Source organism: Harpia harpyja, chromosome 1 (genome assembly GCF_026419915.1).
Source record: "Harpia harpyja isolate bHarHar1 chromosome 1, bHarHar1 primary haplotype, whole genome shotgun sequence".
NCBI lineage: Eukaryota > Metazoa > Chordata > Aves > Accipitriformes > Accipitridae > Harpia > Harpia harpyja.
Window position 1 is genome coordinate 81,970,329 of NC_068940.1, and position 288,358 is coordinate 82,258,686.

Here is a 288,358-nt window from a genome sequence, read left to right on the forward strand (position 1 = left end):
CTAAGCCTCTCTGTTCTCTGCTTTGTGCTCTAGCTAGAGTTAAGGTCCTTACTCTTTTTCTGGTCTCATGCACCTGTTCTTTACCAGCCATAAAACAAATCTCCAGTAAAGGTCTCATCTTCAGGTTCTGTTAACTTTAAAGCCCACTTGCACTGCAGAAGCTAGCTGTGGACAGACACCTGAAATCACATAACTGAAGAAAACTCTGGCAGCAGATCTTTATTAGAGACATGCTGTCAGGAAACAGAAGGAGATGGCAGGGTAGCTCAGAGTCAAAGCAAGGAACTGGTCTTTCTTCCACTAGCTTTTTTGTTTACCAGGCTCCTTAGGTGCCTTGGCAGGATTGTGGGGTATGAAGAAAACAGACTGTTGATTCCTTTGTGTGTATGTGGGCATAAATCCTGCCCCTTGCAATGATAACACCAACAGAAGTTTTGTAGCATTCTGGAAAAAATTCAGGATGAACCTTGTACCGGAAACATGAATGATTGCATGGCCCTCATATGAGCTTTCTCCTTTCAGGCAGTGGCTGGGCCCTGGCTATTAATCTGTACTGATGCAGAAGCAAGTTTCATCAGGTATCTACACAATTCTAACCCTTGAGTACATTTTAAAGCTGCTGAAATTATAAATGTCAGTCTTCCATCAAGCACAGAGAGCTCCACTTCATTTGTGTATAACTGCCTACGGTCTCCCCAAGGCACAACAGAAATCTGTAAGACAAGGGTTTTTTTTACTGTGTTCAGTGAAAATTTACACAAATCAGTGCCATATTCTGTACTGTCCCCTACTGTAGGGGCCATGATATTTTACAAGTGCTTATCCAAATGTTTCTATGAAGAAGCTCTTCTTGAGTTAATTATATGCAGGCTTTACTGTCACTATGCTTTTATAACTTCAGTGTCACCTAGGGTGGGACACCTGTAAAAGTAGTGCCTGAGCTGTATTTTTATCAGTTTTAATTCATATTTTTCTAATGTATTTCCAAGGTTGATGAGGTTTTTCTCTACAAGCAACAGCCATGGGCCTGTTTGGCTCTGCCCCGCTGAGGGCCCTGTCCTCAGGGCACAGGGGTCTCCCAGCTGGGCCCACACAGCTTGCAGGGCCCGTGCTGCCCTGGAGACATTTTGGCCCTGTCTCAGATTTGTTACGAAGTTGTTCCTTGGAGTCCAAAGTGAGCTTGTTGTAAGGAATTTTTTGGCAACGTACTGTCAGGGCCCTGAGCACATCCCCCTCTGGGGCTGGCTGCAGGGCAGGGCCTGCTCAGCGCTGATGCAGCCCAGGGTGACCCTGTTCTTCTGTGAGCTGGGGAGACACTCCTAGATGTGTGGTGGGGAGGCTTCAGCCAGGGCCAACCCCTGGCCCACGGGCGCTGCTCTCAGCTGAGGCCCCACTGGCGGCATCCCTGAGCTCCAGCCCCGCCATGTCGCAGTCAGGCCTGGGTCCGCCATGGGCCCCGCTGAGCCAGACCCAGGCACACCTGTGGGCTGATGTCCCAGCCTGGCCTCGGCCCATCCCCAGGGAGGTTCCCGATGGCCAGGGCTGTGGCAGTCCTGGCTGCCTTCCTACTTCCCTGCTCCTCCGCTGGGGCAGTGGGACAGGGTCTGGCTGTGAGGGCCTGCCCTGCCCTGCCCTCCCATGGAGGCCCCATGGAGCCATCAGCCCTCGGAACCATCAGCCCATGCAGAACCCTGACATGTACACTCAAAGGAACAAATATAAATGCATGCAGAGAGAAAAACTGTTGGTGTGTGAGACCTCGTAGCCTTAGAAAAATAAGCTGTAAGCATGCCCCCCCAGGGATCCATGGTCTTTTCCTCCAGTGTTCCATAGAAAAGATGGGGATTTCTCTGTTAGGTTCATAAATTCTGCTTATCTACAGCAAATCTGGGCAATTTTAGCAGCTTCTCTCCACTTTAGCTGCATTTTCTAAGCCCTTAATCACAAGCTGGGATAAAAATGCTAGGAGTCAGGAAACCTGTGTGCTGTTCCAGGGCTTGCTACTTCAGCACCTCATTTCTGCCATAGAAAAATGGGATACTTCTACAAACCTCATTTGTAAAGCATATTAGACTGTGCAAAAGCAAAGAGCTATATAAGAGTTTAGTAATAGAATTATAACCCCATGCTGCTCTGTTCTTATAAATCTCAGGGGATAGAGGATGCTCAGTCCCTTGTGCTTAGTTCTGCCTCTTTCAATCCTAGTAAATGCTGGATCCAGCTTATGGGCTAATGAAAGCCACATGCATCTCAAATGTACAGTTCCAGAGCGCATTTCTGCCTAGCCAAGCCCAACGTATTTCTCTTCTCTCCTCCTCAGGTATTTCCAGACTCCTGGAGTCTTTGAAGTTACTGAGAAATTTCCTTTACGCTCTGTAAAATACAGAGGAATGAGAAAACTACCCTTCTACCTTTTACATAAAAAAGAAGGAAACAAAGTTGTCGTTACAAATTTTATTTATAAACTAAATGATGATATGCTAACATTGCCTACAGTCCTAGGTAATCTCTTTCTTCTCTCCTAAGACCCACAGGACTATAGCAGGACCCCTGCTATAAACTAAGACAAATGTGCTTAGAAAGAGAAAGCATGATTCTATGATTCTATGTTCTCTTTCATTAGGCTGAAAATGGGAAAAAAATAATGACTTAGGATGAATTAAGATAAATTCCTAAGTGTATTTCTCCAGGTCAATCATGGAGAAAATTAAGAAGAAAAACATACCCAAAGCAATAGAAGGGACTATGTAGCCAAATATACTTCAATATGGTGGCTCTTGTATCCAAGGGATGAATGCTGATAGCAGACTATCTCCTATGATCACTAAATGTTCAGGAACAAACTAACTTACAGGCTTTGTTGACAGAAACTTTTCCTTCTGAGCTGTTTGTGTGGGAAGAAGTAAAATGAAATTTTTATACTCAGTTTCCTTTTTTCAGTTTGAGGCTCAGCTTGTGAACAGGTGAAAGTCAAGCACAGCTAAGGCAATAAGGACTCTTGTATCCCTTTTCCCCATGATATCTATGATTAATAAGCTTCAAAGTGTACAAAACTCTCCCTAGAGAAAAGTTTTACATAGAAGTAGGTTTTAAATTTTCCTGATAAGAAGTTAGGGAAAGTTCATATAATGACTTTTGGTGTCATTTTTTTAAAAAAAGATAAAATGTTAATATGTAAATTGGCAAGGAAAGGAAATAGTCTATTTCAGAAGTTGCATATTTCCAATTCTAATATGTTTACTAGGAAAGCATTAGAATATGGAAGTATTCAGTCAGTAAAACAGCCCTTTTTGTATTTATAACTTTAGTTTTCTAAGATTCTCACTAATCTAGCAGAAAATAAATTGGTGAAGAAAATTGAATTGGATGAATGGACTGAAACTCATCTACTTTGCAGATTATGTGCCTTAGAAGCATATACAGAGTGCTTTAACATGTGCCTGACAAATTGTAGAGGGGTAATTAGTGTTCCATGTTTTCAGTAGTTCTTTTGTCGTTAATTAGCTCAAATGTGTTCCAAAATTAAGGCTTCCTAATTTTAATCAAAGATAAACTGATTGAGTCTTTTCTTTGTCAGTGTGCCGACAGAATGCCTGAAACAACTCTAAGAGTTCCTGTTCACCTTAGAGGTCTGTTAACTCTGGAAACTAGTGGTATGCCCTAGGAACATTAGCCTTGGGATCATTTTTTGTTTTTAAAGATAGACGTGGAGAGTGATCTCATAAGGATGAAAACAGTCATGTAAGATCCCTAAAAGTGTATCAAAAGTAGTGAAGAGAGGACTTATGCCACTTCCCAGTGACAGAAATCTCCAGTGTGCCAAATCCTGAAATGTCTCCTTTTTCTGTTAGGACGCTAAAATCCTGAGTGTGAACAGTTAGTTTTCAACATGTTTAAATCTCTCTCAATGATACTTCTGATAGGAAATCTATTTGCTTTTAATAGGAGCAATATCTGTGGTGTGTGGAAAATCTAGGAGTATAACATGCAGTGACAATTGAAATTTAGCTGTATTTGTTTAATTGATTTTTAATGCTACATGCTTCTCAAAAAAATAACCAGTTACCTTCTAAGAAATTATTTAATGGTGCTGGATATTAATTTTGGTACCACCATCAAAATGCAAGAAAAATCAGGAGACTTTCCTTAGAGTGAAGTTTAGCTTGTATTGAATACACATTGTATCAGCTTGCTTTCTTTCTGCTGTGCTCTAACACTGACTGAGTCAAATACCAAAACAAATGAAAATATCAGAGACAATACTGGTCTTTGTGAAGAATATAGGAACATTATCTATCATGGAAGGAAGTAAAAAAACCTCTCCAAATACCAGTGCTGCAGAATGGAATTTGAGTGAAGATGGAGGAGAAACGTTCGAATCATCTTATTATTATAGACACCTAGTGATTCTGTCCTCACCCCCACAGATATCCAAAAAGCTGTTATTTTGAAGATAGCATCTGTATTTCCATAACATACTGACCTCTGACAATCTGGCTTATCACAAGCTCAAGGCAAAAGTCCGCTGTCTTCTAAACCAGTTCAGGAGATTTGACATGAATTAACAAATAACAGTACTTTCTTCATGTGCTGTAACCCTTCAGTGTAAAGTTGTGTAAAATTCTCCATCGGCTGTAATTTATGTGGCCTCAGGTGTGATCATTCTTTCTGTGGAACAGCAATATAAATAGACTGGTTCTGAGTATTTTTTCATGAGATGTTTAAATAACAGGAAGCAGAAATAGATATTGAAGAGTGATCAATTTGTGAAGGCATTTCTGTATGTAGAAAATGAGTCGAAAATTAGACTTTCCTGCCCCAACTGCTACTGTTTATAGAAATGAATAGGCTGCACCTGTATCCCATGCAGAAGTCATGTCAATATTATTTTTAACAAGGAGGCTAAGCAGAATGTCAACATTCAGCTTAATTAATGTCAGTTAATTACAGTTACATAGCTCTTCATTTTGTAGTATTTGAGCACTCAGGTGACCCCATCAAAACAGCTCATTCAATGACAGCTTAGTACTTCCTTCAGTTTGGAGCCTGAGTAGAGGTTCTGAGAAGACGTAGAGAAAGGGAAAACAATTACGGTTACAATACAGGGGTGTGACATTCAACATCTGCTGAACATGATGGCTCTATTTGGTCACCTGAATATAGCCGTCTACTTCTTACTTTGAGACACGCCAAGGAATCTGAGACATGAGCACAGGGCTGGCAGATACGACAGAGGACTTAGAGGATGCCTTTCGGGGGCAATAGCTGATGGTCACGTTGGAGCATTTCAAACATGTCTAGACCCCTCCCTTTGTATAAACAAGTGATTCCTACCTTGTCTCTCTCCTTCCTGTTATCTCAAATTCTGCCTGCTGATGCCCAAGGAACACAGGAGTCTGTGCTTGAACCTGGAACTGAACTGAACGCAGAACTGCCTCTCCATAAGTTTTCTGGCATTTGAAAAAAATGAAAAAATAAAAAAATAAAAAAACTGAAGAGCATAAATTTTGAAAAAAATCAATTTGAAAGTTTAAAAACTCAACATTTATTTTCAAAATTGTTCTTGTGTGTACTCTGCATTCTTTACTTTTCTTCTGATTTTTGGTTTATTATTTTTAATCTGGTTTCCTAAGGAAGTGAGGCTTGTACAATCATATGGACTTCCCATCTGTCTGACTCCCCAGCTGTCAAATAAGTAAAATTTCTATGCCATCTGAAAAGTTTCACTGGAATCAGTGGCTTTGTAAAGAAGAATTAATTGGTGCCCTCTCTGAGGGACCAGGAAGAGGAACGCACTGTTATCCTTTCTGCCAGGCACTAACCCACAGTCAGTTACTACACACAAACAGTACAAAGCTACTTCCAGACACCCTGCAGACTGAACTGACTCTTGGTCAGCCAGCAGGCTAGAAAAGGCAGCTAAATGACACAGAAGGAGCCAAAGCATCAGAAGGTGCTACAGACCAAAGAACTGAGGGAATTGGGGACAAAGCAGAGGTACAGAAGAGACAGGTATGGGAAACGCTGGGACTGGAACAAAGGGCCATCGTGTGGGAAGAACCACAGTTATTCCAACAAAGTGGAGGGGACATAAGGTCTTTATCAGTTTTGTTGTTCATAATATAACTATTCTTACAACCTGTCAGTAGTAACAGTATAACCTAACGTGAAATCTCTATGCTATTCTGTTCTATTTATGGGGTGCTATTATTCACAATCTAAAAGACTAAAACGTTGTGAACTAATGTTACACACGTCAAGACAAATGACACTAACCACTAGATACCCACTTGAGTAGATCAAGGGTAATGTGTTTTGGCACAAATATACTTATGGACACTCAGCTCATGAATTAGTGCTATAAGAGACCTGTGGATATTTGCACATGTGGAGGCATTCACAAGAAGAGCTCAGTGGGTTGACTCCACCTGATCAGGAAGAATATTCTTCTGAACTCAAGGCTGACACAATTGACCTAATGAGTTTTAAACTAGGACAAGAGGAATATGAAAGACAGTTGATCTCTTCTTAGAACATTTTTACAGTACAGAAAAAATCTCCAGTGAAAGGAGATAAAGGAAAAATAGACAAAGAAACTCTACAAGATGAAAGGATGAGAAAGAAACTAATAATAGAAGAAACAGTCAGATAAACTATACTTACAGATATGGGACTGTACCACAATCTGGCCAGGAAGCTGAATGAGATCAGTAAGAATCAGCTGAGAAATTCATACATAAATTTGAAGAACATAGATAAGAGCTGGAGGTTGAAGAACATGAAAATGGATATTGTAAGGGATAAAAGAGACATGGAAGAATAATAATAATAATAATGAAAGGAATAGTTATTACAGAGAGCAAACTTCAGAAAATAAAGGTAAAGGTGGATTAGCATTGCATATTACTGCTATGATAGACAATATTTAGAAAAAGGTATTACATAGATAAAACAATTTTTTTGTGTGTGCAAAAATCAATTTAGGGAAGGGTTGTTAAGAAAGGATCCCCTAGGGACATATGAGGTGTCTGGTTCTGATTATAGATAGATCTAGCTGTAATGCTAATAGAAAGATAACTGCCACTGCAAAGTATTTCATTAAAGGAAGCTCTAAACTTTCAGACACAAATTGGAGAAAAAAGTACTACTAACAACACTAAGTTCCAGATATATCCTGAACATTATAGACCACAGATTTCATTTTCAGTTACTGAGTCAATGTTCAGTGGTGTTATTTTAAGCTATGTTTTATTAAGTGAGGATGATTATAAACAGTCATAGAAATATATGGATACAGGGAAAGTTGCCAAATATCAAGCTATACTAGATTTGTGAATGGAATTAAAACAAGCAGCAAGAGGTTCTTTAGCAATCTAGATTTAAAAGGAGTGAAAGAGGAATTCTATCCATGTAGGATGGTATAGGATAAACAGTAGTCTATGAACCCCGAATAAGTGAATGCTTTACCTCAGTTTCAGTGGGCAGAAGGGCAAAGGATGGGATGAAGGCTAGGAGTAAGAAAGGGAACAAGCACTCACAGGGTGGAAGAACAAGTTCTGGAATCCACTGTGCCTATGCCAGTGTGACTGGATAAACTCCAGCCTAGAATTTGGAAGACTACAGTAAAAACATAGATTTGGCAGCAAAGATTTTAAAGAAATCTACCAAGTCAGAGCTGTAGCACATATCTGGTGAAGAACAAATGCAGTAGCTGTTTTTAAGAAGAGGATAAAGTGATTTGGGCACCTTTATCTAGTTCCAATATCATACATTGCTTTAAAACACAGTTTGGAAGCAAGGTTAATTGAAGACATGGAGTTAAAGTGAAAAAGCATTTAAATCCAAGATAATGATGTCAGTGATATGGTAACTTACATTATAGATACATATTGGCATCTTATTCGTCTGAGGGAAGTTTTTGCTAAGGTGTTCAGATGGAACACCTTCTTGGGTAAACTGGAGAAGATAGGTGTTAGTACAAGAAATGGGAGATGGGAAGGAACTGGCTTACTAGGGGCTTTTAGATGGCAAACTGATTGCATCAGAATGACATTTTTCCCATGGAAAATTCTCTCCATTAGGGATTTTCAACCAGCTCTGCACTTAATGGCAAATTTGCTGCCAACTTAATGGGAGTAGAATTGAGTACTCCAGGCATAATTTTATCCAGGATGATGAATTGAAAAAGTAAAAACTCAGAGAGCAGTGGCAGCAATAAACAACAACAAGCCATTTCCTCACTGTATTTTTCATACGTTACTTTTAAGTATACACATGCTTGGTACTTCTTTGTTCAGCTCAACCTGACCAATTGCAGCAGAATACTATAACCTCATTAGCAAATTAACCTCCACTATAAAAATGATTGTATTGCAGATACAGGAGGTTGGGACTATCTGCTGCAAATGGTCGTGTCCTGGCTCTGCCTGCATGCCCAGATGCTTAAGAATCAGCCAGACCCAGATCTCAAAGCTAGCTGGACATATTTGCACATGATTGGAGACATCTACTAAATTGTGTCTTTCAGATGGACTTGATCACACAGACACAGCTTGACATGTATATGGCAACATGTGTTCCAGATCGAGACTTGCTCATGCTCCGTGGCTGTCCACGCCTGAGCACATGAATAGGCCCAACAATGGTGACTGATCACAGGGATATTTCTTTGGCTTCTGGAGCAGTCGTGCTGAAAGTTGCAGGTGAAGAAGGCCAGCTTTAAACCTGCTGTGGGTATTCAGCACTTCTCCTTCCAATTAATAAAGGAGCAAGAAAATTGTTGTAAGTATGTGGGAGCTTAGTGCTTTAACTTAGCTGTTGTCTTTGTTTATCGTTACAGATAAACTTCACTTTTCTGAAGCTGATGAATGATGTGTAGGAGAAGTTTCAGCTTCCTAAACAAGCTCCCACCACCATTTTGGCTGTTTGTAGTTGGTAAGTTTGTGACTCATTACCAGAGCCACATGATTTTGTTTTTTCTCAGGCTGAAAAATTTTTTGTCCTCCTCCAACCTCCCAAGAACTTTCAAGATAGAGGCATATACACACATGAATATTCATGACCCCTTTGGGAAACATTTATGCAAATAGATATCCACTGCTATGAATGCTTTTGAAAACGAGAACAAAGAGTTCTAAGTGTGAAAGAAAATTTGCATTTTGGTTTCAATAAATAGGTGCGGATTTTTTTTCTGAGTATTCAATCAATTTGACAAACTATGACTGAGTAGAACCCTATTGCCTAAATACTGTGTAGGGAGAGATTTGCATATTCTGGTTCATGGTGTGCTGGTAGACCACAGTGAAGGTAAATGGTGAATTATGAAATCATCATTGCATTGTAGTGACTTCAGTCAAAAGGGCTGAAAAGGGTTCATAGAGTTTAGTGAGGAAATTTGGAGGGTTAACAGCCATCCACTGATGCAAAATGGTTAGAATCCCCTGGCATGATAGAAACTGGTAAAAGGGGTAACTTGGAGTGTTTAAAAAGAAAAACCCCTCTAGTATCATCTTTGTGATTCCTGAAACTCAAAGAGACTAACTGCAGTTAGGCAATGCAGATTTCCTACCTGTCCCTCACAGGTCAACTCTGCTTTTTGTAAAGCAGCTTTTATGAAAAGTCATTAGACTTTCTCCTTTGAAGCTCTCCATATCCAAGCTTCAGCACAAAGCCCTGTGACAGTGACACACACAACCCTGGTGTGTGTTGCCCCTTATCCTCCTGCTGGGCACTTGCCAGGGAAATCTGTCTTCAGCTTCTCTACCATCTCCCAACAGGTAGTTGAGGACATCAATAAGATCCTCTTGTAGCCTTCTCCTTTTAAGGCTGAAGGAAACTAGTTCTCTCAGCCTCTTCTCATATGTCATATGCTCCAGCTAATAAACTTGGTGGCCCTCCCTTGGACTTGCTAAAGTATGTCCATGTCTCTCTTGTATTGGGGAGCCCAAAACTGGACACAACACTCCAGATGTGGTCTCATCTGTGCTGAACAGATGGGAAAATCAACCCCTTCAACTTGCTTGTTACAGCCTTGCCTGTAACTGTTACTGCCTAGCAGTATGCAGTTATTCTTCAGTGTCTCCACTAATCTATGCTTTAAATCATCATTGGTATCACTGAGTACAAAAGGTAAACTTTCAAAATTACCAGGTATGTCACAAAGCAGAGATATGCCTGCTAAATATATCTGAGGTAACTCATTAACACAAAACCCATGAAGTATTTGCACAGCAAAGGACCTATAATGTCTTATTTACAGAGAAAAATCCATGGACTTGAAAGAAACATTATTTCATCTAATCAAATCTTTTCATAACTGTTTCCTGAATGAAATTATTCCCCTCTCCCAACAAAAAAAATCAAACCCCAAACCAGGAAACTTTTTATTTAAATGCATTTCCATGAAAAAAATCATTTTTAGGAAAAATTAGGAAAAAAATCTTTCTATCTCCTTCATGGTTTTTTCTTTTTATGTTTTTTTCATCCTTTTTCACACTTTGGACCACTGAAAGAAGAAGAAGAAGAATGGTATATAAAAACTCCAAAAAGATCAAAATACATTCATTCACTTTCTAACTGAGAAAGAACTGGAAAAGCATTTAAATTTAAGGAAATTTTAACAACTGCTTTACGGTTCACATAATCAATTTTGTTTGCCACTGTACCATGAGAACACTGATTAAAATTTTACTTTTCCTTTTTATTCTGTTTTAATTAAAGCTCATCTGCTATTTGCATACTTCTTCATTAGTTCTTCCAGCATAAGCATCTGCAGGCATACTTGGTCTTCAGAAGCATAACCTCAAAGGTACCTCTGGAAATAGCATTGCTAACTAGTTGGTGGTTTTGCTTTACAGTGGTAAAAAAAGACCAAGTCAAATCTTTGGGAAGCAGCGGGCGTATATACTATCCTGGGCTTCCTTCTTCTGATCCTAGGCAGCTATAGAATACAGGAAAGATTTATGCCAGTTGACCATGCTTTTATTATCCAAAAAAAAAAAAGGCAATAGTTAAATTGTGGCCTTCCATTGGTAAAATGTCTTCCATCCACACACCTTAATGAATTCAATTATTAAAAATAGTTTAAAAAGCACTTATATTAAATATTCATGCCTAATAATTAATGCTTAACTTTTGACTCTTCTGCTGTAAATACCACTCTAGAGCCTAAACTCTCCTGGAAATCTCATTAATCTGGCGGAGGGGGATAAAATCACTGTGAAGATGTCAGATCTTCTAAAATGTGACAGAACTTAAGCAATACTTGACACATAGTACCTAATAAAAAGCAGACATACAAACTACTGTGGGAGGGGGTTAACACCATACTAGTGTGAGAATTACCTCTTTTGTTTATGGTGATGAAGGGGACCATATTAGTTTCCTCTGATTCACTTTTCACATTAAAATGTCTGATTCAATCTTATAAATTGATTTCATATGCTTTGTGAAGCTGACAGTTATCTCTATATTATAGCTAGGAGATTTTTATCTCATGGTTGTGTCATCCTTCAGTTTACTCCTTTGCATTTGAGCAATTTAATCTATTTTGTTAGAAAACTATGATAATGACTATACACCTCTGCATTGGATATAAATGAAAAAAACCCTTAGTGAATTGTTCAGGAGTTTTGGTTTTTGGAGTACAGAAGCATGAATTCATTGAGGTTAGGGAAGCTGCAGTTTCCTATTAACATCTCATACGGCAAAAGTAGGATTCAGTATGATTCAGTCAGTATATTGTGACTTCACACCCTCCATTTAAATTAATGTTGAATCAAATCTTTGTTTTAAGTAGAAACTAAGCCACACGTATGCAGCAGGGATGCCAAGATGTTCTATTTTGGAAGACATATGTCTTTGCATGTGAATTTTCAAACAGAGTGGATGAGGCAAGAGCTCTTACCTTGACACAAGATGCCAGGATGTGAAGACACACGTCTATGCTGCAGAACAGGCCACAAGTATATGATCTAATTTTGAATGTGTTCATGGCAGAACCAGAAAGCTCTTTCAGGAAAAAACAACTCAGACATGATTCCATAAAAACAAGGCTGAACTGCTTTAGATGCTGAAGCCAGTATCTCTAGCTTCATTAAGCCATAAGAATATGACAGACTGGATAGCACTAATTCAGCAAATGCTGGTACTCTCCATTGCAGACCTCAGAAGTTTGGCCAGAAGAGCTTCTACCTTGGAATATGTGGTCTTCAAAAAAGAATACTATTAGATATACTCTGAATAAGTCTGCATTTAATAATATTGATTTTATAATGTGGTTGATCTTGATCTACATCAGTGAAAGACAGAAGATAATTTATGATGGTGCATTACAAATCAAAACACTATATTCATATTTTTATATTGGAATAGGAACAGAATTTCTTCTTTGGTAAGAACTGTACATGTGTTTGAGGCACTTGACCAAATGGACATTCTCATTAATATGACTTCTGAACTTGCTCTCATTTACAGTTCTTCCATGGCAGCTGACAATTTCTTCATCTTCTTCATTTGAAATGCTGCTGTAATGAATGTGGATGACACCTGTCAGTAAAAGCTGCCTATGTTTGAAATAAACCTGTCTAGAGATCAATTGCCTCACCTCATAGAGGGCTTGTGCAAATTATTTCCTTTGGATTTATTTTAGAAGGATTAGGTCCTTCCCACTGACTCCTGACACCAGCAGTGTTGGAAGGTCCATAAGCCCTAAATCAAAATGCTGTCTGAGTGGAACTTCAAAAAAAATGATTTGAGGCACCAGCACCTTCTGCAACTACAGGAAATGGCTTGTACACCTTTTGTGGAAACGGTGCTCAGCTTACCTCCAGGGCTTCTATAGACCTAAGAAGTTGCAATCTTTAGTGCTGTGCTTGGCCCTCGCTTGGAAAACACTGCTGCTTTTATCCTGGGATAGAAATAACAAAGACTTGTCTGAATAAAAGATTATAATTGAGACCTGTCAGGTTGTCTAGTACCTGTCTAGCTGTCTATACCTGTGGAAAGCTTCTTACAGATAATTTCTGTGGGTTATTTTTGCTATGTGAAAAGCATTTAGAGATCTTTCAGAACTGTAGTCCTATCCAAAATATCTTTTTCCCTATTCAGAACATAAGGCCAGCACCTCTTTTTTGCCCAAATAGCTATATCTTGAATTTTGCAGTCCCACAGTCTTCTTTTTGGCTTTGGCATAAAACAACTCTGTCTTATGTGAAAGCTTTCAAACTGTTGCTGCAAAAATCAAACTGATTGCTTGAATTACATGGCTACCTCTTTGACTTCCTGCATTGGTCTCCTGTTTTTCATTCCTCTCTTGGAGACTTAGTCCCATCTGGCCTGTCATCTCTTAGAATCTGAGTAAATAATCTCCTCCCTAAACCACTTCCACCTTCATTTTGCCAGATTCTGAACTTAATTGCCTTGTATTCAAGTTTTACCACAAAAAACTTTGAGCTTTTTTCTGTGTTGTCTTTTATGTACAGGAGGGATCTTCCACAAAATTTTGTGAACCCTCTTCATTTTTTTACCTTTAAATCTCCCCTTCAACTCCTAACGAAATGCCTGGGGAAAGAAAAAAAAAGGAAGTAGAGATTTTGGCCCCAATTCATCCTGGCGACCTTTGGATAATTATTATTTAAATTAGGATACTAGTCACACTGGGTTGTCTTTACCTGTCAGCGAAGAGAAATAGTGATCACCATAGAAAGGTATTTGCTTTAATAGTGCCATAGGCAATAATAACATGAGCCTAGGGCAATAAATGTGGGTATCTCACTTCAGTTCCTTGATAATTCCAGACCTTGGTAGGCAGCTGGCACATGGTGGCTACTCCATATTCATTACCATGACCATTCCACTCCAGCTTGTCCTAATTCCATCTGTCTGAATCACATTTGGTGATTGTCCTTACTAAAACTGGGTCTTCTTTGGGCTTATCTTTGGGACTCTTCTGCAGAAGGGGCTGGGAGCTGCTCTTGAAGTAGTCCAAGTGCCAGAGATCTTCAGCAGAGTTTTGGCTCAGGATGTACACCTTAAATGGCTTTTAGTTTCTTGTTTTCAAATTTAATGCTTTTAAACATGTTGAAATGCTCATGAAGTTTAAGTCCTTCCCATGTTATATGAAAACATTATAAAAAGCTAATAAATACACGTTTTGTTGTCTTGTATAACTCAGAAATGACTGACCCTATGAAAGACAACATGTGATTGAAGGAATTATTTTTCATCATTTCATGTGGAAATATCAAATTTTTGCTCAATTGTGGAACGAAAAAGGATATGAAGATGGATCCAAGTCTCCACTATGCTTTCAAGTTTCTATTAGTTCCAGATCTTTTATGCCCTGGATGTTTGTATGAGATCTTTGTCTGGAATTTATACTGACTAGACAGAAGAACAAGACTAAATTAGTATTCCTTTTTGTTTGATGCATTATATGGAAATGTAGTTAAATCTTTCTTATTCTGCTGAGATACAGAAGAAAAGAATGTGATTCTCAGACAAATACATTAAATATGTGTTTCTGTGAGAATTTTATCATGCCTGGAATTTGGGAAGGAGCTCATAGGAATGGGAGAAATGCCATGGAAACACCTGGGGTTACAACAACGTAAATGTGTAACTACACCACCATTCTACTGGAAGAAGCCTTTCTGATCAGTTTATTAAATCCTCATGCTCTACATTTATCTACTGTCCTTATTTTTCAATTTGTTACTAACAGATTAATTCAAGGCACAATTATAATCTATAGAAAAGTTAGGGCTGGGTTTTGGCTGTAGATCTCACTGGCTGGGTTTCTTATTATTACTCCTCTGTGTTAACTTTTCTCCCTTTTTCAGTCTTTTTGGATGAAATTTTCTTGATGACTAAATATCACAATAACTTGAAGAGCAAACCTTTTTTTATGGCCAGGTGAATCAGGATTTCTCATCAATTTCATAGTAAAATATCACAGTAGATAAGGGTTTCCCCTATTAGCCAGACATTAAAGTATTTAGCCAGACTCTGAAGCTGCAGTGGCATAAGAATAATACCTGCTGTCAGTAAGTTTTTGAGATGTGCTGCACACACTGCATTGGAAATGCCTATGCTTGTGCATACTTTTATGTTCCTGATGACATGCTTGGCAACCCAACAAATGGAAGGGTTGTGGTGTTGGTCAGTTCTTTCACTAGACGGCAATAAGCACCAGGGGCCTTTAGTCAGTATTTGTTGTGCTTTCCACAGTACAGAAGTCACCTGATTTCTGACATATCCACTTGCTGCAGTTTTACAACCACTTGTGCTGTTTTGGGCATTATTCAGGTCTCTAGTCCAATGATTCCTATCTCCCTAAAATTGTCTGAGCTCAGTCAGCCAAAATGAAAGTCCAAAACTCAGAAAACTACCTATTAGTTTTAAATCTACTTGTTTTTTCTAGATGGCCAACAAGTTACATGTGGAGAGGGATAACACAGACATCAATTCCTCTTATAGCTAAGACTGGCAGTGTTTTAATTTTTGGCAATAAGTTTTAAAGCTAGGCGAGTTACACAAACAGCTTCAAATTCTACCTGTGTCTTTTTCCTATTGTTTTTCCTTTGTGATCTGGTATCTGAGTGAGATCTCTTTCAGTGAGGCTTTTGCCTGTTTCTTCTGTGTGTTGTTTATGAGGTTGTTGCTGGTGAGATGCATTACTCCAGGGGTTTGCTCCATTTTGATGACCACAGCCTCCTGTTCTGAATGTGAGAACAAGACAAAGAGTGTCCGAACATGCAGAAAAATCATGACATCCCTGTAAGCATAGCAGCCACTATACATCACAAGGTGGATGGCAGCTTCTTCTGGTCCACGATAGGAAAGCTAGGAAACTGTCTTATCTTCTGTAATTTAAACTATGTAATGCAAGTGGCTTTCATGATAGAGCTAAAGTTCTGCAAGGACAGCCATGACCATGTGTTGATGTGGTAAGGTACCATTTTATGTATGTGTGCTCTAAGCACATGGCTATGTGGAGAATAAACTTTAAACATGCAAATCAACAACCTGTTCACTGATCTGAAATTAGAAAGGAAGTAGGATATGAAACAGACTTATGAAGTTGGACTAAAAAAGCCTGACAACTCACAGTCCAAAAATAATTGATTTATCAGACTGCATTCTTTCCTCTATGCTGAGGGAAAATCTCCAGGAAATATACTTCTTGAGAGATCTTCCCTGTTTCTGTGTCAGAAAAGCAACAGAAATAACCTTTCTGGTGGCTTCCTCCCAGTCTCAGACTGTGCAGACAAAATTATTTAATGTCTACACTCATTGTCACCTTTGTAGTTGGAGAAAATCTACTGTTGTTTTTTCACTCTTTTTGAACTTTGCAAAGAGTGCAGTGTCCAGAGCCATTTACTATATGTGAAAATGTGCACATTTTTTTTTTAGCTAATCCATTTCCTGTATTTCTGAACATATAATTGTCCTGGTTTCAGCTGGGATAGAGTTAACTGTCTTTCTAGTAGCTGGTACAGTGCTATGTTTTGAGTTCAGCATGCGAAGAATGTTGATAACACTGATGTTTTCAGTTGTTGCTCAGTAGTGTTTAGACTAAAGTCAAGGATTTTTCAGCTTCTCATGCCCAGCCAGCGGGAAAGCTGGAGGGGCACAAGAAGCTGGCACAGGACAGAGCCAGGGCAGCTGACCCAAAGTGGCCAACGGTGTATTCCATACCATGTGACATCCCATCTAGTATAGGAACGGGGAAGTGGGGACAGGGAATCGCCGCTCAGGGGACTGGCTGGGTGTCGGTCGGCGGGTGGTGAGCAATTGCACTGCGCATCATTTGTACATTCCAATCCTTTCATTATTACTGTTGTCATTTTATTAGTGTTATCATTATCATTATTAGTTTCTTCTTTTCTGTTCTATTAAACCGTTCTTATCTCAACCCACGGGTTTTGCTTCTTTTCCCAATTTTCTCCCCCATCCTACCGGGTGGGGGGGGAGTGAGTGAGCGGCTGCGTGGTGTTTAGTTGCTGGCTGGGGTTAAACCACGACAATAATGAGCCTTTTATACCTTCTGGGTGAAGATGAAAATATTCATAGAATCATATGAATCACAGAATCATAGAATGGTTTGGGTTGGAAGAGACATTAAAGATCATCTAGTTCCAACCCCCCTGCCATGGGTAGGGACACCTTCCACTAGACCAGGTTGCTCAAAGCCCCATCCAACCTGGCCTTGAACACTTCCAGGGATGGGGCATCCACAACCTCTCTGGGCAACCTGTTCCTGTGCCTCAGCACCCTCACAGTAAAGAACTTCTTCCATACATCTAATCTAAATATACCCTCTTCCAGTTTAAAATCATTACCCCTTGTCCTATCACTACATGTCCTTGTAAAATGTCCTTCTCTGGCTTTCTTGTAGACCCCTTTTAGGTACTGAAAGGCTGCTGTAAAGTCTCCCTGGAGCCTTCTCTTCTCCATGCTGAACAACCCCAACTATCTCAGCCTGTCTTCATAGGAGAGGTGTTCCATCCCTCTGATCATCTCTGCGGCCCTCCTCTAGATTTGCTCCAACAGGTCCATGTCCTTCTTATGTTAGGGACCCTAGAGCTGAACGTAGTACTCCCGGTGGGGTCTCACCAGAGCAGAGTAGAGGGGGAGAATCACCTCCCTTGTCCTGCTGGCCATGCTTCTTTTGATGCAGCCCAGGATATGGTATTGCAGAATATTGCAGAAACATTCGAGCCTTGATATGGCATCCTGTCTTTACCCAAAGGAAACACAAATGGTAAGATTCCAAGAAAGATATTTTTAATTATTTTTGCTTTATGGAGCCTGATTAATAAGTATTTAACAGTGGTGATCTTATTGCTATTATTTTAGACCTCTTGCTTTTTCATTAGAAGTGTTTCTTTGCAATTTGTTTCAGTACATTTATTTCATGGTGCTGGTAATGACGTTAATCAATCAGACCCCAGAAGGGAGTGGGAGAATAGCTGGTCCTACATCAAATGGTTACGGACAAGAATACAGCTTCCGTCTACTGAGAAACCCGTCCCATTTCCAGGACAAAGGTACTTCGTCTTACCCTTCTATTCTTCTCTTTTGAGCCCACTGTAATTATGGTGAACATTTCCATAGCTTCCAGAACATGGAAAAGGCAATTACAAATAACTGAAGTTTGAGCTCAACAAGCTTTGAATGACCAAAGTTCATGAAGAAAACTGGCATAAATCTCAAAGGATTCAGCACTCACTTTGAATGTTTCCAAAATTAGATCCATTAATTAAAGTAATTTAACTTGAATTAGGAAGTTGTGCTGCGGCAATACAATTTCCAAAATGAACACAATTTAGTGGGATTACTTGGTTTAATTAGATGCCACTCTATGGCATGGTATTTATAGTAATGATGTTGGATGGCTTGGTTGAAACAATAGTTTGTTTATATGAAAGATGAGACTTTTATTCCTTTTAAAATGATCTTTTTCCAGAAAAGTTCCTAAAAGAAATTGCCCTTGCCCCTTTTAATGTATGAAATGCAGCCACACTAGTCTTCTCTCTCCTTGAGCTTAGGTCCTCTAATGCACCAAAAAAGGTTGTAATAACTTTTTATTGCATCTTACTGATACAGCATCTAATTTTTAAAATGGTAATTACAGATGAATGAAAAATCATGAATGATTTTAAACAGTGATTAGCAGCATTTATATGCCAGTGAAAAAACACAGTATGCCAAAGAAAATGAAGCTTATCTGGCCTTTCCACTTGTCTTACAAATCATCTACAAAATAATAACCACTGACAATTTAATGAAACAGTGTCAATCTTCATGATGACTGGCTGCTGTTCAAAGAAAAATGAGGAATGAGGGTATAAAAAGGTTTTATAGGAATTATCTATTCAAAAGCAAGCACAGAAGGAGGGGAAGGTGAGACAAAACAATGGAAAACACACCAGCTTTTAATTAATCAACAAAACTATTATTTAGCTTAGCGGACCAAAGGAATTTGGCTACATCAAAATGAAAATTAATATAATAGGTAGGAATCTACCATACAAAATGGGAACTGGTTAATATAAATTATGACGGGTTTCCTTAACAGGATCACTGAATCCCAGAGGTCATAAAAAACTACTGTGGTTTAAAAGTTTCTGTGAAATCAAATTAAATATTTCTTTCCCATCACTTTCCATCCAGTGAACATTGAAGCTTTGGGAGCTATCATATCCTCTAAGTCTTAAGGTTTACTAATACTAAGGGCTTTTTAAAGCTTCAGCGTTTATAAATCAAGGTGATATTTTGGCTAGAATAAACATTAGAAAGACTGTTCACTTTTCAACAATGCATCAACAGGTCATCAATTACAATGGGGAGGCAACTTCTGGCATTTGATATAGATTTTAGGAGAGGGCTACTTATATGGACAACACAATAATTATCTGATTGCAGAAATGTTGTCCCTTCTACCATGTTGATTTCTGTATCTTTATCTTTCTATTCCCAGCTACTTATTACTTTCATTCAATTTCATTCTAACTCATCATCAGTACATTTAACCAAATGTCTGAGACTATTGAGAACCATTTCCAGCACAGTCACCATTATTTTAATGGAGACCTGGAAAAGAGCACTCACTGTTGAAAAGGGAATGCGCTAAACTTAATCACTCCCTCAGAGTGTTACTGTTTCAAATAGCTCTGTGACAGAACTGTAGCAAGTGTTGAAATTTTGAAATTGCACTATAGTTATATATTGCATATTACTGCAGTAAAGACTAGAGTTCCCTAGAAATTCTAGCCAGCAGAGCATGTATGAAAATGTCGATTTAGATATCACCTACCAAAATGATGCAGTGCCCTTCTTGATAGTGTCCTTATAGTGATGTGTTTGTGTTGGCTTGTAAGTTTATGTGTAGGAACCATATTTAATGATTCTAAATTATTTTCATTAAAAACTTGCTCCATTTAGGACTAAATATTCTACTGGTTAATCCTGAAAATTCCAGCTGAGTTCTGATTCTTTCACAGATAACCCAGGTCTGCCTGGGTAGGATTCATCTCCACCTAACCTCAAGTATCTATATCTGAACTATCTACCTTGGAATCCCTTTAAAGCCAACACAGACCAAACTGGTCTCATTGGACTCCAGTGTAGTGCTCCTCATCCTAAAGCGCATATCCAACTTAGGTCAGATGAGTCAAATCCTCATCTCTTTTCTAGTTCAGCCAGAAGCACCCACTTGGTGAGCCCCTAAAGAAGGTCAAATTAATTCAGGTTCTGAAACCTTTGATTCTACTTATACATGGTTGAGCATGTGTAATCCTAATGCTCCCAGTAGGTACTGTGCCTATGGAAATGCTTGGCACTTGGGAAACACTTCTGTTGATATATAAGAAGTAACAAATTCTGCTTATTCACCATCATAAGAAGTGACTAAGAAGGAAGTAACTTTGAACTTACTAATGATCAAATCTGTTGAGTAACAAATTTTGACATTTACATAATCACTTTCCATGAGACCTTGAACTGAAGGAACAGCAATAGAAACAATCACTGGAAAGAGGACTGTGAATAATTTTTTTTTTTAGTTCTTTTTCATCTTTTTTTTTTTCTTTGCAGCACTTATCAGGCTGATAAAGTGAATAAGAATTGCCATTCCAACAATCATAGCAAAGAGAAATTAGCATCAGATGAGATGTTTGACTTAGATTCTCAAACATTCTGTCAAAACTGAACTATATAAAATATTGGAAGGCTACCTAAACACAGGCTATGACCTCATTCTTCACAGAGAACGAGCATTTTATTGTTGCTTCCTTCATCTGGAGGTATACCAAATGCTGTACACATGTGTGTCCAATAATTCAAGCATCAGCCTCTTTTAACACTGGCCAGCACTTAGCCGGTCTGTGTAGGAGGCTGAGCAGGTTACTTGGGCAGAATTTTCCTGATTTCAGAGGACCAGCATAGATCCATGTATCTGGTTCTAACATTTGCTGATTTTCATTAGCATTTTATTTCTCAGTGCAGTACTTTACATATATCTTTATTTCATCTAGCTGCTTTTGAGCCATGTCTCATCATGTGAATTTTGAGCCTGTCCTCCAAGCCCTTCTCAGGGCTTAGTTTCAGCTAAAACCTTTATAAATCATATTCTAAATTCCATTATCCAGATTGCTGATGAAAATATCAACCAGTTGTTACTCCAGTTTGTACCTTGTGGAGCCTCACAAGACAGTCTTCCATTTTGACATCAAACTCTGCTACAAACTGCTCTTTGTGCATCTGTTTTATGACTGTTCAATTCAGACCTCTTTACTGCATCACCAGCACCTCTTCTTAGGTCCAAATGTATAATGTCTGTTACTGCCACCTTTCCTGCTAAGCTATTTACCCTGTAAAGAAAGAAACTGGTTTGACAGTGTTTGTTTTTGACAAGCACATTTAAGCTCTTGATTTACCACCTTATTATCCTCTAAGTGCTCATAACTCGATTGGTTAACAACTCCATTTAATCAGATGACTAGCTGGCAGAGAATATTTTGCTCTCAAAAGGTTTTCAGGGTGGCATCTAATTATGCCAACAAAATCCTACCATAAGTACATCACTGTCTGCATGGATTGAAGCACAGGCGTCCCACAGGTCATGCTGGAACTAGACCAACTACTACTGAATAAGCTGCTCTGGAAGTGGCCCCAATACAGAGCTATATAATAACACGGCAATTCTGACCTCAGGGCAGCTGCTGACAGCTCTGATGGATGCCCTGCTGCATCATGCAGGTATACCTGTTTTCTGGAAACTTGTTCAGGGATCTCCAACTTGATTGTTGCATACTGGAGAATCTGCTCCCCTGAGTCCAGCAAGAGCACTGGTCCACAGCCCTGACCATGCAAGGAGGCCACATCAAGCAGCACACACAAATCAGAAAATTAAAACTACAATAGAATAGTGTAGTGACAGGAGCTGGCCAATGCAAGAGCAGTTACAGCAGCTGCTTCTTAGACATGGTCTATGTGAGCAGAAACAGTTTCAAACCGCAGAACACCACAGAAGGATGCACTCACAGTTCAGCACAGATTCCAGCACATCATACTCTATGTAGGAAGACCAGTTTGGTGACAAAAATATTCTCTTGTGGTCAAGAAATCTGTAGAACCCAGAGGAAAAAAGACAAATAACCCAAAATATTTTCAAGTCATTCAGTTTCCTTAGGTGATGGTAGTACTGATAGTTGATGATGTACCACACCAAACACAAGCATCTGAAAATTACCCTGGTTATCTGCTATGGCCTGAAAGTAGTTACTTAGTCATCATGACACATTTACCAGCAAGGTTAACAAGGGAAATTCCCAGGGCTGACAGATTTTTAATGGAAAGCATCCGTTTCTGAATACAGTTAATTTCAGCATCCCAGAGGAATGTTACAAAACATCTGCCTTTTTTCCCTGCGGACAGAGTATTTTTACTAGTATTTTATTACAAGCCTTCCTTTCCATATGCTAAAATATGATCTATGTCTTAAAGAGGATTTTCTGTTTTCCTTGCTGCCAAAGAACTTATAAAGCTTTGCAGGTATGCAACAGGAAGGTAAAGTACTAATAGCTTGTGTATTATGCACATAGTAGATACCTAAGGTTTCCTTTCGCACATATGTTTTGCTGGTATTTCTGAATGGTACCTGAATAAAAAGGACATGGTTTCATACGTTTTAGAGGAGAAACACATTTTAAAGATATTTGTAGAACCCATAAAGTATTGATTGTTGTGTATTGCAGACCTTCATGCTATGCATCTTGAGAATGGATCTCATGTGAACCTCTCTGTGTCATTAGGTGGCACTATAGAGCAATTCTGACAGTTTTAAGATTTGCTACAGCTCAAAAGGGACATTTTTGATTATCTAATCTGACTTCCTACATACTGTAGGCTACAGAAATCCAACAAGGAGTTCATGCCTCACTCCAAAACTGTGCTTCAACAAAAGCATATTTTTAGATATAGGTTTTGACCTCAAGGAAAATTAAAACAAATATATAATACTACAACTCCCTAATTTCCCTTTCTGGTAACATAAAACAGTTTGTGTCCCAGAGCTTAATCTCTCTGTTAAATAATTTGGACCCTTTAGACAAAATTATGATAAAATACCTGTTTAAATTCAGACTAAGCAAAAGGATGTATGTTCCTAGCACTGCACTAAACCAGACCAGCACTGAATTCAGCATGGCAGTGAATTCTCATTAAGTGTCTCCTTATGGCAGCACCAGTCTCAGAAGGAAGCACTTGCCTTTTATGAATACTGGTACTGTGATGTCCCTGCACTTCAATTCCATATAAACCACTTTTACTTTTGACTGACTTTATCATCTCCATCCTGTCCTTTCTGCTAACAGCCTATTTTCTATTGGCTGTATAAAAGGTGGCGGCATGTCAATTTTTTAATTTAATTCCTCCACGTGTGACTGTACACAATTTCCACTGTTCGCAGTGGCATCAGGCAGTGACTTCATGCTTTCCACCGAGAGCTCTGAAGCTTCATACTAAAAAGCAGATGAAGTTGTGTATATGCTTTTATCAATCACTGTTTAGCAACAGGGCCTGGACTGCATTACAAGACGGAAAGGTGTGTGCTAAACCCTCTTCAATTTTCTGATAAATTAAGACCTTTCTGTCTTTACTGCCACTCTCCAAGAAACACTTCTTGTGGAAGCAGGTTAGGAGTGCTTATGGATACAGGTATAGTAGGAGATCTGAAGAGTTTGTTCCTCGGGTAGCAGGTGACAAAGCAGTGGGAGACCACAGGCTCCAAAGCTGAACTACCTCCAGCCCCAGCCTCAGGTTAGTGCCTGAGCCAACCTTGGTGTCCAGACCTCAGAAACGCTTCAGAAAATGGCTTTTGGGTGGAACCATGACCAAAATGCATTTGCTGGTGTGAGCACAAGAAAGACTTGACTTTATCAGTTCCTCCTGTACACAAGAAAGAGAGATTTGGTGTATCTATATATAAACAAGATCTATGAGTGAAATCTGACTCCATCATAAATCAGTTCTTCCTATATCGAGATAAGCTGTAAAAACAGTCAAAATAAGTAGTCAATATTTTACAATATAGATGTTTTTTAAAAAAGTTTAAAAGCTGTTTCAAAGTGGAAAAATCAAGGTATTCCATTCTGGAATGGTAAAATCCAGAACATTTCAAGAGTATTTTTTCTTTTTTCAACAAGAAATTAATTTTGGTGTCTCCCACCCAGCCTTATTTTTTTTCCTGAATATTTTAGGGCTTTCAGGCTGGGTTAATCAGCTTTTATGACCTTCTCGTATACAAAGTGACGAATTGTCTTTGATTCTCTGTCCAGAAGAGATGAGAGGGGTTCCTGCCCCTGGAGATTAGCAAGTAAAATCAAAAGACCTCAAGTTAGACGTTTCATTTCTTCCTGTGCAATTTCCAGAGCCACAGTCTATTTTTGTATGAAGTCCCTGTGGGTATCTATGAGCCAAGCAAACACACATTCAGAGCTTGCTTATTGTCAGTAATGAAGTAAAGGTCAATCTTTATATAAAGCCAGTGCTTGTGACTGTCAGGAAGAAAAAAGGCTTGTATTGTTTAGCATCAAAAGTAAGGGATGGCAAATAAGCATGTATGCTACAAACAAACACTCTTTCTTTCACTTGAATTAAAAATGCAGAACTTTTGAGAGCCAAATCAGACTCTCTGTTTTGTCTCTATGGTATCTAGTTTCTGGTAAAGACCCCCAACCAAGACTCTCATACCTTCCAGACAGTTCCACTCACAGAAAGAAAATGGAGCTGGTGGACTGGAGGAAGTAGCTGTCAGCATTTCTCAAGGAATTAAGGCTGACAGCATAGCAGGAGAAAAATCAAGACTGGCAAAAAAAAGAGCTCATCCAGAGCACCCTTGTGATACAGAATCCTATAGTGACCCAGCACATTTACTGTTTTCATTAATGACCCTGGACCCGTTAGAAATGAGGGAATAAAATTGGCTAATGACACAAGGTGGAAGATACTGGGAATATAGATGAACATCAGAGTATCCTGCTGCAAGAACTAGACGACCCAGAGGGCAAAAATAATAGAAATGAAATTAAATGTAACAATGCTACATGCAATGCCATGAATTTAAGAGTAAAAATTTTTGCTGTAAGTGGGAGAAGCTCATTAGTTGGAAACAGCAAACAGAAAAAGATCAAGATATGTGAGTTTACCACAAGATAATCAACAGTCATAAATGTGATGTAGTACCAAAAAAGCAAACATGATATTAGGATGTATCAAGACAGGACTTTCTAGTAAAGCCAGAGAAGTGATGGCATATACAATTTCAAAAGCAGAAGGCTGGATGGGAAAAAAGGCAGAGAAAATGTGAATATTGAAAATTATAAGCTCACAATAATGAAATCAGGTCTGCAAGGAATATTGAGTCAAAACCCACTGAGGGAAATGGGAGTCATTCCACTGAACTCAGTGGAAGATGGGTGGATCTCCAGACTTGTGGATGTGGCCTCAAAAAAAGGCTCCTATTGTTTGTTTTAGCACCTATAATTCGTCAAGCAATAGAAAAGTGTAGAACAAAAGATCACTAATACTTCCCTAGCATATTGACTGACCTTTATGCCTACTTCTGCTATTTATATTGGCAGTGAAGTATGCAGAACAAAAGTAGACAGGAAAACTTCTGATTTGTAGGAAAACCCTTTTAAAAATTGTGATTCTGTTGAAGTCACCTCTTATCTTAGCTCTTCAACTTAAAATTTACCTGGCAATTTTCCATTTGTAAATGGGGAAGTTGTTTGTTTGGTTTTTATTTTACTACAAATTGCTGTATTGGTCAGGTAAACAGTTGCTAGGATGAAATAGAAAATCATTGGCAGTCCTACTTTCCTGGGACAGAACAGAGCACAGTACATTCTTTTCAAACAAAGAGTAATGGAGTAATCTATGAAAGTGTAAAGAAATTCATAATCGTTATTCCATATTGCCATGCTCTACTTGCCCTTTACAAAGATATCAAGCAGAAAGTAAAAACTCAGAAAGCCAGAAAGCTCATTATTCTACTCATGCTAATTAATAGCTACTAGTACCACTACAACTTTTCATTAATTTCTAGGTGACTAAGGTCATCATGACTTTTACCTAAAATACTTGTGTTTCAGTGTAAGTTTCAGCCAGTGATGTTAAGTAGCAACCATGGTTTCATGAAGAGAAATATCAGAGTGAACATCCCTGTAAGTTTCCTTTCCCTTTTTGCTATTTTAATATGAATCCCATCATTTTTAAGCTGTTGGTATTTGCATTTGAAAAATGAGTTAGGTGATACATATCTTTTCTTATTTCCAACTTCTTCCACAGCAGATCAGGCACTTCATTGTAGTGAGCAATCTGAGCACTGCAGTTGTGAACTGAGCCCTCTTAACTGCTACTGCACTTTATGACTTTGGCTATATAGACAGTAAGGGAAAAAAAGTGCCTCCAGAGTCTGGAGGCTGTAAGAGGTGAGTGTCGAAGGCAGACTGGAAAGCAGGTAAGCAGATCAATGGCTGACTGAAAAGCAGAGCAAAGGCTGAATGAATTACTTTGAGAAACATCTAGGGCCATAGGGAGTGATCTGATAGGCTATAAGGATGGATGAGGAGGAAAGGAAGAACAAAAGGAAATTATATCTCTTTATATCTAGCTTTAAGAAATGTCTTATTCCCCTCTTAAAGTTATCTAGCCTTATGTAGAATTACTGTAGATTTAACAGGGGTGGATAAAGAAAAGTCTCCCACCTAGTCACATGAGAGAGAATGTTATACACAGAGCAATCAGCTTTAGGCCTATGTGATGTACAATCTGAGAAACCCTGTTGCACTCTCAGCAAGCCAGGCTGTTCTTATTCCTACAGGGTGTTAACATTTAGCCTTGAAATATGTCTGAGTGGCTTATAGTTTAATTGCTCTAATTTGCACATTTAATTCTGAAAGAATTATTCATTGCAAATCTCTCTCTCTCTAGAGGGCTGTCAGTCCTGTCCTTCCATTTAATGAATATACAATATTAATATAGCTGCAACTTTCTCTGCTCTCATGAGATTTCAATAGATTATGTAAGTATTTTCATGTGAATTTCCTTTTATAAGCAGTTCTAAACCACTGTTTAGATCTAGGTGAATAATACACAATAAGTCATTTATTGTGGAATTTAATCTTCTATACAAATGGGTAGTAGGCTGTAATTTCCTCAAGCATTCACTTTCAAAAATAGTCATGCAGTAGTTGATATGAATGTATATATTCTGGGCCTCTATCAGATAGCCAAAATGCTGGTTTGTGTCTAAGCTACAAGCCATTCAAGCTTCTGTTTTGCTTTGGATGTATGTCAAATTTCTGGTATGAATGTTTACAGGTTTGAAGCTCACTTTCCTTGTATGTGCTCCAGCCAGACCTTGTCAGTTGAATCCCTAAGTAATATTGCAGACAGGAGGTTATATTGGTAAGCATGTTCAGAGAGAGTGCATAAAAGTAGTCAGAGCACAACAGAAAGAGCAGTCCCTAATCCACCCACCAGCATTCTCACAGCTCCTCCTTTTACCGCTGTTGCTTTGATTAATGGCCAAACCATACACTGTGCAAAAGTTTAGAGGCTTAAGGCTTTCATTTTTTTCTTTCTTGAATTCTTCTCTAATTTACAACACTGGAAGTCCAAAAGAATTTCAAAACTTTCAGCACAGTTTTTTGATACCCACATCTGTGTAATACATAGAAGCCAGAGATTCCTGTCTCTATGTAATAAAAGTTATGAGCTCGCATATAATTAAGGGAAACCCAAAAGGGACCTTGCTTAAAAATAACTTATTCTTCAAAATGTCAATACACATTGTCACTAAAACTGAATATTTAGAAAGGATTTTTTTTTTTAAAAACGGCGTTCACTTTATAATGAATATATTAGTCAAGTTTTTTCTACACATTGATTTGTCTGTCCTAATAAGACATTATTATTAGGATTCATGTGCTAAGACCACCATGTCTCAGAAATTTACAGTATACTGATTTTGCATGAGTCAGCCTATGAAGGAGCTGAAGAGCCTCATTCAGATGCTGAATATCTGACTCCAGGACTGGATCCTGCCTGTGTTTTAGCAGTCTTTTAAACATTATTTGTCACTTTGAAACAGGCTCTTTTCTTCTTGTATCTATAGATCTAGGCAGCTAGTGAAAAACTCAATATGTATGAAAAAGAAGGACTTAGAATAAGCTAGATTTAAAACTATGCACATTGTATTGTCGTGATGTTCAGTGTGTCCCTAGCTCCTTTGTTAATAGAAATATTTTTTAGTAACTAGTTGAATATGCACAATCTGGCAATTTTGTTACCTAAATGAAAAAACAGAGCTGAAGTCTCTTTTCAGTTGTTCTTCAGATGAAACACGTAAAAATTAACCAGCATTGTTGCAATTCTGTGGAAGGTTTCCATTCTTGCTCCAAGATCCCAGGTGGAAATGTAGGAAACTCAGCCCAGCTGCTCTGTATCTGTCTAATTCCCTGTATCTTGTCATGTCATTGTTTAAGGGCCTGGACGTTTCCTGCCTGGCTTAGGGTGGTTTTTAGAAGGCAGCTGCATATAACAACAGCCCTCTCCTGGGGCTACATTTAAGCTGCCGCAGAGATGCCTTTTTATTATACTATTAAAATAGTGCTTTGCCTACTTTGATGGCAAGAAATTCTGCAAGCTATCTCCTTTGCAATGTACTTGTTCAAATTTTTGTGCTGCTGTTCTGAAACTTAACGTCATTCACATTAGGCATCTTAGAGAACTTTTTTTTTCTTTTTCTTTGTTTTAAATGATATTTTTCTTGGACTCTGATGTCAAAATATATCAGTATAGCTAAAAATCAGTACTTTAAATGTAGCGGGAAGGCAGAGGTGTTTTCAGGTTAAGTGACTGCTGCAATTTCTTATACTGAGTCCTCAGTCATCTTGTATCAACACAGATACCACAAAAATGCTTTATAGATTGGGTCTTCTGTATTCTTCCAAAAACATTATTTTGCTGCAGCAGACCAAATAATATCTGCCAGAGGATATGGTGTGATTCATGTTGGCTGAACTGAAACTGAGGAAGAGGATTTTTAGTGATAAATGAGAATGAAATAGAGGCAGCATATAAACACATTCGCAGGTGATATTGTAAGGACCAAATGAGATAGACTGGATTAGCAGAGATAGTAAAGGACAATAGACTTCTCAAAATGTGAAAGGAGGCATAAATTATTGTTCTCTAACAAATCTGTTCTAAGGCATCCAACTACAGTACCAGAGAAATGCTTCAGCAGTAGGCTGGGCTGGCTCTCTGGGTTTGGTCCCAGCTCCCATGCTCCCTTCCAGCTCACCTTGTGGGGTTCCTGGGCTTCAGGACTCTGCCAAGGGCACTTCTCACCTTTTTAGCCTCCTCCATGCTGCAAACTAGAGGCTGGTGCATGGCCTTGCTGTGGAGATACCTTGGCTCATGTTTGCTGTCCCTTCTGCCTCTTCCTTTTCACTCCTAATATTGAGAAGCCACCTGTGAGACTGTAAGTGTTTAGCTAGCACCAAAATTTTCCCAGACCACTCCATTTTCTGCCCAGATACTGCCCGCCCATCCTGAGCTAGCAGTGGTTTTCTCAGTGTGCAGTGGCATGTCCATGCAGTGCCAGAGCAGTGCCTGGGGAGTTGTATGCAAAGCCACGGTCTAAACTGAAGCCAGTTAAGGAAGGTGATAGAAGTAGGGATAAAGCCAGGAGAGCACATGAAATATCTTGGGACAAAAGTATCTCCAGTAAGGCAAAACTACACAGCAAAGCTGAAGGAAGCGACCTCTACTATCACTGTAGCAGGGCAGGGGGTGGGGATGAGGCAGATGAGCGTAAAAGAGAGGATTTCTGGTTCCGATTATGCAGCTGCAGGCAGACAGCTAATGCCACTTCATGTCCTCATCTCCTTGCAAGTGCCATGCAAAGTTTGGACCGTGAGTGGCGGAAGACTAATGTGAATGAGTTGCATTTTTAAACTTGAACTGATGACTAAGGAAAAGAAGAAAGAGTCAGTCAGGATTATAGCTTAGCAAACAGGCATGCATGTCTTGGAAAATGCTGTGCTTTGCAGCTGTTGCACTGAAGGGCAGTGAGGAAGGGTGTAAATATTTGCATTTTGGCATTTTTCCCAGAAGCTTCTCCAAAAAATCCTGTAGCTGAATGAAAGGAAAGACTTCCACCAGGATGGTGATATTCAGCATCTTGACAGCACATTCTTGGCACTAAGGTGCAGGTAGCACTTTGAGCCGTGGGAAAGCTCGGTTTCCCTGAAGCCTCGTTTCTGAGGATCTTGTAACCGTTCCCCTGCTCCTGGCTGCTGGGGCTTCAACAACCAACATGCTGGCGAGGTTCCTGGAAGGATCTATCTCCCCACCCAGCTCACAACCAAGCATTACAGCCAAACTGTTCCCTGCAGGTCTGTGTTTTGATTGGTTTAAGGTGCACTGAACCCCAAAGCCTTTATTTATTTATTTATTTATTTTAAACAAGCTAAAGAAGAGATCTCTCCTGTGCTGGGTGGCTGTGACAAGGGGGCTAATACTAGCAACTTTACCCCAGGCCACTGGTCAGAAATTAAACTGAACTACACCAAATGTCACCTGGTGACCTGGTTATGATGGAAGGTGTGGAATGGAAAGTTCAATTTTCCTTCACACAAACTATAGTATGCTTTTCTTTTCTCTGAGCAGTTCTTTTGCTGGACTTAGATCCTAAAGGGCTGTGACTCAACAAGGGAGCTGCGGCTCAACAAGGGGGCTGCGAGAAGAGGAAAAATTCAAGAAGAAATTAAAGTTTGAAGTTCACTCACCTTAGCTTTAGCTTTAGAAGCTAAGGGTACTAGAAAAAAAACCGGGAGAAACAGAATAGGGAGAAAGCTATGGAATACAAAGGAATTGTAATTCCACAAATGAAAAACTAAATTAAAAGTCTCCATTTCTACTCCAGATTGAATTCATATGGTGACAAAACTTGTTCTTAATAATAAAAATGTTCTGATATGACAAGAAGGGAAATTCTCCACTGCTGAATAAAGCATCCTGTTTATCAGTTGTCATCACAGCCTCCTGAACAAAACACTAAGAAACATTATGTTTGAGACCTGATGTTTAAAAGCTACATTATTGTGCTATTGGTATCAATGAAGAAAAAGAATTGTATGTTTATTATTTTAGTTGCTTTCTCCTCCCCAGTCATTCTGTCCACAATTGCAATGCACCCCTCCAAAATTCAGGTCCCTCTGAAGCAACTGGGGCTTGTCTTCCTCCGTTCTTGTTCAGCTGCTGTTGACGGATATGAGGGCCATTCACAAACTGCTGGCAAAGCATATATGAATGAAGAATATGAAACTTTTGCCAGATGCTGCATTTCCAGATCAGTTGACTATTCCAGTATTTCACTAAGACCAACTAGCCTGCACAGCATCATTCATAGAAAAGGAAGTCTGAGCACATTCGCTGAGGCTCAGCTCTGCAATGTGCTGGGGGCTTTAAAAGTGAAGTTCTAAAAGGCAAAACCACTAAGCACCAAGGTGCAAGATCTGGACAGAGAAGGCAAGGACCAAGCTGTAGGCACAGCATGCACTAGGAGTCTGCCTCCAGAGCCTGTGCTGCAAGGAGGCAGCTGAGTAGTGACGGAGGCAGCAGAGTAGTGACGGAGGCAGCAGCAGCTTTGCCATCTCTTGGGTTGGCTCCTATACCAGGGGTGGCAGGAGCCATGTGGGGAAGGAGCTGGGTACCCCTGGGACAGTAGTCCTTGTGGGTTCAGGATGGCATATTGAATGCATCACATGCCCTTGGCCCCAGGTCTGCATTTGGCAAAGTCTGTAGCAGGCAGTGCAGCACCACCACTGATTCATTCACCAGATTTATACTACAGACATGACATCTGCCACGTTGGGCACTTTTAACTGTTGGAGGTCATGTCAGAGTTTTTAAAACAGTTCCCCTAAAGAGTTTTCCAGTTGTTTATACAGTGCCTGCTAAAAAGAACTGTGGGTACAACATCTTTCATACATTGCTGATATTTGTTGAATGTTCATTTTCTGTTTGCAGTAAAGGTATGCCTACCTGTTGTGCTGAACTGCAAGGCATCCCCTAAATGAGCTGTCAGCTTGAGTTTTACAAGCATTGAAGTCAACTTAGCTACGTATGTTATCCAAATACTGAGCGCAGCACCATACACCTTGTAGTACTTAAGGCGTCTCACTTAAAAGCAGATGAGGCACCTCTATACTGTTATGCCACATAGACAATATGTTAGTGCTAATGAAGCTTTGGAAAGTCTTAAATAATTTTATCTATGAAATACAGGCACTTCTTATATTTGTCTCTCTTTTGGGGTGACAAGGCCCACAGCTAATGCTGCGTCATTAAATATAAAGATAGGAAGGTAGTTATTTTGTCATTCATAATAATAATTATGTTACTCACTGCTGCTCCATAGAAGCCAGGCTGGCTGTGCACTCACTGAGCTGTGATGATAGCTGGTTGCATGTGGTAGGCCAGAACAATGAAAGCTGTAAGGCAGAAATACTAACTGATAATTGATAATGTAAATGGGAGCTGCACTCAGCTCTTTCAAAAGTAAAATTATTAGAGCTGTGAGAATTTTGGCAGAAGATGACAATTCTTTGTAACCAAACTTTTTGTTATAAAAATAGATTTAGTTCACTGACATTTCATAGAATCATAGAATAGTTTGGGTTGGAAGGGACCTTTAAAGGTCTTCTAGTCCAACCCCCCTGCCATGGGCAGAGACACCTTCCACTAGACCAGGTTGCTCAAAGCCCCATCCAACCTGGCCTTGAACACTTCCAGGGATGGGGCATCCACAACCTCTCTGGGCAACCTGTTCCTGTGCCTCAGCACCCTCACAGCAAAGAACTTCTTCCATACATCTAATCTAAATCTACCTTCTTTCAGTTTATAATCATTACCCCTCGTCCTATCACTACATGCCCTTGTAAAATGTCCTTCTCCGGCTTTCTTGTAGGCCCCCTTTAAGTACTGAAAGGCTGCTCTAAGGTCTCCCTGGAGCCTTCTCTTCTCCAGGCTCAACAACTCCAACTCTCTCAGCTTGTCTTCATAGGAGAGGTGTTCCATCCCTCTGATCATTTCTGTGGCCCTCCTCCAGATCTGCTCCAACAGGTCCATGTCTTTCCTGTACTGAGGACTCCAGAGCTGGATGCAGTACTCCAGGTGGGGTCTCAGCAGAGTGGAGTAGAGGGGCAGAATCACCTCCCTCGACCTGCTGGCCATGCTTCTTTTGATGCAGCTCAGAATATGGTTGGCCTTCTGGGCTGCAAATGCACATTGCTGGCTCCTGTCCAGCTTTAATTTACCTTTTAATATAGCTTTTAATAATAATAGGTCTTAATTTACCTTACAAAGGTTTCTCAGTTCTAGGATAAGGTTTGTGGCATAAGCCAGATACATACACCTAAAAATAGGCAGAATGTTGAGGTTCCTCTGCCCATGACACACACTCAGGTCCAAAGGAGCAATTTGAAATGGGGCCTCTTCCAAACGAGTGCACCAACCACTGCTGACTTGAATAGGCTTGCTCCAATTCTTGCAATTTCTGAAAGATCCAACTTCAAATTCAATGGGAAGAGAGTTCGGTTTTCTGTGTTTTAAATCTTGATGTTTTTCATTAAAAGGAATTTCTTATCCAGACAATGTATAAGAAAATGACAGTAAATATTTTTAAAGATTCTCTGAGGCTTTCCTGGTTCAGAAGTGTGAATGATTGTGTAATATCATCAGAAAGTCCTTTCAGGATCCCAAATTCATTTCAGGAGATTAGATCAGGTTCCTAGGTCTTAACTTTTGTATGAGACTATATTTATTTTCAACAAAAGCATTCCCAGGAACTGTTTCTTCACACAGCTTTTTTTTCCTGTGCTTTCATTCCTTCTGGTATCTGACCTTGAGCAGTCTATCTCCAAAAAAACCCCAAACTAAAACCCTCAGATTGATTGTTAAGCTCTGGTAATCAGAGATGGCAGATGACAAATTTAATTCTGTTGCAGTATTACTAGCATGGTTTTCTGTGTGAGAGATTGTAAATAGTGAAGCACACAAGCAAAATGAGGTGAAGTATTTTATTGTTCAGCACAGCTAAGAGCTATCTTTGCCCCATTGAAATTAATAGAATTGTTGCTACAGACTAAAGACGTGAAGAGTCTGTCCTGATCTAAATAAAAGGAAGTAAAATCATCTTTCCTAAGAGCGCTTGAGACTCTCACAGAACTTTTTCCGTCCATGCTCATGAACATATGGACCCTCTCTTAATACACTGACATGCTGTGATTTTTTTCTTTTTAGACTAAAAGAGATTAAGAGATGCATAAACATTTACATTAAGGGAAAAAAAGCAAAACCAGGTGGTAGCAGAATAACAGGAGTCAGAAGACAGCTAGCTTTACAGACATATCAATGTGTCAAAAGAGCCTGGTCATCGCGATGACAATGACCTTTCTTGGCAAAAGTGTTTCTTTTACATTCCACTGCATCTTGTCTCTTGTCCTTCTTTTGCAATTATGCGTCAAAGAAGATGCAGCATTTTTATTACTGTTTGTTGATGTTATTTATACCTGAAGTCTTTGTCATTCCCAGGCCTTATACAGAAGGATGGGTGTTCCCTTTCTGTCCTTGCAGTACAGCCACAGGCTTAATCAGCAGCAGAGCTCCCAATCCAAAATCATCTCTCACTGCTGGAGAGCCAGCCAGTCCCACTGATGTCTGCAAGACTGGCCCCTTTGCTGTGCTGACAACAGGCCCATAACTGTACAGCCTGCTGTCTCCAACAGAGAGGGCAAGGCATATGTGCAAATGGTACTTATTTTCACCTCAGATCTGAACAGACGTCATCTCCAAGAGCAACCTGTGATGCCGAAAGAAAAATAAGTTTTTCTTTCAAGTTGTTGTGCAAAATGAATTTTAAGGGAGCACTAAATCCTAGCTCCTGGAGAGATACATAGCTATATTGATTAATGTATAGCTAGCTCTCTGTCCAAAACCCGGCATTTATCTAGTCATTCAGCAAAGAACTGCTCCTATCACAGGAGGCTATCACTCTTGGTACTTTCTGGATCGTATCAACACTTCTATAATCACATTTTCACTCAACGTTATGGAAGAAATGAACTATTTATTCTCAAAAAAGAGTAATATGTTTAGGCATGTCCAGTGAAAATTGAAGTAACATAATCTGTGTGATATTATGGTCCTCTTATTAAGCAGGTTTTAGTACTTTGCATAGACTTCAAACATTTGGTAAACCAGTCTTGCAAATAATGGGCCACTGTACTAAAGGTCTTCTATTACAAATATTTAAATAAATAGGAAGAGTGAAAAAGATATTTGTAAATGTTTGCCATCTTCAAGTGAAAATAAAATATATTTATTATTATTGCATCTATGAAAAGACAGCCCTTCCTAGAAGCAGGACAAAATCCTTATAGTGAGAGAGCACTGTGTAATTTTTTTAACTTAAATACATATTTTGAATTATTATCCTTGCCTATTCTCTTTGGGCTTAATTTTCGCCCTTTTCCCATCATTCCCCCATTTTTGTAATTTCTTAGTTATTTGGATATTTCCGGTTTTGAGTGAATAAGGAAGTGCAGATTGCTAAGATAAACTGGTACTTGCTTGGAATCATAGATGCAAAACAAATGACTTTTTTCAGTTAATACAACTTCAATATTTCTAGAACACTTGAGGTTTTAGTGTCCTTCTCAAAGTTTACTTAATCCATGGAGATAGTCGGGATGTCTTCAGACAATATCTGCAATGGATATAAAAGTTTAATGATGTTCATAAAACTGCATAAAGAACAAGGAAGAAAAATCTGATAACTACACAACAATTCATTTTTTGGAAAGGGTTTCAGCTGGTCCTAGAATTACCCTGTCATACTTTTTCTTCTTGTTTTTTTCAAGGAAAAAAAAAGTTGATTTATCAAAGAATAAATTCTTTCCATGGAAAGATAGATATCAGTTTTGACTATTTAACTATTCAGAACATTCATCTTTGCATAACTAATGCAAGAGATTATAAGAAACTGAGTGGGGAGAGAATCTACCTCTCCCTCACACCCTAGTTTTAGGAGGAGGGAGAAAAGCTTTTCTAGGTACACTGTTTTAGCTTAGTGGTACAGTGAAATGCTGTTCATTTAAAGGAAAAAATGAAAACAATATCATAGCAGGAACAAGAGATTCTATAATGTATGGTTAACAATTGTGACATCTGAGCAAAATAAAATCCATAGAAAATAAATAGCTTGACGAAACACTTAAAAACTTCAAATATTAACAAATTTGTCATAATTGATTTTGGTTAGAAATCTCTTGTATTTAAGAGTGACCAATGAACCATATTGTCCTTGCACCATGATTAATACTGTTTGGCGTTATCTCACTAGGATAAATGATGGGCTTCTTTCATGTCTCTCAATACAGTTACAGGTTAATCATTCTCTCACCTACTGAAACATTTTTGGGCCTGTTTTCTTCTGCCAGTCTGAGCACCTCAGGGGAAGCTGAGGAGAAATGGATCACTGAGAAGAGAAGCAGAATTCTCAGTAACAGGAATTCCCTATGGAGAACTCAGGGCAGAGACTGCAGCCCTGCTACTTGCCTCACAGACAGCTTGATAGACATAAAAATGATAAAACTCATTTGAAGGATGGCTGTAGTCAGCCACCCACAGATAAAAGAGAGTACAAAACCCAGCCAAAACCAAGCCCAAAACTGTGTATGTAGGTAGGTCCTTGATGTGGCATCTTAACACATTATGTGTCTTTGTATGAAAAATAGACTTGCGTCTTGCATTTTAACTAAGAACCAAGGAAAGTATCATTTTTTTTCTCAAGGTATTAAGAGTTGGATCTAATTAATTATTAGCTATGGATGTTTTATACGCTCATTTTTGGTCTTTTTCCTATTGATGGATAGATCCAGATTTTTCCCAACCTGTAACAAGTCTCTGATTGGTATATGCAGGCAATTTAAACCACTGTGTGGCTCTTGAACCTCACCCACCTGTTATTTCTATAAGCATGGCATAGTTTTTCCTCTGACAGAACTATAACCTTAAATAAGCTGGAGGATAGCTATTGCCTAAATGGGAATATAAAGAATTTTCTACAGTCTGTTTATGACTTACCAGATGAAAATCCAAAGTTCATCAAGTTTCTAGAATAGGTTTTCTTTTTTAAAATCTGAATGTTCATGCACATTTATGCATAAATCATTTGTTCTTATGAATACTACAGAAGCAGACTGAGCTTAGGGCAAGACTATAATCAAATTTTTCTCTGTTCTGTCTAATCTTCTCTAGAGAACAATAAAAAAAATCAGTCAGCTCAAGGAGAAACAGAAAGTAACATTTCTCCATGCTAAGGAATCCACATGTTCTACACAGATGATATAAAGGGCTTTTCTAAAGCTAAAAGAAGTCTTTACAAGGTAATCTGAGAATGCTATAAGGTACTTTATGTAGGCTTTTTACCTGCTTTTTGGGAACCGTTGTACAATTAGCCTTTTTTTTAATTCATCGCTGAGTTTTTCACCCATGCCTAAAATTTATTTAGTGACAAAAGACAAAAAATGCTAGACAATGAATCATCACACAGAGGCAAAGATTAGTGATGACAACCTGTGCAAATAGCACTGTGAATCTTCTGTAATGAGAGTTTGCTGAATGATAACATCATAGAAAGTAGAAACTGGTTGATTTATTCCTTACATTAAGGTAACACCTATGAGCTGTAAAATCATGGCCCCACAATGTTCAGCAAGTAGTAAAGACTACCATCTCTGTCCTAGAGTGCTTTGGATCAGTGAGATCTTATAAGGGCTATGATGCTATCAATAAATCTGGCTTGTGTGACCCCAGGTGTGTTACTGGAAAGGACACCTGCTAAGGAGACCTTTCTCTCCTTCCCAGGCTAGTACCACCATGGGCAATACTCTCTCACAGTCAGAACAGCACTGCATCTGCTCATGGACTCATCCGCAGAGAAGGAAGCAGTATAACATGCACCCAATAAGCAGCTATCTGCCATACGTTGTTTACCTTAGGCTGGACAAAGACTTGTCAGATGCAGTGAAAAGAGGATGCCTAGTTGTACCTCGGGCTTGATCCAGTGCACTGATCACGTGCCATGTGGGTGCTCTGTGCCACTGCACCGTGGGCCAGGGAAGCTTGTGAGCAGGGAAAGGGAAGGGATCTAGTCCCACTGCCCATTCCCTTTCTCCAGCCCCACAGACTGCCCTGGTCAGAAGCACAGCAGAGCCGTCCCCGGTTTTTGTGCCCAGCAGCCAGGGTGCACAGAGAGGCACCTTCCCATGCTGAAAGGGTTCAGTAATAGGTATCAGGTATCAATAATGTCCTAGGTATTACCTATATTTATATTACCTACAAAATATGTAAATTACCTATAATAGGTATTATAGGTATGAATACTACCCTAAAGAATGTGCATGTGACATGCATCCTCACTCCATCAGTAATTTGCCATTAAAAAGTCAACATAATGGAATGCATAAAATATATTAATGTCCTCATGTATGTAATATCCCTTCTGGATTCTGCCACTGCAGGGAACTGTAGAGTTGTGGACTAAGATGAATATTTACAATTGAGCTCTGAAAAGACAGCAAAAGCCCATTAGCTTTGACCCTATGACACCCCACAGGAAAAAAAAAACAACAAAACAACAGAGCACTGTGTTAGTGAAGAATGGCTCTCAAATTAAAAGGTAAAGATTGATTCTCAAAATCTCACCTAAGAGGCTGTTTTAGCTTGCTCTGAACAGAGGCCTCTCAGTGGAGACAAACAGGGAGGGTATTGGGAAATATAAATTAACTGGCCTGAAGCAGGCGCTAGGGACCAGCTGCTATTTATTATTTGAGGAGCAATCTGACATTCAGGATTCTTGTAGTAAGAAGTAAAGTTACTGACTTGCAAGACTTAACTACTGTGCCTGAAGCTATCCATGGAGAAGTGAGGCAATGAGAAGCAGACAGCTAGAGAGCTGCAGTCACAGCCAGAGCACAAAGGGGCATTCAGCTTAAAATCAGATGTCAGAAAAAATAAAGCAAGGAGTACAACTTCAGAATGGAAAGACTTCCTAGAAAAGCTGAAAGAGAAAATCCAGTCTGGCATTAAAAGTGTTACTGCAAAATTGCTAAAGTTGAGCTGTCTGCAAGAGACACTTCACACATTCAAGTGATGCAGTCAGTGTGAAATGTAATGTGTTATGTCACCATTTCTCACTTCTTGGGCTCCATCCTAAAGCTAGCAGCCTGATGGAGAAATTGCATCATTTTCAATGTAAGGTTTAATTATTAAAGAAAGTGAAAGAAATTTCCTAGAGGGACATTGATTCCCCCTCCTAACAAAAAATGAACAGGTGGAGCAGCAGTCAGGAAAACACACATCTGCTACAGCTGGGAAAATCCCCATTTAGAGTTCTTATATAGTATCAGTTCTAGAATATGAGGCTATTTTCAAGTCACTCAAGACACAAATCCAAGTCTCATGCAATCAAAAGGATACTAGAGATAAGCTATTTAAAAATTCCTAGCAGAAGACAAAAGCAACAAGAAGGAAAATGCAAGGGAAAAGGCTACCCAACACATTTGCAAGTAGAGAATTGTGAAGACTAGCAATGAATGGGGGTTTATTTGAGAAAAGCTTCCTACTCAAGGTGGAATACATGAGACCTTTTTTTTTTCTCTGGAGAAATAGAAGAATAATAAGCAGAAGACCAATGTCAAGGCTAACAGAGATTGAAATAAATGGAAGAGAAAAACATCAGTTCTTCCTAAGGCAACCCCAGTTACCAGAAGTGTCCATGAGGGGGAGAATTAGATGGAGAATATACTTGTCTTGGACTGCTATATAATCAGCCCAAGCACTGACAGTGACAAATGTATACAAAAAAATGTGCTATGGGAATTTACAGAGAGAAGTCAAACTACATTCAGTGAATATGACACAATAGGAACCAAAAGGCATTTGACACTGCAGTCAAACCAACCTGTTTCCAGACTACCAAGGCCCTTCATGACTTCCAACCCTTTCATTAAACTGAAATTTTATCATCTATGACTTTTGCCTTTGAAGTAGAGTTTACAGAACTAAAGGTGTGGTTCTCTTCAGCAATCAGAGAGTGAATTGTTGGTAATCTGAGGACACATAGCACCCCCTTCCTTATTTATTTTGTCCTTTAATTCAAATCTTTGCATTAAGTCTGCCTGCAGTTTTCCTGAACAGAAGGTTTTCTGCCCAGCAAGCACTGACAAATACAATAGAAATTCTGAAAATATGTCCTGCTTTTGATTGAATCATATCTTAAACTCATTGTTATCAATAACCCAGAAACGGTATTCTTTAAAGATGAGAAGTGAGTTAGGCTACTAATCTGATAAAGTATGGCAGGTACCTCTCTTAGCTTACTCCTAAATGGATGCTTAAAATGTCTCTTGAAACCATTTTTTAAAGAGCTGTCATCTGCACATCCTTTAAGTTCCTTGACATAAGGTAACCAGAGTGGCATTTTCTTTCCATCCTTCCTTAATCCTTACAGGGGTTTTCTCTTTCAAGTAAAAAAATTTAGCCCTTGATAAACAAAAATATTCCTTCTTTTGCATTCCATATAGGTTCTTATGCACTCATATCAATATGTCTTGACATCCTGCAGTACTTAAATCAGCCTATATCAGGTGTTTGCCTTTTCATTCTCTTCTCAGAGGGACAAGCATTCATTTTTCTTTTTTCTTCTCAACTAACTATTCATGTTTTCATTTTGATAGAGAAGGGAATGAAAAGTCCGTAATGGTCCCAAGTTGCCTGGGAACATCATTCAATCTTAAATGGGATCAATTCTGTCAGACGTTTTTACAGCAGATGTACTAGTATAATAAGGAGTTAATACTGATTAGTCCTATGACTGATGTTACACAGAAGGTTGCAGTGTTCTGCTGTGATCTTACAATAAAACAAAGCTTTAAAGTGACATACCAAGATTGCCAGACAAAATAAAGACCATCAAGCACCCTATCATGGTCTATTCCAAGCTGTCTTCTTTGTCTCATCAAATGCCCAACACTTTTATATTTAAAACAAGCAAAACCTGTCCTTCTAATGAAAAGTAGATGAGTAGAAGTTCTTATCAGATCCAAGTGATGACAAAGGAGCCACAACAATACACCAAGAACAGCTATGTAATAAATTAAGGCTTTAATTGGCAGCAAAGTAAAATAAAACTGAATTAAGTAATAATCAACACGTGTCAAAGCTGCCTAAAATGTCTCAGGGAAGGTGGAAGAGAGCATTTCAGAGCTTAAACATTTCAGTCAAGGGCACAGAAGTACACTTATAGTATGCATTTAACTGTTGTCAGAGCCTTCATCCTTGGTCCAATGAACCTTGTGACATCTTGTTGACGTGCTCAGACTACGACCTGGGCATATGTCTCAGAAAGCTGGCAGAGTGCTATTTGTGTGTAGCTCATCAGTCTCACAGCAAACACCAGGGAGATCCAGACTGTCTTTCTCCCTCATCACCCCTCTCACAGCAGGGTAGGCTCTTTGCTGATATCCTGTCCTCAAGACATCAGGTTTTTCAGGCACAGTCTTACAGGACTATGGAAGGCACCAGCCTGATACAGGAGAGTCAGCTATTTCAATGACTCATTAATTAGACCTTTAACCTGGACATGAGGACAGGCCTAACTACTTGGTGGCACAAATGATGCTGTGATTCGTTGGACTAGATGCATCTGAGCCAACAGCCAACAGACATCGGGAAGCAGAGTACAGAGTGCAACCTCCTCACTAGGGTGGAAGGCTCCACTTATCTCACAGTAGGTGCCAAAAGAGTTCAGCTGAAACATGGCCCAGTTGTGCCTAATTGTCTTGACTATAAACTGAGTTTAGCACAACTAGCTTAGATGGCGAGTGCTATATCTGAAGTTAAGCAAGACGAAAGCCACTGCTAGTTTCAGAGCTCAGGGAGCTTGGCAGTTGATTCTATGCTTAAGACAATAGTGTTTGATTCAAGCCCATGTGCCTACTTCTCTACAGCCGTGCGCAGTTACATTATTTACTGAGAGGAGATCCTCAGCTCTACCTGAGTTTTCATAAACCTGTGAAATAACTTCCTGGGAGGTATCCAAACTACTCTGGTTACCTTTCATAATAAAAAACAACCAAAGACAAGACAGGGTGGAAATTCTGATCTCAGTGTCTCAAGAAGCGGAAAAAACCCTTGAATGGTTCTAACAGCTATTAGAAACATTAAAAACAAAATAGAAAAGGAGGTACTTTCAGTTGTAAGAACAAACCAATGACTTTGCAGTTCTGCACATTGCACAAATAAAAGAATCAAAGACCCTACATCCTAATAAAGAGATGTCTTCCAAAATTCTAAACTGAATAAACTGTTATTCAAAAAAATTCCCACCAGAATGCTTGTCAGTGAATAAACTGCAATTTACCTTGTTACATTGCATAAGAGTCTCTTTGCGTAAGCTTCCACTTAAGATGACTGAGAATGTCAATCTGGCAATTTAGTACTCCTTCCTCCTATATATCTTGCTCTTTAATAGCCAGTCATATTTTTTTAAGTTCATTTTACCTTTAACTCATCAGTCTAATGCTAATATATTCCTCTAGCAATGCTGCAGTCATTACTGCAAAGTATATTTTAATACGAAACCCTGTTCACTAAATGCATGATGATATACTTCACCACCTTTTAAATGATTTGTACTACTAAGCATGCTTTGCCCGCATGATTTCTTTTATTCACCATGCTTTGCTTCCACTGCACCTTCTTGAGCACTTTCCAGAGCTTTGTGGAAACCTGAAACAAATGTGTATTCCATATCCCTACTGGTGGAGGACTTCTAACATTTTGTGCTGTGTAATGCTCAAAGCAGAAGGTTCTGCTAGTGTTTCCTTTTCCATGTCTGTTTTTTTGAGAATTGGACTATGGCTTTCTCTTACAGTATGAACAGTATGAAGAGGTTAGGAATTCCTTTGTTCGTTCCAAACTCACTCCATAGGCCACTTTTCATCCTGATCCAATTAATCTATCTGCTTAAAATTCAGCATATATTTAAGCATGACTACTACACTGGGATGACTTTGACTATTGCCTCTATACTTCTGTATCATACTTCCCACACTTGTAAAGTCTTTTCATTTGTTTTGCAAATCTTTTCTCAGATACAACACAGTAAATGTTTTCTTACAATGGCATAAAAGTCTTTAAAGAAAAGACATTGAAAAAGAGGATTCAGTCACAAACATTTTGGTTCAGAAGTTATAAAGGAATTAAAGAAAATATGTTGCCTGTTTTAAAGATTGTTCAGGCAACTTCTCTTTCCAAAAGTAGCATTTTTTAAAAAAATAATGATTTCCAAGTACTGACTTTAGCTCAGCCATATAGCATACAATATATTCATGAGTCTACCTTATCATTTCAGCAGTAGGTTATGCTTCCATAGCTAGTTTTAAAAGCAGCAGTTCTCAAAGTCATAATTCTTCCTTATTCTGTACTTATTTTGAATTGATGTCTATAAATAAGACTTGCTGTTCTGGTTCTTTATAATTATTGGAGCTGCTGGCAGACACCTGAAAACAGTCAACTATAACTTTGGCTTGCTGTAGGTCTTAAATAAAAGTATGATGATTAGTATTTTTAAACTGACACATTAGTGAGATGCTGATGTTGAAAAATATGAATATAGAGGATAATTAGAGTATGTCCAAGCACAGTGGCTTTCAAATGCATAATTGTTCCTTGCTTCTAGTAGAAATTAGTGGGTTTGTGGGTCATGATTAGTACTAATGATATTAGTTACAGCAGAGTGGCACAACATACTCTGAGAGTTGATGTAAGGTCATGAGTGACCCTACTGAAGCTGAAGAAAGCAAGGATTACGTGATGTCTCTTTGAAGAAGGAACACAGTGTGATTCCATACACACAGACTCTGAAGTTCTAAAAAAAATTGCATTTTTATTCACCTATTAGCAAATTAAAAGCCCCCATTCCTACAATAAATCCCAGTAGAAAAAAGTGGTTTGCTAGTCCAAAGGCAATTCAGTCCAAGAATCATTACTGACTAATCTTATCCATTTATTAAAAGAAACTTTCTAAGCCGTTACGGAAGGGAGGTAGCCTTTTAAAAATGAGAGTGTCGGGGACTGTATTCTTATCATAACAGAAAGCAATGATAACAGCTGCTGGCCTTTATTGCTGGCTATATCCTATGTTTCCCAGGAGATTTTGGAAAAGCTAAAGACATTGGTAATTCCTCCACTCCTCTGTGTATGAGGAGAGAAGGAGGGTAGGCTGGAATAAAGATGTCTGAAGTTCCAGAAGAAAAAACAAAAAAGTTGTTTTTAATCAGAAAGACTGTTGCAATCTGTCATCACAGAAGGAGAATTGCAAAAGATTTATTTCAGCCTTTCAAAATGACAGTGATCTCTCTTTCCCATAGACTCTGCCTTCAGGTTTCCTTCCATGCAGCCAAGAACACTTGCAGCCTTGGCAGTCTTGTTCAAGTCCTCTTGGGCTACCATTTAAGACTTTCTGCTTTGGAGAAAGGCTACGTCTTGAGTGCTCAAGTTTGGCTCTACACCATGTGGCAGCCTTCTCCCTCAAGGCTCCTTGGGTTCCTGGGATGAAATAAAATGAAACGTTGTAACGCTGCAAGTATACATAATCCAATAGAAAATAATTTCATTGGAACATTTTCAATGAGCTTTAATTACAAAAAAATCCCTAGCGCACATCTCAGCAAAACCATAGATAGAGCTAATTTGATGAAACCCTTTGGCATTTCTGTGTGAAATGTGCTATTACAGGTTTATACTAATGGAAGCGTGGGTAAAGGGTCCTGGTACCGCTACAGAAACATCCAGAGGAACATGTAATTCTTCTGGATGAGAGAGGTTTTAACCAGACTCTTAGTCCCTTGTTGGCTTTTACTACTGAACCAAACCCACCTGCAAAAATAGAAGACAGTGACACGTGAGACATATTAGGAAGCCAGGTTCTCTCCAAAGCAGAGGGAATTCAGCCCTCCTCTGAGCATCTGGCCCAGCAAGGACAGAGGATCTATATTATCCCTTCACCTCCAGTCACATCCCCACTTAGTCTTCACACCTCTCATGCTCATAGATGCTCCATGTTTTTAAGGAAATGCTAATTTGTACACTCTTGGTAATTGCTTTGTTCCTGAGGAGCTTCATTCACAGTGATGCCCTTCTCCTGCAACATGCTGAGCAGTGAAACCTGAAGACGTACTTTGCCATTCAGGACTCCTTTGTTGTAGGCAGTGTGTGTGGAGGCAGTAAAAATAGGCAAATAGGAGCTGTTGCTGCTCTAAAAAAGCAGATATGGAAAGAGAGATAGGTGCAAATTTCTGCAGTATCAGATTCTGTCAGTTTTTGCTCCTCGTACTGTTTTCCCTTGTCTTCAGCTCAAACCAGTTGCTCTCTGCCCTTTTCACCCTACCTGTAGGCAATCAGCAATACTTCTTTTGCTGGAAGAGGCATCTCTGGGCTTCTGTGAGAAGTATCCTATGAAACAGCAGGATAGCCCCCAGAGCATGAAAACTATCTTTTCTTGTATGGGAAATGGAGCCACAGCAATGGTGGTAAACATAGGAACTTACTGGCAATGGCAGAATTCCACTTGTGCTGGAGAATGGAAAGAAAACTGATAAACTGGACACATCTAGTAAGCAGTGTTAGGAAACTAACAATTACAGCACATAAATGTGGAAATGAGACTTAACTGAACACCCACATGCTCTGCGGAGGTGCTCAGTACCATGCATGTCTCCTGCAGATGTTTCAAATAAAACTAAAGTCTTCAGTTAAAATAATCGTTTGAATGTAGAAAGATCAGACAGGAAGAAACGGTGGAAAGGAAAGTAAAACAGCAAAACGAGGTATCAGACCAGGTTATTAGCTATACAGAGAGAAAGAATCATTTCTTCATATTAAATTGGGTTGGTTTTCTGCTGCCAGGTTAGGGGCTCATGCAGTATTATGGAGAGATGGGGAACTAAACAGTAGATGCAATGCATGTTTTAAGCCTGGCTCTTCCAGACCTACCTGAAAACACAGGGGCTGAGAATAGCCCTCTGTATTGATTTTGAGTCTTTGGCTGCAGGCTTATTTAACCTCTGGGGAAACTAAGAGATTGCATTAAATATAATTAAATGAAGCATAGCAGAGAGAGTACTGCAGCAAGGTCCTGATCCAGAGCTAATGCTAAACTAATAAAATTAAATCAATTAAGGTTGGAAACAATAGTCATAATCTGGTTATTGCATTTGAAACCTGAAAGGGAAGACTGCATCATGGGGAAGGGACTATAGCACCAGTACTGAATGCAATAAGATTCAAGGCAAACCCACCATCTAGCCACATTACATCCAAACCTACCACCTGAGAGGCCATGGTACCTGCTAAATCATTATATCTTGGATGACTCCATACAGAACACCCATATTTTCAACACTATCAAAAGGTTTGACAAGATAGCCATGATCCAAGGGGCAGTGTTTGCAGGCAGCCTGAACACGTGGAGAAAGCCATAGCCATTTTACTAATAGGAGAAAGAAGAAAAAGAGCAGGGTGATCTTCTCCTTCCACCATGTGTTAGCATGGGCTACCTCCTCTCTGGACTTGATGGCATCTCAGCCTACAGCCTTGAGAATAACAAAGCTGGGATTTCCCCACCCTCAGTGCTTTTTTTGGTGAGATTCTTTATTTAGCCACTTTTAGCTGGAACAGGCATACACTGCTGATCAGCTGCACATTGAACAGAGTTAGTCCATGTTATTGACCTTGACTTTACTTTGCAGCTGATTTACATGTGTTTTGTTTCAGTGTTGAAGGGGTGCTAGTGTTTGTGAGGGGAGCAGTTAACTCACTGTGAGGCCTGTCCAGTGGCATCTGGTTTCATCCTGTTCTTTGTACAGCTGATTAGACTGGGATAGGGGCTTAATTCACTGCTGATTGAGTTTCCGCAAGTATAGCCCAGAAAATACTCTTAAAACATGCATTTATAAGCTATGTAAAGGACAAGGTGATTGATGTTGTATGACCAGATTCAAAGCTGATGGAATCGGGTCTAGCTATTTTTTAGTTTTTGAGTCATAATCTCCTGGGTCAGCAGTTACAGTGAGAAGTTGCTTTCTCTCACTCAGACTGACAGTCCAGGCAACTCTTTCTACACTCAAGTGCCTGAGAGGAGGTCAGAGAAAGCCAGGTTGATGTCAAGATGGTGACTCTCTTGCTGGGAAAACAGTAGCAAAACTTATATTCCTAGCTGGGTCCCAGCTGGTGAAAAAGTAAGTGGAGAGCTGGTAATTGCTGTGTACAACACTGCATCACATCTAACAAGGTGTCACCACAGCATGTTGGCATTTAATAACAATTAGGTAATAGGTTGCAGTTGTAGCAGCTAGTATTCCAATTTTCGTTACAGAAAGATTTTTGCAATGTCATTTGCCTAGTTTAACAAAGCTCTGAGATTAAACACATGACTCGAGCATGAAAGCATCATCTGCCAGCTACTGGAAAAGTCAAAACTTTACTATATAAGGACTAGACTAACACAATTTGTGGTGCTATTATCAGCAAGGAAAAATCAGATGCTACCTTCAGTTTTCACTAGGAAGTAGATTGTTCTCCTCAGTTAAACTTTAAGTAAAAGCTGATGTCACTAGTCACACTTTGCAAAGGCCTAAGTGGGAGGTTTTGCTGGCAGTCAAGGTTATCAGTAGTAGAATCCTAGTTCAAATGAAACTGAGTACTCAAACAAAACTGAGTACTGGAGGAAAAAGAAGATTAAAAAATCAGAAAACCAGCACAGTTATTTACTGTACATTTTATCACATAGTGCAAGTTTCAATGTTGAGGAAAACAAATAAATAAATTCCAGTGTAGGCAAATTCCTAAATTCAACTGTGTTCAAATTATATCAGTAGTAGATGTATCCCTGGCCAAAATATTAGAAGATAGATTTCAGTCTGCCTCCTCCCATTCTCCATTGAATTCCTTCTTTAATAAAATGACACGAGGAATGTAGCGAGGTAGAAGGAAGTTATATTGGCGTGGGGAAGTTGTTACTGGTTTGTTTGGGATGGTTCAACTCAGTGAACACCCAAGGAGATTAAGTAAGAGTCTAATATTCAACTTATATGTTACTATTGTTACAACAAACTTATTTTAACGCAGTATTTGTAAATATTTCTTAAACTATCAAACTGAATTTTTTTTGAAAGGTGCTGATGTGACATGTCAAATTGTTTTTTGCTTTCTGTTGAAACAGTGGCAACAGTGGCTTGTTTCAAGGCTTTCTCCACCCACATAAATGCCCTTTCTTTCCGCTATGTCGTAAGCACTATCAATTTTTTCTTGTGCTGCTTAGAGATAAGGAGTCAAGAAAATGAAGGCAAGCATAGGAACAATTCATGTTACTAGGATGCAAAAAATGAAGTGCCAGTCTCTGGCATTTAAGTAGTATTAATGTGGTGCATTAAAGCTAAGTGTTTGAGACAGAGGGGGGTTCTAGTCTCCCATTAATTACTTTGTCTCAAGTGCTCATACATTTGCAAGCAGAAAATTCTGAGAGCAGCCCCCAGGTTTCTGGTATGCCTAGATCACACTGGATGCAAAATGGGCTGCTGAGAAGCCAGCAACAGCCTCCTGGCTTGCTCTTCCACCTCCGTACATTTCAGCATGTGGCAGTGATGCTCACATTCCAGCTGTGCACTGATTCTAGGCCTGCTATAATGATTTAGGATTTGATCTTGAATTGTTATAAGCAAATATTTTCCACTGGATGGTGGCTTTCATCTGGCAGCAATGACACATTAACATAAAGGTTAAAAATGATCCTTGGAATTTTTTGTGCTGTTAACTTCGAGGCTGAATAAACTTCATTGGCAAATGCAAACATTACTTAGGAAACATGTTTAAAATAAGCCACAGTAACAAATCAAGTGCAGCGTCTAAAATATGGACAAGTTCAACTCAGATATTTTTCTCCATTGAATCCATGTTATTTCATCTTCCCAGTTTGTCATTTTTATATCTCGGCATCAAAGAAAGGCCAACATGTTTTTTTATTCCCTAGAGTTGCACAGAATCTGGCTAAGTAAAGCAGAAGCTATACAGTTCAAAATGACAAACTCATGCTTCCTAAGACAAATAGTATGAGACCTCTGCGGGAACATAAGCATTCATTTCTCTGAGATTTATTGTAAGCTGTCAGAAATAGTATCTCAAAGCAAAGAAAACTTTCACTTACTCCAAGTCTTTATGCAAATAACTGCTACCAAGATCTAGTAGTAGTTTTCATATCATTGTGAATGGACAAAAATTGCATTTCAGAGATTCTAGCATTTTAGAATCATTAGGTGAATTAGGCAAAAGAAGAATCTGTCCTGTGAAAGGCAGGTAGGTATCTGGAAGTTATTCTGCTTCAGAGCAAACAGGAGCTCCTTTCAGAGTATTCTTCCTCTCCCCCATGCAAAGTGACATCAAATATTCCTCAGCCTCAGGCCCCCAAAACAATCATTCCATGTACCTCCTAAATAGCCCAGAAATTGGGTCACTTACCTAGGACTGATTCAAGTCACCAAGGACCTTCAGATACAGAATTAAACCTGGATCTCCTACATGCCTACAAATGCCAAGCTGTTGCTTGTTACAGGAAGTATTTTTTTCAATCAATCAAGCCTGTTGCAGGCTAGGTAGCATCTTATATAAAGGGAAAAAACCTGTAATGCAATGATGCACTCATTTTGAAACATGAGGTTAAGAGATGCCTAATTAAAATATAGCTGGCAATTACATTTGTAGGCATTACATAATTAATCATTCAATGTAGCGGTTCTTTCGGATAAATACTCCTAAATATATTCCTGAGAACATAAAGGTGTAACTGCTCCAGTTAAACATGTACAACAAGCATACCACCACGAGGTTTCTCTGGCTAGCTAAAACGATAGACGTTGTAAAGTATTCTTTATTCTGAGGCTGTTCACTCTGCTGGCTGTACTATGAAGCACCTGGGAAGATAAAACATTGCAACAGAACCAGGTGCATGGGCCTGGGTTACCCTTCTCTGCAGACGTCTGCTGGAAGGAAGCAGTTCTTGCAGAGGGAGCAGCTGTCCCCTACTTGGAGAAGCACATCCTGAAATGCTCTAACAGACCAGAGAAGCCAGCCTCCAACATTTCTCCTTACTAATTAGTTTCCTTCCACATTCAGTTTTCTTAGAAAAATTTAGTAGGGGGAAGAGGCCAGAGCAATTTCATACAGCTAAGGTCCTATTTTATACTTCATTGCGCTGCAACGCAGCTTGATGTACTGGCACCAAGCCACAGTCAACATTCAAATTAAAGAGGATTTCTCTGCAGGACAGAAGAATCCCTTTTATGCAGACTCATTTCCTTCAGTTCAAATTTACTGAAACATAGTGATTCAAGACAGATGTGGAAACATTAATACTCCAGTATAATAATTTCTGGATAAAAGATCTTGCATACATGCTTTATAATGCTGTCTTCCTAGAAGTTATGCTGAACTACAGAAAATGTTGTGAGAACATGACCAGAAGGCACACTGGGTTGAGAGCCTTCTTAGACAGTTTAAAAGCACAGGATTTAACAAAGACTTCCAAAAACAACACATCAAGAAGGCTGCCGATATCACTAAGACAAGAGAGAGAGGCAGGGGAGAGCAGGGGAGAGAGAGTGAGCTCTATCCAGGTAAAAACCAAGATAGACTACTGAAGAGTCTCAGGACCTATCTGGCTTGTTTGTGTGTAAAGTTAGACCCTTCATTAACTTGTAATAGTTCAAGGTGAGATGCAGTTCTTAAACTAAAGCAGACTTTCCCCTAAGGATGGAAGAGTCCATTATACATTACAGTACAACTACGTAAGAACTCAGTTAATACTACTCTTTGAAAGAAGGTTATGGATTTAGCCCAATATGAAAGAAGAGGTTTAAAAGTGTGGAAACTAGAACCTACTGCTCAGCATCAGCTCTTCCTTTACTGAACAGCAGAGTCACCACCATACCTGCCCAGTCCTCACTTTTCTCCTGCTCTGTGTTATTACATATTTGAAGGCTTGTTACTTGACTTTATTTCATTTGAAATGATAAGTGTTGAGAAACATTAAAATTAACATTCTTAAAGTTTTTTCTTCAAATGAGAAAACTGCAGTACAGATCAACTTTTGATCTGTTTCATGACTAACAGCCTGCATTTTATTGTGTGCAAGGGATACACTGCATGGACTAGTATTTCCAGAGCAACTAGGCAGTCCATGTGTGATGTAATGCTAGAGCAAGAGCTCTTCAAGCAAAGTATACATTGAAGTTCTCATTGCCCAGAAACAGTAGGTAGGCTGGAGAAGGGTATTTAATAAAGTACTAGTACAATGTAGATGCAGACCTAGGAGGGTAATGCTGTTCTGAGTGGAGACAGTACAGAGTGCCCTGACTCCTCAGTGGAGGACCTGCACCTCCGATTCTTCCTTCTCTGTTTTCTCTAATTCCTAATAAAACTGGAAATTAGCCTTTTTAAAAGACGGCTACAGAAAGTATTAAAAATGGGAGCTTCACTGTCTAATTCATAAAATTCTGTTGAAAATTTAGTCTTTCAAGAATAGGCAAATTGAATCAAATGGGCAAAAGCTGCAGAGGGCACCGAGCACCCAATGACATGAGCTGAATTAACCTTCTCCCATGAGCTGAGGGAAGACAGAGAAAAAGGCCCTAGGCAGAGGTTACACAAATATGTTCCTACACAAAAAGCACTTACACATGCAATATACGTGATTTGGTAGATAAGAACAAGACATTACCATATATAATTATCACTTGCATGCTTAAGTGCCTGTTTGTTTAGGCAGTCATCACATGCATGGAAATCATTTGCTTACATGCAACTGAAATCCTGTAATCTCTGCTCTTATTTATGGAGCATTTCAGTTATTTATTTGCTTAAATTTCTGTGAGGAATCTTTAAATAAACATTAATTATTTTGTAAGAAGTGGAAGATTAAAATACCACTTTTCTTTTGAATGGATGATTTCCCTTAAGACACTGAATTTTCTTTTTTGGCTTATAATTTCTAAGATGCCTCAGTTCGTACGTGTCAGAAAGCGTCAAACAAGATCATAAAAATCCACTATCCTGACACCTGTAGCACAAAACTGAAGAGCTGAATGAGCAAGACTTCATGATTAACTTATCAGTCAAGAAACAACTTCTCCAAGATGTGACAGAAACAGAGTGTACGGGATCTTGGACTAGAGCTGTCTATTTAATGTGTTCTGTTGAGTTTACAAATACAGTAGTGCTCCAGTACAAACAGCTTGAGTTAGTCTTTAAAGTTGGCATCGCACCTACTTCGTTGTTTCACAGTGCAGCTAGAAAGTAAGCAGCTGTTCAAATTCAAGACAGAGTTGAACCAGTAAAGCAAGGTGGGACTTAGATGTGCTTTTTAGCTGCTAGTGGAGTGACACCGGATATCCTTTTAGTTCCCAATGAGGACAAAGCTCCCTCCCACTCACCCACAAGAGTACCCACTGCATTTGTATAAGGTCCACAGTTCATGCTGCTTTTGGTTGCGTGATGATGGGAATTGGTGTGTATTTATGTCTATAGCAGCTACAGAAAAAGACTGCTTTTTTTTAAACAGCCTCTGCTAGCCTCACTTACCTTGCTAACATCCATATAAAGCAATTGTAGAATTAGAAAGAAATACTGTAATGACTTTTGTGGGAGGTGAACACATACAGTTAAAGAATTTGGTGAGGAAACTGAGCACTGCTTTTGTACACACAGGTCTGCAGTATAAACACTCTTTATGTGGTATTTCTCTTGCTGCATGACTCCACTGATCTTCCCTGTTGCCCATCCCCTTTTCATCTTTTCATTGATTTACTAGACTTGGAGTTTTTTAAACTTTTTTGAAGAATCAAGTTTTTTGACTACCAAGACCTTCTCTTCAAGTCCCATACTTTGCAACTACAGCAGAACACATTTACATCTAGTTAATGTTTACTGAAAAAAGTCATTTCACTATAAAATGGTGTTTGGTGACTCAGAATAAGCCATTAATGAATCTGTACACTTTTGATAGGCCTGGCTTACCAAGATGCTGAGCACCCAGCTCCTTTAGTTATGCTTTTGGCGCTTTGCATCTAAAGGAAAAAAAAAAAATCAGCCCGGGTGTTTGTACTCTAAACAGACACTAACAAACAGCTTTGTCAGCCAGCAAAGAATCTCAAGGGTGCTTTAACCTGATGTTATTGGATTTTCCTCAATTGGCAGTAAAGTTGAAGACTTTCTGGCATCTGAAATAGAAACTTGGGCAATTGTTTTGAAAGCTCATTAAAACAGACAGCCACAAAGAACTGTTTCCCAGAGACATTCAAATTGCTTATCTGGTACAGTATGGACAAAACTATTAACCTCAGTAACTTTTTTACACTGCTGGCCACAGTGTGATCATGAACTCTGCAAATAATCAGTTTGATTGCCTTTCAAAAATATATTTTCATATTTGAACTACTTCATTGCTTGAACTTCTCCCTTCTTTATCTCACAGCTGCTAGAATCAGCCCAAGAGTGATGTCTGGGAAAGTGCAGTTCAGATGAAACAGCTGCTGAGAGCACAATCAACCCAATGCTTTTGGTCAAGGTTTACATGTATTACAGAATAGTAAGCCCAATCAAAAATGTTTCCTTCATGTAGATTTCGAGCAAGGCACCTTTAGAAAGCTAGAAAACCCAGATGATGACTCACAGCAATCCATGCTTCAGAACAGAAGGGGTAAGGGTAGGAAAAACCAGATTACCTCACGACCCATGCTGATAGCCAAGCAAGAAGTTATTTGCCGAAGTAGAGGGTTATCTCCATTAGTGGTAATAAAGAGTAGAAAAGTACAAACTGATGAAGCTCTGCTCTCACATGAGCCTGTGGGAAGTCTTGAATTTGGATTTGTAGTTTGTTTTTTGATCTGTCCAACTTACATTCAGAAAAAAACACTATCATCTTCTGTGCCTGAAAAGCATGCCTTCTGGCAGCAAACTAGTGCTGTTACTTCCCCATTGTTTTGAGCTGGTACTGTGTCCTGGTTTCGGCTGGGATAGAGTTAATTTTCTTTCTAGTAGCTGGTATAATGTTGTGTTTTGGATTTAGTATGAGAATAATGCTGATAACACACCGATGTTTTCAGTTGTTGCTAAGTAGTGTTTAGACGAAGAAGTCAAGGATTTTTTCAGCTTCTCATGCCCAACCAGCAAGAAGGCTGGAAGGGCACAAGAAGTTGGGAGGGGACACAGCCAGGGCAGCTGACCCAAACTGACCAAAGGAATATTCCATACCATATGACATCATGTCCAATATATAAACTGCGGGGAGTTAGCCGGGGGGGGTAGATCACTGCTCAAAGACTGGCTGAGCATTGGTCAGCAGGTGGTGAGTAATTGCATTGTGCATCACTTGTCTTGCCTGGGTTATATTTCACTCTCTTTTTGTTATCTTCCTTTTCATTAAAATTATTATTATTATTTTATTTTTTATTTCAATTATTAAACTGTTCTTATCTCAACCCACAAGTTTTACTTGTTTTCGATTCTCTTCCCCATGCCACCAGGGAGGAGAGGGGAGGAGTCAGTGAGTGGCGGTGTGGTGCTTAGTTGCTGGCTGGGGTTAAACCATGACATATTGCATCTGAAAGAAGCCCTCCTGCCTGTTGCTGAGCAATCATTTCTGGCCCAATACAAGTTTTCAGTGTGAGACACTTTTAAGCAGGCTAGTTAAAAGACAATAGCTAAAATCAAAAGGAAGGCGGTTTTAACTTGGCTCCATTTGCCTGACAGGTTCATTGCACAGCCAACATGAAGGTACGTGTTATCACTAAGAAAGCAATAACAGGCTGACAGCTGGCATGACTACTTTGGAACAGTGGGGAGGGGAAAGCAGTGATGATTGCTTAACAGTCATAAAGCTATGCTGTGAAGGTAATTTCATTTAAGTAAAGGTAACCTGAACAAATGTAGAAAAGCAGATGGATCTTTAAGAGACACTGATGAGCTCTAGAGACCGTACACCAAATCCAAACAAGATTAGACTGGAAATAATGCATGACAAGCACTCCGAAAAATACACTGAAATGACTTACAGACATGAGGATACTCCATTACTTACAGACATTAAGTACGAACATGTTTACTTTCTAGAAGATGGGCCCTAGTTCCAAAAAAATAAGTCATAGTCTTAACACGTGCATATTCCCAAAGCATGTTCAACAAACTACACCAGTCCAGGTCACCAAAACAGTCCCTGGCAGGGTGGCTAAGTTAGAGCTTTGCTTGTAAAGAGATATCAGATCTCACCCTGAAAGGGCCATGCCTACGCAGTTCATGCTGCAATTGCATGTAGCTTCCAAAGCTTCACAGCAAAAAAGCCGCCTTACCCTTGAAGATAAAGACGTTCCTCTTCAGTTTGATTCTAGTGCAAGGAAAACATTTCTTTATACTGAGCAGTTTGTATCTGCATTAATATAGCATTGAAATTGATATCTAAATATGTTATTTATCTGATACTGGTGGGACTGAATTGAAAATTGCAGATTGTCATGGTTTAACCCCAGCCAGCAACTAAGCACCATGCAGCCGTTCATTCACTTCCCCCACACACAATGGGATGGGGGAGAGAATCAGGAAAAAAAAGTAAAACTCCTAGGTTGAGATAAGAACAGTTTAATAGAACAGAAAGGAAAAAAAATAATAATGATAATAATAACAATAAAAGAATTGGAAAATACGAAACTAGTGATGCACAATGCAATTGCTCACCACTCGCCGACCGAATGCCCAGTTAGTTCCCAGGCAGCGATCCCCTCAGGCCAATTCCCCCCAGTTTATATATGGGGCATGACGTCACATGGCATGGAATATTCCTTCGGTCAGTTTGGGTCAGCTGCCCTGGCTGTGTCCCCTCCCAACTTCTTGTGCCCTTCCAGCCTTCTTGCTGGCTGGGCATGAGAAGCTGAAAAAATCCTTGACTTAGTCTAAACTCTACTTGGCAACAACTGAAAACATCAGTGTGTTATCAACATTCTTCTCATACTGAACCCAAAACGGCACTATACCAGCTACTAGAAAGAAAATTAACTCCATCCCAGCCGAAACCAGGACATAGATATATCTGTCTTTATTGTAAAAGTCTTCATGGTGAGACTTCCATTTTTGACAGAACACCAAATATTATGAAAATTAGTACCTTGCGCAGTAGGAAGTCTTAAATTATAATTTTCAGTTGAGGCTTGCTGAGAAGAAATTACAACAGAAGAAAGAGCAAAATCTTTTGCATTTACAATTGAGATAAATACTACTAAAGACTGACCATGGAGATGCAGAAAATTACTTCCTTGATATGAGCACAGTAGGCTAGTACATACTATTCTTCAGTCAGATAAAAACATTCCAGTTACCAGCTCTGTGAGTCTATCAACAGGCCATACTGTCCAATACTGGTACACAAACCAGCTTTGTACCTACAAAAAAATTATAGTGAGGATGCTAAAACACAGTTAATTTTCAGCAGAGTACGTAAGTCTATGATCTAAATGCATGCTGATTTCAAGTAGTGTGTGTGAGAGACTGAACGAGTCAGCGTCTCAAACATTGTGGTGGGGCAAGTTCTGCTTAAAGACAAACCCTGCACAGCAAGGAACCAAGGTGAAAAGCCCATCAGCTCAGACATCAGCAACAGGAGGGGGAGGGCGTGCTGGAGGGTGGGCAGCTCCCTGTTCTGATAAGCTGTTCCGATACAAAGATCAAACAGTGGCCACGGTCTGCAGGGAAGGAGAAGTTACTCCCCAAACGACCCCCAAGCCCAAAGGCTCACAAACTGCTCATTAACCTGATGAGTTCGGGTGCCCGCCCAAAGGAGGGGCAAGGATGATAAAAGGACACCAACTGAAGCCCCAGGTGCGCAAGCCCACTGGGACTGGATCCCTTGGCTGACTGAACCAATGCTGGACCCAGGACTGGTGAAATCTTTCTCTCTTCCTTTCTCTCTTCCTTTCTCTCTTCCTTTCTCTCTTCCTTTCTCTCTTCCTTTCTCTCTTCCTTTCTCTCTTCCTTTCTCTCTTCCTTTCTCTCTTCCTTTCTCTCTTCCTTTCTCTCTTCCTTTCTCTCTTCCTTTCTCTCTTCCTTTCTCTCTTCCTTTCTCTCTTCCTTTCTCTCTTCCTTTCTCTCTTCCTTTCTCTCTTCCTTTCTCTCTTCCTTTCTCTCTTCCTTTCTCTCTTCCTTTCTCTCTCTGTCTTCTTCTCTCTCCTTTTCCACAATCCCTGCACCTCATCTGTTTCAAGATATAAACCGTTGACCAAGTCTGAGACTAAGAGTGGATCCAGCAGCCCCTAGACCCTTCTCTGAAGAGGAGTCTGGAAAGCAAGGGGGTCTGCTCTGAACCTCGTGACTCAACGGGAGGGATCTCCTTATTCCCTGAATTGATGTATATGGTTACACGGTTTACGGAAGTAGTTTTATGCCAATTCCTGTTGTGAGAAACCCTGCCACCTACTACCACGCCTCCCCAGTTCAGTTTGCTTCTGTCATGAATAAAATCTTTAACTGATCGCTTGGTGTCATTTCACCTTAATTTAGCCCGAGGAAATTTCAAATTAAACATGACTCCCTGGTCTGTCCAGTCTGGGTCATGACAGTGTGATTTGAATGCTAGCATCTGTATACCTCCTCTTGATTTAAAAATAACATATCTGTGTTTTGTTATTATCTCTATAGCCAAAAAAGACAAAGGTCCTTCACATGTGGAACATACTCTGACATACTTAGAGATCTTAATAATAATAATTAAAAAATCTCTATTTATTTCTAATTTTAAGTATTTTTATGGTGGAAAATGTATCCATCAAAGCTGATGCACTTTGCAGAAAGTATTTGATTCCCAATTCATTTTTTTCCTGCCTCTCAATTCTGGAAAGCCTTATGCATCTCTGTCCCCAAAATGAGAAAAGGGATAAAAAATGTCCCTCTTAATGATGAACTCTATTCTGCTTCCTTAAATGTCACCATGGGAATGCTTACCCTATGCTGGTCTGTATTCAAGGGCAGTTTAAGAACCATTTTCTGCCCAGAGCAGTGGTTCTGCTCCCCTAACCCATCCCTTCCTCTATTCAGGCTCCCAGTCAAAACAAGCTTCTACCACACCCGCTGGACTTCCCCTAGCCTTAAGTTACCTTTGATTTTGTTCCTTCTGCCTTGCCAAACTATCCAATGCATTATAATTGCTCTCTGCTTTAACAAGAGTCAGAGCCTATGCATCTTCTATCTCACGGCTGGCTGGTGGGGTAAGCACAGAGCAGGTGTTGAAGGAGAAGATGATAGAGGTCAATGAAAAACCTGCAGTCTACCAGAGACACAGAATCAAAGTAAGACCACATTTATTGCTCTGTCTTGACTAATGACAGAGGAAATCACTTTCCCCTTGAGTTCTCTCCAGAATAATTCATCAGCTTGTTGCTTTGCTAATAGGTTTATAGATATTACATACAGCTGAGTCAGCCATGGTCCCACTGCTGATCTTAAGAATTACTCATGCTTTTTGAGATCAGCAACAGAAGCTTCTCTTATGTATCACTAACTTTTCCTTAACACATTAAGCAAATAACAGTCACCTAATTAGGCCCCAAACCACAGTGGATTCACAGCTATTGTTGATCAGAGCAAATGAAATCATATCTCTTCAAGAGTTAACTCCTTGCTTGCTGAAGGCACGTCTGACTGCAGGCATGCCTCTGCATGCTTGAAATTTCATGGGGTGTATATTTCTAAGCCAAATTTTATTTTTTATTAATATCTACTCAAGGATATTAAACAAAGATTCTCAGCTAAGCGGTAAAAAGAAGAGATGAAGACTTTGGGAAAAGCCAGGTAACAGAATACCCTGAGTTAAGCCTCATTAGCAAGCTTTCACTTGAACTGCTCACCCTATATTCAGTATTCACCTTTACTGTTTTTACTGAAATCTTAAGATATGAAGGCACACACAATTAACGTAATTCAGTTTAATTAAAGACAGCAGACATGATACTCAAGCAATCCAGAAAAAAACTGTTTTGAAGGTCATCTTTCTTCCCTACTCACAGACAATTCAGTTTATTTGATAAAAGATGGGACTTAGTATTTCTGGATTTGATTCTATTTTTACCTGTGACATTTCAAATGGGCCTGAACAAGTAATTTGACCATTATGTGCCTTAGCTTACTGCATCCATAGAACACATACCAGATACTGCCAATAATATTCCACCAACACATTACTTGGACATACCGTAGACATTAGTCAAGTTACGAAGCCATAAACCAACCCATCAGTTCAGGCTACAACAGAATTTGTGAGCACTAAAAACGTGGGTCCAGATTTTGTATGATTTTTGTTTACAATGGACTCTAGAGCCAAACCTGACAACGGCTAGTATTCAGCTGAATCTAGTCTAGACTGCAAGTTATGAAATTTGGCAGTAACTCATTTGTCCTACACTGTTTTTTGCTAGTCCAGAGGGAAGCAGTACTCCTGGCGGGTGGCGGGGTGGGAGAAGGAAGGAAAAAAAAAGAGGGAGGGGGAAGAGGGAAAAAAAAAAAAAGCTGTGTTTGGCTTTCCCCTCAACCCTGAAAATCCCCACCTACAACCAGCTGTATCCATCCTAGACACTAGGAAACGGTCTGGAGACTAACCACTTAACTTTGCACATACTCCTGTTGCAAAAGAAATGCAATCATAGCACAGTCACCAGATAATCACAATGTAGCTACCTATGATACATCGCTATTCAGAGCTGTTGAGGAAGGCAAACATAGCAAACTTGGTACTTCCAGTATTACACAAAATTACTTCTTGTCAGTGCTTCTTTAAGCCTTGCACCTTTCCCCTGCAGAGCTACTGTTCTAAACAAATGAGGAACCATGTGGCTCTTTACATCTATTTAATTTACTTGCTGCTAGCTCATAGTGACTTGCTAATAGCCCCCACTTTGGAAGTGACTAGCACATTGATTAGAAAGTAAATAAGCTCAGTAATCATAAACATGGACCATAATACCCAAAGGAAAAGCACAGGCTATTTTATAGATTCATAAAACATACACACACACACACACACACAAATCCCAAACTCCCAACAGCTAGAATATACTTTAATGGTTTCTCATTTGAATTACATGAAAAAACCCTTTTTTTCTTTTAAAGATAAAAATCAGCTCCTATTCCCACCTGGTATTTCTGCAACACTTTAGATCTACAGGAGGATGTTTCTATAATAGCATCACCCATTTAGAGTCAGTCATCTAACAGAAAACAAAGGCACTATCTCTGAAAGGTCTTCCAATACCTTTTCTTCTCTGTTTTGAAACTCTGTTCTGAAAATGAAGACTACCCATATGGTAGCCTAAAGAGCAGATATTTTTAACATACAGATACCGTAAATAGCCATGAAGAATGATTTTTAGTAGCTATTTTCCCTATTTTTTCTTCACAAATATCATACCTTCAGAACTTCTCTTACCCAGAGACACAAACATTTATTTACCAGAGAAAAACACCTTCTGAGTCAGACTTGACTTAAAATTTATTGTCTGCCAACAAATTTTTGGAGGGTGTTCAAGATCATAATATAGAAAACTGTCAAATTTGAAATAAGTTATTTGGTTAGAAGGAAGTGGAAAGAACTTGAAAATGTGCAGATTCAGCCAAATTAATGAAACATTACTCTCCTTCAGTGTCTGACAGAAATATGTATTTAATTTTGTGGTGTATAATATTTCTGACTTTGTAAGAAGTTATATTGTCCTTGATTCTAATTAGCAACTTTTTTTTTCATTAAAACTTTGGGCTATCATTATGTATATACTTCATAGTATCTATTTTTTTAAAAAATGAGCTCTCAAGTCCTTAGACATTCAAGCCAGAAAGCCCAATTTTTTATCACAGTGACTTATTGGCATATACCCCAAACTGGAATGACCTCTATATATGAGGGGACTTATACATCTAGGGGACTTCTTCAGTGCGGCTAAGATTTCACCCTTCTAGCAACTCAGTTATTCATCAGTGAAATCTGCTGTCTCTATAATGATTGCTCCAGATTTTTTATTCAGCTTATTGAAAGTCACAATACCAAAAATGATGCTTATAGTCCACAAGCAAAAACTTTGTATATATTAGCAAGAATTGCTTAGAACAAAGTGAGAGGAAGGAATCTTTTCGCAAGCTCATATATTAGCTAAATATTTTCAAGTTACTGAAGAAGCAATGATATTTTAATAAAGAAATCAGAGTTACCAGTAAACATCTCCAGAAATCACTCCAAGGCAAAAAACACACAAAGGAGGAAAAAAAAATCAGTAATTAAATTAGATTTGCTATAAAAGGTATGAGTGGCAAAATGAGATTAAGTATTCCATACAGCAGTCAACAGAACTAGCCAGGTCAGGGTACTGGCTACTAGTCACCAGCATAAATAGGAAAACAAGTATGAAACATTAAAAAAAAGCCCATTGTGGAATGACAGTAACAAGAGACTACGAAATAATTGAGCTCACTCTGCAGCTTCACTGAAGGAAGGAAGACCCAAATTCATTATTCAGTGTCCATTCTGTCTTTCAGAAGTCAGGATTTTGCAGGCCTTAGTATGTATCAGTCATCAAAACACACACTCATGTACAGCTCCTGCATACAAATCTCACAGCCCATAACCAGACAAGCTTTTTTTATCCATTTTTTTCATGGCTGTCGACCAATGGAGAATAAATGATGGTGAGGCACAAGAAGTTCAGTTGCGTTTGAGTTAACCTCCTGAAGCTTGAAAAAGTATCAGAAAACTTATTGATGCTGGGCAGAGCAGTGCTGATTTGTCCAAAGTGGATTTGGAAAGAAGGGTCCAGAACTGCAAAGCCAGGCCAGTGAAATTTATACCAAATATAATTTATATTATCCCAGCCACATTTTTCTCTGCTTTTATTTGACAAGAGCTCTCACTTGTTGGGTCTTATTTAAAAAAAAAAAAAAAAAAAGCCACTTATTTATAAGAAGCAGCACTGCTTCTGGATTGGTCTACAGCCTTTGTGCACAGCCCAGGCAGGGCTGTGTATCTGTGTGCACCAAAAATCTTACGTATCTGATCTCTAAATTGAAAGATGCTGAGCTGGTCAGCCTTGTCCAGGCAGAAATGCTTCTGGGTATGTGTGGGAGGACTTAAGAGTCTGGAAGACTGAGGGGCTTATGAGTTTAGGTGTGTGCATTATGAGATAGCAGCTATGGAGAGGTTCTTGGGATTGCAGCTTGGGATTTCAGGGCTAAATGTTGCCTAATTCCCTCTTTCAGAGATAGATATACTTTTTTTTAAATGCCCATAATTAAACTTTAGGTTTTTTATTTTCCACCCACAAAGCAGAGATAGCAGTGTTTCTTGCATCACTCAGACACTGTGAATGAAAACGTTAAGGACTGCAAGATGATCCAGACACAGCTGCAGCCTGGCCTATGCAAGTACTGAAGAAGAACCAATTCACCCCATAGCAGCTCCAGCCTTCCAAGCATCTGAAGACTTGGACACTCACTTAATGTGTGATAATATATAAGCATTCCTGTGCAGAGTAAACTTGAGGATCACTCTGAACAGACATTTAACACTTTACAAAATATTTGAAAAAGGCCTCAAAAGTGGTGAACCCTAGAGAAATAAGATATAATTTACATTTTCTGTTGAGAAAAGCAGTGGGCTTTCTGACAAAATAATTCCTAACCACTTATCTAGATATTCAAATACATATGAAATACGTATTTTCTCCTAGATTGTCTCAGGACAGATTAATTGCCCTTGCATGTGGAAGACTGACACTAAGAAGCATAATGCAATGGTTCTGTAAACTACAGGAGACAGACTTGCAGCCTGGGCCTGAGGCAGAAACAAGTAATAAACCAGCTATGATTCCTGAATCTACTGGACAGGCACTAAATGGACATTTAAAAGCCAGACAATGGAAATGAACACAGAAAACCAACATTTAGCTGACTCTAATTACACATCTATTCATATCTCTGATATGTACAATAGTAAGATACTAAATATTAACAGAGAAAATAATACCTTTGCTTTTTTGATCAAGTAGCAGTAAAAAAATCTTTATTCAGCATAGATGGAGAGATTAACTTTTTCTTTCCTCTGTCTAGGCTACTTCTTTCATCTAGGTTTCTAATTACTTCTGTCTGTAGTTTTTTAGCACTCTGTAGTACTTTTGTAGTTCCACATCCTTTCAACTTTCCAGTTTGGATTTGTCTCCATAGGCAAATAGATCTTCTTTGAGGTCTTCATTTTCTTAAACACAATTATATTGCCTTGTTCTTATGGAATACTGCCCTCAAAGAGATTTTTCATAGTTTTTGTTAATTCTCTCTTAATAATTTATAAAACTACAACAGAATATTAGTAATAGAATCTAATTACTACTTATGCAACTACCAGATCGATTTTTTTTCCCTATCTTTAAATGTAATTGCAAAACTAAATTATATCCATTAGTTTGTTGTGAGTGACCTGACCGTAGCCTCAGAAATACTTTCCAATTGCTGGACATAAAGCCATGCATATGCTGGCTTGCATACTGCTGAATGTATAGGGCACAGGTATGCGAACATAAGCAGCCCTATTATTCTGTGCACAGAAATTGGTCCCAGAGCCTCCTTCACAGTAACTGTGACGTTGTTGTTGCTCTCCCATTGCTGATGCTGGGTCCAGTATTGCTATCTATCTTCTACTTTCTGTAAGTCAGACTGCAGCAGTTAGCTATCAATTTCTAATTGTGTGTGATAGTACAAGGGAACACAGCATTATACTTGTGCAAATTCAAAGACCTGCATACTCATAGCCCTTACTGAATGTGATTAAACGGTCAGTGCCAACACAACCACTGAATACTCCACCTTGTCCCTTGATCTTTGGTCTGGGGTAGTGCATCAGTTCTGCCAGTTTATTTAATAGGAAGCACATGAAAAAATGTGATTGTTAATTTTCAGCATGTTTTTCACTCCTAACACTTCCACTGACCACATGGATCTTTGTAGTTAGCAAATGGCAATTAAACAATTGTTTCTGCGAAGTGTAAAAAGACACATCCCTGCTAGGATACTATACACACAGTATAAAAGGTCCAAATGTGTCAACTGAAAGAAAAAGGGCTCTAATTTTGTGCTGTATAACAAATAAACAGCCTAACAAACAGTCTTATTTTCCCTATTAATGTGCCATTATTCAATGATAAACCCAACTGACATAGTTTAATAAAAGCATAAAATAGAATTAACTATATATGATAGAATTGTATAAAGCGTTATTTATTCATTCACTTCAAAAAAATACTCTGCCCTAAAATCAGTGTTATTTCCTGATGCTATAAGAAATTGCTGCTAAATAAGTTTTTCATTTGCAGATTTGTCTGGTGTAATAGACGTGTGCAAGCTTTTTATTTGTCACCGTATTGACTAATATATATTCAGTACTAAGCAAGCTGCTTGGTATCTCAGATGAAGCTTTTTGTAAAAGACAGGGAAAGCATCCAGCAGAAACCAGGCGATAAGTGGAGTGTTTGAAATGAAGCAGTGAATGCTGTCAGCAAGCTGTTGTGTTTGATAAAGAGGCTGTACTGAAAATATAATTTGAAAACTCATAAAAACCTATAACTGTTCATGAAACTCCTCAGCAGATTTCTCTCAGTGACACAACTGAAACACAGTGGGAGGCAAATATTGAACTTAAGACATAACTGGACCATTCCGGTGTGTTCAGGAAAACATGAATCTCAACCCAGACTCTCAGGTAACCCCTCTGTACAGCGAGCGGTGTGATCATTGCGTATTTCACAGCTCTGAAGTAGTCAAAATTGTCTTGGGGGCTTTCTCAAAAATGCTAAGCCTGCTGCAGAATATTTTTAAGCAACAATGAAAGACACAAGGTAATCGATTCACAGTCTCCATCCTTGGAGGTATTCAAAAGCTGTCTGGACATTGTCCTGGGCAGCCTGCTGGTGGTGACTCAGCTTGAGCAGGGGGTTGGACCGGCTGACCTCAAGATCTCCCTTCCAACCTCAACCCTTCTGTGATTCTGTGAATAATTTTTATAAGGAACTTAAAAGTTCAAGCTGAACTGATGCACTTTTATCACCTCTACAAAACAGTCTATTTTTTCAGATTCATACAGGCAAGCACAAAGGGAATTAAACGGTCATCACACTGAAGCTATAGTAGCTATGTCATTAAGGCCCTAACTTCTATTTAAACTGTCAAGTAAAGCCACCTAATTCTGACTATCAAGTCTCAACTAACTTAATCCATGCTGCTAAGTAAGTTGTGCTATTGAATGTCCTTTCCACTAAGAGCTGTACCTTGTCTAGTTTACATGGGTATAGCTTCAGTTTCCAATCTGCTGTTTGCCACATCTGCTAAAGGCCTACCAATCTCTAAAATCTTTTGCCAGAAAGTAAATGTAGACCACAGTCTGAAACACAGTAGGCACATCCCTTACTACAGTGGAATGATTTCACCGTAGTTGAAATCATTAGTTATTTCTGGTCTCCAGCAATGTAGAACAGGATAGCCATTGCTGTAAAGCATGAAACACAAATAAAAATGTTACGTTTTCTGTTGTCTCGATTCTGCTCAGAATCACGACTTGTGTGCCAATTGGACTTTTAAAAATTATGTCATTAACTTTGAGTCTCGGACCACTCAGAAAGGCTCTCTGATTTTGTGGTATCAGTAGAAAATAAAATACGATGATCTCACCTTCAGAAATGTAACAGATGGTTTCGTATGTTAAAACAAAAATCAGAAATATTTCAGTATAATGTAGAGACTGAAATTTTTCCAGACTCCTAGAACTAAAAGTCAATAGTTCAGAGATGGCCTGATTTCCAGGGGAAGAAAAAATTGTTCCAGAAATGAAGAGTAGGTTTGAGCAGAAACTGAGATATTTGACAAAGCTAGATGCCAAAGGATTAAAAACAAAAAAAAAAAAATTAAAAAGGGCTGTTCATTTCTCCTCTGTTTCCTAAATGCCATCTTTCCTCATAGCTGTACACCATACACTGTGTTAGCACTTTGCCTCTACAAGTCACCCCCTCCCATTACTCCACTCTGAACAGCACACTCATCCTAAGCAGCACAGCCTCTTGCGTGGGCGATTTGTGTATGGTATGTGGTGATTTTGTAGGCATCATCAGAAACAGTACCTTTAATTATGACCAACCCTGGATATGGTAAACAGCTATCTCAGAAGCCTCTAGTGATTATTATAGTTGTGTTATGCTCTGTCAGACCCAGATGTATAAATATTATCCACTGCCTTATTGTCAGTCTTCTAGTTTAGCTGCTTTGCTCGTCCCTCCTGCTGTTTTATGCTTGGGGGTTTTTTTAACTGAGAGACAAGGCAACAAGATGAAGATTAAAGAAAATAAAATCCCCATGCTTATCACAGTACATGTATACCTATTACAGACTATAAATAGCAACTTCACACTGCTGTTAGAAGTCAAGGTTCAAATCACAGTGTGGAGCACATCACACTGTATATCACCCCTACAAGCCTTAATCTACAAGCCTTGTAGACTAACTGTGAAGTTGATCTCTTCTGTGAAGCTGTCAGTCTTTATTTTTACTTTATCAGTAAGTGGTCTGTGTTTTTAGTTGCACAGATTACCTTTGAAGCCCCTTCACCTGGAGACTTTTTAATCAATTTGTCATACAGATTTTTGATACTTAGGGAAATTTTAATGTTACAAATAACTTGTGGTACTTGGTGCAATATCTCAGTTTATCTGAGAGCTTTCAAGGTTGAAGATAAAGAATGCATCAACATGACATATTTGTAACAGTGAACTGGCAATTTCATTAAAATGGAAAGAATAAAGTTAGAAGAGAAACATATTTGTACAAAAAATAACAGCTTATTAAGCGGCACTGGCCTTACATTTTTGGGGGGAAGCCACTGTGATTGCCAACTTCTAAAATCACCATGGTTTGCTATTTTCATTTAGCTTGACAGAAACTATAATTCATTTAACAAAAGGTTATCAGCATTTTTGAATCAATAAATTTAAAAGAATCAGTAAAACCCTCAAGAAAGCATCTAGGACAGGGTCCCTATTTTATACAGAAGAAAAATATGACTGTTAGAATTGAGGAAGGTGTATTTTTTAATCTATACTATTACATATGTACAAGCTAAAACCTAACACCTGAATCTCTTTCACAGCAGACAGCTTTCTGGTCCTCTTTCAGATCCTCTTTCAGCTATTCATTCTGATTTCAGGACTGAAATTCTGCCTTCTTTAGGGTCAATACTGATACTTCCTTTAATACCTCTTGGGTCAGAAATTCCACCTGAGTTGTATGAACACAGGCAAAATAAAGACTGTCCAAGGAGCAGCAATTGCAGCTTTTACTGACTTGAACCTACTAAAGTCATCGAGTAATAGTGTCTTACATGACAGTACGTAAGACATTAACAATCAATGGCTAAAGCAAATTCAGAGCAGGAACTCATGATGAGTCTTTAATATAATGGATGAAACACCAAATATTAGCAAATATTCAGGACTTGTGAAGGAAGGAAAAAGATTTATATTTCTTTTTGTCAGGCTGCCAGCTCTCAAATAACTCAAAGTGAATGGTTTCAAGGATTCTTATATTTCTTTCCAAGCCTTTTCAAGAGCCAACTACCAGTAAGGAGTGTGAAACATTACCCTTAATTTTAAATCTATTTCCATTTGTAGCAGGGTTTTTCCAGGAGGTCAGCATATATTTAAAATTATGCTTCTTTTTACGTGAGAGGAAACACTCTGAGAATGAAAAAATACTTTTACAAGGGAAAGGGGTGAGTGGGAGAGATGTCCTCCACCTACCCTAGCACTTCTGAAAACGTTAGCTAGGTGTCCTTTCCGCCCTCTGGTGGAACTCAGTTGATTCTCCAAGTGATGCTTTTTCTTTCAGGTGGAGTCCAATGATGCTTCCCAACACCACTGAGTTAATTCCATAATTTCTTATACTTCTCATCTTGCACACTGTGGTTCAGGTTAATTTGCATAAAGCATTTCCATTTTGGGGATGCATTTATAAAGCCATTTACATAGCTGACAACTGCATTTCAGTGAAAGATTCATAGTGTGGCTTCTGGTCTCCTGCTAATTGAGGTTAGAAAGGCATTACTGATGTAAAAATAATAATGATGTCCTGCAACTCAGTACAAACCTACTAATAATTCAGCTCTGGAAAGAAAACAATCTTTTCATATTCTCTTCTTAAATGTAATTTAAAATCCTCAGGAGTATTCCATTAAATAAAATCTTAACCGTCAGTGTGTTATGGTCTCCCAGTAAGAGTTTCAATTGTTTTGCTGATCATTCACAGTATATGTAAACAATTTAATTTGACTTTAAGTTTATATTGTCCAGAGTTTTAGGAAAAATAAGGTCTTAAAAGATTGAAGATGAACAGTTGGACTATTTTAAAAATCTTGGCTAGAATTTATTGCTATCAAAGTTCACACGGGGTATTCCTGAAAACCAGTTTTATACAATACAGTTCACTGAAGAACCTCAAAGTTAAGCTGTAACAACTCATCTAATTAACCTCTTAGCTAATAGGTGGTAAAAGTGAACCACAAAGGATCATACTCTCATGTGCAGGTGCCTAAGTTATTCACATCCCTTATGCCACGTGTGACCGTCCAGCCAGGATTCAACGTCTTTTGAGAATTCTGTCAGGTAGGGACGGTTCACTATCTCAGCTCCCTTAGGACGCCTCCTACACAGTACAACCTCCTTGCTTTTGTGATTGTACTGACCATACACAAGGCTTCAAGTTCGTTCTGCCTCCCCACATATTTTCTTCCAGCCTAAGGAGGTCTCTCTCCCTTTTTTCCCTTCACTTCCCCAGTAGAGGAGTCTTGCCCAGCTATTGGGAGGATATCTGTTTCCCAGTCAGACTGCCTCCAGTCCCCCGAACCCATTTGAACCCAAGCATTAGCTAACTGCTATCGAATCTGAGAAGGGTTATGGCCTTAAAGAGCTTCAATTCCCACAAGTATCCTGAAAATACCTGACTAGTAAAAAAAAACCCCGCAATAACATGCTGGCAGAGGGAAAGCTCTTACGCAAGTTCTTAAGTTTTTTAGGCAACAGAGAAAAACCAGAGGAGAAAGATTTAATTACCTTCATTGCTCACGGTAAAGCTTGGAGCTGACTACACCCCAGGCAGCTTGCAAGGTCCCTCCCTCACCCCTTTCTTCCCTCTCTGCTCCTGGTTTCTCTCAGGATCAGCACCGAGGCTGCTGTCTGATTTGGCCAACGAGAGGGCAGTGGGTGCGCTCACCTGGGGCACCGGGCTTTATCCCGGGCACCTGAGGAGCAGCAAGCATGAATCGCCCAGGCTGATGCTGGAGAAGTCCAGCCTGAGACAGCAGTGAAAGGTGCATCTCCTCTGCCTTCAGTTCTCCACCCATTGGCAGCCGGGTGCTTCAGTTCTTGCACCCGCTGGCATGTTGGGGTGCAGGGATCCTCCTGAATGTTACCAGCTACTTCTTTCCCTGCTGGAAGTACAGCCACTCAGGGCCATAAGGGAGAGATGAATTTCCCCTTTCTGACAATCACTGTGTTTGGGGGACACAGGAAAGGTCAGGAGAAAGCTTTGACAAAATCAATTGGTAGAACACAATGCAGCACATCTACCTATTTTTAACCCAAACTATCTTTGTCCAAATTTTAAAAAGTTCTTATTATAAATCGGTTAAAGGGTGACAGGTATCAAATATTTCTTGATAATTCTTAAGATGGACTTTTGCTCCATAAATTATGTGATTCCTAGAATAGATTCTCATTACCAGCAGTGTAAGTGCATACACAGAACTTGCATTTAGTCCATAATAAATCATGACCTTGAACAGCCAGCCTCACATGAAAGCTCTTCATGTATAGTTGTTTGGTGATATGGGTGAACATGATTTTGCAAACTTGTCTGCACATTCCGTATTTTTTTCATAAAACTCGAAAATCCAGTGCAGCGCCATCAAAACATACAGCTTCTTTTACCAAGATGTACATTATTTCTAACAAAAAGCTTTTCCACTTTATTCTAAAAACTTACATATATTAATATATTTTATATATTATATTAATCTATTTTTATTAAGTTTGTACTTCTATTTTACCTTCAAATGGCTGCTTCTTTGCTAAAATGGGGCAGAAAATGTAATACTCACAATAACGTAATAGATACTACAGGAGTTACAAGGGTTATAAGGTATCTGGGACAGGTATCATGCCTTTGTATATAACTTACAAGATATACATACTTATCATCTGACTCTATTGTAATACAGAAAATGATCATTCCTCTCCCACTGTCTCTGAGGGAGGAATCATGTCTTCTTATACAGTTTACACGATGGATCGGGTCATCTGATGCTACTGTAATGCAAAGAGCGGACATTCTTCTTCCACTGACTTTGAAGAATACTCTTCCTTCCTAAGCCACATTTCAAGCCGTTAGAGCATATTAGTAAAAATGATTAAATAAGCCTCTTAACATCCTTGGCAAGAAATTAATGTTTTAGTGACAGGGAAACAGAGGAACAGACATGTTAAAGATTTGGCTTCATCCCAGAATTTATTCTGAAAGTTTAGAATCCAATTATCCTCATTCTCCATCCTATGTATCACTTTCTAGCCACACTTTCTGAGCTGGCATGTGCACTGTGTGCTTCAGGAGAAATGGGGAAATACTGCCCTTTCTCCAGGCAGTAGCTTGTGAGCCTACACTGAATCTCAGCTCTCATGTGCCACCATGTTAGGAGGCACAAATCTAGAATTAGAGCTAGACCTGCTCTCCTGGCAGATCACCAAGATTTTTCTCTGGGACCTGGCCCAGGATCTTTTGTGTTTCCTACGATTCATAAAGAGCATGAGTCAGAGCCGAGAGTGGTAGATCCAGTGTCACGTGCACAAGCATGTTGAACTTGCACACACACAGCACATGCTGGATATGTTAGACTTACATCAGATCAACTGCACACCAGCAGTGGCTCCAGTGCCTCTCCAGTCTGAGCTTTGGCACAGGACGAGCTGATCTGCATGTACCAAGCAAATGCAACACACGAGAGCCAGGTGCCTCAGACCCACCTTGTTTGCTGTCTGGTTTTGTTGTCCTTTCCAGACTTCTTTCTATCAATTTCTTAAGAACTGTAATCTCTGGAAATAGCCTAAAGCAATATGCAGTCAGTCACATTGCAGTTGGTCATGATTTGTCCAGATACAGAGAGCTGCATTTCCTAAGGCAGAATCATGTGGCCAGAATCATCCCTACCTTTACTGTGGTCAGTGCTGATCCATGAAGGAGGAATGTGGTCTAAAGTCTAAAGTATATACTGCTGACTCTACTGTTGGTCTACACTGTTCAGCAGGAAGCCATCAGAAGAGCTCATGAAACTAGATCCATGGCCATGTATCCTGTCAGAAAATTGGGATGCTGACTGGGGCACTAGGAGAATACTTCATTTAGTAATTACTAAAGCATAGCCTTTAAATATATATGGAATACATAACTTAAAAGACAGTCTTACTGAATAACAGTTTTTATTTTTAATATATGAGGTTATCCTAGTAATCTCATTTAAAGAAAAATTATCTTTATAAATAAGGATTCATGAATATGAAATTCAGATATGCTGTTTACATTTTCTTTTACGTCAGTAGGGTATATGGACACTCAGCATTGCTGTAGTAAACTAACATTTGCATTTTAGCTTTATGAGTTTCCAGCTGAAGTATAATTAATTAGAATGATCATGTAGCATATGGATTCAACTCAGGACCATCACTCTGAGTACAGTTTGCTTGTGTATAGTGTGCTCTCCATCCTTCCTGAACCCTTCTGGGGAAAGTTAGTCTCTAGAAACCATCAACCTGACCCTTTCCCCTCATTCAGGATCTCAGGAAAGAGATTTGGATAAGAGGGTTCAGCTAAATAATTGGATTTCCTGGGTAAAAGGATTAAAAGAGACCAACCCATCTTTACTCGGCTATGTAGAACTAAAGATAGCAATTATTCAAGATGGTGGTCATCTGAGCAGCAGGGATATAAAATGGTGTTTTCTAGGATGGATAAGCTGAATAAGGCCTCCTTAGCAAAGCATAAAAGGGAAGGAAAATGTGTTGGATAAGATAGCTGCTTAATTTGTCACAACTCAAACAGGGGGGTATAGAGTTCCAGCAGGCCAAGGCAGGCACTCAGAGATAAGACATAAGAGCAGTCTGGCAGCCTTTGAGCTGTAAACCAGGATCCAATCCACAACAAAACACTAGCTGTTGGACCTTGAACCAAGGAGTAACCCACCACTGGACACAGGCTGGTGGACCTCAAGACATCCACAACAGGATGCTGGTTTGGTGGACTTGAACTGGGGTTAAACGGGGTAGAAACCTTTTTATCCTGCAGGCAGTTCTCCAGACCTTCTGCCTAACATGATCCCTAAAGGGACAGAGGATTCTGGTTATTGTCCAATTATGGGTTTACAAATATGGCTTGTATGCCACAGTAGATGTTTGTATGTGGTGGCATAAATGTGTAGACTGTCATTTAATTCTAACTCATATATCGCGTCCTTTTTGACCGTACAAGTGACAATGCCTTTTCATGTTATTTTCAAGCAAAGATTACTTCTGTTGGTGAATGGGTTGTGGGAGAGGAAATCTTTCTTCATGGTATACCATAAAACATAACGCAAGTTTGCTTTTATCTACATTTACAGAAAACCATGAAAAGAACCTATGACTTAATTCTGAAATATAATGATCCTTTCTACACTATAATTAATGATCCTTTCCACACTATAATTACTTCAGCCATAAAAATTGATGAAATTTTATTACTGACTTCATTAAAAGCTAGATAAGGTGCTCAGATTTTCAGTACATTAAAAGAGCTTTTTCTTAGAAGTGCATTGATGCATCTTTATGGAGAACAATGTTACACTTTCCTCCCAGTTGCTACACTGCATCTGGCAAATAGTATGAATACAGAAGTTAAATATATATTCTTGTGGCATAATGTAGTGCTCTGCAGAAACACACAAGTAAACTGAATGAGCCACCACAGTACAGGGAGCCATGTCATCCCATTAGCACCATGCTCCATCCAGTACAGATAATTAGCCCTGCTGCTGCAGTCCATGCAACAGCTGAAGAAAATGATCTTCATAAAGGTGCTTTGAATGGGTAATTTATTTGTAATGGTCTTTCTGGAAAACAAGGGACTTGCAAGAGCTTTTGCAGATTTATGTTCAGGCATTAGCTTCTCTAATTAGTCATCAAACAAATTGTTTTGTGCATAATTTGTTGATCTATGAGAAAACTAAAGAGAATTAAAGAAGTACATGATGTTTTTATTTTTTTTTTTTTTAAGTAACTCTCCAGTGGCCAAGTACAAAGCTAGCACAAAGCTAGCTCCAGCATCCAGGAATCTTGATTCACATTCTCAGTTTTGCTTTGCTGGACGAGGAAACAAGGATGATGTCTGCCCCATTTGTCTTGGGAAATGTGCTGCAGTAAAATGCTCTGCCTAGATACAGGTCTGCAAAATAGCTCTCCCCTCGCTGAAATTCATTGTGCTTAAATGCTCTGCTTTTATTGAATTCTCTATTGTGACTGGTGAAAGCCTTTCCCACATGTCTGAAAGGCCAAAATAAACAACGCAAATCATCAAATTACTGTTTAATTGCATCTTACAAAGCATTGCAACTGTATGCTCCATTCATCCCGTACATTTGTTTTACTGAAATGAAAAATTACTTTGATTTCCGCTTTTTATTTTAAATGTATTAGTCCTCCTCTTTAGACTTTACAGTTATTAATGCTCAGGCTGCTGCAATGGCTCTGAATTCTTATCACTCATTCAGCTGATATTATTACCCAGTCAAAGCTGACAACAGAAATGGTACCTTAATATTAGAGAAAGAAATCATGACTGGAATTATTCATAGACTACACAGCATACACTACTTGGAAGACAAAGAATCAGCAGAGCTGTTTTTTTAATAAAAATTTATAGCCTGATCCAAAGTCAATACAAAAATTCTCCATGACTTCAGTAAATTTTGATTCTAGCCCTACGTAATGAAATTTAGGAGGGAGACCAGCAGTTGTGTCTATAGCCTTCCTTCTCTATTTCAATGTAATTTAACAGCACTGACAAGAAATCTATAAAAATACGGCAGAGATTTCTGGGTGTGTTCCCTGCAGAATCAAACAAGAGATGGAGCAGCTTATGCTACTAAAAAGTAACTAAAGGAAAGAATAAGCAGAATCACAGTATTTAGCAACAACAATCAAATAAGTAATAATTATATTATCCATGAACTTATATAAAGCTCAGTACTTCCCAAACATAGCTTATATCAAAGTGAGGAGGAAGATGCCTTCACTGTTAATAAGTGCTGTAAAGGTGAAAAAGACTGTACTTTCTTACTAGATACTTTCTGCTGATGCAACCATACATGTTGCTTCTCCTTCCCTCACTGGTCCTTTGCTGCTGACTCATGTCTGACCAACCAAGCAAGCTTCCTGAGGCCTCCCTCAGGATTACATTTACTGTGACTGGAAAAACTGAGATGATACTGAAATCAGGAACAAGTAAATAACATGGAATGCATTACAGCCACAACTTCACGTAAATACATACTGTAAATTTTGTTCTAAGCATATTTGCTGAGTTGTAAAATCTTATTATGAGTTTACATGATTTTTCAACCTGTAATCATACACACATGCAAAGCTATGAGATAGGAAGTCTTTAGAGGTACAAAATGTTAATGATCCTTTGAATCTCTGTATGGAAAAGCCTCGGATGACCAGGCATGGATGAGGACAATTGCCTATGTTCAAGGAAACTCCCCTGATTCCCAGTAACACAGTTTTATCAAAGATAACAGGAGTTCCCAGAACCTTGTCCAAGTATCTTCTTGTTATCTCTAAAAACAATAAAAGGCTATTTTGGCAGATAAGATGACTCCAAACCTTACTATCCCAGAAAGAAGTTGCCATCTATGATGGAAATGCATTAAGACCAGAAACAGCCATGGTTCTCTTTGACAGTATTTAATAAAGTTTTGAATCATTCTGATGGGTGAAACTGATAGGTTTGTCGGTACTTGCAGTGATTCACGTATGTTCTCATCATTAAAGAACTTGAATAACGACTGCACATACTATTCCACTTGTGACTAGGATGATTAATTCTTTGCTTGACAGTGTAGGTGGCAATGAGCAGCAGCTGTGATCAGCCCCCTTCAGCCATTTAAAGTCTTACGGAAGGTGTGGTTTGACATGGCAACTTCTGTTTTTCATGAGGATGCTATTTGGAGAATACAACCAGGAAGAAGGCGGCTGGTGACATCCTAAGTCCAGTGTCAGTTTTGTCAGCTTTCAAAATATGGGAGGAAACACCTGAGTGATCTAACTGAGTACGCTGGCATAGAAGCGTTTTGAGGGCTCTCATTTGCTAAATAGCCTTAGAATAAACCAGGATATTCAGTGACAAGGATACTGACGAAAGATGCTGACATTACTCCTATTTGAAGATACTGAATCCTAATTAAAAATATTCTGTGACCTAGCTCTGCTTCTATTTGGTTAATGTATTAGTTTTACTTAGAACTGTCTTGTCAGCTGTTACTTAATTGCGCAATGGATCAAGATTTAACTAGCAAATATTTAATGATTGAAGCTTACTGCTTAAAAAAACAGTGATTGAAATATTTGATACTAACATAATATCATGCAATATCAGCTTTTCAACTCTCTAATGATGCCTGTGACTTGTTAGGCTGTTTTCACAGCCTGTAATTGTTGAAAGTAGCAAGTTAGTCATGACAACTGTGAAAACCTGTTTATCAAACGTGTAAGAACATTGACATTCTGGTTACTTATTTAAAAATTCAGTGATAATCATGTCATTATTATTATCATGTTAATAAGATTCCTGGGCTTTCAGTTGTGCATTGGAAGTTTGATTATACAGGATCTTTTCGGACAGCTTCCCTGTTTTTTTTTCCTTTCTATTGCTTTTGTGATGGAGTAATCTACTAATCAAATATATGGGCTGTTTGCTATGTAAATGTATTAATCTAGTTTAACAGGAGACAGTAAAGAGAACCAGAAAATGGTAGCAGTGGTAGAACAGTTGGTAGGACATGTGAAACACCCCTTTTATAAAAGATATGGGGGTTTTGTTGTTTTTGTTTTTTTTTTTTTTATAAGAAGGAGTAATTGTTCATTAATATTTTGGGGAAAAGAGACTGACATACGCATTGCCTAAGCAGGGTGTCTGACAATGACACACCTGTGTAGGCTACTATTAAAAGATTATAAAAACACGGTCGAGACAGATAAGCTTGCAGACTGCATACATCCTTATTTTTTTAATGTGCTTTTTCTTCCTATATGTTATCACTGATGAACAAAATGTTGATGAGTCAGTCATCTTAAAACCACTTGCTGACTACTCCTTCAGGCTTCCTGGCAGGAAGAACTGCAGATGCTAAGGAACAGCTGCAGCCACACCTGCTAACCATGCACAGCTGGTTTACAAAGCTGGGGAGCCTAAGGCATGGCCTCTGTGTGGGAGAGCTGTCAGGGAATGGGCCGGAAAGCCAAGAGGAGTACAATTAACCACGTCAACAGAAAAATGGTGTTTATTTCACAGACTCATTCTGTGAAACTATTTAATATGAATAAAACCAATCAATGGAAATACAACATAAACATAGTGAATATTAATGATACCCAGTCGACCTCTATGTCCAGCCTCTGTTGTCACATGGAATCACGATTTCATTATTGTAATGTCAGGAGAACTATAAAATTAACTTTTCTACCAGGCACTTTCAGTCTATGAAAAAAACATAAATTCAATACGATGTAAATGGATTTGAAACATTAATCAAGTCAGTATAATTTCCATGCTTTGCTGTAAGAAACTGTGAAGAATTAAATGTCCTATTTATAAATTGCATATAGACTCAATATGTTATTTCAAAACATCATAAGCAGATTACAGATATAAACACTATGAGTTGTGAACACCTTGCCTGTGGCTAATTGGGATTTTATTTTACAGAAAATTTAAGTAAAAATGAACAATGAGCCCCTTAACAGTGAATTATAACTACAATCCTAGTGGGGAGATGTACTTTTTTTACCTTGTTATGTATAAAGCTGTACTTAATGAAAAATGGAAGAAGAGTCATGGCGGGGGGGGGAGTGTGACATAGAATATGCAAATATAGTAAACAATAATCTTTTCATATAGCAATGTGTCCTGGTTTCAGCTGGGATAGAGTTAACTGTCTTCCTAGTAGCTGGTACAGTGCTATGTTTTGAGTTCAGAGCGAAGAATGTTGATAACACTGATGTTTTCAGTTGTTGCTCAGTAGTGTTTAGACTAATGTCAAGGATTTTTCAGCTTCTCATGCCCAGCCAGTGAGAAAGCTGGAGGGGCACAAGAAGTTGGCACAGGACACAGCCAGGGCACCTGACCCAAACTGGCCAACGGTGTATTCCATACCATGTGACGTCCCATCCAGTACAGAAACGGGGAAGTGGGGGGCAGGGATTCGCCGCTCGGGGGACTGGCTGGGTGTCGGTCGGCGGGTGGTGAGCAATTGCACTGCGTATCATTTGTACATTCCAATCCTTTCATTATTGCTGTTGTCATTTTATTAGTGTTATCATTATCATTATTAGTTTCTTCTTTTCTGTTCTATTAAACCGTTCTTATCTCAACCCACGGGTTTTGCTTCTTCTCCCGATTTTCTCCCCCATCCCACTGGGTGGGGGGGAGTGAGTGAGCGGCTGCGTGGTGTTTAGTTGCTGGCTGGGGTTAAACCACGACAGTCCTTTTTGGCGCCCAACGTGGGGCATGAAGGGTTGAGATAACGACAAACCTGACCAGAGCTTGTTAAAACAAATTTGTTATAAGCATTCATTATATCGGTCTAATAGTTGCTGGTCATTATGTTGATTTATGTGTTCTTAGAGTTGTTGCTCTGGTTTTTAAAGTTCTGTTATGTATCACCTCGCTTGCTGTATGTAGTCCCTCTTCTGCTGCTTATCATCCGTGGGAGGTGGATTAAGGTTTTCGCTTTGATGTATTGTATAACACTGGTTTATGGTATGATAAAGTCGTCGGCTGTGGGATTAATCCGGTACTTGCACCCAGCATTGTCACCTTTATACTGTGGAAGCCATCTGTGGGAAACTATTAATAATTATACCATTTACCTTTCCTCCTTGGAAAACCAGTCTATGGGTGGGATACCTTTCTTCCCCTCTCCTTTCTCCTTCAGTCCAGTTACAATGGTGTTTGAGAATTTTGAAAAATTTGAATACTCTTGGGATGTTGGGACCAGCACGGTCCTAGCCCTACTGCTAGGAATTAGCATGCTTCTGAATGTGGTTCAGCTCTCATTTAAGGTTAAACAACTATTTAAGAAAATCACCCAGAGATCTGCCCCAAGGCTGGATAATTATGAGTGGCAGGGTGTGTGGGGTAGTATGGGCAAGTACCTAGAAAAGTGGGCACCTCCAGTGTTTTGGAAATTCACCCCTGAACAAGTGCAGAATCCAGAAGAACTAGTAAAATATTTGGAAAAGGTATGCTGTCACCCCGGCAGCTCCAGAGAGATACAAATTACTGCAACGTGCTGGGGCCTGGCCCATGCCTATCGAGCCCTGTTCGACACCACTCAGTACCCTCAAGGGGAAGAGAAGGTCTCTGGACCTAACAACAAAACGATGAGCACTGTGGCTATCCAAACCTCAGCGACAGGCACTGCAGCCCCTCCAGCCTCGGCAATGAGCACGGCAGCTACCCAAACCTCGGCAACGGGCACTGAGGTCTCTCCAGCCCCAGCAACGAGCACAGCAGCTACCCAAACCTTGGCAACAGACACTGCGGTTATCCAAGACCCGGCGAGCGGTACTGCAACTGAACCAGTGGACCAACCTGCACCAGTATCAGTTGCCCCCGTACAGAAAAAGAAATATACAAAAAAATCAGTTCGCTTAGCAAAGGATGAAGGCGAACCAGGGTCATCACGGGAACAGGAGGAAGAGGCAGAACCAGAGGTAATAACCCGGTCCCTATCCTTGAGTGAGCTGCGGGATATGCGAAAAGATTTTGGCCGCCGTATAGGTGAGCATATTATCACCTGGCTCCTCCGATGCTGGGACAATGGGGCTAATAGCTTGGAATTAGAAGGTAGGGAAGCCAAGCAGCTGGGATCGCTTGCCAGGGAAGGTGGCATTGACAAGGCAATTGGAAAAGGGACACAAGCCATCAGCCTCTGGAGGCGACTCCTGTCAAGTGTGAAGGAAAGGTACCCCTTTAAGGAAGATGTTATATGTCAATCAAGCAAGTGGACAACCATGGAAAAAGGTATCCAATATCTGAGGGAATTAGCTGTGCTAGAGACAATTCATCATGATCCGGACAACCCACAATTACCCAAAGATCCAGACGAAGTCCAATGCACACGACCCATGTGGCGGAAGTTTGTACGGAGCGCACCATCGTCCTATGCCAACTCACTGGCAATAATGACCTGGAAAGACGAAGAGGCACCGACAGTGGATGAAGTGGCTCGCCAACTCCGTCAATACGAAGAGAATCTCTCCTCCTCCCTACAAGCCTGCATTTCGGCTGTGGAGAAGCTGTCCGAGGATTTCCAGCAATTCAAAGAGGAGATGTCCTGTTGCCCACCTGTAAGGACCAATGTCTCAGCTATTAGGAGTGAGCGCTCCTCTGCCCAAGAGAAAGAATATAGAAGGTACACACCGCGAGGTGCCCTGTGGTTTTACTTATGTGATCATGGAGAGGACATGAGGAAATGGGATGGAAAACCTACCTCGGTCCTAAATGCACGGGTACGTGAGCTGCGAGGAAAAAACACCACAAAAGGGGATTCTACCAGGAAAAATGCCGCTCCGGTTTCCAAACAGAGTAGAAGGGCTGATCTTATTTCTGATCCTCTTGAAGGGACTTCTGAGCCAATTTTACGAGAAGTGAATACTGGATACTCTGACCAGAATTAGAGGGGCCCTGCCTCCAGCCAGGTGGAGGAAAGGGATAACCGGGTCTATTGGACTGTGTGGATTCGATGGCCTGGCACGTTAGACCCACAGGAGTATAAGGCTCTAGTAGACACCGGCGCACAGTGTACTTTAATGCCATCAAGTTATGAAGGGGCAGAACCCATTTCTATTTCTGGTGTGACAGGGGGATCCCAAGAGTTAACTGTATTGGAAGCTGAAGTAAGCCTAACTGGGAATGAATGGCAGAAACACCCCATTGTGACTGGTCCAGAGGCTCCGTGCATCCTTGGCATAGACTATCTCAGGAGAGGGTATTTTAAGGACCCAAAGGGGTATCGATGGGCTTTTGGTATAGCTGCCTTGGAGACGGAGGGCACGGAACAGCTGTCTACCCTGCCTGGTCTCTCTCAAGACCCTTCGATTGTGGGGTTGCTGAGGGTTGAAGAACAACAAGTACCAATTGCTACCACGACGGTGCACCGGCGGCAATATCGCACCAACCGAGACTCTCTGATTCCCATCCACAAGTTGATTCGCCAACTGGAGAGCCAAGGAGTGATCAGCAAAACTCGCTCACCTTTTAATAGTCCCATATGGCCCGTGCGAAAGTCTAATGGGGAGTGGAGACTAACAGTTGACTATCGCGGCCTGAATGAAGTTACGCCACCGCTGAGTGCTGCCGTTCCAGATATGCTAGAACTTCAATACGAACTAGAGTCAAAGGCAGCCAAGTGGTATGCTACAATTGACATTGCTAATGCGTTTTTCTCAATCCCTCTGGCAGCAGAGTGTCGTCCACAATTTGCCTTTACTTGGAGGGGTGTCCAGTACACTTGGAATCGACTGCCCCAGGGGTGGAAACACAGCCCCACCATTTGCCATGGACTAATCCAGACTGCACTGGAAAAAGGTGAAGCTCCGGAACACCTGCAATACATTGATGACATCATCGTATGGGGCAACACGGCAGAAGAAGTCTTTGAGAAAGGGAAGAAAATAATCCAAATCCTTCTGAAAGCCGGTTTTGCCATAAAAGAAAGTAAGGTCAAGGGACCTGCACGGGAGATCCAGTTTTTAGGAATAAAATGGCAAGATGGGCGTCGTCAGATCCCAATGGATGTGATTAACAAAATAGCAGCTATGTCTCCACCAACTAATAAAAAGGAAACACAGGCCTTCTTAGGTGTCGTGGGGTTTTGGAGAATGCATATTCCAAATTACAGTCTGATTGTAAGCCCTCTCTATCAAGTGACCCGAAAGAAGAATGATTTTCAATGGGGCCCTGAGCAACAACAAGCCTTTGAACAAATTAAACGGGAGATTGTTCACGCAGTAGCCCTTGGACCAGTCCGGACAGGACAAGATGTTAAAAATGTGCTCTATACTGCAGCTGGGGAGAATGGCCCTACCTGGAGCCTCTGGCAGAAAGCACCTGGGGAGACCCGAGGCCGACCCCTGGGGTTTTGGAGTCGGGGATACAGAGGATCCGAGGCTCGCTATACTCCAACTGAAAAGGAGATATTGGCAGCATATGAAGGAGTTCAAGCTGCCTCAGAAGTTGTTGGTACTGAAACACAGCTCCTCTTAGCACCCCGACTGCCAGTGCTGGGCTGGATGTTCAAAGGGAGGGTCTCCTCTACACATCACGCGACTGATGCCACGTGGAGTAAGTGGATTGCACTGATCACACAACGGGCTCGCATAGGAAACCCCAGTCGCCCAGGAATTTTGGAAGTGATCACGGACTGGCCAGAAGGCAAAGATTTTGGAATGTCGCCAGAGGAGGAGGTGGCACGTGCTGAAGAGGCCCCGCTGTATAATAAACTGCCAGAAAATGAGAGGCAATATGCCCTGTTCACTGACGGATCCTGTCGCATCGTGGGAAAGCATCGGAGGTGGAAAGCTGCCGTATGGAGTCCTACACGACAAGTTGCAGAAACTGCTGAAGGAGAAGGTGAATCGAGTCAGTTTGCAGAGGTGAAAGCCATCCAGCTAGCATTAGATATTGCTGAAAGAGAAAAGTGGCCAGTGCTCTATCTCTATACTGACTCATGGATGGTGGCAAATGCCCTGTGGGGCTGGCTACAGCAATGGAAGCAGAGCAACTGGCAGCGCAGAGGTAAACCCATCTGGGCTGCCGCACTGTGGCAAGATATTGCATCCCGGCTAGAGAATCTGGTTGTAAAAGTACGTCACGTAGATGCTCACATACCCAAGAGTCGGGCCACTGAAGAACATCAAAACAACCAACAGGTGGATCAGGCTGCCAAGATTGAAGTGGCTCAGGTGGACCTGGACTGGCAACATAAGGGTGAGCTATTTATGGCTCACTGGGCCCATGATGCTTCAGGCCATCAGGGAAGAGATGCAACATATAGATGGGCTCGTGACCGAGGGGTGGACTTGACCATGGACGCTATTGCACAGGTTATCCATGAATGTGAAACATGTGCTGCAATTAAGCAAGCCAAGCGGTTAAAGCCCCTGTGGTATGGAGGGCGATGGCTGAAATATAAATATGGAGAAGCCTGGCAGATTGACTATATCACACTCCCACAAACTCGCCAAGGCAAGCGCTATGTGCTCACGATGGTGGAAGCAACCACTGGATGGCTGGAAACATATTCTGTGCCCCATGCCACCGCCCGGAACACTATCCTGGGCCTAGAAAAGCAAGTCTTGTGGCGACATGGCACCCCAGAACGAATTGAGTCAGACAACGGGACTCATTTCCGAAACAACCTCATAGACACCTAGGCCAAAGAGCATGGCATTGAGTGGGTGTATCATATCCCCTATCATGCACCAGCCTCTGGGAAAATTGAGCGATACAATGGACTGTTAAAGACTACATTGAGAGCAATGGGGGGTGGAACTTTCAAACATTGGGATACACATTTAGCAAAAGCCACCTGGTTAGTCAACACCAGAGGATCTGCCAATCGGGGTGGCCCTGCCCAGTCGGAATTTTTACATACTGTAGAAGGGGATAAAGTCCCTGTAGTGCACATAAAAAATATGTTAGGGAAGACAGTCTGGGTTACTCCTGCCTCAGGCAAAGGTAAACCCATTCGTGGGATTGCTTTTGCTCAAGGGCCTGGGTGCACTTGGTGGGTGATGCGAAAAGATGGGGAAGTCCAATGTGTGCCTCAAGGGGATTTAATTTTAGGTGAGAACAGCCAGAATTAAACTGTATATTAGTTGCTATATAACCCTGCTACTGTATATTATCCTTACTATAATTATGTGCTATATCCATAGTACTATAGTAAGAATCACTTAGATCAAGCAAGAAAAGAACTGTGATAAAACTGAGCAAAGCGCAGTAGTGATGGAACCAGAACTGACTCCAGCATGCAACAATCCAACGGTGCACACCATCCTCCTGCTGCGCCAAATGTCACCTGCTTGTCACACTGCACTGAAGCCCAATTCTGCTCTACCGACTGAGAGGACTTTGCACCATCCCTCCTGCCCAGAAAGACTGGTATGACAGATGGAGCCCAGAGTCGGAAACTAAATGAACTCAATGAACATTTTATGAACATGACCCATGAACTAAAGGAATGATATCTCTGTGTGTGTATGCATATATATATATATCATTGCTCATATGTCTTAAAGAGATGGAAAAGTGATGATTGATCAGGATGTAACTAAAGGTATGGGAACTGTGCATGACGTCAATGGTATAGAATAAGGGGTGGATACTGTCCTGGTTTCAGCTGGGATAGAGTTAACTGTCTTCCTAGTAGCTGGTACAGTGCTATGTTTTGAGTTCAGAGCGAAGAATGTTGATAACACTGATGTTTTCAGTTGTTGCTCAGTAGTGTTTAGACTAATGTCAAGGATTTTTCAGCTTCTCATGCCCAGCCAGTGAGAAAGCTGGAGGGGCACAAGAAGTTGGCACAGGACACAGCCAGGGCACCTGACCCAAACTGGCCAACGGTGTATTCCATACCATGTGACGTCCCATCCAGTACAGAAACGGGGAAGTGGGGGGCAGGGATTCGCCGCTCGGGGGACTGGCTGGGTGTCGGTCGGCGGGTGGTGAGCAATTGCACTGCGTATCATTTGTACATTCCAATCCTTTCATTATTGCTGTTGTCATTTTATTAGTGTTATCATTATCATTATTAGTTTCTTCTTTTCTGTTCTATTAAACCGTTCTTATCTCAACCCACGGGTTTTGCTTCTTCTCCCGATTTTCTCCCCCATCCCACTGGGTGGGGGGGAGTGAGTGAGCGGCTGCGTGGTGTTTAGTTGCTGGCTGGGGTTAAACCACGACAGTGTAGTTAACAGTGAATTATAACTACAATCCTAGTGGGGAGATGTACTTTTTTTACCTTGTTATGTATAAAGCTGTACTTAATGAAAAATGGAAGAAGAGTCATGGCGGGGGGGGGAGTGTGACATAGAATATGCAAATATAGTAAACAATAATCTTTTCATATAGCAATGCCACCAAATGTAATCATTTTCTTGGATAGTGCATGAAGAAAAAAATGTAAATAAAATGACACATATCACTGACAGACTGCGCCCAACTGTTACTAAGACATTTTTCTACTGCCTCCTGGAGCCTCAATTTTACTCTCTGGTTATTCAGTTACTGCACAGACTGTCACCCTAACCCTCCTTCAAAAATTGTGTGTTTGATGAGGATATTGCTCCTAAGAGAGCCCTAGTTCAAATCTGAAGCACTCATGAAGAAGGTTTTCTCACAATCTGTTAATTTTCTCTAAATTTTACAGCATCTGAATTTTGCTGTTTTAAGCATGTAATCCATTAAGAGACTTCTTTGTCCTGGCAAGGCAAGAAATGGGCCTATCTGTGAACTTCAGATGGTTTTAGCATGAACAGCATCTTTAATCTGGTGATAGTACTTTTCCCTTCTTTGAAACAACTGATGTATTTCCCTGAAATTATGTAAATCAAGTCTCAAGTCACCAGTGATGGCAGCTTGCAAACTCCTGTAAGAATTGCTGTGTTCCAGACAAAATGCCACAGAGATTAGCTTCACACTGCGCAGTATGGGTGACAGTTATGCAGTTCATTTCTTCTCCTTGGCCTTCTCTTCTGTTTTGTACATGCAACTAATGCCTTAGTCGAAATTTTGGATAAGCTGCTTTAATTATCAAATATTAAATAAACTAAAGGGCCAGTTTCTAAATTATACTCAATTTACTCTTTATAATGCTGTTTGAGATGTAGGCATCCAGATGTGACTGAGAAGTAAATAAATGAACAACAGCTTCTCAATGTCTGTCCTAAAGTTGGGCTGGTAGAAGACTAACATCTCAATTGAACTTTGACAAGTAGAGAGAAAAAAAATGCTGCAATTATTTGTGTTTTTATCCACTGCAAAAAGATACATGTGGTGTCTTACAGCAATTAGACAGGATGTCAGCAGGAGGGCACAGGCCTTCTCATTGACAAGAGCTGTTTTATTCTTCCTTCTACAACTTCACCCACCTAGATGAAGACTCCTGTCATACTGCAAGCTCATTGAAGTAGGAGCTTTGTTCTGCATTTATATAGCTTGTACGATACAAGTGGGTCTTGGTCCAATACTGGGTGTCTTAGTTCCTACCAGAACCCAAATACCAAAGCAATTAATGCTGTGGCACCATGTTGTAATTGGAAAAGCCAGTGCAGCTTCTTTAGTCCAGTGGATGCCACACCTGAAATAGCAAACTCTGAATGGACTCCATGATGTTGTTTGCTTTACGCTGGAGTACTGATAAATCATTCTGGTATCATCCTGGGAAATAAATTCAATCCACTGGTATACAGCGTGAGTCACATCCTTAATAAAAGCAGGTGAAACCCATTTCTGGTGAAGCATTGCAAGGGATTAAAGAATAAAGGAGAAATTATCTTTGCAAATGAAATTTAAATCATTCAGAGAACTGAAGATTCAATAATAATGAAATCTGCAGGTTTCCAATTCGAGTTGCTGTATGCTGCAGTAGCATTCCTGCTACTTCTAAACAGGCAGTGGGAAAAAAAAAAAAAGGTGGTAAAGCTCCATTCAGCACTGAATTTTAATTTTTTGACTGTCTGTTACAAGACAACCGCTGAGAATCTTTCTTTTTCAAACCATAAAATGATAACGTACTGATGGCGTCCTGAAATGAAAGCCGAGATTCTTTTTGCCTTTCAGGATCAATTCTTAAAAGTTTAATGCAAGCTGAAACAGGTAGTGTATTGAGTAAATTCGCGACTGGTTACATTTAATAGAACTTGCTCCTCTGAAGCCGCGGGGCGGTGGCTGTGGGGGGAGCAAGCTGCTCTGCCGGCCCTCGCTCCAGCCGGCGGCCAGGCTCCCCCGCCGTGCTACCCTGACGCCTTCGTCTGCCTCCCGAAAACGCCGTCCCACAGTCCCGCTCCCCTGAAGCGTACGCTTCTAGTACACCACGCCATTTTCGGGGCCAGCCGGGCACAGGGGCAGTGCCTGGGCCGAACGGCCTGTCACGCTGTCCCCTGACGAACGCCACGCTGGTTCGACGCCTCAGACTGCTGCGGGGACACCGTGCTCCAGCCCGGAGGACTGGTGCCCCCCGGGGCTGCAGGAGCTCGAGGCTCTGAGCTGGACGGCATCTGTCAGGGACACGTCCCCAGCCCGCCCACCGCCGCCGGGGCGGGGCCGGGCCGGGCCGGGCCGGGCCGGGCCTCGCCTCTCCTCAGCGGCGCCGCCGCCCCTCCCCGCCCCGCCTTTGGCGTGGAACTACAGCACCCGTCAGCCCCCGCGCGGGCCTCCCCGCCCCGCCGGAGCTCGCCGTACCCAGCGGGCTGCGCGGCGCGGAGCGCTGTCGTGGCGCTCGCCGGGTGAATGAGCCGGGCGGCTGGGCCGGAGCGGGAGCCAGAGCCGGGCCGCGGCCGCCCCGCCGAGCCCCGCTTCCCTCGGGCGCTGTGGGCGCGGGAGCCGCTCCCATCCTCCGCCTCCTCCCTCGGCAGCTCCGGGCACAGCCATGAGGCGCGCGGGGCTGGGTAAGCGCGGCGGGCGGTCCTCGGCGGCGGGGCCTGCAGCCGCCCAGCGGGCCGGGCCGCGGCGCCCACCCCGCCCCGCCCGGCCTGGCGTGGCTTCGGCGGTGGGCAGCGGCTGCGCGGCCCCCCCTCGGCTGGTGCTGGAGGGTTAAACGGAGAGGGAGAGGCGGTGAAAAGCTCGGCGGAGCGGGCCGGGGCAGGCCGTGCCCGGGCCTGTGGGAGCCGCTGCCGAGAGCCGACGGGGCAAGGCCCGACCCGTCCCCGGGTGGGGGCTTCGGGGGTGGGGGGGGGGGTCCCTCTGCGTGGGAGGGGCTGTGCCGGTGGTGTAGGGTTGCAGCAGAGCCCGGGAGGTTCGCGTGGGAAGAGCCGTTGCCCGCGCCTCTGTCTCCCTTTCCTTTCTAGCTCAGCTGGATTTACAGAGGAGCGCTGGTATTTGTCGTTAACTGCGTTCATGAATAGTTCTCACGGAGTGTTGGTTTGAGGCATGTCCTTTCCAAATTCGGAGTTGTTTTTTAATTTTGGTACTTCTGTGTGTTTTCCTGCTATGTTTGGGGGGGAACCCCAACTATTGTCAATTTATTACAAATATAATCTGGTGCAAATGCAGAAATCTCTGCAGAGTTTCTGTTGAGTATTTTGAGAAGCTTAGGCCTCATTTTTCAACCAGCTGTCACACTGATGACTATAAAGAAACTTTGAACTCCCATGTCATGTTCTAGAACCAGGTAGGTGCTGTGACCTCACTGTAAAGCTTAGGTAATGTTTATGCCTCAGAAGTTTATGACTGAGTTCTGGTACTTCTTCCTAGAAAGTGAGTATTTAGGAGGTGATAAATGCCATATGGCTAAACCAGGTGTGTCTGTAACACCACCCTAGATTTACTTCTACACTTCTGATGTGTGTTGTGTAATAGTATTTTCACAAGATAAAACAAGTCTTGGATACACTTCTTACTAGATCAAGAGAGGTGTTGGGATGCTTATCACAAAAAGGTAGGCATTTGATAATGCTTAGGTCTTCTATCCTGTTCTTTGACAGACTAACAGCTTGCTCTTGGCTATGAACTGAGAGGGGTTAGACTGAAGGCCATCCAGCTCAGTGTGCTGCTTCTGAAAAAGTGAAGCGATGGATGTTTATGGAAGGAGCGCAGGGGAAAGAGCATGCCTTCTTTTAGCATGTCTCTGACAAACAGTGCCTTAAGGCACATCCTGAAACTACTTAAAAAAATCTGCTGGCAGGTAAAGCAGAAGACTTAAATGTCTGTTTTCAGCTGCAGTAAAATTCGCTGCTTTGCCTTGACATTTCAACTGTCAGTCCGGAGTTACTTTTTATTTAGTAGGCTGGAAATAGAAGCTGGGCACCAACACTTCTGCAGTTGCCACCAGCTACCTGGTACTTCTTTTTTAGCCTGCGATTATGTTATGGTCATGTCCGTATTACATGTCAATGAGCTGTGTTGCAAGACAGCCCACAGAACTGCCATGCTGAAGTTTCTGTCCTTCCTGTAAACAGTTGTAGCCAGGCTTCTTCACTGTGCTTTCTATTCCATATACATAAGCAGCTGTGCCTGTTTAAAAGCTTTGGGGCAGTTCTTCATATCTGCTATGTCACAGTCTACGTAAGAATCATAGTTATGGTATTTTGGCCTGAAGCTATGTGGTATATTAACTTATAAACTTATTCAAAATGGTGCATTGCTTGGTAGGAAGTACTATAATTAGATGCATTTGTAAAATAAGACACAGTGAGAACAACCCTGACTCTCTAAATGATGTCATTTTAGTCAACTTTCTGTATTTGGCATTGGTACTTTTGATGTAGGTGGGGGAAAAAAACCTTCTTGACTCTCAGTGGGATGAAATGGAAACACACATTTCACCCAGTCTTGTTGAGAATTTGTCATTAGCTTAACTTATAGAATAACATTAAAACAATTTACAAGTACAAACTAAAAAAAAGTGTCATTACTTAGGTTTAAAGAACAGCTTTATGGTTTAATATAAAATGATACCTGTTGTCAAAGTAGCATTGTAATTCTCTCTTTTAAAATCTTAATATTATGTATGCCAAGCACACAATGAAACTGTTTGAGACAGAGCTTTATCTGTGAATGTAGTTGGTGTCTCTCTTCTCTCCCTTTTTCCTCAAAAAGATAAAAGGCACCCAAACACAAAAATCTTTAAAGTGCGTTGAAGAGGAGTTAACCAAAGGCATTCAGGCAATTTTAGTGTGGCATTCTGACTAGCCATATAAATATTGATTAAAGTTATAACTGGTTTGTTAGTTGAATTAATCTAGTAGGATCTTTATCACAAAGCTTATAATAGTTCTTTTCTGTTTGCCTTTCTCAGTCTTGGCCTCTCTTCTTTGGTTTCAAATCTTAGGTTTGAGGTCTAAGACTGATTTTTGTCTAGACTGGACAGCTTTAATTCTCTTGTGCCCATGCTGCTGTCCAGCTGCTGTCTGTAGGAGATCTTTATTAGAGGCTGGAGGAAGTGAATGTGTGGAGCTGAGGAGCTTTCATTCCCTTCTGCCCTACGTACTCTGCTGGGTCAGTTGTCTGGGTAACAGTCCTGAAGCTCCATTGCCCAAAAAGCAAAGGCGGGAGTGAGAATAGAACTGCAGAATGGTGGCAGAAATGGCAGTGTTCTGGTCAGAGGCCTGGCTTCTGGTCTGAGGTCTCGTTTGTAGAGAAACATGTGTAAGGATCAGAGTATGCTCTCTCCTTTAAGTGCATGTGATCTCTCCTTTAAATGTGTGATGAAGTGGTATTTGTATTTGTTAGAGAATGATCTCAACTTTCCTATTATTGGTGAGGTTTACCACTCTGTGTAGTGGCCTCAATGCTTCCTCCACATCTCCATGTAATGCCTAGGTTGATTTCCATAGAAGTCATCTGAAAACACTATCTGGGGAAAAATTTGATAGTATTACATTACAGCCATTCCTCAATTTTCCTTCTTTGATTTGCATATTGAAAGATAACTTACATGTTTGCCAAAGGTTGAATCTGTGTCTCAGGAACATGCAGTGCCTCTTCCCGATTGCCAAGGGTGACATTAAGGAAATGCACTTTTAAACTGAAAGAGTGCTTTTCAACATGTGAAGAGCACTTGCTCCAGTGGTGTGTTCTGTCTGTAACTACTGACTATTGTGTTTATAGGCGATGGAGCACCTGCTGGTAACTATGGCTATACCAATAGTGGATACAGTGTTTACGAAGAAGAAAATGAGAGGTTAACAGAAAGTCTGCGTACAAAAGTCAGTGCCATTAAATCAGTAAGTATTTAATTATAGCGGTATCGTCACGTTTATTGAATTAAATTATATGGACCAGTGAAGCAGTAGACTTAGTTTTAAAGATAAATTTAATACTGTGGTGGGTTGATCCTAGCTGGATGCCAGGTGCCCACCAAAGCCCTGCTATCACTCCCCCTCCTCAACTGGACAGGAGAGAGAAAATATAACGAAATCTCGTGGATGGAGATAAGGACAGGGAGAGATCACTCACCAATTAGCATCATGGGCAAAACAGACTCAACTTGGGGAAATTAGCGTAATTTATTACCAGTCAAATCAGAGTAGGATAATGAGAAATAAAAACTAAATCTTAAAACACCTTCTGCCCACACCTCCCTTCTTCCTGGGCACAACTTCACTCCCGATTTTCTCTACGTCCTCCCCTGCAGCAGCACAGGGGGACGGGGAATGGAGGTTGCAGTCAGTTCATCACACGTTGTTTCTGCTGCTCCTTTGTCCTCAGGGGGAGGACTCCTCACTCTTCCCCTGCTCCAGCGTGGGGTCCCTCCCACGGGAGACAGTCCTCCACGAACTTCTCCAACGTGAGTCCTTCCCACAGGCTGCAGTTCTTCACGAACTGCTCCAGCATGGGTCCCTTCCACGGGGTGCAGTCCTTCAGGAAAAGACTGCTCCAGCATGGGTCCCCCACGGGGTCACAAGTCCTGCCAGCAAACCTGCTCCAGCGTGGGCTCCTCTCTCCACGGGCCCACAGTTCCTGCCAGGAGCCTGCTCCAGCGTGGGCTTCCCACGGGGTCACAGCCTCCTTCGGGCATCCACCTGCTCCGGCGTGGGGTACTCCACGGGCTGCAGGTGGATATCTGCTCCACCATGGACCTTTATGGGCTGCAGGGGAATCTCTGCTCCGGCTCCTGAAGCACCTCCTCCCCCTCCTTCTTCACTGATCTTGGTGTCTGCAGGGTTGTTTCTCTCGCATATTCTCACTTCTCTCTCCGGATGCAGTTGCGCAGGTTTTTCTCCCCTTCTTAAATCTGTTATCCCAGAGGCGCTACCACCATCACTGATGGGCTCGGCCTTGGCCAGCAGTGGGTCTGTCTTGGAGCCGGCTGGCACTGGCGCTATCAGACACAGGAGAAGCTTCCAGCAGCTTCTCATAGAAGCCACCCCTGTAGCCCCCCCTGCTACCAAAACCTTGCCACACAAACCCAATACAAATACAAGGAAGAGTTATTGTCAGCCAAAATGCACAATCATTCATTTGTATAACTGATTTGTCCTTTTAATTAGATTTTTAAGCTAGAGGTGTCCTTTTTTGCTTATCTTGGACAGCTGTGGCATTACGGCTTACTGTCCTACAGAATGAATTATTGTCCCTGCAGAAACTAGAAACTTTGAGTTTAGGTCAGTAAACTGTCTCATTTAAGAAAATGGACTATGTCTTTTTGGTGTTATCATTGTGGCTCATCAGTTTCTGCTGTATCTCCAGATAAATCTGTAATGTGAAAACAGCTCTTAGAAATAGTGTGCTAATATCGTCTGAAAGAGACGTTTGTTTTAATGATTCTGATTCCTTCCAGAGATTGAGGACTTATATCAAGCAAGTCTAACTGAAAGACAGCTCTATGATTAAAATTGTGTGGGTGTATTTTTCTTAACAACTTAAGATTTTGTAAAATACATTCTTAGCAATAGGTGCTGTTTCTATATATGTAGTACAAGCCAATGAATTCTTAGGGCCAAACTCATCTGAAGTCCTATTGCTAATGCTACTGCTTAGGAGTTATTTGTTTAGCCTCAAATAGTATCTAAAACCTTAGGTTTAGAATAATAATTTAGAATAAGTTAAGGGGTAGAAAAAGCTTTGACCTTTGTTATAGAATTTCATTTCTGGTCTCCTTCTCTGGTATGTTACACTTCAAAATCAGTGTGTCAACAGTGCAGTTGATAGTGCCCCATGGAGTAGAATGTGTGCTCTTTCAAGCCTTTGCATCTTTTAGTGCAATGTAATAATCTTGGAGTATGGAATAGTCTTCAGATAATCTTCCTAGAAGCCTCATGTAAAATCATATCCACTCTTGACTTGATTATAGATTGCAGTGAAATGCAGCAGTAAGAAATAATGAGATTTAGTTTGTGTCACAAAAAACACATGAGTTTTGGCTAATCCGAAGCATGGGGGCCTGGAGCACGTTTCCCTCCCTTGTAGGAGTTCAGCTGGTTGTTCAAGGTCAGTGTGCTGATAAGAACTGTTACTAAGGAAGAGCTGCTAAGAAGCCTCTGTGGGTTCTCCCCTGTTTCACTTTGGAGCTGCTTTTAAGCCAAGGCTCTCCTAAGGGTTACTGACAGAATACTGTGCATGTTATTTTGTTTTTTTGAAAATACCAGGTACTGGTTTCACATTTTAGCTGGGGAAATGCTAGTCATGTCATGCGTATTAGACTGGTTTCTCTAATCTATGTATATAATCTATGTGTAGCTGATGACTTTTTGGTTTTTTTAATAGCTTTCCATTGAGATTGGAACAGAAGTTAAAAACCAAAATAAAATGTTATCAGAAATGGTAAGTATTTAGTCACTAACTTTCTTCAAATATGGGGCAGGATTAAGAAGTTAGTAATGTAAAGCATTCCTTCTTTTAGTATGAACATTTGTATTAAAATGTTGACAACTTATTGTTGACTGTGTGACTATTTCAGCAGCAATATTTCTGTTCAAAAAGATAGATGTGCAAATGCATTACTTCCAAGGCACAAGCAAGGTCTTTATACTTCAGATACGACTATTTGTTTTCAATTAGCAAATGTATAGTATTATTAAAAAGGCAGTTTTATATTTAATTGTATTTAAAAATAGAAGAGTGAAGCAAAAGATAGCGAAGTCAGAAATGCCTTTTTTGCTTATATTTTGCTTTGGCTTGGGGGGAAAAAAGTATCTCTGGGTAGATGGGTGAAAGTTTTTCCTGGCTAATTTTCAGAAAATGCATCTGAAATAATCTTAGTGTTGGAAAATTTGAAAAAACAGGAAAAACTACACTTAGCAAGCTTTAGGGGTTCTTTTCTCAGAGTAACATGTTTTTTGTTGTTTTGTGTGTTGGTTTTTTTTTTTAAATGTAGGATAACGATTTTGACTCTACGGGTGGACTTCTAGGTGCAACTATGGGCAGACTGAGAACACTCTCCAGAGGAAGCCAGACAAAGCTGTTATGCTACATGATGCTCTTTGCATTGTTTGTTTTTTTTGTAATATACTGGATTATTAAACTGAGGTGATGCATGTTACCTTTGGTTTAAATTGTGTAATTTCAACTATAAAGCAGTCTTAATGAAGACATTGATCTAAAGTGGCATATTCTATTGATAAAACAGTGAAATTGTTGTAAATTGCATTAACTATTAATGCAATGTTATATATAGTTTTCTTAATGTATCAGAATTTTTCCCATCATCCCCTGTTTTGGGGGGATTATTTGTAAATATGCAGAAACTGCTAGCATAGTAGGTTGCTTTTTTAGGGGAAAATAGTTTTTTGAATTAATAAAAAAAAAATACAGAAAATAATGGTTGTTTGGATATGAAGTAATTACAGAATTACAAGGCTTTCTCTTTCATTCTGCTTTTTGTTCTGGGCCATGCTCTAAATTAGAGCTCCAGTTTCAGGCATACAGTAATTTCTAGGTTGCAAAAGCATGAAGAATACTTGGATCTTCCTATACTGGTTTTATCTGTGGATTTCTAAAAGACTGGCCTGAAGCTAACAAATGTAATAGTGGTACCCCCAAAAATTATTTTTGTGGATAGGTCTTACAGTGCATGTGTTTAAGTAGCTTAAACTGTGTATTTTGGGGAGAAGTTACTTAAAACTGGATTGTTTTTTTTTTTTAAATCGTTATTTAAATGTGACAAATCATGCTTACACATCTGCTCTTTTAAGCAAATGCCTTTGGTCATTGGGATCAACCAATATGGACACAGTACAAATGTTTTCTTTATATTTAAAGTATCTAAAACTTAATGATTCCATTGAATCACTAAACTTTTACTATTAATAAGTTTACTTCTCAATCTGTGATGATCCCTAAATTTACACTGCATGATGTCTGAAACATGAGGTCAGATATTTTGAATTTTATATTAAAGTATATTATGATTCACCTCTTGGAGGTGCTGTCATATTAAGGTGTTTTATTTTGAAGACTTGGCTTTGGCTCACCAGATAGTTTCTAATAGTTGAAGCTATTACATTGCTGAGTTTAACATTCAAAAAATTAAGTTTCCTAGATATTGGAGTTGTATCTACAGTTTTTGAAAAACTTTTCTAGAAATACTGTGTAATGTGTTACAATTAATAACTAATTATGAACTGACAAATAAAGTGTCCTGTAGTATTCTAGCTAGTGCTGTTTGTATACATTCTTTTCTACTGTAGAATACCAGTGTATTTTTTGGAAATGGTGCTGCATTTAAGGGGCTATACTTGTGTGGGGAGCACTATTAAAATAAGAAATGGAGGGGTATGCTACATTTCTTTCATGTTAGATTTCATATATAATGGAAATATGATGTGTAAATCACCTAATACGGAACACACAGAATGTGTAAAAGTAATTAAAGCTCAAATATTTCTAGCCTGTTTAACCTTTGCTTGTTAAAAGGTCTACAATACTTCTACAAATAACATCTAAGTACTAACACCAGGATGATGCATTGTCTTTAGATGAGAATTGCTAGGCTTGTTAAACCAGTACAGCATTCCCAAAGCTGGTCAAGAGGATATAGCTTGCCATCCAAAACTGATGCACTTCTGTAATTTTAATGAGACAGTGGAGTGCAAGGTACCTAACAAGTGAGATGATAATTACTGATATCCGTTTGACAACCATGCTCCCCTGACAGTTAGATCATCTTTGAGAAGTACATTTCTGGCTCTTAAACATGGTATCTGTCCTGGTTGCAGCTGGGATAGAGTTAATTGTCTTCCTAGTAGCTGGTACAGTGCTATGTTTTGAGTTCGGTATGAGAAGAATGTTGGTAACACACTGATGTTTTCAGTTGTTGCTAAGTAAGTAGTGTTTAGTCTAAAGTCAAGGATTTTTCAGCTTCTGATGCCCAGCCAGAGAGAAAGCTGGAGGGGCACAAGAAGTTGGGAGGGGACACAGCCAGGGCAGCTGACCCAAAGTGGCCAATGGGGTATTCCATACCATGGGATGTCATGTCCAGTACATAAACTGGAGGGAGTGGGGGTGGGGGGAATCATTGCTCAGGGATTAACTGGGTGTTGATCAGCAGGTGGTAAGCAATTGCACTGTGCATTTGTATATTCCAATTTTTTTATTACTGCTGTCATTTTATTAGTATTATCATTATTAGTTTCTTCTTTTCTGTTCTATTAAACTGCTCTTATCTCAAAAAATCTTTTCCTGATTTTCTCCCCCATCCCACTGGGGGGGGGGGGGCGGGGAGGGGAGTGAGTGGCTGCGTGGTGCTTAGTTGCTGGCTGGGGTTAAACCATGACAGTATCTGAACAATTTCTAGAGGTTTTTTTTTTTTGCAATTTAATCTGTCATACCAATAAATGGAAAAGTTTTTAACTACCTACCTAATATAAAGTAGAAAAATGGGTAGATGCAGCTAGTTACATGGCCGTTAGAGTTCCTGTCTTTGTTCTGAAGAATATGCTAGGGTGCCTTAAGTAATTCCTTACAGAGCACATATTGGTAAAAATTTTTTACCAGTCCTTCAGATCATGTATAAAACCAACAGGATTTTCATTTTAAATGTCAAACCAGATTAAAAAGTAGTTAATGCAGAATAAGAACGAGGTTGTCTTCCTTTTTCCCCCATTCCCCCCATTCTTCAGTGGTGTGGAGGAGTGAGGGGAAATGAATTGGGGGGGGAAGCACAAGTCTTATGAGGAGCGGCTGAGGGATCTGGGGTTGTTCAGTCTAGAAAAGAGGAGGCTGGGGGAGACCTTATTGCTCTCTACAACTACCTGAAAGGGGGTTGTAGTGAGGTGGGTGTTGGTCTCTTCTGTCAGGTGGCTGGAGATAGGACAAGAGGAAATGGCCTCAAGTTGAGGCAAGGGAGATTTAGGTTAGATATTAGGAAAAATTTTTTTACTGAGAGGGTTGTCAAACATTGGAATGGGCTGCCCAGGGAAGTGGTTGATTCACCATCCCTGGAGGTATTCAAAAAGCGAGTGGACAGGGTACTCCAGGGCATGGTTAATGGTTGGACTCGATGATCTTGAAGGTCTTTTCCAACCAAAATGATTCTATGATAAGATCTTAAGCCTCTGTCTTCCTTTCTGTGTTTCTTCATTTAAGGAGGTTTGTAAAATTTTTTTTGCTGTTGTCTAAATAGGGCAGGAAATGGGGATAAATCTTAAGCACAAGGAATATATGAAGCCTCCAAACAACTGTCTACATCTGTATGTTTCTTAGAAAACACACAAGGGCTTTTTTAATTAAAAGTGCTGAAACAGAGCTCCATTAGACTCTTTTAACATGAATGTGTCTGAAATGTAACTGGAAGTTACATAGTCAAAACTGTGACATTTCTGTATGGTTTTATGTTATTTTACAGGATGCAGCACATTTCCCTTTCTTCAATTCCAGTAAAAGGTTGATGTTCAGTTTAAAATCTGAACTGGAATCCTGCAAGTTTGCTTAGAATGGTTAAGGTGACTTTATGTAAAGGTGAAACTGCTTTGAGAATACTTCACTCAGGGAAGGGGAATGGCAATTGGTGGGAACCATGCATTGCAGCCTTAGAATTTTCTTCAGCACCTGTGCTTGCTTTACTGGTCATTTTCTGTTAGAAAAGTATTACTCTGACAGGACTTAAAATTCACAATTAGCAAGGTTTCAGGATGCTATTGTATGACCTTGTAGAATAAAATACACTACATAGTGGATATGATAGAAAAATAGTAGTAGCATTAATTGTACTTTTACAAAGTTGCGGTTAATAGCAACTATGTAAGAATACTGCAATTGTTATTGTTTTTGCAATCTTTTGTACGTAACTTTTACACAATATTTATATATTGTTTTTCTCAGTTTACTGTAACTTAGACTCTATCTAGCAACCATGCAGATCACTTCCAAGTGGAAGGAAATATCATCTTTTAACTATCAAACTTAACCTTGCAGTATCATGGAGATTCCTTAGAAAATGTTTATTGACATTCCATTTGATTACAAGGACAATTCCACAGAAGCTTTTTTTTTTGCAATAATACAGGCCATCTCTTCTGGCTTAAATAGCTGTTTTAGGAAGAGTTAATTACACACAATTTTCATATTAATGTGTTTATTTTTAATATTTTTCTTTAATTACACACAAACCTTGACACCTTACGGCTGAAGTTCAGGCCTCCAAAAGCTTGAGATACAATTAAACAGTTGTTTGGAGAATTCTACAAATAACAATCAACCCCCACTCCCATCACCAAACATCCATGACAGTGTAGAACAAGTCAATGTGAACTTGGCAAAGATGACAGAGCTCATTTTGATGAGTACTTGCTAAAAGCGAAAGATAGGGAAGGTACTTGTAATTGAGAGCAAAATCACTGGTCCAGTGTTTTATTATGGCAGGGAATAATTTGTGCCTTAATTATTGATCTCGAAAGCAAAGCTACACTGAAATAAGATTAAGCTACTAGTGAAATCATAGCTGTATCCATATGGAAGTTCTGTTTCTTAGCTGGCAGCTTAGATGCTCTAAAATGTAGATACACCTTGATTAAAGAAGACATTTTTGCTGGGTGCTTAGTGTGGATCACTAGACTCCCCAAAGCAGTAACTCACTGAAAAAATAATGGAAAAAAAATCTTGCAGGAGGCCACATGCTTTCAGACTGCTTTGTATCAATAGAAATTTGACATTGGAGAACACATAGAATGACAATGGTTAAAGAACTTGACAAGCATTTCAATGGCAAAATTACTGTTACGTTTTCTACTTATTTTACCCTTGAAACGTACTGGCTGTTACTTTCAGTGTGCAGTACAAGCCATGCTCTTGCTTTCTTAATTTTCAAGGAAGAGTGGAAATGCGTCATTTGCTTGGAAGTGTTTCCATGTATTTGCATATGAGGGAAAGCATGGTTTCATCTGTGCCACCTCCTATTGACATTAATCTCAAGTCTCTGTAGAAATACAAAGAGTAGATTTAGACATTTGCATGCCATACTGATGGAATAAGTACAGAACTGAACATACCCATTTATTCTATGCATTTATTATGGAGCTGCTTTCATTATATTGAAACCCCTTGTTTACAGAAGTACATCCTGTGGACAAATCTGTTGTCAGCACCATAAATACCCTTTTGTGTACAGGGATGTTGGTAATTCAAAATCGAAAGGCTTAAGATACAATTTGGCACGTCCAATTTTCAGATTCTTTAAAAAATAACCTTAACTTGGTGTAGCGCTGTATTTTCATCTTGAAATAAGTTAAAACCTCTCCTAGCATACAACTGCCCCTGCTTAAGGCCAGCTAGAGCTCCTGCAGCTGAACTCCATACAGACTTCTGTTTAGGTCTTACCACTTCGGACTGGCATAGAAAGCATCACAGGCCCTTCCCAAGGTTTTCTGCTGGACTGCCTGCTCAAATTACCTACACGTCACATACTAATGCCAGTTGTCTGCAGAACACCTCATCTGCTGCCTCCTCCTGGTGAGATGGTCTGCAATACTTCCCGCAACATCCCTGCTGTTCCTTTGCCAAAGCTGTAGGTGCCTAAGCCTGCAGTTGAATTTTAGGAGGAGAGGGAGCTTTCGGAGGGCCAGCAGCAAAAAGTGTTGCAGCATTTAACTTCCCCTAACTGCGTGGTAAAAAGAATATTAGTCAATCAGTACATGAAGTACTGGAGAATTGTATGGAGAAAGTACAATTTTCATTCAAGTTTTTTAACCAACAAGCATCCTGGTCTCCCTAATGGCTATGTGAGATCTGGCATAATCTGTATTAGTATTATATAGTATTATAGTATAGTATTATATAGTAGTATAGTATTACCTAGTATACAAAGCTTCTCTGCTTTAAATGAATGGTTGCTCTAAGCATATTTACTTTTGATTTGATATTTCCAATCACACTCATTTAAAAACTGCCATTAATATCACTGAGTCATCCCTAACAGTATTGCCTAAGTTCCTTGTGCTGGCCACATTGCAAACTACTGCAACCTTAAGCAGTTTTCTTCAGAAATTTATTTTCTCCTTTGGGGAGAAGAAAAAAAACCCCAAACCACTGAGACAGTTCTGCTAAACTACCTCTACTTAATTCAATAACCTGAAGATTCCCTATCTTCCTATGGGCCTTGTTGAAGGCAGCAGAGCTGGAACAATGGTAGATTACTTGTTCTTCGTGCTATGGTGCTATCTGCTTTTTCGAGCTGCAGAAAGCCCCTGCCAGTGCTTAGCATCTTGCATCTTCACAGCACTGTAGCAACAGTAAGTAATTAATCCTCAGAACTCCTCTGTGATGCTGATAAAAATCCTCCATTTGCAGCAGGAATCCTGGACACATGTGGCTTGTTTATATGAAGTTATAAATAGGCAGTGGTTTGGTGGTGTGTGACAGACATGTCAGGCTATCACATATAAATACATGTTTTAAAAAACCAAAACACCTTTCACGTATGTTTTGTGTGTAAGTGTGTGTGTGTGTTTTTACAAAATTGCTGGTGGTTGTAATTTTGTCTCTATGGGTGAGATAAGGAATATTTCCTACAGAATGTAGAGGCAGATGACTAATGCCAGTCTCTCCCCTGGGGAGACAGGACAGAAGGTTTCACCTAGTTTAAGAGGATCGAGATAACAAAGGACTCAAATGGTTTTAATCTAGCAGTCCCCTTCTGGGAAAGACACTTTCTTTCAGCCTAAGAAAACAAAACCACAGGACTAACTATGCTGCCAGGAACTCTGGGAGGAAGCTGGGGAAGATGACATAGTAAAGTAAGCTTGTGTATCAGCTATTTATTGTAAGTTTATGGTCTGATAGTTTATATTATATCAATAATGCATTATTAATACAGCATATAAATATTTTAATATATATAAATATTAGAACGTTACTGCTTTAGGTAGGCTACCCCTGGAATGCCTTTGATCTGCCACAGCAACACTCTGCTTTCTGATTTCTTCATCGCCTTGTCGCTGCCCCTGGGACAGAGCAGCACGTCCTGCACTACCTGCAGCCCTGCTGAGGTGAGCACCAACCTGTGATGGCTTCGCCCTGACCAAGGACAGTGAGGAACCAGCCTGCAATGCACCATACAGTTATGTAAAGGTGTCATTTTGAGGGACCAAACCTCTAGCTGCTTGTTGAATGCTGTTTTCCTTAGAGAGTGGGAGTTTGCCTGATGAAAGAGATAAATCCTGACCATTGTGTTCTGCCCCTCCTAAAACACTCCCTGCAAAGAGTTTCCTCTCATTCAGGAAATCCCATGCATCTGAAACATCCACTGTAGATTATAAGACTTATTCTACTCAACCAAATCAAGAGATGTAAATGTTAAAAAGCAATCCACTTTTTGATGGATTCAAAAAAACATAAATAATTTCAAAGCTGTTTTAAAAAACTGCGCTTACGAGGGAGGGTGAGGAGCCCTTCGCACCCATCCAACTCAATCCAAGTTATCAATAATTTCCTATTAGGCAGCAAAAGGAACAAAAAGGACCCTCCATGTTGTCAAATCAAGTTTCCCATCTCCATCATATAACCTCCTTCAGAAATGTATCGAGCACTGCTTCAAGGAGAAAAAACAAGGTCCCTTTAATCTTAGACTATCCTAATTTGAAGGCTGTCACATAACAAAGTTGTTCTAATGATTAGGAACCCTCTTATTTACAGCCTGAATGTGTTCCTGAGTAGTATAATCCAGTATAGTCCTTCAGTTTAATATTCTTCTTTTGGCTGGTGTTGACTCCTCTGCATCCAGAGCACCATTCAGCCCTTGATTTTGCACAAGCAAAGCCATGTCCATCACCCTGCCTGTAAACCTTTTGGTCCCAGTTATCCTGAAAATCAGGGCTGAGTCCTTGCTCCAGTCCGAGCTCTCCCTTGCATGTGATTTCACTAGCCACAAAGTAGGGACAGGTACCTACCTCACAGCGCGAGGAAAGCTTTTGACCTTGTAACATGCTATACAGGTGCTAAGGCTGGAGCTAATGGCATGCTACATCTGTCTGTAGCCTCAAGCTGATACAATGTGATGGTCTTTGCAGTTGTGCATCCCACCACCATTTACTACCTGCAGCCGAGAAGCTGTGCCTGCTCAGGGAGCCACTCTATGCTACATTTTCCTCTTGAAAGCCATATGGCGTTGGGATCTAGAAAGCCCTTTCTTTTCACAAACACCCTGAGAGGAGCCAGCTGCACTATCTATCTTCAATACAGATGTCTTCACATAACTTTAAAGTCCTGAGAAAATAAACAAAGTCATTTTCTTTCCCTTTTCCAGCAGTGGTCAGTGCTGGTCAGACGTGGGGAAGAAAGCAAGTTTTGGTGACTCTGGTTTTCCTTAGCAGCCTGGCTTCATGGCAGCGGTCCCTCAGAGATGCTGCTCCCTGCTTCCCTGGTTAGGAGGCTATTGGTAAATCCTTCCCACGGTTTATGTGGCTTGGAGTATCACTGCTTCCCAGAAAGCCATTTATACACTGCTTCCTTTCAGCACAAATTGCACTTGATTACAAAACATTTACCCCTTTTTCTCACAATTACTATTTTAAAGTTGTATTACGGGCAAGATTTTTCTCCACAAAATACATTGATGTACCGTCAAGTTTAATATTTTGTGACTTCTTCCATCTTCAGACTCAGCTAGAGTGCTTATAGGCTGTCCAAATTAAGCAGCATCTAAAGGAGCCTCTGATCTAGAGGGAGAAGTTTGAGCTGATACCACCCAGTGCGGCAGGCCTCTGGCCAGGCTGGCACAGCCCAGGCACCAGCAGCCGTGCCTGCCCGTTCGCATGGCGCTGCCCGTTTCCCCTAAGGGGCATTTTGAAGGGACAGCTGAGCAGGAGTGGGCATCACCCTGCCCTGCTCTGGAGCATAGCTCCACTTTAAAGTCATCACTGTACAGTTACCTACTTTGATTTGCCATATTAGAGCTAGACATCATGTGCTTTATCTCCTAAATTCCCTTTTGAGGTACTCATAAAAGTCAACCAAGGACAGGCATCTGTCTCAAAACCTCTGCAGAAAAAGGTTGAAACTGCGGATTTGCTTTCACAGATGACTGAGGAATTGTTATTAAGTCTTGTCCCAACAGTTAGCTACTGACTTCAAAGCAAATTGTTTTTGTCAGCAGAAATTGATAGGTTTCGCTTCGTACAACCATAAATTGTGATTATGACAAAGACTGATAAAAAAACCCCCAATTGTCTAGACTCATTCTAGTTTAGACATGCTTTGTGAAGAATGAAAGAATACAAAAAATGAAATAAAGAATGAACCCAAATAAAATATTTCAATTGACTTTTTAAACATGTGAGGAATACAAAAATAATTTAGAAGGAAATGCATTACTTATTAAAAAAAAATCCACTTAAAACTATATAGAAGTTTGATTTTTAACTATCCTGAATTACAAATAAAACTTCATATTGCAGTATCTAGGTGACAGTTGAGGGGAAAAAAAAGAAATGTTTTTCTTATGCAGCTATGTGCATTTACAATGCTATTTACACTTTTATCTATTTCACATGAGCAGTCAATCAATATTTTTCGTACTGCTTTCTTGAGTCTTTCACAATGCAGCAAGTAAAGAAATGGTAGCATTCGCCGCATCACACCCCACAAGAGTAAAACTTGTAAGAACTGGCAGCAGTTAGGCACAGTGTTTAGTACTTAGAAACAATCTTAATTTAAAAAAAACCCCAAACTTTTTTAAGAAGGCCAGACAAATTCTTCCTATAACAACTGAAGTGTACATAATTACTATTAAAATATATAGACCACCACCTGAATTTTTTTAAAACTCACGAAGTCTAAAAAATTGCAATATACTGCCACAAAAAGTTTTCCTCCCTGTGATCTCTCACAACCTGGGGTTTTCATGTAGATTTGTTCAATAATTGGTTTCTCCTAAGTCATGATGTCTTTGAAGCATTTCATACAAGGGAGAGAAAAATAAACAAACACAACTCCAGTCTGGCGCTCTCCTGCTCCAGAATCCTACGAGTTAGGTAGAGTCTGGAAAGTTCACTCTTATTATTTTTTATATTGACATGTATTTTTCTATTAAACCCTTTGATATTTGGGCTCAAAACTTTTTTTCAAACCCTTTCTCCTTCTCAGAATCCCTACAACTGAAAATGAGACATTTGCATATATAAAACCAGCCCAGTGTAGGCACCTACATGGTGAAACAGCTATCTTTACGCCTTCTAGAGAATACTGCACTTTAGAAAAGTCAGTTGTTCTACAAAGTTTAGAAGACTAATGATTAAAATGACAGATGTGAATAAAGTAATTTGGCAGACAGTTTTGTGCCGGGTCTGTTTATTATCTCCCCTACTACACTAATAACTAAAATTCAAAGACTTTATGCACTAACCATGCATTATGCTGTGTGCTCTTTGAGGCGTAACAGCCCAACAGGTGTCGAAGACTAACATTTCCTTGGAAACGTGGTAAGGATTATGCTATAAAAATCTTTGTACATTATAACTAGATGTCATGCTGTGCAGTTATGCTGCTTGCTACTTGACAAATACCACAGTGACATGAATGGATACTCAGACTGCTGTACAAAAAAGAACGGCTTCAGGAAAGTTGCTGCTTTGCTTATCATTACAGATTAACAGATTCTGACTTGAACCTGTAACTGTTTATTTAGGTAATACTATTCTTCTCTCTTTCTGGAGCTTATGGTTACTCAATGGAAATTTCACTGATTCACAGAAAAATTTTAGAGTATAAATATCACACCACCTTTAGCCTCATTTATACCAGTGTTTGTTTTAGAGGCAGAAAGATATATTCCTTTAGCCAGCTGACACAGTTAATACCAATAGGAAATACTCTGGATTTCTTCTCAGGAAAAATGTGACTGTGCTGGTGTACTTAGAAACCACTCTGGAATTCACATAGAAAAGCCCTGCCCACAGTTAGCAATAATATACTGGGCTAGGAAATCTAAAGACAAATTAAAGCTATATAAAAGCACATGCACATTAATCTGTACACATTACTACACTGACAGTAAGCGCTTCAAGACAAGGATTCATTTTATTCAGAGTGCCTACTGCAGTAGCTTTTAGCATCTGCATCACCACGGACCATTAGCTGCTAATAAAGAGGCTGTGAAAAAAATAACTAATAAAAACCATTATATTGACAGCTGGCTTAAAGCCACCACCATATAGCTGTCTGTACCTTCACCAGAAAATTTCAGGAATCCACAAATCAAAAAAGACTGAGGATCTTTCTGACCTACCACAATGGCATTCTTTTTAAGAGCAGTTTATGAACAATAGAAAAAGTAATTCAATCTACTAAAAAGAAACAAGCTTTTTACAGATTTTTTTTCAAGTGTTTTGCTCTCACTTTACACAAAAACATTTACCAAAACTTTCAACTAACTGAACCACTAGCTGATTTTGCTAACCTTTGATTAGTTATCATATATATAAGGGCTGAACTGAAATCTGTTACTGCAAGAAAATGCTAGTTCCATTTTGGTCCTTCTACAGAATATAAGACACTGAGGCCAGAATTTTCCTAACAGCTGCCAAGAAAACTGTTCGCTTAGAGAGAATTTTGCTCTAAGTAGATATATGGTAAAATTTGAAGGGACTTCAATTCATTTGCAAAAAGGCCTCTGTACCATTTTAATGATCTAACAACTTGCTGGAAGTAGCTACATCTCTCATATGCATATCTCACACGGTACCTGGTGTGACTAATCAGGTGGAGACTGCTATCAAAAAAGACTACTGCAGGAGCCTAATGGTGAACTCCAGTTTCACACATATATTTGGGGAAAAAGATAAAGCTGATTTTCATTGGTTTTGGAAGAAGTCTTCTGTTTTGTTTTAGTTCTGTTCTTGTAATCAAGACTATAAGCAAACAAAGAGCAAAGCGAAAAATAATCACTTGTTGGTAGGCTTCCCCTTTTTTCCCTTGTCCTATTGTCTGGCAGGTACCAGAGGACCATCAGGGAAAACATGGAGTTTACTTATTTCACCTGACATTCAAGCTAAGCTGTGGGTAGTTCAAACTACACAGTTGCAATGCAAAGCCAAGATTTGGCAAAGGAATAGTCAGTGTACGTCCTTACACTCACACGTCACCCCAAAGTCAATGGGACTGTGGATGCCCTTGCATCCACAATGTACATCAGTGACATGCCATTCAGTGGAACGATACCATTCATGCCAGCTAGAAGCCAGTGCCCTTTTCAAGTGGGTGAAATGTCTTTTAGCAGGACATTTAAGAGGCTGAATTTCAGTAAAGCCATTTCCTATTTTCACCACTCGCTTACCTGTAAAACCTGCTCACCAGAACCTCGCTGGTGAATCCCATTCCTCCCCAAAACTGGAGACAGCTATCAGTCACTTCACGGGCCAGACGACCTGCCTTTAACTTAGCCATGGAAGCAAATTTTGTCACATCATTGCCTTCCACATAGAGAGCTAAAAAAAAAAAAAGAAATAAAAAAGCAGACTTATAAGCACACAATCCTGCCTCTCTGGCAATCACCTCCCCATGTTCCTTTAGCCTGACAACGTTCTTTGCATAAAGAGAAGCACATCTGGGAAGGCAGATGTGGGAGCTCACCCACAGTGCGGTACAGCAGCGAGCGAAGGAGCTCCAGTTCGGTTGCCAGCTCGGCCAGGCGGAAATGCACAGCTTGGTTGTGCAGGACGGACTGGTCAAACACTTTCCGCTGGCGAGTGTAGTCAATAGTTTCTTGTATTATAGTTTCCAGCGGTGTCAGGACTTGAAGAAGCAAAGCACAGAACAACACATCATTTTAGCCAGATCTGTTGTTTTTCTTCTTGTTGAAAAAGATGGTTTTTTCACATTGTACAGACAATACATTTGGTTTTCTAAAGTAAATTATTCCATACGCTCAGTTTGGGTGCAGTTTCAATTCTGAAAAGTGCCTGGTATTTCCTTGTACCTTGAAGACCTCTTTATCCCTATTTCACCTGAGCCCCAACTACCAAAACTCAGAGGAGAGTGAAGAGGGGTGGAGAGGAGGGAAAGAAAGTCATAGAACGCAGTATGTAATGACGAGTATGTAAACTCGGGGCCCTAGAAAAAGCTTGTGGCAACTCCTGCTTTCCATGCTACCCGTTTCCTGAAGGTCTGTTACAATCCCAAAAGAAAATCTGAACGCAGACAGTACGCTCATTGCGAAATGCTGTAGAAATTCAAATTCAAGGAAGCTTTCAAGGAGAAGGCAGAAATGTATTCAGAGATCAAGGAACACCAACAGATTGCTTACTACATCTGCATTCTGTGATCAGATCCCAGCATAGAAAGGAAGAGAAAAACATAAAGATTCACAGCCACTTTTAGTAAATGCTAAACAGTGTTTCTAATGGAAACAATCAAAATAGGATACTGCTGGAAGACGGGTGAGAAAGATGGCAGACACTGCTTTAAAGCAAGAGAAATAGTTCGCTGCTACTTTTTAAGCAAACTTAGAGATACCCTGTTTTAAACAAGAAGAAAAGGGAAAAGTTTCGTTGCCAAGGCAAACCAGCCTTGAAGTGAAGGGCTAGGCTATCAGTCTCTTGCAGCTCAGCTAGGATAATAGCAGGTGCTGAATTTGTGGAGAATTTCGTTTGGCAAATGTGGGCCCATGCCACTATGGCAAGCAGTAGGGAGAGGGAGAGAGTTCACAAATCTATCTGTATGAGAAGGGTCACATTTTCCCTTTTCAAAATATGCATAACCACATCCATTCACATTTAGAATCTAAACGACAAAACTCTGAATCTGAAATGCAAAATACAACCAAGCCCTGGACTACTACAAAATCCCTTTTCCCACCTGCCAGTTACTTGCATGACAGTTCCTTACAGGAGCCTTGTATGCTGCCATATTCCTTTTTGCATCACTTTCAAGATCACCTCTGTTTAAACGTCATCCCTATACTGCTCTCATATGCAGACTCTGCATCCAACCAATTGCCCCCTGCCATGATCATTCACCAGTTCTTCTGCAGAGCGCTCTTTTTCACATGCTGTCCCCACATTCCATAATGTGATCAACTTTTCTCATTCCTTAAATATATTCCTCTCCTTTCTCAAACACTAGCCTCAATGCCTATTCTTCAAAAGAGCATATACAATAACGTCCTCATTTCTTCTGTGTTAATACACTATGCTGCCACCCTAATGCTGGTTTTCTGGACAGGAAAATAAATTGCTGTATTCAGGGACACCTCTTGCATAGAGGAACATGTCTATTCTTCCAAAGGACCGTGTAACACAACACTGTAGCATGTATAACACTAACAGCTTTTTCACTTGTGTGTCTGCGGTCTCCAGCTTGAAAGATGCTAAAGAAACAGCAAGAAGTTCCTAGGGACCTCTGGTCCCTTGCCCCCTGACTGATACCTGGGAAGCATACAGCCAAGTCTGAGCTGCTGGGAGAGAAACTAAACAGTACATGACAGTTCTAGAAGAGCAGAAGGGAGGTGGGAGGGATAAGGAGAAGGGTTAGTCTTGTGTTGGTCTGTCAGAGCAAGGTGCTCCAGCATGACTCGTGTGGTACCCAGCATCCAACACCAGGGAAAGAAGAGATGGGAAACAGCAAAGAGGAGGCAGGAGCAGGACTGCGTGGGAAGGAAGACAACAGCACCTATTTAGGTCTTGCTTGCAAAAGGGCTGAAGATCATGAAGGGGTTTTGGCCCACCTCTGCTCAGGCTGTCACCACACAGCAGGGCTGGGAGTGGGGGACCTGAGAAAACTGCTCTCACAGTGTGTCCCTCTCTGCTTCACTGCCTCCTTCCTGCCCCAGCTGATCCACCCTCCTGTTTCCTTAGCTGCCATCACCGCCCTTCAGCTTATTCCTGGAACTGCCATTAGCACGCAGAAATAAACAGAGGAAATCTTCTAAGGACAGTCTTGGGCTGCATCAAAAGAAGTGTGGCCACCACGTCAAAGGAGGTGATTCTGCCCCTCTACTGCGCGCTGGTGAGACCCCACCTGGAGTACTGCATCCAGCTCTGGAGCCCACAGTACAAAAAAGACATGGACCTGCTTGAGCAGGTCCAGAGGAGGGCCACAAAAATGATCAGAGGGCTGGAGCACCTCTCCTATGAAGAAAGGCTGAGAGATTGGGGTTGTTCAGCCTGGAGAAGGGAAGGCTCCGGGAGGACCTTGTTGCAGCCTTTCAATATTTAAAGGGGGCTTATAAGAAAGACGGAGAGAGACTTTTTACCAGACCCTGTAGTGACAGGACAAGGGGCACTGGTTTTAAACTGAAAGAGGGTAGGTTTAGATTGAACATAAGGAAGAATGTTTTGGGGTTGGAACTAGATGATCTTTAAGGTCCCTTCCAACCCAAACTGTTCTATGATTCTAAGAAATTCTTTATGATGAGATGAGTGTGCTGAGGCACTGGAGCAGGTTGCCCAGAGGTGGTGGATGCCCCATCATTGGAAGTGTTCAAGATCAGACAAGACAGGGCTTTCAGCAACCTGATCTAGTGAAATATGTCCCTGCCCATGGCAGGGGGATGGGACACGATGATCTTTAAAGGTCCCTTCCAACCGAAACCATTCTGTGATGCATAGCTAACACGGCAAAGCTTAGCTGTGCAACAAACAGCAATGAAACGCAGGACATCATGAATACCATGCCTGCCAACAGCCTTATACAACATAACAGCACACAATACTTGGTCAGTCATACAAGTACAGAGAAATGCCTTTCTTAACAGTGAAACTCATTTTCTCTCTGAACTTTTTTTTTTTTTCCTCTCTGTATATTTGTTTCCTCTTTTGTCATTCAATGTTCTCCACATCCTCAGACAAACTTGGCCCCACGGGTTTCAACTGACAGCACGTGCAGGAAATGTCACTCTAGGGCAGCCTAAGGAACGCACGGTCTACCACACAGCTGAGTATTGTGAAAGCACTTGAAGTTGCCAGATGCAGAATAATCTTTTTCTCATACTTCCATCCAACTTACATTTTTCCACTTGAAACTTCTGCTCACTGTAAACACACTTTGCCTTGCTATGTCTCCTCTCAGAACAAAAGGAAATTAATATATTTTTCCTAGGCTGTGGCTGATCACTCTCTAGTGAGATGTACAGTGAGCTCCAAGCCAAGCAATCTGTATCTTAAGGACACACATTGCCCATGCAAAGGATCTGTCATCCTGCTTACTGGCCATGACTCAATGGTGCTCATAAAACTGAGACTACAGGAGCAGATAGAAGTCATTAGAAAAGTGCCATTCTGCTCTCTCACAGACACTGAACTCCCTTTTTACCTCCAAGTTAAGCAATTCACAAAAGAACCGTTTGCTTTCTTGCCATAGCAACATTCTTTTCCTGTGATCAGTGCAACAGGTCCACAAGTGGACGGTGTTTACCAAGTGTCACAACATGGGAGAGATACGTGGCAGCTCTTCTATTTCAATGAAGCAAGAAACACAGTGACTTTTACCGATGCCTTTGGTAACGTGTCACTTGGCACAAAAGACCACACCTGTGACCAAATTTTGCAATTCCAGGAAATTAGTTTTCCATTTATATTTTAAATCTGTTTGACTGAAAATTTGTTTTAAAAGAAAAAAAAAAAAAAAGGTAAAGAAGGAAGAAAACTCCCCCCACATTCTGAAATCTGGCCACAAAAGAAGATAATTAATAAACAGAGAGAAGGCTGAAGCACACGGTACTTGATACTAAAAATACATAAAAACTAAAACTAAAACAAAACCCCCCAAACACAACAAAACAAAACAACACCCAAAAAGAAAAAAGAGAAAAGAATGGCATTCAACTGCCTCTTCCAAGTTTTAGGAAGCAGTGAAGGCAAGGATACCAGGACTGGTCCCTAAAGCGTTTAAAAGCAGACTGATGATTTTCAATGTCACATAAATAGTCATGAACTGGGAAGGAACAGAAATGTCCTTCTGAGGGCCAGAAGTAAGGACTAGGGTTACACGTGCAGACCTAAGCACAAAACTACTGAAAGCACGTCCATAGTTTTGCACATCTGAGCCTTCAGCAAAACACTTGTGGTTGAACATAGGTAAAACCATTTGCAGGACTGGAAGTTAACAGCTAGATGTCGTGGTGTAACAATCCGCATCCACCAAGCACCTGGCTCCCTTCTGAGCATCGGTTACTCTTTTTCTTGTTTACCACTACTGGTTACCTCTGAAGTTTGCAACTTGGCCCAAACCATGGGTCTCGCCCCTGCTCCCAGTGCTTTTGTGCATTTTACATCAGATAGTGGACAAAAGCAAAACCAGGGGGCTTAGCAAGGTATAACACACTGGCCACCGTGCTGCAGGAGGCAGCTCCCTCTCCCTTGGTGAGCTCAAGGCTCTTCCTCCCTGATGGCCCCTGCCTGGCCATGGCGGGGGGAGCGAAGTTGCCCTTCCCAGACCGCTCATCTAGGGTGAGGGTTCGCCTGCTCCTGCTGTGTTGGTTCTGGGCAAAAAGAAGAATTGAAACCTGGTGTCCGACTTCCTGGCAGAGCACGGTGACTGCCAGGCGGTTGTGCAAGGCTGGACAGTACCAAGCTGCCAGTGGTTTTAACAGGAGTGATCTAACCTGCCAGGCTTTGTGTTTTGATGCTGTCAGTGCGCGTCACTTTTGCCTGGGGCATGACTAATGTCGTGGGCTACTCTGCTGCCTGAGGAGTATCACTGCAACCCAGAGTTTCTGATTGTTTTGTTTAACTTAGACTTCAAACTGAGCATAAATATGTACAATGCATATCCTTGCAGTCTGCATACGTCCCGATTAAAACAGGACCAGCAGTAGGACCATGTCTTCTCTTTGTCCGAGTCTGCAGTGGCATCCCTTGCAAGTCTAACCTCCTGCTCTTTGCTAAAACTACTCTTACTTTTACTGTTTATCTCAGGCTGAACTAAGAATTTTAGCCCAAACCAAAGATTTTTGTCAAGCATTTGAACTCTAAAATATTTAGTCTGGGATCAACCCACAACAGGGAGTAATTTTTTTATTTGGTCACTTAATCAGAAAATTCCTTCTTAGAGTTCCCGATTCCCCAGCCACATACAGACAGCAACAGACGGGGTATGCACAGGAGCACGAATATGATGAGATTATTTATACAACCCTGAAACTTAAAGAGGACCAATCTTCTCACAGTGAACCACTTTATATTTAAGTTGAAGAAGCAAACACTGTGGGGTGGGGGGGAAGGTTAGGACGCTGAAAATGGACAATCCAGACTTGGATGTGGTTACCTGGAATATCCAGAATCCATGTAACTCAAATATATGGATTCAAGTACAGCCTGAGTTCAGAGTAACAGGAACTCTGTGACAGCATAACTTCAGGGAAAGGAATTTGGTGCTGTACCACTTATGTCCAAAATTTATGGAGGTAAAACAGAACTGCAAAACAAAGCTCTTGCATCCTGTAAGGGCCACTTCTTTACACAGCCACTAAGTTAATTTTCTAAAATCCAGGATAAACATTATAGCTTATTGTGCTACAGGAAAAATCACTGTCCTTCTATTTTGTGCCAGTATTTTGATAGCCTTTGTGCTATATTTGTAGCAGACATAACATGATACCATATTTTCTTATCAGCAGAAAAGCACCAAGAAAAAGAAACAAGGCAAACCCAGCCTCTGTGATGCCTCATAAAATATTTTCTATTTCAAGTTTTCCTACAGAAAGGGAAGGTTGTCTGCATCCAGGCTATGACAGATTTCAGAAACAGATTGTAAGAGGTTTTGGAATTTACAATAAAAGGAAAGTGCTGTTAGTCATGCAAAGGGTGACCCGTGTCCCTGCCTGGCCCCAGAATCACAAATTATGACTTACCAGTGGCTACTCCCCACAGCCGCTCTTCTTGGAATTGCAACATCTGATACGTAAAACCCTTTCCTTCCTCACCGATGAGGTTTTTGCTGGGGACCCTTACGTCCTCAAAAAAGATCTGAGCTGTGTCCGATGACCTCATGCCCAGTTTGTCTATCTTTTTAGCAACATGAATGCCTGAAGAAAAAGGGGTATTAGAAAGGTCACAAAAAATAGGAGCATTATGTACAAGTACAGCATTTTAAGAAAGCGAAGTTTACAGATGTGAAGGTATGTGCCAAGACTACAGTGAAACCTACCTTTACGAAAAAAACCTCAACAGTATTCTGGAATTTAAGAGCAAAATGGCCCACATTGTATTTTTAAGAGTTTTTCCATTTTATTTAACCAGCAAATCAGAAACTGTAAATGTCCCACTTTTCATTATGTCCCCAAATAATAATTGTTTACTAGTAGTAATAATCTTACTTCATGCACATCTTGAAACAATGCGATATTTATTTGCTTATGTTTCATTTTTAGTGCACTGTTATAAAATGCTGGAATTCAATTTAGCAGTATTTGCTGAGTACCTGCACTGCTGTGAAACAATAGAGAAATAATGACAAAAACAGAGCTATGTTTTAAGGTGCAACTAGAGAATTTCTCCTCCTGGAAATCCTCTTCCTTCCCTCTCTTCCACATTTATCCTCTCCTTTCTAGCCTATCCTGATTTTTTCTGGTACCTGTAGGAGACAAAGTTTATAATCACACCACACCGCTTTTTCCTAATAGTAAAAAATTAGACTCAAATTCATAACTGCTACAAACATCCAACAATTCCATATCAACTCCAAATTTTGTTAAAACTATGTATTTTATGATGGCCTACACAATACTGTTTAGTTCATCTAAGTAGTCATAGAAGGGATCATAATGATCTCAATTCATTCCTCTGAGTTTTCATGTGGACATGCTTGTGAAGAGGTTTGACTTCCCCACAGACCTCTCTTACACAGCACTGACTCTGACCCCACATGCAATGGTCTGTTAGAGATGAACCCAGTTCCTTCAGGTTCAGCCACATAAGATTTCAGCAACCTAGTCACATCAGGTAGGACTCCTTCCTGTTTTTTGTTTTTTCCTAGCTACACGTTCTTTCTTGCTATTGTTCAGATGCAAGCGTGGCCTACCACTGTGCCATGAGAATTTAATAGACATCCACTGATTTTTTGTGGTAATTCCCTTATCTTCAGTTTTTACCTCCTTGTTGCTCTCGGGCTAATGCGAACATTTGGGATGGAAGTCAAGAATGTTTCAGAAGTAAACTGAGGCCAACAACCAGGTATGAGGATTTGTGCAAAACATACTGATTACATCTGCCAAGTCAATATACATTGAAAAACAGTCCTCCAAATCAGCATATATGCCTTTGCAGAAAACCAAACATTTTACTACCCACATACACAGTACTCTAACCAGTTTTGCGATGAGGAGGTATTCTGGTAATATTTTCCTCTTTATTATATTTTTTTTTTTCCAATCCTCTACTATTCTCTAACACGGCTTAGTAGGACTTGGTCACCGCACAAATTGTTGTGGTCCCTCTCTGTACTTGTTTGTACCTTGCTCCCCTTCATGGCTTTTGGTGAACATCTCTTTCTGAACTAATATAGACGCCTCAACTTCTACCAACAGGAGGCCTTCAGCCATGTGAAAATTACTTTCCTTTTGCAGACAGAAGAAGTTGGCAGTCATTCCCTTCAAATTCACTCCCTCTGGCTGCATTGAATAAGGTTATGGAAAGTTTCATCTCTCCACAGAGATGAAATACTGACACTATTTCCAAATGCCAAGACTGCTCTCAGAATAAGGTCCACATAGACTTCCACACCTTGTACTCAAGACTTTTCTCCACCAGCCAATCTCTAAACAGATTATGTGTTAGAAATACTTGCTTTGATATGTGTTCAATGCAGGAAGAAAATCAGGACAGCTGTATAAAATTTTTTTGACTCTTGGATAGAAAATTATCCAGCAATTTGCACCCAGTCATGCCAAAAAAGCATTTGTCATTTGTTTCTGTATTAAAATCAGAGCTAAACAAACACACACACTGAACCGTTTACAGGCCCAAATGATTTCTGGAACATCTTTTCCTGTTGGAATATTGCTGCTTGGTTTCTTTGAGAGTCTCAGAGATCATGTCTTCGGACTACTTCCAGCTGGTTTTATGCAATCACTGCTCCTCACCCATATGAAGATGCACTTACTGCTCATTAGTGGGTGGTTTACTAAGGACTCTGCTGGAAAAAGTACAACTGCCGCCAGTTCTTTTTATTGCTAAATCAATCCTGTTGCGTATTTCCCCAGATCCACACACAACAACTATTGAAGACAGCTCTTAGAGGTTTGGTTAGAGGAGCTACATGTGTTACCCATACTTCTTCCAGATTAGGTTGTGTGTTTAAGTTTCCTGAATCCAGCAGCATCCCCGCTTTGTTGTGCCTTACCAGTTTCACTTGCTCTTAGATTAATTCATGTTTCTCACTCAGAAGGAGGCAAAACTGCATCAGCCTCACGTAGTGCCTTCTCTGCTGCTAGCACATACTTTACATTTCCTCTTTTTTGAAGACAATGATACATAATCATCCCTTTGGCTACAATATGGGCATTAAAATCTTCCTTTACTTAGTTTAATTATCTTCATTCTCTTCATAAGGGGTACTGTATACTAAAAAATACCAGCAGCAGTAGAAATCATCTGCCCAGGTAACTCCTGGAGTTTGTCTGTATTAAATAAACCACAAGCCATCCAATAACACACAAATCTCAATCTAGCAAGGCCAAGTCCCTGACTTACTAAAAATCACTCTAACAGAGCCATTTGTGCTATTTGCACCAGTTTCACTGAGATAGATTGCTGTACCTCTTCCTGGGCAGTTCTTCCCAAATATCTTTGATTTTTCATTTTCCCCCACTCCTCCAGCTTTCTGACAATGTCTTTTATTTCCTATATTCTATCTTGAGAGAAAGGCAGTCACTCTCCCCTGACACCATTTAGTGCCATTACAAATGGAAAGAAGCACATTTTAAACTGCAGCCTGAGAAACATGCTCTCTCCCCTTTCCTGGATGCTCTTCGCTTTATTATCTCCTCCTTGCAATCTACCCTAGTGCTATCTGAGGACTCAGAGGACAAACCAGCGCACAAATAGTTACCAGATTAGGGCTGCAAGCCATTTGTCTATATATCTTGCACATAGACATTTTACGACTTGTTAGATTCTCTTTCATCATATGAGAAATTCAGCTTTTTTTTTTAAGACATCATTAGTATGAGGACTATTCACCTAATTTGGATATCTACTATGAATCCACACTGCCGTTATCCAAATTCCCTTTACGAGAAATCTACTCAACAGTGTCAAATCTAGACCATGCTTTGCTTCACCCCAGAACAGACACTGTACACACCTAAAATTAGAAGAAGCAAATCCTACTTCATGTCTCCAATAAACTACCAGTTGTAGTTAATAACATGCTTTCAGACTTGGAACTTTTTTTTTTTTATCACCACATTATACAAGTACAAACCGATATTTTCATGAAAAATGCTGGACCAGTCTCCCATGTCCTTCCAGCTGCTAGCAAGGAATGAGTTACTGCTGCGCCCTGGATCCCTTCCTTACCCTGCCATATAGGCTGGTGACTGCAGCAGTTAAGTCAGACATAACACACTCGTTCTCCATTGCACTTGTTCTTGAGCTTTGACACACATACATCTACAGACGCTTGATAGTGCATCATTCAGCGATGTCCTCCAGACACTTCCTGTACAGTCTCTGTCTGCTGCCCTCCAAGGAGCACAATCTCTGGCAGACAGACATCCTTAGGATGTATCAAACCAGCTGGAGCTTCCTCCTCACATCTGTGTCAAATGGCAGCCTTTTCCATACTTTTCCTCTTTGTCTTCCTGAGAAATCTCACTTCTGATATGACCCACCCACTGAGCACAATCAACCATCTTAATACTTCATTTCAAAAGGTCACCCATCTTGGTACAGTGACCATTTTGGAGGTCAGTATCTGTACCACACAGAAGAATGGAAGCATATACACTTTGCAGAGTTAAATCTTTGTTTCTAGGAAGACTTCTACACTTCTGCACGTCAGCTTCAGGAGATTCAGGCAATTTTTCTACTCAAAATCCTTTTACTGCAGGTAAAGAAGGTCTGTGTACAGGCTGTGTGACCTAACGACACCCCTCCTAAAGCTACAATGACTCACCTGTCTTTTTGGAATAAGCAAAGTAGCTGAAAACCTCTAAGTCGATTCCTGTATATTCGATCTGCCTCTAAACAGTGGGTTGGCCTACTTTGTCATTTTTGGAAAACTGATCTCGGAGAAGTAATATTGCATTTGCGCTCTGACCCTTTCATGAAAAATCACAAGGAGGACTTCATGCAGATGGCTGAAAAGTGAATTTACCTGGAAGTTCAGGGAGATTCTGGCTCTGAGTTACATGTTCGCTCATCACTTATCAATAAGGACAAAGTCAACAACTAGTGAAGCAGCTCAGGTCCACCTTCTGTGAGTTTCCATTCAAAGCCCATCTTGCATGAACAGAGGTTGCAGAAACTCACAATGCACTCAGAACTTGCTTAATTCCCAGGGCAACTCACTTACTTGCTTGACCTATTCCATACTGAAATTCACTTACAAGACTTTCCCTTAAGTAGCTCTCATCACGCTCTTTTGCAACATTGGAGACCTGGGTTTTGTTCTCAGTCTGATCCATTAAGTGAACATATGGACCTTCACTTCACTGCCATGGTGGTGTCCCTACGTGTGAAATGCTGATAATGACATATATTTTGTATGTAAAATACTCCAAATTGAATGAATAAAAATATTTTCTATTAATATATAATTACATTAATATACATTATTATATATTAAATAGATACTATATATTTAAAATATGTGTTAAAATAGATTATGCATTATTTATTAAATAAATTGATATATTACATAATTTTTGAAATATTAAGAGTGAAAACCAAAAAAGTTTAAAAACTTTTGAACAGGCGTTAAAACTGCAAAAGATCCTTGCCAACATAACTTTGACTGTATCCTCTCTGAATGATGTCCTTTATGTACACAGCACATTACTGCTGCAAGGTCTGCAGACTACTCAGGAACAGACACCGTGTGGACTGTACCACTGAAACTTGTACCCTTAGATCAGGATGTATTTCTTCAGTGTCTTCACCCAAATTACTAGCCTTCTTCAAAAACAAATCCCTGCTTCCAAGATCTTTGAAACTTTCACTCTAGCCCACATTTAACTCACAGACTCTTCTTGTAATTTAAACTGATAATGATAGTAGCGCCCTGGCAAAAACATCCCTTTGCAGAGCACAGCCATGAAGCACCCTGGATATGCCTGCACTTCTCTTCAGCAAGCCCACCAGGTTGGGTGGTGGAGGACAGTTATCGGAGGAAGATAGGACCATCCACGTAATACAATCACAGCACAGCATTGCATCCTTCTAGTATTCAATACAGCTGGTCAGTAAACCCACCCTAACGGAGTCAGATACTGCCCATGGGCTCCTGAGAGGCAGGTGTTGGCATGTGGGATAAGATTGTTTTGGCAGGTATTTCCCAAGTTTGAAATCTCTAAACTCTATCTTTCTATTTTCACATGTTTGAGAATCACTTTCAATATTTTCTGAAGAAATAAGACAGCAAGCTTAAAAATACTTCTCCATTCATTGAAAAAAGAAGTATATATTCTGCTCCCCAGTCCTCATACAAAACAGGAAAGAGTTTAATGCTATTTTGGAAAGATAATTTAAGAACATTTTACATATAGTTCATATGTAGCAAAGATCTATGTAAATAGGGTAATATGTTATTTATTTTGCGTACTGTTTGTGTCTTCATGCCTTTTGGGGACAGAAAACCAACATAAAAGTTTTGTGGAACTTCTCCAAAACTGAAAGACACTGGATGTTATAACTTTAAAAAAAAAAAAAATGTTGGCCTTATTTTTAATTATTTCTTTGAGGCATTAATTTTGTCCTTGGCTTTGACTTGTCTATTCATTCTCACAGAAGGTTATGAAATATTCCCATGCAAATGTATCTGAACAACTTCTATAAATTTATTTTTGGCGAAAAGGACTCTTCACATAAAATTATTTGGGAGTCACAAGCAGAAGTCTGCAAAATATTTAACTTCCTTCCTGTTTCCTCTTGTCCCTTACTTTTCTGTGGAAGTCTGCAAATGCATTTCAGAACCAACTTTGTATGACAGTGAAACACCTAACTTAGAAGAGCGTTTATGGGTGCAGTCCTTTCTGTCAAACACCTTTCCTTCTTGTACCGGGCATACACAAAACCACCAATGAAAACAAATTAGAAGACAAAGAGTTCTGTGTTATTACCAGGTAGATTCATTGGCAGACATATGAGAGATTTATTTCGATGGGGAGGTCCTTCACTGGTGTTTGCCAGCAGGCACATCCAGTCTGCTTGACACCCCGATGTAGTCCACATCTTACCACCATTTATGACATATTCATCACCTTTTCTCACAGCTGTCGTCTTGATATCTATTTCAAAACATAGGAAATGAAGGGTTATTCTTCTGAAGAGTAAGCTGGTCCCTGTATGACTGGTAGAGTCACTTCCTTGCTTTCAGGCAGACAACTAATATTTGGTTCTCCCTTCATACCCCAGAAGTCCTCTAATCCTTCCAGGCTGCACAAGGCAGACCCATCTGGACAACCCCTGGAAGGCAAGCGAGGGAAACCAGACTACTTCTCTCACCCTCTTCATTCCAGTGCATGAAAGCAGAAAACTTTCCCTAAGCAAATCTGGTCATCAGAAACGGGCCAGAAACATTTCAGTCTGAGGTGATCCATTACATGTTTCTGTTACTATGCACGTTAGTCACTCAGAATGCCATTAATTTCACAGTCCTGACTTAAACAAACATAAGCGTCAGTATCTGTGTATGCATAAAGATATACATACACGCACTTCCTGCATGTTCTTGGTCAGAATGGCGTAATAAATTCAAAGCTAGTAAACTTTCAAAAGGCCAAGTCTAAATGCTAAGAACGTCTGTACATGAAGGAGTTCTGAACACCTGCTATTTATACCCCCTGGCAAAAAACAATCTTATTTTAATCTGCGAGTGTTCACATCACACTGCAAGCAGCCCTAGCTGCAACAGACAGCTAGAGTGAATCAGTAGTTATTATTTACACTCCAGCAGAATTTCTAAAGGTCTGGCTTCTTTCCCCTGCAATTGAACTTCCTCAACTAAAACCCCAAGTGAAGAAGACTCTTCAGCAGATACCTAGCTATAAGTAGGTGATGGTATAAGAGAACCCTACCACCCCCCTAATAGCACCTGTAAATCTAATGAGACTATAAAGTCTGTAAGAGCCCACCCACTGAGGGAGGGAGTAGACTTGGAGGGTAGGAGTCAGATACCAAGTGGAGTGGGCAGGCATATTTAAGTCGGCTGGTTATACCTTCATACACACCCACCTCAATCTGCACACGAACCTTCTTCCCAAAGGCTCTAAATATAAAACAAAGCAAAACCAAGCATCTGATCTTCATTTACAAGATAAACTGGGACTGAGGTCAGCATGGCTGAAAAGAAGTCTGTTTGATGAAGGAACTGGGGAAAAATGATAGGAGAAAATTGTATAAGGTATAAGACAAGGGAATGTTGGATATAGCTATGGCTAAAGGAACTTACAAGCAGATAATGATGAATGGCAAGGGAAAGAGATAGTACTACTGTGTATAAACACAGTGGCCATATAGCTAGTCAGTCAATGAAAGGACTATGCCAAATCTGTCCAAGGGACTTGATATGAAATCTGCGTAATAATGAAGGCCAACAAACTGAAGGAATCTAAAGTACTGATGCTCATAATACACGGACACAGACACTGGACAAGCTCATGTACATGGAGACTAAATAATAAATGAAGGACACACAAGAATAAGAAGTACGACACTGTACTGAAGTAGTGTGAAAAGGATGGGAGCACACGCAGTGATTTACATCACACATCCCTTTGTTGTGGAACAGCTACTAAAGAGATTAGATAGAGGTCCCATGGAAGGTCTGCAGAGGAACAATGAGCACTATGATGTTATCACAAATGTAAACAGTTCTTGCAAGCATGGCATCACAGGGGACTAACCACCCAAATACAGATTAAAGAACAAATGCCTTACTAATGGGAACGTTCAAGTACTTCCCCACGTGCTGGTTGTCTGTTTGCTTCAAACACTTGAGAAACAACTATTTAAAATCAACTTAATAAGAGTTGATTCTCTTTAACTGTAATTAGAAGAAAGATGATCAAGTCAGTAAGTAAGTTTTATGTTTAAAATACAGCAGGCTTTGAAAACCTACTTAACAATTTACTAAAGTCAAGTGGACTCAGTGTCAGTGATATGGCTATGAAAATAATTTGAAATATTTGACTGTAATTATTCTCCTTGATAGAGCATAGCTCTGGGAAATGGCTACTTCAGTGGGTGTTCCATAACTCTTTTTTGGCAGGTCCATACCACTGTCCCTGTAGTGCCTATAACTCAACAACTTACAGAGCATGCTGTGAGGGCCCCTTCTAGGAAAGACCACAAGGCATCATTGAAAGGCATATGCTACAGCTAGTGCCATATAAGGAATCAGGGCTGGTCACTTCACTGTTCAAATCACAACATACTTGAGTCTCAAGTTTTCTTCTCCACTGTGCTCTTGAGTCCAGCCATGCACCTAAATAGATTTGACAAAAGGCAAGGTTGGCTTCAACTTTTAAGGTCAATACTATGATCAAAGATAGGCAATGCATATCCTTAAAGTAAAAAATAAAGAACGCATATATGGAATTTACATCATCAGCACAGGAAAAAAAAACCAAACTTGCATGAAGTAGCTTCAACTCTAACTGAATGAATAATCACTTCAAAAAAACAGGAGATGGCCTAAGGAAAGGAAAGAGATTAATCATCAAAGTAAGCTACAGTTTGGAGGTCAGAAGGTAAGAACTGCCACAGGTCAAACTAAGTTAAATCTTGCAGATGAAAACCAACAAAACTGAAGAAGATTGAGGCAGCAAACAAAAATGTTTCAGCCACAGAAATGAAAAAAGAATGAGAAAAAACATGAGGCATATAGAGGACGCCTCAAAACTAAAGAAATATTTCACAGGAGATTACAAAAAGGTTCACAATATAGCTGCCAAAGCAAGACATCTACAGGAAGGACTGTACAGAAATTAAAATCAGTGAAAACAGAGGTTGTTGGTTTTGGCAATCTGCACAGCCTCAGAATACATTTGGAAAGAAAAGATAATTCAATTTACCAGTGGTATCTTATTTAAAACCAACCTGATTTATTTATTACGAAAATGGATTTTCTAGAGAAAAGCAGAACAGGAAAAATCCTATTGGACCCAAGCAAACTAAAACTGATGCTAGTAGGTAACTATGAGTTAAAATCTTGAAAAGATAAGAATTAGGACAAAAGTGGAAATGTGGGTAAGGAACCTGGCAGAGGGAAATTGCATCAGGTTGCTTTAAAAGAGGAAGTCCTGACATGCAGGGAGGGTACTATTGGAGCTGCCCTTTGGATATCAGCCTTCGGACAAAACCTATTGAATTTTTCCATTAATGATCTTTAAAATAAGAGTAAGAATACACTAATGAAATTTGCTGGTGACACAAACTTGGGAGACATCACCAACACAGATAACTGAGGTATCGCTCAGCAAGAAAGGAATGATCTTGAGATTTCAAATTCAACATGGCAAGTACAAGTACCTAGGTACAAAGTAATGAATGCTGTATCTTACAATGTTTTGGTAGCAAACCGCTAATGATGATGATCTGCATAGTTAATCACAAGATTCACAAGCCAGCAAACTGTTGTGTAACATTACATATCAGAGGGTAATATTTCTATTACAGTTGGAGAAGTATTTGTACCATTATAGACGCCATGTGCAGTTTTGGATTTTTGTGCTCAAAAGAGATGACCTAAACCCAGAAAAGCAGAAAGACTGGAATCCACTGAGACAAAATGGGGCAAGATATCTATGTTGAAGAGGTAGACATGAACAGGGTTACTTGGTGCAGTTGCCTGGAAAACATAACTTGAAGAAAGAGGAAGTGTCTTCCATGATGTGTTCTTACATATCCCCCCCAGACTATCAGGAAAACTTTATATAAATTGTGGAATAGTATTGAGATAGAATGAGCTAAAATCATTAAAACCAACACAAATGTGTATGCTTTGTGGTACCAAGAATCCTGAAATTAAAGACAGACTCTTTCTATACCAACTAGTCCATACTGTTCTGCTTCTCAAGTCACCTCTGCTAGTTTTGTTGTGCATGGTCAATACTATGTACAGTGTACAACAACTACATTTGAAAGCAGACAGGTGCTCCTTCAAATTGACTTGAAATTTTTATTAGACTAATATACACAGTCCTTTTTGTTCTGTTAAATTTTGAATAAATTAATTCCAGGCACCTTTCACTTCTCATTTAGAGAAACACTTCTTTTTTTTTTTTCCTGTGTTCACACCACCTTCAGAAATTTTGGAACTGGCAGAAGAAAATGCTAGATACACCTTATGCTGTGTCATTCTTCAGTTTAAAATATACTGGCTGACATGGCAGAAGCATGTCCCCAACCTTCACATGTGAACAGTTCCTATGCTTTACTACCGCTTCACTTATCTGAGACAAACATCCCAATAGCATGAGAAACCAAAGGAATTATCAAGTGCAGTTTCACGCAGTTCAGTCCACTTTAAAGCTGGGCCACCTGGAGGTATGTTCTCTCTGCCTCGTGCAAACCAGTGCTACTCAGAACATAAGCTAGTGCTGCTCATGCCTAAGTTGTCCATTTAATTATCCTTTAGAAGCACTGTAAGCTGGTTTCTGGATTTATACCAGGGATCAGATCTTCCATGACAGGTGAAAAAGTATCATCATTTCATCCTGCAGTCTGCCTCCCAGCTGCACTCTGGGTTCATCAGATAATCCTAGCTGATTCCAAATTTCTCTTTAACTGTATTAATCCAAGTGCATCATACCAATTAAACTAGATGATAAACAACATGCAGCTAAAAGAATATTTATGTTACTTATTATCTGGAACACTGCATCAAAAAATTAAAATCATATTTAGAAAGTTCTAATAATCATCTAATTAAACTTGAGAGGCATTAATTAAAATAAATTATGTTGTATTTCCTACATTAGCAACATTCAAATTTCAAATTATTTTAATGAAAAACAAGTCTATAAAAATTATGGAATTTTTCATTTGAACAAAATCAATTAACTAGAAAAGAAAACAGCAATGGGTCATGCAGGAAGAGTTAGTCTCATTGTTTCTTTATCCCCATTAACTCTCTTGAAAGCTACCTGCTGCACCCTTGCTCTAACACTGAATAATTATCTATTTATCTTGAGAAAACCATGAGTTTGGTCAAGGAGATGGACATAGGACTCTGCTGATCAAAAAACTTCTGTTGAACTTGGCAATTTTGTCTGTAGGAAGATGTTGTCTCAGTAATTTGTAAGAGCACAATGTGTTCAACCTAGCCATCCTGCGCCCAACAACAAAACCTCTAAAAGTGGTTTCTTGTCATTCCCTTTTCCTCGAAGTCCATGATTCACAGTCAGATGAGATATCTTCTACTTTTTCTACAATATCTGTTTTAACTTAATTGTTCAAATTATCTACTGCCTCAGGCACTTCAGAATAATAGTTTCATTTGTCCATGATTTTAAACATATCCTTGCACCAAACCAAGAAAAATAGTTGCATGCAAAGTAACTAAATCACAGAGCTAATAGATACGACATGGCAAATTCTTCATTAGCTCTAACTAAAATAATCACCAGTTCATTTTTGCTGCACAGGAACAATGCAAGGGGCTGAGGTGAGGTAAGAATGAGCGAGAGGAACCCATTGTGAAAGTGATGCCATCATTGTCAGAACAGACTAGCTCTGCAATTTGCCCACGTTCAGCGGAGAGGTCTGTTTTAAGGAAGTGCAAGTTTTAGTACAGCTGAACAGGCCACATCCCCTATCGTGTACGTCTGCAGGTTTGCACAACTGACAGTGGCTGTGCAACTACAGGAGGTACAGGAGTGCTCCTTGCCAGTGGTAAGCTCAGGAACACAGGAGGCAGCAGCAGGACAAACATTAGGAGAAATCCAGGGCCAGCATGACAGCTGCATATTAATCTGTTGTGCTCAGCCTATACAGGGTTATAGCTATTGATTCACTGACAAATACATTCAATTTAACTGCTTTTGGATGCGTCAGAGGCATGCATTACTGCTCCTGGAATATTACTTTTTGCGCTTACCACACAAGACTTTCCTTCCTTTGTATTTCTTACAAATGATAGTAGCAAAGGGAAGGGTCAGGGAAACCAGATTCTTTCCACTAAAATAGCAGGCTATCTAAAATCGGCGATTTGCTAGGTTAACTTACTTGCGACATCCGACCCAGCTCCAGCTTCGCTGATTCCCAAGCAAGCCACAAAATCTCCAGCTATAGTTGGTACGAGGAACTGTTTTTTCAACTCATCAGAACCAAACCTGCAACAATATAATGAAAAAGATAGGCTATTAAAAGCTTTTGAAGGTAAACTTTATTTACAAGTTTAGTTACAACTTTTGTTCTACCCACACAGTGATCAGTTTTCCTATGACTAGGTAAAACCTGTCCCAGAGCCAAAAGGCAGAATAGATACCCTCCAAAGCTATGATTCAGAGCCTTCACCAGAAGTGCAGCCATAATCATTTTAAACAAGCATCGTGGTTTAACCCCAGCCAGCAACAAAGCACCACTAAGCCGCTCGCTCACTCCTCTCCCCCTCGGCCCTTGTGGGATGAAGAAGAGAAAATAGCAAGAAATGCTCGTGGGTCAAGACAAGGACAGGGAGAGATCATTCACCACTTATGGTCATGGGCAAAAGAGACTCAACTTAGGGAAAAAAAAAGAAAAAAAATTGATTTGCTACAGATCAAATCAAAACAAGGATACTGAGATGTAAAACCAAACCTTAGAACACCTTCCCCACACCCCTCCCTCCTTCCTGGCTCAACCCCACTCCCGGTTCTCTCTGCCTCCTCCCCCCCAGCGGCGCAGGGGGACGGGGAATGGGGGTTGCGGTCAGTTCATCACACATTGTCTCTGCCGCTCCTTCCTCCTCAGGGGGAGGACTCCTCACTCTTCCCCTGCTCCAGTGTGTGGTCCCTCCCATGGGAGACAGTCCTCCACAAACTTCTCCAACATGGGTCTTTCCCACGGGCTGCAGTCCTTCAGTCACAGACTGCTCCAGCGCAGGCTTTCCCATGGAGTTACGGCCATCTTTGGGGGCATCCTCCTGCTCCGGTGTGGGGTCCTCCACGGGCTGCAGGTGGGCATCTGCTCCCCCACTCACCTCCAAGGATGGGCTGCCATCTCACCACGGGCTACAGGGGCATCCCCTCCTCCGGCGCACCTCCTCCCCCTCCTTCCTCACCAACCTTGGTGTCTGCAGAGGGGTTTCTCTCACATTCCAACCTCCTTCTCCGCTGCAGGTTTCCCTTCTTAAATCTGTTCTCCCAGAGGCACTACCATGGTTGCTGATGGGCTCAGCCTTGCCCAGCAGCGGGTCCGACTTGGAGCCGGGGAAGCTTCTAGCAACTTCTCACAGGAGCCGTCCCTGCAGCCCCTCCCCCACTACCAAAACCCCAAAACAACACGGCTTTTACAAGTATTCAGGCATTGTACTCCCACAGAAACATGTGGTCTAGATGCCCCAAATCTGATTTTTATGACTGTTGTTTTGAGAGCTATCAGATCCAAACAAACATAGTCGCTGGGGTTTCCCCTCAATGCTCCTGCACCAGTCTGCAGTCAGCCAGGATGAAGGACCTGCTGTCTGCATATCTTCTGACTTTTGCACCAGCTCTTTGCCAGGTTTTAGTGGTGACTGAAAAGTTATGACATGTGATGGCCACCCTCTGCAAATATCTGTATTTATGTTGTTAATATTTCACATCTGCATTTAAATCACACAGTGAAATCCTTTAGTGCTTCTTCCCAGCCATTCTTTCAGTCCCCACAAAAATAAAAAGGGAAACAGCAAACTGTTGATGGCACTTCAACACAAAAAAATCACTTGGCCATATTTCAATTCAGTTAAGAGGCACCCTCTTTTTTTCCAACGTTTAGGTGCTTTCATCAATTCAAAACCTGGTCCACCTCATTTCATGGTTGATTTTGCCCTAATTAACATTCACTGATGTGATCTTTCAGCATGAATGGTGAGCTCATGGTCGAGTTCTTGAAACTCTCTTGTGCTAGACTAAAAAATTCCTCGGCTCATGAGATGTCTCTTCTGTGAGCAGAAGTCCATAAAAGTCAAGTTCCTCCTCAGTCTCCTCTTTGGTATGAGGCTTCTCAGGTCAGCATCTCCACTCATCTTAGGCTCACTGGCCGCCAAAGCAGGCTGCAGTTACCTGGGCCCTCCTAAAACAATGTCCCAGTACTTCCAAAGGAGGGATGCCATTTTAGCTAAGACTCCTTCTTCTCCACTCCAACCCTGACACAGAACAGTCAAAGGACATGGGATGGCCAGAGAACAGAGTGGGGGCTGGCAGACACTTTCACTTCGTGCACACAGGGAGCTCAATGCCTAGTCCTGTCCCCGCTGATAATCGTGGCAGCAATCCCAAATAAATACAAGAAGCCAGCTTGGAGTGTTTATTCCTTCCTCCAGCATACTGGGACAAAGTCCCTTGCTCTGTTATGCAATGTACTTGGTTTTGTTTTTTTTTTTTTTTCCTTGGGACATGATCAAGTATGGCCAGCTGAACATTCATTAAACAAAAAAAACCCCATCAACAACATGAAAAATCAGATTACGAGAGGAGCTAGCAGAGATTTTTGGCAATGCTTTCTGATGCTTAAAACTTTGCCAACCTTTAGTCATTTCAACAGAGGATTTCCATGACAAGAACTTCTCTCAGAATAATGTTTTTGGTTTGATATCTTTGTTTGGTTGGTTGAAGTTCCAGAAAACAGTTCAGCTCTTCCCAAAAATGAGGCTACAGAAGAAGTTATTTTGCAATTAAAAAAAAGTCTGGCAACACTATCTTTAGAGATCATGGGTCTCCATGCCTTGCAGGAAGGACACGCAGCTCAGCAAGCAACTAGCTATTGTGTTAGAAATATGTTGTTTCTGTAAAATTCCACCTATTTTAAATGTATCCCAGCAAAATCTTGGGTTTGCATAAATGCAATACCCACTTCTTTCCAGTTTAACAGCTCCAGAATTAGAAAACTCCGCAATGAGATCATAGTCTGGTCATCTGTCTTGAGCCAGAGCATGTCTGCTTTCTGGGCTGGGGCCATACCCCAGAGCATAGTTTCCCATGTGATTAACTGTGCAGCCTTAGCATTGCTCTAAAATATATTTTCATGCATGTGTGTATGTATACACACACACATGAGTCTACAGTCAATAAACTGTTGACGCTGGGTAACCAAGAATTCTCAAGTGTGAGATTCTGACATGTGAAGAGTTGCATGAAAGTGGTCCACCCTTTCTTGCTCCACACTTTGTAAATAACATTGGTGGAATGTCATTAATACAAACACAAAAATGACAACGGTATACAATCTTGTAAATGGTGGGTAAGAGGAAAATAAAACCATGGCAAAATACAGATGTAAGAACACTTCCTTGATCCACATAGTTCTGTTTATGTGCTCTGCCAATTAGAAATTTGAAGTCGCCTTTATTCATCTCAAATATATATAAAAATCTGGTTTCTGACAGGTTAGATTGCTACATTGAATGAAAACATGTCTATCGCATATCACTATTCTGACTTAATTGGGCTGATATTCATCTTGGTAGAACTGCAGATCTTACTTCTGTTTCTTCTGGGGAAAAAAGCTGAGCTGAAGTGAATTAATTAAATTAGTAAGAAAAGTTCCGAGTAGAACTGACAGATACACTAGTATGATACACTATTAAGTGCAAATTGAAATTCTGAATATGAACAGCTGCAGGCAGTTCTAACACGGCCCTCAGCATTTGATCAACTCAAGCTTTCTTGCACTGGAGCTCACACATTTGAGCACTATTCACCACAAAGCAAAAATAAAGAAGAAGAAGGGGGGGGGGAAAAAAAAAAAAAAAAAAAAAAAAAAAGAAGTTTTCAGATGATCTATCCATCATTCTACAGTATCTCAAAGATGACACAATAGTTTACTCATGGACTTCCTACGAATATAAAGAAGATTTCCTTTAGCCAAAGAAAAGAGTAACTCTGACCTACTGTCATTTTCCTTCTTACATACTAGCAAGAGGTGAATTTCTCCCAATTGTCTTTCTGTTCTGCTCCTAGACTCAAACTATTAATAATGCAGTAGCCGCGTGCCACGCTTTGCTTCAGTGTAGCCCTGCACAGGCATCCTACCATCTGAAGTCCAGGTCTAGCTTAGCAGTACTCCTTGGATCTTCAAGATACAGGAAAAGAAGCAAGAAAAAAAAAAGGGAAGAGATACTCTTTACAGGCACAGAAAGGGTTAGAAATGCGTGGTGAACAGCAGCAAGCACCCTTGGGCAGCAAGCCTCATTAAGTTCAGTAATTTACATAACCTGGACTGAAACAAATCCACACTGCAATCAGCTTTCTCTCCTTGAGTCCCTAATTTCAGTCAAGGTAAGACAACATGGGAGTTTAAAAAACCCACATTTAGAAAACTTATTTACTTTTTGTGAAACACAGCATAAGAAAAAAAGCATTAAGGAAAGTGCTCTGGCTCCCAGTTTTTATCAAGCTTTTAAGCTTCAGTTATTTGAAGATTTTATGAAATAAATTTTTCAGTTCGAGCTACTGCTCTGTTCTGAAAAGAATACATATAAGAAGCCTGTATGAGACTACCTGATGGGTATGACTACTTCATGCAGATGAGACTACCTGAAGGGTTTTGGTTAAGAATGATTACATCAATATTCTATTTACTTAGGAATGCATTTTGCACTAAAATGCAGGTATTGTAAAAGAGGAGTCATATTAAAGATTACCCTCTTCAGATCATGCAGTTTTTAAGAGCTACTCATGTGGTGTCCTGCTGCTACCACACCAGCTCTGGAGACCTCAAGGCTGCCCACCAGACAACCTGCCACCATAGCACGGCCAAGTTGTCACCAGGAGCTGGAGAAACCTCAAACTTACAGGAACAGCGTGAAGCTGTTCTGAGGAAAGCTAGTTCAGAAGTAGCTGCTTGACTTCACATTGCCCCACTGTATTGCTCTGGCCAGGTTAGACCCTCACAGGTATTCAAAACCACAAAGCAGTACAACTGTCTGTGGATGCAACATAACTAGCCATCATGACAGCAATGCTTAATGATACTTTTATTAATGATGTGTTGAAAGCTGCACCTATAACAGTCTCTGCTCCGGCTCAGGGCAAGACCTGGCCTACCTTATGTGCACTATACAAATTAAGTACCAAATGTGAGAGCAAGAAAACTCAGTATGTCTGTTCTTGAAGAAGCACAAAACCAAGTTTCCCTTACACTATGCCAGTGGGAAAGCCACTCAGCTCTTGAATGACCCCTTCTCATTTTCACCCTTTTCTCAGGTGATCAAGTGGATGACCCTGCTTTTCAAAACTGCTGTTGTGATTGTCAGCTGCAGCTTCTCTCCTTTACAGCAAACAGGAAAAGAGACAGTAAAACTAACTTTTTGGATGTTAATTCTCAGGTATGCTGCTGTTCAGGGTGGAGAAAGAATCAGTGACAAGTAAGCTGATGAAATAGAAGAGCACTCTCTTCCCACTAAATAATCATCATTATTCTTACCGTTTTCCTATAAATAATAGTGGGGGGCGGAGAAAAGGAACATTTACTGCCTAGTGCCAAGATAAAGGAGCTTTACACTGATCTGGTATCACTATGGATGTGTCACCCTATAGCTTTGTTTACAAGCCCAGGGAAATGTATCTCATTCACTGCCTCAGCTGAGAGCTGCTTCCTCCACTCGAATTGTAAGCATGAAAGCAAGTGAAGTATTGTATCTGAATTCATTTGAAAGACCTGACAGAGAGTTATGTTCAGAACCACATACATCAAAGGTCAGATCACTGCTGACAAAACATTTTGCATTTAGTTCTCAAATTTAGAAAGTGCTACTGCTTCACTTACAAGAAACTGGGGGAAAAAAAATGGAGCAGTCTGGGCATCTTCAAGTGAAACAAAACTATTTTCTCCTATATTTGTCTGCACAATAGAAATGCATATAAAGCAAAATCTGCAGGGTTGTTTCCAAGTATGACCATGAATATAACTTTCTGAAGGTTGTTAAAAAAAAAAAAATCATAAAGAATGAAGTGAAAAGGGGCAGGAACAGTGAACAGGCAAACAGATACAGGTAACATTTTCAAAAGTTATTATTTATATAATTGAAACTGTTACTACAATGTACTTCCCATTTAACCAAATATCTCAACGACCTTCACAAACTAAGCCTTGCAAGAGCTTGTCACTGAAGCAAGAAACCCATGGAAGTTGCAGAAACAGCATCAGGAGGCATCCTGACTCTAGATATTTTAAGACTTTATTTTTCCAAAGTATGAAAATTTTAAAAGCTCTGTGCCTGCGCATGCACACACGCATGTGCATATATGTATCCATCTGTTCAAACTACTGCGCTATCTATATATCTAATCGAGGGAACATCTCCAATTTATAGTGGCAGAGCATCTTCATGACGTATCACATTCACTGAGTTGGTTCTCGAGTGCACTCAATACATGCTTGATGAATGCTGAATAAAGCCCAAAGTTAGGAAAGCCAACAAATGGCTCCAGACTTCTTTTTATAAGTTTTTTAGGGGATGATGGTTGATTCCCATATTACTGTTTACTTTGTGCATTGCTGATGCATCATGTGTAACAATGCATAGTTAAGATGCAAAATTTGGATTATCTCTTTGAACTTGGTTAGGATCACCACAGTACACAGATACCTTTAAAGAAACCATTCAGGTTGTACATGTAATTTGAATCCATGACGCAGGGCAAGCAGTTAACCCTCTCACTATACTGCATGAAGTAAAGCTGCAGCCATGCAAAATTTCCTGTAGCAACCAGCTTTCTCTTTTCAATATCAAGTTTCACTTTTACATCTTAAAGAGTGGGACACTGTACTGTGTAACTAGTCAGTGGAATTGACTTAACAGTGGAGGAAAAGTTCACTAATACAGATGCAAATTCAATTACAGATTTCATCATGTTAACGACATTTTTACCTTTACTTTCCAAGAACATCCACTGTAGGATTTCACTAGCACAAATGTATGTAGCTTCACTGCTTTACTACAGCAGAACAGAGTATAGGAAGGCCAAAAAACGGCAATGGAACAAAATCCCATCTTCTTTTACCCACAGCTTTTTTTAAATGCCTGGGAATAAAAGGCTATCATGGGGGCAAGGTACTATTTTCTGAAGTCTTTTAAAATACTAGTTTTATTCTCAGTTGGACTATAACCAAGCTACTGTTGCAACAGACATACTGAACTCCATGCTTTCAGCAAGCTTTTGGTGTATTACACAAAGGAGAAGAAAACTTTTAGAAAGATTTCCCATGGCTGAGACCTCCAACGTTGCACATACCTAGCAGAAGGATAAATGGATGTCAAGGGAACAGAGCCTACATTCCAGACTCTACAGTGGATTTACAGGCATTTTCATTCAGAATGGGGGAAAAAAAAACCCAACAAAAAACAAACCAAACCCCACACCAACAAACAACCCAATCCTAAAATGCTCTTTTGTGCAGAAGTTCCCCTCTTGTATATCTGTTTTGTGCAGAGAAATTCCTGACTTCATCATCTTTATTTGAATTCAATCCCCACCACCAACTTCCAGAATTTTAGGCATACCCATATTCCAGGGGAAAACTGCTGGTCCAGCCTGTCGCCTCCTTCTAGTTTTGCAAACTACTGTTTTGACACAGAATGTCTTTGAAACTACTGCATGAAGAAGAATTTGGTAACTGCCACTTTTATTGACAGAGAAAAAAAAAAACCAACAAAACAGATTCAGAAAGTGCAGGAGCCTGAATGATAGCAAGGATATAAACGGGGAGCACTGACACAAGCAGATGAGAAAAAGCAAAATTAATTGCCTGGAATGGGCATACTGAGGAAGCATGATACATGTGCTACAGCTTTAGGATTTACACCAATATTGATCATTATTTCTGAAAAGTCATAGTCTGTGAGGAGCACCTTGTAAAGCTGGAAAAAAGCAAGTAAATTATAAAATAGAATTAGACTGATCCTAATCATTACAACTAAATGCATCCTTAGTATGACTGCACTGGGATATCTGGCTATGAAAAAACACAAACATGAATAGGGGAATTCTGGAATTAAAATTGTTTTATTGGTTGTGGCACCAAGGTTCTGTGCTTGTAAACATATAATCTACTATTAAACAAGGCCTATGTTTTAATATATAATATTCTAACATTAAAAAAAAAAGGAAAGTATTTTGTCCTCTAAACCAAACTATCTGAGAGTGGTAGAAAGGAGGTTCCTTCCTCAGGTGTTACTGAAGAGCAACTAGACAGTAAATCTGCACAGTCATGTTTTTTTCTACTCTTATACAGATTGGGTTTTACGCCGAAACACAATACAATTTGGGTTTTAGGCTAAACCAAACTTTCTGAAAATTACCTTGTAAGAGCAGGAGTAGCCATGCCAGCTTGCACTCCAATAGCCATAGGAACACCTCCGCAGCGGATATTTCCCAGCTCTTCTGCCACTGCAATGTTATAGGAGAAGTCCAAGCCCATGCCACCATATTCTGAGAAAAAAACAAATCTATGACACTCATGTTCTAGACTGGCATAAGCAACAACAACAACAAAAAATATTGCTACTGCAAGGACTTGCCAACTGTAATTTCACTGCTAATTTTTAAATATTTGACAATTATCAGCTTTCCTTTCAGAAAAATGATGTCATACTATTCTTTACAAAACCTGAATTTAAAATTACACCTGCTCTAATTACCCATGTGCACATCAGGTCACCTCTGAATACCCTAAGTGGCATCATTACTTTTACTTGAAACCGCAGGAAAAAGTGACGTGCTGCTGAAAATGACATTAGAAGGCAAAATTATGCTTTCTAACAGCAAGGTCATAAAAAAATCACCACAAGGTAAGAAGTGCTTTTATTTCTCCAAGATAACGCCTGACACTCGCTCTCACCCCCCAAGACACTCAAGTGGAGCTCATCGTTCACACGCAGCAGTCAAGTCAGCACAGAGCAAGACCAAGTACCCCTATGTTAAGTTACTGCTGTAGCTCAAAATCCATGTTAGACACAAGTACGATACGGAACACACGTATTTCATATCCCGGCACCTGGTCGGTGCAGTCATTAAAGCATTTTTCATTAGCAGGCAGCTGACGACCCAGGGTGCTGGCTGGGTGCCAGCACGGGCCGCTCCTCCTCCCCACATTCCAATCTGCAAATTCAATTACAGAGGATATTATTCTTCATCTCCTTCCCATGCCCAGTGCTGATAAACCCACCATGCAGTGAAACACAGAAAAGGGCTACATTGCTATGATGGATGAGGTAATTTCTAGCTGTATTAAACAGTTTATAGTCCAAAGGTAATATGGTGAGAAAGAGAAGGTTACTGCTTGACGTCATTAGTTGACTGAGAAGCTTTGATTAGATAGCATTTTCCTCCTTATTTTTTTTTAAACTCATTTGAAAACCAGCTACGAAAGTTTAAAAAAAAAAAAATAGATACAATCCCCTACCCCTCACACACACAGTAAGGGGCAGACAACCCTCTTCCATTTTCACTTGCTGTCATCAAACACTATCTGAGCTCACCCCTCTACTGACCTCCTTTGAAGTTTTCAAAAAACATCGTTAATTAAAAATCAAAACACCACAGTGCATATAAACACAGGGCCTGGTGTGCTATCACCTGTTTCCTAAACCCACAAAAACTGTCTTTGTACATCCTTTTTCTGCAGAAAGAAAGCAAAACACAAATAGAAAAGGCTAAGTGTGAAGTTCAATTTTCAAATAACATTTCTCCTTAGGTCATCCTGAATAGTCTGGATTGTCAGAATTAAAAAAATAGCTACTTTTCCAAACTTCTACCTGAAAATAATGAATGTTTCTTAAAAATATACACAGGATTAAAATTCTTACTGGGAGTTTAATTAGTACAGTGAAACAACAGTAACATCGCAATGCATTTAGCATAATATATAATCCAATTCTCTTGCCTTCACAAAGCCCCCATCAATAAATAAATGGTCTGAGGAACAGTAAGGAATGTACATGCATGCAAAGGCAAGGCTATTTAGAGATGTGTGGTATGAGAGAATTTTTGCTAATTTTATATTAAACTATAGCAGAGTTATAATAGATAACCTCAGTTCTGGCACCACTCAAATGCTTTCCATTGATTTTTTTTTTTTTTTTAAATGTCAATCATTTTTTTGCCAAACTACAGTTATTACTAATTTTGTCTTTGGTTTTGTCTACCAAGCAGTTACATTTCTGTCTTCCACTTAATTTCACAAATCAAAACCTTAGTTTCTTGATTCACCCAAAGCAACTTCACAGGAGGAATGCTATGCACAAAACTGACCCAAAGAAGGACAGTTTTATGCAGGTATACAGCTTACATTCTTTGTTCATATAATAATATATCATGAATTGTAGTATAACAGGCTTGCCTTGCTCTCATTTGAGATTAGTAACTAAGTGGTACATTTTAAAAACAAAATGCTGCAAAAGGCCAGCTCTCAAAGTGATTAAAACTGAAAGAATTTCCTACTAAAGGGAGGAAACAATCAGAATGAAGCCTTAGGAGCTGAGAAGGTGGAGGGGGGAAGCCCTACCAGGCAAAGAGATGATGCACCCTGCAAAGATTTTATAATCTGGGGATAGATAATGCAAGAAACAACCACAGATGCAGACAGGCAGGAAGGGCAGAAGCAAATGGTAAAAACATTAATCAGACAACACCTAACTTTTCATCAGTTCCATTCCAGGAGCCCTGGAGAAAGAGTTTAATGGAGAAATGTGAGTGGTTTGACAGGCGATTATAGGGAACACCTCTTTCGAACCCAAAGTACTTGATCAAAACAGAGATTCACTTGTCCATGCAGTCTGTGCAGCTATATCCCCAAGTAATTTGGGTAACTTATGCCATGGCTAAAGACAGTTGCATCCCATCTCTTTGGAGAACTGGATCTCTGCACAGAGACACGCTGCCAGCAGTGTCACACACAGCAATAGCAGGCAGCACTGTATCTGAGCACCGATGCAACTTTCTTTTTTCCCCAGCACATGGTGGCAGCCTGGCTTTCACAGCCTGCTGCCAGCACTCCAGCCAGCTATTCTGGGGCTGGTCTGAGCACATCACCCTGCATGCCACAGGACTCAGCTCTTTAACCGAGACAAAACCACTAGGCTGTTCTTATTTCCACCTGCTGCAGCAATGATGGTGAATGTTTAATTTTTATTTGGAATAAGACTCACTCTTTTTGGAATAACCCTTATTTGCAATAAGGGAATAAGCTGGTAGTAGGAAGATTGTGTTCGCCAGTCTCATCAACAACCACCACCTCCTGGAAGTATCCGTACAATGAGGTAATGCTAATAGGTAAATATAATTTCCATTCAGAAAAGCTAACACCATGCCTAATATAATTTTTGGTGAAAAATCCATAAAATGAAAAGAACTAAATCCATTTCAGATCTATTGCTTTAAAAAAAAAAAAAAAAAAGAATAAAAAGCTATATGTAAATATACACATGTAAAACATTTCTAGGGTAAATATGTCATTTAACTTTAAAATGAGATGAGTGACCTTCAGCGAATTGTTTGGCTACATTTCCATCTTTAATTTGCAAGAAATATTAAAAGAACAAAGCAAGGCAAAACTAGACAGAGTGTCTAATGCACTAATGCTTTCACAATTCAAAACAGGTAGAAAAAGGCAACTCTGCTAGATTCAAATTTTTACTGTTTTGCTGACAATAGCACAACTTCCAGCTGTTAAATGGCTTAATTTGATATCTTATCTTCTGTTCGATTTTAGGTTCTTCTACAAAGAAATTAAATTACAAAGCCCAAAGCAAGAACACATGAACATGCACATAAATAAAGCTTCTGCACTGCAGAGCATGGGCAGGACCCACGCTGGAGTAGGGGAAAAGTGTGAGGAGGAAGGAGCAGCAGAGAGGGTCTGCTATAGACTGACTGCAACCCCCATCCTCATCCCCCTGCGCTGCTTGGGGTGGGGAGGGAGGTAGATGACTCAGGAATGAAGGACTGAAGCTGAGCCTGGGAAGAAGGGGGAGAGGATGGGCAGAACATGTTTTAATTTGGCTTTGTTTCTCACTACACAAATCTATTTTAATTGGCAGCAAATTAAATTCATTCTCCCCAAGCCAAGTCTGCTTTGCCCATGATGGTAACTGGTGAGCAGTCTCCCTGACTTTCTCTCGACAGCTAAGCCTTGCCATTGTATTTTCTCCCCTGCCCTGTTGAGGAGGGGGAGTGGGCGAGTGGCTGGGTGAGCATCTGGCTGCTGGCCAAGGTGAACCCACCACACCATGGTCAGTATATTAACCTATTTTTCTTTTACATTGGCTCTGTGCTTTTCTACTAATCACCACCACCACATTATTTTAAGCAAAAAAAAACCCCAAACCAACCCTCCTTATTTTATATAGACCAGCTTATTTCTCTACATGTTAAGTTTGTGACACTGCCAGTGGAGTGGGAGTCCAAGAGAAAACAGCAAATTTTAAAAAGCATCATTTTTAAAGGATGCAGATGTACATTCTACTAAATCTGATAATTTAGGGTATCAGGACTTTTATATATGAATATAGGCAGACAAGAGATGATGCCCAAAAATACAAATGAAAGAGCAGGACTATCTCATCTTCAGCTGCAACGTGTCAAAACAGAAACACTGCTGAGAAGATCAGTTGGGAAAACAAAGGCAAAGAACGTCTGTGAAAAAGGACTTATAAAAGCAAAGGAGAAGCCGAGGTCGTTGATACAATCGTTTCATTTTCATGAAGACCAACACGTTTCTTGTCACTTGTTCAGCCACAGGCTCCCTGTTCAAATATGACTCTGTTCAATGATGAGACAGGCTTGAAGTCTCTAGTCCAAATTCTGTAAGAGTTTAGAAGTGTCTCTCTTTGGAATTCGCTTCTGAACCCCATCTAGTAGCTGCCAGTGGGAATGACAACATCTGTGGTGAAAAGGGTCTAAGTGAGTTGAACCAAGGTGAAAAAGGGCGTCTTCAAAGGGTTTTAAGAATGTGAGTGAGCTTGGAAAAAGTAATGATGAAACCACAATACAGCCGTATAGGTAACTCAATCTTAAATGCTTACATAAATTATCTTGTTTGTTTACATAGCTTCCAAAGTTCACATAAAGTGTATCTACACCAAAGGAAATCACACAATATTATTTCTACTATTAGCACCTAACTCAGTGCAAGAAAAAAACAAATGTGTGTTCTTATTTCTAGTGACTAGAAAGACACATAAAACATGAATCAACTCCCATTTTGAAGACAGGTCTGAGAGACTCCTACATCTGACACTAGGATGACAGAGCTACTTGCCAGTTTTCATCATAGCCTACAATTTTAAGATCAACAGAAGGAAAATGTAAGTGTTCAAACCTTACTCAAATATAGTTCAAGAATTTCAGCTCCAGAGGACTACAAAGAGCCCTGAAGTTACATAACTGCAAAAGTTATCAGGCAGGACAATACAGACATCCTACTGTAATACCTTTCCTCCTCTTTATATAAAAGGAATTTAAAGAATTACCAAAGGTGTACTCTCTGGGTTGTATCATTTCCCATGAACCCATTCTGAAAAGCTGAGGCTGATCAAGCTCAGAAAACACCTCCTGCCTTCTTGGTTATTTGCTTCTTGCTGGGTGTAGTGGAAAAAACTCTCCTTTTGTGTAACAGAAACACTATGAGTCCACTTTAGTCTTGTCGAGATGAATACATACATATTTTTTGGCTATTTCCCCTGGATCAATTCAGAAAAAAAACCCCAAAACACCAAAAATCCACACACCAATGAAAAAAGAACCCCAAAAGAAACAAATAAAACCCTTGTAAAAGTTCCCCTTAACAGATAACCTTAGTCGGATGGATCAAACTCCCTCAGTTTGACTGAAAGTTCGTCCCAAACCAGGAAAAATTATAGTGCTTTACAATTTTGTTTGGTTGATCCTAGAAAGATCACGACCACATAGAGTACTTGATCTCTCACAGATACTCCCTAGTTCATCCAAAAAATCCAAGGCAGATAAGGACCTCTTCTACTAACCAAAGTTTTACTTGTAACATCACTCTTGTGATCCAGTATTCTTTGGAAAAATTAAAATATGGATTGCCTGCTCATTCTTTTTCAAACATACACAGTTAGCAGCACAAGTACAACCCCTGAGCAATTAACAGTGCAAATTGTGTGTTCCTGCAACACTCATTGCTATAGAAGTCATCACGGCTGCTACTTCAGAAACTAAATTTATTGAGATGAGTAAGGTGATTGGATCTGTCTAGCACTGTTTTAGATTAAGACAGAGCTACACTGGAAAATACAGGAGAAACTTCCACCAGAGTGTAAAGATAAAAAAACCTATAAAAACAACACAAAATGCCAAGTAAGAACTCGACAGTGCCTGCCACTGAGCAGATAAATGCACCATGCAGAACTGGCCCTAGCTGGGGGCAGCATGGACACATTTAAAGAGGGTTCAAAGTTGTATAGGACACTGCTTTAGAAAGCCAGAGCAGTATATTCTAAATTACTAGTTGAGAACAGCTGCACTTGTTACCCTCTGACTTCCAAAACGCACCCTCACAAATTCGTAAGTTTTCTTTATTTTCTAAATTGTAATTTCTATGCAGTGTCACCAAGTGCCATCTAAGTCAGCAATCACATCTACATAAATCTTAAAACTCAGAAGGATATCTGACCTCTTAAAAAAAAAAAAAAAAAATCACACAACCCCCCAAAATTGTATACAAACAACGTTATGGGGAAGCAAAAGCTAAGCTGCACAGTACAATAGAATAAAATGTCCACATGGCAACACAAGAAACATCAACAGTGTAAAAAGATGCAGTAGCAAAAAAAAAAAAAAGAAAAAAGAAAATCCAAGATTGCACACAGTCCCAAGCACCAGCTATTGAGTCAGCTCCAACTCAGAGAAAAACTTTATGCAATCACTGGTCACAGATTCCTCAATAGCCTCCTGCCTGCTTTTAAATTGAGATTATTTTTCCCCCTCAGCTCTGACCCAACATCAATTCCACAGAAGCCTAGTTAAACCATACTACATTTTTTTTTCTTTAAGGTTAAAAAGTACAGATCTCAATTATTGTACATTTGGAAACGTCAGTCTAACTAAATCCACAGCATGAAGAAAACAAGAAAAAAAACAAACGGAAAAATGAGTCAAGAAGTGTATAGGCTGAACACATCACACCTCCTGAGCTTCAGTGGCAAAGCCACGCTACTTCTCACAGGGCTTCTCTTCAGACAAGCTCATAAACAAACCATAGCCTAGGTTTCAAGAATATCACCTCTGCAACCCACCAGCTGCTTGAGGTCAGTCAATCAGCAACAATTGCCAACCTCCTTACATACATTGAACATACACATTCCTACAACCTGTTACACATTTCCCTGGTTTAAGCTTTGCTTTTGGATGCTCAGTTTAATTCTCTGAGTCAGGCTCATCCAGCAGGGAATACTGCTTCTCTCCAGCTTGAAGGCTGCCACCCTTCTGACAAACAGGCCAACATTACATCAACATCCTTCGACACGGTGCGTGTCCAAGGCGGTCCTACTGACACCACTGTGAATCAGCCCTCAGAGGCACCAAAATCTGCCTTCAGGCTCGATGAGGCATGTCAGCCCCATATACAACGTCCTCTTCCTCCCAAGAAAACAACTGCACAGCTGCTCAGCTAGCTTCTTTTAAACATGTTCATTCATTTTGAACAGGTAATAAATCAATCTCACACCTGTACAAGAATGAAGTGGGTACATCATCTTTATGTGCTGCTGGTGGTCCTATTCAAGACTCTTCCTCTCACATAAATTACCACAAACTACTGCAAAAAGTTCACATTACTCTGCATCACGGCAAATTTTCCTCCAACAGGATCTGAAGCATGAATACACAAAAAGATATTATAAAGAATCTACAGTTATGTACAGACATTCAACATCCCATAGGTGAACAGGGAAAGAAAACGGGAATAGACTTATCAATAGGTTACAGAGTGCACCCAAAGAACATTCTCCAGTTTAAGCACAACAGAGAAAAAAGACGAGTAACAGGACTGAATACAAGTATGTATATTTGTAAGGATTTTTTAAAAGCTGGATGAAAAGACATCAAGATCTGAAATCAGAAGAAATTCAGGGATTAAACAGATTTATTACATCTGCTACTTATTACAATTTCTATGCTAAGATTTAATACAAAGGCTGACTATTTATCAGCTGAAAGCTGTATTTAACTTTCTTCCCTACAAGATCTTTTATTCCAGTCCAAGCTGATAAATAGCTTGTTGGAAATCCACATTTGTCTGTCATGGAAAACTTTAGCCACTTAGCTCAAGATGTCACACCCAAAGGGATAAATTTTACTAGATCACAAGTTCCAAAACTTGCCATCTCCGAATGGAGTTATAAACTGAGAACTGAAATTGTGGTCATGAGGGGAGAAACTTCACAAATGCTGGTTTTGAATAAATTCCAGAAAAAAGGGGTTTAGAATGTGTGTGCAGTGAACAATTAAATGAGCTTTGGACATGGTCTGGAGCTAGCCTGGCTAGCACAGGGGTTTTAGTTCAGTAGCACTAAACTCGAAACAGAAGCACACTGCAGGAGGCTTCCACAGGAATTTCTGATCAGCAGAGTCTTACAGGACCAAATGATTTTCCAGTGTCTGACTCCTTAAGTCCTTGAGAAGCTGGGTCAGATACTGAAAAAAAAAAATGCCATGCCATCCCAGAATACCTGCCACATTGCAGATCAACATATTCCTAGCATGGTCACAGCGAACAAATTATTAGAGACATCTATCAACTAATGCCACAGCTAGAAGCACACCTCTCTGTCATTAGGCAATTTCCTTGTTTATAAGTATTAACAGGCAGAATTCTTTTCAGCTGGCAATGTCTGCATCCACAGGCTGATGCAGCCATCAGCACAGGCAGAGCTGGGACCTCCAGTTCCACAGCTCCTTGTCCCCAGCAACTCCCAAGCCCTCACCCTGCAGGACAGCCTGCTGCACTGCTGGAGCATCTCCAGATGTTTCAGTTCCTGAGTACAGCTGAGACCGAAGGAGAGCATCTTCTGTATTTCGTGATTGTTTGTTAAATCTGCTTGGGTTTGAAACTGCTTTGAGTTAGCAAAAGCAAAGCGATAAAAAGAGCATCCCTATTTCTGAGCAATGGAGTGTGGTTAGCTGTTTAAGACAAACCCCAAATTTTCAGTTCTCCAGGAAATGTCATGAGTTTGATCTCAGACTGGGAACAAAAGTCAAATAAAAATGCAAAAGTCTGAATGTTTTTAAAATATGAAATTGTATTCTTTTGTCAGTGTTTTGTGGTTGGTTTTTTTTGTTTGTTTGTTTGTTTTCCCAAAAGACATACAAAGGAAATCCCCTTCTGGGATGAAAATGGAAGATTTTTCACAGTATCAATACAACGCATTTCCCCTTCTTTTTCTCCAACAAAATAGATATTTCTATCTGTCAGTAAAACTGACATGTTCCCATGCTTGCTCTATTCTTAATGATTTTAATGGGAAAAAAAAAATTCATTGACAACTTCTATTCAGATTAAGGAGTGTGGACAAACACTTTAAGCACCGTTCTAGAGCTGAAAATACCTCGTTTAGTTCTCATTTTTGCCTATAATTCTGTGTGCATCCTTGCCCTTAAGATTTGTCAGCCATACCATATCATAAAACAGATTATCGCTCTCTGTTTGTAGAAGAGCTAACACAACAGGATTCTAATCTGAACTGCAACCTCCAATGTGAAATACACTACATCGCAATTTTTATTTACGTTGAAATTGGAGAGTGTGCCTTATATGTAGTACTGGCCACAAATGAAAGGATTTTCAGTATAGTGCAAAGCGTACTGGAAATCGAATTCCCCATTCAAGACTATTTTCTTCAAAAGAACCTCCTACATATAGTATACAGTTTAACTGTATTTTTTTACAACAGAAATAGAAAACAAATTTGGCCATAGCAACTCAAAATCTACACTAAAAGTGTATTTACCCTACTCACTGTATTAACACTTGCAGGTAAAGTCAGACCTCTCCCAATCATGAATACTATCTCTGCTATTTACGGACCATTGAGGAAGCCACGCAGAGACATTCATGCATTCAGCTACCACTCAGGAGCTCCAAGGACTTCAAAGGCTAGCTATTCATCTCAATCATTTGCTTTTTTATAAGTAGCTATACAACAAATTATATCTCAAATTCTTGTTCTTAAAATATCACACTAGAGTTACATAGCAATAAAAGTATTCTTCAGGAAAAAGAAGAATGTGGTTGAATATGTGGTCACATAGTAAATTTTCAAAGGAATTAAATTTTATTGTGTACGCTGAGTAATTCTGAAAGGGAAAGTATATTAACTCAACATATATATTGTATTGTATATATTCATACTTATGGGATGGCTCTCAAACTGAGATTTAAATATTCATATTTGAAAATAAAAGCAGCAAAACAAATTCATATATATGGAGAAAAAAAAAATCCTTCTTCCCAGAAATTAATAAATTATTCCAGGAGATATTTGAAAAATAATCTTAGAAGTGTTGCCAAGCACCTGCGTTACGTATCTTCACGGCTCAGTAATCTAGCCAATAATATACCTTCCTTTCAAATCAAAAGAAAAATACCAGTGATGCTGGAGTCCTCTCCACATTCCACGTCCCGAGACAAATGTTCCAGAGTCATCATGCTTCCCACATCTCTCCCACACATCTACAAGTAGATGGAAAATGGGGAAGATGGGGTAAGGAAAGGTAGCTTTTTCACAGAGGAAAAAGTACTTGTCAAAACTACATATTATTACTATTTTTTTTTAAGTTGGTCTTGTACCATGTACTTTCCATTAGATCCATCTAATTTCAAACAATTTTAAAAATGTGATAGGCTTGGCAACCATCCATCAGATACCAGGGGTTTATTATAGTGTTGTGTGTACTGTTCCTAAATGAGTAACCGAAACATCTGAAATAAAAAAGAAAATCCCAGTCAATTTATTGGTATGTAGGTGTAAGAATCTCCAGAAACAGAACACACAATTATAAAATTATGTTAATATATTAAGGCTTTTTGGTATGTGTTTTGAGAGTTACATTCCTTTCCATCTCATAAGAGGCACTATTTTAGAAACACATCCAATAGTCACAAAAATATTTGCCTGATTTTCGCATGCCCTCATCCATCCAGCTGTAACACAACAGGCTTCTGTGGCCATGAGACCCCACTGAGTAGCACAGGGCTGAAAGAAAGGGAACTGAAGGAGATTTTATTACCACAGGCACCTTTTATCATGGTTAGACAGCTCACTGTGTAGCCACTCTACTAAGGTTGCTGATGCATCCTTTGTTTTCCCATGGTCTCCTAGACACTATTTCTGTGCAGAGAGAGAAATATTTTCCACCACCTCCTTGTTACTCTTAAGCCATATCTCCAAAGAGCTGACTGATAAGCTTTCCAGTATTTCAGAGACACCCTAAAGAGATGCTGGGCTGAACTTGTTTGCTCATTTATGGGCAGTGCATGACACGGGAGGTGACTGGGCATGCAGGGATCATCCCCCTGAACCACACGAGGAGCCCACTGCTGTTGGACCTTTGGAGTTTACCTGCAGCTGAGTTGCTGTGGGCTTTCCACATTGCTCAGCAGAGGCAGCAGATGTGCACGTCTGCCCTGGAATGGCTCTGGCTTAAAGATAAATTTCCAGTATAAAGCTTGTATCTCCCACCCATGGAAAAACGTAGCACATTCAGTATCTCTGCATATCCTTAGTCTGGCAGAGACACCAATCCCACACTGACTGCAGACTGTCTTCATGAACTGCCCAAGAACCAGATCAGTTGTTCAAGTTTGTGAAGCAGCTTTTTCAGCAATGTTAGCATGATCAAAGTCCAGAGCTAGATGCAGAAGAAGCAAAGTGATATATAAGCAGCCACAGATTTTAATCAGTGACCCATTCTGAAGCTTCTGCAATGTCTCACATGAAATTATAATAAATGTATTAAATCTCACAAGCTTCACGATGCTGAGCATACTGCATATCCTTTCAGTGCTGCATTATCATATTTTCTCTCCTCCTTTTAAAGACTACGACTATTTGCTAACTCATTATGCTTAACGAAAATCCAGTTTATAGCATCTCTCAGCATTAAGTAGTCCCAAATTGAGCGATTCCAGCAACTCTAAATTAACAGTGAGGAAAACAGCAATGACTGTGCCTTCTTTCTCCCAACGACATCATTATACTCAGCCACAAAGAATGAGAAAGCCCACACCAAAGACATGAATTTATGCTCAACTCTCGCTCTGTGTTTAAAATAGTTGAGGAAAGAACAAAACCATCATTTATTGAATACTGAATGGCCTCAAAATTAACAATAAAGGTTTAAGACCATGCTATATTTCACTGAAACAATAGAAAGTTACATGAACTATTCCTCAAACGTAAAGCTGAAATACTCTTTCCATTAAAAAAAAAAAAAGAAAAGAAAAAAAAGGGGAAAAAAGTGAGATAAGTTTTTCTATCTGGAAAAGATCACAGCATCTCCTAGGCTACAGCCTCACCACTTCAAGTCAAGGGACATAAAAGAATTCAAACGTGAATTAATGCATATCTTCTTCCTCCCAAAAAACCCCGCCCCAGAAACAAAGGAAAAAACCTAGCTCATTTATTTTGCTCACATTCATGCAAACATGGTAACTGTAATGACTGAGCTAAAGTTTATCTGTTTGTCTTACAACACCAAGTGTTGGTGAAGGGTCTTTTCTTGTTTGAAATCCTCACATTGTGAGGCTAATGCTGTTTTCTAAATTTTAGAACAGCACTGGTAAAGTATGGACTAAACTGAGAATGATCAATTAAAGCAAGACATGAAAAATGCCCCAAATACAAACTCACCTAGATAGCATGCTAAAACACAGACCTTAGCAATTACACTTTTAAACCAAACCAAGTCACTACTCCCTGCATTTTAAGGAGGTTTGCACAAAAGAATCTGATACATTTCCTTATTGCACAGATTCTTCTTATGTGTTAGAAGTATTGCCATGAAGAGGAAAAAAAAACACAAAAGAAACCCCACCCTATTACCATTTTAGGGAAATTCCTGTGTTTGGGAGCTCTGCTGCTGCAGACTGAGGTTACCCTGGCTAATGTTTTACCACTAGAAAATATCTCCCACTTGCTATTTAATTGCAATTCACTCTGCAAGATTTGGCTTGCTCCTGATTTTGTGTTGGAGTGGTTGGTGCTGTTGGAGTCCTGTTTAATCCAGCCCCTCAAGATGAAAAGATGTGTGCAGCCTGTCAGCTTCCACAAAAATTAGTCTTTTGGCTAAATAACTTTCAGCAAAATAGAAAAAAACCCTACCAGATTTTACTATATTGGAATGAAGAGCTTTAAGAAACTGGTTACTCTTATTCGAAGACAAGTACGGATGAATGATACGATTTTTATTTTTGTTGTTTTCCACCTCTCAGTGTGTCCTTCCATGCTGACTTTCCAGAGCTAGGATGAGTCTTCAGGCAAATCCTGTCCTCTGGTTTGTGTTTCCCATCCTGACCTGTGACGAAACTGCTTCCTCATTTCTCCCTCATTGAAAGGTCTTCATCAGTGTAAACCCAGCTTTGGGTGCTGTGCATCACCCAGCCCTGTTCCTTATGCTAGTGAAGATTTATCTTCTTTTTTGCCACATTCAGGATGCTTTTGGAATATCCTAGTGAGGTGAATGGGCATTGCTGATCTGATTGTTTTGTTGATTACAAACACAGAAAAGATGGAAAAAGCCAAAGCAAATTCGTACAGATTTTACAGCTGGATCAGGAGACCTCTCTGTTTAGCCTGCCAGCAATGGAGAATGTGCAACAACAAGGTTATATAAAAACTAATCATATTGGAATTTCATTATCCCTAACATTTCCCTGTTGACTCACTTTTTTTTTTTTTTTTTTTAAATCTGACCTGTAGCTAAGTTTCTCAACTGTGGTCAACAACAGCCACACTGCTGTGCTCTGCCAATTGCTGAGCAAAAAGTCCTCACCTCCCCACACTGCCTCACTGCTGTCCCCATTTCTTGATGGTCAGGTTTCACTTTGGAGATACAGGGTTACTACCTGCTATCAGGTCCTTCCTGCTGAGAAAACATCATATGAAAGAGAGGGGCCAAACACTCATACCTCTTATTCCTCATTTACCCACTCATCTACCTTCATTTTCTCTTCTCCTTGCATAGGCACAGAAGCATTTTGTATGCCTTTAAAATAATTGGCCAGTGAGGCAATAAAGCTGTGATATTATACCACAGACTTTCTTTTAAAATGCTTTTCTACTTCATAAAAAGACAAAAAATTCTTTCCCTTTAATGATGACAGCAGGATTGACAAAACTGGTAAAAGGCATGGAAGAGGATGGTGTGAAATGACAAAGTAATTTAGAAAAAGATGTGTTGCCTGCAATTTAATATTGTGTTGTTTATGGTCTCTATGGCAAAGTAGACGCTGCAAGATACCTAAGAGAGGTATAATGAGCAAGTCTCTTGATACACAAATTATGGGATTTTGCCACAATCTTGAAGAAGTCAAAGGAGAAAAAAAAGCCTGAAGCTGGGAAGAGAGTAATTAATTAAGGAACACAATGGAGGAGTAATTTCAGGGAAGTGCATGGGGAAGGCAGGCAGACAGATGGGAAGAGTGATGCTCTCCATCACACAAAACAAAGGAGAAGGAAGTTTAAGAATAAAAGTATTTTATTTTTAAACCTAATTCAATGAAGCAAGGGGTGGAAGGAAATATGAATCCTGACAACCAACTTGGTATGTGCTCTAACTGGAGATTCCTCTTGATAAAAACGAACAGTAAGAGAAGGCTGCTTGAGAGGCAGCCTTGGGGACCCTGGAGAAACACAGCCCAGCTCCACTGCCTGGAGTAAAGTCAGAGGCACTCCTCAAACACCGGCAGGGCAAGACACAGGCTGGAGACCTCCAGAGGAAACCAGCCTTCAGGTGCAGAGGAGTTGCAAGTGTCCACTGTCCAGAGAGGTGATATGAACACCACTGAGATCTTCTTGCTAAGTTAAATCCAGAATTTAAAAAAATAAAAATCTTTTCTGCATTTCCAATTTTTCAGCCAGGCATCTAGTTGCATGCTTTAATAGATTAAGCTTTTTTATTGCCATCCCATAACTTTGTCTGGTATAAAAAGTGGCCTCCATAGCAATGGGCAGACACAGGACAAACCTAACCACAGGGTGAGGGCACACAGCCCTGCAGAAACTGCCACCCCAAACACGAATTTGGGACTTTTACCAGCTGGGACCATCATTTTCCTCATCCCACTGTGAAGACTCATTTGAAGATAACAGATTATCCCTAAGTAAGTATGAACCACTGCCCCTTCTGCAAGCAAAAGTCAGCAGGTGGAGAACTTTTGACTCCTGGAGCACTGGTGACCAGCACACCATCCTGCTGTCAGCAGCACTGCTGCTATTTCAACCTAAGCATAATTTGCCTCCTCCTGTTTCCTCATCCCACAGCCATACAGTCACAACTGCCTGAATGCAACAGAAAGAGTTAGGAAGTAACTGGTACTAAGAAGTGGTAGAATGGTTTAAATTATGCTACAGTATACTTCAGTGTTTACTCTGTCTCACTACACAACATAGTGGGTCCCTACTTTTAATTCTTAGAAGAATACTTGTCTTTCCTTTTTTTTTTTTTTAAATGGATTTATAATATTTACATCAGCTTTCAAAGAACATTTGTGACAAGAAGGTATGCTTCCACTTAAAAACCTCCCTTTTTCTAATGCTAATAGCCACGCTACACACTCTTTAATAAGTGTCACTAACCACAACAAAAGGACTGTTCAAATAATGCAAAATCAAACTAGATGAATATGAAAAACCTCCTGTCCCACATCCAAACTCTATACAGGAAGTTTCAGATTTGTCCGTTTAAAACCCTGCTTGGGTCTTTTAGATGACAGAATAGCAAACATGAACAAAATCACACCAATTTTGGTGGTTTGTTCAACAAAATTTACTTTAAAAGTCTTCCCATTGCATATACTCTTGAACTTCAATGTGACTTAACAAGCTGTCTAGAGGGAGTAACAAGAAAACTACAGACTGATATTTTTCTTGTTTATCTTTTTCTGTTTACAGCTAAGATTATTTCCTTATTAGTTTCACAATAAATTACTTCACATTTTTCACTACTTTCAATTATACCATGAGCCAGGTTTCTTTTACACAGAAACAGAGCAAAACTTTAAAACAAAAAAATAAAATAATTAAAAAACTCACAACAGAATTCACTAATGATAATTTATACCTGAAGTTACATATGTGATTGAAATGTTCATAGCAAATAGTTTGCACTCAGAAATGGGAGGTCTTTCTGTCTGTTTGTTCACAGAGAACTAACTTATAAACATGTATTTGAAATTGTTTAATAAACACTTTCTCTGAACAAATTTATGAAGAATCTGAAGATGAACTGCCTGTTGTCAATACCAACTTGATTCCCTTTTCAGTATTCATACTGTTACACTGTTCACTGAAAAGAGACTTATTTATATCTATCTTATCTATAAAGAAAGATGCTCTTACTGATGATTAAATAACAAAGACTTGAGGACATAAGAAATAAAGCCAAGTAACTCTACAGATAAATGCAAAAGTAGTCTGTATATAAATAAAAGAATATTCATTTCTTGAATTCCTACTTATATATTTCATATATATGTATTAATATTGACCATAGGACCTCCTCTGTTTTTATCTTGACTTACTTCCTATGCTAAGTTATGAAAACTGGATTTGAAATGACTCATTGCACTGTTATTTCATTGTTATTTCAAAGGCAAAACCTTTAAAGCATTTCCTGAGTTTAATGGAAAAAAATATATGCAGAGAATTAAATTGTCAGTGTTTTTTAAAAAAATCTGAAAAAAATTAGATAGCATCATAACACAAAGCATCGTAGATAGTTGCACCACTGAAGATTAGTAGAAGCCAGGACCCCCCAGTCACTGATACTAGGCCAGTGCTTTAGCAGCTCCATCACGGTAAAAATTCAGCCTGGGTCAGGCAGGAGCACATTTCTGTCACATTAGCCAGAGCACACACTATGAGATTACCTGCTCTATACCAGCTCCAAAAATGAAATATGCTACCTGATCTGGCCTGAAACCTGCTTGAGATGTTACCCCTTCAAATATTTGCTAGTAAACTTGCATTGGTATGTTACTTTTTGATACCTCTGTGGTAGTTTTTGGTCTCCCTGCTATTACATTGACTCCATGACCAAAGTAATGGTTCAGGAGAAGGTAGGTAATGCATGATCCAACAGCCAGAAGCTGAAAACAGCAAAATTGAGTCTTGAAACTAGACACAGATTTTCATCAGTGAGTCTAGCTAACCACTATAACAATCATGCCAAATAGTGTGCTGACCATTCCTCTACAAAAATGGAAGTCTGATGTCTTTTAAAGCATATACAGACATATGCAGTATCTTTACTGATTTCTTTGTTTTGTTGAGGTTTTTATCCCCCTCCTTCAGGGACATAATTTTTTACAGTAAATATTTGAGCCTACTGACAAGAAGTTTGCTGTCTACATTAACTTTTTGTGTTCATCTTGGAAGTCATCTATGGCAATCCATAGGCCACAGGCTGAAACCTACTTCTCTAATTTATACACAAGTACTGTATTTGATCAGTTAATTACTGCATGGAACTTAATTACCCATATTAAGCCTGAAGTCAGATGACATGCTCAAGCAGTCCCCTGCTTGCCACTAAATCTGAATAAAAGAATCAAAGAAATTAAAGAATCCCATGAGTTCCAGAAGAGTGAGTCCCAGCTGCATATCTTCTCCTAGCCATTTAATACAGTTGGTATGTCTCCAGCAGTAAGGTTTCCAACTTTTGGTGGTAAGTAATAATCTCAGTTTTATTTGCTGGCAGTTTTTCAGGCTATATTTCTCCTTTTCTCCCACTGTCCTAAACAGCTCCTCCTTTCCTCGTTTACGCCTGACACATACATTGTAATCACATGCCTTTAATCACTCCCTAGCTCAACTACTGAGCTCTTTAATTGCTCCTACAAATCAATCCTTCAAGCTTTCTTCATTTCTTCCCTGAACTCATTAGTTTGCCAAAAGTTTTCAGGCCAAGACATGCCCAGCTAAGAGCTCCCATTCCAAATCTGTCTCAGTGTTGGTAAAAAATGCAGTTAATTTGGGGTTTGGACAAAGAGCTGTAGATGAAAATTCTCTGAAACACAGGAAAAGTAGATTCCCTCTTTTTTGAGCTCTCACCAGTAATTACGGTGATGACCCTTGCAACATGTGTGGTAAACAGCTGCAGAAAGCAGCCTTGTAGCAAAAAGAGAAAAGAAATCAACTTCTTAAAAGAAAGAAGGGATCAAATTTTGCTTGCACTTACATGAAGGATAAATGCAAACTTCAGAACACGGTTTGGTGCTACTTACTGAACTCAGGTCTTTTCCTGGCAGAAGCAGTCCAGCACCACAGCGAAGAAATTATTCCAACAGTCAAACATGAACAGCTTTCAAAAATGTCTCTCTTGCTGATGGAAAGATGGTTTATAAAAAAAGTTTGAAATCAAGAATATATATAAACTTGTCTCTAGCAGAATGTAAAAAAAAAAAGGTAATTTTTCAATATTTTTATTTGGGGAAAACAAAAGCAGCATAAGAAATTAAGCTGACTGAATTAAAAGACTGAAACCAGATCTAAGTTCTTGTTATTGCCACTAGACATGGCACATGCCAGGAAAAGGGCTCTGTTTTTTCTAAGCTTTTAATCACATAAAACACACCTTTCCTGGTCAATAATGTATACTGCATTAACTATAGATAATCGACTAATAGACACCTCACTTAAGAATATCCTGAGTCACTACTTAGGATTTGGAGCAGCTGATAAATGGAGATCCAATAACCAGTTCTACTGCAAGTAAAAAAATCTTACTGTTCCTTTTCCTAAATATGAAGGGTGACAGAAACTGCAGTCACCCTCCCTGCTACAGACTCAAGTTGTTCAGCCTCCGGCTCCTCCAAGAAACATGAAAATAGCTACACCTGATCTCCTACATATTTCAGAAGACAGCTCTGCTTCCTTCATTCCCTCCTGAGATGAGGAAAACATAGAGGTAGGTTGGGAGACCAATGTGAAAGCAGCCACAGTTTTGATGTCTGTGTGAAGAACAAACCCACACACTGTGTTGCTGTGATTTACAGCAGCTGAGGGTCTCCAAAACGTGGAGCACCCCTCCATATAGTAATTCATTTCAAAATATATGTTGCCACCACACCAGAACAGTTGTAAACTTGCAGAAAAAAGTCTTGCTAATATTGTCCCATCACAGTTACTACTGTACTGGTTTTAATCAGGCAGATGTTCATGCTGCCATTCAAACAGTACAATGGACAGAAAAGCCTAATGCCCATGTCATTATGTGACTAGACCCCACAGCAGCAAAGCTGTCCCTCGGACAGCATGCTCTCTGCTCTGCCATCCATACCTTTTGCTGCCTGGCAGGGTTGCAGGTATGTAGGAGAACAGCTAGCCAGGTGGGATTTGCACAGCACACCACAGCAATGCTTCCTGCATCTGCAAATCCACTGCCAACAAGTCACGTCTGAACACTGAGCAAGATGTAAGACCCTGGACTAAAGTCACAGGCAAGAACTAACCTATCAGAAGAAAACATGGACAGCATCGTTTTGGAAAATGTTAAAAAAAAATCCAAACAAAAACATTCAAAATTTTACTTTTTATTCTTCTAAAACTGGGGGATCTGACCCTCCACTTCACATTGTTTCTGACCTAACAAGAAGACTCAAGGTGTATGCTCTTCATGATCAATTGAGATTGCTTAAGAAATGCTTACACAAAACTGCAAGAGTTATAAAACACGAGCAGCAAGCTTCCTCACTCGAATCAAACTGGCAAGTTCTCACATTTCAGTATGACACATTTATTGCAAACTTACAGTAATATCCATCTACCCAGTAGTGAGAATGCAAAACTTAAAGAGTTTGTAACACTTCACTGAAATTTCACTTGCTGATTAACAAGACAAGCATCTCCAACTAGCAGTATGTCTACTAGCCAAAGAAAAACCACCCTGACCTTGTAAGAAATAAGGCCTCCCCCACAGATCACCCATACCTATAAACCCAGTCAGGAAAGGGCCTCAGAAAAAAGATGATGTTCCACATGCAATGCAATTGTTTTGCCCTTTAAAATTCATGGCAAAATAAAAATTGTTCATTAATACTTCTTTAAAGCCTGGAAAACGTATGTATGTCTGGATGATGCTCTTAGTCATATGGTTTAGTTTTAGGTAGTCCTGCGAGGGTCAGGGAGTTGGACTCAATGATCCTTATGGGTCCCTTCCAACTTGAGACATTCTGTGATGTGTCTTAACATGCCTATACACACATACATATACGTGTAATAAGACACACGTGTGTATACAAAGTGTATGCACATACACATGCCAGCAACATGTCTTGCCACTACTGCTCACATTACGGACAACGTGACTGAAGACTGCTGCTTAGGGCTTACTTGGTTCTGCTTGTAGGACAAACGCCAAGCACAGCATCAAGGCTGTTACGCCACTCACCTCTTCCCCCTCTACAGATGACAAAAAGGGGTAGAGAGAAACTTGGAGATTCCCTAAGTCTACTTAGCCACACCTGAGCTTCAGTCTTGACCTAGAACCGCACCCAGTGTCTTCACAGAGACCAACTTCCTACCGTTCCTACATCTGGGTAATTAATAGTCAGTGCATTAGTCCAATTAGTTTCAAATTAAATCTTTTTAAAACTCACTGAGAATTACAATGACTAAGCCATGCTAATTAAATATTGAAGCAATAAGTGGCAATAAGCATCAGGAGAGGTTTTTTCATGCCGCAATCCCAATGCACAAAGGATTTAAGGGCATTTACTAGAACTTATTAATTGGATCTGTGAGCTTCTGCTTGACCCTTAATTTTTCTTTAACATATTTAGGCTGTGTAAAATATGTATAAGTGCATGAGTATGTAAAGCACAGCTACTGAAAATGGCTTTATAAAGATTTCCTTAGAAAAAACAAACCAGTGAAACCTTTTCTAAAGTATCAAAAAAGCTTCATTGCTGTGTAGCTAATGTAGAAAAAAAAAAAAAATTTGACAATAGTAACATACTATCTCAAAGCAATACAGAAACACTCTATTACCAGTGTGCACAATATATACTAAAAAAGCACTCCTCCAAAAATAGCACAATAACTCTTCTCACAATAACCTGAATATATGCAATATTACAGTAGCCCACAAGCGTAGAGTGAGGAGTTCACATGATGAAAAATGAATCAGATGGGTAATTTGACAACAAGCAGAGAAACAGTGAGGATAAAAAACATCAGTAAAAGCCAAAGATAGGATGGAGGGGTTTTTTCCATAAATATTTATGGCATCAGTGATGATCATTACTCTGCCTGGCTACCCAGCAAAGGAAGAAGAATTAGATTGTGGTATCTTTTGCCATCACGTTAAGGGAAATCCTGTCCCAAAAGCAGAGCTCCAGGTGCTCTGCTCCCACCACCCTGTGCTCCTCAGGGCTCTGTACCACCAGCTGCCCCCTCCCGACCCTCAGGCAGGGGCCAGGCAAGAGGCAGCGCACAGGGTAAGCAGCTCCATGCAAAGGTGCCCAAGCTGGTGTCAAGGGAGGAGGTAAGACAGGTATCGGGCCAAGAAAGCAGACGACTTCAGCTCCCACCACCGTGTTTCTCTTGGTGGCATTCATTCCTGTCTCACTCCTCTCACCCGTTGACGACTTTCTCAGACATGCAGGAACCAGTTATCTTTGGGACCTTGAATTATGCTGGCTCAGCTTGGTAACATCCAAAAGTATTAAAGGAAACTAAGCACTTAATAACAAAAGAGCCTTTTTTTAGAAAATCAAGCTAACACATATCACAGCTTCATAACAACAGCTTTCAGCACCCCCCTCCCTCCCAACAACCACCGCTGCAGCCCAGGTAGCATCAGTGCTATGTCATCACAGCTAAACCTCTGCCCAAACTTTAAAAGCTGTTCTGGACAAGAAAGGGGCCATGGTGATATCTGCCTGTCCCCAGAGATGGCACATCCACGGGTGGCTCAGGGAGCTTCCCTCAGTTACAGAGAAGTTGCAGGAGACGTTTCCTGCCCTTTAATCCAGGGCTCATTAAAGTCAGTGAGGATACTGCCTTTAAAATCACTGCGAACAGGACTTGCCACCTGTCTTGCTTCCCCTTACTCTGCACTGCACCAGCGTAATCGTTCTGGGAGAGAAGAGCGAGCTGCAGCAGTTAAATACTTAGGGCAGACCGATTGAGCTGGTTACACAGTTCAAGGCAGCTTGGAGGCTTTGTTAGAAATCAACAAGGAAAGATACGCTAAGGAAGTAAACAAAGAGGAAGCATAATATTCACCATATCGCTTCCTTTTTCTCATTACAAGCTCAATTTTCAAAAAACTAGAATTGCAAATACGTGCCCAACTCACTGATGTTCAATAGGAAAAAGACAATAACCAATACTCAGGCCTTTGAAAGTTTATCTTGCACAAAGTTATTTAAACAAAGGTGATACTCGGCCCTAAGCAGATAAAAAGGTCCAGGTAAGCAACAGGGATGCTATATTCCATTATCTGAGAGTCTCAGCCAGCAGTCTGAGTGTTTAAAGCACTGCTGCAAGAACAAGATAAAACACTGACATACGGTCTTCATGGAGTATCATCTTGAAAACGAGCTTAACTATAATCCCTCAAGTCTGTGTCCTTTGCAGAGCAGGTTGCGACACACATCTCGCACAAAAACTAATGAAGCAGTGCTTTGATTCTGCTTTTTATTGCCCATCTTCACAAACATGATGAGTTCAAACCCTATGTCGAACATCAATATTTTCATCTGGCCCTGCACTTTAGAATGACTTCATATTGTTGAGCTATTTTTTGCCCTAAATGATGCTCTGATTGGTTGCAATTTATTACTTATGAGTAAAATTGCAGCTGACCATTAAAAATGCATTTGTGGTATCCTTCAGAGTCTCCAGGGTCAGCTGAAATAAAAACACCCCTGCCAAGTGATTTCACAGCCCGCTGTCTGAGCAGCAAGAACATCTTTTAATGTTTTAAAAGCATTCCCCATCTTTCTGAAATTAACCACTCTCAACAAAAATAACTTGACTGAAAAACATCACAGAAAAAAATGGGGAGGGAGAGGGGAAGCTGAGCAGGTATGTAAGGAGATGCTGGAGGTAAGCACTTCTCTGCACGGTTCATCTGCTGGGGTCTTTCAAGCCTTTGACTCCAGTAATTCCCCCAAGATTTTCTGAAGGTAAATACAAACCATCCTGATCAGGAATTTCCCATCTTCCATGTTCATTACAGCTACCCAGCCTCCTAAAACTAGGGTCCAGTTTCTGGCTCTGCTCCAGCCTGCCTTTGCCACCTCTGCATTTCAGCCACCAGCTGTGAAGCCTCCTCCTGGCAGCTGGCTCAGGCCAGCGACAAGCTCGGGGTGGGCATCTACCAACCACCTAGCATCATGGGCCCTGCTTACAGTGGTGGCCTCCAGGCAAAAGCAAAACTAATTACGACCATATGAGAGTTTCCATCCCACTTTCATAACCCTGCAAGCATAGCTCTTGGGTTGGTTTTTTGCCTTTTAAAATAAGCCGGTATTTCTCTGGCATAAACAGAGATAAAAAGGAATCATGTAAGGGCTTGTGCAGCTCCAAAGCCAGGGATAATTGCAAAACACAAGCCTTACCTCACCAGTGTTTGCTTTACTGTGCATTTTGCAACTGTGGCCACAGACAAATTGGTGCCTGCTATCTACATTAAGTTACGATTTCTCCTCTTATTTGCTGTATAAATTTTCCTCTTCCTTTTTAAACAAAACATCAACTAAAGTCAACCTATTCTTTTTGCAAACTTTTATGTTTACATTTGCATGTCCATGACATTAACTACTTCACAGCTAGTAGATACTTGGGACTCTGAGAAGAATTTGGGTACTGTTCCATTCCACTCCACTTTTTCTCATCGAGCTATGTTATGACTAAAAATTACTGATTTCAATTAAGCCCTTCTTCATTATTATTCAGCAGAATTTATATTTAAACTCCTTTTCCCCCCAAAACTGTTAGTATGCTTCAATAACTAACTTTAAGGATATTCCCTTGCCAGAAACGCAACTGCAGGGCTTTGTGGTTATTTCTGAGTGTTATCAGATTAAACTTAATATTAAATTAAAAGCTGTTTCACAATGTCAAAAAGAATGTTCTGTATAATAATCTGCCTTCTGATGGTAATTTTGTATAATTAATGCCACCTTTTCATGCAATCTTTTGTGTTCTGAAGTTTATTCTATACTCCCACATGGAAAATGAGATCATTCAGCATGTGGAGGCATTTACAGAATACAGCTCACTACTACCCATTGAATCAATAAAATACTGAAAGGAAGGGAAAATTATTTTAACATATCAACAGATTTTTTCCTTTAAGCACTATTAGCATTTTCATTCAAAAGACAGCAAAGGGGATGATAGTAGCTAATGTTAGAGATCACCACCCTTGACGGGTGCTACCCCATCCCCACATCAGGACACCGAAAGTTTCTGCTGGAGGTTGTCTCCATCTTTCATTACAGACGAGCTTGTTACAGCACTCAGTGGCAAGCAAGGGGGCAGGTTCACTCCCCAAAACCACCAGCCATGTCAACATACCCACTCTCTATCCAGCTTCTCCTCACTAAATCCATCAGTGGAAGACAATCCGCACCACACCAAAGGACAAACACAAATCTACCCAAATCCAGGCAAAACATTTTAAAGCCATGGAGGGCAGCTGCATCCACAGTACTCGGCATGAGCCCCAGACAGCTCACAAGTAGGACAGAAGACCTGATGCTGTCTCCTGATTCCCTATCATGCAGGCACAAGGTACATCATAGCACGCCCCACCCTCTCCACCCTCCCCACTTTGCTCCACACTTTTCCTTGCAGAAACCACACTATGCTACAGATCTAGATAATGGTCACTGGCTGCAATGGTAAAAATCTCCAGTTAATCATCTCGTATTTTTAGTTTTGGAATATTAGATTGTTTTAAAGTCACTTGCCTTAAACCTGGGAGCAATTAAAACCTGTTAAAGCTTTAGCAAGATCAGAGTTGGAAGATTTTGGAATTCTCTACATTTACATGTTTTATGTTTGAGACACACAGCTAAACTGCTTGAAAAATATCCTCAGAGAAAGTCCGATTAATTTTGTTCCACTCTGTTTCTCTTCTTTCCAAACAGAAAAATGGCATTTTCCCTCCTTCCCCTAATTTAGCAGGCAGCACCACAGAAACTGTGCAACAGCCAGATTCTGGTCTATCGCAGACAGGTGCAACTCTGAAATCCCTGGAGTTGCTTAGGGGTTACACAGTGCAGTGAGTCTATGGGCCAGGTCAGTTCTTGTGCACATCAGTTTGCACAAGCACGTTCGGTGGGCATCTCCAAAACTGAGGGTTCCTTCAGTTTTAAAAGTACCACCCAGCAGAACTCATAACACCTTTTCTGTACATTAAAGATCTGCTGGTGACTCAAAGCTGATGATCAGTAATAGCAGACAAGGTTTTCAAAGACCAAAATACACATCTCTATTCTAGGAGAGAAGAAACTGGATTCTCAGTAGCAAGAAATAAATGCAAAACTAGAATAAAATGAAATTACCATCTTGAAAATAGTTATAAAGCAAGTTTGCCGAAAGTAGCAGAACATTTCCTGTTGAAATGATTCCTACTTAAAGAATTTTCCTCCTGGTATTTGTTTCCTCTTGTATTCTCCTCTCTCCACATCCTCCTTGGGGACTATGGGACTTGATGACATCCAGCTACGACTTCGGCAGAGACAGGGGATGGGATTCCCAACACTGTGTTCAGAAGGAGATAGGGAGAAAGCATAGGAAACTGCTTTTACCCTTGAGAGAATTTGGTTTATCCAGACATCTCATTAGCATGGTGACTGGAAATCCAGGAGAGACCTGTCCAAAGGTAGCAGTGCATCATACTTTCTTTTACAGGTCCACCAGCCCACAGGTTTTACAAGCACAAACCAGGACATACAGTTTACACAACTTTTCCCATGCAGAGGCATGTAAAGAAGACAATACAATCTACAAAGGGGTCAGAGGACATATCGTGGTCAGCTCAAATCCCCCACAGAGTGCAAAGATGCCAACATCTTCTCCTCCCCCTTTGAAATGCAGCACTGCTACAAGAGTCAGCTGCCATAACTATTTTTTTTAGCAATGCAGAACCTGACACATGCAGAATAGGAGTTAGTCTATTACTTCAAGGAGGACAGCATACAGGTGGCATAGAGAAGAAAGCCAAGGGAGGTTTTCAACAGCTAAAAAAAAGATTATTACATTTTACACAGTTCCTTTTTGTTCTTCCAAACAACCCCAAGCACAGTGACACTGTTCAACCAGCAAGCCTATCCTCCCTCCATGGTGCCAAAGGACCTGGCTAAATACAAAATAAAAAGCAGTCTGAGTGTGATTTTTTTTTTTTTTTAATCACATGCCAAGTATGACACCAGCCTTGTGCACAGGAAGCATCTGGACACACTGGAAAGAATTTCCTGACGCGTTGCGAGTGACAAGCTCAGCTAACAGCTTCTTTCCATCAGCTACAGAAGAGCAAATTGCTCCCGTTCTGCTTCCCTTCGAAGAAAAGGGGAAAAAACCCCTCAGTATTCTACCTAAAACAAACAAAGCCCAAAAAGCCAGCAAAATGGATTCAGAGGGTTTTTTGTTTTGGTTTGTAAACATGGATTTCCACAATACCAGGATTTAGCCTGAGCTTGGAAAGCAAATCTCTATTAGAATGCCGAAGGAGTAAGGTACTCTACTTATCTTCCAAAATAAAACTCCTTAAAAGGTTATTGAGCAAGAACAAACAAAAGACCAGGTAAAGAAAACACAGCATTTTACCAGCTCGAGGAAAAAATATGCAATTTAATCTTTAATAAGCTTTCCCCACAAAGCAAAGTCCATCTGTCTAAATTTCTTTTAAATGGCACTGGCTTCGACGAATAAATCCACAGCAAGTAGATGATAAAAACCCCCTCAGTTTTCTCAGCCTTCAGGACCTTAAGGTCTTTAGTAATGCCAAGAATATCTGACCATATAAGATGATTTTTTTTCTCCCTTACACCCAGAATTTCATCAGTTTCTCGCAAAGTATTTTTATTACCCTCAGTCCTTCCAAAGTAAGTTAAAAAAGAAGAAACCACAAATAGCAGTTGTTAGAGAGTAACACAAGGACCCACCTGAATCCTCTTAAGTGAGGGGAAAAAATGCAAGAAGAAAGAGGTAAGAGGCTCAGTGGGAAAACATGAGTAGACAGAGGTGGCTGAAAACAACTGGTAAGGTTTAAGAAACAAATATGGATAGTAATGACCTGCAAAAAATGTGATCATAACCATTCCAATATATGAAGAAGGTGTGAAGTGCAAAAATTAAAAGCTTCCTCTCTTGGGCTGGGGGAGTATCCTGAAAAGCTGAAATATCCATTGTGGTATTTTTTTTTTTAATTACTTGAGCTTTTCATTCCTGGCAAAACTGAGCCTGGAGCAAATATTTTCCTGCTAGAAGCAGTTCTCCAGGAGATTATTTTCATCCCACACAAGCCCTGGCTCTGGCATGCTCCACCTGAACCCCTAGCAGCTCTGGAGCAGCTGGCTGCAGCCTGATGTCATCTTCCCTCTGGTGATGCCATCTTCCTTCTCCACCAGTGCACAGAGAGGGCTCTGACGAGGTGCCCACCTGAGCCTGGCCTCAGATGGGGCTCACCACATAGCTCTCAAGTGGCTAAGAGCACTCAACCCTTTCCATCACAGTCCCGCAGCTGCAAAGCTCCCCATGGGTCAACAGGTAGAGAGAAATGTTTCAGTCAAGAAAATTGGACCTTCTTCTAGAGCTCTTCAGGCCCATGTGCCATCCTCCCCAACTACACAGTGGTACCCATGCTGTCCAGCCGAAGCACCAGGACTGCACCTTGCATCTCAGTGAAGCCCTAAATGCCAGCCAGAGGAGCACAAACCACCCTTAAGCATCGTCTGCCATAACCAAAGGCCAAACTCTGATCTCAGGCAGGTTGATGTGACCAACTTCCTATACCACATCTCAGCCCAGAGGGTTACTAACGTCATGAGGTAAAGTCCAGATTTCTGGCATAAAACTACAACCTCTTGCTGAGACTAAAGCTCCAATCCACCTACGTGCTACTATCCACCTACGTGCTACTATCCACCTACGTGCTACTATCCACCTACGTGCTACTTTACTCCTGCCAGACTTAGACCCCAGCACACAGAGCAGAGCTAGATGTGCTCTTCAGGGGGGTATTAAGTGAGCCAGCAGAGGCCACAGAGTATAAGAAGCTGTGAAATGGTGTATCCACCAGCTGAGTGAGTGAGCAGCTGATGATCAGAAATACAATTACTCTCCCTGAAGTAACTGTGGATGGTCCCACCATCTATAAAAGTATGTAATAGCTTCTGGATTCCTATTAAACTTTGCTCCTTGTGATTTCTGCAGGATGAGTTTCACAGGTTATACATAATGTAAAAATGGGGGAAAAAAAAAAAAAGAATTCCTTTCAGCAGGCTTATTACTCACTGATCCTCCACTTCACCAAGAGACCCCAGTTCTTGAATAGTAAAGCGAGGGTGAGCCAAACAGTCTCATTCATTTCCTCTGACGTACAGAATAGGAAACAGAAGAAATGCTGACTAAAGTCACCTTCAGAGATTTTTAAACCAGTTAATGATGCCACAAAAAAAACCTCAAATACTTGTCCCTGTGATACTCATTCAAGGAAATTTTTCCATTAATTCCACCCTTTGTTTCCTCGTTCAGCAGTACAAATGAAGCTAATTTGTAAATGCTTGAAGTTCTGGGCAAGTGCACATTTTCTGCCAGCTTCACAGGCTCAAGGAAAGTGCACATACACACACAGGTCATAGTGTTTCAAAGGTCCTATGCAAAAAAAGTCCCTGCCCTCTGCCAGAGCCATGCCATGTTCCTGGCTCCTGCTTCCCAGCACTGAAGACATTTCCCAGAGCAGACAAGACCACAAAGCAGGTTTGTGGTCTTATGGAAAACAAAAGCTATTGCACTAGAGATGACTGAGAAACCAGCTCTTTTAGGCTATCCCAGGAGAGGCAGAAAGGTAAAAAACAGGCATGTTCTTCACGAGATGCCACTGTCCTGAAAGAAATACTTTGTCTGTCCCAAACGGTCTCCCATGCATCTGCTTGAGAAACAAAACAAAACAAAAAAAAGAAAAATGTGACACTGAAGTCTGATTTCAAAACTGATTCCGTAAAACAGAAAAGTGGTATTAAATTTCAGTGTATGCACAACTCTGGTGTTTAGAAGAACACTGTCCTTATCACCCTGTCCTTTACAGCTGGCCAACACTTCAAATACTTAAACAGATACTTTTTAACAACTCCCTGATTTCCAAAAAGGCTCCAAGCTCTTTATGTTACTGAAAAAAAAAAAATAGAAGATTAAGGTATTTAAAGGGTTTCTTGAGTGAAGGAAAACAATAAGAAAATGAAATTTTAATTCAGCCTTCCTTTTCATGATTTTTTTTTTTAACAGACACAGACTTTTCCTATTTTTCGTTTTCTTCTCTTCAAACAGGGTGAAGCTGTATTGCCTCCAGATGATCATGACTTTGAAATGACAGCACAAAACCAAACACACCTGGAATAAAAGTGTTTAGCAAATCTTCACACCGTCTTGCAGCTTCTTCTCCTTGTTTCCTCCCGAAACCCGTTATCCCATGCCCACTCCCCAACCTCTGCCCCAATAAACTTCTAATGCGTCTCCTCCCAAGGCCTCCACCAGCAAGGTCAGCTGCAAAATAACTGAGACAGCTGCTCAGAATTCACTGGCACCACACCACAGAGGCAAGACTGCAACAAACTGCCCAGCAGACATAATCGACCACTCCTGCTCAGTGCTCCTTCCACCCCTAAAGGCTGATATTGTTTCACAGAGCCTTGGAGTTGTGATATTTTCCCATCCTTTGTTTTTACATTGCACTGTACACCCATTCCTCACCGAGACTGCAGTGACACCTGATCCAGTTTGCCCTGAATGTTAACTGTGTGCGTTTCCACTTAAAGATGATCTCTGCACCATTCTTTTAAAACATGTAGGAGACCAGATAAACAAAACCCACTAAGGCTACAACATTGAACTTCCAGGATATTGATGCTAGTCTGCAGAGAGAGCGTCTTACCTAAGCAGACTTAAACCAAACCAAAACAAAACCCCAAATAATCCCCCTGCCAAAAACAAACAAACCAATCCCTCAGCAGCTTCAAAAAGGCACATTTACTTATACTCTTTTTTGGTCCTGAGCTGCACAAAAAAGGAAAATCTGAAAAACTTGAGCACAAATCAAAGAATTTCCCTTGCTTTCGTTCAAAATTCTAAGAAAAATAGCTATCAATTCATCATATCTTATCAATGCTCTCTCTATATTGGATTACAGTTTGCAGGAAACGTTTGCGGTGTTCTCCTTGGACATTATAGATTACATTAGGAAAAACAGCTGAAGTATGACTACCTGATACCAACTGGCAACCAGTTCCCAGCCATGTCCCTTAGGAACCAAACCAGTAGGACCAGACATTTAATGAATTTAAGTATATATTTAAATAAAAGGGCTAAAGGTATCTTGTGCTGTATGATCAAAGTTTTGAGGAGTAGCTGACAGGCCAAGGAGCACCAGCTTTTCTGGTCGACTCTGTCAACTGCCAGGAACATGCTGTCCATAAGAAAAAGTCCAAACATTTATTTTATGATAGATTTAAAAAGACTGGATAAACTTGCATTCCAGATTTATTTCTTCTTTTAGCAAAGGGCACTCTCACATCTTATTTTCTTAAAGCACAACATTTAAGCATATATCTAAGTGCTTTGCTGAGAAGTTGTCTGCTTGGCAGACCATTTATGGTTTCTAGGAACAGAGTGATGAACCTAATTGTAGAAACTCTCTGACCCATAAATAATCCTTATTCATGTGAAAATAAACCAAAATAATGATTACTCATCTAGTGGTGTACAGAAGACTCCAGATTAGATAATTTTATGCGTCGGGCAAGAACCCTGAGCACTGGCTGGGACAGAAAACTTGCAGGTCAGACAGACAGATAACTTCCTTCTGGTAGGTCCAAGCTCCAGGCACAGCTCAGCCTGGCCACCCCCGGGAGACTGCCATTCCCAAGGCACTGCTGAACACCTCAGCTCCTGGGAAGCGTTACGGAATTGAGTAATTGCCAACAAATGTCAGAGCGATGCTGGGGAACGGGACGCTGCTTCTCATAACAGCACCACAGGAGAAGCATAGAGCCCACGCTTCTCCTCTGCTGTACATATGTGCAGCTGTCTGAGGCTGTAGGGAGATGGTATGGGTGACAATCACAGTGGCATGTTTTTGAACACTAATTTACAGCTCCTTTTTCATCCAATGGAGGCACAATGTGACATCATTCCTCTGGAGAGAGGAAAAAAAATTATCAAAAAAATGAATCCAGGAAAGAATAAAAAATGTTGATCATAACTGCTCAGTATCTGTGAATAATCAGCCCATACATTCTTGAGCACTTAAAATACTACATTTATCACTTTTGTTTATCCCTGTGAATGAAACAGCAAGAGCCCCAAAAGAAGTCTGTTCAGCTGAAATGCCCTAAAAGACAACCAGGACAAGCAGTATCTGACTGCCAAAGCTTTGGGGTCAGGAAGGTGCACCGGGTGGCATGGTGCTCCCCAGACCGAGCTTCATGGCTGGGTCACAAACTGACAGCTGTCCTCTGCTCGAGGGAACCACATGTGTGGGGGGACTAACACGAATCTCTTACCAACTCCGAGTGCGGGTTTCCATATATTCAGATGTTTGAGGCATATACCTCTGAGCACCTCAAAGCAGCTTTCCCACCAGCAAACCCCGCAGCAGTGGCAACTGTCTGACAGAAGTAGTAGTGAAGTCTTCACTGTAGAAAGCCTCCCCATTGCGGCAAGTCTCCTGAGTAGTGCTTATGGTATCTCAGCACTGGGCTACAGCAGTGTTACTTTAAATAGTAAGATTTGAAATGTGAACTTTGCACTGAAAACAGGGACAGGCCTTTGAAATATGTTAAAACCAAACAACTGGGCAGCATTTGGCCAAACTGACTAGATGAATATTTCTTTCCTTAAAGCTTTATAGAGGTTTAAAAGAACAAAAATAATCAAAAATTCCTTCTCTATATATACAAATATATGTATAAAATGAAACATACTTTACTGCAATATATATATAAATTTGTAATGTATATACAATCATGCTTATCACTATAAAATACTACGCAGGACAGAATATTACTTTTCCATATGGGGTATGCATTACATCTGGACAGAGCAGTCACACACACCTGAGCCTCCAGCTCAGTTTGCACACCCCACTTGGGAATTTACATAATCCTCAGAGTTGCAAAACACACAGTAAATAATGCAATTCAAGTTATGATGGCACCAAATACCTGCTCGCCTCCCCACAAATGAGCCACACAGTTGCACTGGTCAGATCGTCCAGTCAAAAGAACAAGTTTTGAAGTTTTAAAGCATCACTCACTCCTGCCTCCAACATATCTTCACTTCAAAAACAATTCACATGTTTTTAACATTTACTAATCAACTGAGAAACTGAGGGCACATGGACTGATTGTTTGGACTGACCACAAATCTACAAATCAGTGCATTACTTAGACTAAGCCTATAAAAGACTTTCAACATGGTTGTGCCAACACACCAGAGTGTAGGCTCCAAATATTTCTCAGACCAGTTTAATAGACTTTAAAAGTATTTTGGAATAAAACCATTTTTTTCATTTCCTCCTTCACTTACTAGAGGATATCACGCAGTCTCTAATGTGCATGTCAGTATTACCTGAGGGTAAACAATGAAATCAAAGTAGACATAAAAGCAGTATAAACATGAGCCCTACGTCATATAACTGGATATGGTTAACTTCCAGGTTTATTGTGAAATGGTGCTATCTATTCCACACAATACAGCATGACTAAAAACACAGCAATTTCAGTTCTCTGCATCTTTACCTCAAAACTCGCTGTTCCAGTCCATCAAATGAGAAAGCTGCAAATGGCCAGCTCTAACCTTATCTAAGTATTAAGCCCCAAGGAGCTAAATTCCTTATATTGCTATCCTTTCCTGACATCTTTTTATTACCGTGTAGCATATGAAGTTATTAAGTGTTGTGTGCATTACTTATCCTGTAAGCAAGTTGCCTGTCACACACAGATTCACAAATACTGGGTCCATGCCTTTGCCTGTCCTCCTTTCTGGGGTAAATGCCAAAAAGGATTAAAGCTATCACCAGGAGTCCAGTTTACAGCAGAGGAAGCCCTACAGTTGTGTTGCAAGGGTAACGACAAGATTTACAAAGGTGGCTTGCAATGTTAGCCACCTGTCAGAAAGAGAGACAGATATTGCAAAGACCTGTTTTTCACTTGTACAAAAAGGCAATTCACTGGTATGGGGACCTTTGAACTTCCCTACAGATGCTGGAGTGACTAAAGGGCTTATGCAAGATCTCCAGGGATTAGATTATTAATGATGCTTATGATTTTGCATGAATTGGGTCACTAGGAATTAGAAGTGTTCGATCAGAATAGGAGAACCAAAATTGAACACGTTTCTTGTCTTTTTCTTTCCTTATTTCTTCTTATTCAGCTACACGTGTTCTGGTTTGCGCAGGCTGGACACCAGCTTCTTATCTTGCTCAAATGCTGGGGATAGAAACACTTACCTAGGAACAACGCAGTCTTACTGCAATCTTGTTAACCCTCTCTTCAAGCCAGATGTCATTCAAAGTTTGTGATTTGGTTATTGACCTATGGGATCTGCAAGCGTTGACAAGTCAACAGCTCTTCAGAGATTTTCCATGTCAACCTCAGAATGACCGTTTCACAATATTTTTCCCCATTTCAGCCCCAGGAAAGAAATCAACCTTCAGTCCCGGCAGTTAATAATGCAAAAGTGAGTGGGTAAAAGAGAATCAAGCCTACATTTCAGAAACATAATTTTCCCATGCTCTCCACACTCAGTGTACTGACATGTCTCAAAGCATAAAAGGTGAATTTATACCTTTCAAAAAGCTTTCCGATTATGCCATCTGGGTATATGACAGATGTCAAGAATCTAGCATCAAACTTTTGAGACTGGGAAAAGACAGTTATGTGTAAATTAAGGAGACTTATAATACCAAGGTTATTTTAGTATAAGCTCATTCATTAGCCCAGGTTCTGTCAAGAGTCTTGCCATTCGATCCACAGAAGTACAAAGATATACTCAATACCTTTAATGGAAACTCCCAAAGAGTATGTCTTACTTAATAATGTCTCAACCCCTATATTCTTTTCAGGTGTTATATTTCAAATTTTTTTAATCTATTCAGCTGCTCTCTTTAGTATGTACTCTTTTCCTATTCACAATTATAAGTTTAAGAACATCAGATTTTTTTTACCAAATTTGCCTCTTCAAAAACCCCCAAACCTAACAATTTTCCACAAAACTGAAGGAAATTCAAACCAAAGTTATATACAGAGAGCTTCAGAAGCATGGGAACAGGAGGAAAACAAAAACAAGAACACCCCACAAAAGGATAAAACAAGTCACAAAAGTTAATTGAAGTATTCTACTCAATCTAAGAGTGTTTAGTCCACAGCTTCTGAAACAGGTTGATCTCCAAAGAAATGATCACAAGATACTACTAAGAGTCTTGATTGCTTCTTTCAGTGTTTAATCATGATGGTATGTCAAGAAACACCATCTGGCTTTTGGTCCAGTTCAGTGCCAACTAGTCAAATTAGTTCTTTCTCACAGGTTAGATCTGGCTCGTGATTCAGCACCTGGACCTCAGAGCAGTATGGAGGTCCTCTTTTCACTCTTTTATAGAAGTAAGAAAACTATTATTGTTGCAACTTCAGCATTAGGGAGAAGAGAAAACTCTAGCTAGTGATGAGATTTGTCTGTCCTTGAAGCTTGAGGCACTAGTACATAAAAAAAAGACAGAATCAGTTAGGCTGTAGATAAGACCACAATTTGGATTCTGGAAACCAAGGTTCTCGTTCTGACACCATTTCAGTGTGACCTTCCAACAACATCACAGTTGTATCTTTGCTTTTCCTCCCTGGCTTTTCCATCTTTATTTCTGGACTGCATTCCCCTAAAGACACATAACTGGTATGTGAATACACAGAGTTTTGTGCAACCTTGAAACCTCATTAACAAGCCTCATACAAAGCACTCAAGTTGGTGCATGCTTAACCTAAAATCAAGTACAAAAGAGAAGGATGGACGCTCCCCCACCACCTGGAGCACAACCCTGCAAACCATGCAGAACGGGGATGGAACAGGGACGGCTGTTTCTAACTGTCTCTTAGCTACAAGTGGAGACTAAGTTCTCCTTGTCAGCTTCAAGACACCACACAGATCTGCCAGTTTGTGCGAAGCCTGTGATACACAGAAGCAAATTTGGCATGGCAAGTATGCTAGAGGAGAAGTGAGCATCAAGAGCTCAAGCGCTTAATTGCACATACATAGCTGAGCATTTGTTCCCAGTTAGACACTTCTAACTTCTTCCAGGAAAGAGGAATTTTTAATTTCTTTCTCAATACTGTTTTGACATAACCTGCAACTACCAGTGGTACACGTACCAGATTTCAGAAATTCCTAATCTACCTGTAAGGTATTGGTATATGCATACCTGAACTGGATGAGTTACTGCTGTGTCCTGCATTACAAGTCACAAGTGTGAGGATTTGCCTTATCTCAACTACAAAAGCAGAATCCTAGGAGCTAATCTGATCCCTCTATTGACAACACATTTAAAGGAAGATTATCTCTTCCACAAAGACTCGCTGTCCTTCAGTAAGTCTGTTCTCTGCTCGATGTTTCTACAAAACTGCTGTTGATAGCTGAACAAGCTATTCCCAGAGGTACTGCTGCAATTCCTAACCACCCACGAAGAATGAAGCACTCATGTTTCTAAGTCATATGCAGAGTCAAGAAAACTCAAAGATGAACTCAAGTGCTTATTTCCTTGTCTCATCAGAAATATCTGATGATCTGTGAAGTGCAGCAAACAAACTGTCTCCTCCTTACCATTTTCAATTGCATTTCATCCTGCACTTGCAAGATGCTAGATGGGACTTGAATTGTCAGCATTTCATAAGAGGAGAGGGAAAAAAAGTCTCACCCACACAGAACTTATATCTACACATACAAAAACCTGTTTTCCTCAGATTTCAATGCAATCCACCAAAATGAGGTGGTCAGATAAGCACCTGAAGTTTCTTATACTTATCTGATCAAGGTCTCCAAACCACTGCCATCCATCACTAACTTTGTCATCAATTTGATTCAAATAAAGCGGTGACTAATTTTGGTCTATTGTTTTTTAGAGGCTTATTGAGGTTATTTCTTGATGGCAAACCAGGTATATCTCATAGCTGGTAAACATTTCAGAGTGCTGATTTACCAGCTCATTGGTACCTGAAAACGTGGCACAATGGCTTCTCTCTCAAACTTTCAGAGCACAACTATTATTAACTAACTACTACTGCACTCCTTTGTAAGCGAGAAAGAGATCAAGCAATTAGTTCAGCTAGCTAAGCTTAAATGTACTAAACCAAGCTCAAGCATTGCAGCTGGTCCACTCCTGCCATACAGAAATGGTTTCGGGCAAATGAATTCTCTTCTACCAAATACATTCCTTTTAGCTTCTATCCATAGATACACCTGAAAAAGTTTGTTTCAGTTACTCTGAGGCCATAAACCCCTGTTCCACCTGAACTACTAAGTCCCTTTCTAGTGACAGAATTCACTGCTCCTCCCAGGTCCTTCTTTTGGTCATTCCATATATTAAGAAGGCTTAGTATTACAGAAAGGGAAAAAGGAAAAAAAAGAGAAAGAACCCCACACACTCTTTCCAAGTGACTCTCCACTACCAAACTCTCATGAGGTCTCACCTTACAAGAGAAATGTAAACTTGTGAAGAAAACAACAAAATTAACCTTAAAAGATAGTCTAGATCTATATTCCCACATTTGACACAGATACACTCGCAATAAACAGGCTTTCTTAAGGAAAGATATTGCATCATTTTCCAATTGCAGTGCAATCAATCATTTGAAACATTTGGTTTGTTTCTTCAGATGCTTATCTGTCTCAAGTGACAAGAACATACTGCTTATTACTTTCTCCAGTCCCGTATCCAGCATATATCCCAGCAGTAGGGGAAGGAGATAGTGTGAAACTGTACTTTCCCATCCATGTACAAGTCTTACCACATAGTTTCCTGATTTTCTTGATATATTTAAGAACATATTTCTGCAAGTGCACTGCTAAAAGTTTGATGGGAATAAGTGAAGGTTACTATTTGGACATATCAGTCATAATTATGTCTACATGCTAATACATTCTGCTAAATATTCCTACAGGACTGCCAGTGAAAACACTAATGAAATACCTAGAGCAGGCATCATTATCGCTTATGTCTCACAGCGATGCTACGTGAATATGCAGGACAGCAGACACTGCCCTCCTACAAACCTTTCCCTCCCCTCCTCTTTGCTTTCCCTGAGCCTTTACAGGAGGATTAGTGTACTTTTGCATCACCTGATAAAAACAACTTTTAATCATCTGCGTTGGCATACACAGGCACATAACAGTACATTTTGAGCCTGTGTCTTTGGCAACATGTCCTAAAATTTAGCAACAGTCAAAGCTTTGATTCATAAACCATAAGATCACAAATGACCACATAGACCTTTTCAGCTTTTACTCCAGTATCTCATCTAATCTGCACATAAAACACTCCAAAGAACATGTCTTGCCCACTTCCCTTAGCAAAACAGACAATGGCCAACTACCAAGACTGTTTAAAATATTTTTGCTGCCTACTCTAATATTTTCTGCCCTTAGTTTTAGGACTGTCAGTACCTCAAATAGCCCAGAAACTTTATAATTTAAGGAGAAACACACAGTAAACATAAATGAAGAATAATAAGTATATAGAGACATTGGGGCTTTTTTTCCCCTCAAACTAAATACTTCAGGCTGAACTGAGCGATTCTGTAAAACACATTCTGCACAGAGCAAAAAGACACTTTTTATGCATAAATGATGTTCACTTTCTCAGCGTGTATTATACTAGGAAATTCTTCCTACTAGTAAAACAGAACAACACACACTTTTTCCCCAGGAAAACCAGCGTATGCACTATTTTTGAGTCGTGTAAGGAATACCCGAGCAGAGAAATGGCTCAAAGAAAAGAATCTTTCTCTGGCAGAGGACTGATCAGACAGTGTAGTCAGTTAAATCCACTGACCATCTTAAAGATTCTCCCATTATGGGCGCATGGCTGGGCCTTGCCCACAGTGTTTACAGGACACCTCCAACTAACATCCTGAACTACTGTACTACAGCCAATACTCGCTACAATCATAAACAACTGCGAAAAAATATACAGGAAAAACCTTGACAAGTTTGTAGCTCACAACTGCATATGGTGGGAATTGATGGAGCCCTTGCAATACAAGTAGTGCCCCAAATCAGTTCTCCACACAGAGAAAGTTTCCAATGATAAGGGACACATGTAAGGCAAGTTCTTTTAAAAACCTGACTCCCATTAAGCAGCTCATTGTTCATAAAGGGAATGGTGTTTACACAGGAAAAAGTCCAGTTTCAACAAATCCGAGTTCCAACAGATGTTTCCTTCTATCTAAGCAAAACAAGTTTGTGACCTGTTTCTGCCCAATCAGAAAGCTTCAAAATTAATTTTACAGGAAAAAAAAAAACCTGTACTTGACAGAATAACCTCGGAAAACAAATTCAGAAAAATTTATATTTCAAAATTGCAGCTGCTACTGAAGTGATTTAACTCGAAAAATTCAGCCTCCTTTAAAAAGAATGCTTTATGATCTGGGTTGGAAGGGATACAACATGATAATTATAATTTTGGTTTGTGCTGGAAAGAAAAAGTAGGGCAGGTTGTTACTCACATGGCTCTGTGTTGCAATTGCTCTCCTCAAATCAACTTAACCTCTCTTCTCCAGACCTCCCCCAACATCCCTCCAAAACTCCTGGCTGCTCTTGGCTTCCTCAAATCTCTTAAGACCTGTCTTCCTCTGCACACAGCAGGTAAATAATAGAAGTGGCTGAGCAGAGTATAAAAGGTATACCTCTTAGTTTTATTTTTAATTACTACTACCAGTACACACTAATCATACAGCAAGCATAAGCACTTTGTAGAAGCGTAGAAGATAAAGAATTTCAGGCTTTGCCAAAGTCCTGCTGTTGAGACTGCGCTGTTACACACCTGACTGTTTCACTTACTATCATGAGAAAGTTTCAGGACTTTCAGGATGTACCTGGTGGTACTATACCATTTCAGAGCAAAGCTGGATCTGGTGACATTCTGTTGCACAACTGAATGCTGCAAAGGCAGCATGTTCCAGGGAGTTGGTGCACTTTCTGTACCCAACAATACCTTGATCCAGAAAATGGACTGAGATGGACCACATGTTGCTGAGAGCATTATCCAGTTTTTTACAGCTTTTATAAAATGCAGCTGCAGAGGCCCAACAAATCAGATTAACAGCTAGATACAAGTGTCAAAGCCAAAGCTAAAATATTCCATATGAGTATGACAAGTGTAGCCAGTGCACACAACTTTCTGTGCCCATCTTTGCCTCCACAAGTCCCTTATTTGCTAGATTTCACTCCAGTTATTTCTTGTCCTAGCTATTTTGTGAGCATTATACAAAGTTCCCACCTCCAAAATGTTTTATGCGCAGCATGCTCAGCACCGAGGTTCCTTACCCCAGCTGAGGCCTCTGCATGTCCCGAGATGAACATAACAACAAGACGGGGCTGTAATCTGGCAGCAATGCAATGCACCATAATTACAACCAACATGAATACTAGCAGTGTGAAGGAGACCCCACTGAGACACATTTCAAATCTGCCTGTCAAACAATTATAGCAGAAGGTAGAGGCGGTTTTCTCCCTCCCCCAGTAATCCCATTTGTCCTTTAAATAGATCTTAAGCATAGTCTCAAACTGTCAGCATTTTTGTAAAGAAATACCAGCTCTGACCTAATTGGATTTGTTGGACAATCACAGCTAAACAGTTCTGCAAGCTCCAACAGCTGAACAGCTAGAGAAAAAACCTTCCACACTGGAATGTACAAGAATAAGAAAGTTCATTTCAAGAGGAAAAATTTCTTCTGAAAGTAAGTGGTGACAAGACATAATTTGTTCCACAGTTCAAACCCTGTCCCTCAGCAACATAATGATGTGGTGCGGCACAGCTAAGGTTGTGTGCGCTGCTCCATATAGACAATTATCTGCAGTTAACTTTTCAAACATTGTCACTTCGGGCTGCTCTGAATTCACCATAATTGCTAAAGGTTTGCCTATGCAAACCTGCTTTTGTTTTAAACATTTTAACCACAAATAAGAAAATGGGGGAAAAAAAACCAGAGAATTCTGACAAGAACACATAACAGTAGCATTTGAAAAGAAAATAAGTATAAATTACATCCCATACAAACAAAGAGGGGAATAGGTATTTTAGCTGAAGAGCAGAAATACCTCCTAGTCCTCTGGACTTCTTGACTTTTTTCTTCACCAATATGTATGTGTACACATGAAACTTGCTCTGTCCTTGCTGTGTATATCATCAACTTCTTCTGTACATGTTTCTGTGGGCTGGAATAGTGCATTTTAAAGACAGTCTAGGATATAATGGCCTAAAAGCCACACAAACCTCATCCTCTGAATGACGAGACAGAATACATTAAAATGACATAGAGGTTACAGGTTAAGGAAGTATAATAAACCAAACCTTACAATACTTTCAATGCCTTCAAAATTTCTTTAATGAAGATTGAGATTATTCCATATGTGTCTGAATCCAGAAGAAAAGTCATTATACAGATTGAATGTTGAAAATTGAAGTGACATTCATTTCACTGACTTTAAAATAAGTCACACATGGTTTTAACATTTATATTTAGGAGAGTATCAACTTCAGCACTCAGCAACATTATTTTCTGTGTTTGCACAGTTGGTAACCAGCACACCTGTGACTGAGAAATATAAGTAAACTTTACACTGAATTCTTAACCATGTTTTGATCTGGGGCAAAAGCAATCTGAGATAATGTCATGAGTCTATCACTGTCAACATTAATACCCAGGAGTTATACACTCTCCTACCTGTTGGCTTATCCACACCAAGGAATCCAGCCTGTCCCAGGGTTTTAAATACTTTATGTGCTGGGAACTGTCCTTCTTCCTCCCACTTGTCCACAAAAGGATTAATCTCCTTGTCGATGATCTAGATTTGAAAAATAAATTTGAAAAGTTATTAACACAGACATTCCAACAGAAACACCTTTGACTACTTTTGTCTAAAAACTTTAATTTAAAAAGAAAAAAACCATACAGGGAAAATTTTGAAAACACACTAATTTTCTTACTTCATGTTGGATGTTCTTATTCTCCACCCACCCACAACTATTACAACAGATGCAATGAGGCAAATATAAACAATTCTTTTAGCAATTACAACTACTACAACAGGAAGTCATCAGGGCTGGTTTAAGCCTCTCAAGACCTATGAAAGTGGCAAGCTCCCCCTCACCACTTATTACATTTCTGGGTACAGTTTCTAGAAAGTGACAGGAAGGGAAACCTGGATTGTCCTCAGAGGGATCTTGCCAAAGAAGGTTAATGATCCATTCACGATGACCATACACGGTACACAAGACAGGCAAGCAGGAGAGACCTCATTTCCCCTCCCTTTGCCTGAAACACTTTCAAGGACATTAGCTCTGTTCAGGGCACTTGCATCCAGTCTGCATTTAGACTTCCCTAGGATCTGACAAAACACGTACTGGAAAAATCTGGTCTTTTTCCTGATTTTATGGCATTTCCAAGTCTAGCCCCTGGGCAACCCGCGACTGGGCTATTGCTGCACACCTTCCAAAAGTCAATGTCCTAAGCTGCCTGGTTACTGCCCTTCCTCTATTCAGGCTGCTGTCCTCCCTTCCAGCTGTTGCCAGCAAAACACATCTGGAGTACAGCCACTACGTTCAGCAACACTTTTGCGTTTCAGAGCACAAGGGTTGGACTTCTCACCCCACAAAATCCCAGATTCTCATGGCCTTGGGAAGGGAGCAAATTGGGCAACCTGCAGTTTTGCAGTTGACCTCTAAGCCTGGGAGTAACTCCCGGACAGAGCCGGCTCCATGCCAAAGGGCCCCACGCTGCAGGGTGCACCGGGTGTTCGCGCTTCTGCCACCTTGTTCTTCCTCCCTATGCCTACCAACCTGGCACAAGGCAGACATGGTTTCAATAGCTCTCAAAAGGACTCAGTTGTATAGTGCCCACCCCTGCCTACCTCCACAAGCCAAACCAGGGGTTGGCACAGGCTGCTTCTGCCATGCTGCCAAGTGCGCCGTGCACCTGGGTCAGCACATACAAGAGGGTCCAAATGCAAAACAGAAAAGCCACCCTCCTTCCCCCAAACCAAACCTCACCAAAACAAACACCAATTCCCAATAGAAAGTTGATGCCTTTAATCTGTAACCACAATTTTACTGGTACAATGTTTCATAAAGAGAGAATTTACTATTTTAAGAACTTACTCCTCTTAGTCTTTTCTCCACACTAAATAAACAAGTCCTGTGGTGCTAACTATTTCTTGAGCTGGAAGTAGACTCCTCTCCCTCCCAAACTGCTGCACTCATAAGACCCTGCAGAGCCTTCTTCTGAACTATCTATTTTTTGCACATTCTTCGGAGAATTTCAGCCCATATATGGCTGCTTTCTGCTTCCCAGTTGGCCACAGAAATAAGGATACTCACTGTTGGTAACAGGAAAATCACTTTTTCACTTTTCTCACCAAATTCTGAGAAATTATATACTGAATGTTCAACTCATTCAGTAATTATCATCTCTCTCCCTCTCTTATACTGAATAACGTAGGCTTCATGATCAATAGTAACAAAATACTCACCAGGACACTATCTAGGAGAGCCCACATTTAACTTCTATATTGCCATATCCTAGATGCTCAGATTCTAGGACGCTGACCCCCAATGTTGAGTTACAGGTGGTGAAACACCTCTTTGCTTGTAATAACATCTGGTAATGCTCATCAGATAACATCCAGGGAAATGCCTGAAAGAGCTTATGTAGTACGTACAGAAAGTTATCCCAGTGTTTTAATGGATCTTGGCAAAAGTACGAAGTGAATGTACTAACAGAGTTTTGTGCTTCTTATGGCTGGTACTGGGCCAAATGGTTCACAGCCTACGTACAAAGCTAACTTTGAAGTTAAACGGAGTCAGAAGAATAGCTAAGGCATTAAAGAAGTGGGTTTACATAATTTCTGCAGATTATGACCTGCTTGCTCCTGTGCCTTTCAGTAAAACTCAAATTGTTTAACAGAGCCAAAGTTTAATTATTACCAGGTGAAGTTTGCCATGTCAAGTAAAACAAGATCTTCCTTGCATGACACAACAAAAAAATGAAGACAGCCTCACTGCACAAACCACAAACAGTGCATGCCTCTAGGTTCAAGAAAAAAACGAAAAAAAGAATACCACAGTCCAGATACTGATATCCACAGTTGTTTCTTAGCCACTGGACCATCCACTTGAAACTGTATTTTTGCAAAGAAATGAAATAAGTTCTGTCAAAAGCTTTTGACACTTTAGAAACAAATTGTTTGCAAAAAATCACACATGCCATTTGCAATCATAAATAAGACTCTAAACAAAACTAACCTACTTTCAGGCATGCAATCTCATTCCTTTAAAAGTATCATTCCTCAAAATAAACCTTCAGAAAACACACATCCTCAGATAATTTGCAGAGAGTCAGCGGGGAGGAGTGGGCTGTGGGGCAATCAAGGGCAGATGGCTTGGATGGGAGAGGGGATGTGGGGCAACACCTCCCCTTATACTATCACATACAAACACAACCCACATCGCTGGAGAACTGCAGCACTGGTCAACTGGCTGACGCTTCAGTACTGATTATTGGATATTATCATCCCCTCATATAAATGCAAACTGAAATAGAGATATTTTCAAAAGGCCAAGCCAGCAAAGACTGGAGGAACACGTGCAATTACAGAAAGTGTGCTTAAAACATTGCTCAAGACAGGTTTATGTGGATGCAGGTCAAATAATGCTGCATACCTAACCATTTAATTTGTCCCTTCCTTTGGCTTTGGCCACTTCCTCACATCTGTGCCCCCAGAGAAATATTTCACACTTGAATTAATTTCAATCTTGACTAATTAACTTTGAATTAATTTAAATTTTTTTGAATGCATACAGCTTTTAGAAGGAAACACAAAGAGCTGCAGGCAAAAAATTATGCAGGCACCTTAACCTAAATCATAAGGTATACGTGCCGTGTTTGACAAATATACAGAAGCAAGCTTTTGGCAGTAGGTGAGCAGCTGGTCTGCTTATTTTTATATGCTTTATCATGAGAAATGTGGAAATCACAGGTGACAGCATTTAGACTTGCATCACTAGGATACTGACTATAACAAAACCTAAAACTCCTCTCAGCAGAAATATTTTAACACGGCATACTACAGATGTTATCTGACAGATACTCCCAGACACGAAGGAAATCTTTTCGCCTGATCTAGCTGGCCAAATCTCAATGGCATTTCGGTTGTAAAGTTGATTTAGGAGCCATATATCTTTTCCACCTGATGATAAAATACCAGTAAAGCACAAGAGAAACTTATTTTCCTAACGGCAAGGGCACAGCAAGTCTCATGTATGGGACCAGTGTTTTTCTCAGGCTGCTTCATCCAAACCATGAAGATGCAAACCTGAAGGACTTGGCTCTAGAGGCACCCGTGGTTCAGCTTGCACCCCAGCAAGAGCTCAGGCTGCTCTCTGGGGAGCCTCTGAAAGAATGGCTTCAGGGCCGGTATCAGCCGTGAATGATTTCAAAAAACACTGTGGATATTTGCCCAGTCGGAAACTGATCGAGCCAACAAACTCGCTTTGTGTTGCACGATGGTAAGAAAACTAAAAGTGTTTTTATTTAAAGTAGTCTTGACAAAGTTTTGTGAAAACAGCACCTGTAGCTTCCTGCCCAGGAACGAGGAAATGCGGTGGCAGGGTTGGGGGGAGGATAGAGACAGAAATTCAGATTTTTTTGGTTATAGATTGTTCTAATTTCTCTCCAAAATAGAGCAATGAAAATATCTCCCCAAAACATTACCAGAGAGTTGTACATTTTGATTATATTCCACTGGAAGTTAGGACACTTTTTAAATGAGAAAAGAAACAAAAACACACATTGGGGATTTTCCTTCACATGATGCTCAGTATTTTGTGCTGATATTGTACCAACACCTACTCAGAATCATTAGCAATTGCCATTTAATTCTCACTGTATTCTAAAATAAATACACTATTTCTACAACAGTAGAAACTGTAATTGAATTAATTTGGGTACTCAGAGTGCTCCTTTACAGCAATTAAAGATTTCTTTCCATTATTCACCACCAAGTTTACCTTCTATCTAGCAATTCAAATCAGAAATTAAAGGCCATACCACTTCTACACACAATACCTCTTATATCTATCCCTTATAATACCTTACAGTGGTAGTATATTTCAGCACACAATTAGCAAGATGATGAGTCTTGAAAAGAAAACAAACTGAATTCTTACAAAATGACAGAAATTTTTACTAAAGCTTCCTGAGTTATACCTAAGCTGAGATTAGACTGACTTACTAGAAAAGCAAGAGAAAATGTCTGAGACAAAGGTATTTTGTATTAAGAAGATTAAATTGATTTAGTGGTGCCACTTTAACTGTGCCATATGATGTTATGAGGAGCTTTTTTCTTCCTTTAAATCAAGTTACAGTAATTGAACTCAGCTCTATTAATATAGTAACGAAAGATGACACAATTAATGGGATCTTTAATGTAACAAAAAAAAGCAAATAAATAAGCAACAAACCACTAATGACAGTTCTTCAGTGGTTGTATCTAGCCATTAGCATAACACTGACTTGAAAGGAAGGAGGTAACAGGCCAGAGAACCCTTTGCCTTCGACACCAGAAAATAATTAACAGCCCACAAAACAACATTTCTCCTTGTAGTTTTATTCACAACCACCTGCAGCAACGACCGCACTGTGAGACAACTCGGCAGCACAGGAACACTGGTGCTGAGAACGAGGCAGCATTTAGCAAGACACAAGGCAGAGTTGAGGTGGTCAAACCCACGGGCCACCCATGGGTGCTACCAAACCTGACCACACAACCCACCCCACGGGTGCAAGGCAGCCAGGACCCCACCGGCAAGCTCCTCACCAGCCACTGCACCACAGCCCATGCAGGTCCTCTCAGCTGCTCCTCCGGGGGGGCCTTATACATCCAAACAGCAGCTCTTCATTTCGCACACGCCAGTCTCTGTTTGGGTCCCCCTGAGGCACGTATCCCAAGCACACCAGAATGAGTTTTCCGGCATATATCCCCTGTTTCTTCTCACTCCTCCTGGGCTTGGAGGCCATGGCCCTCCTCAACTTCCTCACAACTCCTCCAAAGCCCTAAACAAAGTTTGGTGGCCAATCCTTTCCCAGTAATACTCTTCAGAAAGGCAGGGAAAGGGCGCAGGGAAGGAGACTGGGATGTGGAAACACATTCAGGACAGAACCAGGGCGAATCCAGGCACATGAGAGAAAGAGGTCAGCTCCTTGTAGCTGCTACCTACTAGAGAGGCTGTGGAGAGACCGACACTTCTGCAATGTCACCTCAATGATGAGGACGTCTACTGGCACATGGTGGGCAAAGCAGGGTCCTGCTGTCCCTCCTGCACTCAGGAGGTCCCTCCAGCGCTGGCAGGATGGCAGCTGCTCCTGTGCTTCCAGTCCCATCCTGTGCTTCCAGTCCCCATCACACATACTAGGAGAGCCTAGCGGAATCCAGGAGCTGCCCAAATGCCCGGACCACCCAGCGGTGGTGGCGAGCCTGGACCTGCCGCGGTCAGCACCCCAGTGGAAGAGGCAATCGTTCGATCTCCAATGACATCATGTGCAGAAGCAGAGGCAGTATGTGACTTAGAAGACCACAACAGGTTAAAAATAACCCCATCGCACAAAGATGATTTAACCACACAGCAAGCAGAAAACATTCCCTGCAGTGCTAACCTTGCCTGCTCATACAAAGTTATTTAGTGCACTTTCTTCTGGCAATGAAAATCCAACATTACCAGCTTCTGAGGTCTGAAGTGATCTAGAACCTACCGCTTCCTCTTTCAGGATGCGTCACCACCACAGGGTGAAGATTTCCCTACATATACTAATTAAAACAAGGGGGATAGCCCTCACTCCTTCTCTTATAAAAACATACGCAGTCTTACTGGTTAGGACTCACCTAGGAGATCTAAGTAAAAAAAAAATGACTCACCACTACATAAAGGGTCTTGTTAAGGCAGCAAATGTCCTAGATGCTGCCAAAACACTTCTCCCCTTTACATGAATAAGGCAAGGCTCCCTCTTGCCCACAACATGGAAGATTTGGCATTCGGATACAATCTGCGCCTCTTATTCTGTATTCACACTTGACTACCCAGCCAAACGTACGACACGACACCTGGGCAAATGATTGTCTTACAAGAGTTGCCACTGAAGAATTTGGCCTATCTGAGTATGGGATTTGGGACTGGGCCTCAATGATGATATGGAAACTTCTGTACTCTGAGCTGTCATCAGACTTGCTGGGAACAAGCCAAGAAAATATTTTCCACAATGATACAGGGTTGAACTGAAAAAGTTCAATTTAAGTGTAGACATCCATTTCACGACCTTGTGAAAAACAGTTGGCAGAAAAAAAGAAAAAAGTCCTAAAAGCAGAATATCTAGATAATTAAAATAAAGAAAAAAAATGAAGTAATTTTGACTTAAGCTTTTTAAAGCAGCATGATTCATTTTAAAAACCCCAAACCAAACCAACAAGCTATAAAATTATAATCTAGATGGCAGTTCCTTGTAAAGCCTCAATATTTTCAAGCCATCATCAAGATACTATAATAATAATGTGAGTGCAGCAAATGGAATATGGAGGAAACAGCAGGGAAAAACACAGTACTGAAGTATCTGTCTAACTTAAAACTTTACAGTTAGTAGCAACGAATCTAGACACTGTGGTCTAAATTTTCACATAAAGGTTTTAATTTCAGACAGCTTTGATTTCTTTCCATGTTTTTCTACAATTACTGGAAACATTTTTTTCAAAACATTTTGTTACTCTATTTAGAATTTTCAATCTTGTCGTGTCCGTCCCCGCCCCCCCCCCCCCGTGAAAACCTAAAATGAATGAGGAATTACCACACATATCCATGTCTTTTTTAAAAGCCTTTACTGCCTTTGAAGGAAAAAATGCCCCCCAAGTTGTATAGTTGGTTTACTCTCTATCTCTTTTGATTACATTTTTCCCCATTATAATTGAGGACCAACAGGTCTAATCCAAAATGTGATTGATTTAGCCCATATAAACAAGCTCACTGATATCACCCCAAGCACATCCCATAGAGGAGAGATGCACAGACTGAAATTCATGGACTAAAAAGCAATCGCATAGAAGCCCAGGGTAAATGAACGGTATTAAACAGCAGGATGGGCTGTTCTTATCAGCATCTTTTTGAACACTAAACAAACACTGCTGAGCAAGAAATGAGTGCTCGCGGGACTACTTGAAAAGAGACGGTAGGAAAGTCACTCTTGAAACTTCGTCCTTCATTCACGAACTTTGAAGAACACGCCAGACACTCATACACCAGGCAGGATGGCTGCCAATGCCCACCTCTTGAAAAGGTCCAGAAGACCATGCTCTGCTGTCTTTGCCCTTCAGTTCATTTTGGTCTCCCCAATTTTTCATGCATTTCATGTGCAGAACCCAACTGCTCTACATGGCGCCTGCAGGACAAGATGTGACCAACCCAGCGAAAACAACCTGCTGGATGAAAAGCACACTTCAAGCCAGCCAGGAGATATCAGTGAGAACAAAAAAGAAAGCCAAGTCAAATACAACTATATTTTCTCCTTTTTTTTTTTTTTTTAAAATTCCACACCTAAAAACCTTAAACAAATGTTGAAAAGCAAAATAATGGTTCCACCTACCCTATTTAAACGAATTGCCAGTAACCTTGCCTTGGTGAGATTACACAGAGATAAGGTTAGGACCACACTGAAGGACCTGGCTCAGCATGGGCTCCATGGCAGGCACTTATGCTTACCACCCTCTCTTTCTGTGAACTGCATTGCTGATCTTTTATTTTGCCTGTAAATGTACTAAGCACTTGGCAGAATAAAGAGACACATCAACTGCATCACGTATGTTACATATAACCAACCCCTCCTGAATCTACTCTGTGCACATGTGCACATTTAGACATAAACACACATAGATTTCAGGTTGTTTAGCTTTCCCCGTTTCCCTTTCCCAATGGGCTGTACATTAAGAATTAAGGAAAAAAAAAGTCATTCCAGCTTAGCACTATAAAGCTGGTTCAAAGGGGCAGGTAGCATACCATCGCTAGCACCTTGGGTATCTTTAGCATACTTCTACTTCTCTGTTCATTGCTGCAAAGCAAGGGTGAACAGGCCTGGCTCACGTCTGGGTTTCTCCACTGCCATTGCACATAGCTGTGGCCAGAGCTGAGCTTCCAGAGAAGCTTTCAGTGGATTTAAAACCAATATTCAGTAGCCTCATATAAGAGAAAACCAGAAAAATTTCCCGAGTGCTGGAAAATATATGGCTGAAATGGGAAGACATGTATCTAAAATTTATTAATTAGAGCACCACAATTCCTTTTTGTACCTTCAATTAAGCCATGCCACAGGCAAAAAAGGAATCATGCAATCTGCTACAGCACTGGGTGCCAAAGACTGCGCTGATCAGCAAATACAGGAACAAACTGTTACTAAATGAAATTTTCCCTTTCTCAAAGGGAAAAAAAATTAGTGGAGGGTAAAACCCTATAACGTAAGAGTTGGCAGCATCTCATTATATAATAAAACATACCTGTCCTCATCTATTTTTACAAAATCTGATTTTCAGAAACAAAAGCATGCACTTTATGATTATTCTGCAATTTTGCCTGGTCTACTCATTTGGTAGTAACTGGACACACTTCTGTTTAAATCAATTGCATTTCTTCCCTTTCACTGCAACACAGTTCCTCGCAACATACTTAATACATAAAGCAAAGCTGACTATTGGTTCAGAAATTTGAATACTGCAAGTCTTTTGGTGCCATACATCTGGCTACTTTTTTTAGTTCAGGAAACAAAAAAACCCAAACCCTGAATCAACCACAAAGTTTCTGCCAACGCTTACCGAAAACTTAAAAACCTACAAGTCCACCAAGGAGTGCAGAAGCTTGCGCTGCCCCTCCACCCTGTGCAGCTGCTAGTGCTTCTGGGAGCCCAACTGCTGGAGCAGAGGGCACACATCATCACCATACTAAGAAAATAAAAGATCCAGTCCAGGAGGAGCTGAGCCCAGCTTAACCTTTTCCTGAGGAATGAGATGCTGGAAGACCAGCTCCAGCTGGGGAGGGACCCACATGATCCTAGCCAACCCCTCCTCCCTCCCTATGTCCTTCTTCCCAGGACAGCTGCATAGGCAAATCCCTCCTGTACAGACCTGAGTGACTTGGCAGTCCCTGCACACTCCCAACCACAACCCCTTCAGCTACCCTATCCAAGAATATGGCAGAAAAGGGAAAGAAAAGGGAAGATCCCAAAATTGCTTCCCACTCTGGACTTCAAGAACTGCAGCTACCATACTGAAATCTGTTCTCCAGCAGATAAGGATAGGCACACATTTGCAAAGCCTCCCGAGATCAGGCAACCAGTTCTGCATTTAGTTCCATGGAATTTCTCACCTTCTCTCCTTCAAGCCCATGCAGATTGTATTTTACTGAAGCTGCCTCTCTGCCTGTAATATCTACTGCATCTTCCATTCAACCATACCACAATGGGCAAAGTAATATGCCATCAAGAGCATTTCTCACTCGATACTCAACACCATGGGTTTTAAGCCATGCGGGGCCCTGTGTTCTTCTTGGACAAGAACCATGTGTGGACATGATGTCATTGTGGGGGAAAAAATAGGTCAAAGAAATCCCCTTTCCCACCTCCAACCAGACATTGATTGACTGGGTTCAGACTCATCCACAGCAACCACAAATTCTGTTCATAAGAAGCATAATTTTTCTATTTGGCAACAAAGCAACATCTCCAGGTGCCCTGTCCACAGCACCAACCCCCAGATTTTAATCTTATCACTAATCTTCCCATACACACAAATGACAACATATCTAAAAACTCCCACATGGGACTGTCCCAATCAACTTGGCCTTCAACAGGAGGGGTCATCCCCTTCCCCAGAAGGAACCAGAATGAGCACAAACCACACACTTTCACAATATAATGGGCAAATACCTTTTTTTTTCCTGGCCTGGCATACAGGGAACCCAGAATTAGTGAGAACAAGTGAGTGCCAAGGGCATGGCTATTCCTAGGATCTGCACTCAAACCAGGGTAGCCCTACAAGAGCAAAAATGTGTGCCATGTCAGTCTAGGTGCTGATCTCAGACAAGCCTTTAGGATGGCTGGGAGATCTGGCTACTTGTATCCAGTTGTGAAAGTGATGCAGAACTGAGCAAGTGAAGCATTTTTTTTTTTTGCCCCTGCAACTCATACTTTCCAACACAGAGATGCGGAGCTGAGGTATAGTGCAATGCCCACCAGAGGTTGAGATGTTGGGGTCTGGATCCTGTTTTTGCCTCTAGGTTACATCCCTGCAGGAACAAAACAAGTTACCTCACTGTGGCCCGCACCATCCCAGGCCACCTCTCCACTGCAAGGTACTAGGACATCGTGGAATTATATGATGGGATCCAACTTCAAAGGCATGTGCCTCTGGAGTTTATCCATCTTTGCCACGCACACACTGCTGCCCATCACAGGGCTCAGGACTTAATGCAGTACCTACGCAGAAGTGCAACCTGAAAATTGGGTAACCATTGGAGAGATTGGCTTTGTTAAGTAGTGTATCAAGAGCTGGCTGGGCTATACCATTTGTCTGGACTGATGGATTTCCTTCCTCAAGTCATCTATCTCCATTAGCAGAGCTTCCAATGTTCACTGAAGCTTTTTCACCAACCAGGACCACAAGTGGCAACCAGAGTCTCCTGTCGTACTTCTAGGACTTCCCAGTGCATCAGTGGGCCACACTCAGACAGGGATACCTATGCTGTCACACCTGTACCCAGAGAAGTAGCCCTGGACATAAGACATGGTTTACTGACTGCATCCAAGAGGCCCACATCATGACCGAATCCTTTATCTAAACCAGAAAATACTCAGCCCTAGGAACTGATCCTAACTGTTGCTGCCCTCGCCTTTTATTTGTCTTGCATCACTGAAAGAGAAAAAAATATTCTCTAGAGCTATTCAAAGAATGGCTCTGCACATGCCAAACTGTAGATGGAGACCCACCACAGACCTGCAGTTTATGCCAGTTTATATATGTGCTGGCACTTAACCTATGCTCATCACCATATCAGCCAAGTACCTAGTAAGTTTGGGGTGTCCTCACAGATTAAAACAGCTGACCTCACTGAAGGTCTGCTCGTTCATAGTACTGAATCATCAGCTAAAGATTTGGACTGGCATCTGAACCACAAGAAGCTTACACAGGATCTACTTACTGTATTGCTCCAGCATCATGTGAAATATTTTTATTCAGCATGTTCTAGTTCCTTCTGCCTTTTTTTTTTTTCTTTTTTTTTGTGGCTGGGAGAAAGCTAAACTGAAATAAAACATTCCACATTTCTCTCCAAATGAGGTGATTTTTCTCCAGGATTTTATCAGCTTCCGCAGGAAAGTTTGGTTTCTTCTCAAGAATGAGAGAGGAGTATCTAATTTCCTTTTCTGCCTTTGCAAATGCAATCACAACATACACCACTGTGCTTATCCCACTGCATGCTTCTAACAGCAATACTTGTGACAATGGGTCTGAGAGGACCCGCTCCCGAGAAACTCTCCCAAATCTGCCTGAAGAGCAGCTCCACTCTCAAACACCGCAGCACTTCTCCAACCCAGCCTCCTGTCCACAGCAGGTTTGGGTGATACTGACAGAGGAGAAAGAAGGCTCCTGGTGACAGACAAAATCCTGCCAGTTCTGCAGCAGTGCCAGAGACCAGACACCAGCAGGCATGGTCAAGAGTGCATCAGAACACACTCCATACTCCAGCCTTTCTGTCATTTAGCTTTCACAGAGCACATTCCCCCCAGGCAGCGTGGCACACTGCATGGGCAGCGAGCGGAACATCCACCACCGAAGAGCAGCTTCAAGTGCAACGACTTGGCTTCCCCACTACTCCCTTCTCCTTAGGGTCTCTGCATCTCACTATTTCAGACACTTCTGGCACTTTCAGGAATGCAGTATGCTGCCCATACTGGTTTGCCCAATCTCAAGTTTACATGGCATATTTTGAAGGCTGCCATATATAAAATGGCAGATTGCAGATATAATGGCATTTCTGGAAATACCTAAAATTATTAAGCTTGTCCTAACTTATTCCCACAGAGAAACTAATGCCCTTATTTTTTAATGAGAAGTTAAAAACTAGTCATTGAAACCTGTCTGAGGGGACATACAGCTCAGGTGGTGCTACCAGGGCTAGTGACCAGGGATCTTTGCACAAGCCTGGCTGCATGACAGCAAATAATTTTAAGCACACCAAGTGTCCTGGAAATCTCCTCATGTAATCTATCAGTGTTCATCCATGAAATTTCATCTTCAAGGACTGGAGCTGAATGTAAGGCTTTCATGCTCCTTCTGAGCCCAAGCAGAGGGGGAAAAAAAAGAAAAAGTCTCCTAGAAAGTCAAAGTCCAAAGCAGGGCTAGCTGAAATACAGACCAACTTTCAGAGCACCCTGACGGCTGGCTGGAAGATGTCACATTCATCAGTATGGGTACACAGGCAGGGGGAGAGATTTAATTGCACATTTCCAAGCAAACGTGACCTAAAAAGATTTAAGCAAAGTTACATTTTCTGAACAGTCATGGCAAAATCTGTTTAAACCCCAGACATTTACTCAGTCATAAACTACTTATTAAGACACGATTTTAGTTGTCAGAAGCGCATAACTATATTGCCTAATCCATGCAGGTGTGACAATGATAAAGCAATATAATAGCTACACCCAAGCCACAAAACTATCCCTTAAGCTCAGTTCTCCTACTAAAAGATGCTCACTGAAAAGTCTAACTAGATGCAGTGGAAAATTTATTCTAACATGAATATGGGGTTGGAAAAAAATCCAATGTTTGGGCACAGCAACTGCAATCTCAGATGTATGCACTACTCTGACACTGAGTAACAAATAAGAGCATTGCTTATAAAATGGTCCTTCTTATTATAGTGGTATATCCCAGCTGCCCCTTCCAATAACAACAAAAATCAATTATGAAAATTTGCTCTCTGTTAAATTACCACCAAAAATTCTTGCCAGTAGTAAAGGATATTGTTTATCTATACCATCAAGAGAACTAGCCCCTAAATGTTTATATGATGTTTCTTTCAGACACAAGATGACAAAGGCTACTGCATATACCCCAGAATCTGGGAATACATTTTGCTTCCCTTAGACAGAAGGGCACTCAGTGCAAAATCTGTGAGCCTTACTGATGTTACATTTTTAAACTGTCTCCTTCCTGAAACTTTTACTTCAGGTGCATGATAAATAAGGTTTTAAAATTACAGATGCAACTCATGTATTTTGCAGATTCAGCTGTGTCTTTTCTCCCTCCCAATTTAGTGAGAAACTAACTCTTAAGTGATTTATTTGTAATACCAGCAACCTACTATGCTATTCTGTTACTGTTTTTTATGATTTGCTACAAAGATAAATAAACTAACTCCACCCAAGGTGCTCCAGTGGCAATGGTGGTCACCCTTCAGTATTTTGCAGAAGGTCAAAAAGAGCCATATTCTTTTGACAGTGAATTTACAGTAATTTTACTGGAAAGTTAAAGTGAATGTCAATATTTAATTTAATAGATCCCGGATGCTCTAACATGAAGCAGCTTTAATTCTTGCAAAAATACATAATAAACAGAAACTCATGACATATAAGCCAAGAGTGGCAAATCAGGTAGCGGTGTCCTTTGGTGGAGTCTCACTGCCACAGGGGAAACCCCCCTTATCCTACAGAGATGTAACATAGTGTAACTAGACCAAGACACCACTGGATATAAAATGAAATCTCATTCATATTACATGCAACTCCAGCAAAATATATGCCAATCCTTTCAAACCTACTTCCCAAAGCTTCTTACTACTAATGCCAGAGGAAAAGAAAAATGGACAGCATGTATATACCCTCTCTCTCTATATATATGCATGCTGTTATGCATACACACACAGAGTAGGTTAAACCTTTTTCCTTCAAGCCAGTTATACTATAATTTAATTACTGCAGCAAGCTGTAGGATACCAGTGCACTGCAAGCATTGTTCAACAAGTTAAGGAAAAGTTACGTTTTCGATTTCCAAGAGGAAGGGTGGTGACCTATGAAGTTGTAAAGGAAACCACTCACAGGGTTATTTCAATACCCTTGCTAAAAACAGTCCCCTGGAATTATACGAGTCTCTTCCTCATCCTGCTCAGAACAATTGGAAAATTACAGATCGTTTAAAATACGTTAATTTACTAGAGTAAAAAATAAAATTAATGGAGGCAAAAAAGTAACAGTTGTCACTTACGGAACTGCACTGCTCATTTCTCCCATCTCTCTGGTAGCTGCATCTGGATTCAGCTAGTGGAAAGAGTGCCCCAAATTACCTAACAGGTACACTTAAAACATATTACAGATCCTGAGTAGTCATTCTCTCCCAAAGCCTTTAGTTTTCAGTTTATCCTAAAGTCACTGGGGCCAGGCTTAACTTAAGCCAAAATAAACATTGATTGCTACAAGCTTTGGGATGAACAACATCAGACTGGATTTGACAAAAACTGGTGGGGTTTGTTTTCCTATATGATCAGTTAAAATCTAAAATAAATGGTATATAAGCATTTTGTAAAATACAGGACAATGATAAAATTGGGTTTATGTTTCTTACTGTAATTTCTTGTACAATATATTCATCACTGGGATTTATGTGATAAATGTAGCATCACATTCCCTCTTAGCCCATGATACAACTATCTGCACTAAACCCAGCAAGGTAGGGCATACTGTTAGCTGTACTTCAACAGGCACGGGGGGAATGAAAACAAGGCGGGGGGGGGCATTTGCATTTTTTTACAAATACATTGCGTCACACAGCAGAGCAGCAAACACTGCACCAGCAGACACTAATACAGCCACATCCCTTCCCCCCCCTTTCATATGATCCCTCTGTAAATACACAGCTGCAAACACCTGAGATACAAAACAACGTGTGCCTTAACCTATCCACACAAAGTAGGACTTCAGATCCAGATTACTGCCTTCACAAGGTCTGGCCTTGTCCTCTGGATTTCAGGAGGACATTGATTTTTTTCACTAATGCAGTTGTAGTGCTCAGGCAGGTAACGGGGAGCAGTGTGCCAGGGAACAAGTTCAGCGGCCAGATGACTCCACAGATACACAGAGCAAAGGCTCACTCCAGACAGCTTCAGCTCAAACTTGACACTATGGTGCTAGCTACAAAATCCTGTACTATTAATCCAGGTGAGAGAAGAGGATTAATTTCCAAGTTCTTCTACTGATCCTTTCCGTCACCTTATTTTTGCTTTGTGGAAGGTGCAGGAATTTATAATGAATTAATTTCTTAAGAAACAGACTGGCCATGCATTGCTTTTCCTTATTGCTCAGGTTTCTTTTTTTATAACACCAAAGATGAAACCACAACTGCTAAAGCTCAAGGATAACAAGCCTCATCTTAGTGATAGAAAACTTGATTAATTAAACAGCCTTCGGGATATCTTGTTTTAACACTGGAAGTGTGAAAGTTATTTCCTAAAAAGAAAACTGAAGTAAAAATCACATGACTCAGAAGTAGTTCCACTATCTTCTGCCCACAGTGAACTGGGAAAGAGGTGAAATTTGGAAAAGGTTAAATTTATCCATGAGTATATAAGATTCCTCAAGTAATTTTAAAAAGCATCTATCAAAGATACAACAGCACAGCTCTAAAGTCACATAAACGTGCTAGTATTTGGCAATACAGTGTGTACTGCTTTTAAAAAGCTACAGCAGAGCACTGCAGCACAAGCTAGGACTTGTAAACTTAGCTACAGGTAAATGAGGGACGAATCCTTACACACCATAACGCCTACTTCTGAACGCACGTCCTGCTTGTTCGTGTGTGGCTGCCGTGATAATGCTGTTTACTCCTTGTAGTAGGTACTGAAGTTCAGCACTTTTCTCATCAGTTCACCCAGGCAGACTTCTCTCACACACAGGTGGCCCCAGCCCCCCACAACGTGCACCACACCAGGGCTTTCCACCTCCAAACCACCTAATTCTCTAACTTTGACAGGTGCGCTTACTTACACCACAGTCTTCTACAGGTGCCACGGATCTCCCTGTTAGGAATCTACGGAGTTCACCAACACCACCATGACTTGCAGATTGTCATTTGGTGTTCCATTAACACATTACCTTACCAGAAGTGCCTCCTTCCCTCTTGCTTTATGGTTCAGTTTTACAGGAACCTCCCACTACTCCCCTCTAGAAAGAGCGCAATGACAAACGGGCTCTGTTCTGCCTTTTCTTCTGCTCTGCACCCACAGCCAGACCTCAACCCGGCGTTCTGCAGCGTGCGGGGAGGGACCTCCCGGCAGGAGCTCGCAGGGCAGCAGCAGGGCCCGGCTGCGGCACACAGGGCCCGCTCGCCCAAACCCACCCGCTCAGCCCGTGGCAGCGCACACAGCAGGGAAGCGCTTCGCTACTCGCCGTGTCACATGCGGGGGACGCATGGCGTCGTTTCGGACACCGGCAGGGGGAAGTTTACTTATTTAAGCACATCCCGAGCCGCTCCGGGCGGCGGGGTGGCCTTGCTCTCCCCGCATGGGGCGGCGCGGCCGGGTGTCCCCCCGGGGCCCGCCCGCCGCGGGGAAGCGCCGCCGCTTGCCTCCCCCGCCTCCCCCCCCTCCCCGCCCCGGTACCTTCCTGAGGGCCGCCCGCAAGTCGCGGTACTGCGGCGTGTCACCGACGCGCCCGCCGTGCCGCTGCCCCGAGGTGCCGCCGCGCAGCGCCGAGGCCAAGCGCGCCCAGCGCCGGCCGCCGCGCAGCGCCATGGCCGCCACCGCCCGCCCCGCTCCCCTCAGCCCTGCGCCGGCGAGGGCGAAGGCCGCGGCCTGGCCAGGCGAGCTTTAACGGCTGGTGCGGGTCGCCGCGGCGGCCCCTGCACCGCCCCGTCCCGTCCCGTCCCTCCTCCAGCTCCTCTCCCCCGCAGCAAGCCACGGCAGGCTCTCGGGTTACAGGCAGGTTTCCTTTAATGCCAACGAACAGCCATGAAGCAACCGATAAACGGGTGGCGAAAGCGGGCGCCGCGAAGCGAAAGGAGCCGTCCCCGCCGCGGGAGGAGGGACGGCCACGCCGGGGAGCGGGGGACAGCCGTCCCTGCCGAGCGACCGACGCGGGTCGCGGCTGCTTTCGGGTTGGTTTCTTTATTTTTGTAAGGGAAAAAAAAAAAAAAAATGAAATCCGCTCCTGTGCTCGTTCAACAAGGACCGGTGGCGGTGGGGACACGCTAGTGACTCCCTACAGGTACAACGAGAGTGTCTGCTCCGGTGGCAGGCGCTGCGTTCGTTTTCCTAAGCGATGACACAGCCTCCCTTCTCCTTAAAGGGGTTCTTGTCCTCGGGAACCCCCTTCACCAGCGGGTCCTCGCCCGACCGCTCCTCGATGTAGTTCTTGATCTCTTCGGAGCACTTGGACACCTCGAGTGAAAGAGCAGAGAAGTGGCTGCGTTACGGCCGGAGCTCAGCGTGCACATCAGAACAGCAAAGCCGTGAATTCGCATCCTTCTTTCTCTTACTTACCTTCCCATCAAACATAAAAGATCAGACCACAAAGCCAGCACTAAGCACGTGCAGACTCGGCTTCCCTCCTCTTTTTTACAGCCCGATATTCACAGAACATGTGAGTATCACTGGGAATGTATACGCCACTCGGAACAGCAGTTGCTGCATAGTTAAACTTGCTTTTTTTTTTTCAATTTGCCAATATAGTTTTATTAAGCTGCGGATCACACTCTCCCTCTGCGTAAGCATGACTTACGGTCAATGGGTTCAGGATCAGTAACTTTCAATTCAATTTCAAAGTATTTACGACTTTATGTGTTTTTCCCAAACAAAACATTCAGTAATGATTTTTCAGTGGTAATACAAGTTCTCACCTTGCGGTTCTGTAATAGCAACCATGCGTCTTGAATGGGAGCAAAGACCTGGCTAGGAAAGACAATTTACTTACAGGTTACCTGGGGTTATTTTGAACAACTGTTAATAAAGCAGCCTATTGTGTTATGAGAGAACATAATACGCATGACACTTTGCATGACAGTCATAGTAAACTAGCACTGATGTAGGTACATCTGCATAGAACCCGTCTGTGAAGAAGAAATGGGTTTAGTTTGAGTTCACTGAGACAGGAGCACATGCAGCACATGTAGTAATACTGTCTGCGGAGCCTGAGGGTGCACAAGCAAATCCCACCAGCTCCAGAGGATCCTTGTCCACACGCATCTCTCATTTCCCTCCCCTGTGTCAGCAGAAACTGTCCTTAGGTGCTCCAATACCTGACACGTCTGAGGACACGCTCCCAGCTCCGTCCCCACCTCCTCCCTTCCTACCCGCAATCCCTGCAGAGGCACAGCAGTGCAGAGTCAGCAGCAGGAACCAGCTGTTGGCCAGGCCACTAGATGACTAGTATTTCTAATTTAAGGCCCCTTGCCGCCTTTGTTAATTATATTTTACTCCATAGGTAAAATTATGACAAGAGAACCAATGAATTTACCTGCTGTACCACAGACCAACAGAGCATGACCTGTGCAAAATTAAGCTTTAAGCCATCAGAAAGAAGTCAAGACTTAATTCCCAATTAAACAGTGCATAAAATAAGGTCTAAACTACCTCTGCCTGCCTTACAGCAATGAAGAATTTGGACCTACAAATCCCATTACACGTGCCTTGCTCTTCTGTGCCTCGCAAACCCTGTTCATTCAAACTGGGGCACCTTTTGCCGTAGTAAAGTTGTGCTCCAAGTATATGCAGGACCAGGGTTTGTTTTACTTCAATCAGCACTATCAGGATCTTTTTCACATAGAAGACAAAACTGTCTGCTTAAATACACATTCAGACATTTTTATTCAAAAGAATATTTCCTCTTTGTGCTGTAAAAGTATACGAAGGGGTCAAGAAAACTTTGGCTACACGTTTTTTACTTTCAGCGGCAACAGCAGCATGGCTTCTCCATTTCCCTGTCCCTGTAACACCCATTCAGGTAGCAGGGCACTGTGACAACTACAACACAGATTTCATTCACACTGTGAAATTTCTGTTATAACGCACTGGTAAAATTGAGGATGTTGTCTGTGCTTTTCTACAGGTGATTTGAAAATACCCATTTCCCTAAAGTGATCAGGCTTTTGGTTTATTCCAAAAATGCAGGCAAGACTTTTAAATTATTATCATTATTATTATTATCATCATGAAAATCAAAAGCTGTACATTCTACAGAGTGTATTTCAGTTGCTTGGGAACTCTCTGAGGGATGATACAGGTATCTATAGTACTTGGATGTGGAGCCCTCAATACTGCTGGAGCTTTAGACTATACCATAACATCTACAATCACCAAACCTAACCGACAGCTAAAACATAACTGTGGCTTTCTTATTGTTGGGGCTAAACACCTAGACCTGCAATGTAATTAGCGTGACTAATGCCACCGATTCCCACATATAAATGTATTTATAACTAGAAACGCTAACTGAAAGTGTTTATTTAGATGTAGTTTGCTTCTGCTGGCATGCAGAATAAAAAAGAAAAGAAAAAGAATGTTAGTTTTATCACGGAGCAAGATCAGTTCTGCATGTCTTTCATCTATAGAAAATGTGCAAAAATACGAAAATTTCACTGGAAACTACTTCACCTGTGGAAAGGAACAATCAGTGTAAATGGCTAGAAGTACAATGTTTCTGTGGGACGAGGCTGGATGGATCACGGCTCTGCACCAGCAGTCCTGTGGCTCCTGCCCTGTCCCCGGGCACTGCACAGCAGGTGAAGCGCGGGAGCGGTGCCGGGGGCAGAGGGCGGCCGCAGCCGTGCCACTACTCCCGCAGCCCGGCCGGCTGCGGTGCGGTCCCGGACGGGACGGGGAGCGGTGCCGCAGCAGGGGTGCCCGCCGGCACACCACCCCCCCACCCGGCACTGGCAGATCCCAACGCCTTTTACGGAGGAGGAGAACCGAGCTCGACGCGCTCCTCCCTCGCCGGGCAAGGCTGCCTTGTGCTGGCACCGGGCTCCAGGGACTGGCCAGAGAGGGGAAGCCAAGGGGTGCCAAACGCAACGGGAACAGCCGCAGCCGGCGGGCCCGTGCCGGCCCCTCGGGGAGCCTTATCCCGGGGGCGGTGCGCCCCTTCCCCCCTCGCTCCGCAGCCACCGCCGCGAAGGACCGGCGCTCCTACGCGGTGCCAGCGGTGGTACGTCGCCAGCACCGCCGCCGGTCCCTGCTCCAGAGGGGGTGGCCGGACCCGTCGGGGCAAACTGCGATCGTACCACAAGAGCCGGGGCTCTCCCGGAGAGCGGCTCCCGCAGTCCCGCTGCCCCTGCCTTCGCCGGGCCCACCGCGGCGGGACGGGGCGCTCCCGCTCCGCTCTGGGCTGCCCTGCCCGGCCCCGCCGCCCGCCCGACGTGCCCCCGGGCGCCGCCTGAGCCCCCGCACCCCCGCACGGGGAGTAACGGGCTTCTCGCCGCTCCGGCCCCGCCGTCCGCCCCGGCGGCCGGGCAGCCTCGGGCCCCTTCTCCGCGGCCACTCACCGGCTGCCTCTCCAGCTTGACTTCTTTCCGGAGCTGCTCCACTTCCATTTTCAGTTTGTCCTTCTCGCTCAGGTCCTCGATGTTGATGGCTGGCATCGTCAACACTGCCAAAGCGCCGAGGAAAGGAGGGAGGAGGACAAAAGGTTACTTCTGGGCAGCCAGGGCGCCGGGGCCGGAGCCCCCGGGCGGGCGCGGGGCGGCGGGGCGGCGGGGCGGTGGGACGGCCGCCCCCGGCCCGCCCCCGGGCTCACTCACACGGTGCCGTTCGGGCTGCTCCGCTGCTCGGCGGCGGCGGCCGCCGCTTCCTCTCCGGCGCGCCTGGCACCCGTTCCCCGCGTCGCTCCGGCCTTTAAACCGCCACGCTAATCTCCCCTAACCGGATTAAAACCCGCCGCCCGTCCCGGCCCCGCTGCCGGGGCGTTGACACGGGCGCTGCCCGCACAAGGAGGGTCCGGCCGCCCCGGCGCGGCCCCCGGGAAGGGCGCTCGGCCCCGCCGCCGCCGCCGCATCGCCCCGGCCCCCCGAGGGGCAGCCGGCAGGAGCGGGGAGCTGCAGCGACCCTCCCGTGGTGGCCTCTGCCTTCCTCTCCCTCTCCGCCACCACGGTGGGGCAAAGGCAGCGAGGCCGGCCGGGGGTTTTGGCCCAGCAGTGAACGCTTTCCTTCCCTGCCACCTCCTTCTGCCCCGCCTGGCCCTCGCGATGATTCTTGTTTGCCTGTGCCACCGGCATCCCTGGGCTCTGTGCTCCTCGGCCCAGCAGTTAAGGCAGCAGCAGGTGGTTTGCACGGGCACGTTCCTCCATACTTGCGCATTACAGCTATGAATGGACCGGACTAAAGGGTAGAGTGGGGAAGGAACTGCTCTCAGGTCAAGTGTCCTGGCAGGCAGCCAGCCCGTCAATGGCAGATGTAGCAACTTTTGTGGGTAGATACGTCTGCAAAGCAGAATTGCATCTCCGTGTGAGAGGGCTGTTGTGTCCGGCATGCACTGAGCGTCTCTAGAGTCATGGAGTTACGATGGGTGCTGAGGATGGAGCACTCCCTGTAACAGAAGTGATGGGTTCAGAAGACACAAGAAGCAGCTAGGAAACTCTTCTCCCGTGGTTGCATATACTTTTGAGGTCTAGACCCCAAATAGGGTGCCATGCTCTTTGGAGCGTGGTCATCCCTCCATGCATGTTTGTACAGCACCTAGCATCTCTGATCCTAGCAGCTCTTTTCCTACAATACTAGTGGAGGCAGAATTCACGACCCTTTACACCAAACAAAGCTGCAGGCCATTAAAATGGGCCTGTATGAGTCTTTCTGTTATCTGGCACTTCAAAGGTCCCTACAGGCAGTCGCCCCTCCTTCTTTCCACCTCTGGCTTCTCCCCTTAAAGACACTCCTTTCTCCTCCTCTCTCCACTCACCAGATGTAAGCAGCTGTCAGCAGTATGCAAGAGGTACATCTTTCTTCTCCAGTGCTGCTCCAATAGTGTTCTTGGGGTTTGTATTTGTTTTATTTTAGCCAGGTCATTAAAATCACTTCCTCTTTGCCTCCCTCTGGCTATTATCCCCCCCTTTGCAGCTGTGGTATGCAACTTCTACACCCCCGTAATCTACACTGGCAGCTGCAGCCCCAAACCCCACCAGCTGCTGGTCTCTGGGCCAGTCAAAACAGGTGGAAGGAGCTGGCCAGGCAGGGTCCCAGGGGAGCCAGGGCTGTTGGTGGGAGCAGAAACACTGTGGTGCGGAGAGGTAGAGAGTGTGTGGTGTGGTGGTCGTAGGCGCAGGGTGCGGGAGTGATCTGAAGGTGGGCTCCAGCACACGGTTAACATGGTTAGGGGTGGAAAGCACAGCTGCAGTTTGGTATTGATAACCCTGTTAACGGAAAGCCTGCAGTGAGCTGCCTGCTGACATGACTAGCTCTGCTGATTGCAGTTCGTAAAGGACTTTCTACCACTTGCTATGTTAACTTTTACTCTAGTTCATATATTTTTAAAGATACTTACCTAATCTAAGTGAACTTCTTTGCTGTTATAGCAAAGGAGCAGCTGAATAAATACTGCACTGTGCGGCAGCATTGATGGATACGTGGGTTTAGCTCAAACTTTGATTTGTATGTGTGCGTGCACAGAGGAAATGGAAAATATGGAAAATGGTATTTGCATGACAGCATTGATATTGCTGCTATTGTTTAAAGTGGTATTTCAATGACTTGCTTTGCAATTCCAACAAAATCCAATGAAAACTAAAGGCCATCAGTCTAGTCACATTAAAATCACTTGAGAGTTTTCTAATGTTAGAAAGATGGCCTTTTGATTTTTTCTGGAAATAGAAAATGTATGTTGTTTGTTTGTTTGTTTGTTCTTTCCTACTGGAGGGACATAAGCGTTATTGCTGTGCTTAATAAGCTGAACAAAACCCCTAAAAATGGGGACACCTGTTACTAACAGTTGTAGCTGTAAGATTCTAAAACATTGCTGATATGTCCCATGGTGATGCCTCGAGCTGTACCAGGGTTTATTTTTTTTTATCACTAAAGCACCCACTTATCCTTTGGCAACTGGAGATTCTGAAAAACAGGAACAGAGCTGAAAAAGGAGGCAGCGAGGTGCCATGCGTATCCTCTCAGAAGCCCGGAGGTAGGGTAGGGATTAAATTTGCTCCTCTTTCTTGCCTTTATGAAAAATAAAATTATGTCAGAAAACTGGGTCGTAATCCTCCGTGATCTAAGAAAAGCACAGAACCCATGGAGAGAAAGTCAGCTCCTGAGATAATCAGGGTGCTATGAAGTTCCTCCTCCTTACAGCCCATATGGACTGTGGCTTCTTTCCTGCAGGCCACAGATTTCCAGAGCCCTGTATCGCAATCCCATTGACAGCAGCACCTGCCTGAAGGACTGGGGCCCAACACCTTTGCTGTAAAGGGAGTGGAGAACAATAGGAGACCAGATTAGTTTGTTGTTATCTATAGAGAGCACGCCTAATTTGCAGCCACTCTTATCTCTCTTACTGTATTAAATCTGGAGTAAACACTAATTAATGTAACGCCTCTAATAGATTAGAAAGTATGCTGTTTGCTGCTCACCCCCTCCTCCCCCAGATCACACTGGATTGCCTGGTGGGGTTAAAATCTACAGAATAAGGCAAATCCTGATATTTCCTGAAATCGAGCTCCCTTTGAACTAAGCCAGAGGTTTCATCCATTCAGCCCCTCGGGTTTCCCAGGAGTCCGAGCCCATTGACATTGCCTCGGTTTTCTCAAGTTCGTTAGTGTTACACGCAACGGTATTGAACTAGGAACGCGGGTTGATTGGTGTTATCTCTACTGGCACTCGCTGTGCGGCCTGTGCTTGACCCGGCTGGATCAGGCCGTGCCCGAGGCTCCCGTGTTTGATTTCCAGCGTCCTGCCGCCCTCTGCCCGGAGCTTCCAAATGGGGAGCGGCCGCCGTGGGGGCCCGGGCGAAGGGGGAGAGGACTTTCGCTAAGTGACCCGTCCCGAATTTCGCCGTGATTAACAGGAAATGCTCTTCGAGCATCATCCCGTAATGTGAGGGCGGGGGGGGGGGGGCACGGGACGGGACGGGACAGCCGCGACAGCCGCGCACCCCGGCCAGGTCCGCGCAGCCCCGCGACGGAGGCCCCTCCGCCGTGGGCGGCGCAGCCCGACGGCGAGCCGGCCCCGGCGACGCCCCTCACCTGGCCCCGGCTGCGCCCCGCGGCCGTGGGACCCCCCGACGGCGGCGGGGCGGGGGGCTGCCCGCTCCCCCCGGCGCTCAGGCTTCACGCAGGCGTGCAGCCTGCCGCGCCCCGGTGACGGCCGGGTCACCGGGGACCTGCTGCCCCGCTGAATCAGCCCTTCCCCTCCCACCACATGCGCAAGGAGGGAGGCGGCCCGGGGAAGCCGTCTCGGCGCATATAAAGCGCTGCCGGCGGGCCGGGCAGCGCCGCTCGCTCCCGGGACCCCGGTGCCACCCGCCCGCCCGCCCTCCCTCTCTCCCTCTCTCTCTCTCCCGTCCGTCCGCCCGCCCGCCCGCCCGCCGCCGCCGCGACATGGCCGCCGGCCGCCGCCTCCCGCTGCCCGCGCTGCTGCTGCCGCTGGCCTGCGCGGCCCTGGCCCCGCGCACCCTCACAGGTAGGAGCGGGCGCTCGGCGGGACCCCGCGGGCGGCTGCGCGGGGCCGGGGCCGCCTCCGCCGCCGAGGTGGCTTCAGCCCCCGTCGCTGGTGTCTCCCGCAGAGAAGCAGCGCGCCTGCCTGCTGCCCCCCGATGACGGCCCCTGCCGCGCCCTGGTGCCGCGCTGGTACTACGACAGGTACACGCAGAGCTGCCAGGAGTTCACCTACGGGGGCTGCCACGGCAACGCCAACAACTTCCTCACCCTCGACGACTGCGAGAAGAGCTGCTGGACCATCAAGAGTGAGTCGGGGGACCGGTTCCCCGGGGCGGCCCCCGGGCTGGCAGGGGGTTGGAGGGGGCCTGTGGGAGCACGGGGGAGGCTGCGCCGCTTGCGGGACGCTTCGCGCCCGCTCCGTCTGTCCCTGCTGCTCGCTGCAGCTTCTCGCCGATGCCGGTTTTACGCAGAGAAGCCGGGGCGAGCCGTCTCAGAGGTGACATGCAGAATTTAACTATTAATATTTTAAATGTAATTTAGTATTACACCTAGTTGCTAATTAATGCATCAGATTCCTCCTGTAAATCTTATCCCACTTTATTAAAGACTGCAGGTACTGGGACAAGCTGGGACTTGCCTGTGACCACAGTAACAGCCTTTGTCTCCACTTACCGTGGTGTTCAGTACGGGGAGCATGAAGGGTTGATTTTACAGAGGATGAAATTTTTTTGTTTGCAGAAGTGCCCAAATTATGCCGGATGGAGGCTGATGGAGGACCTTGCAGGAGTCATCTAAAAAGATATGCCTTTAACTTGAGCTCGATGAGGTGTGAGGAGTTCATCTACGGTGGCTGTTACGGAAATGGCAACAACTTCAGAGATTTGCAGTCTTGTGTGGACCACTGTCTGCCAGAGAAAAGTAATGGTTGTTCCAAATTTTTAATAAAATAGATGGTTTGAAAGCGATATGAAGATGATATTTTATTTGATATTTTGCTCTGGATACCCATACAGTGGTAGCTTTGAAGACTTCTGTGAAGCAGATGTTTATATTGTCTGCAGACTTTCAGGTGTCACTTCTCTCTGCTGTTACTGAAAGAGCAAAAATGCTGTGTTAGTTTAACAGTGACCTTAAATATGCCCACAGCTACACCCAACCGATCTCTTGACTTCTAGAGAGCTGTACATGCATAATCTGAAGGGAAATAAGGTTGGAGATCTGTGTTGAGGCAGATGTATGGGACGTGGCAGTCATGTTCGGGGCAGTGATACTGTAATATAAAGCAGAAGGGCCTTTCTAAAATTCAGGCCTGAGAGATGGTGTTAGGTGGCTTGGGGTTTTGGCACTCGCCAGCTCAACTTCTGATAAAAGTTTTTTGCCTGTCATGACTCTTCACTGTCTCTCCATACGAGCTTGAAAGAAGAGAGGTGGTAATTATGAGCAGGTGACTATAGCTAAGTGTTGTCATAAATACCAGGTTAATATCCAGTGCGAGGTAGGATCTTGGAAGAAGAGAGATCTACCAGAATGTATAAAAGCTGTCACCGCCTAAGCTTTATTAGTGCTTGATGAGACAGTTATTTTTGGCTGATGACAGATTGTCAGCGTTTCTTAGGTGAGTGCTGAATTATTTTTAATTTCTCTGTTGCACATCCAATAAATTGATAAAAGGTTTCCACCAAGAAAAGTAAAATTTGGTTGAGGCAAAATGAAATGTGATTCTTATGAGGGAAGTGGTGGCGTTTGTACTTTTTGCTGCAAGCAGGCAGGATTTGCTGGCAAAATCATAGCAAGGATAAACAAAATAGTGCCTTTTTCCTCTACAGAGGTAGTTCCACTGGAACTGTTATATTCCTATATATATGGAATAAGACTTCCGGCCAGACTATGTAAATATCTCGGCTGTCATATGGATGGAACCACAAATGGGAAAAGCTGATGAATTTTACTAGTGGGATAGTAATCCTATTTTCTGGGACTGTCTGTTGCTTTCTCAAATTCCTAACTCACAGGAATAAGATGTAGTAAGTCTCTGAAGTCATCGGTAACAGTCATGTCAATTGAATGGGAACAAGGGCTGTTGAGCCACAAAATTTGTTGCAAGGTAAATTTTAAGAAGCCAGGCATAGAGATTACATTTATGTGATTTGTCTTTCTCTCTCTTTTTTTTTTTTTTTCCTCAAGCTGGTCCCTTGCTATGCTATAGCCCAAAGGATGAAGGACTGTGTTCTTCTTCTGTGCCTCGCTATTACTACGACAGCAAGACTAAATCATGTAAGGAGTTCAAATATACCGGCTGTGGTGGAAATGCCAATAACTTCGTTACTGAAACAGATTGCTACAATGTCTGCAGAAAAGGTAAGAGTTTTTTGTATTTTGTCAGTCACAAGCAGATAAAGCAATCCAAATACCAGTAACAGGTGTTCAGTGTTATTTTACTCACCTTGGCTTGCTACAAGCGTATGCTTTTTGCATTTTGGACTCAGTGTTTTCAAAGGTAGGCAAAACTGAGATGCAACACTAAATCCTTCTGACAAGAACAGTGCGATGCGAGGTGGTTACGCCATTTTTGAATGAAGTGTAGAGAAGGGCATGCAAAAAGACTAATTAACTTCCTAGAGCCCACAAGGAATCGGTCTTTAAACTGTTCAGTACCAGCATAGACACTAATTAAGGTATCAGTTTCTTCTAGATATTTTTAAGTAGGATTAAAGCAAGTTGTGAAATTAATTTACTTTTTTCCTTCACGTTTTCAGCAGTTACCATCCTCCCTTGATTCCTTGGTGCCTCTTCCCATTCCCCACTCCCATTACTGAAGATTTCTGCCTCAGCAATTGTGCTGAGTCAACCGTTTCTGTGGCCATGGGGGCAAGGGTTGGGAATGATAATTGATTTTTCTTAATGGTTTTATTCAAATCAGCTACTGGCTGTGCTTGTAAGTCAAAACAGTTGTGCTTTTTTACCTGCAGTCATACGTTCATGCCAGCTATTGCAAGTTTTAATACTCTGGTTTAATTCATTTGATATGTAAATCAATGAGAGAGAGAAAAGCATAATTATATGTTGATCCCCAGAGCACTCAGGAAGCAGACACAGCACAATACTTAAAAAATTGATACTAACGGGAAAAAAAATTAAGGCCGTATCTAGCATGTACATTGCCTTTGTAAATGAAAAAAAAACCCCAAACCAGCCAAAAAGTAGCTCTGTTTCAAACATGACATATATACAAAGTCCAGGTACTTCAGTATTTAAGATGTGTAGTCAGAAGGCTTAAGTCAGGAGATGATTCTTCAGTTCTGGGCTGGAAATCCAGGGCTGGGGCAAGGACTGCACCCTGAGCACAGTCCTCAGAAGTAAAAATATTGTCTGTCAGTTAGTCATGACAGTAATATTTCTGTGGGTGACAAGTCTGAGTGTGTCTCTGCCATTTTAGTATTATAAGAGAGCCTTTAATAGCATGCTAAGTCTATCTGAGATGCTCGTGATTATCTAATTTGCATCTATTACTACCTGGGAAATGGTAGGGCCAGGCTCCAGCCTAAGTGTGCAGAGAGAGAGGAGGAAGGAAACTGCCTCTTCAGTGTCTCACCTCCATGCTCTGCCCCTGCCCACACCCAGCCAGAGCCACCTGGGGTTTTTCCCTTCCTCACTCTTTTCGTGGAAGAAAGAAGTAAGGAAATGCTGCCAGTCTCCTAACTAGAGCACCAGATAGCCAGATAGTAAAGGATCGGTTATAAGCTTTTTCACCAACTTGTGGATTTCACAATTCAGTAAGGCTTGGTACAACCAAAGCCCATAGTTAAAGGCATAATTAGTACTAATTAATGTTGTGCTATACATATTCATTTCTATAGCTTGGGAGTGTACAGGAACATTAAGCAAATCTTTCAGGCAACTTAAGCCACTCCTCTCCCGCTCCCATAATTCCCTCCCCAGCATCTTTCATGTTACCTTTTGGAGTCTCAAGCTGAATTCAGTTGACCTTCCCTGTGCAAATATACAACTACTGTTGAAATTGATCTATAGGTTTTGGAGTGAAAAGGTTTCTGATTAATTTCATTAAAAAAAGTTTATATTGGAAAAGAAAATAAATACGTTGGGGTGACAGCGAAAGGACTGGGAACTGGCTACAGGGGCTCTGCGTGCTGGTAAATAGGTAGCATAAAGACAAAGATTTTCAGTCAAATTTGCAAAGTACTTGTTTTCTGAACTGCACTCCACGTTTCATACAGCCTTCATAAGCATTTCTGGAGATAACCCCGACTGTCTTTGGCCACTCTGCAGCTTCTTTGTGAAACCCAGTTCTGTGCAGAAACCCAAATCATTTTACCTTTTCATCTCCCACAACCACTGGTTACATTTAGACTTTACCCCACTGTTGTTCAGAGAAATGCAGTAATAGGTTTTTTTTGGTTTTGGGTTTGTTTTTTTTTTCAGATAGAGCAGTGTGTTTACTTCCGTTCTGCTGTCACTGCAGGACAGCTAGAAAAGACTTTGATGCTTGCTCAGGAAAAAAGCAGCAAAGTAGGACTCCAGTGCCAAAGGCGGACACATTGGAGACCTTACAGTGTGTGAGAATAGGGTGTCCAGAACACATTTTACAGTTTCTGATATGTTTGTTATTATTGGATTAACTGTTTAAACAGCATAACATGAAAAAAACCCAAACCAAACAATAAAAAGTAGTAACAGTTTTGTCATACTCTTTCCCTAACTGCTTCCTTTGTTTTCTTAGCAGGGACTCAGAAACCAAGAATCAACAAGCCAACAAATGTATTCCGCAGAAAAATGATGAGAAAACTGATTAAAAAACCTCAGATGTATAACCCGAAGTCTTAAAGCTGATGTGCACTTGGATGTTTGAAACACCTTTTGATTCCACTTTCTTCTTTTGTAAGATAGTTTCCACACAGTTTTATACACCGACATAGTTCTGTCTTTCAGAACTGCTTTTTACTTCCAACTTACTTTTTATAAAGAACTGCATTTAATAGAAGAAGGATGAACCTAAGCTGGTTCTTCTGCTCTGTTGTCTTTGCAGTAATACTTTGGCAAAGCCAGGTATTTAGATTTCCATGTTTTTATGGGGGAATGTTACTACTGCCTTGGGAGAATATTTCAGTTGTTACAAATCAATTAAGATTTGAAAAATCATTTGTCTCTTAGTAAAACTAAGGAGAGTACAAAGCTAAATCTCTACCATGGATTTTTTTGGCATCCTCTGCTTGCTAAAGAAGAGGAACCTTTCAAAAGTGTGTTTAGAGGTTTATTGCCCTGCCATTTTACACACTGTGGTACTATCATTAAGGCGACTGTCCTTTACGGTTATGTTGATAGTCAAGGCCTTTAGAAGCCTTCATAACAGTAAAAGAAGTATAAACTTAAATCTGGCTCATCCGACAAGAGAAAATTGGGAATAGGGATACTTTGATAAACACTCTGACAAAGGCAATGAATAAGCTGCTGGAGTATTAAAATGAAAATGTACCCATTACTTTTTCATGACATTTGAAATTTCTGCTAAGTTACACTCCAGATCCTCATATGGCATAAATCAGCATATTTTTATTGATTTTAATGAAGCTACGCTGATTACATCTGCTGAGGATCTTGATATTTGTGTTTATACAATGGCTGTTAAAGCAGAAAAGCAGAAGCTTCTGCAAATCTCATGTAATCCCTCTTTTGAGGCACTATTGTATTTCTTATGGTAGATTATGCCTATGGTGATATTATTGCACCTTCTTTTATGTTTTGTATTTAAGCCATGTCTGAATTTCAATTAATTTCACCTACAATATTTTCTAAATATGAATTCATAAGTAATGTTAATAAAATGGTTTTGGGGAAAAAAAGGAGAGCTTGTTTTGTCATTATCCTGAATTAGTTGTATACACCAATATGTGTAGTGGAACCTATTATTTACTAATTATGACTCTAGCAGAGTTTAGTTGTCTCTTAAATCATTTCCTTACGCTAAGGTCTTCATTTGAAGAAAGCCAGTAAATTGCATTGATGTCATTCATCCCCAGCAGATTTTATGGCTCGGCTGGCTCTCCCTAAAGAGCTGCTCTCAAAGGGGTGCTTAGTTAAGCTGATTGCTGCTGGGTCTCCTGTTTGATGTTGCACTATCATCTGAAGAGCTTTTGTGTGGGTGGTGGGCTATTTGCTTGAAATGACACTGGCTTTCAGTTAGAAAAATTCAGGTGTGTGCTTTATCCCCATTTCGGAGAGGAAACATGATGGGGAAACTAGTCAAGATTTGTTTTTCTTAGTGATTTTTCTCTCACCACTGGATTTTCAATTAAAGCAGTCGGCTGTGCTTGCCATAGTCTTTCTACCACTCCATTTCTGGCTCTTGATCTCAAAAAACCACCTTGTTTCAATTAATCTATTGCTTAGTGCAGATCAATGAGCACACTCTGTGACAGAAAATTGCAGGTAACTAGTGACACAGTTTTGAGTGTTTGTCCCATACCAAACCTCTTCTCTGGTAACCAGCCTTCAAACAGAAACCGGGTCAGTCTAACCTCCCTGGGGGAGACAGGACATGCTACCCATGGACCCTGCCTATGTTCCTTCCCTTGGGCTGTGAATTTCGGCCATGCTGCTTAGAGCAGCAGCCCAGAGTGTCCATCTGAATATTTTTCCATACCTAGCACTGTCATTTGGGGGACCCCAGCTGCATTTGTTGCAGATTTCTGACCATGGCTTAAAAAACCCCACTAGCCTGTTTTGAAGTCAAAGTTCAGTTGAAACACTGTTTTGAACTCTAGAGGATGGCCATCTTGTAACAGCATCGCGGGGGGGTATAAGCTCTGGTAACCTGTTTGAGAAATGGACTATTACTCCTTACCTCTCTGGGTCTTTGACTTTGATAAGAGTATCTTGGGGTGGGATACAAAAGTGAACCTGGGATTTAAAGGGAGCCCAAAATCTGAGAGCCGCTCCATCTCTCTTGACTTTTTGGTCTCACGACTGGGTGCCTGGTCATACATCACGACATGTCCTGGGCAATGGGATACCCAGCTAGTGTCCTGGAAGGGATCCAACAGTTTAATAATCTGCTCGTGCCCCCTCAGGGGCTCAGTGAGGGCTTGCTCAATGGATCAGGTTCCACCCAGGGTGCCCTTTGCAATGAGGCTGCTCCACATGCTCTTTCTTTTCTTGCATAAAACCAAAATTCAAAGTCCAAGGGCTTACTGCTAGGGTACTCAGTGAAATATCAGAGGCTTGGGTTTTAATCCCTTATCTACCTGATATCACACAGAAATTTAACCTAAACCATCCATAATTCCTGCAGGGTTTCCTAGTGAGCAGGCTGTACAATATTCTGGAGGACTGGGGGCGGGGGGGAAGAGGAAGAGGGGAGGCAAGGCCATGGAAGGTTCTTTCAGTCCCTTGGTGAAGCTATTTCACTTTGTATAAATTGTACCATCTTTCCAGGTAAATGCCTTAATCTCTTTTTTTTTTTTTTAGCTACAAAGAATTTCAGCTGCCACTGTGCAGCAGCTTCATGTTCTTAAGTTACTCTAATATACCTCCCGACTCCTGTGGCTTTGACTAATCTAAATAATTCTCTATCATCTACAGCATTTTATATGACTCATGACTTACTTCCTTTTTCAGTTTGCTGATGAAACAACACTGGCCCAAGGTTGGGTCAACTGTTAGCATTTTGCCACGTTGAAAATTAATGCAGCCCATACCATCCTGCAAATTAACTTTTATTATAGTAGCCAGTGTCCAACAGCTGGTATCATGTGTCACAGCGCAAATTTCTACTGCAGAGGAGGGAAGCTGTGATTATAATTGGTTGGGTTCATCTCGTCTTGCATAGCCAAAGTGCCACTGAAACTCATGACTAGTGATTTGCATGGGACAGTCATACCTGCAGCTGAACAGTGGTTGCTGAAATAAGCAGATTCAACTAAACTCCATTGCAGATAACATCACTGCTCTCTAACTTTCCATTGCAACCCATAATTCCAGTTCTTTTCTTAGTGATATCTTGTGAAGAACTATAACAAAGACTCTATAAAAATGAAAATCAGTGCCGAGTCTTCATCCTTAGTCTGTGGCAACACTCAGGGAATTGCTTTGTAAAGTATTTCAAGAGTAGGAGAATGGTTTCATCTTTGTATTTCAGGGGAATCTTAAGTGTCAAAAAGGGAAAACAAAAAAATCCATGTGGAAACACATCATCCTTTTTTTTTGAAAAGCTAAATGATGACAAGCAAAATTTTACCACATCTCAATTTAACAGTGACTAGCCCCAATAAATTCCTCTCTCACAATTCCATACTTTAGGAGCAATACGGCAATGAGTTTGGCTTGTATCCCTGGAGTCAGATTTCTGACTGCCAGAAGCGTTCCCTTTCCTCTATCACTTCTCGTCAGCTGAGGAGATGGAAAGCACGGAACATTTATTTAAAAAAAAAATTATTTGTTAGACACAATGGGCCACATGAAAAAAATCACTGAACTTGTGCCTCAGATCACAGGTGAAAGATTTTGTCCCTAAGCTTGAAGTCAGCTATACAGCCGAGGGCAGCTGTTCCGCGTCTGGGCAGCTGTTCTGGATCCAGGCAGGGACAAGAAATCTGTTCTACTAGATAAACTCAGTCCAGCTATGGCTATGTAAATCTGGAAGCATCACATTGCGGATGTGCCAGAATTATTATGCATTTACATCAGTGTTATTGAAAGCAAAATCTGCCTCATTATCTTTCTAGAAAGAAAGACTATCACTGGTGATAATTAGCACAGAGATACTTGCTTCTGTTGAAGTGAGCCTAATTTTTCAGTGTGTGGTGGTCCTGTACGGTAATGTCTATCATCTGATGAATGACTTAATTGCTGAGGAGAAGGGGTATTAATCATAGTATATAAAGCCTAATGAACAGCAATGATATTAAAAAAATACCTATGTAAACAAGATGCATAAAAGCATGCTGTTTGAGATGTTAGCAACTGATGTGATCATGAGCTGTGATTTCCAAATAAATGCCAGAGAAATGAGTATTCCCAGCTCATGTCTGAACTATTCATAAGACTAATTTCCGAAATGTAAAACATTCTATCTATTATATGGGAATAAACCAAGTCCCTTTTAATGAAGGTTGCCTTTGTACTGGCAGCGCTGACCATAATTTCAGGTCAATATGGACAAAATGGGTGCTCTTCCAGACACATCTGGTTAGGTGCATAACTGCTTTTATGTGAAGGGTTTTAAATGCAATTCGAACTCAAAGTACATTGCATTGTCTCACTTGGTGGGGCTGAACTTCAAGCTGGTGAGCATATGGTAATATTAAGCCTTATTTTTTTCTCATGCTAGATCCTCATTAAAGGCCTTGATGCATTAACTACAGGTTAAATTCTTTCACATATCTGCCAGCTGAATTACAATGTTTTTGCTCAGTGAGCCTTCTTGGAGGTAAGGTACTACTCGCTTAGCAAGTGTGCAGCATCTTTTCTAAGGGGGCAATGCATGTTTAATTTTTTTTAAAGCTTAGTATGAAATGCAGTAATAAAACTCATAGTAACTAATAAATGCATACAAACACAATTCTCTATGGGATATATTTCCCCTCTGTGTGTGGGAAGCAAGATCAAGAGGAAAGATTATACTAATAAAAGCTATTTAAAGAGTCAGGAGAGTAAGGGTGAAAAATATACCTCATTATCAAACCAGAAAAAAGCTTTCCGTCATCACAGTGGTTTTCAACAAGGAGAAATCTTGAGTTTTACTGATGTTAAAAAAGAATTCTTTATAAAAATGCCTCCAGTAGAAAGTAGCAAGACTAGCAAGACTTTTTTTCCCCTTTTTTCTCCTCTCTAAAAATGGGAGGGAATTCTGATGAGAAACAGCGATGACGAATGGTATTTACTGCTCTCTCATGAATCTAGGCTGCTCCACTGGAGCACAAGGAGCCTGTACAGTTCCCGCTATGCCAGCCAGAGGGACTCTACCATGATTTCAACAAGACTTGGAGCGAGTCCAAAGGCTTCAATAACCTCCTTTAAGTGCAGAAACGTAATCTTGCACGGAGCAGCATTCTCCTGCAGCAGCACATGTATCTGCTTTACCTGAGCTCTTCTTTGTCAATGTTCATCAATGGGTGCAAGCAAATAAACGAAGGCTAAGCAAAAAATATTTCCAACCTTTATTTCAGTGCCCTCACAGTTGCTGGATGTATGATGCGAATGATTGTGTGCTCTGGTGGAGCAATAGGTTCCTTTCAGGTGGGAAAGGAAACTAAGTAATTTCTTTACTCCAATATGCCTTCAAATAGCATTAGGACCAAAACTGCTTGGAAGCCTATTATATAAAAATGCTGGAAAATATCTGTTTTAATATTAAAGGCATTTCCTTGATTAGGTTTTATCAGGGTTTGTTCCTTCCAACTTTTTCAACACTCTTCTTTTAAAATCTAAAGCAATATTCAGATAATTAGAGATTGGTTTATATTGAAGGAGGAATTTTTAAATCTCCATAGTTTGGTTTAAAGTCATCACATAGCTTGGATATTCTTCCTTCTGATATATTATACGTTAGTAGACACCTATTCTAAGTGTCACTTTTGTACTGGCTATTAAACTAGGTTCCTTAACTGATCTTGTAATAGCAACTTTGCATCCTTCTAGTGTGAATTAATCTAAGCAGTACTAAAATAAAACTGTACAGTATGAATCATAATAAGTTCTAATTCTTGTAGAACTATTTAAAGCTACAAACACCTGAAAAAAGTAAATGTGTCACTGAAGTAGAGCTCACCTCATTTTGTTTTTCAATTTTGTATTTTCATTTTAAAACTGAGACCAAAAAAAGATTACACACTGTACTCTGCAGTTATGCTGATGGAGAGCTGATCTTGATCTCCAGATATACAATAAAGAAGCTCTTTCCAAACCTATTGCAAAGGAGCTGAGAGAGAATCATCCAACTCTTTATTGCCTCATTTTTGAACAGGCACTTGTAGTTAATATTTCCATCCCCAACAGACAGAATTATGCTTTTGAATGTGATAGTGAGTGCTCAGTAGCACTTAGGATTGAGGTTTTCTTCTTTAAAAACCTAATTTTATTTTTTCTCAGGTTATTGCTTTCTCATTTCAGCCTGAAAGGTGTTAGGGAGGAGCATGCAGAGTCTCGGCTGCAGACGGTGAGGCTCCAGACCTCAGAGGCACAAAATGCCCTCAAACTATTTATTGCTGAAACCCTCATCCCCATGAAGAAACCACTGCAAAACAGCTCATATGGGTCCGTGGAGAGAAAGAGAGGTAGGACTTATCTTACACACTTGAAAAAGGTAAACCAGAGGAAAAGAAAATAGTCACAGCTCTTGCAGGCTCCTTCCTGTTCAGGAGAGACATTTTGCAAGTTGTGCAGCGATGTTCATTCCCCAACTAGAGAAGCCTAGGCTGGAAGGAGGAGGGGAGAGCCTTCTCTGACTCATTGCACTTCCTCCTGCTTTGCCCTCGTGAACAGCCTCTGCCCGCATCGTGTTCATGCAACAGCCAGGAAACACTGGACCTGACCGTGTTCTTGGTGCTTATGAGCCAGATGACCTCCAAGCTCCTTTCAGCCCAGATTTTCCTATGAGTGTGAGTGACTGTCTTGAGTGAAGAGTAATGTAATGCTGGAAATGCAAACAAGTTTTCTGAGGACATCACAGAAAAGCTAAGGATCCAACTGAGTCCATCCTTCTGGGCAGCCAGGGCACTTCCCATTGCCATTACCTGGGGAAATCCCTATTCCCAGTGCAAGTCACAGCCTGTGCTGGGAGCTTCGCTTTGATTCGGGGAGGACATCCGTCCCGGTCCTGTGCAGAGCTACGGGCAGCTCACTGCTGGGGACACGGGCTGAGAGTTGCAGAGCAAGAAGTGCAGGGCATGGAGGGGGACGCAGCACTGGGCCATCACTCTGGGTGGGAGTGGGGAGGTGGCTCTGGGGAGGAGAGCAGGAGTGAGCAGGGGCGTCCCACCACGGGACCTGGCCTTCCGGGGTGCTGAGGCTGGCAATGGAGCCCTCTTTCCTTGCCCCTTCCAGCAAATCCATCCCACTGCCTTTTCTGTACACTACGCCCTGTGTCAAAGCTGCATATTTTATTCTAAGGAACAATATTGATTTACATCCTTTGAGCACTATGTGATAAACTTGTCAGCCACATGTCATTACAGCACTGTCATACACCAGCTAATGTACAAAAAGCAAAGGAAATAAAAAATTCAGCTATCTATCTGGCATCTCAGGTGGGAGCATACAATATTAATAGAGCTTTGAAATGCATCACTGCACTCGGCAAAAGCCCAAAAGTAATATTTTCCTCCTTCAGACATCCAAAAGCATGAAATAATGACTATTTTGTTTTCCAGTGGATACAATATATCTCCGCAGCACTGGAGTGAATGCTCCATAAAGCACACCAAAGCATGACTTCAAGATTTTTGCAACAGCTGAGTGACTGTGACAGCTCTTCCTCTATTTTATTGCATTCAAACTAAGCAGATGTGAAGAGAAATTGCGATACATGCATGGTATGCGTTATTGGTAGCATTCATTCACTGTTGTCGAACCTATTCCTATTCTCTTACAGACACTTGTTTAGTCATGCTCGGAAACATGATTAGGACTCAGTCTTTCTGTGTGCTTTGTCTGCTAAATTTCCATTTAATAGCCAGTCTCAATTTTCAGTAAAAATGGTTATTTTCCTAATCAACAGGTATGGAAACTCTGCCTTATCTCAGAGAGACCTTATTGGGTATGTTTGGTCTGCACAACGTCCCCTTTACTAGTAATACAGATTTTGCAGTCTGTACTTGGTCTCTGTCATTTCCTCAGTTTTAGTAATGAAGGAGAAACAAAAGGAGGTTGTTGGGGAAGGAACTGCACATTCTGTATCTGTACAGAGAGTGTTTCTACAGCTGAAGGTGAAAACAGAAGGGATCAGGAAACAAAGACCACATTTACAAAGGTGTTTGATTTGTGGGATTTTAATATAGCTGCCTAACACCTATTGATAGAGTGGGAATTTCCCAGGCACTTTTTAAGTGTCTAGGGCACCTTATCTCTGCCCTTGGACATTTATTTCTATTTACTGAGGTAAATACCTTTAAAAAGAGAGGCTCCACCTCTCATCTTCAAAGTGATTTAAGACCAGATGGTTCATGCAAATTGTCCTGCTCAGAATCGGACGATTTGTCATTGCTTAATGTTGAGACTCTTTCCCTTCTTCTGTGCCAAGTGCCAGAATCCCACCATGCAGTGCTCAATGGGCTAGGTGACCAAGAAAAGGATGTGCAGAATTAGGCCCATTAGGTGGGCTGCTGTCTAGAACAAGAAAACTGAAAAACAGGAAAACAAGTGAAAAGGCATGTGCACATATAAATGCCTGACTTGGTGCTGCTGCTGAATTGGCCAGAAATGAGTGTCTCCTTCTATGCAGAATCCAGGCCCAGATCCGAGTCCATGGTGCCTTCTTCCTTTGAGTCAATAAATTTGAGTCAGTGCATTTTGTAATGTTAGGAGTTGCCCAACATTTAATTAATTTGAATAAAAACAAAAAAATAGTAGAATTTCTGTAAAGGCTGCAGTATGAGAAGATATCAAGATGTGAACCACCCCTGGCTTCAGTTTTGCAAACCAGAAACCTGCCTGGCATTTTACGCAATCAAAACCACACCCTTTTCCATTCAGCTCTGATTTATTAACTAGAAAGCTCTCATATCATTCCCTCTTTCCACGGTTGCTGGTACTATCTACAGTTTCAGATAACATAAAAGAAAGCTTGCTGTGCCAAAGATGGCAGTGATTATAATTTTCATTTTTTAACAGTTATCATTTTCACATTCCTACTTTCTGTGTTTTCCAGTTCTGAAATGAATCATACATATAAAAAAATAAAAACCTTCATATTAAATTGGTCTCAGAACATTAAGAAAAAACATCCACCGCACCCTGTGATTAATTCATTAATCCATCTTTCAAAACAAGTAATCTAATTAGCTTGCAAACAAGAACATGACGCACACGTGGCTCTTCAAATAGTGTTGACATACTGAATAGCTCAGATTCCTGTGATACCCAGCCTTTCACTTGCTGCTTCCAGTTCCAGTAAGACCCAAGACCAGAACATTTTTGCTCTCCAAGTTTACTTGGTGTAAATATGGAATGAGCTTATGGTCCGAGGCTGGGATGCAAAGAACAGATCTCTTTGAAGAAAGTCGAAATTTCAAGTGCCTCTAACTGACAGCCCTAAGCACAGTTGACTAAAAAATATACGGATTTCAAAAGACCTGAGCGCTGTCATTTGGCCTCTTCATGAGTACCAAAACTCAATCAAAAGTTCAATAGCTCATGCCATACATATGTATTTGTATACATGAAAGAGGAGAACTGAGGGAAGCAGACTGGCTGGTGAAGAATGCAAGGAGAGATAGGTCTGTCAACTTAGTTAAGAGAGCTACACCGTGTCAAGAGACCACAAAGCAGTGTAAAGTAAGGGTGATAGTTTTGGAGGTGGGTGGGACTGAAGCTGAATTTCATATATGCCTATCATCCAACTGAAAGGCAATCCAGAAGACGTACCCAACAAAAACATTACCATTCTATTCATAATGATACAATCAGCTTTAAATATTTCAGAAAGATCAACCAGGATGAACAGGGTGGTTTTAACCTGTTATTGTAAGATATTTTTGTCCTCAGGTGGCTTGTTTTCATTTTTTATGTCAGACTCTGCTGTCATGTCACAAAATCTCAGAAATGGGACTGAGGTGAGTGTTTGGTAACTGTCAAGGTCTCTGTCATTGCACCCACATTTGCAGTCCTTTCAGCTAATGGAGGTGCTGCTGCACTGAATTAATCCTTGTCATCACCCAACAGGGAGGACTTTATTTTCTGGTACTGACTTCTTGGCTTTTTGCTAACGTTTTTTAGCACAGACTGTGATATAACTGGAAATTATTTCTCATTGTTTTTTCAAAGTTCAACTCAAAAGAGAATTTAGGTGTTAGCTATGTCGCTCGTTACCTTCTTTATTTTGGAAATTTGTGGGGAACACAATCAGTTTCTGAGAATTAAATTATCCCAGTGACTGCTGAAAAAAGAGGGAACATATAAATGCTACAGCGAAGACAAGGAAGCTGAATGATCTATCAGAATTACCCATGTCTGACAAGATGTCTTCTGTCACACCTAATACTTGGTTAGTGGCTGGGATGGGTGGAGATTAGCATGGGAAAATACATATACACCTTATATGTTGTGTAATGGTTCTTGCATTGGTTCCCTGCACATGGGCTGAATCAGAAAGCTCTTATGGGGTGGCCTTGTAGCAGATTATGGGAAAGGCCAGAGATTTGGGTTCATGTGGATCCAGTCATGCTAATAAAACAGCAGGGAGGTTCATGAGTGCGTTGATGGTTGAGAATGACCAACATAAGAGTGAATAACAAACTGACGGAATGTGTCCTATAGAAGCTGCCCAGTAAGGAACTTCCTGAGCTTCCAAGAACACAGTCTGGAAGCAATCAGAGCACTCAGTACATGTGAAATGCAGGCCCGGTAAGCAGCGCTGCTTGGCAAAAATGAAAATTCCAGGTTTTTAATGAAAGACTAGTTTTATAAGATTGAATTGCATTTCAGATGTATCATTTTTACTAAAAGAAGTACAAGAGTAATCAAGTCCAACCAAAATGTATTGAATGTAAGGAAGCAAAATGCTTTGTTCTTTTCTCCCTTATGAAGTGCGGGGAGAAGCATGTTCTCACTAAACAGTCAGTCTCACTCAGACTGATATTGCTCAACAGAAAGGTTGTTCCATTTGTAATAGCGTGACAAAGCCTTGTCAGAGATTTCATGTATACCCTGTTTGTATATACTTCTCTTATCAATGAGAAATATTGGAAGCCTAGCAGATGAAAATTCAGTATGATCACTTGACTGATGATACCATGAAGAAATACAGGCAAAAAACAGTGTTACATGATGTTGTGGTTTAAGCCCAGCCAGCAACAAAGCATCACGAAACCGCTCACTCACTCCCCCGCCCCGGCTCCGGTAGGATGAGGAGAAAATATAAAGAAAAAGCTTGTGGGACAAGACAAGGACAGGGAGGGATCACTCACCACTTATGGTCACGGGCAAAAGACAGGCTTAACTTGGGGAAGAAACAAAATACATTTAATTTGCTACAGATCAAATCAAAAGAAGGATAATGAGATGTAAAACCAAACCTTAGAACACCTTCCCCACACCCCTCCCTCCTTCCCGGCTCAACTCCACTCACGGTTTTCTCTAACTCCTCCCTGCCAGCGGCACAGGGGGACGGGGAATGGTGGTTGGGGTCAGTTCATCACACATTGTCTCTGCCGCTCCTTCCTCCTCAGGGGGAGGACTCCTCACTCTTCCCCTGCTCCAGTGTGCGGTCCCTCCCACAGGAGACAGTCCTTCATGAACTTCTCTGTCATGGGTCCTTTCCACAGGCCGATCTTCAGTCACAGATTGCTCCAGCGCGGGCTTTCCCATGGAGTCATGGCCATCTTGGGGGGCATCCCCCTGCTCCGGTATGGTCCTCCCCGGGCTGCAGGTGGGCATCTGCCCCCCTGCTCCCCTCCATGGGCTGGGGGGGACAGCCTGCCGCCTCACCACGGGCTGCAGGGGCATCCCCTCCTCCGGCGCACCTCCTCCCCCTCCTTCCTCACCAACCTTGGTGTCTGCAGAGGTGTTCCTCTCACATTCTAATTCCCTCCCCCACTGCAGGTTTCCCTTCTTAAATCTCTTCTCCCAGAGGCGCTACCACTGTCGCTTACGGGCGCGGCCTGGGCCAGAGGCGGGTCCGACTTGGAGCCGGGGAAGCTTCTAGCAGCTTCTCACAGGAGCCACCCCTGCAGCCCCTCCCTCGCTACCAAAACCCCACCACACAACCCCAAAACACATGATTTGAAGATGTAATTCCTTTCAGGATGCTTATATGTCCACCATTAGTGCCATTATTAGGGATGTTTAATCTGCAGGTGGGTTCCCTTTGTCTGGGGCACTGGGGCTGAGGTTGAGTGGGTAAGTGAACATAAAGTGCTGCAGCTTCTGCAGGCACACAAATTCCTGCAGACCCAGCTCATCTGTCTATGTATTGTGCCCCCAGGGCTCTCAGCCTGGAGTCAGCAGTTACCAGTCTCAGCCTTGCATGAAAGCACCAAGGTTACTGCTGGCCTGGACTGCCTTTGAAAACTTAGTAAAGCTCCATTTGCTTGACATTGCACATAAGCTAAGAAATCCTATCAACAGGAAAACTGGAGACATCTCCACACCCAGCACATGGCTAAGTCTCAAGGTGATGTGTTGTTGATTGTACTTATGCTCCCCTGTGAACAAGGGAGGTCCTTTCACGATCATTTTGCAGAGCAGGAAAGATGAGCCATCTCCTGAAGGACAGTTAGACATGCAGCTTTCACAAAGTCAATGAAAATTATTTAGAAGTTAGATCATCGAAGAGCTAACTGATTTGCCTAAAACAGCACAGAAAGGCTGTGGTAGAAGACAAACTTCACTTTGAGTAATTCTGGTACCTAATGCCAAGAAAACCAGCCTCTCAAATACATTATTGGTTTAGCACCAATACGGTCAGGTCCAGCCAGATCACAGCACAAGCAAGGCAAAATTCGTCTGTCTGCAGAAAGCGAGATGGACATACTCTTAGTTTATTTAGGCAGGTGTTTTCTGTTTCCAGCTTCTATGTTAATGCAATTTTATTTTATATTTAGTCTTCTTACATACTTTTTCTGCTTTTCATTGAATATTTTAATTCTTTTCCTCTAAACACTTAGATTTAGAATCTGGTAAAATGGAAAGAGCAGATACTGCAGCAATATTTGACATAGGCCGGCACAGGTGGGGGTCTCCTCACATATTGTTGACCCAGTCCCATACCTCAAAAGTGTTTCAAAAAATAAAATCCCATCAATTTTTACAAGTTGCAGAAGTAGCCATACAATTTTTCCAAAGTTAAATCTGCTCAGCAGTTCCTCTTTTTGCACAAGACTATACTTTTCTACTTAGATTAACAACTTACTTGATGTTTTGCAAAAGACCTGATCCCTAAATGTTTGTCATGTAAAAGACAGATGTATAGAACACAAACTATACTGAGAAATGTGTTAGTATAGTAAGCTCCCTTGGATTCCATCATAAAAGTGGGCCCAGAAAACTAAATGTGGGCAATAGGCTAATCCTGTAAAGTCATAATCTTAGGAGAAAGCATTAATTTTTTTGAACTAAGGGTTATTAATATACTGAAGTGTGAAAGAGGCTATTGTCTCCCACTTAGTTTACTACATAAAATACTGGCTAGTTAGAGGTATTTGGAAGAAACATAGATGGTTCCTTCACTTCCGTCACATTTTCCCCCAAAGTTAAAATAGAAAGATTGGTTTATAGAGTGTTTGCAGTTTGCTTTTATTAGGCACCTCTTGTTTTACAGCCATGTATTTTATGATGTTCCATAAAACTAACCCAGAAGCATCCCACCATGTACTTCTTATTATCCAAAAGTCTAACCCTTCAGCTTTTTTCGAGGCAATACTCTACTGAAATTCAATTTCAGTTGAATAAAGACTAACTTCATACCATAGAATTTGGCTTTAAAACCTTCTTAGCTAATTTGACTTTTCCATTTGCTTCAGCAATTTTAATTTCAGGCACGCCCTACCACAACCGAATATGATGACAACATCTTTCAGAAAATCATACTAGCTTTGCTGCATTAGTTCGCTTCCCCTAAATTCTTGCTTTGCACTGTTGCACACCATGTAACTCAGCTCATACGTTACTGGCTTTTACTATTGATAGACACTACTTAACAACTCTTCCCACACATGTTTGGTAAAAAATGAAAACCAGTTGACAATGCCAGTTAAACCAGGAAATGTTCTTAAAAAAAAACAACCAGGAAAAATGCTAAAATGTTTCTTTCAGTTTTGTAACAAGGTATTCTTTCCAAGTTCAAAAAGTCCTTTGAAATGTCCTGAGGGCTGTCCATTTTCTTTTTTTCTTTTGATTATTATGACTCAAAAAGATGTAATGTACGGTCTGTAAAATACAACCTCTCCTTCTGTAAAATGATTCTTTTTCATTAATGTTTTTGAGAAACCATTTTTATGGCTCAGAAGGGGGATAAATTCACTTTTAGAAACAGATCTTTGTCAGATTTCCCAGGTCCTGCTGTCACAGTGCCGTGAAGCTCAGCCCTTGTGGTACCATTTCCGTTCCACTGGGGTTTGGCAGCAGACTGGGCTAAGTGATCACCTTATGTGTTATTAGAAACAAGTTTTGCATCATGCTGGGCTGGATTTGGACAAGCCGGTCACATGGCACTGTGGGACAACCACACAATCTGAATTTCCACTATGGAGCAGACCTTACCCTGTCCCTAATATAATTCCTCCTTTTATTCCATTCTGGTTCCAATATGACACAGAGCTGACATATTCCACAACGAAATGAGATACCATTTCACTAATTACTGGAAAACAGAATGGGAAATTATACTCAATAAGCTTGACTGAGAAGGTTTTAAAAATACAAAATTGAACCCAATTTGAAAATCATTAAACAAGTAGATTTATCTTATTGCTCATTACAGTCAGAGATGATTCTGGATAAATGCTGAACTACTGCAAAGCACAAATTCCCTTATCTTCTAGGAAAGCCAGTTTTCTGTGAGACCCAACCTGCACATTATAATACAGCAAGAACCTCAAAGTTATTTAGCTGTCCAGTTCCCTGTGATATACACAGAGCTTCTTGTGTTGTGCCTCCCTATCAGCGTGCAGGGACTTGGAAACCTTCCAGAAGTGCTGTGCTGGGATGTTTTCTCCCTTTCCAGAGCAGGAACTCTGTGAGACACGCTGCTTCCCAAACAAGCATGGTGAGCACTGGCCCCAGCTGCTGCAGTGTCCCCCCCATCCCAATCCTGCTTTGCACTCTTCAAAACCTGATGAGAAGACTCCTCCCCTACAAGCTCCACAGGCTCCCCCCTTGCACACAAGCGTGTGTGCCATGCAACCTAAGCCCACATTTGCTGAGTCCTGAAGCAAGGCAGCTTGAAAAGGGGGTTCAAAAAGACAAGGTTCTAGTTATACCAAGGCAGAAATTTTTTCCTCCTCTCCTTCCAGCCTGTTAGAAATACCAAGGAGTTTATCTTCAGAGCTCCCAGAGACTTTGAGGTTATTTTTGTACAGGCAAATGAAATCCCTCTTTTCATGTGAGGGATATTTGGCTCATATGCAGGTAATCTGAAGAAATTAATATTTCATATCCATGAAAATTTTCGATAAGCCTTGATCATGACCTGTTAATGCCATAGAATGGCTGACTAATTTTGCCTATCATTTAGCAAGGTAGAGCACTGTTATGGTGTAATGAATGCACCCAAGAAAGCTTAGTGGCTTAACAATCGCAGTAAAGTGTTCGTAACATCTCACATTGACCAATCTCATGTTATTGCTGTGAAAAGATCCTTACCTGCTACAAATTGGCCCTGGTCAGCTAGATGGGTCAGCTGAAGACCTGTACCATATCCTTAGTGAAACAGTAGTACTGATCTATCTTTCAGCAAATTTTCTGAGTTCATTGCTGTCTTTTACATAGGAGCTGCTTTCCTGCTGATAAGGAAATTAGTGACTCAGTGGCTTAATAACCCAAGGACTGTTTAATAAGGCAAGGAGCTGTTTTAAACCATTTTGATCTCTTCTGAATTGGAGGGCTTAAATATTTGGAATAGTACTTGAGCTTCTGTCTGAGTCTTTTCCCAGATGTAAGCTACATTTTCCTTGTTTCATGAACTTTTGATTTTCTGAGTAACTGCATCTAGTATCTCAAGAAATACCCCAAGTATGGACAGGCAACAGGACATTTCCCTGCTCCCCCTTCACCTCAACCTCTTGCATGCTTGTTTCAGATGAATTACAAGGAAAGGGAGGAAAGTGCTTTAGTAAGATAAGCTAAAATTGTTCTTTTATCTAACTATATCTGCAAATAGTCCACCTGAAGAAATTCTGCTGAGGGTATGCCTGTACAATGAAAAGCCTCTGCCTAGCTACAGAGTCACTAAGAGCAAGAATGAGAGGATAGGGAGAATATCAGGTTGGAAAGGAACAGTGAATGATTTGGAAGACACAAGAGAAATGACGGTCTTCTGGTTAATGCCATTTCACCCAGAGTCCTATGAACATGGCATTTACTTAGAGGTATCAGCTGTACCTCTGTGCCTGTTAGTTCAATCTCCTTTTTATCTGTAGCATTTAACCCCAGATCTTTTTGTTGTACTGAACAGATAAAAAAAACATTTAAAAGCATGTTCTACCTGAACTGATAGAAAACATTATTTCAAGTTGCAAAAAGCCTTAAGACGAACAAGCAAGAAGTATTTCTGGCTGAAGGGCCCCATGGCAAGCTGGCATACAGCATCCTGTGGAAGGCTTGCTTTTCAGAGCCACTGTCAGATTTCTGCTCCCCAGGCAAAAGAATTAGGGAACATTTAGAAGCTGATTTAGGTAGTTTCTAGAGAGATGACACGAACACATTACAACCACTGGCCAAACAAGTGATGGAGCACTCTGAATATTGCTGTTGAGGGAGTCTGCATGTCCCAACCTTCTGACTGGGGGGGCAGATACCATGATGTGTGCTTGTCTGGGTGCCAGCAGCAGCTTTGAAGTGTACAGGAAACATTCAGCTATGTTCAAAATCCTCATTATTAGTTAAAAGATGATTCACCAAACAAAAGAAAGAATAAATTCAGGCATACTTATTCAGCCTCATCACAGTCCAAATGTCGAAACCCATAACCTCCAATGACATTCTTAAGGCCCCTAAATTGTACATAGGGAAGGTTAACTGCCAGCAAATAGGATCCATCCAAGTTAATATTTAAGGTAGCCAGTAAAAAGTGGGCTGCAAGCAGGCCAGTGGGACTCGATTCAGTCTCATCACTGAATGATGAGAGCCTATCATTCCAGTTAGGAGTCCCCACCCTGAACCCTTCCTTGGAGGGAAGTCTATACTAAATAATATTACCCCCACTGTTTCATCCATCAGCTCAATGGTTACAGCCCTTACCTAGATGTGAAGATCCACAGTCAGTTCCTTCCTCTGTTAAGAGATTATGAACCCACACATTCTTCATAAATACTCTAGCCTCACAATATAGCCTATTTGTAGCTAACTTTCTCCCAATATCTCTTGTTGAAATTATTCCATAATTCAGTATTCATTGAAAGAGAAGGATGTTATTAAACATAACTATATTCCTATGGAATATACAAAAGAGAGAGATCTGGATTCCAGAAACCTGCTTCAGGGAACGTTTTGTATGAAATACTTAAGTATCTGCCATCTGAATCTCTGCCTCTCCAGAAAAAAAACCAAAAAACCCAACAGCTTTACAGTCAGATTCCAGCATCTGGTTCATCTCCCAACACCCATGGGCCCTGCGTGTGCAAGGCTTTTCTCATGTGTGTGCTCTAAGACTGCCAACATCTAGGTAATTATGAGACATGAAAGAATGACAACTTGGTAAATCTCACCAGGGTGGTTATGAGTGAGATGTTTACTTCTGACCATGGTTGAAAAATCTTTATTCACTTGAGGTCTTTGGAGAAAAAAATGTGGGTATCTACAGAATTTAGAATCTCCAAAGGTAGCTGGAAATCTGAGGACCTGAATTTTGAACACAGACAGCTGTAGAGCACCCACTGACAAATACACAGAGTTTCTTGTATGTGTCCTTTAATCTTGCTCTTAATAACAATTTCCTGGTCTGGTTCTCCACTCTACTACTCCTCTGGAGCCAGTGCTGTTATACCAGCATACTCTGCTGGTAAGGTCTGTGACACCTGTTTCTGATGTGCTTCTGCAGTGAACACCTTCAGCACCAGCCTCTTTTCAGCACCAGCCTCTTTTTAACATTTTCAGTTTTTTATTCTATATTGCCAATCAGATAAAATAATCCCTAAAATCGTCTGTGAAACAAAGTGCAGTTACAGATCAAGGACTGAATTACAGAGACAAAATGTTCACCATGCCAGATGAATTACTTCACCCTAAATACTTCACATGTATTTCTAAGTAACTGCATGTTCTCTCCAGAGAGTATCATCTGACTGACTTCAATTTTCAAATGTAATAAATCCCGTAGCTTAAATAATTGCAGCTGCTAAGCAATCCTGTTTTATCCATTCTAACTAAACATTGCACAATGCAGAGAAATAGCCAAGGAAGTAGTTCAGCTAATCAGTTCCCAGTGGTAAGGACACCTATGTTAACGTGAGGACTCCTCACCATGCTTTAAAGATCTGTTTTTATGGCAATATGTCCAGACCAATTGCTAGACCAATTCCCTGTCCCATGGAAAGTAAATTGTTATCTTGTATTGTGATTTCAATTACCTTACACTGTCACAGCGACCTCCCCCTTAGGCTGCGCCTCTGCCTGCTGTGAGAAGTGGAAGAAGAAGTTTAAATGAATCAGTTTAGAAGACAGTGATGTTAGATGAGTGCAGATCCCTTTATGGAGATATTATTTTAACCATTGAACACAATATCTTTGTAAAAAAGATTCTTGTTTTTGGGGGGTAAAATAATTTGATTGCATGTAAAGTGCTGCTTTCTCAGTGATTTCTTAAATTATACTTAAGTCCCAGCTGTATTCCCTAGACAAATCATCTTTAAGCTAGGCAGAGAAATTGTAAAATACCTAAGAAGAGAATTCTGGCAAATGAAATACTGCCATGATAAGGTAATTCCTGAGTACCTCCATAAAAATAGCACAAATAATGTCTCCGTTAAATTTTTTCTCAAATTACTTTTAAAATAAAACTTAGTAAAGTAATGAATGCATTTATTGCTACAGAAATAAGGTCATGGATGAAATGTTGTTCCTACTGAAATCAGTGGATGGACATAATCTACCCAGGCTGGGTCTAGTGTTTCACCTTATTTCTTCATGCTTCTAGGAAAGCTGACGACCTCACCTGCCCAAGTAGGCTCCAGATACCTTCTTCTAAACTAAATCAATTTTCATGTTGAAATGGTTAACTGAACACAATATGAATAAAATCCTCAGTGATGATTGATCTACATTAAAATACTGATCGATTCCTACATTTAGTCTCAAAAGCAGATGATCATGAATGTATGTAAAATAGTTGTGAAAATGATAGACAAAGGGTGGTTCAGTGCTTATCTCAGAAGCTGAGGAGTGTCAGAAATTGAAATATCTTTCTAATCACAGGCATAGTGACTTTTTTGCACTTCCAAATCCTGCTCTGTTTTGCTCCATACCTTAAGCACCACAAGTTGCCTGAAACAGAGAATGTGCAGGACTCTCAATAATACCCTGCCATTGCTGTGTACATTATTATGGACTACCCTAGAGAGGCGAAGGAAATCATCTTCTCTACCCTTTCCTTCTTGTTTTATACACATTTACGCTATTATGTTTTTACTCCAGCTGGGACATCTGTCAAAGATTGAGAAGACAGAAGTGGCAGATGAAATGGCTTGCTAACTCTAGATTTGTGTCCGCCAACTGGACAAGCTTAAACATCTAGTGAAAGTTAACATGTGGATGCAAACCTTTTGTAAAGTTTGCTCCTTCAAGAAAACTTGCACTCAGCCACTAATAGACTCGTGCATATAGAAAACCTTTCTCAACTTTTCTTTTTCACAGGAAAAAGCTAGGTAGAGTAGAGCATCCTCACTTATACAAACAGGGCAAAAGACAAAAAAAACCCAAAACCAAAACAGAGGGGAAAAAAAGGCTAAGAAAGATGCTGTTTCTACTGAAAACTTCCTCTAACTCTAAATGAAGATGAACTTCTCTCTTTTGCTGGACAAGAAAGGTCTTAGCACCCACTTCTAGCTCTGTGTCTCAAGGAAATAAGTGGCAATCCACACCAAACCAGACCAAGCTGTTTAAATACTTGGCATTGTACCTCACCTGGAACCCCTAATATTGTTTGCCAAATATATGTAGCGTTCATTTGCCACCATTATTACTGCAGGGTAGATAGGAAACCACAGCCTCCAACAGTCTTAGCTGCTAGCCAGGATATCATGTTTGTCCTGTAAGAAGTCTGATCTCACAATGTCAATGTCAACATCTAAGCAGAATTATTTTTTATTGTCACTCTTATGTTTGTTTCCACAACAGTGCTGGCCTTCTATCCCACTAATGTTCTTGCAGATTTCTTTTGTAATGTCATCTTGATAGCAATTGAAAAAATGCAGACATAAATTGTTGGATTTCACAGTTCAGGCTGGACTGTGAGGAGCCAGATATTTTGTCTGATGAGTTCATGCCCAGTACTATGAGAGATTATGCTTCCCTGGCATGGGGCCTCTGTATCAGCTTGCCTTTTATTTTGACAAAAATCAGACAAAATAATTAGTGTTGTTACTCCAGCAATTATATCTATGCAGATTGCAAGTGGTTTATTGTGTGTCTTGACTTTTTGGGTGTTTTTTTCTTTGCCCTTTGCTTGTACAGTGCCTCCCATAGCAGTACCTTGCTCCAGCAAGAGCTCCCACAGACTCCAGAGACTTGGCAAACAAAACCAGTCACAGTAATGTTCAATATTGAATTAATTCCCATTTGGTAGCAAATGGTGATGCATCCTTAGGCAGTTCTTTCTTACGCTTACTAGATCTGGGATCACTTTTCTACTTCAGTTTTATAGGTCTCCTGAAAAAATGCTTCCAGCAAACTGAGTTAAACGTAGAGGATGTTCAATGTGTTGTTTGATGATGTCCTAAAGTGAAAGGAGTGAATAAGAGGCAAATAGTAATATGAAATTGAAGCACTTCACAAAAGAAAAAGAAATAAATTGTTAATACCAACAGAGCAGGTGCAAAAAATTTGTTTCCTTCTGTTTTATAAAACCGAATAAACTTCATGGCCACGATTGAAATAGTAGGGAATGACTTAATATTTTGCAGACTGGTTGGATATTATAGCAATACAGAGCATAGGAAGAAGACTACATAAAGGAGCTTTGCTACAAGCCCTGTTGTTTTGCAGAAGTGTATTTATCAGTTGTATCACCTGGAAAGCACACGAAGACGCCAGAAAAGCAACATGGTTTGCTAAGGTCAGCAAGAATTATTATTTGGAGAGCACATGTGCTACAAGGAGCCAATGATCAGGGAGTTACAAGGGGAATTACATATTTAGATGTGGGGAACGGCTAGAAGAGATAAGAGAAATATCTGTTCTGTTGAGGAACCCAAAATGTGGAGGGAAACAATTGGCAAAAGGAAGAAGAGGAGAGGGAGTGGGAGCCACTACTGTGAAGCTGACGCAGAGGATACTGACATTATTCACAGCAAGGTTAAGAATGAAGAAGATCATATTTTAATGCATTTTCTCTGAGGAAATTTCAGAAGTTTGTTTTTATTTTTTCCCTTTCATTCTGCAAATATCAAAATGTTTTCTGATACATCAAACTAACTTTATTGCATAGTTTCTTTTAAACTTTTATTCTATGCTTATTTCAGTATCACATTTACATCATATGTCAAAATAGTTAATACTGAGTTGTGTAGGATGTTTGAAAGTTGGAAAAAAAGGGAAGTTTATCTTTCAAAAATGGCGTTTTATCTCTCATGAGGGTATTTCAGTGAGAATTCCCTTCAGGTTCCTTAAAAAGATTTTAACTGATACAAGTAAAATAAAACCTAAACTGGGAATTTTATAGAAAGATTAGCCAGTTGAGTCTCTATTACCACTGTCAGGTTATAGAGACAGTGAATTATGTTAAATAGAGATAAATTATTTTCAGCATTAAATGAGATTAAATGAGGCAGAAGTAAACCTTCAGGCAACCTCTGAAAATAAGCATAAGGAGAAGGAGAGCTGCAGAGTTCAGACGGGAAGCTGTCGGTGTATTTGCACAAGCCAGCAAAGCCTTGGCAGCGATTTCTCCTCTGGGCAGTGCTTACCTTCCAGATCTGTACTCCACTTCCATAACCCAAGAGCAGGGGAAGCTACTGCCCTGCTTTAACCCCATAAAATCGAGGAGAATTTCACCAAGTGATCAAAGATAGAGGTGACAGAAGTCCATACTCAGCTTTCTCTTTAAAAGAAAAAAAGAAAGAAACAAAAAGCTCTAAACCTTTGAACTGGCAGGATATTGTCACTAGTCGTGATCACTGTTTCACCCTTTGGGGGCACCAACACACTGTCCATGCCATACGCTCTCTGCATAGGAAGTGGTGTTGACCTATTGCCTGTGTTACCAACAAACTGCTGGAAAAATTGGCCGGTTGGGTTGAGCACCGTGCCTCTCACCTTCTGGAGCAGAGGATGCTGCGTTACAGACCTTGGAAGAGAGCAAGCTCCCATCTCTGTGAGCAGGACCCGTGGTACTGCTCCTGAACTCATTTACAGGAATTTGTTGGAGCACAGGATCAATGCTATTTCCTTGGATTTGCAAGTGGAGGGTTGTGAGCAAGCATCAGTGGTGCAGACAAACAGGCCGTACAGGGCAAGAACCACCAACGGAGTAACTTCAGATGTTAAGCCCATTATAGTAAAGGGATTGTATCCCAGAAGGCAGACTTTGCAGAAGTACAGGAAACCTGAGAAAAATACCACAAATGAAATTATAACCAATGCAAGGAAAATCTGTGAAGAAACACACTTCAAGACTTTTGAGTAAGAAAAAGTAGGACATTTTAAAAGCACTCAATTTCTAGAAAGTTCTGAATTCCAGCCCTTTTGGAAATCAAGCCTTTTCATTGTGCAGCACATTTTCAAAATCAGACAAAATGGTTCTTGAACCTCAGCTTGTTTGGATACAGCAGCAAACTGAGCAAAAGCAGAATTTATTAAGCAGTCCTGAAACCAGGACATGGGGGAAGCATGTTTCTGCCCAGCTTCCTAAATGTTTCATCAAGCTAAGATGGGGCTTATCAGTGATAATTTCAATTTGTTCTTGAAATGACAGACTAAAGGTTAAAAGATTGCTTCCCATTGCATAAATGAGACTCTTAACAGCCTCCTGCTGGGAAATGGTAGGTCAACCATAGCTTGAAAAGCCTTAGTAATTTCAAAATAGTAATAATAAATTGTTCATTAAGAGAATGATATGATAGAGTTGGCTGGAACAGCCAGGGTCCAGAACATGAGCTATACCCTTAACTTGAGTTTTGACTGTCAGATGTAGTGGTGTTATCACTGCTTCTCTCATGGCAACATTTTAGGTTTTCAGAGAAGGGATCAGAGTTAGAAGAAACTCATAATTTAAACCAGTCATATGGCAATAACTAGGGTGTCACCTTCAAGAATGAAAAGTCCAGTGTCAGGCAAAAATGCTGCTGCTACAAAATACAGCTGTCCTGGGAGCCATGAGTGCCAAACTCACTCATTCTGCATGGGAAAGCAGTCAAGGAGAGAAAGAAATTGTAGCATTGTTATGATGACTCATTATTTCTCCAGCTTTGACCCTCCTCAGGGTATCTCCTGGTGATTCTTCTCCCCCCCGTCATTATTCCCACACAAGACCTTCTGAATTATCACGTCAGACAGTTTATAGTGCCAATACCAACACATGTTTGGGAGCTGCTAGGAGTTTTCTCCATTAACTGGGGCCTATAAGGAACCACTGGCTCATATTAAGTTAGGAGTGAGAGAAATGGGCTGCATGAGCATTTTATACCAGCAGCATGAACTACTTCATCAGTCCCACCAGTTATTTAGGAAAGGTTCTTCTAATGAGCTAAGCTGTCTGGGTTTGTTTTGGCTGTTGAAATTCTCTCATAGGTACAGAACAAAAGATCTGTGAGCAGAGAGTGACAGGTCCCTGGCAAAAGCACTCTGAAAAGAAAGACAACCTTTTGACCTTAAAGAAAATGTAAAGCTGGAGCAATTCTGTCATCTAACAAAAAAATCCATGACAAGGCTAGGGCTCAGGGGGTGATCGGGAAGATTTATTCACCTCCTTAGATGCAGTTAAACCTGCTAACATTATAGCAGATCTGTTGAAGGACAAGCCTGGATGGTACGTAGAGGACAAAGAATAACATAATGCAATTCTTTTACATTACAGTGCAAGTGCATTAAAAAAAAAATCTTTCATGAAGTAAAAAATATTTGGACCAAACCAGTGGCATATCCTGGTATTTACTAGCTGTACCAATGGGAGCTGCTGCTGGCTGGGTAGACCACGTTTTGGCAGAACTTCTGCACATCATGGTCAGTCAACACCCTGTGAGGTGCTGCAGCTGCCTGGGGAGACTTGGAAGAAGGGATTGACTTGTGCGGCAGGGGGCAATCATGACTTTGACGGTTGGCAGGAAACACAGAGCTGGCAATCTCACAGGGATGTTTGAGACTTTCTTCCCTGTGCCTATGATGTTTATGCACTTAAGCTTAGCAGTTATCAGTCAGCATCTGAGAATGCATAAATGAAATATAACCTGTTCTTCATCCTCACCTCAAAACTTAGTTTTTCATTCTGCGCATAATATTATCCATGCCCACAGGCCTGTGGGGCTTTGTCTGCTTAGCAGATGACTGACAGCACATGATCTTTTCTCTACACATATATTTTTCATGCCATTTCAGCCATAGAAAAGTCACTTTGGGCTGCAAACATAGAGGATTATGCTGTTAACTTGAAAGATTGTCCTAGATAGCTTTTCATCTGTACAACAGTGCGATAAAATGGGACCTGATGGGATCCATCCAAGAGTACTGAGGGAACTGGCAGAGGTCCTTGCCAAGCCAGTCTCTATCATCTATCAGCAATCCTGGTCAACAGGGGAGGTCCCAGAGGACTGGAGGCTTGCCAATGTGACTCCCATTTACAAGAAGGGTCGGAGGGAGGATCCGGGGAACTACAGGCCTGTCAGCCTGACCTCAGTACCGGGGAAGATTATGGAACGGTTTGTCTTGAGAGCACTCACATGGAAAGTCCAGGATAAGAGGGGGATCAGGCCCAGTCAGCATGGGTTTACGAAAGGCAGGTCCTGCTTGACCAACCTGATCTCCTTCTATGACCAGGTGACCCGCCTAGTGGATGAGGGAAAGGCTGTGGATGTTATCTTCCTTGACTTCAGCAAGGCCTTTGACACTGTCTCTCACGGCATACTCCTTGAGAAACTGGCGTCTCATGGCTTGGATAAGTGTACTCTTCACTGGGTGAAAAACTGGCTGGATGGCCGAGCCCAGAGGGTTGTGGTGAATGGGGTGAAATCCAGTTGGCGGCGGGTCACAAGTGGTGTTCCCCAGGGCTCGGTGTTGGGCCCTGTTCTGTTTAATATCTTTATCGATGATTTGGATGAGGGGATTGAGTGCACCCTCAGCAAGTTTGCAGACAACACCAAGTTGGGAGGGAGTGTTGATCTGCTCAAGGGCCCTCAAGGGTAGAGGGATCTGAACAGGCTGGATCAATGGGCCGAGGCGAATTGTATGAGGTTCAACAAGGCCAAGTGCCGGGTCCCGCACTTGGGGCACAGCAACCCCATGCAGCGCTACAGGCTTGGGGAAGAGTGGCTGGAAAGCTGCCCGGCAGAGAAAGACCTGGGGGTGCTGGTTGACAGCCGGCTGAATATGAGCCAGCAGTGTGCCCAGGTGGCCAAAAAGGCCAACAGCATCCTAGCCTGTATCAGAAATAGTGTGGCCAGCAGGAACAGGGAGGTGAGTGTCCCCCTGTACTCGGCACTGGTGAGGCCGCACCTCGAGTACTGTGTTCAGTTTTGGGCCCCTCACTACAGGAAAGACATTGAGGTGCTGGAGTACGTCCAGAGAAGGGCAGCCAGGTTGGTGAGGGACCTGGAGCATAAGTCTTATGAGGAGCAGCTGAGGGAGCTGGGGCTGCTTAGTCTGGAGAAAAGGAGGCTGAGGGGAGACCTTATCGCTCTCTACAACTACCTGAAAGGGGGTTGTAGTGAGGTGGGTGCTGGTCTCTTCTGTCAGGTGGCTGGAGATAGGACAAGAGGAAATGGCCTCAAGTTGAGGCAAGGGAGATTTAGGTCAGATATTAGGAAGAATTTTTTTACTGAGAAGGTTGTCAAACATTGGAACAGGCTGCCCAGGGAAGTGGTTGAGTCACCATCCCTGGAGGTATTCAAAAAGCGAGTGGACGGGGTACTTCAGGACATGGTTTAGTGGGCATGGTTGATGGTTGGACTCGATGATCTTGAAGGTCTTTTCCAACCTAAATGATTCTATGATTCTATGAAAATGTTTTCAAGAATTCAATGAAACCATGGCAGAAAACCAGGTCCAAATGTTGTTTAAAAGGAGATCAAATGTTTTGTTTTAATTATAGCAGGAACAGAAAGGAAATGAGAAATTCAGAGCTGTTCTACTGGGTGTGTGATATTCATGTGAGCAAGTTTTTATTATATTAGTGATTTCAGCAGAAGACAGGGAAGATATATAAATGACTCTTCAGTTTTCTGTCAGAGGAAAGTAATTTTACTGGGCCAGGCCTATACTATGCTATTTAAAAAACAGGGTCAAGGACTTTGAGAAAGATCTGCTTTATTCACCCACAGCAATGTATTTAAACTGTGCCCACACAGCCAGTGAAGCAGCTGCATGGCCCAGCATCCCCAGCTGTCTTGGCTGGAGGCTGCATGGGGTGCACCATGGCTCCCACCTGTGCAGTAAAGTTTGTGTTTCATGAAAACAGGGGATGGAGAAGGGAAGAGGGTGAAGGTCAAGATGCAGTGAGCTTGCATACCCAGACCCAGGAGATGAGAAGTTGTTTGAGAATCCATGGTTTGCATGTAGTACAAACCCACAGTGTTAGTCATGTCCTGACCAGTGCTGGGACTGGTATAAAGCCAAAAAGAGTCTTCATTTTTGATGCTGGATATGGTGCTAGAAGTCTCAAAAGAGATTAATTTTTTTGTTGTTCTGCTCCAAGGACAGTGAGATGTCTGGCTTCTGTTTCTTCATCCTTTAGGAAAGCCTCAGTGCCAGCAAAGTTCATTACAGAAGAGAGTTTCCATCCTTACTGGAGTTTGCTACTTGGGATGTGCTTTTATGTTATTAGATGCACAAAAATGCAGGAAAGACATCTACCCATCACACCCCAAATAAAGTCTACAGAAATCATCTCTGATTCCTGCTAGAGACTGAACCTCTACATTTTGAGTTAAATCCTACTGCTGAAAAGCTTTTGTGGATGAGGAAGTTCACACTGAGAAGTGATTTATGATTAACCTGGTCTACCTTTCAGTTGAGAAAAGATCTCGTTTCTATGCCCTTCTTTCTAGGCCCAGTTATTTTTGTGGAATCATAGAATGGTTTAGGTTGAAAGGGACCTTTAAAGATCATCTAGTCCAACCCCCTGCCATGGGCAGGAATGCCTTCCACTAGACGAGGTTGCTCAAAGCCCCATCCAAGCTGGCCTTGAACACTTCCAGGGATCGGGCATTCACGACTTCTGTGGGCAACTTGTTCCAGTGTTTCACCACCCTCATTGTAAAAAATGTCCAATCTAAATCTACCTTCTTTTAGTTTAAAACCGTTACCCCTTGTCCTATTGCAACAGGCCCTACTAAAAAGTCTGTCTCCATCTTTCTCGTAGGCCCCCTTTAAGTACTGAAAGGCTGCAATAAGGTCGCCCTGGAGCCTTCTGTTCTGCAGGCTGAACAACCCCAACTCTCTCAGCCTTTCTTCATAGGAGAGGTGCTCCAGCCCTCTGATCATTTTCATGGCTCTCCTCTGGACCCACTCCAACAGGTCCATGTCTTTCCTGTGCTGAGGACTCCAGAGCTGGATGCAGTACTCCAGGTAGGCTTTCAGCAGAGCGGAGTAGAGGGGCAGAATCACCTCCCTTGACCTGCTGGACATGCTTCTTTAGAAACAAGTCATTCTGTTTTGCTTTTCTGAGGCATTTGTGTGGGTCTCACTGTTCACTGCTAGCACTAATTGGATGTTAGAAATGTAGTGGCATCACCTACTCGGTGATGCTGAACAGTTCTGGGACAAAGCCTGAGAATACTACTATTCTTGGACCACAGTCCTTGACAACTGTGCCAGATGTGCAAATAGGGATTAAACAGTTAACCCAGTGTGCATTTGCATTTCACACTGCAACTGGTTTAATGGAGCAGAATCTGTAAATATTAAAGCCACTCAAACTGTTATCTGTGCTGGCACCAGTGTAAAAGTCTCTAGAAATAATCTATACATAAGAAGGTATTCTATGTTAAACATGGAGACTCAGACCGAGTGCAGCATTAAGCCGCTGCTGCCTGTGTCTACAGTGCTCTGAGAGTCTGAGAATGACTAAAGCACGTAGTGCACAAGAATATGCGCTTTAGTAGCCCATTGCATACAAAACCTACAGTTTCTGGCAGGAGGTGATGCCAGACACGTTGAAGAGGAAGCTGGACTTAGTTATCTTGCAGATTTTTTGCCTAAACATCTTCATTTGTTAAAGGGTGGAATGATTTTAAGTTTTGTTTCCCATCAGGATCCAGTGCTTGGGCAACGTCCAACCCTGTGGGCTAGAGTCCAGCTCAGGCTGTATTTGCATCCAAGCAAGGCAGGCCTATGACTGAAATACAGGTTCTTGCATTGACTCATCAAGTAGTTATACAAATATCTAAGTACTTCCTTAGAATATTGTGGCAACTCATTCTCTGGCTGCCAGTCTACAAACTGCATTTCACAGGAACTGTTTTGCTGATATTTTATCTTGGGGGCATTATTAGATGTTATGATTTAGGCAGGTCAATGCAGTTCTCTCCTCTGCCTTTTCAGCTTTCCAAATGGTTATGTTAAAATCAAATTGCTCCAAACCTCCACTTAAAGATATATTTCCTGGTGGAATAAGTTCTGTAGTGATGGACATGCATTATTCCATGAAAAATGGAAAATAAAGAAAAAAAATGCTGTATTTTGTACTTTCTCACAACAGGCAAAAGCATGGTTTTGCAATTTTAACTCAGTTTAATGCACAAATTACTTAAGAATTATTGTATTCTCCTCTCATTCACGAGGAACTGGAAGCACACAGAAAGGTTAAGAACAAGCAGTAAGGAAACAGAATTTGAGCTTCCTGACTTGCCATCCTGGACCTGGGTGACTTGCAGCCCTGGTCCTCAGCCCCTGGAGATGATCTGAATGCACCCTGCCGGTCACCGGAGGCGTGCAGGTTCAGTGTGTGACAGTTCTTGAATAATGGTTTGAGAAATGAGCCAAAGCTGGCTGCACAAACCTCGTCATATTTCATGCACACAGCTGCCAGTCTCTGCACTGTTTGCTGTTGTTTGTCATTTGTGTCTTCTGTCACCTAGATAAGACATCACCAAAAATAAATAGCCGAATCCATAGAACAGAAAAAATGTGATGGCTCTGCAAAGCTTGCTGTGTTTTTTCTCTCCATGTATATATTGTGTTATTCTTTTCCTAAGCGCTAAAGGGAAAAAATGAAAACACAGATGTACTCTTCCTGTAAACATCCTGTAAGAAAAATATTGTTAGGTACTCTTAGTCCAAATACACATAGTCAATTTTTTAGGTTAAAGGTTAAGTTTCAGTTTGGAGAGAGGCTTTAAAAATCCAGGATCTGTAACATTTATCTTGTGTCTTTTGAGTAATATTTTCACTGCATTAGCAATGGTCTTATATCTATAGGGCAATATGTTCAGAGAAATCAGGCTGCTCTACTGCTGAGTTCACTGGTAAGTAATAGTGGCCTGGTTTTCTCAGACGTCAACTGACCACAGCCCTCTCTGAAGAAGTGAGAGCTCTGTGTCTGAGCCTGTATTTATTTGGGTATCTATATCTAGATTTAGGAATGCATTTTTAGCAGCCAAATGTGAACATATTGGAAATGTAAAAATTGCTGCTGGCAAGAGGTAGCGATGAGGAGAAAATCTGAGTTTCATCAGAGTCATCAGTGAGATGTAATTGTCAGACTGACATTATTATTTCATGGAAAATAATGTAGTAAGGGACTGATTCTGTCTAGATTTTGTAGTCATGCAGATAGTGTGAGATAGAAAAGCCCTATCCCCAGGATAAGGCCAAGGGTCACGGAAATGCAGCATTTCTTCCTTGCCGATTTCTCCCCAGGTGTTACCTGTCCAAAAGGGAATATGAAGCAGAGTTAGAGGCAGGGCAGAACTGCATTTTTTTCTCTGTCCTAATTTGTCTTTGTCAGTAATGATGGCCAGACACTGACAAGGACCCATGCTACATCTTTCCCAAGAATTACAGAGCTACTGCTCTGGATGTGCATATTGGGTCAAATTCCTGCCAACAAGTCCTCTACTGGATTTCAGCCATAGCACAGGGACACTGCTGGCTCCCCTCGTCCCAGTGTCTCAGGGAAGCCCAGAATAACCACAGCCCAAGTTCAGTCTTAATTTGTTATTTACCTCATAATACCTTCCAGGAAGAACTGCATGACCACAGAAGTACTATCATCAATCTACTGCGTAGCAGGGCTCTTCAAATCAGTGACATGGCTACATGAGTCCTATTTTGTCAAGCCAGCTCCTTCAAGCATTAGCATGGGGATCATTACACCGTGCATAGCTCTGACAGCAAGATGGATGCTTGCCTTCCTCAGACAAAGAGCAAAACAAAGCCTGAGACGGGATGTGGCTCCTCCCTGTCCATGATAATTGAATGACAATGTTGGCACAAGAACAAATGGAATAAACAAATAGCGGACAGTTTAGGATAGAAATTCAAAAGTGGTGTGGATCATGAGAGCAGTGAGTTTTTGGAACAGCTGCCCAGAAAAAAAGGGAGCAAAAAGTCCTTACTAATTTAAGAGGGACTTCAGCCCTTTTTTTATGAAAGAGATTTTAAGATGCGGTTTTCTGAGCAGGCAAAGACTCAGTCCCTTCCAGTCATATGTGATCCCTTCACTCCCAGTCTCCACATTTATGTGGCTATCTTCCAGGTGCAAGTTTGCCTGGTGCCCTGATAAAGCCTGTGTTTATGTGCATAAATGACACATTCTCCAGACAGCCAAGGCTGGCACTAGCCTGACCACTATATATATGTGTCATGCTGCTGCTCACCTCTTGCACAGCTTCAACATCCCTTGGAGGAGCTCTACTGTTTAATTAAATGTAAATCTGCAGGCAAGGCTTAGCTATTATTTTGTGCTTCCATCCCTGTTACCTCTTTTATCTGGGTCAAAGTAAACCCATTACCCTGAATATTCTGTACATCATAGGAATATTTACCTAACAGAAAGTGTAACTCTAATGTTTTTTAAATGATGTATTGATTTGCCTAACCTTGAGGTCAGTCTCCTTTCTAGCCATGTAGATGAACCCTGGAACACTTCTTTTATATTGACAGCAATGTTTCAGGACCAGAAAAGAGATGCTCTGTTGTGCAAAAACCATCTTTGGGACTTTCCCTAAGTTTAAGACTTGCACAGCAGTGCTACACAGGTGCCAGGCCATACTACCGTTCTGATGTAGGACAGGCAAGGGCTATTTCTCTGAGCAGATTCAGGAACCCTCACAGGCTCACCTCTGTCCAGACCATTCCTAATGAGTGTTTGTACAACTCTCAGTCTTGCCAACTCAAATCTAAGAGAGATTGTCTATGAAACATCTGTTCCCATTTCAAAGTTGAGTGACCACAGGCAGAGGCAGCCCATCGAAGCTGGCCTTGCACAGGCAGTCTGCGGGGACTCGCTCATATGGCAAAGTTCAGTGCTGCGAGGTGTGAAATCAAACTTTACGTAGGAAAAAGCAGCTGGTTGTCTTCCTCAGGGACTTGGCAAGTGCAAATTCTACAGGCTATTTTGTGAATGATACTACTTAGACACATTTATCATTTGCAAGTTTGTCCTAAAATCTAAAATGTGTCTTCTCTGCTTCTATTTAAACTGATTTTTTGTCTTGCTCTACCCCCACAGGCTGCCTAGAAAACCACCCCAAACTCTTTTCATATTGTTCAATTATGCCCTCATTTAGATGTCTCACTTCTATACCAAATTAATACAATTTTATTATTTTTTTAGGTTCATATTTTCTAAATTTCAAATAATTTCTACTGTTCTTTGAATGGAATTTATTCTAGAGTCTTTCTGGGTACCAAAACCCAAAGCTGTAATTATCTAGACCACAGTTTCTTCCAGTTTTAAAAAAATTCTTTCTTTTTATAATATTTGTCCTTCTCCAGTCCCCTGGGGCTTCACTATTTTTTGTAAATGCATTTTTTTTTTTGTTAAAAATCATAATTATTCAAGCACATACAGTTTGACCAGTTCCATAAGGAATCAAGGGTATGTTCATCTCATGCTTTCAGTCTGAATATATTCCACTCACCTAAACAGTCTTTAATCTACTCTTTCCCTCTCCTGATGTGGACTTGCCTCTTCAATATTCATTAGCTGTTTAAACAACAATTGCTATTAATATTTTTGTGAAAGCTACATCAAATAGGTCCTAAACAGTTTAATCCTCTTCCTGATGATTATTTTCTCTTCCTTTCTCATAAGAGATATATAGGTGAAAATGTAGTGTATTATTTAACTTCTTATGCATTTAGCCAACAATGGGTTTAGTTGCAATTTTTGTAGCTTTTTCTTTGAAATTAATTTTACCCCTCTGCTTGTGGCAATCAACTATAGATATCCATAGTTACTATCATTGTTTTCACTTTTTATTTCTCTTTGATTTTCTGGTTCTCCAGGTATGCCTCATCCAGCCTGACTAGCCACTATGGAATTTTCCTATTTTAATTCCACAGGAGGACAGAATGGTGCGGCGTCCTTGATGTTGCTTTGTATAGGAACTGCCATCTCTCCTGAACTATTTTTTCCCCTTGGGATTTTTCTCCATGGGCACCTCTCCTCCCAGTTTCCGGAGGCTGTTAGGTTTGCCCTTTTGAAGCACATTGCTAGCGGTTGTTCATCTGCTCAGATTCATTCCTTCATCTTAGAACCATGAACTGTATCAGGACAAGATAATTTTCACTCAGATTGTTTTTTGTAGTTTTTTTTTAAAAGTGCCGATCAATCAAAGTAAAAACCAAGTCAACCAGGGACACTTTTAGAGCCTCTGAACACTAGGACAGAGAGAGTTGTCCCCCAGGCAATCCAAGGTATCATTGCAGTGTCTGAGTTGTGCCATATTGCATTCTCTATGAATATCAGGAAGAGGAAACGTGCCAAGAATGCAAAAATAGGTACTTGTTTTTTGCGGCTATAAGTGCGAAAAAGGTAACACAAAGCAAATATGCTGACTATATAGAGGAACACATATAACATGAGTCCCACTCCCAGAGGGGCTAAGAAATGCAGGACATTTGTGCTGATGAAGGCAAGGGGTGGCACAATGGTTTCAGCAGCAGTAGCTTGATGGGGAACACCACCTCCCTTGCAGAATTGACCTCCCTGTCATGTGTGAAACCCTGGCTCCCCATGGCAAAGCCAGGCAATTTTCCCATGAATGATGTTCAGTTCAGTTACCCTCTCTCTTCTTCCTTTGGTCCCCTTTTCTATCCCTCAACACTCTTAAAATAAGAGGTTGCTTATTTCCCCTGCTGTCCCTGCGGGGTGCTGGCAGCCCAGCTTACTCCTTGTGGAGCTCTGGGAGAGGAAATCTTCATCAGAAGCAATTTTTTTGCTCTGGTATGTGCTCATCTGAAAGAACTGAAAGAACTGTCTTTCACTTGATATAATCGAGTCACCACCCATCAGCAATTTCAAAAAGACATAAGGAAAACCTACATTCAGAAAGTGTTGCAAACAGCAAAAAGATAAGTTTGGAATACAAAGTACCAACTATTTTGCATCTTTCTTCTTGCCCAGATATTCTCTCCTTTCTCTTCTTCCTCAGCCACTTCCACCACCATATCTTACTTCTTGGGCACTGAAGTGTTTCATGCCCGCAGGTAGCAGGGCAGTTCATTGATAACACGGTGTGAACTCTCTCTGGTTCAAGTTTGTACATAGCTGTAATTGTGTGGTAGCTGAGTATAGTAAACAACATTGAACAACAATGCTGATGCCCCAGAAAGTTATATACAGAGCATTCCCTAAAAAACGTAGCAGGTGAAAAAGTGTAGAAATTAGATGATTTTTTTTTTTCTGTTTTCAACGGTAAGAACTTTCTCAGAAAAAGACTGTTCTCAGAGGACCCCTATGCAGGGATGCACACGCAGTCCCTTAGCACCAGTTGTTGGAAACAAGATGGCAGCAGGCCACCTCTGGCTGAATTATGGCTGCTTGAAGAAATTTCAAATGTCTTTTCTCTAGCACTGGCAACAGTGCCAGCTACAGCAGACCAGAAAGTGTAACAAAAACTGCTAAAAACCTCATGTGACCTTTCTTACTGGTGAGGGCTGGCTGGCAAAGGCACAAGGTCCCTAGCACTAGGGAAGACCCTTCCCACCTGCCCACAGCCTGAAGTGCTCAAAACCCCTGCCTTTATCTCTATTCTTTGTACTGGCAATTGATACTGGATAATTTTACATTCTTAACACAGCTATAGAAACCTACAACTTAGCTCTTTCAAAGCTTTTCTGGAAAGAAAAAGGGTAGATGGAGGCCTGCCATGCCTTGCCAAAGCAGGATGGTGCTCACACATATCCTCTCAGCTTTTATTTTTATATCTGTGTAAGATAAGCAGACTGTCCCAGTGAAACCTTCTATTGCCATGGTATTTCTCAACGTGAATACAACCCAGGTATTTTTGTTTGGTCGAATAAATAATTTGTATAAGTATGTATGTGTGTATGCCTATGATGTATTTACTGAAGTGTTGCTGTTGGTGTTTGTTCAGCTAAATACTATTTATGCTTTGGCATAAGAAATCATTTCACGTCCATTACAATCTCCAGCTCCAAACCTATTAGAATAAGCATCCTGACATTTAGAAGAATAAGCATGACTGTGAATACAATATCATCATAGACTTTAGAGAAAGCTGAAAATATTTAAAAGGAAGATGAACAGCTGCTTTAAACTGGAAAGGTGGAAATTAGTTCTTTTTTACATGATTTTTTTTTACACAATAGTTTCTGACTTTGTGTCTGCATTGTTTCCGCACTAGACTATAGACCTTAACACTCAGTGTTAGATCCCAACTGGGTCTTGAGCATTGCTTATAATTCTTATGTACAGAATAGTTTCACAACTTGAAATGAATATTTTCGCATCTGTAAACTTCTTTCTTTAGATGTGTCTCTCTCTCTCTTAATGTCTATTTCTTCCTAATAAATGAAAGCAGCAGCAGAAGCACAAACACGCTGCCCTGAGAGCTCTAGTAAAAACTGCTTCAAACTATTTCAGCACACACCCTGAAATAAAGCCTACAATGGCCCAGTCTGACTCAGCACTCATAAGTACTTTAGCCCTGTGAGCACTGGATATATTTTGGAAAAATGTGCATTACTCCGAGTGTAGTGATGCACAGTAAGAACAAAACACCAGTTCCTTTTTGTTCCCAAGATCTCCCTTAAAGTAAAGACACAATGGAAGTGTAAATGCTGGAAGCCAACAGGGTATTGCAACAAATATGCTGCAGAAGAGTCCCTTTTCAGGAGGGGGGAAAGCTTAGCAAAATTTTCATACCACAGAGACAACTATTTACATGAAGGAAAGCCAGTTTAAACCATGGTAAAGTAAAAAGAAAAAAAAGGGAAAATGTTCCAAATGCCCATACTGAATATTTACCTTTGAACTGTAAAATATATCACAAAGCATACCCTGATTCAGAGCAGAAAGAACCATGCCACTGAAGTAAACTCTCTTTTGTGGCTACTGTAGCCACATAAACTCTGGTTTATATCCAGATGACAAGATGAAGAGCTTACTGGTTTCCAGATGGATACAAATTCAGCTCAATAGCAAAACTCAAAAACTTTGTCAAGTTTCAAAAACAAAATAGTGAATTTTAAAATCAGGTGTCTGTCTGCATCTCACTGAGCCTTGAAGAGGTGGGGATCCTCAAGTTCATCTTCTCAATTGTGCTTACTGCAGGCTCCTGTCTCTCAAAGCACATCTATATGGTGGCATTTTCAGCAGTACCTTATAGGCAGAAGTCCATGCAGATTGCTGAATTCTCCCGCCAGGTTGCAGGCCATACTGTGATGGGTAAACCTATTCTTTTCCAATGTCTGATATTCCCATCACAAAAGCATTGGATGCTTCCAGTGTCAATATTTGCACAGGCCCTCTTGCATTTTATGAAGTTCCCTGCTTTTCCCCTTCAGCAATGACTTTCATGTGCATATTTTCAAATTTTTACATCCTTGACTGAGTACTTTTGCTCTAGTCTGTTTTACAAATGCAAATTCTTGGCAATGTTATTAGTTGACACCTGAAAGTATATTTTCCTTTGACTATATAACATCTATTGAACCTTGGGGAAAAATAAGCAAATAATCTTATATCTTTAGCTGACTACATCAATTTGTGCAAAACACAGATAACAAAGTTATTTATACATGCATTTGGCAGGACAAAGGATTCCTAATTTTGAAGCATGGGAGAGATGGCAAAACATGCTACTTCCTTCATTTTATGAACTATGTGCCAGTAACATGTTGTCTGCCACTTCCTCCCCATGACTGTGCCTGGAGCCCGACCCTGGAAAGCCTAAAGATTTGAGTCAGAATGCCTCATGCCTGCAGGTTATGGCTGAGCTTTTGGTCCCAGGAGACTGATGCAGTCATGACAGGGGAGGGAAAAGCCAACCCAGAAAGCAACTACTATTACTGCATGTCAAAAAATGAGAAGCCTGACGCGTTACTGTACACAAAGTAGACTGTGAGACGAGACACCCAGTCTTCAGCACAGGTCTTTCATTCACTCATGTGACAACCTGTGATAGGAGAAAGTTGACATCAGAGGTATAAATTCAGCCCACAGAAACAGCAGACTTGAGACCAGGTGTCAAAAAACCTTCTTTACTTGAAACGCAGCTGAGTCTAGATTCCACATTTGGGATTTGTTTTGATCTCATGTATAGCTGATGATTGAAGTAACTTGCATGCTTTACCAGATAAATGGCTCCTGCAAGCTACATTTATTTATAAGACATTACCTTAAAAAGACATTATTCTTTTTATTGATTATTCATTTTGTAAGCTGCTTGGAGCGGACCATAAAATAAGTGCTTTTTTTTTCCTCCCAACATCACACACATAAGAAAGGAAGTTTTCCTTCTTTTAAATAGCAGAACAAACACTGAGAAACTCATTGTCCTAAGGTTTTATAACAAATCTGGCATTTTGCCTAATTTCACTGCAAATTTTCCCACGTCTGCAGAATTCTTAAATTTACTCACATCAAAGCTGAGAAGTTCAACTAATGACCTATCCAATAACCTGCACCTTGGATACAAACACTTTTCGTGGAGTCCTTTTACTTCAGGAGGAGGTAGTACAGGCAGTCCTAGTTTGCCTGTTTTACAGTGTATTGTTTCAGTTGGGCTATTGGAGATGCCTGCGGCTCTGTGGTCACTCCCATAGTCTTCTGCACAACATTTCCAGCTGCCAAAACAGTCCTCATACCCTTGAGCTACCTTTTTCTCCCTCCCTCCCTATTTTTTTTCTGATACCCATAGTGTGACCCAACCTCTGTGTTTTCACAGAGCTTTTAACTACCAGCCTGAGGCAAGCTGGAAGAAGCAGAGGAAGGAAGGGAGTAGACCAGGAATTCACTAAGGCAATTTCCCATTAGCCAAATGAGCAGACTCCTGTAAATTTTCCACCTTAGCTGAAGACTGTTTGAGGTGAGGAAGACTGAGGTGTGAAAGTGTCCCATAGCCTTCTGTAGGTCACTCAGCAATTCACGGCTTATTGTGGCTTCCAGACAGTGTCCAATACTGATTTTTGCTAGCAGAGCCATATCTCAAGCTGCTAGTTTTCATCTCTGGATTATGTGCACAGCAGAAGAGAGAGGCACAACCTGGTCCCAGCCTGAGGTCCACTGGGCTCTGCCTTCTCCCTTCCCTGTGCCTATTCAGGTGACCCATGTTGGGCCGAGTGTCAGGGTCCCTGTAACCCCAACACATGGCCCATTAAACGCCTGGTGTGTGCCACAGCACATATCCATCTGCTTGAGGCACCATGAAGTTAACTGAGTTGTGACCTATGAGTTGACCTAAATGTCCATTCCTTTTTCCATGTTGCCCCGCGTGTTTGAACAGAGAAGAGGGCCTCCACTAGAAACAACAGATGACTTCTTCCTGCATGTAATTCAAAGTTTTTCTTTCTAGCTGTATTAATGGTTGGACTCGGTGACCTTAAAGGTCTCTTCCAACCTAAATGATTCTATGATTCTAACTTGTGTTTACTGTAGCTTTCTTATCTTTGAACCCACGTGATTCCTTTTTCTTCTTTAATTAGACCTTGTTCTTAAATAGGCCACATATATACCAGACTATAATCTGATAAAATGAACAAATTGCCTCTTTAAAAGGAAGGTGATCCCCAGGGTAAAGAAAACAGAGATAATGAAAGCAAGCTGCAAATGTGATAATGGCAGGCTGATATCTACTGCCTTTTCCCAGTAATATCACAACTGACAGGTTTATAAAAAATTAATTCTCTGGTGTAAAGTCAGCTGTCAATCTCCAGCAACATCGCTCTAAACAATGTGGTAGTGTTGTTTTTTTGGGAAAAGGAAGCTAAAAGGAACATCCTCTCTAAAATGCATCCATTTCAGTTTGGAATTCATACAGAATTTGAGAGTTGAGCTTATTTCATAAACAAATAAAATTTATTTTAGAAAGTAAATTTTTCTGGACTTAAGCATAGATTTGCACTTTTTTTGCAGAAACCAGGAAAATAACAGGATAAAGATATCACTCCTCAAGTTAATTTTTGCCATGTTTTGAATTTTGCACTTTGCAGGTGAAAACAACAAGATTTTTGTGGGGAATTGGTGCCAACTGTCAAAATCTAAATAGGATTTATTGTTCAGGAAGGACACAAAGGAGCTCTGTAGAACTCCTAGGCAGACAAAGAGTTGCTCAGCAATTTCATGTCACATAATGTATGTGTGTGTATATAAATATATATATATATACACACATATGTATGATTCATCCCCATTTCCTAGAAAGATGAAATGACATAGTAAATCCACATTGCTGCATGAAGGGTTATACTTTTCATTAGCATGCAGTACAACCTCATAGACAATTATGACCATTAAAATAAAGTAATTCTAAGAAAATCTATATAAAATCCTGTTTTTCTTGGACAAAGAGAAACTATACCTCACTAGAAGCTCTGGAAATCTTCCTGGGGAAAAGAGGTCACCTTATTCCCTCATCCTGAGCAAGCCTTGCTTAAAACTAATCTGAAATGTCTTCCCTAGTCTCTCCTCCATGTTAGAAACACTTGAGTGTGGGTTATACATCCTCTGGAATTTAGCAGTTCATTCATTATATAGCCAGCTCCAGGTTCTTGCATTCCTGAAAGCAAAAACTAATTGCTCTCTGTCAATCCATGCACAAAAGCCCAATTTTTCCTCCTCAGCTTTTGCACCTGGTGGCAAAGCCAGTTGAAGAAGTTCTTGGCCCTTCTCTTCCTTGGGTGCTCCCATTTCTTCCCCGGGTGCTTCATTCCCACCGCCACACTACACTGCCCGCTCATCTGCACTGGTACCACTGCTGGAGGGATGTGTGCTGGGAACCAAGTTAGGCACTCGAGCTAGTTTTTATACACAAAAAAATAAATTTAGATATTTTAACCTATATCAGTCCCCTATCTGTTTCCTAGCAGGACCCCTGGCAAAACAGCAGCATTGCAAAGGTCATACCCTGCTACAGGAAGGCAGGAATGAGAGGCTAACATGGAAAGGAATCTTGAAAGTGGCTGAGAAGCTGAATACCTGAGTGCTGGGTTGTCCCTGGAAGAAGGTGGAAGGACACATCAGGGAATGAAGACAAAAGACGATTACGTTTTTAGAAGTAGGCTCCCAGGGTAATACTCAATGAACCAGATATTGTTAAGTGCTACTATTTTTTTTGCCATGCTTCATCTTTAATGGACTATTTTTGACACCTGACTTGTTAAAAGAATATACTCATTAAACAGGAAGGCGGCAAAGTGCAGCATTCCTAAAATAATAGCACAGTGTCATTTGTATCTCAGGGGCTACAAATTATGGCTGAAATTCCATGGTTATCTTTCCAGTCAAACTTACTTGCAATGTTCAGATTTCAGGTAAAAGGGAAAATTCCTCCTCCCATCTCCTGGGTACAAGGATGATCACCCACTGTATAACAAGTTTCAGAGTTTTATAACTATTTCACTATGTAAATTGACGTTACTCGCTAGTCTGCTTGGCTGTATCTGTTCGGGAGATGCATCGGGAGATGTCTTGAATTTGATTCAGGAGGCATAGCAAAAAGTATTTGCTGAACAGACTGACTCACTTTAGGGAGGTGAAAGAGACTACGAAGGGAGGGAGGTAAGTTAGACCTCACATGTATTAGAGTAAATGCTCAGCAAATGCAATGGACTTGATGGGAGAAATATTCCAAGTACAGCTTTATGTGAGTCATTATATTTTACCAGGTGACTGACCAGCACATCCCCAAGGCTATTCTGTGCCTTCAATATTTCCTACTTGTGATTAGATATAGCATCATTCAAATAGAGAATAATTGGGTTCTTATTCTCTTCCCACTCACATCAATGCACACCAGGAGCCAATGGAGTTACAGGGGTGTAAGGGCATTAGGTCTAATTGCCAGGCTTTCATATGAGTAGCCTGTTATTGAACCTTTACAACAAAATAGATTATTTTCAAGTTTTATCCTCAGGATTATTTCGTCAGCTGTCCTCCTACCTCTCGAAGAAATAGCAGTACCCAGCATAGATTCAAGCAGGAAAGTGTAGGCTTAAGCAGCCACCTATACTCTCTGAAGAGATCACTGTCTGGATAGATATAGAAAATCCATTGTTTTTTTCAAACTGCAGTCAATAAGTTTTTGCATTGAAGATGACTCTCTAGGAGCTACTGATGGGCATAGTAAAACTGGAGGTCGTTAGAGAGTCTGCTTACGAGCACGAGTCAAAGGCTAATAACTTTCTTCATGCTGGGAAGGGCTTTCTGCTGCAGGAATAGACTGAGCTCTGCCTGTAGACCATGTTTTGTTTCAAAACCTAAGAGCACTCCTATTCCTGTCTGTTGAGTGTGTCAAGCCACACAGCTGCCACAATGAATAAGTTTGTAAGTAAACTCCTCCTGGAGACTCCGAAAAAACACTCGAGTAACACCCTCATAAGGAGGGAGAGAGCAAGCAAGAGCAAGAGCTCTGAAAGGAAAAGCAGAGAAGTACTCGCAGTGATCCATGAGGGAGGAGACGATTGCAAGACACACTGAGATGCACAGGAGGATGTAAGTGTCTGGAGCTTAGGCATGGCAGGGCTGGTCCTGGGGCAGAGGAGGGACATTCATCCCCCTCCAAATGGGCTGCAGGAATCTGCGCTGAGCACCTGGGTGACCCCATGCTCAGCAGGCAGCGGTATCTCACCCAAGGAAGTGCCCACATTCCCGAGACCTCAGCCTCAGGGTGACAGCATTTGCCACCATGGGCAGTGGTTCTGGCCTGACACCCTGCTCTGCCCGAGAGGGATGAATTCACCTCTAGAGCATTTGGCTTTTGTGGGGGAGTGACTCGCTGGGTTTCAGCCGACCTGCTGCTCAGTTGGCTGAGCAAAGCGCACCCATGTGTCAGGGCCAGACCTGGCACCCTTGTGCAGGAGGTGCTGGCTGAGCTGTGAGAGAGCTTCTTGATAGAGAGGGAACACGCACCCCATCCCTGCTTCTCTCCGAGGGGTCCCTGAACTCTGTTTTACTGAGGAAATCTGAGAAAAAGTCTCAAACCCCAGAGAAGAGTGACATGTCAGATTTAACTCTTCTGCCTGAGCTTTCTTCATGGACAACTTCTGCTCCCGTCCTCAGGAGCATCACCCTCATGGAGCAACCCAGCGCTCTGTGTGGCACTCCGGGGGCTGCTGGCCATACATAGTTTTCAGCTCAGCAGCCCGTTTGCTGCTATTCGAGACATTGCTCAAGCGACAGGCCAAATATTCTCCTTGTACTTAGATTTACTCAACAGAAGATTCAATATCTGCACATACAGAGCCCTATCTCACCTGTTTCAGTAATCCACAAGGCTATAAAGGGAATTAGGAATCCTTCTTTTTTGGCCTAGGGTTACCTGACTCATCCACAGCTGGGGTATGTCAAAACACAGATTCTTTGAGGAGAGAGGTATGTCTGCAACTGAATCAATAAGGATTTTCCATCAGCAGCATTTCCCTGTCAGTGAGCCCTGAAGAAACATTTCAGATGCATTCTTGACACTGAGAATCTCCTAAGCTCCTGGGGACACCACATGTATCCTCCAGAACACAGGGACAGCTCTCAGCTGAAGTCATCATTTTGCTGCCGGTGTCAGAGAAACTGGTAGCAGCTGAGAACTGCCTTTTTTCTCTCAGCTCATGAAATGCAGATACAGAGATGTGAAGTACAAGCCGACAAAAAGGGCTAAGCAGCCCTGCTTTGGAGTCACGCATCTGATAAAAATGTTCTCTTCATGCCAAAGGAAGTCTTCTTGAACCACACTTCATTCTCAGCTTTAATAATTTACAAGTATTGTGATATTAGCCTTGCTTTGTTATAAAAAGCACTGAAACACTAAACCAGAGTACGGAAGGTTAGGAGATTCTCTTTATAAGAAAAACATCTATGCTAGTTCTCTGAATAATGTCCAGGGGGGTATTTTTTTAAATGACCTTGTGGATTTTTCTCTCTTTGTTACATTGTATTAATGTGTTCAGAGTTATTTCTAGAATTCAAAAAGGTAGGAAAAAGCCCTCATTTTCTTATAAAAGCAGACATTTTCTCAACCATTACCGGTAACCAGGTGTTAATAGAAACATTGATACTGCAGGCCTCCTGATAACACCAGTAAAACAAACTGAATTTTCTGTACTTACAGACTCATGAAAAACATGTGTGTGTATATATATATACACACACAGATCATATATCTTTTAAAATAGAGAAGTCTTTGAAATATACAGCCAAGATTGTTTCTACTGTCCATAATAAATAGAAATTTAACGAGAGGACAAGACTGACACTCTTGTACCAGCAGCTTTATGAAGGGCACAGTGGCACAGCACTGTGAAGGAGACTCCTCATAGGTGCATGATGCTGAAAGATGCAGAGCACAGGAAAGAAAGAGTTAAATGCACAGAGTCTGTGTTTAAAGCCTTCTGTTCTAATAATCACGAAAAAAGAGGATAATCAGAGGACTCTTTGCTGAATGAGTAAACGACCACTTAGTAAAGGACCAGTGCAAAACATACAAAAATGTTTGCCGTATCAAGTGAATCAAAAATAGTCAAAAGTCTCCAGTCTTCGGTCTAATAAAACTTTTTAACTTGATGCTGGACACAACACTCTCAATGGGTTAAAAGCCTGGGCCTCTTAGATGTCCTACCCCATGAGATTTGTCTAGACAAACCAACCACTTCCTTTCCTAAAGGATGTTCATACCACAACAGGAAAAGCCACAAGGCCTCGGTCATGTCCTCTTGTGTAAAATCCCACAGCAGGAAGGGGTTGGGGGTGGGGAAGAGCCCCTGCAGTTTCCCCCCCCACCAGATAAATACTGGTGCTGGAGCTTGCCTCTGCAGACCCAGCTGTGGACTCCTGCTCTATGTACAGCAATCAGCCAAGCCCATCATTACAGCTCTCTATCAGCCATGGTCCTTTCAAGATACCATGTCAAAAAAAATCCATGAGCTACATTAAACCAACATTTTCTATAGCATAGGCCCCAGGGAAATCTTAATAAAGCTCCAGTTTTTGTAGTGTTTTCTTCATAAAAGGCAAGAATAGGGTTTATGGCTCCTTCCATCCTTTTCATTTTCCAGCTCCTCTTTCCTTTACAGGCTATGCACTGCCTTTAGGTGAAAAGATGGGCCCTCAACTTTAATAGCCTTCTGCATTCTTTCACTGTCTCTTTTTTCATGCCCTGTTAAGATTAAGGCTTTTTTTAGTATATAAGAAATTAATATCCATAATTTTGAGTGTTGCTGCTACCCTCTATTAGCTATATCACTTTATAGTCAACGGGGACCAATACATGAGCTGCAGAAGTAGGTAAATTATAAAAGATACAAAGTTCACCATGTAGCAAGGGTTGAGTGTGACAGGGAATAAGCAAGTAGTTTTCGCCCTGAAAAGTGATGTCATGAAACAGCGTTGCTGTTATGAGTGTTGTTATGAGTGTTTTTGCATGCATCGCCTCTCAGGAAAACCATTTCCTTACTGGGACACAATAAAATCCCATTTCACACTCAGTGCCTCTGTAGAGGGTCTCAGCACTGCAGGCACCAAGGCGAACCCTCCCCACCGCCGCAGCACCACCTCCAAGGCTGCAGAGGCTGCAGAGCCTGTTACTGCTCCAGCTGCTCGTCTGCCTCTCCTCAGCTGTAGCATCCCTCATACCCACAAAAATCACTGATGGAGGAAAGGCACTGGGGTTTATAAATAGGAGTGAAAGAATTAGCTGGAAGCCACTGGGAAGCACAGATGCAACTGAGATTATAACTGAGCTTGATGATTCCTAATGACCCGGAAACATGTTGCTGAATGGAGAAAAGACAGAACATCAAAGCCTCAGGTAATCTGCTAAAATAACCCAAACACGAAACAAAAGACAGCACCTTCACTGACATGGCCCAAATAGGACAGGTCCACCTTCAGACAAGATTTCTACTTACACATTCTTCTCCTCTAAGAAGTACATGGTCTCCACATTTGACTAATTCGAAGTAACTGCAGCCTCAGCAGTTCTAAGGTACCAGCTCTTGCTCTGCTTAGTGCTTCCTCAACACTTTCAGAGCAAAGGCTCTGCTTCCCTGTTCCCTCCCTCTGCCACACTGACTCTCAGTAGACTGCTAAACAATTCACATTTATTTAAAATTAAATCGACAAGGAAAACCAAGGATTAAAAGTCCATGAATGACCAATTTGGCTTCTTGATGCCGCTTTAGGCGCACAGCACTACAAGATTCTATTATCACTTAACTGATAAACAATTTAACGTGCCAGGAAAATCATTAGGTAACAAATCCAAATAAATGGGCTCCCCTACTATGAAGAAGCAAGGGGCTGAAGTTATCTGGCTCACCAGACGGATGGCTTCGCAGTGCATTCTGATTAACTTTTGTGCCAGTGCCAAGGCTGAGTCGTTAGTTATGCTGTTGTATTGGGTCTGGCTAAGATGGAGTTAATACTCCCCATAGCAGCCCTCATAGCACTGTGCTCTGCATCAGTAGCTAGAAAGGTGTTGATAACACACCAGTGTTTTGGCTACTGCTGAGCAGTGCTGGCACAGCATCAAGGCTGTCTCCCCAACATTTTTGCCCCCCCCTCAACGGCAGGCTGGGGCAGGGCGAGATCTTGGGAGGGGACATAACCAGGACAGCTGACCTAAACTAACCAAACAGATATTCCATACCATATGACATCAGCTCAGATATAAAAGCTAAGTAAAGGGAGATGGAAGGGGGGCATTTTTTGTCTTCAGGAGCAACCACTACGCATACTGAAGCCCTGCTTCCCAGGAAGTGGCTAGACATCGCCTGCTGATGGGAAGTAGAGAATAATATCATTTGTTTTTCTTTGCTTTCGCGCGCGACCTTGGCTTTCAGTTTATTAAACTGTCCTTATCTTGACCCACTAGCCTTTTGTTATATTTTCTTCCCCCTGTCCAGTTAAGAAGGGGGAGTGATAGAGCAGCTTTGGTGGGCACCTGGCATCCAGCCAGGGTCAACCCACTACAGCTGTACACTTGCTTTGTGAATGGACTTAAGAGCCAAAGAGAGAGTTCAAAGACAGTCCAGCTGTTGCATGAATACACACAGTTCTGAGCGTGCCACAGACCTCAGGATAACACCTCTTAAGAGTCGCTCCTTCCAAAATATTAGGTCATCACAGAGCTGATTGCTGCAGCTTTCAGAAATGTAGATGTGAACATAAAACCACCTTTGTGAGCACAGCAGGTCCTGCTGGTCACCAAGCAAGAGAGGGAAACTTTTTGCAGCAGTCCCAAGTTCACTTAGTGCTTACTGGTGCTGTATTGGTTGCCTTCAGTGCACAGCTCTTTTGAGCTTGTCCCTTATCTGAACACTGTAATTAATAGCCAGTTTGGGGACTGACTGAAGCCTTTGGTGTCAGTGAAGAAAGGGACTTCCATCGGTTTTTGGGCAGCTTCTGCAGTGTCAGCGAGCTGAGTAAACACCAGCACTTGATGTCTACCTTGGAGTGACAGGTGGGAGGAAAGGCCTCTTGTGCAGTCTGGGTGAACATGGTGTTCAGACTCACGGATGGGGATGAGCAGGTCTGATTTGTTGCCTTTTCTTCTGTAGCTGCTTAAAATCAGAACTACTCATGGAGAGAATAAATATTATGATTATATTTTCTTCTATTAATTAAAAATGAGAAACAGCTGTGAGTCATCTTCAGTTACAGGGAATAAAAAAAAATGAATCAATTGTTATTAAAACCCAAACCACTGTTCGTCATGCTAATAGCATTTGCATTTATCTCCTGCCTCTCTCCAAAGTACTTTGCTGGTTTCCTTGAAGACTTCCTTGCAACTAATGAAGATTTCACCCTTGCAGATTATAACCTCATTGAAAGCCAGGGAAGCAGCAAGAACCGATGAACCTCTAAGCAGAAAAGATGATGTTTTCATGAAAGAGGTCAGAGAAACAAAGCAGCTTCCGAGTCGGGAGATGTAAATGTTGGTGAGCCAGGCTTACGTTGAGCACACGGGTACTGCCAGCTCCAAGCCGGAGTTGCTCTCCGTGGGTGAGAGCCAGAGATTTGCTGAATCTGAAGGTGTGTTGGGAGAGGCAGCATGGGCCCACCCTGTCTTTCGCCTGGGCACCAGGTTGCCACTCTGTACCCCATCGGTGCTTCTGGCGATAGTGCCTGGCCGATGTCAAGCAGAGAACGTCACCTATGAATGTGCAACTGAGGCTTTGAGGCAGCCAGAGCTTGGGCTGCACAGGCAGAGCTACGGCTGTCCCGTCACCCGGCACCTCCATGTCTGGCAGCAGCTCAGAGAGGGCAAAGGACTGGTTGTCTCCTGCTTTGCTCAACAGCAGAGCAAGGGACCATTCAGGCAAGGCAGAATGTATAGGATTCACACGTATGGAAATGGGCATAATGCTTTTTAAACCACTAGCACTCACTGTTGCAGGGTATTAGCAAAGACAAGAACTAAATATAATTCAAATGGGAACTGAAAAATCTAGAAGCCATTGGATTTTTTGGTTGCATTAAACTATGAAAACTTTGGAAATGCTGTAAATTTCATGCTGTATGTCTGAGCAGGAGAATGTAGGAGAGGGTGGAGGAGCTGGGAGAAAATTTGTGGGCAGATTATTTGGTAATTATTGACATGAGGGTTCTTGTGCTTCCTCTCAGAAAGGAGCTAGTCCTCTGCAGAAACAAGATATGAACATACACTGAATAATAAATTGTTCCAGTAGGTCAATTTTCTTGCTCCTAAGCATCCCCAATAATATAAAGGAAAGGATAATATCAAAATTGCAATCTAACAACCCTCAAATCTTCTCAGTTTTCCACTTGGGTTTTTAATGCCTCTTTAATGCCTAAAATTGCCCTGAAAAGTAGATTGTAAAAACAGTTTTCTGGCTGCTGTATCACCACCAGTTTTTCATATTAGGACAAAGTAGTTTAAAATCAAAATGCTTACTTCCCTACCTGTCACTTGGTTTTATGGGTGTTTGGGGTTTTTTTCCCTTTTTTTTATTTGTTTGTTTGTTCATTCTTTTGTTGTTTTGTTTTTATGTTTGGTGTTTTGTGGTTTTTTAAACAGCATGCTGGTTTCTTTATGTTTTGTGCTCCATCCACAGTAATAAAAATTCTTATAGTGAGTTTTGACCTCAGAGATATTTCTATAAATTGATTGCTCTCATGAGCACCTGTACACCTCTACAGTCTCTCCAACAGACTCTCAGAAGCAGTCTGCCCTAAACAGCAAGAAGTAATAAGCACCTCTAGTTATTACTGATTTCCACTGACCGCTTCTTGCATGACAGTGATTATATTTTCTCCCTGAACTGACAATCTCCATAGTCTGATTTGGTTTTAATTATATGAACTAGAACACCCACGTTATATAGGTGGAATTCAAACTGGCCGTTACTATGTGTTTGTGTCAGCCATGATCACTTCGAGGTATTGTGGTTACTTTTTTCCAAATGTCTCCTTAGATTAACAGTTTAAAACAACAACTAACATTTGATATAATTTTGCACAATGCCATTTGGATGGACTAGATGGCCAGTCATCAAAGCAGAGTGGGCTCAGAAGGTTGCATTTTAACAGTATCATAATAAGTCTACTAGAGGGCATCATCAGCACATGGTGAGATAAGAAAACAAAATTTTGGGGTTTTGCTGTAATTAATGATAGTAGTAGCAGTAGTAATAATAATAACAACAACAACAACAACAACAACAACAACTATGCTACTAATAATACATGGCTGTATATGCTGTTTTTCCCCATTGGTCTCAAAGTACTGCTACAAAGGCAGGTGAGATGTTTCAACTTCAGTAAAAGGTAGAGAGAAGGAAATGAATAATTGGCAGCCAAACATCTACTTTTCACTGTCTAGTTAGGGTCACACCGTATCTGTCTCTCATTGTATTTGGATCTGTTGCTTTTGTTTCTCCAGTTCCACAATACGTGTAGCATTAAAAAATAAATAGGTGGTAGGGTTGCTATATAAAATTTGCAGCTGCTTAAACCACGAAGGCATGGGAGGAAATACCTTGCAGCAGAGCTAAGCTGTATTAACAATTTTCCAATTATAATGTGGAGAGTGCACTGAACTCAGAGGTGCTAGGTGTGCATATTATAAGCAAAGGCAGAATCGGTACTGGAGACATTTGGCCTACCTCATCTCATTAGGATTTAATGGCTAGTTTGTGTATCACACTCTGGTCTTATGAGGTCACCACTAAGCACTCTTGCTGACTCTGCTGAGAAGACAAACTCATGGCAAGTTGATGGAAATAACCTTTTTTCCCCCCAGATACTAAGTTCAAGGAACCTGCCAGTTTCAGAGAAATGGGAATAGGTGAGGGGAGAGGCCATATTTTGGGCAAAATTCCTGATATGCTAAAGGGGGCATATACATGTCATGCTTCTGTTTGGTCAAAGCACTAATGACCTGAAACATGGGCTGTAAGCCCTGGGGCAGGCAGACCCTCCTCTTGTCCCAGTGAGGGGAGCTGGTCACGCTCTGCAGTGTCAAGACCACAATCAACCAAAACTATGACATTTCTGTCCATCTCTTTCAGAGAAGCCACAAACACCATGGAGTCCTGGTATTGATTTAATATCTGGAAAAATGGTTGTAGCAGGATTTATTATTATTAGTGTTACAGCAGCACCTAGAGACCCATCCTGGGACTGGGAATCCTTTGTCCTGGCAAGAGGCAAAGAGAGGCTGAAGGAAGGTCCCTGCAGCGAAGAGGTTAAAGTCTAAATGGAAAGGACAGATAAAAGCTGGAGGGGGAAGGAGGTGAGAAGCATAATGATGGGTTTGCACCTGCCAGCAGATAGCCTGGGCTACACTTGGACTTAATGTCGCCTAAACACAACGGGACCCACAACCTCCTGGTGAGCTGGCTGTGTTGACATGCAGTGTTTTAGCCTGAAGTTTCACATATAGGGTTACTTTTGGGCTTAACTTGTCAGGAAAAGCATTATTAGAAATTAAACAATATGAATTGTTTAATTTCTATGCACCAAACCAACAAATTTCTTGTTCATTGAGGTAATTCCATCATTGAAAGAGAAACGGATGAGGCTTTATGGAAAATAAACATTAAGATACCAGTGTTTATCAAAATCAGCTGGACTTTCTGAGTGTTGTTACAGTGAGCTGGAAACCTGCCATTCTGGATTTTATCCAAGCTACTGTAAGAATAAATCACTTTTTCTGCCTGTTGCCTGACAAGAACAAACATTCATCAGAATATTTCATTTCTGTTTCATTCAGGAAATGGACAGAATACCCAAACAATGCCCATTTTCTAATACTGAGGTATTTTGATTCATGATAAAGACACAGACCGTGTTTTATTTAATATATTTCCAATTTTAGGGTCTTTAAGTCTCATGTCTTGAAAACTAAACACAAAATTAGAAGCTTAATTACAGACATCCATGAAAATATTGGCCTTATTTCCCTTCTGATCTTATAATACACTCTTGAAAATTAAGTTGTGTATCCCACCACTAACAATAAAGCTTTCTGTGTGTTCATAGAAAAGAGAGAAAAAGCATTTGGCATAATGTTTATCAACTTTCATTAGAAAGACTATTTTTCCAATTTTCACAAGTATGGCTTTATATGAGTGAGGAACCTAATGGGACTTAATGGAAAGTGAGTAGTTCCTGTATCTTACAGACAATGCTTTCAGGAATCAGCATTTCTCGAGAAAATTTTTTTTTTTTTTTAACTTTTTTTATTTGTAATTAATGCTGCCTTAAGGAAAGGGTTCACTCTTTAGTGCCTGTGCATGGTTAGGAGTGATACACAGCAACATATAAGCCTTACTAAAAAGAAATAAATCCAGGGATGTTCCTGTGCTTATTTTCCCGTGGCTTCCCCAAAGTAGTGTAACATTAGATAAATACGCAAAGTCTTCTCTGATGCTGTGGAGTGAAGGATATCCTCGGCTGTGGGGTCCCCAGCACCCTCTGACTGTTGGGGTCCACAGCACACAACCTTTTTGGTACAGTCCCTTAAAATAGCTATATTAGCACAAATTCTCAAAATCTGGTTCCCATTTTTAGATGATTTCACTAGGAGAGAAAAAAAAGAAGAATATTTTGTAATTTTTCATCTCCTAAACATGAACTTTCCAGTCTTCAACTTGAAGCATCACCCTCAAAGCACACTAGAATAAGATGACTGTATAGTTTAACCACACTAACAATTCCCCAACCAAATGGCATTCCCCAGATGTCACATCTGCTAAACCTAATGCTCAAACCACTGAGAAAAGTCCTCTGCAAAGAAATGGTCTCAGCTGGTCCACAAACTGTTTTTGAAAGAGTATATCCTTCTTCTAAGCACTCTTTCTTCTGAGTCACATGAGGTGGTTCTAGTTAGAAAAATAAGAAGGGCCTTCTGGGGGGAAATAAGTGCTGTTTTGAAGTTTTGCCAGGCTTTTTTCTCCATGCGATATTCTTCTTTGTGTTGGACAGAACAGCCACACTAGCCCTCCCAGCTGGTGTCAGCACAGAAGGAAGCTCAGAGGGCAGTCTGCCTCCAGCACCCGCCTGGCCCCGCCAGACCGGCTTCTCCGAGACCTTCTCCACTTGCCTTCACTGCTCTTTGCTGAGCTAGAAGGCTCAGCTGAAGACGGTTTGGGTATTTCAAAGTTCCTGCAGGCAAGCTGCATCAATGATTCCCAAAGGAAGCTCGGAAAACTTGTGTGGCTCACAGGATTCGGTGTACGACGCTTTAGTGCAAGAGAAGACGTGTTTGGTAGGCTGGTCCCTTGGCTGCAAGTGAGCACCTCATCCTGTGCTGTTCTCTGGCCAGAAATGTATCTGGCTTTTGGTCTTTCTTTGCTGAATAGATTTCAAATGTAAGCCTTTATTTTTTTATGGGCTATTTACTGTCATACCTTACATATTTAGAGAGATGCTCAGAAGAGCTCTCAAAGACACCATGCAGCCTTTCTTCCCATGGCATCCCACTGTCAGGACACAAAATGAGGCAGATGAGGAAACATGCCTGTCTTTCTGCAGTGCCAGTGGACGAGGCAACATGCCTCTTTCTGCAGTGCCGGTGGGCGCTGTGGAGGAATCAGCAGGACCACTCAGTAGTGGTCGAAGACTGCATGCTCACAGGTACAGAGATCACTGACTCCCCTCTGCCATGGTCCACTGCACTCCCCTTCCTTGGGAGGCTTCCACTGAAGCCCCACTCTGTGCAAGTATGCAGGATACTTGCTTAGATCATCACTCTGTTAGTGTTAAACACAATTTTTAATAAACTCAGTATGGAAATTCCCATTAACTTCAAGACATCTAAGCTGTAGATTCAGCTTCCTAGGTGGGCATAGTTCTTTCAGTCAACGTGAATTAGTCATGGAGGTACCTTTTACTCTTTACACCATCTGACTAAATATGGTCCCAAGTGATGAAGTTTCAATCAAATTTTGTTTTCACAAATTTAATAAATGTGAGGTTTTCTTATTATTTGCTTTAAATTTGCTTGCCCTTCCTCTTTCAGCTGTCTTAGTTGTTTTCCTACTTACATTTAGCTGACTTGTGTATGTTTAGGATTTTGACACTTATTACGCTACAGAGTGGATTAGTTCTTCAGTTAGTAAATAGCATGAAGTATTGTGCAAAAGCATGTGCTAGCCTATGTTTGAAATAGTCCTTAGACTTTTGGTTACCAGTACCTCTTCCCAATTCTTTGTATTGCAGCAGGTATGCCCAAAGTTAGCCAGGTCAGACATGTAGAAGAATAAAGTTTAGTCTAAGGACATTATTGATCCCTTCACCAGTAAAAACTGAAACTGGAAAAAAATGACAGCTTCAGATATCCACATTATCTTCTGTACTGAATAACCTGAGTCGTGGAAATAATACTGGGGAATGGGAACATCTAGCATTTTGACTTTACATAAACCAGGAACCCTCTTAACTGTTTGATTATCACAGTCATGAAATAACCAGAAGGACTAGGAAATAAACCTTTTGAAGTTGGGATTTTGGCACTATTTTGGAATGGAGGAGTAATTGCGCAGCATGAAATGGGACCTGGCTCACTGGTGATACTATGCTGTCAGCAGCAACTGGGTTTGCCGTCCTCTCTGCACTTCTGTCTGTGATTTAAAGGGAGGTACCAGGAAAAGACTCTTCTCATTCTGATGAAGCTCAGTGATAATAAAATAGAAGATAGGTTCTATGAAGAACTAAAGACAATTTCAGTTGCCAGTATTTTCCTGGATGATTAATATCCTAAGGAAGGGAAGGAAGATGCATGGGATCCAGATGAGAGCATTAAAGACAGAATTAATAGCACTCAAATGCTGCTTGCCCAGTTCAAAGATACGGTTGTGAAGGTCATGTTGTTTGCTCATAAGAACATTCAAAAGCATATGCGAGTACCTCAGAATAGTTATCAATCAGATTACAATCAATAGGTATCAATCAGATTACATGGTATACTAGTTTGTTCAAGACACAGAAGTGACACCTAGGACAGTGGAAAGAGAAGGGGAGCTGGCTGTGGGTGAGCTTTCTGTATTGTAGGAAAATTTCTTGCTACAGCCATGAACTGAGCAAAATGAAATAAAGCAGATGAGACACAGTCATAACGCAAAATCTTTAGGAAATCCAGAATATGGACAGGAATATTGGTCAGTAGTTAAAAGTGCTTGGATTCTTCAAAGGATTGTGTGATGTTTATGAGAAAACTAATGCCAGATGGGACACCTGCAGAGAGATGGTAAAGAAAGCATTAGAAGGGATTGTAGGAATAAGTACGAAAATAAAGGAAAAACAATGGTTTGATAAAGATTGCAGGAAAGCAATTGAGATTGACCTATAGTGAGGCTGTAGCCTTCAGAATCAGAATTGAACTCTGGATGTGCAACGTTCTAAAGCCAGAGGGGAAGTCATGAGGCCAACAATATAAGAAGAAAGGCAATACTTCCATGGCTTGGGGAAAAAGATGAAACAGGATAGCAGGATTAGTAAAATAAACATATTTTATAAGGGTATCGATGCATGGAAGAGAGGATATTAACCACATCTATGTCTGATAAAGAACAAATAAGGAAACCTTTTAGTTATAAAAAAATCAATTACAGAAGAGCAAGGAGGAGTACTTTTATGTGTCCACTACAGGGAGATGGTTAATAGTGAATAAAAAGCTGTCTTCCAGACACATGACCTATTTATAGAAGAATTAAATTTTGAAGTGATTTAAGAGGCAATCAGGAGCTCAGGAACAACAAAACACCAGGTGTTGATAGTTTTGCTGCTAAACTATTAGAAATGGGAAAGAATATGCCAATTCCTTTTCATGATGTAGAGGTTTGAAAAAGAATTCCAAGAGAATGAAAGCAGACATTTTCAAAAAAGGGAACAAATCAGAAAGAATAACACACCCATTTTCTCACTCATTATGGCCAATGATATCACGTTGCTGGTATTTTTTCATCATCACATTCCTTTTACTAAGAATATACAAAATATGTATTCTGGAAAAGTATATATTCTATGAATCAGCTGTTTTCATTCTGTCATTATTGGAGAAGAAAAAATGTTAAGATTATTAGAATACCTGTATAATTTCCTTATAATTTTAAGATGGAGCCTGGTCTGAAATGGAAGCATGTGGAAAACCTGGTGCAGTTATCAGAACAGTATAACTGTGTATTTGGAGTGCAAAATAAAGTGTAGAAAATACGGAATTGCATCTGTTCCCATTTTTGAGACTAAGGGCAATACACTAACACTGCTGCTGGTTTATGCCTTTCTGGAAGGGGTAATATAGTTACATTACAACTCCCAAAATACCCAGTTTTTGCAAATGTAGGTGCTGCTGCTTTGGTAATCCTGTGACGGGGAAGTGAAGACTTGATGAACATTATGAGAAAATTGGGACTGAAGTGCAATGAAGAGAAAATCAAAGGCACAGTTGCATTTGGTTTAAATAGGCCAGGGAAAACTATGCCTTTAATGGAAAAAAAGTACAAAATTTGTGGGAGATGCAAAGAATCCCTACAGCCTTTAATACTATGATTTTATGGTAGAAGTTTTTAAAATTTAAATCATGATACAACTTTAAATCATGCCGTTCACTGGACAGAATCATAGAACATCTGTATATACCAAAAGAAGGTTTCTTCAGACATAATTTCACTTAACCATATTAAAATCATAGAATCATAGATGCTACAAACCATCTATTTGTATGGAATTACACTGTATTTCCAGCCATGTGTTATGCCAAGAATAAACAACTTTTTGAACCGTTACTTGTTGGTCTCACATTGAGTTTTGAGTCAACGCAGAGATATCCTTATATAATATTCAAGTAGTGTCAGAAAATGTCAGTTACTTAAAACCCACCCTGCAACCAGCCTTATAGCTAACTTTAAGGATGTGAAGTTTCATTTTCCTGCTCATATTCCTGATGGTAATTCAGGGTCCAAGTGTAATGGTGCAGTACAAGATTGGCATCTCTGGCTTAACAGAATAATCAAGTCAGTATTATGAGGAGTGCAAATACATTTACTTTTCCAGGCTGGAGTGAATTTACATTACCAGCCTCCAGAGAAAGTGTTTCTATGGAGGGACCAGACCTGTTTAAGAATCTGTCCCAGAGCTGATGCAGGTATGAATTGCACCAAAAAGAAAGTCTAGACAAAGCACATAATCTGCCCTTGCTGTGCCAGAGAGGAAAAGTTAATTCCCAGGGTCTCACTTGGTGTTCACAGTGGGTAGCTCCTGCAGGACCTCTCTTTCCACCAAAGGGCTGTTTGCCAGTGTATTTTGCTTGTGCCACATTTGTGGCATTCTTCGTTAATATGCTGGATTTTTATTTATTTTTTAATCCTCTCCAGAATGCTGTAACAGAGGCAGTAAGGGGTTTGCTGACCTCTGCTTTCACTGTTGCATTTTTGTTTTCTCAGAGTTTATAATTACAAAATATAGAAAACATAGCAAGGAGCATCACACTCTTTTGCAGCTGCCAGACAGGAAGCCAGAGAAGATACATTTCTTCAGTTAGAAAGGCCTGCTCCTGCTGGCTTTTTTCCCAAAGGCAATTCCAGGCTGAGATCAAAGAGGCATCTTTTGTAAACTGAGGCTGCTAGCACAGACAAGAGGATTTTAGCCTTTTGGGGCGGAGGAGCTGGAGAGCACTTAGTTGGGGTGTGCTAGAGGAGGATCCCAGGACTGCATTTAAGACTGGAAGGATTCATCTAGTCTGTCCTTTTCCCTGAATGAGGTTTGCACACGTATTTCACAGACTCACTGTGTAGGAGCAACATTTCTGCCCTGTTGTGGCTAGATGTTATACTTCTGTCTGATTTCCTATGTGGAAAAATGAGAGCTCTTGCTGTGTTTCTCCCTTGGCTGTGTAATTAGGGGCTTGCTGCTGCCCAGAGCCCTCCGTGGTGAGGGAGAGAGAGAAAAGGATATGAAGGCATTAGGAGGTGTGGGTGGGAAAGCAGAGCTATCAAAGAATGCTTCATGGGGCAGTGATGAAGTGGGAGGGGGGGAAAGGTAAGAAAAAAATGCAGTAAGTATGGAAAAAGTAGGCGAAATGCTTCTCAAGTATGGAAGACCTGATCTCGGCCGATCTCCCCACAGCTCTGTTGCTGAAGATCTAAACCACTGCAGTATTCCCAGAGTGCTCTAAGCCTTGATAATACACAGGCAAAGGCCTGGCCAGCAGCATCTCTACACCTTGCTATCCACAGAAATCCACTCCTGCTTTGTGGATAAAGGACTTCAAGCCTCCTGGGTCTCCTGATAGTAAAAAAGTCACAAATTTAAAAATAACGTATATTACAACAGTGAGAGAAAGCAGACCAGAATCTGATGGGTTCATTTTCTATATATGGAAAAGTTTGGGACAGAAAACTGCAGTCATTCTATCCAGCAAATAATAACTTATTCTGAAAAGAAAAGACACAGCATAATCCAGTTGTCTAAAGGTTAAGGGAAAATATGAAGTGTATTACTGAGAAAAGTGATCCAAACCTTTAGGGGTAACACGGTGACTGGCAATATCATCACATTTAATAGAATCTAAGGAAGAGCTTTTTCTTGCAGAATTACTGCCTTATTTGTAAGTAAGGTAAACTCTATTTCTCCTGGTTTGCATTGATTTTAATTTTGCTTATACACACCTTAAAAAGCAAAAAAAGTACTTTGTTCTTGTATAGAAGAGAATACAAGTAGAAAGCAGAAAAAAATTAGCAAATGTGTCTTCTTTTTTTCACTAGTAGAAAATTCACTTTTTTCAGTAAAAAAAACCCCAGAAAGTTAGATTTTAGGCATATTTTTGGCTGAAAACAGAAACATCTTAGTTTTTCTTTTGAGGAATAAATAAATCAAAGCTGCCTGCAGAACACGGGCAGTACTTACAAAAATACTGATTTGCTAAAAACTTAATCTCACATCAAAATCAATTTTGAGAGAAAGCTTTTGATCAGCCAAAGTACCTACCAGGCTGTTTGATACCCCAGTCAGGTCCTGTGGTGTCCCTGTTGCTGCTCCTGCTTGAGAGTAATTTCCCAGTGCTGGGGCTGCTCCATCCCCCTCCAAATCTTGTCAACTGCCCCACAGAGCTGCAGATCAATGCCCAAGCTGTAGAGAACAGCTCTGCCTTCGGACCATTTACTAACAGGGAATGGCATTTGGAAAAGGATGTTCCTAGGGGTTAAGTCTTCTGAAGACAGCTGTGGATCCACAGGACAAATTGTACCCTCAATCCTCCCCTGCACGGGGATTGGAGTTGGTTGAGCATCTCACGTTCCTCAATAGCTCTCCACCATTTTTTTAGCTGAACATTATTGTTCAAGACCAACTGAAACCACAGTGAGTCTCAGCTGTTCAGCACTTCTCTCATCACTGGGCATTAGGAGGAATCAGTCCTTGAGCTTGTCTTCTCTGTCCTTCAGTCATTTCACTCTATTTTGGTCTTCCTGTATCTGCATCCTGTAGGCAAAGGTCAATATAATGTTTTAAGAGTTGTTTTAGAAATGTGTAAAATGATTAAGCAATATATCTTAGACTGTAAAAGTCATGGAGTTTGACATTGGATAGTCATGCTATACAGCCTTAATGGTGACAGGAAGGTTTGCTGGCAGGGAAGATGGCTCACATTGCTGTGTGACTGATAAACACAGTAGAGGAGACAGTTGGGTAAAGTCAGGTCTATTCCTGTCCACACCTGGCTTCACGTTTGTCATCTCCCTGTTGGCACAGAGATTTTACTACAGGATCACCAGCAGGCATTAGTCACCCTGATGTGAGAAAAATAGAAGAGAAACCAAAAGAAAACCCTAAAAAGCACACAAAAAAAAGGCCAGCTCCATTTTTTCCTCACAGAAAGGATGGACTCCCCGCAGTCATTTACAGTATAGAACAAATGTCTCCAAGATTTATATCTATACATTGGCTTGAAAAATCCTTCACAGGTTTCTGGCAGTATCCTTGGAAAATGTTATGTCAGAGCTTTTCAGACATTACCTCTGAACGACAGATCTGTCTGTGTCCCTCACCACCCAGTCAGGACTTTCAGGGTTTCTGAGGAGGCTTGTTTACCTGAAAGCCTTTGCTTTCCTTCCAGTTCTCAGGGTTGGACAGCAATCACTTCTGGGTAGTTTTACAGCTGAAAGGAAGGATTTCTTTGGTCATGATGCAATGACTTTTGAATAAACAACCCCCAAAACAAACCAGACCACTGCTGTCTGTTCCTTGGGCTCAGCTCCATGAATGACCAAGATTTCATTCTGCTCTTCAGTGATGGTTTGTGGCTTGACAAGCGTGTTGCAGAATTGCTTCATAAATGTGGGACTGTACCTTGGCAGAGCAACAAATGTTTTGTTAAAGACCCAATGCTTTTCAAAAACTGACCTTTGAGACCATCTTTATCAAGAACTAACATAAAAATATTATTTTCAAGTTGTTTTTCAAGTTAGAAATGACAGTGTGCATGGAAAATACAGAGTACGGACTGAAATACATTGAAAGTAAGGCGAACCTTAAAAAAAAATTATTATCAGATGGTTAATAGAATATGGAGGAGCTTCTGTAATTTCCTTTTCCCTTGACCTTTCTCACACTGATGCACCATCCAATTATGCATTTATCTCATTGAGTTATCGAAGAGGATCAGTTCTGAAAAATCTTCTTATTGATGTTTGAGTACCAGAAACTTCCTGTTTCTTTTGCAACAACAAAAAACCCTTTGGGGGCTCAGCTATAATAAGGGGATGAAATGTAGCATGGAAAAATGCCCAAGCAAGCTACAGTCAGATGTACCTCCATTTTAGTCAGCAGTTTGAGAGTATATTCTTGGGAGTATGTTGGAAAGTCGGTTGTCAGCTCGCTTCAGAAAAAAGCAGAAACAAATTAATCATTAAAGTTAGCAGGCAATGCTGACTATTTAGAAGAATCAGGGACTTCTCAAACCCCTCTGCTTTGTTGTTTTACTGCTATACCATCTACCTTAATTAAAAAAACATAATGGCTGAGCTGCTTTGGGAGGGGACACTGGGGGCTCCTTCCAGACTCAGTTATTTCTCAGAACAATTGATGCTTTATTAGATCATAGGTTATTTGTACCAGATGGCTTCTCTACCTACTGTAAAGTTTGAAATGAAAGAAAAAAAAAAAGGTGTGATCAACAAAATTGGCAGTTCTGTTGGTAGTGCAGATTAGCAGTGCTGAAGAACAAACATGCTGAATTTTGAGATTCAGATCTGAGGTTCCCAAAAACAAACGATACCCAGGCCAGTAAAAAATTCCAGGATGTTGCTGATTGAAAAGCAGAGCCCAAGACCATACTGAGGAGCCCAGGATCTCACCTGAGGGACTCTGTACTCATGTGATTCCCTCTTGACCATCCGCCCACATGTCTGCCCCTTTGACAGCTGCCATGCCCTAGGCAAGCTAAAGTCTCTGCCCATGTACCTCCTGCTGCAGGACCAGGACCTGAAGGTCTTATTTTGTGCACTGTAACAGTACTACTGAGATCAAAAAATATGCTCATGCTAAAGTAAATATATCTTTTTGTTTCATAAAAAGTACTGAATTAGCTTCTCCTTCCATAGTTATTCATAACAGTTACTCAAGCTTTGTATAACATTACAGTAATTTTAGAATAGGCTCATCTGCCTGCTGGCAACAGTGAGTGAATGGCCCTGCTGAGTGCCTGAGAAAGGGACATGGCTTAGAAGGACTGCCTTTGGAGGACCTACATGTGCTACTTGGCCACCCTTGTTAACTCAGTTGTGGTAATGAATGAAAAAAGTAGTCCTCAAAAAAAAACCCCAAAACAACAAAACAAAACATCGATAAACCTGCAGCATACTAAAAGGTTGATATACTAGCTTGGGCACCTGTTTCTGAATAAGAGCTAGATTTAGTAATAAGACTCTTGGTTTCCATGAATTTATCCAAGCTTGTGCAGTCTTCCAGACATTGATCTTTCTGATGGTGTGTATATAGAAACACAGAACAAGCCTCTGCTCCTGGACAGTTCGAATTTTTAAGCTTTTCCTAAAGGAGGAACAAATAAGATACATCGCCAGTGATACGACTGTGCAATTTTTTTATTCATAAATCTGTATATACAACCTAAAGCAAGTTTCCATGGCTGGACTTTGTAACCTACATGAGGTTACAAACATCACTGAGGCCTGCATCATGAGGTCCTAACATCATGAGGCCTGCAAAGCTTAAACAATACTAAAAACTGACACAGATGCACTGAGTGCTCTGCAGTTAGCAAAGCCATATTTGAGCCTGGGGTGGTCTGGTCGTGCTGGTACACGCCTTAGCTGCTGTATGGTAGGAGGCATGACATGCACACGCCGACCACTGCAGAACAATACTTAAAAGCCTGTTCTGTCTTTTACCTTGTTCCCCCACTGCCTTCACTCCCACTCCAACTTTTTTCACAGAAAGCATAACCTTGATATGTTTTCTTGACAGGCAAGGAGGATTTTCCCTGTAGGAACCCGGCTGTAGTATGAAATGCAGGCAGGCAGTGCAGGGAACATCATGCTGTGTGTGGTTTGAGGGCAGTGAGGGGCCACACAGCAACCATTGCTGGCTTGAAAGTGGTGTTCTAAGAGCTTAAAGGCTCCAAGGGAAGATTTTTGCATGGTTCTAAAAGAGTTGGGAGAGGTTAGAGGAATGGAGTCTGAAAACTCCTCCTTGTGATCATGCTCTGCAAATACACACACAGCTGTGAGCTGAGCTAAGGAGTTAGGGTCACTAGATAATGTAAGGCATTGTTGTAATGGCATTTTTCAACTACTTCTGTCATTACCTTTGCTCAGAATTCATCTACATTTTTAAAGGGGAGTACAGAGAAGGTAAAAGAGAAATGTTTCTCACAGTGCTTGCCATAAAGAATTCAAATCTTTGCCTTCATTCTGGATGGGTAAATGTCCTTTGGCAACTGATGGCATTATCGATCTTCACTGCACGAATATAGCTAAACAGGAACCATGGGATCTATGTGTAACAAACAGAACAGGCAAACAGGCATGAAAAATAACAGGGTTTACTTTTTTTCAATTGATATCTTAATAATTTATTTGTGCTGGGGAAGGAGGGGGTGAGACTATATTTAAAAGTAACAAGATGTTGTAATTCCACTCATCTAAAAAAATTCTGACTTTAAGAAGAAATAACATGTTATGCCTACAAACTATGTCTGTAAACTTATCCCTGACTTTGAGTCTCACCCCTTCTGCTTGTACAGCAGTGTTGTGTACTCATTCACTTATTTCTTGGGCAGGTCAGTCAAGATGAATGAGGAAACCAGTGGGATAAAACAGCATTCAGCATGAGTAAGGATACCCAAATGCGGTCAATAGTCTTTCCCTCATACTGGTAATTTTTGATGGAAGGTGAGATTAGGCTAAGTGAGTAAATAAAAACTGCTTCCAGTCCATACAAAAAGTTCATACTTGTATTTCAAAAATACAAGACCTCTATTGGATATAGCTGAACTCATCAAGCCTGTAGAGCAGCTCTTTGTGGTGGTTTTGGCTGGGGTAAAGTTAATTTTCTTCACAGTAGCTAGTATGGGGCTATGTTTTGGATGTGTGCTGGAGACAGTGTTGATAACACAGAGATGTTTTAGTTACTGCTGAGCAGTGCTTACACAGAGCCAAGGCCTTTTCTGCTTCTCACACTGCCCCACCAGCGAGTGGGCTGGGGGGGCACAAGAAGTTGGGAGGGGACACAGCCAGGACAGCTGACCCCAACTGACCCAAGGGACATTCTAGACCATATGATGTCATGCTCAGCAATAAACTAGGGGGAAGATTGGCTGGCGGGACCGCTGCTCGGGGACCAGCTGGGCAGTGGTTGGTTGCTGGTGAGCAATGGGTTTCATTTCCATCACTTGTCTTTCTTAGGTTTCATTTCTCTCTCTTTGTTATTTTCCTTTTAATTACAATTTATTATTATTATTGTTGCTGCTGTTGTTGTTATTATTATTTTATTTTATTTTATTTCAATTATTAAACTGTTCTTATCTCAACCCACAAGTTTTCTCACTTTTTCCCTTCCAATTCTCTTCCCCCCATAGTGCTGGGGGCAGGGGGAGGGGGAGAATGGCTGTGTGGTGCTTATTTGCTGGCTGGGGTTAAACCACAAGACTCTTTCATGCCAAATATGTTGCTGCATATTTTTTACTGCTGTCTTCAACTGCTTCTGAAGCCTGTGCAATTCTTGCCAGACTACTGGCCCTATAGGATGTGCTGGTAACGTGTCTCGCTACAGGTGTGGTATGACAACAGAGTTAGGACAGGGGATGGAGATACACACATCAAGCAATTACTAGGAGTAGTTCTAGACTCTTCTCACTCCCACGTGCCAGAAATCTGTTCCAAATTGGATTTTGTGGAATCCTAAGACAAATGAGACAGCTGGAGATGTAACTGCATTCTTCTGTATTATCTTGGGTACACTTAAGCTTAATTGGCAACTATCGAGTTTACTAGCTTGGAACACATACAACGCATCTTTAAGTTTTTCTGGTTTATATTTATAAATGTTCTTATCCTGTTAATAATTTTTTTCTAAATAAATTCAAGTTTCATTTCAGTGAAGCTCATACCTGTGTGGCAGAAATTGGGCAGTGTGAAACACTGTATGAAGGAGTAATATGACACAAACCCAGCTCCCTATTCAAAGAGACATTAACCTTTCATTATAAACTGTAATTCCTGCTTAGAATTCAGTGCATACTTAAAAGGAGTTTCTTATATGAAACTATCACTTCAGTTGACCTCATAGATGAAGATCTTTGTGCAAAACCTGCAGAGGTTATGACTGATCACCAGCTTAAGTGATCACCAGCTTAAACTCTCCTTTATTGAAGGACAGTGGAAAAGGTCCAAGAACTGCTCCAGCTGAAGTACCAAATTCCCTTGCTAACAATAGTGTTTCACTGAAATTGCCTGTTAAACCTGTTAAACTGCCTTGCCTTTACGTTACAGAAAAATGGGCTGTGGTTTTACCTTCAGGAGCCTCAGACAGTATGCAAAAAGGAACTGTGGCATGCCAGAACAGGATGGGGAGGAAAGCGAGGTGACTTGGAGACTCCATCTCAACCCAGGCGACCACTGCTTGGGGGTCCCTGAGCACGTGGACATTTTCTTTCCCTTTGGAGAGAACACCCTGGGGCTGCTGGGGATCCCTTGGTGCCCACCTGAATGCAGCTTTGGGACCAGGTGTCATGATTAAACAGAGTAACACATGTAAGCATGACAGCTGCATCTAAACCTTTCAGGAAACTGTAATTATGGACTAATTTGCAACCACAAGCATACCTGTGCACCTCCTCTCTTTTGAAGGTTTGGTGCTCAAGAAATGACAGCTCCAGCAGTATCATCACTGCTCTGGAAGCAGGAGTGGTGCATCAGAAAAGACTCAGAAATGCAGGGCTGCTTCCTCAAACACCAGCATAATGTATAAGCTGTCTCCACTGGGATCCTCACTCAGAGCATCCAGGGAAGCTCAGGATAACCTTAATCCATGAGAGAGGGCTGAAGAAATTAGGAGTGCTTGTAGGCTGCCAGGACGACTGTACATAGCTCTTTACCGTAGCCTGCAAAACCATCATGAACAGCTAGCAGCCTTGAGAACCAGCATGCAAGTAAAGATAATAGGAAAAAAAGAAAATCATCAATGGCATTTTACTTGTCCGTTAGTGCAAGTTATGCATATAAGGTGAATAGCATGTTATACCGTTCATTTGCAGCTTCTTAGTAGTGACATGATTTTCAGTACTAAATCTTTGAATCTAGGCTTTCCAAAGGATCAAATGGATTTGATTGAAAGCAGAAAGTGTGAAGCAAGCTGAAAATTATGCATTGACTCCACTTAACACCATGCTACATATCTGTGATAACTAGTGACAAGTTCTGTGCCCAACCACATAGAAAATGAGAAAAATTATAGCATTAATCATAATACGGTGGTGTCAGTTTTCTGGAGAGTTTAAACTTAGATATGCAGTAGATTTTCAATTCAATTCAATTCAATTCAATTTTTTGCTAAATGTGTATTAAATTAATCTTTATTAATCTTTTGTGAAAAGACATCAGACTAGATTTGAGGGTAACAATAGCATTATTTCATCTCCTCACACAGAATAAAAAGAAAAATATTATATAAACTGACACCATGACATAAACATAAGAGTCTAAGAACTTCCCCACCAGCATCACACCAAAGGTCATTTTACTCAACTTTTAGGTCTCCACCAGTGAGCAGCAGTGGTAGCTTACGGACAATATGTATAGAGGTATGTCCAGCCAGTGGATTGGAAATTTCTAAGCTAGAAGTAGAATGTGAGCTATTGTGTTTAGTAAGTGCCAGAGGACCCATATATTGGTAATTTCAGCCACTGAAATATCTGGCAAAAATAAGTCCCATAATTCAATTGTACATTTTACAAGAAAGCAATTCCTTTCGTTAGTTTTAAATCTGCCGTTAACATCACTGAATACTGAACTAACTAACTCTCATATTGCAAGAAATAATGGATAAGCATAGCTTGATGACCTTCACTTTACTATTCATGATCTTACAGCTCAGTATTGTAACTTTCACGGCCTTCCCTTTTCCAAGCTGAAGAATTGTAATCTATTTAATCTTTATTGCAAAACCAAAAGGAAAAGAAAGAGACAAAGTGAGTACTTCAAGAAGCCTCTGAATTTATCTCTGGCTAAAACACTTCAGAAGAGGATGTCAGCTGGAGCAAGAAACTTAACAACCTAACCCAACAAATAATTCCAAATTTTTAATTGTAGCATTTTTAATTGCAAACAGAGCTTATGAATACTGGCAGGACAGGAAAAGCATTCTAAGCATCTGTACAAGCTTTCCAGGACTGCCTTTCCTTTTGACTTTGATGAACTTGTCAGAATTTATTCACAATCATGTTGCTATCAAGGTCGTGAGATCTCAAACAACATTAGGAATTATAGATGGAGGCCAAACAGGACCCTTGCCCACTAAGCATCCATGTGACAACTGAGATCAGTTGTATAATGCTTCCTTATGAACTTCAATAGATATTAAAACTGAAAGTGATTGCCTGAACCAACAAACTAACCCATCATTAAACTTTGTCAATAATACTGACATGACTTTAAAATGCAGTGATGGATGAGAAAGGGAAATGAGGAAAAATGAATACTCTGAGATGTTTGTCTCAATTTTATGCCAGGTATGTCTCTCTGGGGGAAGAAGAGGCTTTGGAGCTTAGTGACTGTAACACTCTCAAGTGCAAGAATCCAAGAGAAAGGATCTTCACAAGGCAGCGAGTTGTCATAGAGGGATAATGTTGCTTAGGTAGATACCAGAGGGTACCATAGGATTGCAATCACATGGCCTCTTTAGGCTATGGATTGGATTAGGAGACAATTAAACTTGGGTTTTTTTAAACAGAAAGATGAAATATTGTTTCATGTTTCAAGAAAAAAACATTATTTATCATTCTTCAAAGTTTAAATTAATCCTAGAAAGCTGAATGATTTTTGCTATTCCTAACTGCAAGCCTTTATTTTAAATAGATGTATTTAATTTTCAGTTGAATTGAAAATTATTTTGAAGACAAGTTGTCTCCTTTTGCAGAAAAAATTGCATTTGCTTGTTAATTTTCCTCCTTTTGAAACTCCTATTCAAATATAAAGACAAAGATGAAGCTACAGGCTTTGCTCTTAAAAGTGGTGCTCTGTCACTACCTTTTTGATCCATGAACATGATAAAAAACTCTTTGATGTAGCCTTGATGAGCTCCAAATGTTCTTGGACTCATGCAAGCAAAATGGATATAGCTTCAAAGCAGAAATTCTTCCAGCCCTTTTTGTCTATAACAGATGAGTACCGCTTAAAAAGAAAGAAAACAGCAGAATTTGTACTTGGAAAAAAAAAAGTATAGGGTTTGAAGATATATTTCATTATGTTTACTAGTATGTGAATCAGGTTCTACAATGATCTATTTGTAAGAAATAAAAATCTTCTATTCCAGTGGTATTTGGTTGCAAGGATATTTTTGTATGAATGTTACGTACATTTTAAAAATCAACTACGGTTTTTTACTGCTCCATGCAAGTCCCCAGTTGGGGAGCATGCTTCTGTCTTTGCAGGAAGAGAAACATCCAGTAGTTTGAACATGAAAGTGCAAATCAGGATCTGCAGTTGTATCATCTGCTACTGATTTACGCTTGACCTATTTTGTAAATGAGTTCACACACGTAGATACAAACATTAAGAAAATGTGTGGCTGGAGTTTCAATCTGTATTAACACCCAACAAGGCTATTGACATCTACAGACAGTGGACAACCTCAGATAATGTATTGTTATTAAAACACATCACTCAAGATGAAGCAGTTGTGATTTTAGCTTGTTTCCACAGCTGAAGCACTCCAATCAGCCATGTAACTTCTGAAGCCCTGAAAGACCAAGGATTCTGGCATTACAACTTCTATGGAAAAAAGGAACAAAAAGGAGATTCCATTTTGCTTGATATGTTGCTTGAATACATTTGAAGGAAATTTGTTTGACAAATGTCAAGACAGAGCAGATTTTAAATCAATGGCTAAGATGAAACAATCTGCTATACGCAATGAGACGTTTAATAATGGACATCCTTCAGTTAAGACAATCTAATCAGTGGGAGGAGACTGGGGGGGGGGCAGTGTAGGAGAAAATCCTCTCAACCTCCCATTACTTGTCTCACCTGTAACCATTCACCGTAATGAAATCACCCATTATTCACTGTAGTGAAATCAACAGCAGATTATGCCATGAATCAAACTTACTGCTTTGCTTCCTCTACCCACTGGCTGAAATATAGCACTTCTTAACAGAAATTGTACCTGCATTAAACTGATGTATCTCTGGACAGTTTCGGTTGGTGAGTACATAGCTGAGTGGGTGCTATAGGGACGGTGTCTGTCGAGTGGGAAGGACACTACAAGCAGATGGAAATTTTTCCTCCAGCTCACACAAATTTGGTGAAAATTAAACATTTTTTCTGGAAAAACAATGTGTTCAACAAAAGTTTATACAAAAAGAAAAACTGAAGGAGCATAGAACATTTTGAAATGGTGTGCTTCAGTCTTTCTTGATTGGAGTATTATTTAATTTTCCATTGCCCCTTTCAATGTTGTTTGACCCAAAATCAGGAAAATCCTGAATATTTTCTACACTGACCCATCACAGTTGGGTACAACAGTACTTGGAAATATCTTAATTGATTCAAAGCCTTGTTTGTTCTCCAAGACTTCATTCTATGGAATGAAATAAAGTTTGAAATTAAACAGTTTCCCTTGAAAGAAAAAAAATGGAGCTGGGCTGAGTTTTCATTAGAAAGAAGATGTCCAGAGTTGCTCAGTTTTTCTGGCAGCTGGGGGGTGGTGGGGTGGTGGGGTGGTGGATAAAGCATTAAGGTACCATCAAGATCATTGATGTAGCATCCTTGAGCGACCTGTAACCAGCTCAGGTATTAGGAATTTTCTACATAGTGCCAGGCTAGTGTCTTCCCATTTCCATGAAGTAGCCAGTGCTGCTATCCCTCTCTGCATGTTGGGCTGGAGGCCCCCAGAGAAAGGATTCACATGATTTTGTGCTCCCTTTGTGCACCAAGGCATGATGTTCTTGTCTTGTCTTACTATGTGAAACACACAGCCCAGGAGACAAAGGAAAAATCTAAACTGTTCTTACAAAGTCATGATATTCAGGACAAAACAAGTCAATACAGACCTTGACCTTTTCACTAACACAGCCAATAGCTACCATTTTCAGAGGCATAAAGCAAAACTGCTATGTAACACACAGAGAGGTGAAAAGGAAAGTTAGGGCAGTGGAAAACACTGTCAACAGATGAATGTCTAAGAAGAATATCCTCACAGCAAAGCAACACAGACCTCCTTGTCAGCAGCCATTGAGATGATCTCTGGAGCCCAGCTGTGTGCCTTATCCATTACCCCCACTAAAAGGCATGCAATAATATTCAGCCCTGCAAGAAATTTCTCAAAATTGAAATGATCCACACATTTCAGTTTCTGCTAAGCACTGCTGGCATCAGACTCCATGCTGAACAAATAACACTGTAAAGAGGGACCTGCCAGTGTCCTTCTAAAACTAAGACAACTCAATAGTTTTGTCTGAGGTTTATAGAGAAGTTCTAACTTCTCTGTGTTTTCAGTTGGGGATGTAGGGCCAATTTTGGATGATGGAAATGAATGTGGCAAATGAAAAAAAAAAAGTTTGCATAAGCTACTAGGAAGTGAGTTATATTGTTTTCTACAACTGTCATGAGCTGGAGACAAATGTTTTTCTTTCTTCAATGTGACAGTAAATCCAGGATGCTGGAAGCTGATTTGCAATTCACCTGCCATTTCCATGGCTGTGATTGAGACTGATCCCAGAATTCCTTGTCTGAGAGCTGTACACGGTGCCCCAGAGCTAGCTGATCTTGCAAGTTTTCTGCCTGCCTGTGGGTGCTTGTAAAGTTACTCTCAGCCTGCAGCTGCTAAAGAGCAGAGCTCTGCTCAGAGTGTAAAAAGTAGGAGAAACCTTTCCTTCCTACAAAAATAAAGAGGTATTCTAGGTGCTTGAAGAGGTGCTGGTAGGCTACAACCTGGAGAAAAACAGAGCCCTTTCCTGTCCTGTTTTTTAGGAAAAAATGTTTGGGGTCCTCTTAAAACATGTGCAATTTTTTTCAGATCTTTGTTTTTTGGCTCCTTTGTGTGGTTGAAAGTCTCAGCCTTGCTGCTGAGCTTCCTCTTCTGACCTAGAAAGAGTCATAGGAGAAGGCTGCTGACTGCCTGGTTTGAAACAGAGGCAGGTTGTTCTAGCTAATCCCACCAGTCATTGTACCTATCATTAACTGTTTTTTTTCATACCTGGCAAAGAAAGCCAGAGGCTGATAAATGATTATTCTCTTACCTGCTGGCTACACTTGCAAGCAGATGTTGCAACAGCCTTAATGAAAAGTGCTCTTACTCAGCACTAAAGACTTTTCCAAATAACATAGTAAAAATGTGTAATGTCTTTTCACTCAGCGGCATGCTGGAGAACTGTTACAGTTTCCTAGATAGCACCGGCCATGGTAATTTTTGCAATTTAGTGGAGAACAGAAACTGGCTGAAGGCCTTCAGCCACATGTTTCTGGTAACTGTTCCCATGTTTGTGCAGGGTTTCTCTGTGCCTTTCTGGGCTGGGAACATGTGAGCTCGACAGTCTGTCACTGCTGTCCTAGGAAAATGAGGTATATTAGTACTTCCCTCCTGCAGAGCCTTGCCTCATGGGTTCAGCACCTGCAGTCAGTGGCCAAAGGCTATTACTATTATTTCCTGTATTGTTACAGTGTCTAAAAATTTGAGGCAAGAATTAGGCCTGATTGCAGTGGGAGTCGAACAAGCGCAGCTGGAAAGTCCTGCAATGGAGGATTTATGGACCCTTGTAGCAGTAATCCTGATTATAATCATTTACAGACTTACACTAGCAGAGCTATGGCCATTTAGCCTGTGGAACATATAAGCATGGTGTGGAGCAACTTAAGAAAATGGCACAAAGGGATATTCACATGAAGCATTTCATTCATGTGCCAAGGTTTAGGAGACTAATACCACTTCATAGCCACCGGCTGGTGGAGAATATCCAAGAAGCCATTCAGAACACTTAAATTAGGCTCCTGCACTGAATCACAACCTGAAAAAGCTTTTGCCCTGTCTCTCCTGAAAAAAAAAAAAGAAAAAAAGAGCACTTCCAAGTTGGACACAAATGGTAGGTGCCAAGTTTAGGCAGTTTTAACACCTCCAGAAATACAGTTTCACAAAAGGTGGACCCTATAATAAGTCTGATCCAAAGCACATCAACACTAAATCATTCTGATGAAATATGCAGTTTTATCAAAATTTAAATTTATTGTGCAAGTAAACTAGTTGTAATGAAAGGGCTTGAAATAACAGGTGGAAGTTTTCATTTCTACTTTGTGATCTTGTTCCTTTTTTTTTTTTTTACGTTATTACTATATTAAATACTGATTTTAACATTATACCTAATGTTATAGGCATACAATCTAATGCATTTGAATGTGAGTCTAAGTAAAATTAATGGAAGCTCCTTAAAACTAACAAAATAAAATGCTTCTGTGTTCCTACAGCATTTTTAGAAATTATTATTATTCACCTATATAGATGCTGTTTGCCTATGAAAGATAACCTAACCTATATATGATATATAGAGACATTTATATAAAAAATAAGATTTCTTGGTATAAGAGAGACATCATATCATACTTTAGCTTATTGGAAGTTTTGCAATGTCAGCCTTTTCACCACAATTTGGAATTAATAGAAGGAAGATAAGAATGAAAGGTCACAGCAGATCAGACTGAAAGTCTGTACAGCTCAATATCCTCTCTCTGACTGTGTCCCAGAGCAAGTGACTGAAGGAGAAGATTGACGTAGGTGAGCATGTGAGTGTACTGAATAGGCCAAGCACAGTCGAAGGGCTCAGGTTTTACAAGCCCGGTGTGGTTTCTGTGTATTCAGTAACCCTTAATGGGTTGCTTTTTCCTAGACTTGTCCAGTGTCCCGTGAGTCCATGTAAACTTTTAGCATCACAGTACTCTGCAGGCAGACCATCCACATCCCAAGCTTCTGGGAGTGTGTTTTGAATCTGTCTCCATTTGGTTTTCTTTCATGCCCCCTGTACTGGGAGACACAGCAAATGAACAGTCCCTGAAAGTCCACTTTCTCTCTGTGCCACTCATGATTTTACGGACTTTGTGATTTTGGGAACACTGGAATTTCTATTCTACAGAAATTTCTGTGGAGCAGACTTCCAGTTCTCAATCACTTATATAGAAGATTGTATTTAGCAATAATGTCAGCCCCTTCAACAGATCATCCTCTAGTGGCTTTGGACACAGTCTTAAAGGTAGCATATGAAGACATATTTTTTCCTCGGTATCAGTTTTTTAGAATTGATTTTTACTTAGTGAACTGCAGGAAAGCACTCACGCACACACACAAAGGCTGTTATTTGATTCGTCTGTTAAAATCAGCAGAGGAAAATCCAACACTTGCCAGTTTCATATTGTTCACATGATTTCTAAAGATGATGGAGGGCTGTGAAAATTCCCAGCTGCAGGCAAAATAGTCTTTCATTTGACTTGTGTTTATCAAGACTACATTGTACTGTGAAAGACAGAAGATTTGCAACTTTTGAGGGTATTTTGGAGACCAGACACTTAGTGTAATAAAAAATAGAGTAAGGCCATTCTAAGGTAAAAAACCCTGTATTGATTAACTACTTTTAGCTGGAGAAAGTGATGTATGTTCTAATAGTGCACAGGCCATCTTTCAGCAAAATAATTTTCTATCATCTCAGATGGTTTGCTATTATGAATCTCACAAAGTCTAAATATACTTTGAAAACATTTTCAAATGTTATTCTCCAAATCCTAAAAAGTGATGGCAACTCCAAAGGCTTGCTGTTATTTTTGAAGCTACTGTGACTAACACTGAGGTATCTATTGGATTCACGTGCGGGGTAAAGCAGGTGGGGCAACTGAAGACAGAAATGTTTCATTTGACTGTTGCTCCTCAGAAATACAATGCGGAAATTGAGGGCATTATGAAAAAGAACAGGGCAGGACAATTTGGAAAAATTTTCTAATTTCTAATGCGCAGAATCACTACTGAAAATTCAGGGGTTTGTACTTCTTAGGGATATCATCTCTTATTGACAAGGCCTTGAAGAAGCACTGTGTCATTATTTGCTGTTGTACCAATTATGTGTGTATCATCTACAAGTATTTTGCATTTCCTTTTTATTAATCAACAAATCTAGAATACCATGAATAAGCAGCAAATTTCTGCTGAGGAGCACTGGAAGAGCTTCACTGGGTAAAGATGCTCAGGTTTTGGATAACCTGTCAGGTAACAACAGCTGGGTTGCTGCTGGCTGCGGTTGGAGATGGAGAGCAGGGAACAGACCTGGAGCTGAACTGTTTGTACCAGACCTGCTGCTGGCTTTCTTTGGCTCCCAAGGAGCCACATACTGCTCTGTGAGAGCCTCAGGAGAGCAAAAACTGTGTGAAGTTTTAGCTGGAGCAGCTTTGTCTCATTCTTTCAGAAGTCTGTGATGTACTATGTTGTTATTATTAACAGCAATGTGTGCTGCATCCAGCACACTTATTATGCTTATTATTAATAACGGATGCTGCCGGATGATAATACTAATGCAAAAGGAGAAACAAAGCAACAACTTAAACAACTGTGAAAATGTTCATTGCTTCTTCAATACTCCATTAATCCCAAAGCAGTTATAAAACTTACTGCTGGATACTAGCTACAAACCAATGTGACAGATGGGGAATAAAAATAAGTGTCTTTCAAAAACTACCCACGGCAATATATTTCACTTTTACATTTTAGGCCTGAGTCTCTGCTCCTAGCCATGAGGTAACACAGTGTAAATATATACCTCTGTGAATAACTGTAATGAAAGGAGGTCCAAATGATATTTAAAATAAAATGTATGGACATTGCTTAGAAATAAGTAAACTCATTTTGGAATTTATTTTCCAAAGCATTATGGAGTTTACGGTACCTGATAGGACTAATATGAAATTCAATTAATTGTGTACTGAAAGTTCAAATGGCAATAAAGAATTGTCCTCGAGAGACTGATCTCGATGTGACCCAAAAAGTCATACCCTTCTTACAGAAGATGTAGTGCAAGGGAATGTTGTTATAAGGATTGCATAAAGGAAGAAATGGGCATCAAATTTGTCTCCCCTGCACCCACTCTTCACTACCATACTCGTTCTGCTATCCTTGTGTTACTGATGCTTCTACTGTCAAGCCCACTGTTGACTTAAGAGTCAACTGGATTACTCTTTTCCACTTCCGGTAATTTTCAATGTTTTCTAATTTTGTAGCACTATAAAATATTCCACAGTTGAGGTGTCGATACCTTTAGAATTTTCAAATACTTAGGCATATAGGTACTGTGTTTGTTTTAAAAATAATAAAATTAAAATAATTGTTCTTTTTTAAAAAATGGTTCTGATTTCCATTTCTAAATGAAGTTTTTCACATTTCGAGGCTACACAAAGAAGTTGCCCCATGTCATGGTGTCAGGCATAGGCAACAAAAAAGTATCTATGGAAAAATTCCCACTCTCTGATGAAACAGCCACCCACTGATTTACACCTAGTTTGCTCCTTTCCATTTTATTATTTAACTCTGTGATATCTGAGAGCTTTGCTTTTAATTACTGAACTCCTTTAAGCATGTCCCTTATCTACTTCTCAGAGCATCTGTCTCTTTTCAAAGATATGCTTATCTAGTATGCCACTTATGATGCCTATTTATGTATCTTTAGGTTAAATACGGAATGTGAATGCAGTGATTTATGACAAAGAAAAAACTTTTGCTGGAAGAATGATGGGCCTGGATTCTACCAGGATGAAAAATGATGGATGCAGGATTCCACCACGTCTCTCGGTTTACAACCATATGGTCAGAAAGCGAATAACCAGTAGCAACTCTTCAGATGGCTTACATGAAATATATGTGCAAGCTGAAGCAGAAAGGTATGCAGATGCCTAGAAAATGTAGCATTACGACCTGAACGACAAAACAACAGACTAGGACAAAAGCAAGGAGGAAGCTCGCTCCAGCTGGCTGTCCCAGCGAGCTGCCCTCGGAGATGGCCCCCCAAGCGCAGCATAGGGCTGGGGCAGGCAGGTCTGCGCTGCTCTCACACGTGCCGCACGTGCTGGGTGGATGAAGAACAGCACAGCAGCAGAACGGTGGTCCTACCTCTGAACAGTTTAAAAGCACCGACATCATGTGGAGAACCTCAAAAGGTCAAATCAAGATCTTTGGTCTTTTCTTTTTCTTTAACGGCTAGATAGATTAACAAGAAAAAATCCTGATGTCAGATTTGATTGGCTGAGTGTAGTTAACAGCACGTAGCCCACACTGTCCTGCCAATCTAAGTTTTAGACCCAGCTTTGTCCATTGCTTCTAGTATTACTGCATGATTTTTTTTTTACTGGATATTTTACTGCTAATGGGTTATTTTATATTTCATTGTTGCTGTGGTTTTTTTTCCTACACAACTTTCTTAGCAGTACTCCTAAAAGAATAAACCAGTAGCTGCACAGCAGCTCTGATGGATCTTCTAGCATCCAAAGCATCCACAATTAAAGCTCATTATTCTAGCTTGCTTTACAAGATAATACATTTTTAAAAATCCCGTTACAAGATAAGCACCAAAATGCTAATTAAAAACAAATTTAACATCTTTACATGCTTAAAAGCTGCAAGAACTTTATATTGTGACTGAACTGTCAACAGTAACCTTTTATTAGCAGCTCTGTGCACTGTAAAACTGCCACTCATATAGGAAAGAGAGTAATGCAGTACATCTCGAGCATATGGAAAACAATGTCACAAATTATAAAAGCAGAAAATCTGAATAGGTTTTCATTAAATGCTTTGATAGTCATGAATTGATTCTAAACAAAACATCAAACATCAGGATAAAATCTATAGCCTGTTAAATATCCCGAACACAGTTTGTTCCACGTAGGGCTATGAAACAAGGACCCACATCAGTGTTGAAGTATGTACTTTTAAAAAAATTGTGGCATAAACCAGGTATTTTACTAACAGACACCACCGATGGTCCTAGTCCAGAACAGTGGATCCAAGCATGATATCTGCTCCAAAAGTTAACATCAACACTCTGATTATTTACAGTGGGCAACACGAGCAAAGCTGAGTGAAATTTCTGCATCTTGCGAATCCTTTGCAGATTTTTCAGATCTGCCGTTTCTGTAATTGCATGACCTTTTAAACGCATCTACCTAACTACTTAGACCAAAGTGATCAAACCTGATGATGAATGGCTCTAACCTTGCATCACTGCAATTATTTCTTGGGAAAACAAGATACCATAGGAGAATGACCTGCTACAGCTGAAGTCTTCTACTTCTCTGCATCTGTTTATGCTAGAAAAGAACCTGGTATAAATCACCACCTGGAAGACACAAGGCAGCAGCCCACTCAGCCTCTCTCCTCCTGCCCCAAAAAGTCCCGCTCCTGCAGATCTGCATTTATTCATACCAGGAGGTTATGCCAGCAGATGGTGTCACTGCAGCACACGCGATCCCTGGAGAAGACACTCCAGTACGGCCACCAGGGCTCCGTGCAAGGAAGGCCACAATGAAGTGTAGCGAGCAAGGCACCAGGACCCCACCAGAGACCTGGAGAACAAGGAGCAAGCAACTGAAACACCACCATCCATATTGCATGCAAAGACAAGCCTTCAGTGTGTATTTCTTTCTGCGCTCAAGGGCCCTTAGCAAAGGAGGCTCTTCCATGTCAAAACAGACATAAAATGGACACAATCATGTAGACAACATGGGTAGCTGGGGATTAAGACCCAAGTACAAAATCAGAGGCATGTGCATATGGGCATACAGATACACCTTGTCGTGGTTTAACCCCAGCCAGCAACTAAACACCACGCAGCCGCTCACTCACTCCCCCCCACCCAGTGGGATGGGGGAGAAAATTGGGAAAAGAAGCAAAACCCGTGGGTTGAGATAAGAACGGTTTAATGGAACAGAAAAGAAGAAACTAATAATGATAATGATAACACTAATAAAATGACAACAGTAATAATGAAAGGATTGGAATGTACAAATGATGCGCAGTGCAATTGCTCACCACCCGCCGACCGACACCCAGCCAGTCCCCAAGCGGCGATTCCCCACCCCCACTTCCCAGTTCCTATACTAGATATGACGTCACATGGTATGGAATACACCGTTGGCCACTTTGGGTCAGGTGCCCTGGCTGCGTCCTGTGCCAACTTCTTGTGCCCCTCCAGCTTTCTCGCTGGCTGGGCATGAGAAGCTGAAAAATCCTTGACTTTAGTCTAAACACTACTGAGCAACAACTGAAAACATCAGTGTTATCAACATTCTTCACATACTGAACTCAAAACATAGCACTGTACCAGCTACTAGAAAGACAGTTAACTCTATCCCAGCTGAAACCAGGACACACCTGCATGTCTCTAATTTGTCAAACACCACTTATTCATTGTACCAGAGCATCATGATCCCCTTATCACAAACAGATATATATTGGAGGGATGGCAAACCTAAGGTAAGTCTGAATCCTTTCTGGATTATGTAGTTCAGGTAAAAATAGAACTCAGTTACGAAGTAAATCTGATCTTACAAAACTGAGCTTTTGTTTATTACAGAGTTAAGACAAAACATAGCCTTTTGGTCAGAAAAAATTGTTCAAGCTCTAATAACACAGCTAAAATGGTCCTAAGTCTGCACCATTATTATTTGGGTTTTGCAAAAAGCCTGCAAGGCTTTGCAAAGTCTTTGTGGAGGTAAACCTAATATGCAGAGTCAGCCACTCTGCTTCAGAGGAAGGAAAATATATCTTTTATATTCCTGATACTGGAGCCTGTAATGAAACAGAGCACATGTTTTTTCTCCCTTTTGCTTTCAGCTCTATGTGTAATTCTTTCTTCTCTTCTTTTGGTGGTTGACAACAAAAGAATTTCTTTTCCCTCTCCGTGCTGACTGAATTGACGTGGTCCCTTGCTTCCTTGCCCTCCAGACTGCTTGAACACCACTGTATATTAGCAGAGTGTAAGAGAAGGCATTAGGTATTAACTGAACTTCACAGAGTGAATCAGTGGCTATTTTACAAAGAAGAGATATGGGAATAATGAAGATGAATCATATACTCCCTGACCTGTAAGTAGTCCAAAGCAGAGAGCCATCACAAAACAAAGCAGGCAGCTTCTGTAAAACTTTAATCCTCTTTACTAGCTTCAGCTTTCTGAATGCACATGTTGTTCATCATATGACTGTTACCCAAATGTCTGTTCTGTTATTAACTAGTGATTTTGACCTTCGGTGTAGTCGATAAAGCATTTCAAACCCATCTTTATAAAGTATGCTCATTAAACAAAATTGACATGCAATCATTCCCTTCTAAACCAGGTGAAGTATTTCTCTAGAGCTTTATTTAGTTCCCCTTTTTTATTCTGAGAATAATTAGATCCTCAGAGTGAAGTGCCACACAGCTTTTCTAAGGACAGCAGAATGACTCCTTTTCTCCTTTGTTACGTGACTATTGCGGCAGCACGTGTGTTCATAACAGAACGTAATGAAAGAGACATCACACCAAGTGCTCTCCAGAGGCAGCTTAAAAAGCCGTCTCCTTGCACCATTGCAGCCAACTACAGCCAGATCATTCAGAATCAAACTTTTGATTAAAAGTGGGTATCCAACAGGAATCCATCGACCCATGTCAGCAAACAAGAATTCAGAAGCTTTATAAAGAAACTTCCCTTCTCTGAACCCAGCCCTACTGAAGTCAATAGATTTGCATTAATTGCAACAGTCTTAGGTGGTCACATCCAGAACCCACCGGGAGAGTCACCCCTATGGCCTGAAGAACTGAACTTTTCTTCAACTTCTCCAAATTGCTATCCTGGATAACAACTGCAATCTTATCTTTTTAGACAGGAAGGGCCAGGAGCTCCCTTGCATGTAAAACATACGTTTTACATTTTACAGATGCAATCTGAGCCCTGTTCTTACAACAGGATAATTCCTTTCCTTCTGTGTGTGTCTTGGCAGGGATGATAGAGGCAGATGCTATTATTCCCAATATAAAAAGGGAGAATTTAGGCACAGAGAGATTAAGGATAAATATTTATTAATTGAACATCCTGTTTGAAGCAATAGAGTCTGAATTTCCAGAGAGCTTTGTGCTATTTAGAGATATATGTGTTCAAAATACAAACTGCAGAGACTCCAGCTGCAGCTGTAATTTCTCTGTGCTTTTATAAATCAGAGCTACGAAGTCAGACAGCTGGAAAATGGGTAACACAGGGACTGCCTGTGAAAACTTTGGTTTACCTGATCTGTCCAGGGCCACACAGGACCTCAGTGGAAAAATTAGAAACAGGGTCCAGTTCTCTGCGACAACGTTCACTGTCATATGTTGACACCTCTTCCTTTAATACCCTGCCCAATCCTCTGCTTATTGTCCATTTTCTAGAACAAATTAAGCAGGATTCATTCAAACAGACCCTGATTCATTCCCAAACCAGCTCCACAACAGGCAGCACGAGGGGTAGGAGTCCTGAGGTTAAAAACCACAATGACGATGCACAATGCATTTTCCAAAATTGTCATTTTTCTCCACATTTCTCTGCTTTTTAAAAATCCTTTCTCACTATTAAAAAAACCCCCAAACCACAAAACCCCCACAGTAGCTGTCTAATATAAAAGAGTTGCAGGATGTCATCTTTTGCTTGTTTGTTGGAGCAAACTGAAGAAAATCCCAAAATTTCATCATATTGATGAATATTGGTCCCAGCAGGAGCTTTCTGATTCACTGCTGCTTGAGCTAATGAACCCTCAGTAATGCATTATCATCCTCCCTGAGGACCAGCCCTAGAGAGGGACAGAGATATTCTGTGAACAAGTTACGCAGAAGTTTGCTAGCAAGAAGAAACGATGAGCCTAGGAAACCCTGGGTTTTCTCCAAAGGAAAGGCAAACTTACTGGCACTATAGAGCCATATCTTTTCCCTCTACCTACCCCTTCCCAGATCTGGCTCTTGCACCTTCTTTATTAGGCAGTTCTTCTGCAGTAGCTGAGCTCTGGATGCTGAGATTGACGGGTCAATGAGGGTAGAAAGGGCCCTCTTAATTCTGCACCCAAACAAAGCGCAGCAGGCAGTGTGCTCCCCTGGGGAAGGTCTTGCTTAGCTTTATTTCCTTATTTATTTTTCCTTCAGGGAAATCTATCTGGCAAACTTTAGTAAGTACCTAGTCCTTACAAAATATGTGAGCAGTGATAACAAAAGGTATATCCCCGGTGTCATCTTCTCCATGTTTCAATTCTTTGCTAAGCAAAACAAACAAAAACCAAACCTAAAACACAATGCCAACATTTTTTGGATAATCAGGATAGCACACTTTACATCAACCTGCATCTTAAAAAATGGGTAGAGTATGTTGTCAGAAATGAAATTAAAATATTCAGTCTCTGGTAGATGCTTAAAAAGAGAATTTCAGTTAAAGTGCTTAAATTCTAGCAAAGTTATATAACTGAAAAAAGGGACTAGTAGTGAGAAATATTGAGTAGGTTTACAATAAAGTTGGATCTGGAAGTAAAAATTGTATTAAACTACTTTTTTTCAAAAGTGATGCAGATACAGGTTTATGAAAATGATTTGTAAATTTGTGCTATATTTTGATTTTTTGTCATGAGAAAAATAGCTTTACAAAGAAACTCAGGAGCATCTTTTAACACTTTTAATGAAATATTTCTTTTTTTTCTCTTGATGTGACACTTTGACAAGCAATTTGCCTAACTTTGAAAGTTAAAAAAAGAAGCAAAATTATGTAGGAAAAAGCTTACCTTTCCATTTCAGGAGTGAAAGTGGATCAGTTTATTTTCAGGTCAGATCTTCAGGAATTATTCTTTTGCCTGGTTACCAAATCAGAAAAAAAACCACCCATACACCTCTAAATAAGTGTCATGCCTGATCATTCCCTCAATTCTCCACTTTCATTTAAAAATGTGAAAGTGAACAGATACATGCTTTGGCCCTATCCGATGAATACTTGACCATATGTATAATTACATCTTTATTCACAAAGTACCTACATGGTTTTGTCACACAATTAGGTCCTCTTGGCATTTGAATCTGAATGTTGATGAGGCAGATAAAGTGCCCCAGAACATTGTCTCAAAGCAGTGGCCTCCCATTGTTATTCTAAAAATCAAAACACTTCCTAGGACAGAAAATGAACACTTAGTCAGAGGCAGGATTTATTTCCAGGATAGCTGATGAACCTATGAGAATTTAGTCAAAAAGAAAAAGGCTGAGCCCATGATGTTATTTGGCAGATGTTCCTGCACTGAAGGAACAGCTGTTCTTGGAAAGCTTTTGGTGCCTCTGGAGCCTGAGTTACAGGAATGGCTTGATGTCAATTTATTCTACTGCAGAGGGAAAGGGGCTCAACAATAAAATAAAAATGCACTTTTATTGATAGGTGAACTTTGTACCTTTGAATGGTCTTTTGCCACAGGGTAAAGATCAGCCATTGAAATATTTGACTGGCTGCCACCAGCCCCATTTGGTCAATGGGATCAAATAATCAAAATGATGCCATCAAAACAAAACACATCAAAATCTTATCTTTCACCAAAATTCTGACTAACTCAGCAGCAAACTACTCCAGTGGATTAGAAGAGCAATGTCAGGGGTTAATAATAAGTAGGGCGGCACCCATACCCTTAACACAGTCTAGGCTGTGTTAGAGGCAGAAGGTACAAAACCCAACATGAGAAGAGGCAATTGACCTGTTCTGTCAATACATTCATTAGACCAACAGTCCCTGGAAAAGCTTCTTCCCCAAAGCACTGGCTTCAGCTGCTGCTCGCTGCTTCAGGGAATTCTGGCAGCCTGTTTAATTTTTATCAATTAGCAATTAATTAGCAGTTTCTTACAGAAAACAACTGATAAACAAACATAAAATAAGCTCACACAGAATTCCCTGAAGATGACCTCCTCTTCAAAAGGCACTTGAAAAGAAAAGCTAGCATAAGATCTTTTAAAAAAAGGAAACCAAAGAAAACACTCTTTAGTTTCAAGTGATTTATTCAAAGTAGAAGATGGATGGTTTTTGCATCTTTGTCAATTGTTGGTTTGTACTTGACAAATACAAGGACCTTTGAAAAGACAAAGGCAGCACTACAATGGACCATGTTCCCTCCTTGAACAAGTTTGCAAAAACCCCTTCAAACAACAGGGACAGCATGAGGGCTAGGAATAGAGCAGGGGAAAACTGCCTATTTTAAGGTAAACCTAAAAGACACTTTTGCTGGAGCTGTTCTAATGGCTACTTGGAAGGTAAATGTAAAATGCTTATCAAGGTTACTTATTAATCGAGTCTCATTCATTTTCACCCCTGGGTCTTGCCTGAGCTTTAGCGGAAATTAAGTTCCTTGAGGTATAAGGAAAGCACAATACTACTGATTTCATCTCTCCCTTGCTCTCATACACGTGACATGTAACCCACAAAATCTTCTCACCTTGCCAAAGAACACATGAGCAACAAGAAACATAAAGCTTGCACAAGAAATATAAAGCTGTAAGATTTATCTCTTCAAAGCAAAGGAGACTGTCCACAACCTCAGCTGCATGATCCTTCATTTCTGAGGCAATGATAAAGCTATATGATGCCAAATTTTTTGAAAGATAAAGAGGAAATTTTGGGACCAAGTACGGTATTTTACCATATGCAAGTGGAGCTATAACGGGAGCTGTAAGAACTGTGACCAGTCTTCATCCTTCTATTTTCTGAGCAAATATGGAAGTTTGGACAAGTCATTCTCCCCGTTGAAAACTCCCTTTTCATTGAGAGGGGATGGAGGGGATCTAATTCACTCATACATTTGTCGTTGTTACCAAGATGGAGCAAGAGCTGGGAGACCAGCTCCGGCTGTATATTCAGAAGTGGAGGGCTGGACTGCCGCACAACTGGCTTCAAGGTCAGATTTTGGAAAGCCTCTCAGAGTGTCCTTTGTTCTATGAGGTGTGTACATCATCCTGTAAACTTTGTCTGCATACAGCAGCCATTGCCTCTTGGGTGCAGGCTGAATTATACAAGTCACTGTCGACACTACTGTGTGCCTGTGGCCTTGTGAAGATTTAGCTGTTTCTTGGTGTTGCAAGCTTATTGATTCCTGCAGACTCAACAGCCTCTGAAGCTTAGCACTTTGGGGAGGTATTCACACACCACTTTCTCAGTGTGCCCTTTTCCCCTTTTTGGCCCACTGTTTTCTGGAGGCTTTTCCTTCATCCAGACTTGAAGTCACGCACAGAAGAAGGGATTTCTAGGACATCCCTTTCTAGTAGCGTGTGCTTGCTGGAGATGGATTTAGCCATCCCCAGAGTTTGCTTCTCTATAAACACAAGAGTACAATATCTGCGGGACTCAATGGTCTGAGGATAGTATGGTGTGCTGCAGGTCTGCTCTCGGACAACTGGGAGCAAATCCCAGCAAAGCACTGGGCTGCTGCTGGAGAGGGAGCTCCTGGCAAAGACAATGGCAATCACTCACAGAGAGAGGAGAGCAGGATCATGCCAGCCCTACAAGAACATGGTATCTCTTATCTGATGTATATGTTGATGTTGCTAAAGTGCTCCTTTTACTGAAAGCTGGGTGTCCCAGCTTAAGCAGTAATGTTGGCCCGTAGCTGGAAGAGCAGGCCAAACCCACAACAATTAGAACTCTCATGCAGCCAAGTCACTGGGCTTTGTATCATGAATCATAAGTCAGCTGCTGCTTTGAAGAATCGTTTTGGACTGCCATTTATGCCTGTGCGTTTTATCAGCTTAACCTAGTGTTGCTGAATTCATCATTTCTCCCTTTTTGAAGGAATGGCTGTTAAAAGGCAGCACAGCTGTGAGTGCTCTGGAGGATCTAGCCATGCCAATACCAAGAGCGGAGTTTCAGAATAGTAGCTTTAAAACCCTCCTGCCACAGCAGAGCAAGGTATGATCTGATTTACCCAGGTGGATGATCAAGCTGTACATACAAAAGTCATTATCTGCATTCCAGGTGACTGGGGAGATTAGTAATTCACTCAAGTGTTTCTCTGGTGGCTGAAGAGCACATCTGAATCCCCTGTTATGTCTCATGACTGTACAGTTGGGAATGTAATCAGAAATATTAAGCACAACTTCTGGATTATAGTGGCAGACACTTGTCAGTCTCAACTTGCATGATGTGATGCTGAAACCTTAAGACACACGTGTCTTGGGTTTAGATTCCACACCAGTGCCTGGAACAGGGTAGAAGGGGAATTTAAGGCACCCAAAAAATAAATTTTCATCCCAAACAGACAGCAGTTAAAAAATTAACTCCCTCGATACCTCCCTGACAAGGCTTTCCAACTGCTTAGGTCTACTCTTCATGTACCCAAAATGTCCCCAGTCAGACCATCTTGCAGCCTACCCCTAAGCACACCTAATGTTGCACCATCTAAGTCCCCTGTGGGATCAGATCTAGAAGGCATTGCCAGATTGCACCTCACACACAGCCATCAGATCAGGCTCCTCTGAACCTGTAGTAGTGTATTTGCTGCAAGATAGTGGCCGAGTAGCTAGATAACTCACTTGTCTAGAGGGGGGAAACGGAGATCCTTCCTCTCAGAACAGTGTATATTATACAAGCACCTGTCTTATACATTTTCTTTTTAGTGTACCACTCTTGCTTCAGTTCCCAACCGTTAATCTCCAGTGCCAAGTTCTCTCTTGTATGTTCTCACGTTGGCCCAATGAACCTTACCTTTTCTGCACTGCAGGTGAGATCCAGTGGAAAGGGAAGGAGTGCCCATAGGAGACAGCTTGCTGACTCCTATGATACCCTGCAGGGTG

General features: G+C 41.0%; 4 protein-coding genes across 7 annotated transcripts; 2 read left to right on the plus strand and 2 right to left on the minus strand.

Annotated features, from left to right (window-relative positions):
* The first annotated feature begins 87,131 nt into the window (after positions 1–87,131).
* On the plus strand, positions 87,132–94,985 carry BET1 (Bet1 golgi vesicular membrane trafficking protein). Its single transcript, XM_052802023.1, has 4 exons — positions 87,132–87,341; positions 90,502–90,617; positions 93,100–93,156; positions 93,710–94,985. The coding sequence occupies exons 1-4, from the start codon at positions 87,323–87,325 to the stop codon at positions 93,863–93,865; spliced, it is 348 nt and encodes a 115-aa protein (XP_052657983.1). The 5' UTR covers positions 87,132–87,322; the 3' UTR covers positions 93,866–94,985.
* Positions 94,986–97,889: 2,904 nt separating this feature from the next.
* On the minus strand, positions 97,890–191,702 carry LOC128148325 (probable acyl-CoA dehydrogenase 6). Its single transcript, XM_052802035.1, has 9 exons — positions 191,510–191,702; positions 174,504–174,624; positions 133,405–133,534; positions 125,148–125,254; positions 119,039–119,206; positions 112,610–112,783; positions 106,393–106,554; positions 106,097–106,247; positions 97,890–98,746 (listed from the first exon to the last, which is right to left on the minus strand). Exons 1-9 carry the CDS (start codon positions 191,639–191,641, stop codon positions 98,656–98,658), a joined length of 1,236 nt encoding a protein of 411 aa, XP_052657995.1. The 5' UTR covers positions 191,642–191,702; the 3' UTR covers positions 97,890–98,655.
* A 119-nt stretch (positions 191,703–191,821) lies between these two features.
* Positions 191,822–195,762, minus strand: LOC128148331 (guanine nucleotide-binding protein G(I)/G(S)/G(O) subunit gamma-11). 3 transcript variants are annotated; one of them, XM_052802046.1, is made up of 4 exons: positions 195,642–195,762; positions 195,385–195,488; positions 192,745–192,792; positions 191,822–192,286 (listed from the first exon to the last, which is right to left on the minus strand). In XM_052802046.1, exons 2-4 carry the CDS (start codon positions 195,478–195,480, stop codon positions 192,161–192,163), a joined length of 270 nt encoding a protein of 89 aa, XP_052658006.1. In that variant the 5' UTR covers positions 195,481–195,488; positions 195,642–195,762; the 3' UTR covers positions 191,822–192,160. The 3 variants fall into 3 exon arrangements, with proteins under 3 accessions (XP_052658006.1, XP_052658016.1, XP_052658023.1); XM_052802056.1 differs by having other exon boundaries at positions 195,385–195,483; positions 195,640–195,747; XM_052802063.1 differs by lacking the exon at positions 192,745–192,792 and having other exon boundaries at positions 195,642–195,748.
* Positions 195,763–199,374: 3,612 nt separating this feature from the next.
* On the plus strand, positions 199,375–205,337 carry TFPI2 (tissue factor pathway inhibitor 2). 2 transcript variants are annotated; one of them, XM_052802074.1, is made up of 5 exons: positions 199,375–199,501; positions 199,605–199,784; positions 200,218–200,397; positions 201,664–201,837; positions 204,218–205,337. In XM_052802074.1, the coding sequence occupies exons 1-5, from the start codon at positions 199,420–199,422 to the stop codon at positions 204,319–204,321; spliced, it is 720 nt and encodes a 239-aa protein (XP_052658034.1). In that variant the 5' UTR covers positions 199,375–199,419; the 3' UTR covers positions 204,322–205,337. The 2 variants fall into 2 exon arrangements, with proteins under 2 accessions (XP_052658034.1, XP_052658043.1); XM_052802083.1 differs by having other exon boundaries at positions 199,394–199,501; positions 204,221–205,337.
* Positions 205,338–288,358: the final 83,021 nt, after the last annotated feature.

Bases quoted from the DNA above. Each gene is read 5' to 3' on its own strand.
- BET1 (XM_052802023.1), top strand. The intron at 90,618-93,099 runs GTAAGTATTTAA...TTTTTTTAATAG, and splicing joins AAGTCAGTGCCATTAAATCA to CTTTCCATTGAGATTGGAAC. The intron at 93,157-93,709 runs GTAAGTATTTAG...TTTTAAATGTAG, and splicing joins ATAAAATGTTATCAGAAATG to GATAACGATTTTGACTCTAC.
- LOC128148325 (XM_052802035.1), bottom strand. From the start codon at position 191,641: ATGGCGCTGCGCGGCGGCCGGCGCTGGGCGCGCTTGGCCTCGGCGCTG. The intron at 133,535-174,503 runs GTAGGAGAGTGT...TTTTTTTCTCAG, and splicing joins TGGTGTGGATAAGCCAACAG to AATATGGTGGCATGGGCTTG. The intron at 106,248-106,392 runs GTGAGCTCCCAC...TTTTTTTTTTAG, and splicing joins GCTGCTGTACCGCACTGTGG to CTCTCTATGTGGAAGGCAAT.
- LOC128148331 (XM_052802046.1), bottom strand. From the start codon at position 195,480: ATGCCAGCCATCAACATCGAGGACCTGAGCGAGAAGGACAAACTGAAA. The intron at 192,793-195,384 runs GTGAGTGGCCGC...TTTCCTAGCCAG, and splicing joins TCAAGCTGGAGAGGCAGCCG to GTCTTTGCTCCCATTCAAGA. The intron at 192,287-192,744 runs GTGAGAACTTGT...CTTTCACTCGAG, and splicing joins TGCTATTACAGAACCGCAAG to GTGTCCAAGTGCTCCGAAGA.
- TFPI2 (XM_052802074.1), top strand. From the start codon at position 199,420: ATGGCCGCCGGCCGCCGCCTCCCGCTGCCCGCGCTGCTGCTGCCGCTG. The intron at 199,785-200,217 runs GTGAGTCGGGGG...TTTTGTTTGCAG, and splicing joins GAGCTGCTGGACCATCAAGA to AAGTGCCCAAATTATGCCGG. The intron at 200,398-201,663 runs GTAATGGTTGTT...TTTTTCCTCAAG, and splicing joins CCACTGTCTGCCAGAGAAAA to CTGGTCCCTTGCTATGCTAT.